The sequence below is a fragment of the Dendrobates tinctorius genome, unplaced genomic scaffold (genome assembly GCF_039654945.1).
Source record: "Dendrobates tinctorius isolate UK_male_01 unplaced genomic scaffold, ASM3965494v1 ptg000183l, whole genome shotgun sequence".
Taxonomy (NCBI): Eukaryota; Metazoa; Chordata; class Amphibia; order Anura; family Dendrobatidae; genus Dendrobates; species Dendrobates tinctorius.
In genome coordinates this window covers 5311570-5599927 of record NW_027361850.1, presented here as the reverse complement: position 1 = coordinate 5599927, position 288358 = coordinate 5311570, and the positions used below count along the sequence as shown (strand labels likewise).

At 43.7% G+C, this 288358-nt stretch overlaps 1 protein-coding gene across 3 annotated transcripts; it reads left to right on the top strand.

The window, feature by feature from the left end:
* Positions 1-94639: 94639 nt before the first annotated feature.
* On the top strand, positions 94640-266309 carry SPOCD1 (SPOC domain containing 1). 3 transcript variants are annotated; one of them, XM_073551940.1, is made up of 15 exons: positions 94640-94750; positions 103549-103848; positions 133280-133405; positions 168213-168339; positions 177618-177746; positions 195622-195772; positions 211594-211753; positions 232794-232910; positions 232991-233119; positions 238050-238173; positions 239751-239889; positions 240004-240142; positions 241862-241951; positions 257597-257783; positions 265617-266309. In XM_073551940.1, exons 2-15 carry the CDS (start codon positions 103570-103572, stop codon positions 266099-266101), a joined length of 2382 nt encoding a protein of 793 aa, XP_073408041.1. In that variant the 5' UTR covers positions 94640-94750; positions 103549-103569; the 3' UTR covers positions 266102-266309. The 3 variants fall into 3 exon arrangements, with proteins under 3 accessions (XP_073408041.1, XP_073408043.1, XP_073408042.1); XM_073551941.1 differs by having other exon boundaries at positions 94712-94829; XM_073551942.1 differs by lacking the exon at positions 177618-177746.
* The last annotated feature ends 22049 nt before the right edge of the window (positions 266310-288358 follow it).

Here is a 288358-nt window from a genome sequence, read left to right as displayed (position 1 = left end):
TTCGATTCTTATGCCTCTTTCTTCTACCTGTACCAGCCTACTGCCAGTGATCGAAGGTCACTCTTTTCTTTGACCTGCTCCACCTGGCCAACATCTTGTGTAAGCAGCATCATGTCCTGATGTTGCAAGACCCGGAATATCCATCTGTGCATTCGTTGTCCAGGAAGATACTGTGCCTGTGCAATATGTCTGCATGGGGAGCAGGTCACAGAGAAAAGTGGTCTTGGTCTCAACTGTTCACAAGACGCTTTCACAGAAGGATTTTGGCTTACGTAAATATTCGAAAACTGCAGTCTAGCTTTTTTATATCTCTGTGTCAGCAGTAGGGTCCTCCTGGGTATCCTGCATTTGATTTCATTCAAATGTTGACGGGTAGTTTGCGCTGACACTGATGCACCCTGAACCTGCAGGACAGCCTTAATTTCTTTGGAACTTGATTTGGTCTGCTTATCCACCAACCGGACAATCCTGCTTTGCAACCTTTCAGTGATTTTTCTCTGCTCTCCACATCTAGGAAGATTAGCTACAGTGCCATGAGTTGTAAACGTCTTGATTATGTTGTGCACCATGGACAAAGGAACATCAAGATCTCTGGAAATGGACTTGTAATGATGAGATGGGTTGATATTTTTAAACCATATAGGTTCTCAGACAGTTCTCTTCTCTTTCTCTTCTCTATGCTTAGTGTGACACACACAAAGCAAAGATTGAGTCAACTTCTCCCTTTATATGGTTTCAAGTGTCATTTTCATATTGCTAACACCTGTTACTTGCCACAGGTGAGTTTGAACAAGCATCACATGCCTGAAACAAAGATGTTTTCCCACAATTTTGGAAAGGTGCCAACTATTTTGTCCAGCCCATTTTTGGGGTTTTGTGTGAAATTATGTCCGATTCGCTTTTTCTTTCTTTTTTTTTTGTGTTGTTCAAGTACACACAAAGGAAATAAATCTGTATAACAAAAATTGCAATAATTTTCTGGGAGAAATACTTAATTTTCTGGAACAATTTCAATGGTACCACCATTTTCGACCATGACTGTATAAGGATATGGTGGTAATTATCATTACAGATACTTCTTTGTGATGATGTTACTTTTGGGTCTAAAAATTTTGCTGACTGGTTCCCTTTAACCCCTTCATGACCCAGCCTATTTTGACCTTAATGACCTGGCCATTTTTTGCAATTCTGACCAGTGTCCCTTTATGAGGTAATAACTCTGGAACGCTTCAACGCATCCTAGCGATTCTGAGATTGTTTTTTCGTGACATATTGGGCTTCATGTTAGTGGTAAATTTAGATCGATAATTTTTGCGTTTATTTGTGAAAAAATCAGAAATTTGGCGAAAATGTTGAAAATTTCGCAATTTTCAAATTTTGAATTTTTATTCTGTTAAACTAGAGAGTTATGTGACACAAAATAGTTACTAAATAACATTTCCCACATGTCTACTTTACATCAGCACAATTTTGGAAGCAAAATATTTTTTTGTTAGGAAGTTATAAGGGTTAAAAGTTGACCAGTGATTCCTCATTTTTATAACAAAATTTACAAAACCATTTTTTTTAGGGACCACCTCACATTTGAAGTCACTTTGAGGGGTCTATATGGCAGAAAATACCCAAAAGTGACACCATTCTAAAAACTGCACCCCTCAAGCTACTCAAAACTACATTCAAGAAGATTATTAACCCTTTAGGTGTTTCACAGGAACTAAAGCAACATGGAAGGAAAAAAAGGACATTTTAATTTTTCCAACAAAAATTTTCTTTCAGCATCAATTTTTTCATTTTCACATGGGCAACAGGATAAAATGGATCCTAAAATTTGTTGGGCAATTTCCCCTGAGTACACCGATACCTCATATGTGGTCAAAAACCACTGTTTGGGCGCACGGCAGGGCTCAGAAGGGAAGGAGTGCCATTTGACTTTTTGAATAGAAAATATGCTGGAATATTTAGCGCTTGCCATGTCGCGTTTGGAGAGTCGCTGTGTGCCTAAACACTGGAGCTCCCCCACAAGTGACCCCATTTTGGAAACTAGACCCCCCAAGGAACTTATCTAGATGCATAGTGATCACTTTGAACCCCCAGGTGCTTCTCAAATTGATCCATAAAAAAAAAAAAAGTACTTTTTTTCACAAAAATTATCTTTTAGCCTCAGTTTTTTCATTTTCACATGGGCAACAGGATAAAATGGATCCTAAAATTTGTTGGGCAATTTCTCCTGAGTACACCGATACCTCATATGTGGTCATAAACCACTGTTTGGGCTCACGGCAGGGCTCAGAAGGGAAGGAGCACCATTTGACTTTTTGAATGGAAAATTAGCTCCAATCGTTATCGGACACCATGTCGCGTTTGGAGATCCCCTGTGTGCCTAAACATTGGAGCTCCCCCACAAGTGACACCATTTTGGAAACTAGACCCCTTAAGGAACTTATCTAGATGTGTAGTGAGCACTTTGAACCCCCAAGTGCTTCACAAAAGTTTATAACATAGAGCAGTGAAAATAAAAAATCATTTTTTTTCCTCAAAAATGATTTTTTAGCACGCTATTTTTTATTTTCACAAGGGTAACAGGAGAAATTGGACCCCAAAAGTTGTTGTCCAGTTTGTCCTGAGTATGCTGGTACCCCATATGTGGGGGGGCACTGTTTGGGTGCACGGCAGGGCGCAGAAGGGAATGAGCGCCATTTGACTTTTTGAAATGAAAATTAGCTCCAATCGTTAGCGGACACCATGTCGTGTTTGGAGAGCCCCTGTGTGCCTAAACTTTGGAGCTCCCCCACAATTGACCCCATTTTGGAAACTAGACCCCCTAAGGAACTTATCTAGATGCATAGTGAGCACTTTGAACCCCCAGGTGATTCACAGAAGTTTATAATGCAGAGCAGTGAAAATAAAAAATCTTTTTTTTTCCTAAAAAAAAATTTTTTAGTTGGCAATTTCTTATTTTCACAAGGGTACTAGGATAAATTGGACCCCAAAAGTTGTTGTCCAGTTTGTCCTGAGTACGCTGGTACCCCATATGTGGGGGGGAACCACTGTTTGGGCACACGTTGGGGCTCAGCAGAGAAGTAGTAACATTTTGAAATGCTGACTTTGATGGAATGGTCTGCGGGCGTCATGTTACATTTGCTGAGCCCCTGTGTGCCTAAACAGTAGAAACCCCCCACAAGTGACCCCATTTTGGAAACTAGACCCCCCAAGGAACTTATCTAGATGTGTGGTGAGCACCTTGAACCCCCAAGTGCTTCACAGAAGTTTATAATGCAGAGCCGTGAAAATAAAAAATCATTTTTTTTCCCTCAAAAAAAATGAATTTTAGCACGCAATTTTTTTTTCACAAGGGTAACAGGAGAAATTGGACCCCAAAAGTTGTTGTCCAGTTTGTCCTGAGTACGCTGATACCCCATATGTGGGGAGGGACCATTGTTTGGGCACACGTCGGGGCTCGGAAGGGAAGTAGTGACGTTTTGAAATACCGACTTGATCGAATGGTCTGCGGGCATCATGTTACGTTTGCAGAGCCTCTGATGTGCCTAAACAGTGGAAACCCCCCACAAGTGACCCCATTTTGGAAACTAGACCCCCCAAGGAACTTATCTAGATGTGTGGTGAGCAACACTTTGAACCCCCAAGTGCTTCACAGAAGTTTATAACGCAGAACCGTGAAAATAAAAAATCTTTTTTTTCCTCAAAAAATGATTTTTTTAGCCCGCAATTTTTTATTTTCACAAGGGTAACAGGAGAAATTGGACCCCAAAAGTTGTTGTACAGTTTGTCCTGAGTACGCTGGTACTCCATATGTGGGGGGGAACCATTGTTTGGGCACACGTCAAGGCTCGGAATGGAAGTAGTGACGTTTTGAAATACAGACTTTGATGGAATAGTCTGCGGTCGTCATTACGTTTGCAGAGCCCCTGATGTGCCTAAACAGTGGAAACCCCCCACAAGTGACCCCATTTTGGAAGCTAGACCTTCCAAGGAACGTATGTAAGATGTGTTGTGAGCACTTTGAACCCCCCAAGTGCTTCACAGAAGTTTATAATGCAGAGACGTGAAAATGAAAAAATCATTTTTTTCCACAAAAATAATTTTTTAGCCCCCAATTTTTTATTTTCCCAAGGGTAACACGAGAAATTAGTCCCCAAAAGTTGTTGTGCAATTTTTCCTGAGTACGCTGATACCTCATATGTTGGGGTAAACCACTGTTTGGGCACACGTCAGGGCTTGGAAGGGAGGGAGCACCGTTTGACTTTTTGAACGCAAAATTGGCTGGAATCAATGGTTGCACCATGTCGCGTTTGGCGACCCCCTGATGTGCCTAAACAGTGGAAACCCCTCAATTCTAACTCCAACCCTAACCCCAACACACCCCTAACCACAGCCCTAACCCTAACACATCCCTAACCACAAGCCTAACCCTAATTCCAACGCTAACCCTAATTCCAACCCTAACCCTAATTCTAACCCTAATTCCAACCCTATCCCTAATTCAACCCTAACCCTCTTTCCAATCCTAACCCTAACCCTCTTTCCAACCCTAACCCTAACCCTCTTTCCAACCCTAACCCTCTTTCCAACCCTAACCCTAACCCTCTTTCCAACCCTAACCCTAACCTTCTTTCCAACCCTAACCCTCTTTCCAACCCTAACCCTAACCCTCTTTCCAACCCTAACCCTCTTTTCAACCCTAACCCTAACCCTCTTTTCAACCCTAACCCTAACCCTCTTTTCAACCCTAACCCTAACCCTCTTTTCAACCCTAACCCTAATGGAAAAATAAAAATAAAAATATTTTCTTTATTTTATTAGTTCTGCCTACCTATGGGGGTGATAATCGGGGGGTTTATTTACTTTTTCTTTCATTTTGATCACTGTGAGAGTGATCAAAATGAAAGAATGGAATCTGCAGCCGGCAGATTCGGGCGGGTGCACTGCGCATGCGCCCGCCATTTTCTAAGATGGCGGCGCCCATGAACCGGACCCGCCGGACACCGGGAGCGACAGGGGGACTTAGAAGGTGCCGGGGGAGGTGAGAGGGGGTGAGGGGGTTATCGGAATCTGGCGGGGAGCAGAGGGAATGGGAGGGGGGCAGATGATGACAGCGGCGGCAGATCGCCGCTGTCATTCAGTTGCGGGGGGGGCGATCGCCGGTGGGGGGGTGGAATCGGTGTCTCCAGCCATGGCCGATGCTACAGCAGCATCGGCCATGGCTGGATTGTAATATTTCATCAATTTTCATTGATGAAATATTACTATCGCTCTGATTGGCTGTTTCACTTTTAACAGCCAATCAGAGCGATCGTAGCCACGTGGGGGCGAAGCCACGCCCCCTGTGGCGAAGAACAAAGCCCCCTGTATCTGCGGGTCGGGTGACCTTTCAGTGACCTAGGTCACCCGACCCGCAGGGGGGCTTTAAAGTCATGACGCCACCAGGCGTCATGGGTCGTTCTGACACGACTTTTCATGACGCCTACATGGCGTCAAAGGTCGTGAAGGGGTTAAAGCCAATCCAGTTCTCTCCTTTTTTGTACTGATTGCACTGATTGAAGGTGAACACCTCAAAACAATTGTATGCAAATAGAATTTCTGGTTGGGCTTCTTATACTTCACACATAGCGAGATCGCTAGCGATATCGCTAAAGCGTCACCGATTTTGTGACGCAACAGCGATATCGCTAGTGATCTTGCTACATGTGACACTTACCTCTGACCGGACCCCCGCTGGCTATCGTTGATCGCGCGAGATCGTCCTGGTCCATTTCTCGTCATTGGCTTCCTGCTGTCGCCGATGAGCGACTCCATGGACGCGGGAGGAAATCGTCAGCAGAGCTGCCATCTGACAGGTAAGCAGCGACCCCCGACCGCTGCTGCATCGCTGGTGAGATCTGTCTGTTTGGCAGCTCACTAGCGACCATTTAGCGATGCACCAGCGATCCTGACCAGGTCGTATCATTGTCAGGATCGCTGGTGCATCGCTAAATGTAATGAGACCTTAAGTCACATGGTAAAGTCCTTTAAAGGGTAGATAATGACTTTTAAGATTGCTACCCCCAATAGGTGACCCTTCAGTTCCATTCCTCTTCTGTTTAAAGACCTTTCTGAGGTTCCTTAGATTTTTGTTTCTGAGAACACTGCCATACATTTTACCCAGCCACACTACCTTTTCCACATGAGTTGTCACCCTGCTGTCCTAGACTCCCCGATCTGCCTGGTAATGAATGCTATGATAAAGGGTCAGCTCCTGCATAACTGTATAACTAGATTTGCTGCTCTCTTGATTTTCACTGACAGACTGGGCACCGTAGTCCTGCACCAGTTGCATATGTTCTTGTGCCATAGTCTATTAACTCAGATGAATGTGTATATCAGCAAGTTAGTTTATTAAGACATATGCATACATCCAGGATTCAGTCTTGTTTAGTCCAAACATCTGTATGGGTGATTGATGGTGGCAGATGAGTGACTATGCATCTCCAATACCGCTGATCACAAAAAAGCTTCTAGAGAATAGCTATATAACTGAATGCAACTTCTGGTGAATGTCATGTCAATGTACAACATATCAGCTGTTGACTAGTTTTGAAGCAGTGCGGTTGTGACATGGTTAAAACCCACATGCAGTTCAATATATGCAGTTTTCACAATATTCAATGCATTCTACTCTCATAGATAGATAAAACAGCACTTTAGGTTAGTTTAAAAATCCATAAAAGTATGTCATGTATCCAGTCCAACCTAGTGTTTCACTGTTATGGCTTTGTCCAGGGCTTATTATCGCTATAAAGAGGTGAAACCCTAGGACTGGCTGGAGACATGCTGTTTTATAACCTTAAAGGGAATCTGGCAGCAGATTTTTGCTATTTAATCTGAGAGCAGCATAATATAGAGTAATAGAGCCTGATTACAGGGATGTACCACTTGTTAGGCTATGCGTTGTACTTTTAATACAATCAGCTTTTTCAGCAGGAGATTATCACTGCTAGACTAGGTCTCACGTGTATGGGAGTCCAGCTAGTATGTATAACCCCGCCCCACCACTGATTAGCAGCTTGCTGATAATGTACACAAAATACAAGAAGCTGCCAATCAGGTGTGTGGGTGGGGCTATCCAGATCTCAGCATTCTGACTCCTGCTACATCATCAACATAGAAAACAGGGATTCTATCAATACCGCACCAAACAGTCCAGTGACACATCTCTGGAATCAGGCTCTCTTGCCCTATATTATGCTGCTCTGAGATTAGATAGCAAAAACCTGACAACAGATTTCCTTTAAAGTGCTGTTTTACCTATGTGAGTAAAATACATTAGACTTAATAAGCCAATCTTCACTATTTTACAATATTACTGGATGTCTTTGATACAATAGTTGTGCCGGAGAATAAGGGTACCGTTACACTTAGCGATGCACCAGCGATCCCGACAATGATATGGATCGCTGGTGCATCGCTTAGTGGTCGCTAGTGAGCTGCCACACAGGCAGATCTCACCAGCGACATAGCAGCGGTCGGGGGTCGCTACTTACATGTCAGACGCAGCGATCCTGACGTCCTCCCGCCCACGTCCACACGTCGCTCGTCGGTGCCACAGGAAGCCCAGCAGGAAGCGCCCGATGAGAAATGGTCCAGGACGTTCTCGCGCGACCAGCGATAACCAGCGGGGGAGCCGGTCGGAGGTGAGTGTCAGACATAGCGATATCGCTGTAACGTCACAAAATCGGTGACGTTACAGCGATATTGCTAGCGATATCACTATGTGTAACGGGGGCTTTATTTCCGTGGATGCTATGCGCTGTGGAGCAAAAGACGATGCTGTATGGTGGTTTAAATAGAGACATCTCCCTTACGAGACGTCTGAACACACCTATAAGGACATCTGTGAATTAAAACGGAAATCTATTTTGTGTTTTGAAGGGTATGATAACTTGTTTAAACTACAGGAAAAGTATCAGGACATACAGAACTCAGAATCAGGAAATTAATTATAAAACAAGTGTAAAAGTTTTGAGATTTACTGGATTTATGTGGGGAGAGGTAATACTGGCGATTCGGCTCCCCATTGTGGTCCACATTCGCTTTCAGATCTGCACAAATACTAGGGAGTTTCCAATAGCTGGCTTTGAGGATACAGCCAAATTAGTCTGATCTTATGAATTCATTGTAAACAATAATTACATATTAACATCTCATAGTTTTGAGGATAGTGTATCCCTTCATCAGGAAATATAAAGCTGAGCACATGCCAACATTATATAAATACACACATATACACAGTTAACTTTTTTTAGGCTGGAATGTCCCTGTAACCCTTTCAAACCCCAGCCTGATTTTCACCTTCCCGAGCAGGCCAAATTTTAGAATTCTGACAACTGTCACTTTATGTGATAATAAGTCTGGAACACTTCAACAGATTTTACTTTATGGTAGTAGTGGTAGCACTACTTTATGGTACTGGTAACATTTGTTGAATATGACTTCCATTTGTTTCTGAAAATATCAAAAATTTGGCAAAAATTTTGAAAATGTCCCAATTTTCTACTTCTTATGCTCTTTAACTGGAGAGTTATATCAAACAAAATAGTTCATAACATTTCCCATAAGCCTACTTTACATCTACATCATTTTTAAAACATTTTTGTTTTGGTTAGGAAGTTAGAGGGGTTAAAAATTGACCAGCAATTTTTAATTTTTATAACATGCAAATTTCCTCTTCAGAGAAAAAGAGGTCTTGAACTCTATAGCGCCACCTGTTGGTAGTAGCGATCCTACAAGTCACAATCAACCCTTTAACGAGTCTTGTAATATGACTTAGGATAAAAGCCAAATCAGAATCTCAATTTGCAGACACAGTGTTTCGAGCTATTGGCCCTCATCAGTGCAAAGTATGAGATCTGATTTGGCTAGGTGAGAGGCTCTGGACTGAGGTCTAAGGGGTAAGGTTTCTCCTTGTGGAGAGTGACATACCAGGTCTGGCTTGTCAAGGTAAGGAGGCTTATACGCCGTGCAATGCTCCTCTGGGAAAATAATATGCAAATTGCCTCCAGAGAAAAAGAGGACTTGAACTCTATAGCGCCACTTGGTGTGTAGAGGCAATTTGCATATTATTTTCCCAGAGGAGCATTGCATGGTGAATAAGCCTCCTTACCTTGACAAGCCAGACCTGGCATGTCACTCTCCACAAGGAGAAACCTTACCCCTTAGACCTCAGTCCAGAGCCTCTCACCTAGCCAAATCAGTTCTCATACTTTGCACTGATGAGAGCCAATAGCTCGAAACACTGTGTCTGCAAATTGAGATCCTGATTTGGCTTTTATCCTGTCATATTACAAGACTCGCTAAAGGGAATCTGTCCCCCCTTTTTTGAGATATCATATAATGATATCATTCAATTGTGTGTCACATAAGGATTCTCTTAGTACTTCTGCTTCCCCCTGACCCCGCACCTTTCATGCATAAATACCTTTTTTATATCGGTTCAGATGTGTGTAAACTGCCGTGGCCCGGTCCGCTGGGCGGGGCTTATTCAACTGCTCCCCCCTCCCTGTCTTGATCTACACAAGAAGAAATACGTAGAGCAAGACAGGGAGGGGGGGAGCAGTTGAATAAGCCCCGCCCAGCAGACCGGGCCACGGCAGTTTACACACATCTGAACCGATATAAAAAAGGTATTTATGCATGAAAGGTGCGGGGTCAGGGGAAGCAAAAGTACTAAGAGAATCCTTATGTGACACACAATTGAATAATATCATTATATGATATCTCAAAAAAGGGGTGACAGATTCCCTTTAAAGGGTTGATTGTGACTTGTAGGATCGCTACTACCAACAGGTGGCGCTATAGAGTTCAAGACCTCTTTTTTTCTGAAGAGGCAATTTGCATATTATTTTCCCAGAGGAGCATTGCACGGTGAATAAGCCTCCTTACCTTGACAAGCCAGAGCTGGCATGTCACTCGCCACAAGGAGAAACCTTACCCCTTAGGGTACGTGCACACGCTGCGGAATCCGCTGCGGATTAATCCGCACGGATTTTGCAAAAACCGCAGATAATCCGCAGGTCAAAAGACCTGCGGATTATCTGCGGTTTTGCCTGCGGTTTGGTCCTGCGGATTCACTATCTCCACAATGGTGGAGATAGGAACCCGCAGCAGTTTCCGCAGAAAGAATTGCATGTCAATTCTTTCTGCGGATTCAAAACCGCAGCAAATCCGCGCGTTTTTTTCCGCAGCGTCAGCACAGTGGTTTTTTAGTACCATTCATTTGAATGGTACTGTACACCGCAGCTAAAACTGCTGCGGGTCCGCAGCGGCCAAAACCGCTGCGGAAACGCAGCGGATTCCGCAGCGTGTGCACAGACCCTTAGACCTTAATTTTTATAACAAAATTTACGTAAACCATTTTTTTTAGGCATCACATCACATTTGAAGTGACTTTTAGGGGCCTATATGACAGAAAATACCCCAAAAGGACAACATTCTAAAAATTGCAATCCTCAAGGTGCTCAAAACCACATTCAAGAAGTTTATTAACCCTTCAGGTTCTTCACAGGAATTAAAGCAATGTAGAAGGAAAAAAAACAACATTTTACTTTTTTCACAAAAATGTAACTTTTTCCCAAAACTTTTATTTTGAAAAGCGTAACAAGAGAAAATGGAACCAGAAATTTGTTGTTCAATTTCACCTGAGCACGCCGATACCACATATGTGGGGGGAAAATACTGTTTGGGGGAACTGCAGGGCTTGGAAAAGAAGAAGCACCGTTTGACTTTTTGAATACAAAATTAGCTGAAATTGAGAGCAGATGCCATGTCAAGTTTGGAGAGCCCCTTTTGCACCTAAACAATGGAACCCCACCGCGAGTGACCCCATTTTGGAAATTTGACCCCTCAATGAATTTATCTAGATGTGTGGTAACCACCTTGGACCCACAGGTGCTTCACAGATTTTTCCAATGTAGAACTGAGAAAAATGAAAAAAAAAAAAAAATTCCCACAAAAATGTTTGTAGCCCAATTTTTACATGTTCACAAGGATGTATCTCTTCCTCCCAGCCTGGGAGAGAACTCCTTCCAGTACCTGGATCCTTGGTATAATAGGATAAGGTTTAAAGCTGGATTTTCATACTCATCCAAAAAAAGATATGTCAGGACTTCTCTTCAAGCATGCCTGCCAAAGCAACTAGCGCTGGAGACTGAGATCATGTTCTGTTAAAAGGTCAAGTATTGGTAGAGATTCCACCAGAAGAAAGAAGGAAGGTGTTCTATTCCCCTTTATTCCTGATAAAAAAAAAACAGACGGTTCATTCAGGACGATAAATTTTTAACCATTAAACAAGTACCTGAAGATTCCAACATTCAAGATGGAATCGGTAAGATCAGCTGTTAAAAGTCCTCTATCCAGGATGTTACATGGCAGTCCCGGACCTTAAAGATGACTACTATCGTGTACCAATACATGCACAGTACCAAAACTTCCTCAGAGTAGCAGTGTCAATACGAGAAGTCAGACATTTTCAATACAGGGCTCTTTCCTTTGAGTTAGCAATAGCCCCTCTTATCTTTATGAATATAATATCAGAAGTGACATCACACCTTCAGGAGAAGGACATATTAATAAATTACCTATCTAGACAACTTCTTAATTGTGGGAGACTCGATCTGTCACTGTCAGAAACAAGTGAGGGAGGTATGCAATGCACTGGAGAACTTAGGGTGGTGCCTAAATCTGAGAAAATCCATCATGCAGCCATTAAGGACACATGTCTTTCTGGGTCTCATAATAGACTCAGAGATACAAGAATGTTATCTTCCAAAGGAAAAAAATACAATAAGCCTAATTTCTGCAGCAATAGAGAATCCAGTTATGTCCCTCAGGATGACAATGTCCCTGCTGGGTTCTTTAACCTCCTATATTTCGGCGGTCAAGTGGGCCCAATTCCATACACAGGAGTTGCAGTGGGGTATCCTAGAAAACAAGGTAGCCTTACAGGGATGACTAGAGGGCAAGCTGACACTGCCCCATGCAGTAATCCACTCTCCTTTTAGTGGCTGGGATTAAGATCTGCTCCGAGGGGGATACCCTGGGTATGCAATGTATCCAAGGTGGTCACCACGTATGCCAGCCCCAGGGGATGGGGGGCCTATCTTGACATCCATCTGGTGCAGCTGTTGAACAGACACTGAACAGACTGTTGTCCTTCCCGTGAAATCGCTATGTGAGGGTTTTCTCAGACAACCGGGTTGCAGAGAAAGATGTGCGCTCCATCCCTTGCGCAACATGACTGCGCCGGTCTGCGCCTTGGTACTTCCTCCGTCACCAGCGGGGATCACAGAGGGAGAAGTGCAGTGTGCCAGGTAACTGGCAGAAAGCGAGGTACCGTGCGTGTCGCAACCGTGAGTACAGCGCAGGTATCACAGAGAGAGAAGCTGGTGCTGGAAAGACGTCTGCGGCCCATCTTACAGGCATATCCCTGCCTGCAAAAGGTGGACCCTGATAGTGCTACGGCCTTGTTTGTTCCGGCCGCATATGCTCATGGACTAAGGGCTCAGTGGAAGGTGCTGGAGACCAACTGCTGCTGCCAGAAGATGGACAGTCATCGCCCACAGAATCTCCTTGGACCAACACCGTGCCAGCTGGCGCTATCAACCCCCAAATAGTGTCTGCAGTCTGAAAGATTCCTGATACGTTAAGTGCGCCAAAGAACTGCTGTCACTTTGCTTATTAACTTTTCATATCCTGTATAATTGTACTGTTATTCTTCCAGTTAACCCTTCATCTTCCTGCAAGGAGTTAACACCTGTTAAATTAAAAATGTCAAATTTGTTAACCCTTGCTCTGCCTTCTGTCTGTCACTGCATCCTAAGACCTGCTTCCACATGGATCACTGAGTTCTCCCGGAAGATCCAGATCTTCTGTCCCAAGGACCACTTCATCACCCCCAAGTGTCCAGGCTGCATTTAACAGCCTGGAACTTGAAAGGTTGATTCTAGAAAGTAAGGGGTTTTTCTCTAGATTGATCTCTACCCTGCTTAACAGTAGGAAGCCTGTGACTACAAAGATTTACGGGAGGACCTGTAAAAATTCTTGTCCTCTATGGGGGCAGACCTAAGAGGTAAGGTACCATTAAGATCTATCTTGGAATTCCTTCAGAAGGAACTAGAGCGAGGTCTTTCAGTCAGCAGTTCAAGTTTCAGCTCTTGGGGCATTGCACGGTTATAATCTGGCAGGCATTATAAGGTCTCTCTTTATGCAGACGACCTCTTACTGTATATATCCCAGCCACATATTACCCTCCCATCATTGATGGAAGAGTTCCAAAAATACGGAGCGGTTAGTAATTTTAAGATTAACTTTCAGAAAACTGAAGCCTTTAACATATCCCTAGGACAGGCAGAACTTACAAGACTTATGGGAAATTTCCCCTTTCGGTGGAAGACAGGGGCCATTCAATATTTAGGCATTCAAATCCCTACTGACACGACTGACTTATATAAATTAAATTATGTGCCTTTGTTGGAGTCGACTCTGAAACGGTTGAGGGAATACGGATGGAAGAACATCTACTGGTTTGGCAGGATGAATTCATTTAAAATGGACATTCTCCCTAGGTTCTTATACCTATTCCAAGCGGTCCCGATTATGCCGCCGAAGACATTCTTTCAGACCATTAGATCTGCGTTAATCCGCTTTACCTGGAAGACATCTAAACTTCGTCTTAAATATTCTATTCTAACCGCCCCGAAACCCAGAGGTGGAGCGGGCCTCCCTGACCTGGAACTCTATCATAGAGCTTCCCTACTTGCACATCTGTTTGACTGGCAGTTCGGCCATCGTTCTAAACAATGGGTTCAATTGGAACAGACGTCTTTCGGCGTCCCATTGCGTCATCTCCCGTGGATCAGACGTACTGAACAGGTCGCAAATGACTATAAGGGACCAACAGGTTTCTTGACTCGAGAAGTTCTACAGACCTGGAATCGTGTTAAATATAAAAAGAAACTGATCAGCAATTTGAACCCACTGTCACCGATATTTGGTAATCCGGACTTTCCTCCAGGATGTCACAGAGACCAATTTTTAGGTTGGTATAGGAGTTCTGACTTACGACTGGGACAGATACTAGTAGACGGAAATTTTCCAACATGGGATGCCTTACGGGAAAAGTTCCCCAATAGGTCACTCTCCTGGTTGGAATATAACCAGTTGAGATCATTTATACGGGGACGTTTGGTCGCCCTCCCATGACGCGGTTGGAAGCTCTCTTACAAATTCAGGACCCTCCCTCACATCTGATTTCCTTTTTATATAAGGAACTTCACTCAGGGGACTCGGAAGAGGTTCCAAGTTACATCCGCGCATGGGAGGAAGAGCTGGGTTGCAAATTTTCGACGGAAGACCTTGACAAAGCCTTTCTTTTTACACATAAAATGTCTCCGGCCGGGGGCGCTCATGAGAAAAATTATAAGATACTGACTAGGTGGTATCTGTCCCCCGTTAGATTGAAGTCCATCTTCCCGACAGTGGATGATACATGCTGGCGCTGTACAATGGAGAGGGACAAGCTATACCATATATGGTGGCAATGCCCTGCTGTACGACCCTTCTGGGAAGGGGTGTTTCGGGCCTACCAGGAGATCTCTGGAAAATGTGTCCTTCCCTCCCCACAAATTGCCATTTTATCAATTCTCCCGGGTTCCATATCCACACAAAAGAAGAGCCTTCTCCGGTTTTGTATTACTGCAGCAAGGATGGTGATCCCACGCCACTGGCGTACGACGACAAAGCCAACTATAGCAGAGTGGTTATCAGAGTTTATAGACATTTTTCGTATGGAGGAGTTGATGGCTGAATTGGAGGGAGATAATACCCATTTGATTCGAACATGGCAGCCCTGGATCGTGTTCAGGGAGACGCCTGGACTACTTCGACTGATTGAAAAAGCTTCTTAGAGGCTGGCTCGGAGGTCTGAAACCCATCCCCCTGTCCCCCCCTTTTTTCCCTCTGCCTCTCTCCCCTTTCTCTTTCTATCTATACTTCTTGTGAGTTTTCTTTCTCTTTCTGATTCCTCTCTCTCTTTGGTATTTGCAATACACCTTCACAGGTTATGGGCAAACTGTTGTTGAACACGAACCACTGTTGCTGTGCTCCATTATGGCTTGGTGTATAACCGTGTATAATCTTGTATCTTGTACCTTATGTCTTGTATGTTACATGTTAAATTCTTTTCAATAAAATAGATTCAACATAATCTGGCAGGCATTAAATGGGCTATAGATTTTTGAAGGCCTGTAGTAGATCTAGACCAGTCCCTTCCTGTAGAGCCCTTCCCTGGGACTTAAATCTAGTCTTAACAGCATTAACAGAAGCCCCTTTTGAACCTTTGAATTATAATTCAGACAAAATAGTGTAGCTAAAAACTTCCCTGTTAGTAGCCTTGACATTAGCCTGCAGAATAAGTTACTGTACATCCAAGCTCTATCAGTAGATCCTTCATTTACTCAAGTTCTGGGCGATAGGATAATTTTGAAATTAGACTCTGGTTATCTCCCTAAGGTAGTTTCAAAATTTCATAGGTCACAGAAGATTGTGTTGCCATCATTTTGTTCATCCACCAGATCTGTAAGGCAGCAATGTGGTCCTCACGATCTACCTTTTATAAGCGCTGTAGACTAGATCTATCTGCCTCCTCTGATTTCATGTTTGGGAGAAGGGTACTACAGGCGGTGGTCTCTCCTTAATATACAGCTCTAGCAAAAATTAGACAACTTCCAAATGTTGATTTTGTCTGATCTTTCTCTTTATAGGTCTATTTTTGAGTAAAATGTAAATTGTTCTTTTAGTCTACAAACTTCTGACAACATGTCTCCAAATTTCCAAGCAATAATTTTTTTTTTTTTTTTTGAAAAGGAGAAATGGTCAAAATAAAAAAACAACCCAGTGCTTTCAGGCCTCAAATAATGCAAAGAAAACAAGATCATAATCATTTAGAAACAACAATACTAATGTTTTAACTCAGGAAGTGTTCAGAAATCAATATTTTGTGGAATAACCATGATTTTTAAAAAACAGCTTTCATGCGTCTTGGCATGCTTTCCACCAGTCTTTCACACTGCTTCTGGCGCAAAATGTAAGCAGTTCTTCTTGGTTTGACGGCTTGTGACAATCCATCATCCTCTTGATTACATTCCAGAGGTTTTCAGTGGGGTTCAGGTCTGGAGATTGGGCTGCCCATGACAGGGTTTTGATGTGGTGGTCTCTGTATGATTAATTCTCTGTAATTCTGTCATTGGTGCCGGTCATGTTTGACAGAAAAACACGCATATTACTTACCGGTAATGTGTTTTTTTTGTTGTTTTTTTCTGAAAAAAGTAAAAAAAAAAAAAAAAGCAAAACACATCAATTGTAACTAATATACGTATTTCCTTTGTATGTATTGGAACAACTCAAACAAGCTGAAAAAAAGCAATTTGACATAATTTCACACAAAATCCCCAAAATGGACCAGACAAAAGTATTGGCATCCTCAACTTAATATTTGGTTTCACACCCTACAGTCAATCTCTTCTCATAACAATCACCAAGCTTCTTACAACTCTCATCTGGAATTTTCAACCATTCTACTTTTGCAAACTGCTCCACGTCTCTCATATTTGAAGGATGCTTTCTCCCATTAGCAATTTTAAGATCCCTACCACTGGTGATCAATAGGATTTAAATCCAGACTCATTGCAAGCCACTTCAGAACTCACCAGTGCTTTGTTTATATCCATTTCTGGGAGCTTTTTTTGAAGTATGTTTGGGGTCATTGTCTGGCTGAAAGACCCATGAAATAGGACACAAACCCAGCTTTCTGATACTGGGCACTACATTGCAACCCAAAATCAGATTTCATGATTTCTTGATCACAGTCAAGGTACCCAGTGTCAGAGGCAGCAAAGCAACTCAAATCATCTTTGACCCTCCACCATATTTGACTGTAGGTACTGTTATTTTTTTTTAGGTCTCATTTCATTTTCGGTAAACAGTAGAAGGATGTGCTTTACCAAAAAGCCCAACTTGGTCTCATCTGTCCACAACACACTTTCCCAGAAGGATTTTGGCTTACTCATGTACATTTTTAAAACTGCAATATTTTCATGTCTGTGTGTCAGCAGTTTGGTCCTCCTGAGTCTCCTGCCATATCGTTTAATTTAATTCAAATGTTGACAAATAGTTCGTGCTGACAGCATGCAGGACAACTCGAATTTCTTTGGAACTTGATTGGGACTGCTCATCTATTATCTGAACTATCCTGCATTGCAACCTTTCATGAATTTTTCTCTGCCGTCCACATACAGGGAGATTAGCTACAGTGTCTTGGGTTGTAAACTTATTGATTATGTTGCGTACCGTGGACAAAGAAATACCAATATGACTGGAGATGGACTTGTAACTGTGAGATTTATTGATATTTTTCAACAATTTTGGTTCTCAAGTTCTCAGTTTTCTTCTCCAGTTTCTGTTCTCCGGGCTTAGGCCAGGTTCACATTACGTTTTAGCAGCCTGTTCAACGCATAGCGTTGACGAGCTGCTAACGGTATAGCATAACGCGATCACGTTATGCACGTGATGCAGGCCGCGTCCGAGGCTCCAGCGAAGGGCGGCACATCGCGAACGCATGTCGCTTTACGGCATGCGCCGCGATGCGCCCGACAATGGGGCTCAATGGCAGCGTTAATGGACTGCGTTACACCACGTTATACCACGGTGTAACGCAGTCCGTCAATGGACTGCTTAAAATGCAGTGTGACCACGGCCTTAGTGTGGCACACACAGAGGCACAAAACAAAGATTGAGTCAACTTCTCCCCTTTTTATCTGGTTTCAGGTGTTATTATCATATTGCCTGTTACCTGCCAGAGGTGAGTTTGAATGAGAATCACATGCTTTAAGCAAAGTTGTTTACCCACAATTTCAAAAGGTGCCAAAAATTTTATCCAGCCCATTTTGGGAGTTTATTGGGAAATTACGTTCAATTAGCCTTTTTTCTCTGCTTGTTTGTGTTGTTCCAATACACACAAAGGTAGTCAATGTGTATAACAAAGCATGTGTAATTGAAGTAATTTTCTGGGAGAAATGCTTCATTTTCTGCAACAATTTGAAGGGGCCAACTGTATATATATATATATATATATATATAAGAGGCATCGTGATTACTCGCTAATCCCGCCCCCTGCACAGTAGCTCTGCCCCCCACCACATCACCACACACAATCCCGCCCCCACCACATTACCACACACAATCCCGCCCCCCACCACATTACCACACACAATCCCGCCCCCCACCACATTACCACACACAATCCGGCCCCCCCACCACATTACCACACATAATCCCGCCCCCCCACCACATTACCACACATAATCCCGCCCCCCCACCACATCACCACACATAATCCCTCCCCCCACCACATCACCACACATAATCCCGGCCCCCCACCACATCACCACACATAATCCCGGCCCCCCACCACATCACCACACATAATCCCGGCCCCCACCACCACACATAATCCCGCCCCCCACCACATCACCACACATAATCCCGCCCCCCCACCACATCACCACACATAATCCCACCCCCCACCACACATAATCCCGCCTCCCACCACATTACCACACATAATCCCACCCCCCACCACATCACCACATTCGATAAGATTGGCGCTCTCGTACCTGATCCTGTATTCACACATGGTCAATTATACACTCCATTCTCTAGAGTAACAAGATGTAAAGGTCTTTCAGTTCAAATTGTACCTGGTAGAAGTCAAGGAAAGATCTTTGAAAATGACGAAAATTACTATCCATTTAATTGTGCTTACAGAGAAATTTTAACTTAATTTATGTTTCGTTATGAAATTTGTTTAGATGCTGGAATGGAATGAATAAAAAACGCATATCTTACTGAATCCAGTTTGTTTTTGATTTTACACTGTGAATAAAATGTATCATTAGTATTATTCAGATTTTTAATAATTATTATTGTTATTAACTTCATTTTAATTTAATTTACCACCTGCGTAAGCGCTATTGAATGTTGTCATTATTTACTTTAGTTTAATCACCAGCAGCGTTAATTAGATAGCAATGAGCGTGCCGAGTGTTAGCTGGCTGGAAACAGCTAGTATATATATACAGTTGAAACAAGAAGTTTACATACACTATATAAAAAGACACTTATGAATGTTTTTCTCAATAACTGACATGAAATCAGAATAAACCTTTCCCGTTTTAGGTCAATTAGGATTACCATAATTATTAACATTTGCCAAATTCCAAAATAATGACAGAGAGAATGTTTTAAGCATTTTTATAGCTTACTGTAAAGTCAAAAGTTTACACACTATGAGTGCGGAAATTATTCAGACCCCTTTAAATTTTTCACTCTTTGTTTCATTGCAGCCATTTGCTAATTCAAAAAAGTTCATTTTTTTCTCATTAATGTACACTCTGCACCCTATCTTGACTGAAAAAAACAAATGTAGAAATTTTTGCAAATTTATTGAAAAAGAAAAACTGAAATATCAGATGGTCATAAGTATTCAGACCCTTTGCTCAGACACTCATATTTAAGTCACATGCTGTCCATTTCCTTGTGATCCTCCTTGGGATGGTTCAACTACTTCATTGGAGTCCAGCTGTGTATCTAAACTGATAGGACTTGATTTGTAACGGCACACACCTGGCTATATAAGACCTCACAGCTCAAAGTCCATGTCAGACCAAATGAGAATCATGAGGTCAAAGGAACTTGCTAAGGAGCTCGGAGACAGAATTGTGGCAAGGCCCACATCTGGCCAAGGTTACAAAAGAATTTCTGCAGTACTCAAGGATCCTAAGAGCACAGTGGCCTCCATAATCCTTAAACGGAAGAAGGTTAGGACCGTCCAGCCAAACTGAGCAATCATGGGAGAAAAGCCTTGGTGAGAGAGGTAAAGAAGAACCCTAAGATTACTGTTGCTGAGCTCCACAGATGCAGTAGGGAGATGGGAGAAAGTTCCACAAAGTCAACTATCACTGCAGCCCTTCACCAGTCGGGCCTTTATGACAGAGTGGCCCGATGAAAGCCTCTCCTCAGAGTGTGATAAAAAAACACATGAAGGACTCCCAGACTATGAGAAATAAGATTCTCTGGTCTGATGAGACAAAGATAGAACTTTTTGGTGATAATTCTAAGCGGTATGTGTGGAAAAAAACAGGAACTGCTCATTACCTGCCAATACAATCCCAACAGTGAAGTATGGTGGTTACAGCATCATGCTATGGGGGTGTTTTTCAGCTGCAGGGACAGGATGATTGGTTGCAATTGAAGGAAACATGAATGCGGCCAAGTATAGAGATATCCTGGACGGAAACCTCTTCCAGAGGGCTCTGGACCTTAGACTTGACCGAAGGTTCACCTTCCATCAAGACAATGACCCTAAGCACACAGCTAAAATAACAAAGGATTGGCTTCATGACAACTCTATGACCATTCTTGACTGGCCCAGCCAAAGCCCTGACCTAAACCCAATTGAGCATTTCTGGAGAGACCTGAAAATGGCTCTCCACCAACGTTCACCATCCAACATGATGGAACTGGAGAGTATCTGCAAGGAAGAATGGCAGAGTCGCCATATCCAGGTGTGAAAAACTTGTTGCATCATTCTCAAGAAGACTCATGGCTGTACTAACTCAAAAGGGTGCTTCAACTCAATACTGAGCAACGGGTCTGAATACTTATGACCATGTGATATTTCAGTTTTTATTTTTTAATAAATTTGCAAAAATTTCTACATTTGCTTTTTTTTCAGTCAAGATAGGGTGCAGAGTGTACATTAATGAAAAAAAAAGTAACTTTTTTGAATTTACTAAATGGCTGCAATGAAACAAAGAGTAAAAAATTTAAAGGATTCTGAATACTTTCCGTACCCACTGTATATTCACAGTCCTGCTCATCTTTATTGACAACCATGAAGTTTAAATACATGATGTGGAATATCTCCTGAAAAAAAAATTAACCAAGTGAAACAGTTTTTTTGTGCAGAGCACTAATGCTGAATACTAAAGAGCAAATGATAAACAATATGATAAACAATAATGTAAAACAAAAAACAATGGGAGGGAAAAATAGAAAAACCCGAAGATTGCTGTGACACTGGTATTGGCACCCTTCACATTAAATTGGTATGAAAACACATTTTGACTCACCTGTGGTAAAACACAATTAAGAATCACCTGTGATTAATTGTCAGTGCCCATGTGACTAATCCAATGAATGATGAATTCAGTGTTTTAAAAAGCCACATGTAGGCCCTGTTTCTTTGTTACAATGGTGAAAACAAAGAAGCTGTCTGAGGACATCAGAGCTGCTATTATTAGCAAACACAGGATTTCCAAAGGGTATAAGGCCATATCCAAAGACCTTGGTATCCTAGTTTCTACAGTGTGCAATTTTTTTTAAGAACTTTGCCAAGCATGGAACCATGCAGAACCTCTCTGGATGTGGGGGAAAGAGGAAAATTGACAAGAGATATCTTCAACGGTTGGTACGAATTGTGGAAAAACCACCACATCAAACATCCAAACACCTGAAGGTCAACCTAGAACAGTCTGGTTTCAGTAAGTACCATATGTCACACACTAAACCAAGTAGAGCTTTATGGGTGAAGGAATGACTGATCTTTGCCACTTTGCCAAAGAGTACCTTTACAAACCACAATCCTTCTGGGAAAATGCTCTGTGGACAGATGAAACAAAATTAGAGCTTGTTGGCAATGCAAAGAAACATCTTAAAGATGGCGCAATAAAGCTTACAAGTAAAAGTACACAGTACCAACAGTTAAGCATGGTGGAGAATCCATAAGAGTTGCTTTGCTGCATCTGGTACTGGAGACATTGACTGTATCACAGGAATCATAAAATCAGAGAAGTATCAAGAGATTTTAGAGCAAAATGTCCTACCTAGTGCTAGAAAACTTGGTTTGACTCAAAGATCATGGGTCCTCCAGCAAGACCATGACCCAAAGCACACATCCAAAAGTATACAGGAATGGTTGAAAAAGAAAAAGCGGACTGTTTAAAAATAGACAGCAATGAGTCCTGTCCTCAATCCCATTGAAAATTTTTGGGGAGAGCTGAAATCTGCCATTTGGAAAAAGAACCCGGCAAACATTCAAGAGCTTGAACAAACTGCAAAGGAAGAGTGGGAGAAAATACCAGCTGAGAAGTGCAAGAAGCTTTTAGATGGCTACAAAAAAGGTTTGGAGGCTGTCACCAATGCCAAAGGGTGTGCAACCAAGTATTAATTAGGGGTGCCTTTATTGCTGCTCATGCTGTTTATTCTGTTTCTTCTTAGAAATTGCAATATGTAAGTTGAAAAACAATATTTTACTGTTGTATTACTTTGGATCACTAAGTAAAAAATCCTGAGGATATAACTTTGGTTCATTTCCATTTATTTCTGAAGGTATTGTACAGTCTATAAAAACATATGAAGGGATGGCAATGATGGTGAGCAGCACTGTATATATACACACTTGCTGTAAAACTAGTGTATATAATTCAATAGATGTACACGTATTATAGGTCCACATGATGCAAACCTGTGTGTATACATGTATTATACAGTATGTACATATATACATACACCAGCTGCAGAAACACTAATAAGCAGATAATAGTCTAGGTGAATTACTGGATAATGAGAGCAACATGTCAAACAAACCAAAACAAAGTCCTAAAAAGGTTTTCATTGCAACTGCCCAGCAGAGGTCAGAGTTGATCAGAAATACAGAAAAACGAATATTCCAGCACCGCCGTAGCCTTTGTAGTCCTCAGCTATTGTTTCTCAAAGCTCCATACAGTATTCTGAAACCCCAGCAAACTAGTGTCCTAATTACTGATATTCAGACTCAATATATTTATTAAATTACGGTGTTTTCCATCAGGTCAAATGCTAGATTAGTAGACTTGCAGGATGAAATCTTTATCATTCAAGGAATTAAGAATTTTGTAGGTTATTTCGGCAATTTTAATGCAATATTATTTTTTCCTTTCATTAAGCTTAAATGTTATGTATTTGAATCAGGAAACGCAAGGACAACACAATGCTTTTATAATAGTTTTAATAGGTGAAGAACATTTCTGTGTTTCTTCTGTAAAAAAAAAAATGCAGCATTCATATAAAAAACCCATGCTGTAAAGCCACAAAGAAGTAGGATTACTGTAGGTCTTGAGATCCAAACTTGCAGCCTCATGTAAGTTTGGGTCAGAAGAACCATGGTCAGGATGTGCATTATGTTGCACGGGCGGCAAAGTACTCGTGTTTCCTGCCACGACACGCTACATGAAAATGGAGGTCCCGACTGGGTGTGTGGCCTTTAACTATGGGGATTCTTCACTTTTACTGGCTGCATGGTGTCATTGACTTAAGGGCCTGTCACACTAAGCGATATCGCTAGCAATATCGCTATAACTTATGACGTTATAGCGATATTGCTAGCGATATCTCTGTGTCTGATACTTACCTACAACCTGCTCCCCCGCTGGTTATCGCTGATCGCGCGAGAACGTTCAGGACTGTTTCTTGTCGTCAGCTTCCTGCGGCGCTTCCTGAGGAGCGACGAGCGACGCGTGGAGCCAGGCGGGAGGACGCAGGATCGCCTGGTGTGACAGGTAAGTAGCGATCCCCGTCCCCAGTGATGTCGCTGGTGAGATCTGCCTGTGTGACAGCTCACTAGCGACCACTTAGCGATGTACCAGCGATCCTGACCGCGTCATATCGCTGGTCGGGATCGCTGGTACATCGCTAAGTGTGACAGTACCTTTAGGCTGGTCAGAACCGAATATTATAGAGTTCAACTTAAAAATAAACGGTCTTTTACTGAACCATAACATGGAGAGGAACATGTACAGTGGATAGCAGATGCAAATCTTCATGGAGGTTTCTCTTAACAAAGGGACCATCTTTATACACATTCTTTACTTTCTCAACTTGCACGGTTCTGCCTCAGTTAGTCCCTCTGCCTTCATCACAACCCTGCACAGTGCTTCGGGAGCTTCTCTTGTCCCCAATAACAAAACTACAGGTCAGTAAGCGAGAGGCCTTACTTTCAACCCGTGGTTCAGCATCCTTTTTTCTTTAAGGGGTGAGCAGCACTTCTGCTACTATGGCCTTTACTTAGCTTCTTTGCTTGCCAACTCCTCGGAGGTCCAACACGGTGCACACTCTTCGTCTCGGGTTCCCTGCTCTGATTCATCCTGTTACCTCTTTGGCTTACGAACTCGGGACAGTCCCACTAGGCCACCTGTCCCAGATCTCTTCTCCGGATAATCACTTACTCCTTTATCTCTTTTTCTCATCACTACTCTAGATCACGCTATCAGTTGCCTCAGTCTCCTCTCACATCAGGGACACCCATTTCATGCAGCTCTGCTCACTAGTCAGAAAATAGGTTTGCCTCTCCTGCAAGCTGGGAACTATCTGACCTCCTGATAGTAAACTGTCTCTGTCCCCTCACCTCAGCCTTATCCACTCTGGGCTAGTCCCAACTATTAACCTTAACTGTCCCTATTAACTCCCAGCTGCTGGGCAGAATACAATATATTACTAATAACACACATTACTAAACATGTCTCACATAAAATACATTACAACAATACAGAAAAGTTGGTGAAAATTTTCTTACATACGGTCTATGAAAAATGGTTGGCTGAACTTGACCTTATAGGCTGTTAGGTAAAAATCTTTAGGGTGTATTCACACATTGTGTATTGTTTTTTTAAGATTGGTTGCTGAATTGCTTTGAAATTCCACAAGAATGTATAGTACAATTTTCATGAAATAGGTTTTAAAATCTGAACATAAAACCCATTTCATTGCACATTTTGCTTTTGAATTTTAAGTTGGTTATACTGCACAATTTGTACGCTAGGTGTGAATGTAAACTAAGTTCGGCCTATAGATTCTTTTACAGAATCAGCCCTACAAAATAGGTAAGAGACATTTTAAAGTGATTGTCCAGGACTGCCATATTGATTACCTATCCATGTTTTTTTGGAAAAGTGAAGGTTGGCACAAAAAGTCAAAATGTTGGGAAATGTATTGCACAAATATCAATTGTGCCAAATTTTGTGATACCAGAATACTGGAGGAAACAATAAATCCCCCCCTAGAAGTCAGGCTCAGACATAAGAGTACAAAGGATTGCACAATTAAATGGACTCAAAACAATGCAGTCTTTAATGTGGCAAACACGCAGCTAGTTGGAGGATAGGTAACCTTTCTATAGCAGGTGGAAAAACCTGTTTCTGGCAATCTAGAATGACAGAGAAAGGAAGCTCCTCTCCTCTCAGGACAAGGAAATGTTTTATGGAAATTAATTGTGAATCCTCTCGAATAAATATCGAAACTATAACCGATACCATGACTACAGGGAACAAAGGATTTCTTTAGACCAGAGCATTCATTTCTACTGGTGACATGACATTCACTTTGCAGTTTGTTTTACTACAATTTCCTTGCAAAATACATATTTTTATGTCATGTATTTTGTAATTTCTACAATGGCATTAGAGTAGGATAAATAAGGCGTGACGGTCTCACAGCCAAATGTGATGCCAGTTCCTCAGCTAAGCAAGGCCTGAATGGAGGAAGCTAGTGTGGCTACCGATGTAGAAAAAAGAATCTGTAACCAGGTTTTTGCTACACCATCTGAGAGCTGCATAATATAGGGGCAAAGACTCTGATTACAGTGATGTGCCACTTACTGGGCTGTTGCTGTGGTTTTGATAAAACCTTGGATTTCTCTGCTGCAGATCAACAGTTCTCTGAATGCTGAGCTCTGTAAACTGCTAACTAACTACTACTACTACTACTAAACTACTACTAACTACTACTAGTCTCCCACACAGCAAATTTGCAGCTTTCTACCTATGCACAGTGTACACAGAAAAATGTCAATCAGTGGTGTGGGTATACAGAACTCATGAATAAGGGGGACTAAATATAGCATATGTAAGTACGGCATTCCATATTCCGGAGGGTGCTCGGATGGGGTCCAACCCTGTAATAGATACAGAAAAGAATCCGGCACTCAAAAATAAAAAATCTTGAATTTATTATGCACAATCCAATCAGTCCAGTGCTGTGAATATATACAGTCAGACCTTTCTCAATCAGACAGGGTTTCATATTGCTATTGCAATACCTGCATACTGCTGCGGCTGCATGGTTAGATGAAATGTCCCTTTCAGGGCCAAATATTTTCCTTTCTGTAGTAACCGCTGTAACCTGCATTCACTGGAGGGAGAGTTTTGAATTAGAGGTATCTAGGCAGGGTTTAATACTGTCGTTGCAGTACTTGTATACCACTGCTGCACTTAAAAAAAATCAGGGCTAAATATTTTCTTTTCCCTATTAATACCAGTACCAGATTGTTTGCAGGCACATACACTCCCTGACAGAAGTTATGTCGCTTATCCATGTTATGTAAATAAAAGCTTATAACCTGACGTTAAATTCATCCATTGGTTGCATAAATTATTCTTTTGAAAGCTGAAACCCTCCGAAATGTGGTTTAGATTAAGAAAATAAATTGCCATCAATGCAGAAATATTGATCATTTAACCCCTTAAGCCCCAAGGGTGGTTTGCACATTAATGACCAGGCCGATTTTTACAATTCTGACCACTGTCCCTTTATGAGGTCATAACTCTGGAACGCTTCCATGGATCCCGGTGATTCTGACATTGTTTTCTCGTGACATATTGTACTTCATGTTAGTGGTAAAATTTCATTCAAATAACTTGCGTTTATTTGTGAAAAAAACAGAAATTTGGCGAAAATTTTGAAAATTTCGCAATTTTCCAATTTTGAATTTTTATGCCCTTAAATCACAGAGATATAGCACACAAAAAACTTGGTAACTAACATTTCCCACATGTTTACTTTACATCAGCACAATTTTGAAACCAAAATTTTTTTTGTTAGGAAGTTATAAGGGTTAAAAGTTGACCAGCGATTTCTCATTTTTGCAACACCATTTTATTTTTACGGACCACATCACATTTGAAGCCACTTTGAGGGGTCTATATGATAGAAAATACCCAAAAGTGACACCATTCTAAAAACTGCACCCCTTAAGGTGCTCAAAACCACATTCAAGAAGTTTATTAACCCTTTAGGTGCGTCACAAGAATTTTTTGAATATTTAAAAAAAATGAACATTTAACTTTTTTTCACTAAAAAAATACTTCAGGTTCAATTTTTTTTAATTTACCAAGGGTAACAGGAGAAATTGGACTGCAAAAGTTATTGTACAATTTGTCCTGAGTACGCCGATACCTGAAATGTGGGGGGGAACCACTGTTTCGGCGCATGGCAGACCTCAGCAGGGAAAGAGCGCCATTTGACTTTTTCAATGCAAAATTGGCTGGAATTCAGATCGGACGCCATGTCGTTTTTGGAGAGCCCCTGATGTACCTAAACAGTGGAAACCCCCTACAAGTGACCCCATTTTGGAAACTAGACCCCCCAAGGAACTTATCTAGATATGTGGTGAGAACTTTGAACCCACAAGGGCTTCACAGAAGTTTATAACGTACAGCAGTACAATTAAAAAATCATATTTTTTCCACAAAAATGATCTTTTCACCCCCAATTTTTATTTTTCCAAGGGTAATAGGTCCCTAAAAGTTATTGTGCAATTTGTCCTGAGTACACTGATACCCCATATGTGGGTGTAAATGACTATTTGGGCGCATGGCAGAGCTCGGAAGGGAAGCAGCGCCATTTGACGTTTTTGGCTGGAATTGAGATCGGACACCATGTCGCGTTTGGAAAGCCCCTGATGTACCAAAACAGTAGAAACCCCCCACAAATGACACCATTTTGGAAACTAGACCCCCCAAGGAACTTATCTAGATGTGTGGTGAGCACTTTGAACCCCCCAGTGCTTCACAGAAGTTTATAACGCCCGTGCGTGAAAATACAAAAATCGTGTTTTTTCCACAAACATGATCTTTTAGTCACCAATTTTTTTCATTTTCCCAAGGGTACAAGGAGAAATTGGACCCCAAAAGTTGTTGTCCAATTTGTCCTGAGTACGCTGACACCCCATATGTGGGAGAAAACTACTGTATGGGCACACGTCGGGGCTCGGAAGGGAAGTATTGACGTTTTGGAATGCAGACTTTGATGGATTGGTCTGCGGGTGTCATGTTGCCTTTTGGAGAGCCCCTGATGTACCTAAACTATTGAAACTCCCCACAAGTGACCCCATTTTGGAAACTAGACCCCCCACGTAACTTATGTAGATGTGTGGTGAGCACTTTGAACCCCCAAGTGCTTCACAGAAGTTTATAACGCCTGGGCGTGAAAATAAAAAAATCATTTTTTTTCCACAAAAATGATATTTGTGCCCCAATTTTTTATTTTCCTAAGGGTAACAGGAGAAATTAGACCCCAAAAGTTGTTTTGCAATTTGTCCTGAGTATGCTTATACCCTATATGTGGGGGTAAAACACTGTTTGGGCGCATGGCAGAGCTTGGAAGGGAAGGAGCACCATTTGACTTTTTCAATGCAGAATTGGCTGGAATTGAGATCAGACGCCATGTTGCATTTGGAGAGCCCCTGATGTGCCCAAACAGTGGAAACCCCCCAATTATAACTCCAACCCTAACCCCAACACACCCCTAACCCTAACCCTAGCCCTAACCCTAACCCTAGCCCTAACCCTAGCCCTAACCCTAACCCTAATAGGAAAATGGAAATAAATACTTTTTTTTAATTTTATTATTTTTCCCTAACTAAGGGGGTGATAACGGGAGGTTTGATTTACTATTTATGGCGGTTTTTATGTTTGGCGGCTGTCGCACGCTAAAAGACGCTTTTTATTGTAAAAATAGTTTTTGCATCACCACATATTGAGAGCTATAATTTTTCCGTATTTTGACCCACCGAGTCATGTGAGGTCTTATTCTTTGCGGGACGAGTTGACGTTTTTATTGGTACCATTTTCGGGCACGTGACATTTTTTGATCGCTTTTTATTCCGATTTTTGGGACGCAGAATGAACAAAAACCAGCGTTTCATGAATTTCTTTTGGGGGGGTGCGTTTACACCGTTCCGCGTGCGGTAAAATTGATAAAGCGGTTTTATTCTTCGGGTCAGTACGGTTACAGCGATACCTCATTTAGGTAGTTTTTTTATGTTTTGTCGGTTTTTTGCAATGAAAACAATTTTATATAAAAAATAATTATTTTTGCATCGCTTTATTCTGCGAGCTATAACTTTTTTATTTTTTTGCAGATGATGCTGTATTGCAGCTCATTTTTTGCGGGACAAGATGACGTTTTCAGCGGTACCATGGATATTTATATGCGTCTTTTTGATCGCGTGTTATTGCACTTTTTGTTCGGTGGTATGATAATAAATCATTATTTTTTGCTTCGTTTTTTATTTTTATTTTTTAAGGGGTTCACTAAAGGGGTTAACTAATGGGACAGTTTTATAGGGCGGGTCGCTACGGACGCGGCGATACCAAATATGTGTACTTTTATTGTTTTTGTTTTTTTTTATTTTCAAAAAATGAATTTATTGGGGAATATTTTTTTTTTTTTACTAATTTATTTAGTGATTTTTTTAAAATTATTTTTACACTTTTTTTTTTTTTTTTTTTTTTTTTTTACTTTATTACATAGTCCCAGGTGGGACATCACTGTCCTGTGACAGATCGCTGATCTGTCACATCACACAGATCAGCAATCTGTCACAGGCAGTTCTGCAGACTTCCTCATGCCTGCGCTTTGCAGGCAGTGAGGAAGTCAGCTCCCTACAGGCCCCCGAAGGCCCCCGTCGCCATCTTGGATCCAGGGGGCCTGTAGGGAAAGAGCCCCCCGCAGCAGCGCTGCACATTGCGCTGCCGTGGGGGGCTCAGGGAAGCACGGAGGGAGCCCCCTCCCTGCCGATGCTTCCCTTTAACCCCCGGTACACCGCGATCGTGTTTGATCGCGGTGTACAAGGGGTTAACGTGTCGGGGGCGGTCCGTTACCGCCCCTGACACATTGTGCCGGGTGTCAGCTGTGATAATCAGCTGACACCCGGCCGCGATCAGCGGCGCTCACCACGTGGGCGCCGCTGATCGCATGAGACGTACTATCCCGTCCTTGGGAATTAAGTCCCAGGGCACATGGACGGGATAGTACGTCTCATGGCAGAAAGGGGTTAATGGACACAGAATGGTCAGATTTTGGCAAGACAAAAGTTTTGTCACCTGGTCACATAATGCACCCAATCCTAGTTTACATCTTCACCTGTGCTCAGTAAATGATCGGTTAATTAGTGGTTGTGTATAAAAAGAAATATGCCACCGCTACACGGCAGTGGGAAGAGAGGGGCTAAGTGCTGGAATTGGCGCATCTTAGAGATCCGCCATTTCTGGGGCGGCTGCAGGCTGGTGTTTGTAGCCGGGGGGGGGCAATATCCATGGCCCCTTCCTAGGCTATGAATATCAGCCCGCAGCTGTTTGCGTACCCTTTTAGGAGGACCCCACATCATTTTTTTTCGGGGGGGGGACACACCTATTTTAATAGCCAGTAAAGGCTACGCAGACAGCTGCGGGCTGATATTCATAGCCTGGGAAGATCCATGGGTATTACCCCCTTCCCAGGCTATAAACACCGGCCCCCAGTCACCGGCTTTCCCACTCTGGACTTGAAAATTGCACGGGTGCCCACGCAATTTTTTTCCCTTTTTTTTTAAATTAAGCAAATATTGCGTTTAAGGTCGGGGTCACACTTGTGAGAAACTTGCATGAGTGTCACACCTCAATACCCGGCACTGCAGCCGGCACTCGGGACTGGAGTGTGCGGTCGCATGTATTTCTATGCAGTTGAACGCTCCGGTCCGTGTGTCGGCGGCAGTGCCAGGTACTGAGGTGCGAGACTTGTGCGAGTTTCTCGCATGTGTGACCCCGGCCTAACACAGATTTTTTTTATCTATAGATAGATATATCTATCTATAGATATATCTATCTATAACTATATCTATAGATAGATACATTTATCTATCTATCTCATTCCCTCTGTTTATCTAGCTATCTATTATCTCTCTATCTATCGATAGATATACCTATCAATAGATATATATACTGTATATAGATAGAGATATCGATAGATAGATACAGTGCTGTGCAAATTAATTGGGACAAAGCATTTTTTAAGTAAAATCGTAAGTTGGTTACCAGTCAGTGATTCAAACCAGTTTTAACTGCTTTGAACTAGTGAGAGTGCCTGTTCAAAGCAGTTAAAACTGGTTTGAATCACTGACTGGTAACCAACTTACGATTTTACTTAAAAAAAATGCTTTGTCACAATTAATTTGCACAGCAATCTATCTATCTATCTATCTATCTATCTATCTGTCTGTCTGTCTGTCTGTCTGTCTGTCTGTCTGTGTAATGGAGTGTGGGTTGGGCAAAGAAATGACATCACAAATCTTTTTTTTTTTGTTAAGTAACATATCTTTATTTAGCTTACAAAAACGCATACAATCAACATGAAAAAAAACCCTGCATGAAAATCCGCATCAAAAACACGCGGATTTTTACCTGCGTTTTCTGCCAAGAGGTGCAGATTCTGTGCAGGAAATTCTGCAGGCAAATCTGCAATGCATGCATATACCCTTAGATTGATCAGTATAGTCTTCAATACAGCAATTTGGGCTCCACATAGTCCTCCATACAGAATTATGGGCACAACATAGTACTCCATACAGAATTATAGGCACCACATAGTCCTCCATGCAGTTTAATGGGCACTACATAGTGCTTCATACAGCATAATAGGCCCCATATATTGCTCCATACAGTATTATGGGTTCCATACAATGCTCCATACAGTATTATGGGCCTTATATATTGCTCCATACAGTATTAAGAGGTCCATATATTGCTCCATACAATATAATGGACTCCATATAATGCTCCATACAGTATATTGGCCTCATATAATGCTCCATACAGAATAATGGGCCCCGTACATAACTCCATAGAGTATAATGTGCCCCATTCATAATTCCATACCATATAATTTGCCCCATATAATGCATGTAATGCTCCATACAGTATAACGGGCCCCATATAATGCTTCACACAGTATAATGCCCCATATATTGTTTAAAACAGCATATATTGCTCCATACAGTATAATGGTCCCATATATTGCTTCATACAGTATAATAACCCAATATACTGCTCAATTCAGTGTAATGGCCCCATATATTGCTCCATACAGCATAATAGGGTCCACATATTACTCCATACAGTATAACTGCCCTCACATAGTGCTCCATGCAGTATAATGGCCCCACACAGTGCTCCATGCAGTATAGTGGACCCATATATTGCTATATACAGAATAATGGCCCCAGATTTTTCTCTATACAGTAAAATGGCCCCCATATAATTCTCCATACAGTATAATTGGCCCCATGTAATGCTCCAAACAGTTTAATGAGCTCTATATGTTGCTCTGTACAATATAATAGGCCCCATATATTGCTTCATGCAGTACTTCGGGACTGCCAAAGCTACGTTCTAGTCTTTCCCATGCAGCCATGAGACCAGCTGCTGGATTACTGATGTGGACGGATCTGAGCCTCTTGACCCGTTCTGTGGATTGAGGTCTGAGTCACCTGATTAGCAGATCCAGCTCTTAAGCAGCAGCGATGCCAAGGTCACTAATTGCAGCTTTAAAGGCACATTTCCAACCTCTATAGTTCTCTGGTTGATCATCAAACCTTGTGAGACCTGTCTCAGTAAGTACACGGCGAACCATGTACCTTGCAAAGTCAGACATGTCGTTTTTCTCTGACTTTGGGAAGACAATTGCTGGCTGAGTAGCGCTGTTCGTATGGTCTATAGCATCTTGACTTAGAAACTTAGGATAGTATGGTGCGGCATAAGCATTTAGTGCGGTAACCAGTTTACTGAGAATAGTTTCTGCCATAGATGTGACTGGAGCTGTATGGCTTTGCTGGGGTGTAAGATTCAGCTTCCATCTCTGCTTTCTTGCATGCAGATTCAGCTTCCATCTCTGCTTTCTTGCATGCAGATTCAGTTTCCCTCTGTCTTCTTTTGGGCAAAAACAACTTGCACTTTCATAGATTCCGCTTAGGCACATGCTCTTATGAATTGCTCAGTGAGGGTTGAGTACCTAGATGAGCTTGACTTGACTGAGTGCTTTGAGCTCCTAGCAGACCTGGATCTGTGCGATGCAGCTTCTAACATTTGTGAGATTTTTGCTTCTGTTTTGTCCACAATGTCATGCACGGTGCAGTCTCGTTCGGCATTGAGCTGTTGGAAGTCCTAGATTTCCTCTAGAGACTCTGGCGTATTTAATTTCAGCAGAGTAGAGATGTATTTTTTCTTTATGGTATGCAGAGTACAATTGTTCAAGGGCTCCCTCTGGTGGTAACTCGTGAGAGATGGGCACAGTTAAGACAGTTACTTGGTTCAGCACTCTTTTCCATAGGGAAGTTGTGTGGTGTAGCAATTCACTTTTGGTCAATTCTAGGTTCTCGTTGACCTTCCATGTAGGATTGGTTGATCGTTTGGATCTATCACTGCGAACTGTGAGAAGTTCTGTTTCCATTTCTTACTGCTGCAGGACTGGCAGTGAAAGGGTACTTTTAGTCTCAGATATAGTGGCAAGGGTGTGGGCTGCTCCTGATTGTCAAGGAGACCAATACAAAGTTACAACTAGATGAGCTGGAGAGCACAGAATGTGTTACAATTCTATGAAAACTGCAGTTTCTCAATAGCTATAGGTGATCCTTTCTCTGGATTACAGGCTGGGAACTGTTCTTAGTAACAGGCTAAATCTTTCACTGTGTAATTTTCTGAAGTGAAGAGCACAGAATGTCTGTAACCATGTAAGCTGCTGTTGTTCTGGCTTTACGTTAGCCTTACAAAGAATCCTATTCTTGGATTACAGCTGTATACTTTTCCTGGTAACAGCTATACAGCTATTCCTTTTTACTATTCTGCCTCTTCCTGATGACTGCAAATCTCAAGCGTCCTAATTATCAGCTTCTTAGATATAACTCGCACTCACACCACCAGGCATACACAGATAGTTTTAACTCCACTGGCAATGCAACTGTAGAAAGACCAGGAGAAACGATGCTGTTTTCTTCCAAAATCTTGTATTAGTTTACAATGAACAGTAGGTAAAAAGGAGTAATCTGTACAGGGGAGTACATGAGTTTTGAGTAATGGCTGCTTTAGGCTAAACTGAAGAAGGGAGGAGCAACCTAATACAGACCTCAATTACGGGAGGGACATAGGGACAATCTTCACACAGTCTAATTCTACCTAGCAACAACAGGGAATTTGCTGATTGGAGGAAAAACTCAACACAGAGAATATATATACTACAGGTTGTTCCCATTCGTGGGACACAATTCCACTTCTGTGTCTACTCAAACGCTTGCTGTTCGCAATTGAAGAGGAGACTTTGCATGTGGACCATGTGGAGATGGGGGAAGAAAGTACACCGGTTGATACTATTCAGCCTAGACTCCTCTCATCTCCTCAGAACAAATTGGGTGATAATGAGGGGGAGGAGGCTGAGGAACAGGAGATGGTTGCCAGGCCCTGATGCACGGTGTAGTCTGACCTGGAGGGGAATGTTTTTCAAGATGTTGAAGGAGTACCTAGCCGAACATACCAGCGTCTTCTGTGATTCCTCTGTGCTGAAACTATTGGGTATCCAAGCTGGACATGTGGCATGAACTGTCCATCTACGCCTTGGTGGTGTTGGCTTGCCCTGTGGCTAAGGTTTTGTCACAGCGGGTTCAGTGTTGTAGGCCAACTACCGTTCATTGTTGTAGACCAACTACTGGTTTTGGTTTTAATAATACGATGATGTGCATGAGGCCTTACTGGCACTTTGCAGTTGTCAAAAAAGTAACAATGAACTGAATCTGGATTGGAGTTAAAAGCTTGTATGACGAATGGTGGTCTTGCAGTTATGCAGCGTAAAGTGAACCTATCATGAGAAAAATTCCTGGCTGACATTGTACAGCCAGTACCTGATACATGCTGCCCACAAGTTGCGGAGGATGTATCAGGTGTTAGGTTCTATTTAGCCATCAAACTGCTGATAATTTGAAAAACATATGTATAAGGGTTCCTTAATACCAGTTGAAAAAAAGGTCAAATAATATAATATGTAATATGTAATCTGTAATATGGATTTTTTTTTATCTTCCATACTGTGTCGCTGTGTGTTCTGTTGCCCCTTTTTCTGGCCACCAAGCAGACTATTTTATACTTATTCAATCACAATAGTCCCCAAAAAACAGAATATATGATGCTAGACACTGTGCTATATAATTATACAACCATAACACCTGAGAAAAACAAGTACCTATCCCAAGATGAAAGAGATTCCAGCAGTATTAGATAAAAGATTATTTTTATTGAGTAAATATATAAAATAGAACCTAAAATAGAATGATAGAGAATACAACTCCAGATTAAGGACAGAGGAATACGTGTACCTGCAGAGTTCAATAAATGAAACATAGAGGTCTATTAGCAAAATAGGAGAGAAGGGTCTAGATATCAAAAAGTGCCAGTGCTTTGTAACGTATAAGGGTAAACTTATCACTACCTCAAAGGCTTATAATATAGTGATCTCCAATATAAAACTCCCTCATGGTTGCATACATGTGATGTGAATCATTAAGTGAAAGTACATTACCGATAACAAATGTGCGACCAAGGAGGTCTCAGGCTCCATGTCCCACTACCCCAATGCAGGTTTTGCTTCGCTTCTTCCAGGAGCAGTTTCATCAGTGATTTTCACATATTATTGAAAAACAAATTTTGCAAACCTTACCCATTTCAAAATTAATCTTGGACATCACACAAACTGCACACTGATGCCATATATGTACTCTCCAGAATTTACTCGGACCTATAGACTTGTATGGGTGATTGTGGTGCAAAATATATAAAGATGCAAACAACTCCATAAATTATAATGGGTATGTGTAAAAACAACTATAATGGGTGCATAGAACATGTACTTGAAAAGCGTACATCTGAATGAGGCCATACTCTGCAACCATCGTTGTTACACTGTGAAAGAGAGAATGGCTAATGAAATCAATTATTAACCTTACATAAGGTAGTTCAGATGTGATGTGACAAGATGGCGTCTATATCCTGGAACAATGCCCTGGAAGGAATCCTTGGAATGTGAAGTGGATACACCAAGAGACCATATATGGAGTGGACCTAACATGGACCCATCACAGACTGACACCATAGTTGTTCAGAAGATTGTGTGACACCCTTTTCCTGTCTGTTACATGATTCTTTGTTCTACTAATAAAATTCAGTTGTGTGCCAGCTTTTGCTGAGAAAGGAGTACATATCTGACTTGTGTCCGATATAATTCCTTTATGCATGCACTTGGCTATTTATCAGGTCAGGAACAGGCAATTACTCAGGTCTCACCTTAAGAGATCACCCTCACAACACTGTATACCTAAAATCAATAAAATGTTTAAAATAGAAAAGGACTTTTATGTACAATGCAGGCATGCCAAGATGAATAAATCACACAGTTTTAATTCTAAAGGTGCCCATTATTATCTTCTAATTGTATTGAATAATGTCCATCAAAAAATTAACAGAAAGCCTATCACTGTGTACAAAGCATTATGCTCACAGAAGATAAATTCATATCGGAATGTAAAATAATGATGCAATACTAAATATGCTGCACTTTTAAATGGAAGTCATGGGTTATATAGGTTATATAAGCAGTGCATGTATATTTAGAAAGTGAGATATAGCTTATACTCCTAGTTTCTTCAATAGTAGAAGCTTTTATATAGACCACAAAATATTACTATGTTTCAGGCTATGTGCACACGTGTGGAATTCCTGTGGGAATTGCGGAATTCCATTCCGCGGGAAATAAGCGAGAAAACTGCATTTTAAATTCCCGCCTATTTCCCATGGAAAAACTAGCGATTTGCAAGCGTAATTAGCTTGCAAAATGCTAGCGTTTTCCAAGCGATCTGTAGCATCGCTTGGAAAACTGATTGACAGCTTGGTCACATTCGTCAAACATAGTGTTTGACGAGTGTGACCAACTTTTTACTATTGAGGCTGCCTATGCTGCATCAGTAGTAAAAAGATCTAATGTTAAAAATAATGAAAAAAAAAATTAAAAAAATCGTGTTTTTCTCACCTTCCGGCATCCCGCGCAGCGTTCCCGAACATCGCGATGCTCCCGGCAAGTCCCATTCCCAGCGATGCCTTGCAACAATGACCTTTGATGACGTTGCGGTCTCACGAGACCGCGACATCAAAGGTCATTGTCGCAAGACATCCCTGGGAACGGGATTTGCCGGGAGCATCGGTGAGGCCTGGGGACGCTGCGCGGGACGTCGGAAGGTGAGAATATGACAATTTTTTTATTTTAATTCTATTTTTCACATGGATATGGTACCCAGAGCCTGGAGGAGAATCTCCTCTCCTCCAGACCCTGGGTACCATCCGCAAATATTCTGCTTACTTTTCTCATGGTGGGCACAGCCACATGTGGAAAAGTAAGCAGAACAATGCATTCCTATGTGTGCGGATTTTCCCGCGATTCCGCACAAAGAATGAACATGCTGCGTATTTTTCCGTGATGCAATTTTGCCACGGAAAAATTCGCAGCATTAGCACAGCATGTGCGGAATCACATAGGATTGCATGGGATGCTTTTTTGTTGCGTTTTTACGGCAAAATCGCGAGTTTAAATTCGCCACAAAAACGCAAAAAAAACGCTACGTGTGAACACAGCCTTAAAATTGATGTATCATTGGATCTGAAAAATCAAATGCCGCATATGAACTTTCATGAGTTGTCTCCATGATTGCTTTTGGGTCCTTCCCTTTGAAATCCTGCAGTAGGCTGTTTTACTTCAACTTTTCCGTAAACTGTCATGGAATAATCAAACAAGTGTGAACTAATATATGGGGAAGTTGATGCAGAACCTGTCTTTCACCAAGTCCTTAATTTAATGAGAAATAGTCACAGATGGTTCCTGTAGGTTTTGGAAGAAAAGATGAAGCAATTATATTTGGAGATGAATGTAAATCCTAATACAATCTGAGGCCAAATTTTCGTACCATGGCAAGCAGAGCTTTCTGTCACAATGATATATTATTGTGTCTATCTGTCTCTTAGAATGAATTTGAAGTTTAAAGGCAGTCTTAATGAAATCTCTAAAATATTTGCAACACCTGACCCAAACAAAGAAACATCAATTTTCGTTACAAAATATTGGGCACAATACTGTCTCTTTCTTAGACTGTATAAACTTGAGCCTAAGGAGTCTAAATATGCAGGAGATCAATTAGTTCATGCTGTCTGATAAATATTTCATATATAAAGACTGCTTAGTCTTAAGTTTACACCACAGTTAACTTACTTTGTGCCAGATATTGGCGCCAGTTTTCTTGTACTAGATTATATCTCTTAACACAATAAATTATGCCTTTTTTTCAGTGAAGCCACACCCCATTGTTGGTATAGGAGCAGAAAGTGACTAATGTGCATAATAAATATGGTGAAAGTCATAAAAGACAGATGCAAATTGTGACAGAATTTTGGCACATTTAGCATAATAATTATGTGGAATATGTCTAATGATCCATTATTGCATGATCATTAAAGAGGTTCTCCAAGAAGTTAATATAATGGCCCTGTCACGTATGGTAATTCAAAATGCAGTGCATCTTTGTCATGTGTCAAGACAGATTGCAATCTGAAGAAACACTGCTCCTGAGACCTGTGTCTCAACTGCCAGAAGAGCAGGATCATAAAAAAAAAATAAATCTTCTTGCTGACTGAGTACAAAGAATAATTTTTTGCCAGCCTCAGTCCTCCGTATGCAGTATAAATGAGGAGATATATTTTCTTCTCATGTCACAGTCGTGCTCTGGCAGCTCACTGGGATACGTGAGGCCATTTTTTCACATTAACTGAGAACCTCTTTTTTAAGAAAGCAGTCAGGCATTTACGTCTCCTCTTTTACACCTAATTACAGACTTTAATACACAGGGATTTTTTATTGTTGAATAGCGCATCTTATAGTTTGAAACTTCCAGTAAGGGTAGTTTAGTGAAATAAAATCACTCACACGTTATGTGTCCTCTAAATGGACCCATTCACTACCTTTTCATTTCCATCCAAATGAGACGATGACTTCTCCCAACAATTTCTCGACATCTATATGTATACTAGTAGTGGACAAAGAAAGAAAAGGGCCCTTGTGCAAGAACAATAAATGGGCCCTTTAGAGTCTAACAGCTCAACATAATCTCGAGGGCCCCATCGTTGCCATGGTAACCCCTGGGTCGCCAAGCTATGGAAGGCCTCTTAGCCTATGCTCAAAGCATGGTCTAAGAGGCTTTGGTCAGTGCAGCACTGACAGGTATAAAGCATTGCAATACTGGTGCGTTGTGATGCATTATACCAGGGATCAGAGCCATGAATGTTAAAGTCCCATAGAGGGACTAAGTCAAAAAGTTTAAAAAAAAAATAGTTAAAAAACATTTAAAAAAAAAAAAAATCACATAATAAAAACATATATACCGGTATACTGTATTAACTCAAAGTGACACTGGTCAGCTTTAAAAAATGAGGCTCTGTCATTAACGTACAAAGTGGCTTGGTCCTTAAGGGGTTAAAGAGGGAGATGGCTGATATTTAGCAAAAAGCTTAGCTGGCTGTTACAGGTCAGTATAGATCACAGTTGTCTTCTTCTGTCATGAAGAGACTGAGGGATAATGGCATAAACCCAGGAGCACTAGAATTCAGAATTACACCACAATCATTTATTGCCATCTCTTCACTGTTTGGCTTGATGCAACATGTTACTGTTTATTTCCACAAGTGTTTACACAGATAAACAAGAGTCACCAGTCAGCAACACTCTAGTTACCTGTCAGGCCGCAGTGTATACCTCCAATCTCACTATACAGCTTCAGGACCCGGATCTCCACCATCACTTGAATGATTGTGCATGTTTTGTTGCCGCATGTGCCCACTTCTACCTCAATGTGCTTGATGGTTTCAATAATTAAGCACATAGCCTAATGTAAAACTGAGTAACCATCAAGTTTGTTGCTTCCCTATGAGAAAATTTCTTCAATTAGAATCTGTGTGCATTTACATTTTTCCACCATTCCTTTTGTTGGTAATCATTTTACTACTAAGGCCTCATACCAAAAGGCGATTAAAAAATGGTCCGATTTCTGGACTGGAAAAAAGAGTGGAGTGCTATGCGAGTGTCATGCGATTTCTATGCGATTTTTAATCTTTCCATCCGTTTTCTATCCGTTTTCCTTCCGTTTTCCATCCGTTTGCAATCAGTTTTTTTCCCAGCCACACTTTTTCTACAGTCATTTACAGGACCATTTACAGTGTTCTATACCACAGAATGGTGATGTATCCGTTTAAAACGGATGGTCCGTTTTTGGTCCATTTTTTTAATCGCACCCATTGACTTGTATTGGCGAAAATCGCTGCAAATCACAGCATGCTGCGATTTTTTTCTCAGACCGATTTTGGATGAGAAAAAAATCGCAAGTGAGATGTCACCCATTCACTAACATTGGTCAGAGTGCAATCAGATTTAAAATCGGATTGCAATCGTCCAATTTTATCACCAGTGAGTATGAGCCTAAGGGTCACTGTATCCTATATTACTGAGCTGTTATGTAACTGTGATGTGTACCATGCCTTATCAAAGAGAACTGTAACCATCAAGTGCAATGTGCCAAACATTTATTTATGTAAAACATGAAATAAAGATTAAAAGTCTTAGTGGTCCGCCATTATTTACTTAAAAGGAAACCCATAAACCCAAACTTTACTGAATACCCCTATACAGTATAATGGGTCAACATAGCCCTCCATACAGCATAATGGCCCCACATAGTACTCTACACAGTATGATGGCTCCACATAGTGCCCCATACAGTAAAATGGGCCAACATAGTGCTCCATACAGTATAATGTCCCCACACAGCCCTCCATACAGTATAATGACCCCACACAATGCTCCACACAATATGATGGACCCACATAGTGCTCCATACAGAATAATGGTCCCCACATAGTGCTCCATACAATATAATATAGTGCTCCACACAGTGTAACCAGATAGTGCTCCATACAGAATAATAGCCCCACATAGTCCTGCATACAGTATAATGAACCCCACATAGTGCTCCATACAATATAATGTCACCACACAGCCCTTCATACAGTATAATAGCCACAAAAAGTGCTTGATAAATTATAAGGGCCCCACATAATGCTCCACATAGTATGATGGGCCCACATAGTGCTCCACACAGTATAATGGGCACCAGATAGTGCTCCATACAGAATAACTCCACATAGTTCTACATACAGTATAATGTGCCTCATATAGCCCTCCATACAGTTTAATGGGCCCAACATAGCCCACTATTCAGCAAAATGGTACCTAATAGTGCTCCATACAGCATAATATAGGGATCATACAGTATATTTGCCCCACATAGTGCTCCATACAGTATAATGGGCACCACATAGTGCTTCATACAGTATAATGACCCCACATAGTGCTCCATACAGTATCATGGCCCCACAAATAGCTTCACATAGTATAATGGCCCCACATAGTACGCCATAGAGTATAATGAACCCCATATAATGCTCAATACATTATAAAGGGCTCCACATAGTGATTCATAAAGTATAATAGCCCCTTTGTTGATACCATGAGATCTAACAACTTTGTTGAATGAGCTATGATTTCTTAAGGAAAAATAATAACTTATCTCACTTCCTGGCTACACACCAGTTACATTTTCAAGATCTCTGGAACAGGCCTAATACCTTCCAGGGTCTCGATTTGTTTTAGCACTCCAGGGTGGGGAGATAGGTAGAATGGCCAGTAGGAGCTGGGTAGCAAAGTTGTGTTGGTCTCAGTGCGTAGCAGGGCTCCAGCCGGATCTGATGGCACCAAAACTGCCTCTCTAGGACTGTCTATTAATGAATTATGACTAGTGATGATGAACGAGTATACTCGCTGCTCGGGTGTACTCCGAGTATTTTGGTATGCTCGGAGATTTCGTTTTCGTCGTCTTATCTGCATGATTTGCGACTGCTAGACAGCTTGAATATATGTGTGGAAATGCCTGTTTGTTAGGGAATTCCAACATGTATTCACTTCAGCCTACAGTTGTGGCCAAAAGTATTGACACCCCTGCAATTCTGTCAGATAATACTCAGTTTCTTCCTGAAAATGATTGCAAACACAAATTCTTTGGTATTATTATCTTCATTTAATTTGTCTTAAATGAAGAAACACAAAAAGAATTGTCCTAAAGCCAAATTGGATATAATTCCACACCAAGCATAAAAAAAGAGGGTGGACAAAAGTATTGGCACTGTTCGAAAAATCATGTGATGCTTCTCTAATTTGTTTAATTAACAGCACCTGTAACTTACCTGTGGCACCTAACAGGTGTTGGCAATAACTAAATCACATTTGCAGCCAGTTGACATGGATTAAAGTTGACTCAACCTCTGTCCTGTGTCCTTGTGTGTACCACATTGAGCATGGAGAAAAGAAAGAAGACCAAAGAACTGTCTGAGGACTTGAGAAACCAAATTGTGAGGAAGCATGAGCAATCTCAAGGCTACAAGTCCATCTCCAAAGACCTGAATGTTCCTGTGTCTACCGTGCGCAGTGTCATCAAGAAGTTTAAAGCCCATGGCACTGTGGTTAACCTCCCTAGATGTGGACGGAAAAGAAAAATTGACAAGAGATTTCAATGCAAGATTGTGCGGATGTTGGATAAAGAACCTCGACTAACATCCAAACAAGTTCAAGCTGCCCTGCAGTCCAAGGGTACAACAGTGTCAACCCATACTATCCGTCGGCGTCTGAATGAAAAGGGACTGTATGGTAGGAGACCCAGGAAGACCCCACTTCTTACCCCAAGACATAAAAAAACCAGGATGGAGTTTGCCAAAACTTACCAGAAAAAGCCTAAAACGTATTGGAAGAATGTTCTCTGGTCAGATGAGACAAAAGTAGAGCTTTTTGGGCAAAGGCATCAACACAGAGTTTACAGGAGAAAAAAAGAGGCATTCAAAGAAAAAAACACGGTCCCTACAGTCAAACATGGCGTAGGTTCCCTGATGTTTTGGGGTTGCTTTGCTGCCTCTAGCACTGGACTGCTTGACCGTGTGCATGGCATTATGAAGTCTGAAGACTACCAACAAATTTTGCAGCATAATGTAGGGCCCAGTGTGAGAAAGCTGGGTCTCCCTCAGAGGTCATGGGTCTTCCAGCAGGACAATGACCCAAAACACTCTTCAAAAAGCACTAGAAAATGGTTTGAGAGAAAGCACTGGAGACTTCTAAGGTGGCCAGCAATGAGTCCAGACCTGAATCCCATAGAACACCTGTGGAGAGATCTAAAAATGGCAGTTTGGAGAAGGCACCCTTTTAATATCAGGGACCTGAAGCAGTTTTCCAAAGAAAAATGGTCTAAAATTTCAGCAGAGCATTGTAAGAAACTCATTGATGGTTACCGGAAGCGGTTGGTCTCTGTTATTTTGGCTAAAGGTTGTGCAACCAAGTATTAGGCTGAGGGTGCCAATACTTTTGTCTGGCCCATTCTTGGAGTTTTGTGTGAAATGATCAGTGTTTTGCTTTTTGCTTCATTCCCTTTTGTGTTTTTTCATTTAAGACAAATTAAATGAAGATAATAATACCAAAGAATTTGTGTTTGCAATCATTTTCAGGAAGAAACTGAGTATTATCTGACAGAATTGCAGGGGTGTCAATACATTTGGCCACAACTGTATATACAAGTCGCAAATCATGCAGACTAGACGACGAAAACGAAATCTCCGAGCATGCCGAAATACTCGGAGGACACCTGAGCATGCTCGGGGAAACCCGAGCAACAAGTGTACTCGCTCATCACTAATTATGACCCATCCTAAGTTTTGGAATTTTTAGCTGCTAGAGGAAAAGGGAGGGGCTTTAGGTTCAGCCTAGGGGGCAGAAGGGGAATGACCAAAGGTTATGAAGGCTAGTGTAAGGCCATGTGGTCTCTCTGCTATGCTTGCTGTTCACTTTGAAAGTGGGGGCCTCATCAAGTAATGTGCTGTGAAGGAACTAGGAACCAGCTGGCAGTCCACGCCCCCTGTGGCCTAGCACACACATGGTCGAACATAACATATCACACAAACCAGTAATTCTCATGATATATCTGCTTTTATCTTTTGTACAACCACTATTTGTATTTGCATATCTGACCACTGTATATGTATAACCATTGTGTATATAGTGTATTCTCTAGTGTGCCATTAAAGCAATGAAATATAGAAACTAACCTTGTTCTGACCTTTTATCTCGATCCACAAATCCACATGTCCGTTTTCGAGCTTTAACTTTCCATGCTACTGGGGCTGGTTTCTGGCCCGATGTAATCCCATTTCCAGACTGGGCTCGTATCTAACGAGGAACTGGTGGCATTCCAACCGGGCAGACCAGGCGCTGTTTCACTGGTGCTAGTGAAAGGGGCCTCTAAACCTGTCAGGGTTGTGAGCGAGTGTGGTGCCACATCAGAGACTGTGTGGACCACATTTTCTTACTCCCCGTGCCTTTCTGGTCCTGTGTGGACAGGAGTTGTCTGGGTAAAACTGTGCCAAGCTGACCTTAGGTGTCTTCAAGGGGTGCAGAACGCCACATTGGTGCAAGTGAGGAGAGCGTACCATGTGATCCTGCGGACATAATAGTGACTTCAGGTGAGGTGGCGTGGTGTGGTTTCTTCACATGTGGTGGCAGTGGTGGAATTCTACGTGATCTCTCTGGTGCTTTCCTTCATACTCCTCATAGCACTCCATTCAGTATAATGCACCCCACATAGTTCTCCATACAGTATAATGGCCCTACATAATGCTCCATACAGTACAATGGCCCCAGATAGTGTTCCGTACAATATAATGAGCATCACATAGGGCTCCATACAGTATAAAAGGGCCCCCCCACATAGTGCTCCATATAGTATAATGTCCCCACATAGTGTTCCATACATTATAGTGGGCCCCACAAAAGACTACATACAGAGTAAAGAGCCCCGCAAAGTGCTCCATACAGTATAATGGGCACCACATAGGGCTCCATACAGTATATAGGGCCCCAGATAGTGCTCCATAAAGTATAATGTCCCCACATAGTGCTACATACAGTATAGTGGATGAGACATTGCGCTCCATACAGTATAATGTTCCCTACATAGGGCTCCACACAGTATAAGGAGTACTACATAGTACTTCATACAGTATAATGGCCCCATATAGTGCTCCATACAGTATAATGTTCCCATATAATGCACCATACAGTATAATGCGCACCACATAGTGTTCCATACAGTAAGACGTGTCCACATAGTACTCCATACAGAATAATTGCCACACATAAAAAACCATTACAAAACTACTACTCACCTCTGCCTGTTCCCCCGCTGCTCCGGTCTCTTTGAAGTGTCTTTTAATCCTCTGCATATATCCATACAGTGGGTATATTGCAATGACGTCATCACTAGAGATGAGCGACTTTGCCTTTTTAATGGTCGTGTCGGGTTTCATGAAACTATTATTATTATTATTATTATTTATTGTTATAGCGCCATTTATTCCACTTTCTCAAAAGTCGGGTCGAACGAAATTGGCCGACTATAGGGAAAAGTCGGAGGCCGACTGAAACACGAAACCCAATGCAAGTCAATGGGGAAGCAAAGTCGGCAGGGAGTGGAGGACAGTAAACACACCTACAGTGCCCATTTCAATGCCAAAAACATCAATTCTTATTACTGAAGCTTGTCAACCTTAATTTACTTCATAATAATAGTTACGCATTGAAAACTGGGGGTTATTTGGCTAAAGTTGTGGGGGGTAGGGCTGGCTCCAGGTTTTCGTGTGCCCTGGGCCAAAGAGTGTCAGTGCGCCACTTTAACACATACCAAAACTCATGATGCTCCGATACAGAACAGAAATATAGGTATAGCACAATGACAAATACTTCACTGCTTACAGTTGTGGCCAAAAGTATTGACACCCCTGCAATTCTGTCAGATAATACTCAGTTTCTTCCTGAAAATGATTGCAAACACAAATTCTTTGGTATTATTATCTTCATTTAATTTGTCTTAAATGAAAAAACACAAAAGAGAATGAAGCAAAAAGCAAAACATTGATCATTTCAAACAAAACTCCAAAAATGGGGCAGACAAAAGTATTGACACCTTCAGCCTAATACTTGGTTGCACAACCTTTAGCCAAAATAACTGTGACCAACCGCTTCCGGTAACCATCAATGAGTTTCTTACAATGCTCTGCTGGAATTTTAGACCATTCTTCTTTGGAAAACTGCTCCAGGTCCCTGATATTTGAAGGGTGCTTTCTTCAAACTGCCATTTTTAGATCTCTCCACAGGTGTTCTATGGGATTCAGGTCTGGACTCATTGCTGGCCACCTTAGAAGTCTCCAGTGCTTTCTCTCAAACCATTTTCTAGTGCTTTTTGAAGTGTGTTTTGGGTCATTGTCCTGCTGGAAGACCCATGACCTCTGAGCGAGACCCAGCTTTCTCACACTGGGCCCTACATTATGCTGCAAAATTTGTTGGTAGTCTACTGACTTCATAATGCCATGCACATGGTCAAGCAGTCCAGTGCCAGAGGCAGCAAAGCAACCCCAAAACATCAGGGAACCTACGCCATGTTTGACTGTAGGAACCGTGTTCTTTTCTTTGAATGCCTCTTTTTTTCTCCTGTAAACTCTATGTTGATGCCTTTGCCCCAAAAGCTCTACTTTTGTCTCATCTGACCAGAGAACATTCTTCAAAAATGTTTTAGGCTTTTTCAGGTAAGTTTTGGCAAACTCCATCCTGGCTTTTTTATGTCTCGTGGTAAGTGGGGTCTTCCAGGGTCTCCTACCATACAGTCCCTTTTCATTCAGACGCCAACGGATAGTAAGGGTTGACACTGTTGTACTCTCGGACTGCAGGGCAGCTTAAACTTGTTTGGATGTTAGTCGAGGTTCTTTATCCAACATCCGCACAATCTTGCGTTGAAATCTATTGTCAATTTTTCTTTTCCGTCCACATCTTGGGAGGTTAGCCACAGTGCCATGGGCTTTAAACTTCTTGATGACACTGCGCACGGTAGACACAGGAACATTCAGGTCTTTGGAGATGGACTTGTAGCCTTGAGATTGCTCATGCTTCCTCACAATTTGGTTTCTCAAGTCCTCAGACAGTTCTTTGGTCTTCTTTCTTTTCTCCATGCTCAATGTGGTAGACACGAGGACACAGGACAGAGGTTGAGTCAACTTTAATCCATGTCAACTGGCTGCAAGTGTGATTTAGTTATTGCCAACACCTGTTAGGTGCCACAGGTAAGTTACAGGTGCTGTTAATTACACAAATTAGAGAAGCATCACATGATTTTTCGAACAGTGCCAATACTTTTGTCCACCCTCTTTTTTATGTTTGGTGTGGAATTATATCCAATTTGGCTTTAGGACAATTCTTTTTTTGTTTTATCATTTAACACAAATTAAATGAAGATAATAATACCAAAGAATTTGTGTTTGCAATCATTTTCAGGAAGAAACTGAGTATTATCTGACAGAATTGCAGGGGTGTCAATACTTTTGGCCACAACTGTACATGACATGACTGATCTATTTTAAATTGTACAATAGCTCAAAAAAGGACAGTATATTACTCCATACAGTATTATGGCCACCACATTGTGCGCCATACAGAATAATGAGCCCCATATATTTCTCCATACAGAATAATTGGCCACGTATAATGTTCCATACAGTATATGATGAGCTCCACATAATGCTACAGTATATGATGGTCCCCATGGACGATGCTCCAGTGTGTTATGAGCCCAAATAATGCTTCACATATAATGGGCTCCATTTCTATTGCTCCAGTGTATAATGGGCCCGTAAATGCTGCTCCAGTGTCTGATGTCCCCGATCTGGAATGCTCCAGTATATGATGGGCCTCATGGATGATGCTCCAGTGTCTTATGGGCCCTAATATTGCTCCATATATAATGGGCCCCATTTCAAATGCTCCAGTGTATCATGTGCCCCATAAATGCTGCTCCAGTGTCTGATCTGCCCCATTTGGAATGCTCCAGTATATGATGGGCCTTGTGGATGATGCTCCAGTGTCTTATGGGCCCTAATAATGCTCCATATATAATGGGCCCCATTTCTAATGCTCCAGTATATCATGTGCCCCATAGATGCTGCTCCAGTGTCAGATCTGTCCCATTTAGATTGCTCTAGTATATGATGGGCCTCATGGATGATGCTCCAGTGTCAGATGTCCCCCATTTTGAATGCTCCAGTATATGATGGGCCCCATTTTTAATTAACCCAGGCATGGTATGTGAAAAGAGATCCATGGAGTAATCTGAAGTGTGTGCTGCCGCATCCTTCACTTTTGGTGTGGGTGAAGGACACAAGGAAAGTGGTTGCTCCTGACCAGAAGCCCGTACTTACGACTCAGTGCTTGCATTTTTTTAAACTTCAGAAGAGGAGGCGATAGAGCTGGAGGATGTTTCCACAATGTAAGCCAAAAACAGTTCCTGATGCTCCGGCTTTAAAAGCAGTCTACTTACTCCCAGAAAACGGAGCCTTACAGGCCTTCCAGAGCTACACCATGACGCAGGCTCAACACCTCCTGCCTTAGCTGCTATTGTGTTTTTAGCACTACCAGCAGATGCACCACCACCACCAGTACCAGGTGGCCCCCCACGCCCCTGTCCGCGTCCTCTTCCATTATACTTCCTCATGTTTTAGAAAATAGACCCAAAATACCAGCAGATATATGGTACTGTATCAGAAGCGCACAGCTCTATACAGTCTAGGGATAACAGTAAATCTCCGTATATATTTCATGAGTCATACACAGATGCTCACAGGCTCAGTATGGATTACCCAATAAAATAAAAAAGTGAAAAAGGGTACAGTATCACCAGATACAAGGTATATATAGTATAGTGTAAACATTCTGAATCTCCGTATACATTTCAGGAGGCAGACACAAACGCTCTCAGGCCCAGTATGGATTACCCAAGAATATGAAAAGCTGTAAATGGGTAATGTAACACAAGCGTACAGCTGTAAACAGTGTTGGCCAAATTTGAAATCTCGGTATATATTTCCGGAGTCACCCTCAGACGCTCACTCAGTCTGGGTTTGACCATAATAAAAAATGTTGTAAAAAAGGTACTGGATAACAAGATAGCAAGTATATATATTATAGGGTACAATTGAAATCTCCGTATACATAGTCCCATAGTCAGTCTCAGACACTTACCCAGTATGGATTTGACCGTAATACTAAATGTCGAACAAAGGTACTGTATAACAAGATACAAGCTGTATCGAGTATAGGGTAAAAATTGGTATCTCCGATTCACCGCATATATAGAAGGCGTAAACCACACACGCTCGCTCACAATGGATGATACCGCAATACAAAATTTTGAACAAAGGTACTGTATCAACACATACCAGGTGTGTCCAGTCTAGAAGAAGAGGGAATGGGAGGAAAAACAGCAGACAAGAACATGCAGCAGAAGGACAAACTAATCAAGGATACTAGATGTGGTAAAGAGGACCCAAGACAGGGTACTCAGAAGGAAGCTAAGAAAAAGGAAGTAAAACTTCTTTCCTGCATGCTGACCAACGCAAGAAGCCTGACCAATAAGATTGAAGATCTGGAGTTGGTAATGTATGAGGAAAAATACAACATAGTAGGAATAACCGAGACATGGTTAGACGACAGCTATGACTGGGCGGCTAACTTTCAAGGATATGATTTGTTTAGGAGGGAGCGTAAAAAAAAGGACAGGGGGGTGGAGTCTGTCTATATATAAAGTCCACTTTAAAGCCCACACTAAGAGAAGATATACAAGAGGGAACTGAAGAGGTGGAGTCTCTATGGGTGGAGATACAAGTAGGAAAAAGTAATAAAATCCTCATAGGGGTTTGTTATAAGCCACCAAATATAACAGAAACCACTGAAAATGTATTATTGAAACAAATAGACAAAGCAGCAAATCAAAATGAGGTGATTATTATGGGGGACTTCAACTACCCCGACATAGACTGGGAAACTGAAACCTGCGTATCTCAGAAAGGAAACCAATTTCTGTCAGTGACCAAGGATAATTATCTGTCACAACTTGTGCAGGGCCCAACTAGAGGGACAGCCCTTCTGGACTTAAAATTAAGCAACAGGCCTGATAGATTAACAGAAGTACGAGTCGATGGGCACCTAGGGAACAGTGACCATAATAGAATACAATTCCACTTGTTCTTCAGTAAGGTGCCCTGGAAGGGGGTTACAAAAACGCTGAATTTCAGGAAAGCAAAGTTTGATCAGCTTAGAGAGGACCTTCGCCGAATTGATTGGGACAATGTCCTCAAAAATAGGAGCACAGAAAATAAATGGGAAATATTTAAATCAGTTTTACACACCCACTGCGAGCTAGCCATGCCGTACAGAAATAAAAGGGCTAGGAACAGGAGAACACCAATGTGGCTAAATAAGGATGTAAAAAGGGCAATAAATAACAAGAACAAGGCATTTAGGAAGCTAAAACAAGAAGGCAATGAAGAAGCATTAAAAAGTTATAGAGAAAAAAACAAATACATTTAGCAAAAGTGGAAACTGAGAGACTCATTGCTAAGGAAAGTAAAACAAACCCCAAACTATTCTTTAATTATATAAATAGTAAAATGATTAAAATTGATGGTGTCGGCCCTTTAAAGAACAATGAGGGTGAAATCATAGAGATCAATGTGGGAAAAGCAAATGTTTTAAATACTTTTTTCTCAACAGTGTTCACAGAGGAAAAGGATTTGCCAGGGGAAATGCAGAGTGATAATGTAAACTCCCCATTAAGTATTACCTGCCTAACCCAGGAAGAAGTGCAGAACCGCCTTAGTAAGATTAAAATTGACAAATCACCAGGCCCTGATGGCATTCACCCTCGGGTATTAAGGGAGTTAAGTAATGTGATAGACAGGCCTCTATTCCTTATATTTAAAGACTCTATAGAAACTGGGTCTGTTCCTTTTGTTTGGCGGCAAGCAAATGTGGTACCAATATTCAAAAAGGGGTGTAAAAGGGAACCTGGAAACTATAGGCCGGTAAGCTTAAGGCTATGTGCACACAGAGTTTTTTGGCTCTGCGGATTTTGTAGTAAAAACCGCAGATAAATCCGCAGGACTTAGTCCTGCGGTTTATCTGCGGTTTTGCCCTGTGGTTTTACACCTCATAATGGATGAGGTGTGAAACTGCAGCGTTTCTGCACTAAAGAATTGACATGCTGCGGATTGTAAACGGCAGAAAAACCGCGCTGAAAAATCCGCAGCATGTGCACAGCGTTTTCCAGTTTACCATTGAAAACAATGGTACTGTACAACGCACCTAAATCTGCTGCGGACCCACAGCTGCAGAAACGCTGCGGATCCGCAGCAGAATCCGCACCGTGAGCACATACCCTTACATCTGTTGTGGGTAAAATTTTTGAAGGGTTTCTAAGGGATACCATTATGGAATATCTCAATGTTAATAAATGTTGAACTCCATATCAACATGGATTTATGAAGGATCGCTCCTGTCAAACTAACCTGATCAGCTTCTATGAGGATGTAAGCTCTCAAATGGACCAAGGAGAATCATTGGATGTCATTTATCTCGACTTCTCTAAAGTATTTGACACTGTCCCACATAAAAGATTGGTAAGTAAGATGAGAAAGCTTGGACTAGGGGAAAATGTGTGTAGATGGGTAGGTAGCTGACTTAGTGATAGAAAACAAAGAGTGGTTACTAATGGGGCATACTCAGATTGGGCCAGGGTTACTAGTGGGGTACCACAGGGATCTGTATTGGGCCCCCTACTATTTAATATATTTATTAATGATCTAGTGGATGGCTTACACAGTAAAATATCAGTATTTGCAGATGATACAAAACTATGTAAGGTAGTTAACACAAAGGAGGACAGTTTGCAACTACAGACAGATTTGAGTAAATTGGAGAATTGGGCTGAAAAATGGCAAATGAGGTTTAACACAGATAAGTGTTAGGTTATGCACATGGGAAGGAGAAACAGATGCTATAATTACTTACTAAATGGGAAACTGCTGGGGAAATCAGACATGGAAAAATACTTAGGCATCTTAGTCAATAAGAAGCTAAATTGGAGTGCCCAGTGTCAGGCAGCTGCCACCAAAGCAAATAGGGTCATCGGATGCATTAGAAGAGGTCTGGGGACACGAGATAAAAACATAATTCTCCTTCTGTACAAATCACTCGTCAGACCACACTTGGAGTATTGTGTGCAATTTTGCTTGCCGGTGCTCAAGAAAGACATTACTGAACTTGAAAGGGTTCAAAGGCGGGCTACTAAAATGATAAATGGAGTTGGTTCACTAAAATACCAGAAAGGTTATCAAAATTAGGTCTATTTACTCTAGAAAAGAGAAGACTTAGGGGAGACCTAATATATATGTACAAGTACATCAGAGGGCAATACAGAGATCTCTCCAATGAACTGTTTGTACCAAGGACTGTGACAAGAATATGGGGGCATTCTCTTGGTTTGGAGGAAAGACAATTTCTGCACCAGCATAGAAGAGGGTTCTTCATGGTAAGAGCAGTGAGGCTCTGGTATTCTCTTCCTGAGGAAGTGGTGATGGCCATCTCACTGAATGAATTTAAGAAAGGAATGGATGCTTTTTTTGTGAGTAACAGTATAGAAGGTTACGAATAACATAATATTATAGGTAGATGGTTGACCCAACTTAGGGGAAGGAATTTTTTTCCCTATGGAGAAAATTGGCTTCTACTCTGTGGGTTTTTTGCCTTCCCCAGGATCAACAATGCAGAACAGCTGCACTAAAAATAGGCTGAACTAGATGGACATAAGGTCTTCCTGCAGCCTTCAAAACTATGTTACTATGCTAGGGGTAATTTTACATTTCCGTCTATACTTCTGGAGTCAGACACAGACACTCACAGGCTCAGTATGTATTACACCAGAATTTAACAAGTAGAAAAAGGGAAAGGTAGTTGAAGCGTACAACAGTATACAGTTTTGTGGTACTTTTAAATCTTCATATATATTTCAATCTCAGTAAGCCAGTCCAGACTCTCCGCTACTGGAAACTACATGGATACAAGTACAGACGGAAAGTCAAGTGTTAGCAGAAATTTAGGAATTACTCATCACGGGAAAACCTCCCGGTACATGTTGCAGAGGCGATGCAGACCCTCAATTACTATGTCTGTGGAGACAGCGAAAACGGTTCTTTGTGAAGAAAGGATTGCTTTATCGCAGTAGCGTGGATCACATCACCGTTACTCGTCTCCATCAAACTGTGAACACAGAGAGAGATGTAGACTTGGTCCTCACTGCCTATCATGATGTGTCTGGTCATTTTGGAGTGCAAAAGACAGAAGCCACAGACCGTAGGCGAATCTATTGGATTGGCATGAGAGGAGACATTGAAAAATGGTGGCAGGAATGTCACACGCCTGTGACTATCACAACTGTGAAAGGTGATCACAAAGTACCACTGCATCCGCTTGTAAGTTGACGTCCATTACAAATGGTAGCCATTGATCATCTGAAGGTAGAGGCCAGCAGGAAAGGCCATAGCTACATCTTACCCATTATCGATCAATAAACCAAATTTCTAGTGGCCATCCCTGTGAAGGATTTAACTGCCCAGACTACACAGGGGTGGAGCAGGGAGAGGTAAGTATTGCAACTTGCAAGTACTGTGGCCATGACCAAGCAGGGGGGCACACTCGTGGTCAATGGTACTGGCACAGGGCCCCTCATAGTACGCTGGTGTGTCTGACGGCGAGTGGGCCCCCCACTGTCAGAGACACTGTATTGTACTATGAGGGGCCCCGTGCCAGTGCCGTCGGCCAACTGTGGGCCCATCCACCTGTTCAGAGCAACAGAACTTGTACCGGTTGCGCCAGGTGTTGACCCCAGCCATTGGGGGGGTGGGCAGCCCACTTAGGGAGGTTTAAAAAATGGCAAATGTTGATGTGTTGGCTGGACATTCAGCTGCTGCAAAGGGTGGAATTGGGCAAGTCCGAGGAAGAGGAGGACAAAAGCGAGGCAGTTTTCTGGCAACCTAAGTGTCATCAGGGGAAGGTGGGACAAAATCCTTTGAGACCCATGCATGGTTCATTTTAATGAAGGTTAGATCATCAACATTTTGGGTAGACAGACGGGTCCTTTTTTCTGTCAGGATTGATCCAGCAGCATTGAAGACTCTTTCAGATAACACACTAGCAGCAGGGCAAGCGAGCTCCTGTAAGGCATGCTGTGCCAATTCAGGCCAGGCGTCATACATATGGGAGAAGTAGTTTGTAACAATAGTTGACAACTGCTGTCTCCTGTCACTTTTAAGCGATGCAGTATTAGCAGTCGTGTGAGCGGTACTTGAGAAATCATTCCACAACATGGTCATTAAACCCCTGTCTCCAACGCAACTTCGGCTGTGTGCACCATGAACACTTCTTCCATTGTGCCCACTACGGCTCGTGGGAGAACCAGCACCGCTGCTGTGTTCTGGGAAAGCCTCAAACAAACGGTTTACCAGAGTTGCTTGTTTGTTAGCCAATATTATTTCTAGGTACTCCTGTGGCATGATGTTATGTAATTTGCCTTTGCAGCGTGGATCGAGGATGCTGGCCAGCCAGTAGTCGTCATCCCTTATCATTTTGGCAATGCGGGGGTCCTTTTTTAGGTTCCGCAAGGCATAATCGCACATGTGGTCCAATGTTCCAGGTGTCGATGATGCACTGCCAGTGTTGGGTGGAGGAGCACTTTCTGGCAAATCCACATCCCTACAGTCACGCACAAACACTGTACCTGACCTTGGAACGCCAACATTTTCTCTTGCCCCTGAGAAGCATCCTCCTGCCCAAAATAATCATCCCCCTCATCCTCTTCCTCCTCTTCTTCTTCTTCCTCCACCTCATCCAGGACAGTTCCCTGACCAGATAATGGCTGACTGTCATCAAGGCTTCCCTCCTCCTACTCCTCCGCTGCAGACGCCTGATCCTTAATGTGCGTCAAACTTTGCATGAGCAGACGCATAAGTGGGATGATCATGCTTATGATGGCGTCGTCTGCGCTTACCAGTCGTGTGCATTCCTCGAAACACTGAAGGACTTTACAGAGGTCTTTCAGCTTTGACCACTGCACACCAGACAATTCCATGTCTTCCCTCAAACTGCATGCCCGTGTATCCTCCCACAAATGCATTACAGCCTGCCTCTGTTCGCACAGCCTCTCAACCATGTGCAGGGTGGAGTTCCACCTTGTTGCAAGTCTATGATTAGGCGGTGTTTAGGGAGGTGGAGCAATCGCTGCAGCTTCTGCATACGAGTGGAGTGGACGTTTGAGTGACGGATGTGCAAGCACAGTCTTTGCACCTTATGGAGCAGGGATGTTAACTCCGGATAATTCTTAAGGAAGCACTGCACCACCAGGTTCAACGTGTGAGCCAGGCAAGGTATGTGTGTGAGTTTTGCACGGGCTATGGCTGCCACAAAATTACGGCTGTTATCACTGACTACCTTGCCTGCCTCAAGATGTAGACTGCCCAGCCATGACTCAGTTTGTCACTGCAAGTAGTCGGCCAGTACCTCCGCAGTGTGTCTGTTGTCGCCCAAATACATAATCTTTAACACAGCCTGCTGACGCTTACCACTAGCTGTTCATAGTGGGACACCTTGTGTGCAACACTGCCAGCTGCGGATGCAGTGCTCGTGCGACTGTTTCCTATACCGTGGGCTAGGCAGCACTGTTCCACCGCCGCTGTCCCCAGTGGAGCCTGCATCCACCATATTAACCCAGTGCGCAGTGATGGACACGTAACGACCCTGGCCATGCATCTGTTGTGAGGTGCACCTTTCCACTCACTGACTGTTTTAGTGCATGGACAATGCGGTCTTTCACATGCCGGTGGAGGGCAGGGATGGCTTTTCGAGAAAAGAAGTGCCGACTGGGTAGGTCATAGCGTGGGACAGAGTAGGCCATGAGGTCACGGAAAGCTTCGCTTTCAACCAAATGGTAGGGCATCATCTCTAATGAGATTAGTTTGGCAATGTAGGCATTCAAACACAGTGTACGCGGATGAGAGGATGAGTACTTTCTTGTCCTACTCAGTGTCTGGTAGGGTGAGCTGGACTGGAGAGCTGCATATGGGGGAAGTAGCAGTGGACCAGAGTGTGAGGGGGTTGATGATGGTATTGGTGGTGATGACCTAGATTCAGCGTTGTGTTGCAAAACCATTGTGATTCCCTGAGTGCTTTGGCCTTGCGACGACACCTCCACATTTAGTGCTGGTGGTGTGCTTAACGGTGGCGGTGGTCTTACAGTGGGGGAAGTGATGGAGCGTTGCTGGCTACCTTCAGTCAGAGCAGGTGCACATGTGCTACCTGAGGTTTTGTAGTCCGTCCACGCTTGCAAGTACATGATGATTAAATGTCTAAGCATGCAACTGGTATTCAAATTTCTGAGTTGTTTACCTCGGCTAAAGGTCCTTCCGCACTTCTTACAGGTAACCTTTGCCTCATCAGTGGGATTTTGGACAAAGAAGTGCCACACAGCACTCTTCCTACTATGGTATACATTTTCTGATCTTGCACGCTGTGCTAAGTTGACCGTCTGGCCAAGCTGTCCCGCAACTCTTTTAGTTTTTGTTCCACGTTTTTGGACAGCTACGGGCCTGGCAGATGTCAATGCCTGCTGCGGATCCTTCTCCTTATCTGAACTATTACCAGCGCCACCCTCCTCCCCCAATGGATGCCAATCTGGGTCAAGAACTGGGTCATCCATCACCTCCTCTTCAAAGTCATCTGCACCTTCCTCTTTACCTTCCTCTGTGTCACCGTGTAAGGTGGTATGGTATGCGGGAAGGGGCACCTGAGTTTCATCAGGGTCAGATTCTGGCTCAAAAGACTGCGAGGGCAATGTAGTGCTCTGGATCGATGTACCAGCAGAATCATCTAGCAGTGGCTGTGCATCAGTGCACTTCATCTTGGACTGGGGAATTCTGGATTTGACTGGAAAACCCAGGCATGGTATGTGAAAAGAGCTCCATAGAGTAATCTGAAGTGTGGGCTGCCGCATCCTTTACTTTTGGTGGGGGTGAAGGACACAAGGAAAGGTGTTTTTCCTGACCAGAACCCTGCACTGACGACTCCATGCTTGCAGGTTTCGAACGTTCAGAAGAGGAGGTAATAGAGCTGGTAGCTGTTTTGGCAATGTACACTAAAACCTGTTCCTGATGCTCTGGCTTTAAAAGCGGTTTTCCTACTCCAAGAAAATGCAACCTTACAGGCCTTCTTGGGCCAGACGATGACGCAGGCTCAACACCTCCTGCCTTAGCTGCTATTGTGCTTTTGCCAGAACCAGCCGATGCACCACCACCATCAGTACCAGCTGCGCCCCCCTGCCCACGTCCGTGGACTCTTCCACCATACTTCCTCATGTTTGGGAAAATGTACCAAAAATACCAGCAGAGAGATGGTACTGTATGAGGAGCATCCAGCTGTGTAAGATGTATTAAAAAAATTAAATCTACCTATATATTTTGTTAGTCACAGACGCTCTCATAGTATATATTGGACCGTAATCCAACAAGCAGATATACGGAACTGTATCAGAAGTGTACAGCTATATACGTTTTTTTGTGTAACTAACAATCTCCCTATATGTATTTACGGAGTGTCACACACACACGCTGACTCTGTATAGATGTGACTGTAATGAGAACGGCAGATATACAATACTGTTTGAGAATCGGACAGCTCTATACGGTGTCTGTATGGAAAATTGTCAATCTCTGTCTATTTGTATACGGACTGACACACGCTGTCTCTGTCTAGTTTTGACCGTTATCAAACAGCAGATATACGAAACTGTTTGAAAAGCGGACAGCACTCTACGGTGTAGGTCTGGAAAAACGGAAAAACTCCTCGGCTTTTTTTTCTCAGAGTCACACACAGATAGCTTCTATTTGTCCGTGATACCAGCCAGTACATGGTAGTGTGTGAGGAGCGTACACCGCTATACGGTGTCTGTATGGAAAATTGTCAATCTCCATCTATTTGTATAGACCCTGACACACGCTGTCTCTGTCTAGTTTTGACAGTAATCAAACAGCAGATATACAAAACTGTTTGAAAAGCGGACAGCACTCTAAGGTGCAGGTCTGGAAAAACTCCTCGGCTTTTTCTTCCAGAGTCACACCCAGATAGCTTCTATTTGTCCGTGATACCAGCTGGTACACGGTAGTGTGTGAGGAGCGTACACCGCTATATGGGGTGTGAAAAAATGAATGCTCAGTAACTCTCCAGGACAAAATAATAAAAGTTGGAGTGCTTTGAAAAAAGCAGTTTGAACAGCAGTGTGCACACAGCAATGAAGCTAGCAGGTAGCCTTAAAAGGCAGCCTAATCACCACCAGCGCTCCTGCACACAACAAAAATCCTCCCCTTTCACTGCACACTAACTGTACAGTGAAAAGCACTATCAGCAGAAGCAGTTTTTTTTTCTTCTTCCCTGCCTAGCGGTCTCCCTGTTCAGAATCAGCAGCAGCACCTCTCCCTATTCTAAGATCGGCAGAAGTAAGATGGCGGTCGGCGGTCACAGCCTTTTATACCCACTGTGACGCCACACAAAGTCAGCCAGTCACTTCAATGCCCTTCTCTAAGATGGTGGTGGCCGCTGCCCATGTCATCGCGTTGCCCACAGTGTGCGTCCACCTTCATTGGCTGAGAAAAGGCGTTGGAAGCATTATTTGAAACGCGACTTTGGCGCTATAATCGGCGACCTCATGGCCGACCTCACGCTAAAGTCGGCTATTTTTTAATTTGACCGACCCGTTTTGCTTAACTCTAGTCATCACGCCCGCTACGCTGAAACATCAGACGCAGAGGAGGAGTGATGGGAGAGGGAGCATCACTTCTTTCAACTGTATATTGGCATCTAGGATGCGGTTAGAGTTGAAAGTGTAATGCCGGTGGTAGACCAAGGAGCGGTTTAAATATACTCAGGGGACCAGCCCGAGGTCACGGGACAAATATACTCACCCTGCAGGCCAGATTTGGCCCGCGGGCCACAGTTTGACATATGTGACATAACCTATAAAGTCTGCTGAGTCCTTCAAACCAGACGTCTATGCTCTTACCAACTCTTGCTGCATTCAACGCAAAATATGTTTTGAATCTGCTCTTTCCTCATCACCAATCAAAATACATGTTACTACATGTCCCCATGATGTACTGCCTGGACTACTGCTACATCCCCCTGTATGACCTCCCATCTAACACTCTCGCTCTAATCTAAACCGAGCCACACTGGAGACTTGTTGGACTATATGCGCTTGTAGGCAGAGACCTATCAATCCAGGGGAGCAGACAGGGAGAATCTGCCAATGTCAGATACATGCTACCCATTTATTGGGCAACATGTCTCGACTGAAAGGTTCACTTTAAACACTGTTATCAATTTCTGATTCAATGTAATGATGGGGCACTGATGGGCTACCACGGCAGCTGAGGTACATGCTGAAGGAACCCATGGCTACCATCTTCGTACTACTGTTAAGCTCAGCCACAGGTTAAATGTGAGACTGTTCCCACTGGATGGTTGGGCGGGCCCACTAGATGGCGGCGCCCACTAAAGGGGTTCTGCCTGGGAGTTTGCATACTTGACTTCTGTTACCAGGGTAGAGAACTGTGAATCCTTACAGTGCCCAGTGTATGCACTGGAAGGATCCACAAACTGCAGACTTTTCATTTTAGACCAGACAACCCCTTTAAGCATATTCTATATTACTGTGATATTGCAATACATAGTACAAGTAATAGGATGATTACATGTTCAAGACCCCTAAGAAACTAATCATTAAGTAAAAAATATTACAGGTTCAAGTTCCTGAAGGCCGCATTTAGACATCTGTGCTGCCCAGAACCCAGAAACAAGTCTTCACACAGCTCTATCAACCGAAAAATAGAAATATTACAAGTCTCGGAAAATGGTGACACAAGCATAATGGCAAGCTAAAAAAGTTTTTTTTTTTACAAATTTCTGAATTTCCGTTTGCCACTTTAACCCCTTTCTGCCATCTGACGCACTATCCCGTCCATGTGCCCCAACACAATTAGACCATCGACGGGATAGTACGTCATGGTGATCGGCCGCACTCACGTGGGAAGCTGACACCCAGCACTAAGTGTCAGGAGTGGTCACAGACCGCTACCGGCACTTTAACCCCTGGAACACTGCGATCAAACAAGATTGCAGCGTTTTGATGCCGGCAGAGGGGCTGACAGCTCCTCTACCTTTGGATCAGAGACCCCGCGGCGTGACGTGGGGTCCCGATCGTTGCTATGGTAACTCGATGTCATCATGACGACATCCGGGTTACCAGAGCTGAGAAACTTCCTGTCATGCGCAGTGCATGATCAGGAAGTCTCTCAGGTCAGTGTGAACTGAGTGCAGCGCTGACAGCTTACAATATATGGCATGAAGATGCTGCTTCATCTGCATGCCATATAAGCGATCAGCCTGCACAAAATGGTTGTCCCATAGTGGGACAAAAAGTAAAAGTAAGAATAAAGTAAAAAAAAAAAAAATTATAAAAATGTTTAAAAAATAAAATAATAAAAACAATCAATATTTATTATATCAATAAATACGGTAAATATTTGAATGAAAAAAATCTAAACAATAAAAGTACACATATTTGGTATCGCTGCATTCGTAAAGACCCGACCTATAAAACTGTCCCATTAGTTAACCCCTTTAGTGAACCCCATTAAAAAAACAAGGCAAAAAAACAATGCTTTATCATCATACCGCCGAACAAAAAGTGGAATAACACGTGATCAAAAAGACGGATATAAATAAACGTGGTAAATCTGAAAACATCATCTTGTCCTGCAAAACACAAGCCCCAATACAGCTCCATCACTGGAAAAATAAAAAAAGTTATAGCTCTCAGACTTAGGCGATGCAAAAACAATTATTTTTTCTATAGAATAGTTTTTATTATATAAAAGCGCCAAAACATAAAAAAAATGCAAATGAGGTATCGCTGTAATTGTTCTAACCCGAAGAATAAAACTGCCTTATCAATTTTACCACACTTGGAACATTGTAAACGCCCCCCCTCAAAAAAGAAATTCATGCATTGATGGTTTTTGCTCATTCTGTCTCCCAAAAATCGTAATAGAAAGTGATCAAAAAAGTCATGTGCCTGAAAACTATACCAATAAAAACATCAGCTCGTCCCGCAAAAAACAAGACCTCACATGAATGACTCTGTGGGTCAAAATATGGAAAAATTATAGCTTTCAAAATGTGGTGATGCAAAAACTATTTTTTGCAATAAAAAGCATCTTTTAGTGTGTGACAGCTGCCAAAACATAAAAAAAACAGATTACTTACCGGTAATACTCTTTTGTAGAGTCCACGACAGCACCCACTGAGAGAGGGGATCCGCCCCAGGAACAGGAAACCTACAGAGAGATAAATGGGGCGGTCCCCCTCGCTCCCTCAGTTTGTATTACCGAGAACAACGGAGGAACCGCCATACATGTTTTAGTCAATTTGTTTGGGCGATTCATCTATCTTACCCCTATATTATTTATGTTCGCTAAGTTTAACCACATATTAAATTCTAATTACAATCTCCACCACCAAGGAGACCCAAGTGTGAGAAAAAAAAAAGAATTTTTACGGGAGGGAAGTGAGCGGGTGCTGTTGTGGACTCTACAAAAGAGTATTACCGGTAAGTAATCCGGTTTTTCCTCTTCGCCACGACAGCACCCACTAAGAGATTTCCAGAGATAATCACTTGGGAGGGCACTCCGTGTTAAGGACTGATCTACCAAAAGTCAAATCCTCGGTAGAGGATAAATCTAGTCTATAGTGACTATAAAAGGTAGATGGAGAAGACCAGGTTGCAGCCTTACATATTTGTTCAATTGGGACGTTTGCCCTCTCAGCCCAGGAGGATGATATGGCTCTAGTAGAGTGCGCCTTAATCCCTAGCGGAGGTTCTTCTCCTTTTGCCAAATATGCCATTGTGATCGCATCTCTAATCCACCTGGATAATGTGCCTGTTGTAACTCCAGACCCCTTTCTGTTGCCCTGGAAGGAGACAAAAAGAGACCTACTCTGCCTCCAGGGACTGGTCCTATCAAGGTAGGCTAGTACAGCTCTTCTCACATCTAAGGTGTGATATTTCACCTCGTCCTGGTTTGACGGGTTTTCGTAGAAGGAAGGTAGGCATATCTCCTGAGACCTATGAAATTTAGTTGCCCGTTTGGGAAGGTAGGACAGGTCTGTCTTCAAAATCAGTCTGTCTCGTGTTATTGACAGGAATGGAGGGTTTACTGATAGAGCATGAAGATCACCTACTCTTCTAGCTGATACTAAAGCTACTAGTGTAGCAGTTTTTAATGAGAGGCACTTCACTGATGTTGAGCCTATGGGCTCAAACGGGGCCTGAGTAAAGGCATCCAAGACCAGAGTAAGGTTCCATGCCGGAAGCCGAGGAATATGCACCGGTTCTGATCGTTGACAAGCTGAAACAAAACGGGTCACCCATCTATTTGCTGCCACGTTATAGTTAAATAGGGCTCCTAGGGCCGATATATGGACTTTAAGAGTATTTACTGAGAGGCCCAGTTCTCGGCCTCTTTGAAGAAACTCTAAGATGGCCGTAATGGGTACTTCACCGGCTAGCTCTGCTGGGTGAAAGGTCAGGAATTTCCTCCACACCTTAGCGTATATTCTTGTTGTAGACTCTTTTCTACTTTGTAGCAGGGTATTAATCAGGTTTTTCGAAAAGCCCTTTTGCTTCAATAGTTCCCTTTCAAATTCCAGGCCGCTAGGTGTAGGGCTTTGACCTGTGGATGGTAGCAGGGTCCCTGCGAGAGAAGATCCTGGTGCAGCGGCAGGATCCACGGGTCGGTTATTGACATGGCTCTCAGCCATGAAAACCACGGCCTTTTGGGCCAAAACGGGGCTATCAAGATGACCCTCGCCCTCTCTTGTCTTATTTTCCTGACTACTGTTGGTAGCAGAACCATTGAAGGGAAGGCATAGGCTAGCTGGAATGTCCAGGGTGCTTGGAGGGCATCTAGAATGTCTGGGTTGTCTGACCTGTAGAGCGAAGCAAACCTTCTTACGCGTCTGTTGGCTCTGGTCGCGAACAGGTCTATCTCTGGTCTGCCCCATTCTGTCGCTATTGTCTCGAAGACGTGCCTGCTGAGGACCCACTCGCCCTGATATAGGACCTGGCGACTGAGATAGTCTGCTTGAGAGTTGTCCACTCCTCTTATGTGGAGCGCCGACAAGGAGTGAAGATGTACCTCGGCTATTTCTAGGATCTTTTCCGCGATAGACATCAACGGTCCTGATCGCGTACCTCCTTGTCGGTTTATATAGGCCACTGCGGTGGTATTGTCTGTCTGGATCCTCACGTGGGTTCCTCTTAACTGCGGGAGAAATTGAGATATCGTATAGTAAATTGCTTTTAGCTCCTTTACATTAGAGGAGGTTTCTATTTCATGTTTACGCCACCGGCCTTGCATCATGTGCTCCTCCAGGTGGGCCCCCCAACCTAAGGGGCTAGCATCCGTGGTGAGCACCTTGGAGGGAGTTACCCACCATTGCACTCCCTTTGACAAATTGGTAGGATTCAACCAACACTTTAGGGATTTAACCACTTCTGGCGATAGGGACATCCTCCCTTCCAACCACCCCTGCAGTCTGTTTCCTGCAGAATAGCCCACTGTAGCCTTCTGGAGTGGAACTGGGCCCATTGCACCGCTGGGATGCACGATATCAGGGACCCCAGCAAGGACATACCCTGTCTTAATGATATTACGGGTCTTCCTATAGTATTCTGTATCTTATTGATTATGGCCACCGCTTTAGCGTCTGGTAGAAAGCATTTCTGACTTACGGAATCTACTTGCAGGCCTAGGAACCTCTGACAGGTCACTGGTTCTAGCCTGGACTTCTCCCAGTTGATTAGCCAGCCTAGTGTCTGTAAGGATGAGATAATCTTAGCTATTCTTGTTTCGCACTGAGAAACAGAATTCCCCACTACGAGCAGGTCGTCCAAGTAAGGGATCACTAGGGTGTCATTCAGTCTTACATACGACATCACCTCCAGCATCAATTTGGTAAATACCCGAGGAGCCATGGATAGCCCGAATGGAATTGCCGCAAACTGGAAATGCTGAATCCGACCCTTGAACCAGACCGCTACCCGCAGGAACTTCTGGTGCTCTCGGAATATGGGGAGATGGTAATAGGCATCCTTTAGGTCCAAGACTGCCATATAACACCTGGGAAACAAAAGTTTTATTGCAGAATTTATTGACTCCATCTTAAATGGCCTCAGCCTCAAGAAGGTATTAAGCTTCTTTAAATTTATTATAGTCCTGAAAGAGCCATCTGGTTTTGGGACTAAAAATAGAGGAGAATAAAAGCCCATTCCTTTTTCGTCCCCTGGGACCTCTATCAGGACCTGTTTAGTTAGCAGTACTGCAATCTCCATCTCCAGTGCTTCCTGCTGTATCTGGGACTTTATGGAAGTCAATAGGAAGAGGTTCGGTGGATGCCGAACAAATTCTAGTTTTAGGCCCGATGAGACGATATCAATGGCCCATGGGTTTGATGTTACCTTCCCCCATTGATGGCTGAATTCCAGTAGTCTGCCACCTACCGGTGTACTGGTATTAGCGGAACCTGTCTCCTCTGAAGGGACGTTTTCCGAATAGATTGCCCCTCTGTTTGGGGTCCTTATTTCCCCAGCGATCCTGGGGTTTAAAGTCTTTCTTTCTGCCAAACGGCGGCTTTCTGTAGGCCCTCCTATTAAAGGGAATATACGGGTTAGGAAAACCTTTTTTTCTCTCCCCCGCTTTTGTTAAGATCTCGTCCAGTTACGTGCCAAATAGGTACTTACCCTGGCAGGGTATAGCACACAGTTTAGTTTTTGTTTGCGTGTCTCCTTTCCACCCCTTCAACCATAAGGCCCGCCGGCCTGCATTGGTTAGTCCTGCTGCTCTAGCAGATAAACGGAGAGAGTCCGCTGAGGAATCGGAGAGGAAGGCCGCTGCTCCTTTAATGAGGGGCATAGAGGACAGGAGTTTATTCCTGGCCACTCTGTTTTTAATATTGTCCTCTAGGTCATTCAGCCACACCAACATTGACCTTGCCGTGCATGTGGCTGCTATTGCGGGCTTAAAAGCTGCCGTACATGCTTCCCAGGATCGTTTAAGGAGTGTATCGGTCTTACGATCTAATGAGTCAGCCAAAGTTCCTGAATCCTCTACCGGCAGGGAGGATCTACGAGAGGTAGAGGCCACTGCCGCATCCACCTTGGGGGCTCTCGACCAAGCCGTCAATTCCTCATCGTCAAAAGGGTATTTACACTTTGACGTTAAGGGGAGGAAGGTTCTCTGCCCCTGTTTTTCCCACTCCCTTTTTACTAGCTCTTTTATAGCTGGGACCACTGGGAATGCTCGGACCTTTCTACGGGAACTGCCTGCAAACATTATGTCTTGCGGAGCCTTGGGGTCCTTACTCTCTGGTAGCCCCATGGTATTTCGGATAGACTTAACCAAGTTACTGACGCTGTCTGTAGGGAAACACGTCTGCTCCTCATCCTCTGAGGAAGGGTATTCCTGGGATCTATCAGAGTCTAGATCCCCGGTTTCTGACGGTGACTTTGACGCCGGCGAAGCTCCTCCTCTCGGTGAACCTATTTCTCTCACGGAGGAGTGACCCCCCAGACTACTGGAGCTGCCTAAGGCCCGTAGCTCTTCTCTAATTATCGCTCGGATATCCTCTTTCTTTCATGAGGATTCCTTCTGTAAGGCCTCCTCAATACACGACTGGCATAATCTTTTAGGGTGGCCGTCTGGGAGGGGCTGAGAACATAAGGCACACTCTCTATTTTTCGCCTTCTCCGTTCTTTTGGCCTAAAAGGGGGGTATGGACCAGAAAAAACGGCCATCAGTTATTTATTCTGACTAAAAACACTCACCCGTGAGTCTCGTCAGCAAACTGCCGGCTGCGGGGTCCGCGACTCAGGCCTAGGCGAGGCGTGGGACGGTTTTTTCTCTTTACGTTTTTTCTCCAAGGGCTCATCTTGCCTGGAAGGTCCGCTAGATTCCTTCCTGGAGCTGCCACTTCTTCTGGTGCTACTGCTTCTCCTTGTAGTACCGCTTTGTCTGCTGCCATGTGGGGATTCCACTGGCTGACCTAACGGGAGTGAAGCTGGGTCATCTATGGATGACATGACTGCGCATTGGCGCTGCGTTCGTGGCTTCTTTTTATAGCCTTTCTTTTTGATGCTCCCCTTTCCACCATTTTTTTTTTCTCTGTCCCTTCTGCGCATGCGCGGGAGTTTTCCCGCGATCGCCGCCTCCTGTCTTGACCCCGGAAGTTCTCATACCACTTCCGTGTTGCCTCTGCCTGGGAGCGCCGCTGGAAGTGCTGATGCAGCGGCCGTTGGACGGTGACACCCACGCACCCGGCCGCAACATGTTAACCCCTTGCCGCAGGTATGACCCCCAGTAGCGCTGCCTGGCACAACGCTCAGGCTCTTCTGCTTCCTTTCTGAGGGGGGGGGCGCGCGGCCACCATCCCCGATATGCCCTAATGGCATTTGTAATGCGCTGGCCCCTTCCTGGGGGGGGTATACACCATGTGAGCCTTGGCACCTCTCTTACCTCCGGCCTCACCTGCATTACCAGCTCTGGGGGGGGGGGAAATCACCTCTCCGCCCGACGCTGCCTCCAGTCCTGGGGCCCCTGCTGCTCATACTATGCACGCAGGCGGCTACCAGACCAGGTATCCTCTTCTGCGGGTTCCTTTCCAGGAACAGGAAACCAAACTGAGGGAGCGAGGGGGACCGCCCCATTTATCTCTCTGTAGGTTTCCTGTTCCTGGGGAGGATCCCCTCAGTGGGTGCTGTCGTGGCGAAGAGGAAAAAAAATCGCTATAACGCCTCTTTCACACATCCTGATAGTTCCGGTTCTGGAGATGTCAGTGTCCGTGTGTGTAATACTTGCGCCACACATGTGGCATTTGTGTGCTGCATCAGTACCATACGGACGGGCGCCAGGGAAGAAGTGCTGCAGTAAGCGTTGGTCCCCGATGCCGGGTGCTGAACACGGCTCTCGTCATTCACCCCTGCTTGGCCGGCGATCGGCGCAAGCAGGGGATAATGATGAGAGCTACATTTAACCCCTTAACGACATCCGATATGCCTTTTAATGGCAGCACTTAAGGGTACTGGCAATGGCAACCAGAAACAATAGATTTTTTTCCTATTGGTTCATTTTGATCACTGTGATAGACCCTATCACAGTGATCAAAATTAAAAAAAAAAACAGTAAATCAAACCCCCCTTTATCACCCCTTTATTTAGGGAAAGCTAAAAATAATAAAATAAAAAAATGTATTTATTTCCATTTTCCCATTAGGGTTAGAGTTGGGCTAAAGTGAGTTAGGGTTCGGGCTAAAGTTAGGTTTAGAGATGGGGCTAAAGTTAGGGTTAGGGTTGGGGCTAAAGTTGGGGTTAGGGTTTCGATTAGGGTTAGGATTAGAGTTGGGATTAGGGGTGTGTTAGGGTTATGGTTAGGGACAGGATTAGGGTTAGGGGTGTGTTGGGTTAGGGTTGAAGTTAGAATTGGAGTGTTTCCACTGTTTAGGCACATCAGGGGCTCTCCAAAAGCAACATGGCGTCCGATCTCAATTCCAGTCAATTCTGCGTTGAAAAAGTCAAACGGTGCTCCTTCCTTTCCGAGCTCTGCTGTGCGCCCAAACAGTGATTCATCCCCACATATGGGGTATCGGCATACTCTGGAAAAATTGGACAACAACTTTTGGGGTCCAATTTCTCCTGTTACCCTTGGAATAATAAAAAATTGAAGCAAAAATAAAATTTTTGTGAAAAAAATATTTTTTATTTTTATGGCTCTACGTTATAAACTTCTGTGAAGCACTTGGGGGTTAAAAGAGCTCACCACACATCTAGATAAGTTCCTTAGGGGTCTAGTTTCCTATGAGGTCCCTTATGGGGTGTTTCTACTGTTTAGGCACATCAGGGGTTCTCTAAACGCGGCATGGCTTCCGATCTCAATTGCATCAAATTTTGCGTTGAGAAAGTAAAACGGGGCTCCTTCCATTCCCAGCTCTGCCATGCACCCAAACAGTGGTATACCCCCACATATAGGGTATCAGCATACTCAGGACAAATTTCACAACAACTTTTGGGGTCCAATTTCTCCTGTTACCGTTGGGAAAATAAAAAATTGGGGGCGAAAAAATCATTTTTGTAAAAAAAAATATAATTTTTTATTTTTAAGGCTGTACATTTTAAACTTCTGTGAAGCACTTGGGGGTTCAAAGTTCTCACGCCAAATCTAGATAAGTTCCTTAGGGGTCTAGTTTCCAAAATAGTGTCAGTTGTTGGGGGTTTCCAAAGTTTAGGCACATCAGGGGCTCTCCAAACGCGACTTGGCGTCCAATCTCAATTCCAGCCAATTTTGTATTGAAAAGTCAAATGACACTCCTTCCCTTCCGAGTTCTGCTATGCTCCCAAACAGTGGTTTACCTGCATATATGGGGTATCAGCATACTCAGTACAAATTGTACAACAGGGGTACAATTTCTCCTGTTACCCTTATTAAAATAAAAAAATTGGATCTGAAGTAAATTTTTTGTGAAAAAAAGTTAAATGTTCATTTTTTTAAACATTCCAAAAATTTCTGTGAAGCACCTGAAGGGTTAATAAACTTCTTCAATGTGATTTTGAGCACCTTCAGGGGTGCAGTTTTTAGAATGGTGTCACTTTTGAGTATTTTCTATCATATAGAACCCTCAAAGTGACTTCAAGTGTGATGTGGTCCCCCCCAAAAAAATGGTGTTGTAAAAATGAAAAATCGCTGTTTAACTTTTATCCCTTACTAGCTGAAGAGCCCGGCGCTTCCCGGGCATAATAACTAACTGTGGTTAGTTATAACAAATTATAATTATCCTCCATCCCATAGTCCCGTGCCCATATACCCATCATACATATCCACGATCCCATAGGCCCGTGCCCATATACCCATCATATATATCCTCCATCCCATAGTCGAGTGCCCATATACCCATCACACATCCTCCATCCCATAGTCCCGTGCCCATATACCCATCATACATATTCTCCATCCCATAGTCCCATGCCCATATACCCATCACACATCCTTCATCCCATAGTCCCATGCCCATATACCCATCATACATATTCGCCATCCCATAGTCCCGTGCCCATATACCCATCACACATCCTTCATCTCATAGTCCCATGCACATATACCCATCATACATATCCTCCATCCCATAGTCCCGTGCCCATATACCCATCACACATCCTCCATCCCATAGTCCCGTGCCCATATACATATCCGCCATCCCATAGTCCCGTGCCCATATACCCATCATACATATTCTCCATCCCATAGTCCCATGCCCATATACCCATCATACATATCCTCCATCCCATAGTCCCGTGCCCATATACCCATCACACATCCTCCATCCCATAGTCCAGTGCCCATATACCCGTCATACATATCCTCCATCCCATAGTCCAGTGCCCATATACCCATCACACATCCTGCATCCCATAGTCCTGTGCCCATATACATATCCGCCATCCCATAGTCCCGTGCCCATATACCCATCACACATCCTCCATCCCATAGTCCCGTGCCCATATACCCATCACACATCCTCCATCCCATAGTCCTGTGCCCATATATCCGTCATACATATCCTCCATCCCATAGTCCAGTGCCCATATACCCATCACACATCCTCCATCCCATAGTCCCGTGCCCATATACCCATCATACATATTCTCCATCCCATAGTCCCATGCCCATATACCCATCACACATCCTTCATCCCATAGTCCCATGCCCATATACCCATCATACATATTCGCCATCCCATAGTCCTGTGCCCATATACCCATCACACATCCTTCATCTCATAGTCCCATGCACATATACCCATCATACATATCCTCCATCCCATAGTCCCGTGCCCATATACCCATCACACATCCTCCATCCCATAGTCCCGTGCCCATATACATATCCGCTATCCCATAGTCCCGTGCCCATATACCCATCATACATATTCTCCATCCCATAGTCCCATGCCCATATACCCATCATACATATTCTTCATCCCATAGTCCCGTGCCCATATACCCATCACACATCCTCCATCCCATAGTCCCGTGCCCATATACATATTCGCCATCCCATAGTCAAATGCCCATATACCCATCATACATATCCTCCATCCCATAGTCCCGTGCCCATATACCCATCACACATCCTCCATCCCATAGTCCAGTGCCCATATACCCGTCATACATATCCTCCATCCCATAGTCCAGTGCCCATATACCCATCACACATCCTGCATCCCATAGTCCTGTGCCCATATACATATCCGCCATCCCATAGTCCCGTGCCCATATACCCATAACACATCCTCCATCCCATAGTCCCGTGCCCATATACCCATCACACATCCTCCATCCCATAGTCCTGTGCCCATATATCCGTCATACATATCCTCCATCCCATAGTCCAGTGCCCATATACCCGTCATACACATCCTCCATCCCATAGTCCCGTGCCTATATACCCGTCATACACAGTGCCCATATACCCATCACACATCCTCCAATCCCATAGTCAACCATTATGACATCATAATGAGCATCAGGGCTTGCAACCTATGATGACATTAGCGTCGCCATGGCAACCATTGTGACATCATAATGAGGGGTGGGGCTTGACACGCACACACTTTTTCCCCAGTATGTAGATAGGGGCAAAATTGTTTGGTGAATTGGAACGCGCGGGGTTAAAATTTCGCCTCACAACATAGCTTAGGACACTCTCGGGGTCCAGACGTGTGACTGTGCCAAATTTTGTGGCTGTAGCTGCGACGGTGCGGATGCCAATCCCGGACATACACACACACACACATACATACACACTTTGAGCTTTATATATTAGATTGTCAGAATGCATTCTGAAGACTTTGGCGCAGCATGGCTGGATGCAGGAGGATTTAGCAATAGTCTGCGACATAAACAACTGGACATATTATAAATAAAAGCCAGTCATTGAACAGTGTGTAACAAGCACTTAGCTTGAGCTGTCATATTCCACTTTTAATTTCATCTTGACTAATTGGAGAAGTCTTACTTCATCATACAAGCCTCTGATATTAATGTAGATGTCAGAATGACGCTGGTTTGTTAGAGCACCATAAAGAGGAGAAATGGAGGTTACCTTTTCGGAGATCGTCATGACACCTTTATTTTTTTTTTACTTCATTTTAAAGCCTAAACATACAGTACGTCAAGATGATGAGAATTATTGAGGATGAAGTACGAGATGCTTGAAAGAGTTTCGTTTTGCATATGTCAGAATGAAATCACGTTCAAAGCTATTGGTGATTTGCATACACTGCTCTGTAGGATTTACCTTTCAAAGCCCTACTCCCGGGAGATAGGAAGAGAGAGGATTGTTCTCATTTCAAAACCTTATCAAGGACAAGGGCATACAGTGGGAAACAAGGACACCCCGCTGAATTTCCCTGGCTAATTAATTCCAGCCTTGTTAAATTCCCCTATTATTGGTGGTTAAGCAGATGCTGCTGTAATTGTAAAAATAGATTGGAATTTTATTTTCCAAAGGTTGTTAAAGGTCTGTTACTGTTGTGCTTATAGCATCAAGTTGTTTAGCAATGGGACAAGTGGAAGTATCTGCTAAAGGAGAACAAGGGGAATGATTACACTGTACGTCTCTTCATGTCTTGTCATTTGCCAACGCCAGGGTAGATATACAATATGCAGGTGCTTGGATGCAGTAACACAAATGCTGCAGAGCAGGGGTTAACTAATTGTTCAACAGCAATGAACTCCTCATAGGGGGAGATAACAGGGATGTTAAACTGTACTATATAACGGTTGTTTAACTAGACATTCTTTTGTTAACAGATTCACTTATCATGGCTCCGCAGTCTGTCACTCTTTGATGGTCCAGTGGGTAATAGAATGCCGGCAGAGGTCGGTGTAGTCTTCAGGCGTCCCCGCCCAACACACTTTCTTGCTTCTGGCGGCAGCGGGCGGTCTCCAGTTCTGCCTGCTGAGCCTCTAGTCCATTTAACTATGGAGCCAAAGGGTAGAGGTCTCCGCAAGGTTCCGCGTGGCCCATGTCTCTCTAAGCAGCCGCCATCACTTTAATGGCTGCCCTGCAAAGCTCTGCTCGGCGTGAGCTTCTCTGTGTGCCAACCAACAACTGGACATCTATGCTGCAATGCTCTGCCTGACGCGCTTTACCCTGCGTTACCCTGCGCGCCTGCCGATATGAGTGAGTCTATCATGCAGCCACCCTGTCTCTGCACGCTACAGTCTATGGCTCTTCTTACTGCTGTCACAATCTGCACCTGCTCAGCGTTCTGACGGGAAACCCCCTGCGTTCCCGCGCAACCCCTTTTAACTTACTTCCCATGACCACGCCCCCTTCACCCAAGTTACCGGCTAGCTCCATCTGCAATTGAATTCCCTCCAGCAGCAGTTTGGCACCAGCAGTTACAGTTCCGGCTCTTCAGCGGCCCTTGCAGCCCGGTCCTCTCTTCTACATATTAAGTAGGGTGAATATGCCCCTTCAACTTAACACTTCAGAGATATTCAAGGCTATTGTGGATACTATACGTTTCAGCATCTGGAGAAAAGTGATTGTGTGACATATTATACAGTTTTAGGACTGTCAAGGAATCATATTTTGATGACCGATCCTTAGGTTAGGTCATCAATATTACAGTAGATTGGTGCAGGTCCAACTTCCTGAACCTCTGCTGTTTGTAGCTCCCATAGTGGCTGGGAGAAACTACCATGTAAATAAAGACCTACATATTTGACCTTTAGTGTCTATCTGTAGTTAACCCCTTAATGACCGCCAATACACATTAAAACAGCGGTGGTTAAGGGGCCTTATTCCCTCATCTCTGTTTTAAAACAACGATCAGGATTAAGGAAATAGCGCTACCCATCAGCAGCGATTCCCATAGGTGTCTACTGTACATAACAGCTGACAACCTGCAGTATTGCCTCGGCTGGTTTTGCGACCGATCGGAGCCGATTTACTGCTTAAATACCGCTGTCAATCGTGACAGCGGTATTTAGTTGGTTGCAAGGGGGGTCACAAGACGCCCTTACTAACCGTCGGACCCCCGCAATGAGAATTGCGGGTCCCGATGGTTACCATGGTACCTTGAAGTCATGTGATGACACCAGGGTACGGTGGCCTGAGAGAGCCAGCTATAAACAGGGTCTCACAGGCACAGTCAGTGAGACACTGACAGTCTGTTGCACTGCAGTTCAAAAGTAATGTATTGTATGAGGACAGCAATTAAAAAAATTATGCAGGTCCCACAGTGAAAAAGTGTAAAAAAAAGTGAAATAAAATGTAAAAAATTAAAAATAACACACACAAAAAAGTGACTAAAAAGCAATCAAAAAGTCATATGTAAAGAAAATGGTATGAATGAAAACACCAAACAGTCCCAAAAAAAACAAGCCCTAATACAGCTCATTCGGCAAAAAAATAAAAAAAAATTGCAGCTCTCAGAATACGGCGATGCAAAAACAATAGCAAAACATAAAAAAAAATCATACCGACCTGACGAACAAATCAGTCATCACTTTTACCGCACGGTGAATGCGCAAATAATAAAAAAAATAACTGAATTGCTGCTTTTTGTTCATTCTGTGTCTGAAAAATCTAAATAAAAAAAGTGATCAAAAAATATTATGTATCCAAAAATGTAAAAAAAATTTCTGCTACTCGTCCAACAAAAAAAAACAAGCCATCATACAGCTCTAGAGGCGAAAAAAAATACTCTTTATAAACAAGCATTTTTACTGTGTGATAGCAAAACCTAAAAATACCCGATAAAAATCTGGTATCATTGTAATCGCACCGACCCGAAGAATAAATCCCCCTTATCACTTGTACAGCATGCTGAAGAGCGCAAAAACAAACAAACAAAAAAATCGACATGGTTCCCGCCTCCTCAAATAAAATCCAGTGAATTCTGTGCTCCCAAATCCAAATGCCCCATTTTGTCACACCATGCCTAATCCACAGTAAGCGCCCACATGTGTGTCACCAGAACACATGCTGGGCACAATATATGGGGGCACTATAATATATGGCGGCTCTACACTGTATGGGGGCATAATGTATGGACACTAAACTGGCATATTTGCAATTATCCAGAAAAAAAACCTGGCATGGATGTTACAAAATAGTCACTGCAGCCCTAAATGAATTCTTTGAGAGGAGCAATTTCTACAATGGGGGTCACTTTTGGAGTTTTTCTACTGTTCTGGCACCTTCAAGGCTCCGCAAATGTTGTAAACTATGCTAATATAATATGTGCTCCAAAAGCCAAATAGCACCCCTTCCTTCTCATCCCTGACGTTGTGGCCTAACCATAATTTCTGACGACATATGGGGCATCACTGTTTTCAGGAGAAATTGTGCATTAAATGAAGGGGTCCAGTTTCACTTATCAACTCTTGTGTACTTGAAAAATTTTCAGCAAATACGATAATTACATTTTTAGCATTAAAATGTTATAAAGTTCTGTGAGGCATCTGTGGGTATAAAATAGTCATCTGACGCTCTCTCTTCCATTACAATTGAGGGCGAACCGGGCCCTAACTTACTGCCGCATAGCAGCTGCCTGGGCTGGGGGCCCCTGGGGGAGCGAGGGGCCCTGGTCCAGTGAAATTATATTCACCCCTTTCCACGCCCATGTGGGCATGGGAAGCAGTGAATATTCATTTCTCTTTAGCAGCGGGGACAGGGGCCCCTCATATCACCCGCTGCTACTCCGCTGGCACAGGGTCCCCAGAGCAGCTGCGTGGTGTGCCACTATTAGCGACACACCACTGGCTGGGGGCCCCTGGAGCAGCGGGGGCCCTAGGCAACTGCTGGCCCTGTATGCCAACAGGTGCCAAGGCCCACTGGATGCCTCCGGTTCTCCGGTGGGCCAGTCTGACCCTGCTCACTACACATCTAGATACATTCCTTGAGGGGTCTAGTTTACAAAATGGGATCACTTTTGTTTTTTTTACTGTTTAGGAACATCGCAGGCTTACCAAACTCTCGATTTGAGACATTTTTGCTTTTAAATAATCAAACGGTGCTCCTTCTTGCCCTGCCGTAATCCCAAACAATAGTTTTCCATCTACATATCTATGTATTCAGGAAAAATTGCAGAACAAATTTTGGGGTCCATTTTATACTGTTGCCCTTGTGAAAACAAGTCGTATCGAACACATTTTACTACCATCATGAAGTGTAGTATGTCACGAAAAAAACTATTTCAGAATCACTGGGATCTGTTGAAGCGTTCCAGAATTATTATCACATAAAGGGACACTGGTCAGATTTAAAACTTTTGGCCTGGTCCTTAAGGTCAAAATTAAAAGGGTCCATACCAATTGGTTAATTGTTAAGAACAAGTCACATCTCTTCTGAAAACCAAACTTTCTATCAACAAGCGGAGATTTCAACAAAAAGGTTTAGAGAAAGAGGATATAAAATAAAAGATGTCCAAAAAGATTACATTAGGGCCACTAATATAAATAGGCAATCATTGCTTACATTAAAATCACCCCAATATCATAATCATAACAACCTTGATATGAAACTACGGTTTATTTCCCATAGATTGTAAGTCCGCAAGGACAGGGTCCTCTCCCCTCTGTACCAGTCTGTCATTGTAAATTTGTTACTGTTAACGATATCTATAACTTTGTATGTAACCCCTTCTCATGTACAGCACCATGGAATTAATGGCGCTATATAAATAAATAATAATAATAATAATTTCCACCTTCAATTGGATGCAAATTAAGGAAATTCTTTCCAAAACCTGGCCCATTCTCCTCACAGACAGAAACCTTAAACGTCAACTTAGTAAAACTCCATCAATCGCCTGGTGAAGATCGCGTAATCTTGGACATATCCTAACCAAGAGCCTTGTGTTCCCTCCAAAGCTAATCAATGTCTATTTGGCAGTAACGGCCCACCTTGGGGCTCTTTCCACAGTGGGACATGTTCAATTTGCAAATCTACTCTGAAAAATACCCAATTTGCAAATGCTGTCAGTGATAGAACCTATAAAATTGTTCATCACATGCAATACAGAATCCGTTATCTATCATCTTACATGTCCTTAATATACATAGGGATGACTATTAGCTCCCTTAAAATTCAGACACAGGAGCACATAAGGGACATAATAAACGCTAAAAAAAAAATCAAGATGATGAAAAATTAAAAATATCCCCAGGCACGATTGTGAACAACATAACTGCAACCCAAAAGTCCTGAAAGTATGTGGGTAGACGGTGCGTCTATGGGAGTAAGAGAAGGCGATCTAAAATGCAAACTCTTGCAACGGGAGACAAAATGTATGGTCACCCTCAATACAACTACCCCACAAGGCTTAAATGAATTCGTTAGCTTCAAATCTTTTCTTTAATATATAATCTAGCGCTATTTTAATCATTGGGTTATTTTACATTTATGTTTTTATATGCGTTGTTATTCTATTCATTTCTGTCTATTGAAATTTCCTAGAATTGTATGTGCATGAACGGTACTATTCATCCATGTACAATAACATCCCCTCAGTTCTGATGCACCTATCTATTTGGAAACTGCACCAGCTTTGCATTTACTACTCCATCTCTGCAGATCATCAAAGAACGAGCACAAAGAAAAAAGATTAATGCTAAATAATAGCTGATATTACTTATTGTTCATGCACCATATGTCTTCTAGGTTCGACCTTGGTTGTATTTTCTCCTGATATTGTATAACTATATATTGACTAACTATTGGTACACTGATTTTTTCACTAATAATGTTACAATTTTTCACTGGATACTCTTATATGAATATCTTTAATGCTATTGTTTATGTGGGTTAGACTCTTTGCAATATGTCAGTCTGAACAGCCAGACTTGAGCTCACTCATGCACTGGCCATCTTGGACTATGATTGTCTTTTCTGACCTCTATACACACCCATATGCACTTCTGTCTGGGCGCTGTCATGCACTGGTATACGCGCGGCGTCCGGTTGCTGTGGTGATTGATGGGATGATCTAACGATCCTCCCGCCAATCATAATCGGTGGCGGCTGCTGACGTCAGCCCCGGAAGCGCGACATGACAGCAGCATCCGCCGGTTGGTGCATCCACACACAAATATCCTCATTCATTCCAGTAGGATAATTTACGTCTGCTACTAATTATTAATTATGCTAATGAGAGCATTTGATTCTTCTCTGTGCTGCATGGTGATCCCCTCTGCTGATGCGACTGTCATACTCTACAACCCCGACTACGTCACTAGATGGGATCTCTCGCAGGTGATTTTCATCCCCACTATTCTTGCTCACCATATAAGGAACCCTTTATTTTACTTATGCCACACCACCTGACGAAGCTCACAGGGTAAAACGTGCATCGAGGTGCAGCTGAGCACGGTGTTGCATTACATATCTGCCCCACGTCTATTGGAGTCACAACTTCAGGTATACAGTATTTTGTCAACTTATTCATATTAATCCTCCCTATGGTAATGTTAACAATACTAGCATTAGCAAGCTATTTAGGCACTTCCATCATTGGGGGGCTACCTGATAACTAGCTATGTCAATTATTCTGTCCTAGATAGACAGTCTTAGGGTACCGTTACACTTAGCGATGCACCAGCGATCCCGACAACGATATGGATCGCTGGTGCATCGCTAAGTGGTCGCTAGTGAGCTGCCAAACAGGCAGATCTCACCAGCGACATAGCAGCTGTCGGGGGTCGCTACTTACCTGTCAGATGCGGTGATCCTGACGTCCTACCGCCCGCGTCCACGCGTCGCCACAGGAAGCTGACGAGAAATGGTCCAGGACGTTCTCGCACGACCAGCGATCATCGCGGGGGAGCTGGTCGGAGGTAAGTATCACACATAGCGATATCGCTAGCAATATCGCTGCTATGTCACAAAATCAGTGATGCTTTAGCGATATCGCAATGTGTAACGGGGGCTTTATACTAATTAAACATTTCATGTGCTATTAGTATCAACATAAGTTCGTTTATACAATTAATGTCAACTGTTACTGTTCCTTTGGATAGATATTAGCTATATATTAGTGTACTTGTATACCAATATTCAGATGTATTTTTAATTTTGACCTCCTACACATAAACTCTTATTTTGGGTCTATTTTTAGATTGTGAGCCCCATTGGGGACAGCGATGATAATGTGTGCAAAAAAATTGTAAAGTGCTGCAGAATATGTTGGCACTATCTATATAAAGAGATTATTATTATGGGGCTTTTTCTACACCACCTGGCTGTCTTTGTGTGTCTTTTAACAGGTCTTACATATTGTGTAATTTTATTATAGTTAACATTGTTACAATGAAGTATTATAATTAATATTATTTTGTCATTTGCTTCTTTTGACTTTTTTCTTAAAATCCCCATAATTTGCACTATATGGCAGTTTATTTATTCACTGTATCTCTATGGTGGGATTATGTACCGTATATAGGTATGATGATTAAGGTCAAAATTGTCTCCGGCACTAAGGGTTAAATGACATCTGTGCACTTTAGTGATCCATCGGTCCCAAAGGAGACAGTTATTTGAGTACGCTCTTTTTGCATTAACGATGTGAGTCAACTCTCATCTGAAAATCACAGGTGCTAAGGGCTGGTGTAGACGACCGTATAAATCTGTTGAGTGCTATCACCGGTTTTGACAGCTAGCACTCATGAACATGTTATTCTATGGGGCTATGCACATACTGTATCTGATTTTCTCCTTGAACCGAGTAGTCAGAGAAAAAAAATTGCAGCATGCACGATTTGCATCTGAGAATCGGATGGAACTTGCTCATTCAAGTTTATGGGCCCCTGAAAAAAAAAATCAGACTGCACTCAGATTACATCAGAGTACGGTCCAATTTTCAAGGACTGAGGCTACTTTCACACTTGCGTTTTTTTGTGCTGCGTGCGCAGTGCAAACGCGCATAACAAACGCATCATGCGTTTTCTTGTTTTTTGCGCATGGTTTTTGCAAAAAAAAGCATGCATTTTTTTGCGCTGACGTGCGCATGACCATGTGCACGTCAGCGCTCCCATAGACTTCAATGGGATTTTGGGTGAATTTCGTGCACATTGCATGCACATGTGTTTTTTTGAGACAGGTCGGACGCACAAAAAATGCAACAGGATGCATTTTGTGCGCCCAGGCGCTCACTACAAAAAAACGCATGCGCATACAAACGCATGACAATGCGCACCCATGTTAAGTATAGAAAAAAATGCATGCGCATTTATGCGCAAAAACGCAGCGCAAAAACACAAGTGTGAAACCAGCCTGACTGCATGGACAAGGCGAAGAAACTTTTTTTACTCTCCATCTTGAGAAATTTGGATCCTGTTCTGATCAAACTCTGATTAGCATAATTTGACTGTTTTTCTCAGATGGAGAAAAAATGGTGGTGTAAAAGTAGCCTTAGACTACATTTAAAGGGTTTGCACGGTACTGAAAATGTCCTTTCTAAATATCTAACTTCATACCTAACCACTTTTGTAATTAGCTTTATTATACAACTAGTTGGCCCGTGTGAAATTTTCGCACAATGGTGGTCGGGGGCGCAGGCGTTTGGATTTGTTTGTGATGTCTGTAAGCCGCTTTGTGGTAGTGTGCTTAGGAGTAGTGTAGTGCCACCTGCAGGTCATTTTTCCTTACCGCAGGTTTATGAAAATTGTTTAAACTGTATTTTGTGCTCAAATCGTGAATGTGTGGTTTGTTTGGCTATTTTCTTGCTGAAGGGGGCAAGTTTACCTTTCAAATGGTGTATCGTTTGTGTGTGTGGTTGGAGTATGAACGGAGGTACAAAGCAATCACCGAAAGAGTGTTTAGAAATAATAGAATAGATAGCCTACACTTGCTCCTATCTATCCAATTCCTAAATGTGTTTCTTTTACTTTTTTTTTTTTTTAATATCAGATGGCTCTCAAACAAAATGTCACAGGAAGTGGGGCTGCACTCACTTACTGTATCTTCGGCATCTATCACACCTCCTGGAAGAGGATGTCATCAGGGAGCAAGCGCAGCAGTTACTTACTACAGTTTCGTGCATTGCCAGCCCTCTAAAGATGTCCTGGATCCATGGTGATAGACCCCACATGCATCGCCACAAGAGGTGGCTTCCTCAGAGGTAAGGTTCAGTTGCTAAGACAGTGCTTTATATGCCAAAATAAATAACATGACCTTCATGTTGGTAGGCAAAGATGTCATCACAATACATCCTGTGTTTATTTCTGTTAATGTTGATGATTGTGGCTTACAGCCAATGAAAACCCAAAAGTCATTATCTTCGTAAATTAGAATAAATAACAAAAACCACATGCAAAGGCTTCCTAAGCATTTAAGGAGGTCCCTTAGTCTGTTTCAGTAGGCTCCACAATCATGGGGAAGACTGAGGACTTGACAGATGTCCAGAAGGCAGTCATTGACACTCTCCACAAGGAGGGTAAGCCACAAAAGGTGATTGCTAAAGAAGCTGGCTGTTCACAGAGTGCTGTATCCAAGCATATTAATGGAAAGATGAGTGGAAGGAAAAAGTGTGGTAGAAAAAGGTGCACAAGCAACTGGGATAACAGCAGCTTTGAAATTTTGGGGAGATTTATAAGTAGTGGACTGTTGCTAGAGTCATTGCTTCAAGAGCCACCACACAGAGATGTATCCAGGACATGGGCTGCAAGTGTCGCATTCCTTGTGTCAAACCACTCGTGACCAATGGACGATGCCAGAAGCGTCTTACCTGGGCCAAGGAGAAAAAGAACTGGACTGTTGCTCAGTGTTCCAAGGTGTTGTTTTCAGATGAAAGTAAATTTTGCATTTCATTTGGAAGTCAAGGTCCCAGAGTCTGAAGTAGGAGTGGAGAGGCACACAATCCAAGCTGCTTGAGGTCTATTGTGAAGTTTCCACAATCAGTGATGGTTTGGGAAGCCATGTCATCTGCAGGTGTAGGTCCATTGTGTGTTATCAAGACCAAAGTCAGCGCAGTTGTCTACCAGGAAATTTAAGAGCACTTCATGCTTCCCTATGCCGACAAGCTTCCTGAAGATGGAAATTTCATTCTCCAGCAGGACTTGGCACCTGTCCACACTGCCAAAAGTACCAATACATGGTTTAAAAACAACAGTATCACTGTGAGTGAATGGTCAGCAAACTCGTCTGACCTTAACCCCATAGAGAATCTATGGGGTATTGTCAAGAGGAAGATGAAAGACACCAGACCCAACAATGCAGACGAGCTGAAGGCTGCTATCAAAGCAACCTGGACTTCTATAACACCTCAGCAATGCCACAGGCTGATCGCCTCCATGTCACGCTGCAATAAAGCAGTACTTGATGCAAAAGGAGCTCCGACCAAGTATTGAGTGCATTTACTGAACATAAATTTCAGTAGGCCAACATTTCGGATTTTAAAAAAATTTTTCAAGCTGGTGTTATAAAGTATTCTAATTTACTGAGATGACTTTTGGGTTTTCATTGGCTATAAGCAGGGTCGGACTGGGGTGTCTGGGACCCACAGAGGGAATGGAGTCTAGGGGCCCACCCAGCAGTTATATGCAAATCATATTACCACCACATAGTGACCGAATAATACCACATACCAGGAACAAATATGCCACACCATGACCAGACCACATAGTGACCGAATAATACTACATACAAGAAACAAATACCGTCACACCATGAGCAGACCACAAAGTTACCGAATACCACATACAAGGAACAAATACACCATGACCTGACCACATATTACCACCGCTGTGACCGAATAATACTACATACAAGGAACAAATACAGCCACACCATGAGCAGACCATAGAGTGACCGAAAAATACCACATACAAGGAATATGCCACACCATGACCAGACCACATATTACCACCACATAGTGACCGAATAATATGACATATTACCAGCATATAGGGACCAAATACCACATAGAAGGAGAAATACTGCCACACAGTGACCAGACCAGAAATTACCACCACATAGTGACTAAATACTACAATACTGATCATGAATACAAACCACAATACTAAGACTGTTATTACCACCAGTGAAATTATACACAGCTCTGTATATAGTGTCAGTGTACAGGTAATACAGTGGTCACCGGTGACATTATACATAGGAGCTCTGTATATAATGTCAGTGTACAGATAATATAGTGATCACCAGTGACATTGTACATAGTAGCTCTGTATATAGTGTACAGATAATACAGTGATCATCAGTGACATAGAGTCATAGAATCGTAGAGTTTGTAGGGACCTCCTGGGCCATCTGGTTCAACCCCCTGCTCAAAGCAGGATTCACTAAATCATACCAGACAGATGTCTGTCCAGCCTCTGTTTGAAGACTTATATTGAAGGAGAACTCACCACCTCTTGTGGCAGCCTGTTCCACTCATTGATCACTCTAACTGTCAAAAAGTTTTTTCTAGTATCTAATCTGTGTCTCCTCCCATCCAGTTTCATCCCATTGGTTCTAGTCTTTACTTGTGCAAATGAGAATAAAGATGATCCTTCTACAATGTGACAGCCCTTGAGATATTTGTAGACAGCTATTAAGTCTCCTCTCAGTCTTCTCTTCTGCAAGCTAAACATTCTCAAATCCTGCAACCTTTCCTCATAAGACAAGGTTTGACTATGACTAAGGGTGCCTTTGTGCACCAGAAACGCGTCAGGTGTTTTTTGCATTTTAATATGGCATATTAGCCTAATAAAGTCTTTTTCATTTATGCCGGTGTGCCGAACGAACTTTCTTCTTCTTGTGGATATCTGCTGTGCTCACCAGCGAATTCGTGCACCCACCTGTGGATTAATGAACTCAGCCCAAAGTGGTTTTCATTTGGATGCGATGCAAGCTCCCAGAACTCCCTCTCCTGTAGTCCATCGTATAGGTAATTCACTCCGTGTCCAGAAATCCAAATCCTTGCTGACGGCACCATCGACGTAGCCAGTTGTTCACCTGCAGAATCTTATTCCACCTCCTTGTTCCATGGCCATCCACTGGGACGATGGAAGAGAAGACCACCTGCGCTCCCAGTTCTTTCACTAAGTTTTCAAAGTCACTGCAGATGGTTTCCAGGTCGTTTCTTGCGGTGTCATTTGTCCCCACATGTAGTAGCAGGAATGGGTAGTCATCTGTAGGTCTGAAAAGTCCTGATATCCTGTCAGACACATCTTAAATGTTTGCACCTGGAAGACAGCACATTTCTCTTGAGGTTATATCCGATCTGCAGATAGCGGCCTCTGTTCCTCTCAACAGGGAATCCCCCATGACCACCACTCTCTCCGTTTCTTCTTCACAATATTTTTCTTTCTCCTTCCAGGCGGACTCTGAAGGCGTACAAGGTTGCTGTTTGTGGGCAAAGTCTTATCCTGATTATTTTTTCAGCGTTCTCCTGTGTAAGAGCCTGGTACTGGTTCCTGAGAAGTATGGGCGCTGAATACCTCCCGATCCTCCTGCTTCTCTGGGTCACATGTCTTCATTCCTCTGTTTCTTCAGGTGCACTTTGAATTTCTTCTCTTTCTGTAACATGAAGAGATAATTCTGCTCTGTCTAAGAACTCTTCACCTTCCTTAATGATCTTCAATGTAGCTAACCTCTCTTCGAGATTTTGCAAGTTTTCCTCCAACAGGGACACAAGCTTGCATTTGTGGCATGTAAAGTTTGGCTGGTAAGTCTGTGAACATGTAGCAAGAAATGCAGCTCACCAAATGGCTCCTGGCCTCTTCCATATTGTTTTCAGCTGCAAAGGCCAAAATCCAGTGATCGTTGAGCTCGCGGAGACTCTTCACTTATCCCAGAAGGCACTGGGAATATGCAAATTCTCTCCTCAGGATTCTCTCCTCCTTCCCTTCAGGGCACTGCCGTGCACCCAAACAGTGGTTTATGACCACATATGAGGTATCGGTGTACTCAGGAAAAATTACCCAACAAAGTTTAGGATCCATTTTATCCTGTTGCCCATGTGAAAATGAAAACATTGAGGCGAAAAGAAAATTTTTGTGAAAAAAAGTACTTTTTCATTTTTACACATCAATTTGTGAAGTACCTGGGGGTTCAAAGGGCTCACTATGCATCTAGATAAGTTCCAAAATGGGGTCACTTGTGGGGGTGCTCCAATGTTTAGGCTCACAGGGGCTCTCCAAATGCGACATGGCAACCGCTACCGATTGGAGTTTCAAAAAGTCAAATGGTGGTCCTTCCCTTCCACGCCCTGCCGTGCGCCCAAACAGTGGTTTATGACCACATGTGAGATATCGGTGTACTCAGGAGAAATTGGCCAACAAATTTTGGGATCCATTTTATCCTGCTGCCCATGTGAAAATGAAAAAATTGATGCTAAAAGAAAGTTTTTGTTGGAAAAATTAAAATGTCCATTTTTTCCTTCCACGTTGCTTTAGTTCCTATGAAGCACCTGAAGGGTTAATAATCTTCTTGAATGTAGTTTTGAGGGGTGCAGTATTTAGAATGGTGTCACTTTTGGGTATTCCTGCCAAATAGACCCCTCAAAGTGACTTCAAATGTGAGGTGGTCCCTTAAAAAAAATGGTTTTGTAAATTTTGTTGCAAAAATGAGAAATCGCTGGTCAACTTTTAACCCTTATAACTTCCTAACAAAAAAAAAATATTGTTTCCAAAATTGTGCTGCTGTAAAGTAGACATGTGGGAAATGTTATTTAGTAACTATTTTGTGTCACATAACTCTCTGGTTTAACAGAATAATAATTCAAAATTTGAAAATTGCGAAAGTTTCAAAATTTTTGCCAAATTTCCATTTTTTCACAAATAAACGCAAAAATTATTGACCTAAATTTACCACTAAAATGAAGCCCAATATGTCACTAGGATCCGTTGAAGTGCTCCTGAGTTATTACCTCATAAAGGGACACTGGTCAGAATTGCAAAAAAAGGTCAGGTCATTAGGGTCAAAATAAGCTGGGTCATGAAGGGGTTAAAGGGGATGTGTCACAGCGGCAGTGACCCGGTCCCTGGGCGTCCAATTAAAGGGGATATTTACAAGGGATAAGAGTTTGTAATAAAGTTTATAAAGTGTTCGTGACGCCACCTGTGGTTTCTGGTCAGAGGTGACCAGCGCTGCAGAGCAGATCCTCTGGTACTGATGGTGATGTCGGGCGACATCGTCTCTGTGTCACCTTGCTCCCTTATGGCTGCCTTTCCGGAGAAGATAATTGTGGCTTGTGGCTGAGGTACCTATAGATGCCTCTACCTCCAGCTTGCTAGTTGAGTCTGATGATATATCCACTAGGCTAGGGGGCTGGTACCCCACTGCGACCTGATCCCTCCACCCAACGTTAGTCGACTTGGAACGAGCCACACAGGCAGTATGGTCGCTGCGCCGTGCCTCTAGGATCCCTTCCCTCTTCAGGGAGCTTCCTTCTGTTTCTTTCCTTCAGTCTTTCCAGGGAGCTGCTTGTCAGCACGTCTGCTCCCTTTCACTTCCCCTTCAGTTTCTCCTTCTAACTAATCTCTCTTCTCCCGCTCTCATCCTACTAACGCCACCCATCTCCCAACACCCTTTACTACCCAGGCAGGGTTGAGATCATCCTCCCGTAGGGTACATCCAGGGTGCCCTGCTGCTATAGGGTGTGTGTTCGGTGCAGGTGTTAGAGTCCTGTGAGGTGCCCCCTCCTTACCTGGGAATGGGGTACCACACCTCTGGATGAGGTGCAGTACCTCTGTGGCGACTGGACCCTCAAGGGCGCCGCACACATACTCTGCCTATGCTTTTAAAGGGCCCGCTCCCCTAAAAACCGCAGACTTTTTTCCCCCCTCTTCTCCTTCTTCCCACAGCCAAGGGTCCACCGGGGTTTTCCCCCATACCCCGCCAGGCTAGTCTGACCCTTGCTGTAAGCCATAATCATCAAAAAAATAAACACTTGAAATAGATCATTCTGTTTGTAATGACTCTACATGAGTTTCACTTTTTGTATTGAAGAACTGAAATAAATTCACATTTTGATGTTTTAATTTTGTGAGAAGCACCTGTATATAGGCCATCTCTAGCTCATATATATGTATATAGGCCATATGTAGCTCATATATATATATGTATATAAGCCATCTCTAGCTCATATACATGTATATAGACGATCTCTAGCTCATATACATGCATATATGCCATTTCTAGCTCAGACATGTATATAGACCAGCTCTAGCTCATATACAGATATAGGCCATCTCTAGCTCATATACATGTATATATGCCATCTCTAGCTCATATACATGTATATATAGGCCATCTGTAGCTCATAGACATGTATATAGGCCACCTCTAGCTCACAGACATGTATATAGGCTATTTATATGTATATAGGCCATCTCTAGCTCATATATACATATATAGGCCATCTCTAGCTCACAGACATGTATATAGGCTATCTGTAGCTCATTTATATGCATATAGGCCATCTCTAGCTCAAATATACATATATAGGCCATCTCTAGCTCATATACATGTATAGAGGCCATCTCTAGCTCATATACATGTATAGAGGCCATCTCTAACTCATATATATGTTTATAGACCATTTCTAGCTCATATATACATATATAGGCCATCTCTAGTTCATAGACATGTACAATATATAAGCCATCTCTAGCTCATAGACATGTATATAGGCCATCTGTAGCTCACAGACATGTATATAGGCCATCTCTAGCTCATAGACATGTATATAGGCCATCTCTAGCTCATATATATATGTATATAGGCCATCTCTAGCTCGTTTATATGTATATAGGCCATCTCTAGCTCATATATACCGTATTTTTCGCTTTATAAGACGCTCCGGATTATAAGACGCACCCCAAATTTTGAGGAGAAAAATAGGAAAAAAAACTTTTTTTTAATAAAATGGTGGTGCATCTTATAATCCAGGTGTCTTATTGCTTACCAGGGGTGGTGAAGTAGGAGGCCGGAGTGGAACATTGCTGCTGGGATGAGGGGGTGTTTTGATGTGCAGCGTGCCGCTGCCGGTGTCTGATACTGCCGCTGCCCTCTGTCCCTTGATGCTTGCCACCACTGCCACGCTCTGTCCCCCGGTGCCTGCTTGCCACCACCGCCGCACTCTGTCCCCCAGTGCTTGCCACCACTGCCGCGCTCTGTCCCCCGGTTCTTACTGCCACCGCCACGCTCTCCCCCGGTTCTTACCGCCATCGCCGTGCTCTGTCCCCCGGTTCTTACCGCCACCGCCGCACTCCTGTCCCCCGGTGTTTGCCGCCATCGCCGTGCTCTGTCCCGTTCTGAGGGTACTTGCCGCGGCACTCTGTGCCCTGATGCTGCCGCTGCGCTGTCCGCCGGTTCTTACCGCCACCGCCACGCTCCTGTCACCCGGTGGTTTCTGCCGCCGCCGCGCTCTGTCCCGTTCAGCGTGGGGGGGTCTCTGCCGCTCCATGCCTGCTTTCCTGCGGCTTTCTTCCTGGAAAATGGCCGCCGCGCATGCGCAGATGGACATCTTGGCACTGAAATCTCGGGAGATGAGATTTCAGCGCGGCAGCCATTTTCCAGGAAGAAAGCCGCAGGAAAGCAGGCATGGAGCGGCAGAGACCCCCCACGCTGAACGGGACAGAGCACGGCGGCAGAAACCACCGGGGGACAGGAGCGCGGCGGTGGCGGTAAGAACCGGCGGACAGCGCAGCGGCAGCATCAGGGCACAGAGTGCCGCGGCAAGTACCCTCAGCGGCAGCGCAAAGGTGTATCCTCTTTGTAAGACGCACCCCTTTTTCCCCTCAATTTTGGGGGAAAAAAAAGTGCGTCTTACAAAGCGGAAAATACGGTATGTATGCAGACCATCTCTAGCTCATAGACATGTATAGAGACCATCTCTAGCTCATATATATGTATAGAGGCCATCTCTAGCTCATATAGGTCATCTCTAGCTCATATATACAGTGGGGAAAAAAAGTATTTAGTCAGTCAGCAATAGTGCAAGTTCCACCACTTAAAAAGATGAGAGGCGTCTGTAATTTACATCATAGGTAGACCTCAACTATGGGAGACAAACTGAGAAAAAAAAATCCAGAAAATCACAATGTCTGTTTTTTTTTTCATTTTATTTGCATATTATGGTGGAAAATAAGTATTTGGTCAGAAACAAAATTTCATCTCAATACTTTGTGATATATCCTTTGTTGGCAATGACAGAGGTCAAACGTTTTCTGTAAGTCTTCACAAGGTTGCCACACACTGTTGTTGGTATGTTGGCCCATTCCTCCATGCAGATCTCCTCTAGAGCAGTGATGTTTTTGGCTTTTCGCTTGGCAACACGGACTTTCAACTCCCTCCAAAGGTTTTCTATAGGGTTGAGATCTGGAGACTGGCTAGGCCACTCCAGGACCTTGAAATGCTTCTTACGAAGCCACTCCTTCGTTGCCCTGGCGGTGTGCTTTGGATCATTGTCATGTTGAAAGACCCAGCCACGTTTCATCTTCAATGCCCTTGCTGATGGAAGGAGGTTTGCACTCAAATTCTCACGATACATGGCCCCATTCATTCTTTCATGTACCCGGATCAGTCGTCCTGGCCCCTTTGCAGAGAAACAGCCCCAAAGCATGATGTTTCCACCACCATGCTTTACAGTAGGTATGGTGTTTGATGGATGCAACTCAGTATTCTTTTTCCTCCAAACACGACAAGTTGTGTTTCTACCAAACAGTTCCAGTTTGGTTTCATCAGACCATAGGACATTCTCCCAAAACTCCTCTGGATCATCCAAATGCTCTCTAGCACACTTCAGACGGGCCCGGACATGTACAGGCTTAAGCAGTGGGACACGTCTGGCACTGCAGGATCTGAGTCCATGGTGGTGTAGTGTGTTACTTATGGTTGGCCTTGTTACATTGGTCCCAGCTCTCTGCAGTTCATTCACTAGGTCCCCCCGCGTGGTTCTGGGATTTTTGCTCACCGTTCTTGTGATCATTCTGACCCCACGGGGTGGGATTTTGCGTGGAGCACCAGATCGAGGGAGATTATCAGTGGTCTTGTATGTCTTCCATTTTCTAATTATTGCTCCCACAGTTGATTTCTTCACTCCAAGCTGGTTGGCTATTGCAGATTCAGTCTTCCCAGCCTGGTGCAGGGCTACAATTTTGTTTCTGGTGTCCTTTGACAGCTCTTTGGTCTTCACCATAGTGGAGTTTGGAGTCAGACTGTTTGAGGGTGTGCACAGGTGTCTTTTTATACTGATAACAAGTTTAAACAGGTGCCATTACTACAGGTAATGAGTGGAGGAAAGAGGAGACTCTTAAAGAAGAAGTTACAGGTCTGTGAGAGCCAGAAATCTTGATTGCTTGTTTCTGACCAAATACTTATTTTCCACCATAATATGCAAATAAAATGAAAAAAAAACAGACAATGTGATTTTCTGGATTTTTTTTTCTCAGTTTGTCTCCCATAGTTGAGGTCTACCTATGATGTAAATTACAGACGCCTCTCATCTTTTTAAGTGGTGGAACTTGCACTATTGCTGACTGACTAAATACTTTTTTTCCCCACTGTACACCGTTCAAAAAAATAAAGGGAACACTAAGTTACCACATCGTAGATATTACTGAAAGAAATATCGCAGCTGCAAATCTTTATTACATAGTGGCATGCATTGAGAACAAGAAAACATAAAAATGATAAATGTAAATCAAAATTAATATCCCATGGAGGTCTGGATTTGGATGTATACTCAAAATCAAATTACAGGCTGATCCAACTTCATTGGAAATGCCTCAAGGCAAGGAAATGATGCTCAGTAGTGTGTTTTCTCCACGTGCCTGTTTGACCTCCCTGACACCTGGGCATGCTACTGAGTCGGCGGATGTTGTCATGAGGGATCTCTTCCCAGAACTGGACTAAAGCATCCGCCAACTCTTGGACAGTCTGGTGCAACGTGACGTTGGTGGATGGCGTGAGACATGATGTCCCTGATGTGTTCAATTGGATTCAGGTCTGGGGAACGGGAGGGCCAGTCCATAGCTTCAATGCCTTCATCTTGCAGGAACTGCTGACACACTCCAGCCACATGAGGTCTGGCATTGTCATGCATTAGGAGGAACCTAGGGCCAACCGCACCAGCATATGGTCTCACAAGGGATCTGAGGATCTCATCTCGGTACCAACTGGCAGTCAGGCTACCTCTGGCGAGCACATGGAGGGCTGCGCGGCCCTCCAAAGAAATGCCACCCCACACCATTACTGACCCACTGCCAAACCGGTCATGCTGAAGGATGTTGCAGTCAGCAGATTGCTCTCCATGGCGTCTCCAGACTCTGTCAAATGTGCTCAGTGTGAACCAGCTTTCATCTGTGAAGAGCACAGGACGCCAGTGGCGAATTTGCCAATCCTGGTGTTCTGTGGCAAATGCCAAGCGTCCTGCACGGTGTTGGACTGTGAGCACAACCCCCATCTGTGGACGTCGGGCACTCAGACCATTCTCATGGAGTCAGTTTCTAACCGTTTGTGCAGACACATGCACATTTGTGGCCTGCTGGAGGTCATTTTGAAGGGCTCTGCCAGTGCTCCTCCTTGCACAAAGGCAGAGGTAGCGGTCCTGCTGCTGGGATGTTGCCCTCCTACAGCCCCCTCCACGTCTCCTGGTGTACTGGCCTGTCTCCTGGTAGCGCCTCCAGCCTCCACGCTGACAGACACAGCAAATTTTCTTGCCACAGCTCACATTGATGTGCCATCCTGGTTGAGCTGCACTACCTGAGCCACTTGTGTGGGTTGTAGAGTCCGTCTCATGCTACCACGAGTGTAAGAGCACAACCAGCATTCAAAAGTGACCAAAACATCAGCCAGAAAGACGTGGTCTGTGGTCCCCACCTGCAGAACCACTCTTTTATTGAGTGTGTCTTGATAATTGCCAATAATTTCCATCTGTTATCTATTCCATTTGCACAACAGCATGTGAAATTGATTGTCAATCAGTGTTGCTTCCTTAGTGGACAGTTTGATTTCACAGAAGTTTGATTTACTTGGAGTTATATTCTGTGGTTTAAGTGTTCCCGTTATTTTTTTGAGCAGTGTATGCATATAGGCCATCTCTAGCTCATATATACTGTATGTATATAGACCATCACTAGATCATATATACATACAGTATGTAGGCCATCTCTAGCTCATATATATGTATATAGGCCATCTCTAGCTCATATATATGTATATAGGCCATCTCTAGTGTCAGGAACACCGCACTGCACTTGCTCACTGAGCCAGTGCGCGTGTCCTGAGTACAAAAACAGGGCTCAGAGATACCTGTGGAGCGGGGCAGCAGCGGTGACGATGAGTGCTTCAGACTATCAGGACCTGAAGCATGTGACTGCTGGGGGCATGACCTAAGCTCCACAGAGCTAGGAGCTGCAGGGAAACTCCTAGAAAGGTAACTACAGGACAAGTTACCAAGGGGCATAGACAGGGATGTAAATCAGATCAAGCCGGGTCAAAGCACGAGAAAGCAGGACAGTACCAAAGGTTTAGACAGAGCGAATAGTCAGGATGTAGCAATAGATTAGAAAACCAGAACGGGCAGTAGACGGTACAATAGGGACAAACTGTAACGGAGTAACAATAGCCAAGCCAGGAGGTCAGAACCAGAGAAGACAATAGTATCAAAACGAGAGACGGAGTTCAAAGTGAGGGGACAGACCGGGTCATACATGGGAATCAAACAAGCAATGCCGTATCCACGCATACCAGGGGGATCGGTCAGACACACAGCCAGAATAACAGTATAGCTGACAGAGAATGCTAGTCTGGAGTGAGGCCATCTCTAGCTCATATATATGTATGCAGACCATCTCTAGCTCATAGACATGTATATAGGCCATCTCTAGCTCAAATCTAATATATAAAGCTCAAAGTGTGTATGTATGTCCGGGATAGGCATCTACACCGTTGCAGCTACAGCCATAAAATTGGGCACAGTCACACGTCTGGACCCCGAGAGTATCCTAAGCTATGTTGTGAGGCAAAATTTTAACCTCGTGCGTTCCAATTCACCAAACAATTTTGCCCATCTACATAATGGGGAAAAAGTGTGTGCGCGTCAAGCCTCGCCCCTCATTATGATATCATAATGCCCCTATCTACATAATGGGGAAACAGTGTGTGCATATCAAGCCCCGCCCCTCATTACGATGTCACAATGGTTGCCATGGCGACGCTGATGTCATCAAGCCCCGCCGCTCATTATGATGTCATAATGGTTGACTATGGGGAGGATGTGTGATGGGTATATGGGCACGGGACTATTGGATGGAGGCTATGTATGACGGGTATATGGTCACGGGACTATGGGATGGAGGATGTGTGATGGGTATATGGGCACTGGACTATGGGATGGAGGATGTGTGACGGGTATATGGGCACGGGACTATGGGATGGCGGATATGTATGATGGGTATATGGGCACGGGACTATGGGATGGAGGATGTGTGATGGGTATATGGGCACTGGACTATGGGATGGAGGATGTGTGACGGGTATATGGGCACGGGACTATGGGATGGCGGATATGTATGATGGGTATATGGGCACGGGACTATGGGATGGAGGATGTGTGATGGGTATATGGGCACGGGACTATGGGATGGAGGATGTGTGATGGGTATATGGGCACGGGCCTATGGGATGGAGGATGTGTGATGGGTATATGGGCACTGGACTATGGGATGGAGGATGTGTGATGGGTATATGGGCACGGGACTATGGGATGGAGGATATGTATGATGGGTATATGGGCACAGGACTATGGAATGGAGGATGTGTGAGGGGTATATGGGCACGGGACTATGGGATGGTGGATATGTATGATGGGTATATGGGCACGGGACTATGGGATGGCGGATATGTATGATGGGTATATGGGCACGGGACTATGGGATGGAGAATGTGTGATGGGTATATGGGCACAGGACTATGGGATGGAGGATGTGTGATGGGTATATGGGCACGGGACTATGGGATGGAGGATATGTATGATGGGTATATGGGCACTGGACTATGGGATGGAGGATATGTATGATGGGTATATGGGCACGGGACTATGGAATGGAGGATGTGTGAGGGGTATATGGGCACGGGCCTATGGGATGGAGGATATGTATGATGGGTATATGGGCACTGGACTATGGGATGGAGGATATGTATGATGGGTATATGGGCACTGGACTATGGAATGGAGGATGTGTGAGGGGTATATGGGCACGGGACTATGGGATGGTGGATATGTATGATGGGTATATGGGCACGGGACTATGGGATGGCGGATATGTATGATGGGTATATGGGCACGGGACTATGGGATGGAGAATGTGTGATGGGTATATGGGCACAGGACTATGGGATGGAGGATGTGTGATGGGTATATGGGCACGGGACTATGGGATGGAGGATATGTATGATGGGTATATGGGCACGGGACTATGGGATGGAGAATATGTGTGATGGGTATATGGGCACGGGACTATGGAATGGAGGATGTATGATGGGTATATGGGCATGGGACTATGGGATGGAGGATATGTATGATGGGTATATGGGCATGGGACTATGGGATGGAGGATATGTATGATGGGTATATGGGCATGGGACTATGGGATGGAGGATGTATGATGGGTATATGGGCATGGGACTATGGGATGGAGGATATGTATGATGGGTATATGGGCATGGGACTATGGGATGGAGGATATGTATGATGGGTATATGGGCATGGGACTATGGGATGGAGGATATGTATGATGGGTATATGGGCACGGGACTATGGGATGGAGGATAATTATGATTTGTTATAACCGCAGTTAGTTACTATGCCCGGGCAGCGTCGGGCTATTCAGCTAGTATGTCATCTCTAGCTCATACACCTGTATATGGACCATCTCCAGCTCATATATATATATAGGCCATCTCTAGCTGCACACAGACACATATAGATCTTTCTATACTACATCACTGACGGATCAGTGCCCGTGTATATGGACGGCGCCCGTTTCCTCTCACGAGGCCTGCGCTCGGCCCCCATCCTGCACAAGTGCGGCTCCACAGCCCGGCGAGTCCGCTATATCTGGGTGATGGCGCCGCTCTTATTCTCGTCTCCTATTGGTCAAAGCTATAACGTTCTGTGAGGGCGGAGCCAGCAGGCTAGACGACGCTACACTGCGTAGTGCACACGAGGGGGAGGTCGTGACGTGAGTACTGCGCGGCATGGATGGGGCGGCGTTGGGGTCTAGTACACGGACAGAAAGATCACCATGAGCACCGCTACTGGTGGGTGAGGGAGGCCTGAGGCCTTTATACTGATGTCTATATGATGAGCTCGTCACGTGACGAATTCTGGTGCCTGATCCCGGCCTGCCGGCCATTCTCCCTCGTGACAGCAGGTGGCACACAACAGCCCTTCTGCCCTGTAAGGAATGGTAGCACTATCTGCAGGCGCAGTCACTGGTGTAGTAAGTGCTCTGCAGGCTCAGTCACTGGTGTAGTAAGTGCTCTGCAGGCTCAGTCACTGGTGTAATAAGTGCTCTGCAGGCTCAGTCACTGGTGTAGTAAGTGCTCTGCAGGCGCAGTCACTGGTGTAGTAAGTGCTCCGCAGGTGCAGTCACTGGCGTAATAAGTGCTCTGCAGGCTCAGTCACTGGCGTAATAAGTGCTCTGCAGGCTCAGTCACTGGTGTAATAAGTGCTCTGCAGGCTCAGTCACTGGTGTAATAAGTGCTCTGCAGGCGCAGTCACTGGTGTAGTAAGTGCTCTGCAGGCTCAGTCACTGGTGTAGTAAGTGCTCTGCAGGCTCAGTCACTGGTGTAATAAGTGCTCTGCAGGCTCAGTCACTGGTGTAGTAAGTGCTCTGCAGGCGCAGTCACTGGTGTAGTAAGTGCTCTGCAGGCTCAGTCACTGGTGTAATAAGTGCTCTGCAGGCTCAGTCACTGGTGTAATAAGTGCCCTGCAGGCGCAGTCACTGGTGTAATAAGTGCTCCGCAGGCTCAGTCACTGGTGTAATAAGTGCCCTGCAGGCTCAGTCACTGGTGTAATAAGTGCTCTGCAGGCTCAGTCACTGGTGTAATAAGTGCTCTGCAGGCTCAGTCACTGGTGTAATAAGTGCTCTGCAGGCTCAGTCACTGGTGTAATAAGTGCTCTGCAGGCGCAGTCACTGGTGTAGTAAGTGCTCCGCAGGTGCAGTCACTGGCGTAATAAGTGCTCTGCAGGCTCAGTCACTGGCGTAATAAGTGCTCTGCAGGCTCAGTCACTGGTGTAATAAGTGCTCTGCAGGCTCAGTCACTGGTGTAATAAGTGCTCTGCAGGCGCAGTCACTGGTGTAGTAAGTGCTCTGCAGGCTCAGTCACTGGTGTAGTAAGTGCTCTGCAGGCTCAGTCACTGGTGTAATAAGTGCTCTGCAGGCTCAGTCACTGGTGTAGTAAGTGCTCTGCAGGCGCAGTCACTGGTGTAGTAAGTGCTCCGCAGGTGCAGTCACTGGCGTAATAAGTGCTCTGCAGGCTCAGTCACTGGTGTAATAAGTGCTCTGCAGGCTCAGTCACTGGTGTAATAAGTGCTCTGCAGGCTCAGTCACTGGTGTAATAAGTGCTCTGCAGGCGCAGTCACTGGTGTAGTAAGTGCTCCGCAGGTGCAGTCACTGGCGTAATAAGTGCTCTGCAGGCTCAGTCACTGGCGTAATAAGTGCTCTGCAGGCTCAGTCACTGGTGTAATAAGTGCTCTGCAGGCTCAGTCACTGGTGTAATAAGTGCTCTGCAGGCGCAGTCACTGGTGTAATAAGTGCTCTGCAGGCTCAGTCACTGGTGTAATAAGTGCTCTGCAGGCTCAGTCACTGGTGTAATAAGTGCCCTGCAGGCGCAGTCACTGGCGTAATAAGTGCTCTGCAGGCTCAGTCACTGGTGTAATAAGTGCTCTGCAGGCTCAGTCACTGGTGTAATAAGTGCCCTGCAGGCGCAGTCACTGGCGTAATAAGTGCTCTGCAGGCTCAGTCACTGGTGTAATAAGTGCCCTGCAGGCGCAGTCACTGGTGTAATAAGTGCTCTGCAGGCTCAGTCACTGGTGTAATAAGTGCTCTGCAGGCTCAGTCACTGGTGTAATAAGTGCTCTGCAGGCGCAGTCACTGGTGTAATAAGTGCTCTGCAGGCTCAGTCACTGGTGTAATAAGTGCTCTGCAGGCTCAGTCACTGGCGTAATAAGTGCTCTGCAGGCTCAGTCACTGGTGTAATAAGTGCCCTGCAGGCGCAGTCACTGGTGTAATAAGTGCTCCGCAGGCTCAGTCACTGGTGTAATAAGTGCCCTGCAGGCTCAGTCACTGGTGTAATAAGTGCCCTGCAGGCTCAGTCACTGGTGTAATAAGTGCTCTGCGGGCTCAGTCACTGGTGTAATAAGTGCTCTGCAGGCTCAGTCACTGGCGTAATAAGTGCTCTGCAGGCTCAGTCACTGGTGTAATAAGTGCTCTGCGGGCTCAGTCACTGGTGTAATAAGTGCTCTGCGGGCTCAGTCACTGGTGTAATAAGTGCTCTGCAGGCTCAGTCACTGGTGTAATAAGTGCTCTGCGGGCTCAGTCACTGGCGTAATAAGTGCTCTGCGGACTCAGTCACTGGTGTAATAAGTGCCCTGCAGGCTCAGTCACTGGTGTAATAAGTGCTCTGCAGGCTCAGTCACTGGTGTAATAAGTGCTCTGCAGGCACAGTCACTGGTGTAATAAGTTCTCTGCAGGCTCAGTCACTGGTGTAATAAGTGCTCTGCGGGCTCAGTCACTGGTGTAATAAGTGCTCTGCGGGCTCAGTCACTGGTGTAATAAGTGCCCAGCAGGTGCAGTCACTGGTGTAATAAGTGCCCTGCAGGTGCAGTCACTGGTGTAATAAGTGCTCTGCGGGCTCAGTCACTGGTGTAATAAGTGCTCTGCGGGCTCAGTCACTGGTGTAATAAGTGCTCTGCGGGCTCAGTCACTGGTGTAATAAGTGCTCTGCAGGCTCAGTCACTGGTGTAATAAGTGCTCTGCAGGTGCAGTCACTGGTGTAATAAGTGCTCTGCAGGCTCAGTCACTGGTGTAATATGTGCCCTGCAGGTGCAGTCACTGGTGTAATAAGTGCTCTGCGGGCTCAGTCACTGGTGTAATAAGTGCTCTGCAGGCTCAGTCACTGGGGTAATAAGTGCTCCGCAGGCTCAGTCACTGGTGTAATAAGTGCTCTGCGGGCTCAGTCACTGGTGTAATAAGTGCTCTGCGGGCTCAGTCACTGGTGTAATAAGTGCTCTGCAGGCTCAGTCACTGGTGTAATAAGTGCTCTGCGGGCTCAGTCACTGGTGTAATAAGTGCTCCGCAGGCTCAGTCACTGGTGTAATAAGTGCTCTGCAGGCGCAGTCACTGGTGTAATAAGTGCTCTGCAGGCTCAGTCACTGGTGTAATAAGTGCTCTGCAGGCTCAGTCACTGGTGTAATAAGTGCCCTGCAGGCGCAGTCACTGGCGTAATAAGTGCTCTGCAGGCTCAGTCACTGGTGTAATAAGTGCTCTGCAGGCTCAGTCACTGGTGTAATAAGTGCCCTGCAGGCGCAGTCACTGGCGTAATAAGTGCTCTGCAGGCTCAGTCACTGGTGTAATAAGTGCCCTGCAGGCGCAGTCACTGGTGTAATAAGTGCTCTGCAGGCTCAGTCACTGGTGTAATAAGTGCTCTGCAGGCTCAGTCACTGGTGTAATAAGTGCTCTGCAGGCGCAGTCACTGGTGTAATAAGTGCTCTGCAGGCTCAGTCACTGGTGTAATAAGTGCTCTGCAGGCTCAGTCACTGGCGTAATAAGTGCTCTGCAGGCTCAGTCACTGGTGTAATAAGTGCCCTGCAGGCGCAGTCACTGGTGTAATAAGTGCTCCGCAGGCTCAGTCACTGGTGTAATAAGTGCCCTGCAGGCTCAGTCACTGGTGTAATAAGTGCCCTGCAGGCTCAGTCACTGGTGTAATAAGTGCTCTGCGGGCTCAGTCACTGGTGTAATAAGTGCTCTGCAGGCTCAGTCACTGGCGTAATAAGTGCTCTGCAGGCTCAGTCACTGGTGTAATAAGTGCTCTGCGGGCTCAGTCACTGGTGTAATAAGTGCTCTGCGGGCTCAGTCACTGGTGTAATAAGTGCTCTGCAGGCTCAGTCACTGGTGTAATAAGTGCTCTGCGGGCTCAGTCACTGGCGTAATAAGTGCTCTGCGGACTCAGTCACTGGTGTAATAAGTGCCCTGCAGGCTCAGTCACTGGTGTAATAAGTGCTCTGCAGGCTCAGTCACTGGTGTAATAAGTGCTCTGCAGGCGCAGTCACTGGTGTAATAAGTTCTCTGCAGGCTCAGTCACTGGTGTAATAAGTGCTCTGCGGGCTCAGTCACTGGTGTAATAAGTGCTCTGCGGGCTCAGTCACTGGTGTAATAAGTGCCCTGCAGGTGCAGTCACTGGTGTAATAAGTGCCCTGCAGGTGCAGTCACTGGTGTAATAAGTGCTCTGCGGGCTCAGTCACTGGTGTAATAAGTGCTCTGCGGGCTCAGTCACTGGTGTAATAAGTGCTCTGCGGGCTCAGTCACTGGTGTAATAAGTGCTCTGCAGGCTCAGTCACTGGTGTAATAAGTGCTCTGCAGGTGCAGTCACTGGTGTAATAAGTGCTCTGCAGGCTCAGTCACTGGTGTAATATGTGCCCTGCAGGTGCAGTCACTGGTGTAATAAGTGCTCTGCGGGCTCAGTCACTGGTGTAATAAGTGCTCTGCAGGCTCAGTCACTGGGGTAATAAGTGCTCCGCAGGCTCAGTCACTGGTGTAATAAGTGCTCTGCGGGCTCAGTCACTGGTGTAATAAGTGCTCTGCGGGCTCAGTCACTGGTGTAATAAGTGCTCTGCAGGCTCAGTCACTGGTGTAATAAGTGCTCTGCGGGCTCAGTCACTGGTGTAATAAGTGCTCCGCAGGCTCAGTCACTGGTGTAATAAGTGCTCTGCGGGCTCAGTCACTGGTGTAATAAGTGCTCTGCAGGCGCAGTCACTGGTGTAGTAAGTGCTCTGCAGGCGCAGTCACTGGTGTAGTAAGTGCTCTGCAGGCGCAGTCACTGGTGTAATAAGTGCCCTGCAGGTGCAGTCACTGGTGTAATAAGTGCCCTGCAGGTGCAGTCACAGGTGTAATTAGTGCTCTGCAGGCGCAGTCACTGGTGTAATCAGTGCTCTGCAGGCGCAGTCACTGGTGTAATAAGTGCTCTGCAGGCGCAGTCACTGGTGTAATAAGTACCCTGCAGGCGCAGTCACTGGTGTAATAAGTGCTCTGCAGGCGCAGTCACTGGTGTAATAAGTGCTCTGCAGGCGCAGTCACTGGTGTAGTAAGTGCTCTGCAGGCGCAGTCACTGGTGTAATAAGTGCTCTGCAGGCGCAGTCACTGGTGTAATAAGTGCTCTGCAGGCTCAGTCACTGGTGTAGTAAGTGCTCTGCAGGCTCAGTCACTGGGGTAATAAGTGCTCCGCAGGCTCAGTCACTGGTGTAATAAGTGCTCTGCGGGCTCAGTCACTGGTGTAATAAGTGCTCTGCGGGCTCAGTCACTGGTGTAATAAGTGCTCTGCAGGCTCAGTCACTGGTGTAATAAGTGCTCCGCAGGCTCAGTCACTGGTGTAATAAGTGCTCTGCGGGCTCAGTCACTGGTGTAATAAGTGCTCTGCAGGCGCAGTCACTGGTGTAGTAAGTGCTCTGCAGGCGCAGTCACTGGTGTAGTAAGTGCTCTGCAGGCGCAGTCACTGGTGTAATAAGTGCCCTGCAGGTGCAGTCACTAGTGTAATAAGTGCCCTGCAGGTGCAGTCACAGGTGTAATAAGTGCTCTGCAGGCGCAGTCACTGGTGTAATAAGTGCTCTGCAGGCGCAGTCACTGGTGTAATAAGTGCTCTGCAGGCGCAGTCACTGGTGTAATAAGTGCTCTGCAGGCGCAGTCACTGGTGTAGTAAGTGCTCTGCAGGCGCAGTCACTGGTGTAATAAGTGCTCTGCAGGCGCAGTCACTGGTGTAATAAGTGCTCTGCAGGCGCAGTCACTGGTGTAGTAAGTGCTCTGCAGGCGCAGTCACTGGTGTAGTAAGTGCTCTGCAGGCGCAGTCACTGGTGTAATAAGTGCTCTGCAGGCGCAGTCACTGGTGTAGTAAGTGCTCTGCAGGCGCAGTCACTGGTGTAGTAAGTGCTCTGCAGGCGCAGTCACTGGTGTAATAAGTGCTCTGCAGGCGCAGTCACTGGTGTAGTAAGTGCTCTGCAGGCGCAGTCACTGGTGTAGTAAGTGCTCTGCAGGCGCAGTCACTGGTGTAATAAGTGCTCTGCAGGCGCAGTCACTGGTGTAATAAGTGCTCTGCAGGCGCAGTCACTGGTGTAGTAAGTGCTCTGCAGGCGCAGTCACTGGTGTAGTAAGTGCTCTGCAGGCGCAGTCACTGGAGTGCATGTGTCTGTGTACATGTGTGCATCAGGTTAAGGAGTGATTGTAATGGGCCAAAATGACTATATACTCCCTGACAGAAGTTATGTCACTTATCCATGTTATGTAAATAAAAGCTTATAACCGGGCGTTAAATTCATCCATTGGTTGTATAAATTATTCTTTTGAAAGCTGAAACCCTCCGAAATGTGGTTTAGGTTAAGAAAATAAATTGCCATCAGTGCAGAAATATTGATCATTTAAGGTTATGTGCACATGCTGCGGATTCACCTGCGGGTTTTTCCATGCGGATCCGCAGGTAAAACAGCAGGTAAAGTGACCTGCGGTTTTCCTGCGGTTTTTCCCTGCGGTTTCACACCTCTACTATGTTAAAGGTGTGAAGCCGCTGCGGAATCCGCAGAAACAATTGACATGCTGTGGTTTGTAAACCGCAGCAAAACCGCAGCGTGAGCACAGCGGATTTGTAATGCCATAGGCTAACATGGTACTGTACCATGTGTGTGGAACTGCTGCGTTTCCGCAGGGCTAAAAACGCAGCAGAATCCGCAGCGTGTGCACATAGCCTAATGGACACAGAATAGTCAGAGTTTGGCAAGACAAAAGTTTTGTCGCCCACAGAAAGTAATGTGATATTCAAGCAAATAATTAACTTACAATACAAATATATGTTGCATACCATTGGTAAATGAAGTTGTGCTGCTATTAGAGTCATGTTTAATATTTTGTGTGACTTCCATGAGCTTGAAGGACTGCATCCATGCGGTTCAACAATGATTCATACAATTTATTAATCCAGCGTCCATCTATTTATTTAGCAGGCTGTGGGACTTTGCAATTGCCACACGGTTTTTTATTTGCCATTTGTTTAGTGCTGGCTTCTGGGCACTGATTCGACCATGGAGGCCATTTCGAGACAGAATCCTACAAACTGTTCTAGTTGACACAGGGACTTGAGGTGACCAGGCCTGCTGGAGCTCTGCTGCAGTGGAAGAGGGGCTTGCTTTGGATTTTCTAACCAACAAACGTTCCTCCTGTGGGGTCTGCCGGACCTGGGCTTGTCAAACACATCTCCAATCTCTTCGAATCTTTTTTTAATTCTTTGTACTTGACGCTGAGACACATTAAAGGTGCCAGCCACCTCTGCAGTGGATCTGGTCTTCAGCCTGTTGATAATCCAGGCTTTGGTCGCAGGGTGGATTTTTGGCATGTTGCCAGAGCTCCAGTGGCAGCTGAAGTGAAGGTCTAGGGTGCTGGGTTTCTTTTTATACACACCCACTGATTAACCGATCATTTACTGAGCACAGGTGAGGATGTAAACTAGGTTTGGGTGCATTATATGACCAGGTGACAAAACTTTTGTCTTCCCCAAATCTGACTATTCTGTGTCCATTAAATGATCAATATTTCTGCATTGATGCCAATTTATTTTCTTAATCTAAACCACATTTCGGTGGGTTTCAGCTTTCAAAAGAATAATTTATACAACCAATGGATGAATTTAACGTCAGGTTATAAGCTTTTGTTTACATAACATAGATACGCGACATAACTTCTGTCAGGAAGTGTATTATCTGGAATACTTTTTTTGTATTTTGGCTGTTTTCACTTTTGACTTTGGAGGCTTCTGATGTTATCAGAAAAATTGACTTAAAAGGAATCAGTATAACGGCGCCGACCTGACACTGTCTGTAGGTTACTGTGCACAATCCTGCTGACAGGTTCCCTTTAATGGGGTTTTCCGGGACTATTTTTTTTCTTCTTTCTAAGGGCCTAAGAACTAACAGGCAGGTAGGTGCTAACTACCCGGCTCCGAGAGTTCACGGGCCGCTCCTACTGGCGATTCTATTGCTTCAGCTCTTCCTCTTCCGCTCTGACGATGGGGCATGACTGCCAGCACCATGCTGAATGACAGCTGAGGTTAAGCAGCGGGTAGCTGACTGTCATTCAGCATGGTGTTGGCAGTCACTCCCCATTGTCAGAACAGAGCGGAAGAGAAGGAGCGTTTCTGCCTATGTGACATCTGCGGAAGCGTCCGAATCGCTGGCAGGAGCGGTCTGTGACTGCTCTGAGCCGGCAGAGATCGGCACCAGACACATTACACAGGTAGTTAGCAGCTCCTTGCTTGTTCTTAGGCCCAGAGTGATAACATTAAAATAATTCTAGATAACCGCTTTAAATGTCTTGCAAAAATCCCTGAGCTCCTCTGATTTTGAAGCATGTTTCCTTTATGTGTCCTGTCGCTCCATTCACATTCCGGAAAAAAGTGTCAGAGTTAGGGAGGATCGGGAGTTTTTGCACTGTATTTAATTCACTTTTTTGGAGCAAATGACAGGGCCTCTTTCAGGTGGCATGTCGCCCATTGGCTTCTATGAGAAACACGATTGTCCATTAATACTAGTGCGTGCCACGTAACACTACACGCCAATCTGGGCTGGCCACTTATAACTAAGAGCATAGCCGATGATCAGTCAGACCTGTGGATCACTAGTGGGTTGGATTCTGAGGTGGGGTTGTTGAGGTGAGACAAAACCCTATAACATTTGGTAAATTACCAGTAATTGAGCTGAATATTGTGTGTTCTGTTTCAGACCAAGTAAGAAAGATACAACATGGCTAAACGGCGTAGTGTGAACGCATCAGAGCTGGATGATCGTGATTGTCACAGTCCACTGGGCTTGTTTGAGAAATTCATGGTGGAAATCCCTCCCGATCCTGCATCTTTTCCTGATCCTGATGTACCGAGAGTTTCAGAATCTCCTTCCGCATGGGAGTCGAAACATTCCATGGTCACCCCAAATTTTGAAGATGTCAGTGCATCCACCAGGGATAAAAGTGGCTTATTGGAGAGGATGCGCTTGGTGATGAACACAGGCTCTGGTGCCCGGAATGTGAGTTACTGCCGTTTAATGCTTTTTTTTTTCTTCCAAGTTTGCAAAATGTTTTTAGAACCAGTAGTATAAAAATATATCTCAAAGAGAGGTCTTTAGAAAAAAAATTGTATTTTAGGGGGTATCTTTATGTGATGAGAGATGAAATGATCTTTTCACTGCATGAGAGCCCCTGAGTGAGATAGATCTGTCCCCACTGGCCCTCTGTCAGAGCAGCACGAAGAACTGAGTAGGGCTTCTGTTATTAGGAGTGGAGTAAGGCAAGAAGGGAGCAATAGTTAAAAGTTGCTACTCCTCTTCACAGCTATTACATTACTCTAAGATTACCCCTTCACGACAAAGGGTATTTCAGTTTTTGAATTTCCGTTTTTTTGCTCTGCTTCCCAGAGCCATAACTTTTTTTTATTTTTCTGTCAATATGGCCATGTGAGGGCTTTTTTTTTAGGGACAAGTTGTACTTTTGAAGGACTCCATTGGTTTTAACATATGTTGTACTGGAAAATGGGAAAAATTCCAAACGCGGTGAAATTGCAAAAACAGGGCAATTCCATGGTTACTTTTTTTTACAGTGTTCATTAAATGCTAAAACTGACCTGCCATTATGATTCTCCAGGTCATTATGAGTTCATAGTCACCAAACATGTTTAGGTTCTTTTTTATCTAAGTGATGGAAAAAAAAAATCACAAATTTGTTTAAAAAAAGGCACCATATTCCTACGCCTGTAGCGTCTCCATTTTTTGTGGTGTGGCGCTTGGTGAGGGCTTATTTTTTTGTGCACCGAGCTGACGTTGTTAATGATACCACTACCATTTTGGTGCAGATAAGATCTTTTGATCACCCGTTATTGCAATGTAGCGGCGATCAAAAAAACGTAATTCTGGGGTTTTAAATTTTTTTCTCGTTACTCCTTTTAGTGATCAGGTTAATTCTTTTTTTTATATTGATAGATCGGGCGATTCTGAAAGCAGCGATATAAAATGTGTGTTTTCTTTGATTTTTTTATTGTTTTATTTTGAATGGGGCAAAAGGGGGGTGATTTGAACTTTTATTTTTTTATTTTTAATTTCTTTTTTTTTTTTTCTTTTTGCATGCTTCAATAGTCTCCATGAGGGACTAGAAGTTGCAATACTTTGAACGCCTCTGCTACACACAGGCGATGATCATATTGATTGTGTGTAGCAGAAATGCTCACTTGCTATGAGCTGCTGCAGACCTCTGGTTGTCATGCCGACCCATCGGTGACCCGCGATCATGTGATGGGGTCACCGATGGTCAGGATTAGTGACGCGGTTCCTGTAAGCGCAAGTTAAACGCTGCTGTCAGAAATTGAGAGCGGCATTTAATTAGTTAACAGCCACGGGTGGATCGCAATTCCACCTGCAGCTGTTGTAGGCACATGTCTGCTGTATAGATTAGCTGTCATGTGCGCCGGAGTTCGCACCAAACGGGAGTCTGACGTGAGCATTCTATTACGCCCAATGTCGGAAAGGGGTTAAGTTAAAGGGACCCTGTCAGCTGATACATACTGCCCTGACCATTTTTAAATTATGCAATTTTCAAACTTTTAAGTTTTATGCCCTTAAAATAGAGAGTTATGACACAAAAAATAGTCTACTTTACATCAGTACAATTTTTGAAACATCATTTTTTTAGGAAGTTATAAGGATTCAAAGTTGACTGGCGATTTCTAATTTTTCCAACAAAATTTACAAAACCATTTTTTTAGGGACCACATTACATTTGTAGTGACTTTGAGGGCCAAAAGTGACACCATTCTAAAAGCTGCACTCCTTAAGGTGCTCAAAATTACATTCGAGAAGTTTATTGACCCTTCAGGTGCTTCACAGGTATAAATGAAAATTTAACTTTTTTTTCCACAAAGATTTTGCTTTACACCCAAAATGTTTTTTTATTTTCACCAAAAAAAATATCCCAATCTTGGATGATGCCCTGGACCACGATCAAATCCATTACCAATAAATGAAAAGAACATGGCACTAGAGCAAATCAGCCAAGAGAGGGTCATGCACCAAAGCTCTCAGCTTGGGCAAGGAGGGCATTAATCAGGGAGACAGCACAGAGACCAAAGGTAACCCTGATGGAGCTGCAGAGTCCCCAAGCAGAGACTGGAGTATCTGTCCATACAACTTCTATAAGCCATACATTCCATATAGGTGGCTTTTATGGAGTGGGCAGACGAAATCCTTTACTTACACACAGAAAATTGTAAGGCTCATTTGTAGTTTGCCAAAAGACATGTGGGAGACTTCTCGAATGTCTGGAGTAAGGTGTTGTGGTCAGATGAGACCAAAATTGAACTTTTTGGCCACCAAGGTAAAGGCTATCTCTGGTGCCAAACCAACACAGCTCATCACCCCAAGAACACCATCCCCCCAGTGAAACATGGTGGGGGCAGCATCATGCTGTGAGGATGTTTTTTCTGCAGCAGAGACAGGGAAAATGTTTCTAGGTGAGGGAAAGATGGATGGTGCGAACCACAGGTATATTCTTGAGCAAAACCTGTTTCAGTCCCTCAGTGATTTCAGACTTGGACGGAGGGACCCACAGTGTACTTGTAAAGCAACACCTGAATCGTTTAAGTGGAAAGGTGTAAATATTTTGCAGTGGTCTACTCAGAGCCCACACTTTAATCCAATGGATAATTTGTGGTCAGACTTGAAGATTGCTGTTCACCAGATGAAACTAACTTTAAGGATCTGGAGCAGTTTTGCCTTGAGGAACGGGCAAAAATCCCAATGCCAAGATGTGGAAAGCTCATGGAGACTTATCCAAAGTGACTTGCAGCTGTAATTGCTGCAAAAGGAGGCTCAACAAAGTACTGACTTTATGGGGGTGAATAGCTATGCACACTCAGTTATTTTGTCCTATGTGTTGCCTGCTACAGAATAAAAAAAAAATGTTCACAGGTTTAGGCATGTTCTTTAGATGAAAACCCTAAAAAAACCTTTGAAATTCCAGTTTGTGAGGTAGCAAAACACAAAAAATGCCAGGGGGTGAATATTTTTGCAAGCTTCTGTATTTTGTCATCCTCTGAGTCCATACACACACTGATGGGTGGTATGGATTGGGGTCCAGCTTAAGCGATGAGGCAGGAGACCTGTGAGCCCCTAGGACTCAGCTCTGTCATGACTGTGATGGCGGCGCCCCCTATACCGTAATTATTACACAAGTAGATGGTCTCTGGGTGACACTGGTTCTATGCTTCACAGTCAGTACTGAGAGCAATTACAAGCATTGGTCTTTATTTCGGTGGATATTGACTTACAACACTCAACATTTTCATAATTCTGCTGATTTCAAGACATATTCGAAAAAGAAAGGGTGAACACGTTTCATGAAAATGTAGCTGTGTAAACAGGCTGCAGATCACCTGATGAAGAAGCAAAATGCTCATTCATTGGTTGAATTGAACTTTCGTGCAGCATAAAAAATAAAAAATCATTGTTTTCAGCAGTGCATAGTCCTGTGTAAACAGGAATCTCACTGATGAGAACTGTGGCATCCTATTGAGCGCTTTAGTACATCTTGCTCAGTGCACATTACTTACCTCGTCAGTAGGAAGCATTCATTGTTATGATCTAGTCATAGCCATCTCTTGATTAACCTAATTATCAAAGGGAATCTGTAAGCAAGTTTTTGCTATGTAAACTTACAGCATCATGATGTAGGGACTGAGACCCCAATTCCAGTGATGTACCACTTAGTTTACTGGCTGCAGCAGTTCAGATAGAATCATTTTCTCTGCTGCAGATGTAGTAGTGCTCAGATGTTGAGCTGTGTATATCCCCCACTCACACCACTGATTGACAGTTTTTCTGTGTACAATGACAGAAAGCTGCTAATCAGTAGTGGGGGCATGGCTAGACCAGGAGACACATGACACCTAGTCCTGCACTGATAATATCCTGCTGATGAAATACTGATTGTTTTGAAGCAGCAAAACACAGCCTAGTCAGTGACACATTGCTGGAATCCGGTCATTGTCCCTATATTATGCTGCTCTCAGATTTCATAACAAAAACCTGCTGACAAATTCTCTTTTATGAAAACCAGCAATTGTCAAAAGCACAAAACAATGGCTAATAGGATACAAATAAATATCATATGACATCAAATAATATCATAAACAACAGTTAAGGGTAGGATATAGAAAATGATGGCCTCTTCCACAAGTAAAGGGAACGTGTCACGTTGTGTATGCAGTTTGATCTGTGGACACCATGGTGTAGAGAAGGAGGCGCTGATCAGAATCATACGTAGGTTTGTTGGAAAAGATTCAGTATAACTTGTTTTTTCATTGAAATCCTTGGCGTTTGTATGCCTATGAGTCCAGTGGGCAGTTCTACTAGTGCTAGTGATTGACAGATCTCTGTAGGACCGCCCACTGGACTCCAATGTGTGCAAACACCAAGGATTTCAATCAATAAAATGCAAGTTATACTGAAACGATTCCCATAAAGTGTCTTTCAGTCTGCTCCGTAACGAGCGGACTGCAGATCATGCACCATTTTCACCATGACCGGGTCCCTTTAATAAATAGCAGTGTCTCTGCCCTGATGTCCTGGATCCTTGAAGTCTCTGAACCTGGGGCGCCTCATATTGAGGCTTTCTATTACTAGTCCTCCTTTTCTGCCTATCAGACAATTACATAGCTTCAGCATATAATCGCTAGAAATTGCCATTTGTTCCCTCCCAGATTCTTGTTACTGGATACAAAGCTTCTTTCAGGGTCTCGTTGCTCCACTTGCGAAAGAAAATGTTGATTCGTCAAGGTAATTGGTCACTGAAAATAGATTTAATCAGCGGCTAAACAGAGCTTTTTATTCATTGCAATGCATGGCAGGTGATTTAGTGTAATCTGCTTTCCTATCAGTCTGATTAGGCGCATTGTCCCCAGTCTCCAGGCCTCTGTACAGTGCCGGGTAAATAATTACAGCCGGATGGAAACGCGTTCACTTACTGATGTGCAGGAAATGTCTACAATACACAAAATGAATGACACGTTATCCAGAAGTTCAAGTTGTCTTGTAAAATTAGCGCTAACAGTGCGGAGGATTCCACGCGCCCGCTGTCCTTGTCCGACTTCTGCAGGCTCCTGGTGCAGTGATTACGGTGATCTTTGCGGAGGTGTATGTGTGTGATCGTTTTTACATTAATTGACCTTTCGTGTTTTCGGCCTGAACACAGTTATTTCGAACCTACAGAGATGAAAGGAGGAAGCGAGATGTGACAGCTCCTGCGTATCCTTCGCCACTGGGCCAAGAGACTGCTTCTGGCTTTAGATCTCACTGCAAAAAATGACTAAGCTCTAGCAAGGGTCCTGACCCCCACACCGGGACACTTTCATTGTGACCGCTTTTGATGATCCCTGTTCTTACCTCCCTAAAAGTCCTGCCCGCCAAGTAACAGGACATCTCAGAAAACAGCATTGATGTGGTTTTTAACTTTCTGAGTCACAAATCCCCTCCACAGACTGCTCCGAGCCTCTTGAAGATAGTCCGTAATTTCTCACACTGTGTTTTACCATTATCAATCATTTTATAATGAAGTTTTACAGTTCTGTGCGGCTTCTCCATTCTCAGTGTGGCGTCACATCGACAGTTCACATCACCGCTGCAGCCAATCACCGATGTGAACAGTAGAGTTGAGTGAATTTTTCAGTATTCGGTTCAGATTATGATCGCCGGCGAATATTGCAAATACACAGCCGAACGCCACGAGTCACTAGGAGTAGAAATGAGCGAATATGTTTCAGAAACGATCGTCAGACATAAAGTCGGCACAAATAGGGTACCAATATGACAAATTCGGATTTGGCGATCATCTCCGAACCTATCCGCTCAACTCTAGTCAACAGCTCTGCTAAAGTAGACAGCATGAGCCTCTGAGCTTAGTGATCGGCTGCAGCGGTGATGTGAGCTGTCAAATTGATGTCATTTCTGCAGCCAAAACAAAGAGCTGACCCTGGAGACTGGGAGAGTGAGTACATGCTCTGTTTGGCCAGTTTCACACGTCAGTGGCTCCGGTACGTGTAGTGACAGTTTCCTCACGTACCGGAGACACTGACAAACATAGACCCATTCAAATGAATGGGTCTATGCAGATGTCAGCGTGTTTTCACGGACCGTGTGTCCGTGTGCAAAACACGGAGACATGTCAGTGTTTGTGGAAGAGCACAGTCTGCAAAACGTGCTTCACACGGAGAACAGTTCACACTGTCCTCCATGTTCACAGACAGCCGCAGGGGAAGAAGCGCTACTGTAAGCCACTGTTCCCCGGCGGCTGGTGCTGAACGCTGCTGTCATTCTTCTCTCCTGCTCTGCCTGTTTTTAGGCTGGGGGTGGGGGCAAGATCAATGGCCCCTTACCAGCCTGGGAATAGCAGCTCCCAGCTGTGAATTTTGCCGGGTTGGTTCACAAACAGAGGGGGGAACCACATCGGGGTTTCATTCATTCTTTCTCTCCCGCTCGCTGCTGCTGGCAGAGCAGGAGAGAAGAATGACAGCACCACATGCAGGGGAACAGCGCTTACTGTAACCGCTTCTTCCCCGGCGGCCGTCCGTGTGGTCCTGTTGCGGCACATGTGTGCCACACAGAAGTACCACATATACACATGGACACACGGACACAGATAGCTCCGGTACCGATTTTTCCAGTACCGGAAATACCTGGACGTGTGAGACTGGCCTTAGTTATGGTACATATATAAAAGCGTTGGGGTGCACTTATTTTAAAGTGGAAAACCCATTTAACTCATGGCATTGAGAAACCAGGACCTCAGTTGGATATAATGCTGATAACTGTAAATGTGTAATATTTCACCACCTACCTCTTATGTGCATGAACTTTGGAGCTCTGTTGATCAGAAGGAACCTACAGATCTTGCTAACTCACTCCTACAGCCTAAAGGCCCCATCACACATAGCGATCTCGCTAGCGAGATCGCTGCTGAGTCACAAGTTTTGTGACACAACAGCGATCTCACCAGCGAGATCGCTGTGTGTGACAGCGATCAGCGACCGGCCCCCCTGCCGGTATCGCTGATCGCTCTGGGAAATCTCTGGACATTTCTTTCGTCGCTGATCTCCCGCTGGCCAGCACGCATCGCTGCGTGTGACAGGCGGGAGACCAGCGGTCTGCGATAAAATAATAAAAAAAAAAATATTACTATTCTGACCTTCCGACGTCCCGCGCAGCATTCCCGCCTCTCTCCACGCTCCGGTCCCAGTAATCCTTTGCAAGAATGACCGCGAGACTTCGCGATCCCGCGAGAACGGACGTCATCGCGGTAATTCTCGCAAAGGATTACTGGGACCGGGAGGTTGGAGAGAGGCGGGAATGCTTCGCGGGACGTCGGAAGGTGAGAATAACTATATTTTTTATTTTAATTCTATTTTTGACATGAATTATCGCTGAACACAGCGATGCCGCATGCGCGGCGTCGCTGTGCTGATCGCTGGTGAAGCTGTCTGTTTGACAGCACACCAGAGATCACATAGCGATTCACCAGCGATCCTGACACGTTGATATCATTGTCGGGATCGCTGGTAAGTCGCTTAGTGTGACGGGGCCTTTAGTAAACCTTCATTGTCTGAATCTCAAGCGTGTGCTAGGAATCAAGAAGACTTTGTAGTAAATGTAGAGTCACAGCCCACAGACATGGTCTTCATGCACTTTTACTCACACTGGTGCGGTGATGCTGGAAGATTCACTGGCTCTAAAAGGGTTTCTTTGTGCTTAGAAGGAAAGTCTGCAGTCACTCTGTGTGATTGAAGACTAGCAAATCATGAGAGTGTGTGATGTGCACACTGTCACGACTTACCGTGTGAGTGGAACGTCACGTGACCATATGTATGTGATTTGCATACTTGCAGTCATGTGCCGACTAGACTTTCCTGCGCTTCTATCAGTAGAGCATTGAAAAAAACAGGAGAGTCTAATTGTCATGAGAACGCAGGAATACAGGGGAATCACATCTCTCACTGTCACAATTCAGCAGTCTGCACTCACATAGAGTACCTTTTTTCTCAGCTTGGAAAACCCCCTTAAAGGGATTATTTCAGTAGTATCATCCTTTCCAAACCTATACTGTATATAGTCATAGGAAGCTGAATAAAATTATACCTGAATATCTGTGATCTGATGTTTTATTCCAGAGAAATCCATGTTTTTCTCATATGTAAATGAGCTGTTAAGATCTATGGGCCGGGCATAGATCTCCCTGAGAATCTGCCTCCAGAGCTTATTTTAAATGAAAGGGGGTGTTAGCAGTATGAGACATGTAATTAACACAGAACAGCACAACGTTTTCTCATATCAAACATGTTAGTAGATGCAGCTCTCTGAACTCTGCTGGATTGCAACAATAGTGCACCCTCTGGATCCCTGTGAGATGGAAGCTGAGAGGAACCTGCAGATGTGTTAGGTATAATCACGCACAGCTCTGCAGTGAGAGCAGGAGAGCAGAGAGCGGACATTACACATCACACTGGTTACTCCCCCTTTCATTTATAGTGGGCTCTGGAGACAGATTCTCATGCAGATCAGTGTCCTGCTCAGAGTCCTTGAGCTGCTCATTTACATGTAAGAAAAACATGGATTTCTCAGGAATAAGACTTCGGATCCCAGATATCAAGCTATCATTTTATTCAGCTTCCTATGACCTACATACCCATATAGATGGCTTAGGAAGGTTGATCCTACAGACAGATTCACTTTAAGGGCGCACTCCCATTGACTAACACGGTACTGTACATTGCTTGCGGATCTGCTGCAGATCCGCATGGCCAAATCCGCAGCGTGTGCACATACTCTAAGCCACTCATGGCTTTTAGATTGTCCAGTGTAAAAATTTCCCTTGCTCTTGCAATTTAGAAATTTGTCACCGGTCGGATTCTTCCACACCAAGCACATCCAGCCATGCCTTTTTGGACCTTCTGTGCTTTGTGCACTGAGTCACAGTCATGTCAGAACAGAAAAGGGCCTTTCCTAAACCATTTCCACAAAGATGGAAATATACAATTATCCAAAATATTTTGATATGCTGAAGCATTGAGAATTCTCTTCACTTGAACTAAAGGGCCGAGGCCAAACTGCAGAAAAACAACCACATAGCGTTACCTCTACTCCACCAAATGTTACACTTGGCACAGTGCAGTCAGGGGAGGTAACATTTTCCTTATATTTACCAATCCCAGATTTGCCCATTAGACTGCCAGATGGAGAAGAGTGATTTGTCACTCCACAGAACACGATTCCAGTGGCAAAGGGCTTTCCATCACTCCGTCTGGCGCTTGGCCTTGTGCTTGGTGATGTACGGATTTCACACACCTGTCCCAATGGGATTGAATGAAGAACCTGAAGTCAGTGCTAAAAAGGTGTGTCCTGATACTGTTGTACAGAATTTGTCATTTCCCTGTGCTGTGGACACATTTAGTATTTGCAGCAGATTTTTCTGCTGCAGAAGTGTTGGCAAGAAAAATGCTATGTAAAATGCCATGCTTTTAATGCGTTTTTGGTGCATTTCTATTTTCCTATTAATTTAGAAGCGTGAAAAATGCTGCAAAACTTCTGAAGGGATTGACTGCTGCAGAATTTAAAAAACGCTTTGAAGGTTCAATTCCGCAAGGAAAAAAATAAGCAGCGTGTGGATGAGATTTCATAAATCTCACTCGCTTTCTGGTAATGTAAAATACTGTATTTTTTCGCCCCCTGTTGAAAAATGCGGCAAAAAAAGCGAATCGTGTGAACAAGCCCTCTTAGAGAATTTATTTACAATTCTAATTGATATTGTTATATCACAATATGCATATTCTATTTGTAACTCAGGAGGAAGATGATATCCAGCCAAATGGTGTGAAAGTCGTTTTTTATGTACGTATTTTTTTTTCCATTTTTGTTTCATTTTCACTTCATCTGCATAAAGATCAGGGTCTTGGGAGCAATCACAGCCATCCACAGGGAAGATAAAGAATTGGTGACCGGATGTAATGCTAACATGAATCAATTTCACAAATATTGGAATCAAATTTCAATAGTTACCTATGCAACATCATAATATCCAGTTTTCTGTCTCTTTTTCAAACTTCCTTTATCAGAATTTGCTGAGAAAAAAAAAAGAACATGAAAGCACCACTCTGGCGGTATTAGTTTTTTCACCCACTAATGCGTATTCCCTGCCTCTATTAAAATTGTTACCGGCCACCATCCTCTGCTCTTTCTGGTGCCTCTCTGGTCCCGTTGCGCCATCTTGTGACTGTAGCTCCTGACTGTTCGTACGTTTTCAATGTAAATCTAAAGAAGCCTCGTTCTGGTTCTCATAGACTTAGGCTATGTGCACACACTGCAGTTTTTGCTGCGGTTCCGCTGCGGTATTTGCTGCGGAGCTGCAGCAGTTCTGCAGACAGTGTCCAGTAGCATGTTAGTCTATGTGATTTACAATCTGCAGTGCACATGCTGCGGATCGTTAACTGCGGAAAAGCTGCGGTTTTGAATCCGCAGGAAGAATTGACATGTCACTTCTTTTCTGCGGATTCTGCTGCGGTTTACCATCTCCTCCATTGTAGAGGTGATAGACCGCAGGGGAAAACCGCAGGCCAATCCGCAGGTAATTTTACCTGTGGTTCCGCAGATACAAATCCGCAGACCAATGCACAGCGTCTGCACATAGCCTAAGGGCTCACGCAGACGTCCATGGATTTCAGACCTCAGTGCACTGACTGGCTGTGACACTCGTGATCCGAGTGTAACGGCTTCAAAGAAATACTTGAAGCTGTCAGGCTGCAGTCAGAAGAGCCACAGGAAGTCTGTGCTTTACAGGTCCATGCTCAGACCGATTTGCACAGACACCTGCATGAGCTCTTACTTAATATGCCCCATATAGTCCTCCATACAGTATAACCTCATTGGTTTCCATACAGTATTATGGCCCCACATAGTGCTTCATACAGTTAAATGGCCTCACATAGTCCTCCATACAGTATAATTGGCCCAGCATAGTGATAGTTCTCCATACAGTATAATGGCAACACATTGGGCTCCATACAGTAAAATGACCCCACAAAGGGCCCCATACAGTATAATGGGCACCACATACTGCTTCATACAGTATAATAGGCCCTACATAGTTCTCCATACAGTATAATGGCCCCACATAGTTCTCCATACAGTATAATGGCCCAAAATAGTACTCCATACAATATAAAGGGCCTGCATAGTGCTCAATGCAGTATAACAGGGACCACATAGTTCTCCACACAGTATAATAGATCCACATAGTGCTCCATGCGGAATAATGGCTTCACATAGTTCTCCATACATTATAAAAGGCCCACATTAGAAAATAAAAAAATACTCACCTATGCCTGTTCCCCCACTGCTCCAGTCCCTTCATGGTGTTTTTGGATCCTCTGATACAACGGTCATGTTGCAATGACATCATCGCGCTCGCTGCGCTGAGACGTCAGGCACAGAGGAGGGATGATGGGAGAAGAAGCATCAGCTGATGCTCCCTCCTCCATCATTGATTTCTACTAGGATGCTGATATAGTAGAAGATGCAATGCTAGATGAAAGTGCGATGCTACGCGGGGTATTCGCCCAGCGTCTTGGCCTAAATATACTCAGGGGGACTTGCTCGGCATATCACAAATATACTCACCTTGCAGGCCAGATTTAGCCCGAGGGCACTAGAGTGATCTAGAGTTCACAACCAACAAAAGACGATCGGCGCGGCACCAAGAGCAGCAGAAGAGGATGGCTGGTAATTATTTTACTAGGAAATGGTTGTCTCATAGAACGCCTACCATTTCTGAAATCGGCTGTGAATCTTTACTATGCTTTTATGAAAAGTATTTATATACACCAGGCCTGACTCAATATGTATACTAAAATCTGAGGTATTGTTATGCTTACTTACATAGCTCCGATATATTCCACAGATAATGTGCTCACTGTCCCGATTGGGGCTCACAATCTAAATTCCCTATCGGTATGGGGAGAACATTGCAGGTGTTGCCCTTGGTGGGATTTGAATCCAGGACCCCAGTGCTGAAAACCTACAATGCTAATTATAGAGACTGTGCTGCACATGGGTTATGTACCCCCAGCCCCCACTTAACCCAGTCTGCATTTTCTTTGGTTTGTCCGTTTGTTAACTCAAGCCTTATACCTTGGTTTCATCTGATCCTTGGCGGAATGAGACATACATGCAGTAGAAGCCTTTGATTAAAGCTTATGATACATGGATATACTTTTAGGCCCCGATTCATCATGGCCTTTACTCTTAGTTTTTTTTATCTGTTTTTGTTTTTTGCTTTTTATTTGCTTGCACCCAGTTCATTTTTCTATTACTCTATTCATTTTTTTGTCTTTTTTATATATGCTCACCTGTAATTTTTTGTTTTCCACTTTGTAAGCAGAGTCCAGATTTCTAAAAAAGTTGCAAAATTTGGCGCAATTTCACTCCAGTCAACCCTGGTGTATTTTCAAGTACCCCCAAATCTTGCCACATTTTTTGCAAAAGTAGTTTAACACAAGGAAAAAGTCCATCTTTGACTATGCTCCAAATTCAAGAAGCGCACACCATTTTTGTGACTTTGGCGCACAAAAAACAGCAACTAATACCTTCAGACAAAAAGTAAAGTAATTTAAAAAACCCTGCAAATGATGAATCGGTGCCTTAGTATTTTTTTGTTGTATACCGATCTATCCAAATGATACACTGTATAGGATTGCAAATGTAAAAGGAGAAAGTCAGCTCACCCAAATGCATGCACCTTGTCAGGAACATAGGTAGACGAAATAGAAGCAAAGAATCTCCGCCGTAGAAAACGTAGATAGGTTAAAAGTTAACTTTAAATAGTCCAAGTATAAAAACATGAGTTACTGGACACCACAAATAGAGATGCATATAGCAGTATAAACCGGCACGTTTAGATTAAGGCTCCCTGCTGAAACGCGTTGATTTATTCTGCTATATATCTCTATTTGTGGTGTCCAGTTACCCATGTTTTTATACTTGGACTATTAAGGCTATGTGCGCACGTTGAGTATTTGCTTGCAGAAATTTCTGCAAGGTTTCTACATCTCTTGGCAGGAAAAACGCTGCAGCAAAAACGTGCTTTTATGCAGCGTTTTTGTATGTTTTTTTTTATGCGTTTTTGCATGCATTTTTGTACAGCAATGAAGGCTATTTTGAACTAAATAAAGATATTAAAAGAATGGAGCAGGGGGTCTACAAGAAAAGGGGAAAACTGGTGATGTATGACAAACTGTAGCTGCCTTGGATGGATTTGGGATGAGCGGATAGGTGAATGAACGGTCTCGGGGGTATGTATATGTGGGTTGTTTGTCTACACTGCTATATCAGATGATGTTATATAATGCAATTCTATATATGTGTGCAGGTGATGTTAAAGGGAATCTGTCACCCCTTTTTTGAGATATCATATAGTAATATCATTCATTTGTGTGTCACATAAGGATTCTCTTAGTACTTTTGCTTCCCCCTGACCCCGCACCTTTCATGCATAAATAACTTTTTAATATCGGTTCAGATGTATGTAAACTGCCGCTGTCCGGTCCGCTGGGCGGGGCTTATTCACCTGCTCCCCCCTCCCTGTCGTGCTCTACGCATTTCTTCTTGTGTAGAGCAAGACAGGGAGGGGGGGGAGCAGGTGAATAAGCCCCGCCCATCGGACCAGACCGTGGCAGTTTACATACATCTGAACCGATATAAAAAAGGTATTTATGCATGAAAGGTGCGGGGTCAGGGGGAAGCAAAAGTATTAAGAGAATCCTTATGTGACACACAATTGAATGATATCATTATAGGATATCTCAAAAAAGGGGTGGCCAGTTTGCAGCTTAATGACCAGGCCAATTTTTACAATTCTGACCACTGTCCCTTTATGAGATTATAACTCTAGAACGCTTTAATGGATCCCGCTGATTCTGAGATTGTTTTTTCGTGACATATTGTACTTCATGTTAGTGGTAAAATTTCTTTGATAAATCTTGTGATTATTTATAAAAAAAACGGAAATATGGCAAAAATTTAGAAAATTTTGCAATTTTAAAACTTTACATTTTTATGCCCTTAAATTAGAGAGATGTGTCACAAAAATTTCTTAATAAATAACATTTCCCACATGTATACTTTACATCACCACAATTTTGGAAGCAAATTTTTTTTTTTAGGAAGTTGTAAGGGTTAAAAGTTGACCAGTGATTTCTCATTTTTACAGCAAAATTTACAAAACCATTTTTTTAGGGACCACATCATATTTAAAGTCATTTTGAGGGGTGTACATGACAGAAAATACCCAAAAGTGGCACCAATCTAAAAACTAGACCCCCTCAAGGTGCTCAAAACCACATTCAAGAAGTATATTAACCCTTTAAGTGCTTCACAGTAACTAAAGCAATGTGGAAGGAAAAGATTAACATTTAACTTTTTTTTGCAAAAAATTTACTTCAGAACCAATTTTTTTTATTTTCACAAAGAGAAAATCAACCACAAAATTTGTTGTACAATTTCTTCTGAATACACCGATACCCCACATGTGGGGGTAAAAGACTTTTTCAGCACACGGCAGAGCTCGGAAGGGAAGGAGCGCCGTTTGACTTTTTCAATGCAGAATTGGCTGGAATTGAGATCGGATGCCATGTTGCGTTTGGAGAGCCCTGAATGTGCCTAAACAGTGGAAACCTCCAACAAGTGACCCCATTTTGGAAACTAGACCCATTAAGGAACTTATCTAGATGTGTGGTGAGCACTTTGAACCTTCAAGTGCTTCACAGAAGTTTATAACGTAGAGCCGTGAAAATAAGAAATCCATTTTTTTCCACAAAAATGATCTTTTCACCCCCAAATTTTTATTTTTACAAGGGTAACAGGAGAAATCATACCCCCACAGTTATTGTGCGATTTGTCCTGAGTACACTGACACCCCTTTTGTTGGGGGGGAACCACTGTTTGGGCGCATGGGAGAGCTTGGAAGGGAAGGAGTGCCATTTTGGAATGCAGACTTTGATGGCATGGTCTGTGGGCATCATGTTGCGTTTGCAGGGCCCCTGATGGGCCTAAACAGTGGAAACCTCCAACAAGTGACCCCATTTTGGAAACTAGACCCATTAAGGAACTTATTTAGATGTGTGGTGAGCACTTTGAACCTTCAAGTGCTTCACAGAAGTTTATAACGTAGAGCCGTGAAAATAAGAAATCCATTTTTTTCCACAAAAATGATCTTTTCGCCCCCAAATTTTTATTTTTACAAGGGTAACAGGAGAAATCATACCCCCACAGTTATTCTGCGATTTGTCCTGAGTACGCTGACACCCCTTTTGTTGGGGGGAACCACTGTTTGGGCGCGTGGGAGAGCTTGGAAGGGAAGGAGTGCCATTTTGGAATGCAGACTTTGATGGCATGGTCTGTGGGCATCATGTTGGTTTGCAGAGCCTCTGATGGTCCTAAACAGTGGAAACCTCCAACAAGTGACCCCATTTTGGAAACTAGACCCATTAAGGAACTTATCTAGATGTGTGGTGAGCACTTTGAACCTTCAAGTGCTTCATAGAAGTTTATAACGTAGAGCCGTGAAAATAAGAAATCCATTTTTTTCCACAAAAATGATCTTTTCGCCCCCAAATTTTTATTTTTACAAGGGTAACAGGAGAAATCATACCCCCACAGTTATTGTGCGATTTGTCCTGAGTACGCTGACACCCCTTTTGTTGGGGGGGAACCACTGTTTGGGCGCGTGGGAGAGCTTGGAAGGGAAGGAGTGCCATTTTGGAATGCAGACTTTGATGGCATGGTCTGTGGGCATCATGTTGCTTTTGCAGAGCCCCTGATGGTCCTAAACAGTGGAAACCTCCAACAAGTGACCCCATTTTGGAAACTAGACCCATTAAGGAACTTATCTAGATGTGTGGAGAGCACTTTGAACCTTCAAGTGCTTCATAGAAGTTTATAACGTAGAGCCGTGAAAATAAAAAATCCATTTTTTTTCCACAAACATGATCTTTTCGCCACCAAATTTTTTTTTTTACAAGGGTAACAGGAGAAATCATACCCCCACAGTTGTTGTGCGATTTGTCCTGAGTGCGCCGATACCCCAAATATAGGGGGGAACCACTGTTTGGGCGCATGGGAGAGCTCGGAAGGGAAGGAGTGCCATTTTGGAATGCAGACTTTGATGGAATGGTCTGCGGGCGTTATGTTGCGTTTGCAGAGCCCCTGATGGGCCTAAACAGTGGAAACCCCCCACAAGTGACCCCATTTTGGAAATTAGACCCCCTAAGGAACTTATCTAGATGTGTGGTGAGCACTTTGAACCCCCAAGCGCTTCACAGAAGTTTATAAACGCAGAGCCGTGAAAATAAATTTTTTATTTCCACAAAAGTGATTTTTTTTTACCCAATTTTTAGACCCTCAAACTTGGTAAATAGTGGAAACCCCTCAATTCTTGCTCCAACCCTAACCCCAACACACCCCTAACCCTAATCCCAACCCTAACTTTAATCCCAACCCTATTCCCTAATCCTAATTCTAACCCTAATCCTAGTTCGCCCTAACCCTAATTCTAACCCTAGCCCTAACCCGAGCCCTAACCCTAGCCCTAACCCTAACCCTAGCCCTAACCCTAGTCCAACCCTATCCCTATCCCTAACTCTAACCCTAGCCCAATCCTAACCCTAGCCCAACCCTAACCCTAGCCCTAGCCCTAACCCTAACCCTAATGGAAAACTGAAAAAAAAAAAAAATCTTTATTTCGTTATGTTGGCCTAACTAAGGGGGTGATAAACGGGGGGATTATGTACTATTTTGTTTATTTTGATCACGATGATAGTTTATCATCGTGATCAAAATGAATTAATGGAATTTGCCAGCCGGAGTCGGCAGATTCCCGACGGGCGCACTGCGCATGCGCCCGCCATTTTCCCCGGATCCAAGATGGCGGCGCCCACCGGAGGACGTCGGCGGGACGCAGGACCACCGGGAGGGAACAGAGGACCACGGATAGGTACCGGGGGGGGGGATCGGGGACCCTCTTTCTCTCTCCTCTGATGTGCAATCACATCAGAGGAAAGAGAAATTTAATGCGGTCGCCGTTATAGGGTTAATAACGGCGATCGCAAAAGCGGGGTCGGTAAAAACCTACCGATTCATGTTCTCTGGGGTCTCGGCTACCCCCGGCAGCCGAGACCCTAGAGAAAATCCGACACTGGGGGGCGCTGTTCACATTCTCCACAGCGCCGTGAATTAGCGGCGCTGTGGTTTTAGTACCCTTAATTACCGCCGTTAAAAGGCGTATCGGCGGTCGCTAAGGGGTTAACGCCGCCACCTTCCTCATGCCCATGCAGTGGTATCAGGGTAATGAGATTAGGGCTTGGTGTCAGCAGCTGTCATTGACACCTAGTCCTAGGCTTAGTATTGAAAAGGTGTCAGCCTGACACCCTTATTACTTAGCCGATAAGTATACACAAACAAACACACAACCACACATATTGTCACCAGCCTGTGTAGGAGCGTTAACAGAACGAACATACATAGGCTGTAACCAAACAGCAACTGTTAATTTTAAAGAAAAAAAATGAAAAAGTAAATTGCATGGGCTCCTGCATAATTTTCATAACTAGCAGAGGGAAAGCCGACAGCTGAGGGTTGATGTTAAAATTCTGGGAAGGAGCCAATAGGTTCCCAGGCTATTAATATCAGCTCACAGCTGTTTGCTTAGCCTCTACTGGCTAGTTTACAGGGGGACCCCAGAAAAAAATTGTCATAGGGTCCTCCTATAAAATCTATCCAGCAAAGGCTAGGCAGACAGATATATGCTGATATTAATATCCTAGGAAGTGACCATGAATATTGGCCCCCTTCCAGACTAAAAACATCAGCTCTCAGCCACCTCAGAAAAGGCGCATCTTTAGGATGCCCCAAATCTGGCGGTTAGCCTCGCTCTTCCCACTTGTACTGTAGCGGTAGCAAGTGGAGTTCATATTTGTGGGGTTGATGTCCCCTTTGTTTTGTCAGGTGACATCAAGCCCACAGGTTAGTAATAGACAGGTGTCTGTAGGACACCTATCCATTAGTAACCGCAGAGTAATATTGTATGAAAACACAGACACCCAGAATAAAGTTCTTTATTTGAAATAATGAGACAGACTCCTTTATGAATCTTAATTACCGAATACCTAATCCACTGACGCCAACGTCTTCTGCAACAAAAATAAAATAATAAACTACAATATTACTCACCTGTCCGCAGAGAGGATAATCCATAATGTCCCACGACGATCCTGATAACTGAGAGCAGCCACTGATGTGACTGCTCTTAAAAACAGCCGGTGATACACTGACAGTGGGTAATCGCTCCCGCAGTGTATCTGTGAGAAAGTTCTCACGCAGTGGTGCCATAAGTGAGAGCACTGGAGCTGATCAGCTGATGAACTCTGGTGAACTCTCTCATGGCAGCTTAGTGATACACTGCTGGAGCGATTACCTCCTGTCAGTGTATCACCGGCCGCCGGGTAGATCAGTCACATCTCCCGATGTGACTGTTCGACACGTGAGATCGCCGTGGGACACTCAGGATTATGTGGACTATGGCGGACAGGTGAGTATCTGTTGGGCTATTATTTTAAATTTTTTCTAGGAGACAAGGGCATCAGGGATTTGGAGTTAGGTGAGTATAATGTTTTTTATTTGAATATGTACGGTATGTAATTTTACTTATTTTAACTGTGAGCACAGGCGCTGGCTGATGAGACTACGTCTCCTATCAATGGCACCTGCTGTCACTGTTATCAGTGACAGCAGACGTAGCCCGATACCGCAGTAGTCTCATCAGCCCACGCATGCTGACCTGTGGTAAGCTTTTTACTGCGGGTCAAAGCCACAGCTGCGGGGTCACACTGACATCTGACAGCATGACCCCGCAGCGCTCTGACCAACGGTCTTACCGGAGGTAGCGTTACCACCGATAAGAACCGCCGTGCCTGTATTTTCCACGCTGTCACAGAGATGACGGCGTAGGAAACACAATAGTAAGTACGTGAAAACGCAAACAAAAATTCAGCATATCTGCAGCAAATCCACAAACATTTTTATGCCTGCATTTTTGCTGCAGATTTGACTGACTCAATTGAAGTCACTGGGTGAAAAATGCTGCAGAAACACAAAACGAATTGACATCCTGCAGAAAAAAGCGCACTGCAAATGCTCAAAGAAATAATGATCATGTGCACAAGACTTTAGGATTGTCATTGAATTAGCTTGCATCAGGATTCCATAGGGTTTTTGGCCTATTTCCGAGTGGAGAAAACTTCATGAAAATGCATAAAAAATGCACAGTGTGCACACAGCTTTAAGTTTCGAAGCATTTCCAAATTGTGGTGGTCACAAATGGCAGACATCATCAATAGAGTCCACAAATAAAGATAAGAATGCAGCACAGCCCCTACATACACACCGTTCTATAATGGGTCACAATCACATGGCTATCATCGGCACCTTGCTCGACTGGACAGGGTGCACATCCAAAAAAGTCCAAAGCACTTGCAATAACAAATGAGAAAAAAGATAGATGGCACCTACCGTCTCTTTAAAGTTCAATTCTTTATTGAGACATCATAAAAATGCAGAGGCAGGAGAGTTCTCCGTGGATACTATGTCAGGACAACGGCCGTTTCGTGCAGATGAGTGCACACAGCTTTAAGTTTAATTTTCCAAGCATTTCCAAATCGTGGTGGTCAGAAATGACAGACATCATCAATAGAATCGTATTTATAACTCGGAACTTCCCATGTATACTACTCATGTTTGTTGTCTTGTTCTTTGGTGCATAGCGTGACTTGCAGACAGGTTTTTCATAGCAAAAACAGTAAGCAGGCATGTGGTGTAGAGTCATGCACACGTTCATATTAATTCGGAAGGGAGTTATGACCTAAGACATGCAGGATGCCCAGGAGGAGGATCAGCACGGATTGTGATAGGCATCAAGGAGCTTGTAAGTAGTTTTAAATTACTGTCAATTAAATAAGTCAAGAGTTTAATTAAATGGTAGTTGCTGGAAGGTTTACTTTTCTGCTGGACCCTCTAGAGTCCTCTAAACAGACTGAAACCGTAAAATGAATGTCATTTAGGTCTCATTCACATTAGCATCTGTTATTCTTTTATGCTTTCTATTTCACTGAAAACTGGAACAGAAGACCCCAGAGGAAGAAAATTTGTAATCTCTAAAGAAAAAGAGGTGGTTCTTATTCTCTACTGTTCTTGGTCGTTTAATAAATAGAGATTAATAGGATGTTCATATCTCTTACAATTACGGCGTATCCTTAAATGCAGTCATGGCCGAAAGTGTTGGCACCCTTGAAATTGTTCGAGAAAATGAGTTATTTGAAGAATTTGAAGAAGTATATGAAGAATATTATTGAAATTACACTTGTTTTGTTGTATATACAATGGGGAAAAATGCATTTAGTCAGCCGCCAGTTGTGCAAGTTCTCCCATTTAAAAAGATGAGAGAGGCCTGTAACTGACATCATAGGTAGACCACAACTATGAGAGTCAAAATGACAAAACAAATCCAGAAAATCACCTTGTCTGATTTGGCAAGATTTATTTTGCAAATTATAGTGGAAAATACGTGCTTGGTCATTAACAAAAGTTCATCTCAATATTTTCTTATATATCCTTTTTGGCAATGGCAGAGGTCAAACGTTTTCTGTAAGTCTTCATAAGGTTGGCACACTCTGTTGTTGGTATGTTGGCCTGTTCCTCCATGCAGATCTCCTCTAGAGCAGTGATGTTTTTGGGCCTGTCACTGGCAACACGGACTTTCAAATCCCTCCAAAGGTTTTCTGTGGGGTTAAGATCTGGAGACTCGCTAGGCCACTCCAGGACCTTCATATGCTTCTTACGAAGCCACTCCTTCATTGCCCTGGCTGTGTGCTTGGGATCATTATCAAGCTGAAAGACCCATCCACGTTTCATCTTCAAAGCCCTTGCTGATGGAAGGAGGTTTGCATTCGAAAACTCACGATACATGGCCCCATTCATGCATTCATGAACACAGATCAGTCTTCTTGGTCCCTTTTCAGAGAAACAGCCCCAAAGCATGATTTTACCACCCCCATGCTTCACAGTAGGTATGGTGTTCTTTGGATGCAACTCAGCATTCTGTCTCCTCCAAACACGACAAGTTTTTTTGTCTACCAAACAGTCCTATTTTGGTTTCATCAGATCATATGACATTCTCCCAGTACTCCTCTGGATAATCCAAATGCTCTCTAGCAAACTTCAGACGGGCCGAGACATGTACTGGCTTAAGTAGGGGGACACATCTGGCACTGCAGGATCTGATTGCCTGGTGGCGTAGTGTGTTACTGATTGTAGCCTTTGTTACGGTGGTCCCAGCTCTATGCAGGTCATTCACTAGGTCCCTCTGTGTAGTTCTGGGATTTTTGCTCACCGTTCTTGTGATGATTTTGACCCCACGGGGTGAGATCTTGCCTGGAGCCCCAGATCGAGAGAGATTATCAATGGCCTTGTATGTCTTCCATTTTCTTATTATTGTTCCCACAGTTGATTTCATCACTCCAAGCTGGTTGGCTATTGCAGATTCAGTCTTCCCAGCCTGGTGCAGGGCTACAATTTCGTTTCTTGCGTCCTTTGACAGCTCTTTGGTCTTCACCATAGTGTAGTTTGGATTGTGACTGTTTCAGGTTGTGGACAGGTGTCTTTTATACTGATAACAAGTTCAAACAGGTGCCATTACTACAGGTAATGAGTGGAGGACAGAGGAGCCTCTTAAAGAAGAAGTTACAGGTCTGTGAGAGCCAGAAATCTTGCATGTTTACTTTCCACCATAATTTGCAAAATAAATCTTGCCAAATCTGACAAGGTGATTTTCTGGATTTGTTTTCTCATTTTGACTCTCATAGTTGTGGTCTACCTATGATGTCAGTTACAGGCCTCTCTTGCCTTTTTAAGTGGGAGAACTTGCACAATTGGTGGCTGACTAAATTCTTTTTTCCCCACTGTATGCTTATTTCCTTTGTGTGCATTGGAACAGCACACAAAAAAACAGAGAAAAAAAGGCAAATTGGGCATAATTTCACACAGGACCCCAAAAATGTGTGGGATGCATTGGCACTTGCAAGGGAGATTTTGTCGGAATTCCTATCAATTTGTATATATATTTTGTCCACCTATCCACAACATGTCTCATTCTCAAGATATATGCAGATCTGTTGTTGGGATCTGAATCTACTCTACAGTCATGGCAAATCTTGTAATCTTGTGGATATGCCATAGATATACGAAATGGGAATATTGCTTTTAAGGCTATGTGCCCACGTTGCGTGCTAAAACGCACACTGAAAACCGGACTCCTTCCCAGAAATCGCGCGTTTTTTTCCGCGTGATTTCACCGCGATTTTACCGCGATTCTGTTCGCGATTTTGCCTCGATTTTCTCAAGCACTTTCCAAGCGATTTGAAGCATCGCTTGGAAAGTGATTGACAGGTTGGTCACACTCGTCAAACATAGTGTTTGACAAGTGTGAGCAGCTTTTTACTATTGAGTCCGCCTATGCGGCATCAATAGTAAAAGATAAAATGTTAAAAATGATAAAAAAAATAAAAAATCGGGGTATATTTACCTTCCAACTTCCCGCACTGCCATCCCGGGCCTCAGCGTTCCCAGTAATGCCTTGCGAGACCTGTGATGACGTTGGTCTCGCTTTACTATAGCGATCTCGCGAGACCGCTAGAGTCACGCGAGACTACGTCATCACAGGACCTTGCCGCAAGGCATTACTGGGAACGCTTAGGCCGGGAATGCAGCGCGGAACGTCGGAAGGTAAATATACCCCGATATTTTATTCTTTTTTTTACAGGAGTATGGTGCCCAGGGCCTGGAGGACAGTCTCCTCTCCTCCACACCGTGGGTACCAACCGCACATGAGACGCTTAACTTCCCGCATGATGGGCATAGCCACATGCGGGAAGTAAGCGATTCTCATGCATTCCTATGGGTGCGGAGTCGCGGCAATTCTTTGCGATTCCGCACAAAAGAATGATCATGCTGCGATTTTTTCCGGGATGCGATTCCGCCGCGGAAAAAAGCGCAGCATTAGCACAGCATGTGCGGAATGCCATTGGAATGCATGGGGGGCGTTCTGTACACGATTGTTAAACGTTTTCGCAGCGTTTTTGCGCCGAAAATCGCGGCAAAAACGCTTAAAAATCGCATCGTGGGCACACAGCCTAAGCTGTTAAAAACCTAGAGTGAACAAGTCTCAATATTGCAGCGTTTAAAAGACCAGACTACGGTAAATGGATAGGCAAACAAATCAGTGATCTACTTACAGTAACAGATCACTACTTATAATGCTGCTTCATACAACCACATGAATATGGTCAGCATTCCTTCACCATTCTGAATTCCTTTCTAAGGCCATGTGCACACATTCAGTATTTGGTGAGTTTTTTACCTCAGTATTTGTAAGCCATAACCAGGAGTGGAACGGTCAGAGGAAAAGCATAATAGAAACCCGTCACCACTTCTGGATTTATCACCCACTCCTGGTTTTGGCTTACAAATACTGAGGTAAAAAACTCACCAAATACTGGATGTGTGCATGTGACCTTAATGAACCACTCCTTGAATAAGGTTCTGTTCTTTTCTACCACGTTTCTTTTTACAAAAAGTACATAGCTGCATGATACTTTCCATAAGACTAGAATGGAAACCTAACAAACCAGGGGCGTAACTAGAACTGATTGGGCCCCATAGCAAACTTTTAAACGGGGCCCCCTCAAAGACACCCCCCCTCAAAGGCACACCCCCTTCTAGACGCACCCCCTTCTAGACGCACCCCCTTCAAGACACACCCCCTTCAAGGCACACCCCCTTCTAGACGCACCCCCTTCTAGACGCACCCTCTTACCGATAATGCATACTAGAGTTGGCTGAGTGGCTGGCCTGGCATTAATTAAGCTGAGACAGTGAGGGCTGCCTGCCTTCCTCCACGCAAACTGACCTCCAGGAACTACATTTCCCAGAGGTCCATGCGGCAGGCAGCTCTGCAAAGAGCTAATAGACAGCGAGGGCTCAGTGAAGGGGCGGGACTGAACTAGTCTGAAGCAATACACTGGCTGCAGGCAGGGAGGTGGGCCCAATATGTGCTTCGTTCCGCACAGCAGGCACAGAAATGCAGCGTAGGCTGCAAAATCACAGTGTACATTTTTTTCCAACAGGGCCCCGGATCCCCTACACTGCACACACCGGGCCGGCGGGCCCCCAAGACAGCGTTGGCCACAGCGCCGCAGTAATGTACCGTATATACTCGTGTATACGCCGACCCGTGTATAAGCCGACCCCCCTAATTTTGTCACAAAAAACTGGGAAAACTTACTGACTCGTGTTTAAGCCTAGGGTGGAAAATGCCGAAGCTACTTGTAAATTTCAAAAATAAAATGGGCCCCATAAGATGCTCCATAAAGTTCATGATGGGTTTCATAAGGTGCTCCATACAAAAATATGCCTAATAATGCTGCACAGTGAATAATGGTGGCCCTATAACATGCTCCATAATAACATATGCCCCATATAATGCTGCAGTGATTGGTGGCCCCTTATAATGCTGCACAGTGATTGGTGGCCCCTTGTAATCCTGCACAGTGATTGGTGGCCCCTTGTAATCCTGCACAGTGATTGGTGGCCCCTTGTAATGCTGCAGTGATTGGTGGCCCCTTGTAATGCTGCACAGTGATTGGTGGCCCCTTGTAATGCTGCAGTGATTAGTGGCCCCTTGTAATGCTGCACAGTGATTACTGGCCCCTTGTAATGCTGCAGTGATTGGTGGCCCCTTGTAATGCTGCAGTGATTAGAGGCCCCTTGTAATGCTGCACAGTGATTAGTGGCCCCTTGTAATGCTGCACAGTGATTTGTGGCCTCTTGTAATGCTGCAGTGATTAGTGGCCCCTTGTAATGCTGCACAGTGATTATTGGCCCCTTGTAATGCTGCAGTGATTAGTGGCCCCTTGTTACGCTGCACAGTGATTGGTGGCCCCTTGTAATGCTGCACAGTGATTAGTGGCCCCTTGTAATGCTGCAGTGATTGGTGGCCCCTTGTAATGCTGCACAGTGATTAGTGGCCCCTTGTAATGCTGCACAGTGATTACTGGCCCCTTGTAATGCTGCAGTGATTAGTGGCCCCTTGTAATGCTGCACAGTGATTAGTGGCCCCTTGTAATGCTGCACAGTGATTAGTGGCCCCTTGTAATGCTGCACAGTGATGAGTGGCCCCTTATAATGCTGCACGGTCATTAGTGGCCCCTTGTAATGCTGCACAGTGATTAATGGCCCCTTGTAATGCTGCACAGTGATTAGTGGCCCCTTGTAATGCTGCACAGTGATTACTGGCCCCTTATAATGCTGCACAGTGATTAGTGGCCCCTTGTAATGCTGCACAGTGATTACTGGCCCCTTGTAATGCTGCAGTGATTGGTGGCCCCTTGTAATGCTGCAGTGATTAGAGGCCCCTTGTAATGCTGCACAGTGATTAGTGTCCCCTTGTAATGCTGCACAGTGATTTGTGGCCTCTTGTAATGCTGCAGTGATTAGTGGCCCCTTGTAATGCTGCACAGTGATTATTGGCCCCTTGTAATGCTGCAGTGATTAGTGGCCCCTTGTTACGCTGCACAGTGATTGGTGGCCCCTTGTAATGCTGCAGTGATTAGTGGCCCCTTGTAATGCTGCACAGTGATTACTGGCCCCTTATAATGCTGCACAGTGATTAGTGGCTCCTTGTAATGCTGCACAGTGATTAGTGGCCCCTTGTAATGCTGCACAGTGATTAGTGGCCCCTTGTAATGCTGCAGTGATTGGTGGCCCCTTGTAATGCTGCACAGTGATTAGTGGCCCCTTGTAATGCTGCACAGTGATTAGTGGCCCCTTGTAATGCTGCACAGTGATTAGTGGCCCCTTGTAATGCTGCACAGTGATTAGTGGCCCCTTGTAATGCTGCACAGTGATTAGTGGCCCCTTGTAATGCTGCACAGTGATGAGTGGCCCCTTATAATGCTGCACGGTCATTAGTGGCCCCTTGTAATGCTGCACAGTGATTAATGGCCCCTTGTAATGCTGCACAGTGATTAGTGGCCCCTTGTAATGCTGCAGTGATTAGTGGCCCCTTGTTACGCTGCACAGTGATTGGTGGCCCCTTGTAATGCTGCACAGTGATTAGTGGCCCCTTGTAATGCTGCAGTGATTGGTGGCCCCTTGTAATGCTGCACAGTGATTAGTGGCCCCTTGTAATGCTGCACAGTGATTACTGGCCCCTTGTAATGCTGCAGTGATTAGTGGCCCCTTGTAATGCTGCACAGTGATTAGTGGCCCCTTGTAATGCTGCACAGTGATTAGTAGCCCCTTGTAATGCTGCACAGTGATGAGTGGCCCCTTATAATGCTGCACGGTCATTAGTGGCCCCTTGTAATGCTGCACAGTGATTAATGGCCCCTTGTAATGCTGCACAGTGATTAGTGGCCCCTTGTAATGCTGCACAGTGATTACTGGCCCCTTATAATGCTGCACAGTGATTAGTGGCCCCTTGTAATGCTGCACAGTGATTACTGGCCCCTTGTAATGCTGCAGTGATTGGTGGCCCCTTGTAATGCTGCAGTGATTAGAGGCCCCTTGTAATGCTGCACAGTGATTAGTGTCCCCTTGTAATGCTGCACAGTGATTTGTGGCCTCTTGTAATGCTGCAGTGATTAGTGGCCCCTTGTAATGCTGCACAGTGATTATTGGCCCCTTGTAATGCTGCAGTGATTAGTGGCCCCTTGTTACGCTGCACAGTGATTGGTGGCCCCTTGTAATGCTGCAGTGATTAGTGGCCCCTTGTAATGCTGCACAGTGATTACTGGCCCCTTATAATGCTGCACAGTGATTAGTGGCTCCTTGTAATGCTGCACAGTGATTAGTGGCCCCTTGTAATGCTGCACAGTGATTAGTGGCCCCTTGTAATGCTGCAGTGATTGGTGGCCCCTTGTAATGCTGCACAGTGATTAGTGGCCCCTTGTAATGCTGCACAGTGATTAGTGGCCCCTTGTAATGCTGCACAGTGATTAGTGGCCCCTTGTAATGCTGCACAGTGATTAGTGGCCCCTTGTAATGCTGCACAGTGATTAGTGGCCCCTTGTAATGCTGCACAGTGATGAGTGGCCCCTTATAATGCTGCACGGTCATTAGTGGCCCCTTGTAATGCTGCACAGTGATTAATGGCCCCTTGTAATGCTGCACAGTGATTAGTGGCCCCTTGTAATGCTGCACAGTGATTAGTGGCCCCTTGTAATGCTGCACAGTGATTTGTGGCCCCTTGTAATGCTGCAGTGATTAGTGGCCCCTTGTAATGCTGCACAGTGATTATTGGCCCCTTGTAATGCTGCAGTGATTAGTGGCCCCTTGTTACGCTGCACAGTGATTGGTGGCCCCTTGTAATGCTGCAGTGATTAGTGGCCCCTTGTAATGCTGCACAGTGATTACTGGCCCCTTATAATGCTGCACAGTGATTACTGGCCCCTTGTAATGCTGCACAGTGATTAGTGGCCCCTTGTAATGCTGCACAGTGATTAGTGGCCCCTTGTAATGCTGCAGTGATTGGTGGCCCCTTGTAATGCTGCACAGTGATTATTGGCCCCTTGTAATGCTGCACAGTGATTAGTGGCCCCTTGTAATGCTGCACAGTGATTGGTAGCCCCTTGTAATGCTGCACAGTGATTACTGGCCCCTTGTAATGCTGCAGTGATTAGTGGCCCCTTGTAATGCTGCACAGTGATTAGTGGCCCCTTGTAATGCTGCACAGTGATTAGTGACCCCTTGTAATGCTGCACAGTGATTAGTGGCCCCTTGTAATGCTGCACAGTGATTAGTGGCCCCTTGTAATGCTGCACAGTGATTAGTGTCCCCTTGTAATGCTGCACAGTGATGAGTGGCCCCTTATAATGCTGCACGGTCATTAGTGGCCCCTTGTAATGCTGCACAGTGATTAATGGCCCCTTGTAATGCTGCACAGTGATTAGTGGCCCCTTGTAATGCTGCACAGTGATTAGTGGCCCCTTGTAATGCTGCACAGTGATTAGTGGCCCCTTGTAATGCTGCACAGTGATTAGTGGCCCCTTGTAATGCTGCAGTGATTAGTGGCCCCTTGTAATGCTGCAGTGATTAGTGGCCCCTTGTAATGCTGCAGTGTTGAGTTGCCCCTTACAATGCTGCACAGTGATGAGTGGCCCCTTATAATGCTGCACAGTGATGAGTGGCCCCTTACAATGCTGCTGCCGCTGTCTCAATTAAAGAAAAAAAAAACCTATATACTCACCTCGTCTCTGCTGCTGCAGCTGCTGCTCCTCAGCATTGCCGGCCCTGCACAGTGACTGTTCAGGCAGAGGGCGCCTGCTAACTACATCATGGCGCCCTCTGACCTGAACGTCACTGCCAGAGGAAGCAAGACAGCAGAGCAATGCGCAGCAGTGGAACGGGGGACAGGTGAATATGGCTCCCTCCTTTATACTCACCTCTCCTGCATGTCTCTTGCAGCCCCCGTGCTTATTCCATCTTCTCAGGGCTGTTCTTCCTGCTTTCAGTGTCCATGTGGTGCCGCTCATTACATATGCGCATATGTAATGAGCCGCTCATTACATATGCACATATGTAATGAGCGGCCGCTGAAAGCAGGACGAACAGTGCTGAGAAGATAGAATAAGTGGGGGGGGGCTGCAAGAGACATGCAGGAGAGGTGAGTATGTACTTAATTGCACTACCCGGGTAGCGCCGATCGGAGCCGGGGACCCGGGCCTCTATATAGGCCGGGCCCCAAAGCAACCGCTTCGGCTGCTACCCCGATAGTTACGCCAGTGTAACAAACCCATTTAAGTGAATGAAATTTTTAAGGATTTATTACAAAACGGATTGTGATGGATTGTGAATTGTTCATGGATCCTGTAAACTAGAAATCATGATACCAGTAAATACAATGGCTAAAATATACCCTTCAGTCTTCTAATGCTAGATTTTAGTTATCTGTTAGCCAAGTAAGATGTCTTTCCGGGCAACTGCCCGGTAGGACATCCATACTTGGCCAAGCGTGCTTGTGTTCTCAGTAGGAAAAGGGGAATAAATTGTTGCCAGAAACTTTTGACGGTGGATTATCGTAAAACAAAAGGATTGGGCAGATGAAAAATACAGTTGGGTTCCCCCCATACACAGATGGTCAACTCTTCACACCTAAGCCTTTCTAATTACTATAGGATTTTTTTTATATCACGATATCTAACATTAAGTAGTTCTGCTATGGGCAAATAAAAAACTTTACATTTGTCCTTTTTTTCCTTTCCATATACAGAGAGCAGAAGATGAATCTTGCATTCTTGTGGGATCCTGGAATGTAAATTCCAAAGAGGTGGAGATGCTGGATGAGTTAGAGAAACCTTCTGACCAGACAGAATTGGACCTTGAAATAACAGTACAGGTAAATATAATTGTGGATTCTATTGATCCACCTTTCAGTGCTATCTCCTTAGAATTGTAGGTGCCTAATATTTGGAAACTTACCACTGGAATTTCTGTGAGAAACCAAACCTAATCTCCTTTTGCAATCTGATGTGCCATTTAATACCTTCATGACATGGTGATTTTCAAGTTTTTTTTTCTTCCCCTTCTTCTTCCCCTTCTTCCAAGACCATTACTTTTTAATTTTCTTGTCCACAGAGTCACTTCACCCATGACTGTTAAACCCTTCACAACCTTTGACGTACCTATACGCGATTGCCGTGGGGAACTCAGCTTACGTCATAGCCGATCCCCGACTATCACTGCCAGGGGTGGTGCCCGCACTGCCTTTGGCTATTTAGCCTTCTAAATACTGAAATCGATATCGATCGCAACATTTAGGAGGTTAGGAGAGGGTGCCCTCCCCGTCCAATCTGCAGTCCGAGTCCGAAACGACGCACCCTATAAAACTGTCAGGCCGGTGTCACACTGGCGATTATAACGGACGAATGCAATGCGATAAAAAATCGCATTGCATTCGTCCCAATGTTATTCTATGGGGCAGCTCACATCATGCGATTTTTGATCGGATCCGATCCTCGGACCGAGACAATCGCAGCATGCTGCGATTGTCACCGATTTTCGGATCGGATTCGACAATGCAAGTCTATGGGGGCGTGAAAAAATTGGATTGCAAACGGACCCGATGTGTGAGTTGCGATAAAATCGCACCAAAAGCTGGCATTTTTTTTTTCCAAAATACAGTAAAATCACAGTGTCCGGTTAAATAAAGAAACTAATTAATAGATCTTGACACATTAAATAAATATATATATATTTATATATATATATATATATATATATATATATATATATATATATTTATACATGTCATAGAGACACATTTATATATATATTTCTAATTCATACAGTTCTTTATTGCAGAATAGCCGCTGAAACATTAGCCGGCTTTTGTATAATTATTCTCCTGCCCGACATGAAATGACACATAGTTTACATATAGTTAACCATTTCATTCCATGTTTTTTTTTTATGTCTATCACTATTAATTATGTGAGGGCTTGTGGGTAAAATTTTGGAGTTGTAGGGGTTCATTTAAGGGGTTAATTCGTTGTATTAAATTGCGGGGACTCCCGCTGACGTCACTGAGGCTGCAGGGAGTCCCCGCAATTTAATACAACGAATTAACCCCTTAAATGAACCCCTACAACTCCAAAATTTTACCCACAAGCCCTCATATAATTAATAGTGATAGACATAAAAAAACACATGAAATGGTTAACTATATGTAAACCATGTGTCATTTCATGTCGGGCAGGAGAATGTTATACAAAAGCCGGCTAATGTTTCAGCGGCTATTCTGCTATAATGAACTGTATGAATTAGAAATATATATATAAATCTGTCTCTATGACATGTATAAAATATATATATATATACACATATATATATATATATATATATATATATATTTAATGTTTCTAGATCTATTAATTTGTTTGTGTGCGGAAACCTGTCATTGGGCTCCATTATATGTCCATTTAGCTATCCTGCGAGAAAATCTCGCAAGAAGGATGTCAAAAGGATCCTTACATGCGATTAAAATCGCATCAATGAAGAAAAATCGCATCAAAAATGGATCACTGGTTAAGATACTTTTGTGCGATTTCGGACCGTTAAAATGGGACCGATTTTTTATTCGTTGTGTGTGACTCCAGCCTCACACTAATGAACCCCTTCACTAAACGCCTTAAAAGAAAGTGGCAAAAAACTATGCCTTTTCATCATAGCTGCCTTATTGCCATTGCCACATGGTGAACGGCATTAAAAAACAAAACAAAAACAATTCCTGAATTGCTAGTTTTTGTTCATTTTGCCTCATAATAATCGGTACAAGTTCTCTCATGCCGATTCTGCATGAGAAAAAATAATCGCAGATGTTATCTGCCCCATAGATTACCACTGGGCCAAGTGCTGTGCAATGTTTTATCGCATAGCACTCGGCCATATTCTACGGTAGTGTGACTCCGGCCTTAAAGTGAACCTGTCAGCAGGATTTTGCTCAGTAAACTATAGACAGTGTCAGGTTGGCGCTGTTCTACTGATTACAATGATACCTGGGGTGATGAAATCCATCTTGTGGTTGTTGTTTAGTATGTATTTGTAGTTTTCAGTTAATGATATTCTCGTGCTCTGGGGCGGCCTGTTGGGGGTAGAGGAGTCTTTATGTGATGCTCTGCTTACATTTTCAACTGTATGGGCTTATAACAGATCCTTCAGTGACCAGCCTCCTATTTTACATACTAAATAGACCATCGTTTGAAGAAACAAAATAACATCACGTAGGCAGCAGCAGAGCCTGCGTTGTAGCATGATACAATGTATGATATGCATATATTCATTATATTTAGTCATTTTATTTTTTTGGCAAAAAAAAAATTATCTTAATCAAAATGGTACTGGCGGCCACGCCTGCTCAGTAGCATCTATCACGTTCCAATAGATACTATTGCACAGGCGCCACTGGAGCCATCTTGATAGAGCCTAATTTTTTTTATGTAGCAAAATGGCGCCACCGCCTGGGCAGTAGCATTTATCGCGTTCTTATAGATTCTACTGTGCAGGTGCTGCTGGCGCCTTCTTGTTGGAGACTCATTTTTTTCTCTAACAAAATGGTGCCAGCAGCACCTGCACAGTAGCATCTTTTGGAAATTGATAGATGCTACTGCGTAGGTGTGGCCACCAGTACCATTTTGATTAAGATATATATATTTTTTTTTGGCAACAAAACAAAATGACTAAATATCATGAACATGTGCATATCATACATCGTATCATGCTACAGTGTAGGCGCCGCCGCCGGTGATTGCATAATGAATGTTATTGTTTGGAAAAAAAGTATATTCAGTATGTAAAATAGGGGGCAGGTCACTGAAGAATCAATGACCCGTCATTAGCCCATACTGATACATATTCCCAGTGCCTTCTGGGATAAGTGAAGAGTCTCCGCGAGCTCAACGATCACTGGGTTTTGGCCGTTACAGCTGAAAAGAGGAAATCGGTAAACCGCGTGTCGAATTTTGGCTCATTTTTCATCGTTTTGAAATCTCAATATGGAAGAGGCCAGGAGCCATTTAGTGAGCTGCATTTCTTGCTACATGTTCACAGACTTACCAGTGGAAAAGCCAAACTTCACATGCCACAAATGCAAGCTTGTGTCCCTGTTGGAGGAAAAGTTGCAAAATCTCAAAGAGAGGTTAGCTACATTGAAGATCATTAAGGAAGGTGAAGAGTTCTCAGACAGAGCAGAATTATCTCTTCATGTTACAGAAAGAGAAGAAATTCGAAGTGCACTTGAAGAAACAGAGGAATGGAAGCATGTGACCCAGAGAAGCAGGAGGATCGGGAGGCAGTCAGCACCCATACTGCTTAGGAACCAGTACCAGGCTCTCACGTAGGAGAACGATGAAGAAATACATCAGGATAAGACTTTGCCCACAAACAGCAACCTTGTACGCCTTCAGAATCCTCCTGGATGGAGAAAGAAAAATGTTGCGAAGAAGAAACGGAGAGTGGTGGTCATGGGTGAGTCCCTGTTGAGAGGAATAGAGGCCGCTATCTGCAGACCGGATATAACTTCAAGAGAAATGTGCTGTCTTCCAGGTGAGAAAATTAAAGATGTGTCTGACAGGATATCAGGACTCTTCAGACCTACAGATGACTACCCATTCCTGCTACTACTATGTGTGGACAAATGACACAGCAAGAAACGACCTGGAAATCATCTGCAGTGACTTTGAAAACTTAGTGAAAGAACTGGGAGCGCAGGTGGTCTTCTCTTCCATCGTCCCAGTGGATGGCCATGGAACAAGGAGGTGGAATAAGATTCTGCAGGTGAACAACTGGCTACGTCGATGGTGCCGTCAGCAAGGATTTGGATTTCTGGACACGGAGTGAATTACCTATACGATGAACTACTTGCTAGAGATGGGGTGCACCTTACGAAGACAGGAAAACATGTATTTGGAAGTCGCCTTGCTACACTCATCAGGAGAGCTTTAAACTAGAACAATGTGGGAAGGGAAGCAAAAGACCAGAAAAAGCCATACACCTGGCAAATGCTATTGAGAACTCTGCTATTAGAAGTGAAAAGGAAGAACAAAGACAAAAGAATCTAATTAATAAAAATATTGGAGAAAGAGAAACCAATCACAAACTAAAATGTTTCTATACTAATGCACAAAGCATGGACAACAAAAAAGGAGAACTGGAACTACTAACACAGGAAAAGAAATATGTCATTGGAATCACTGAAACTTGGTGGGACGATACACATGATGGGAATACAAGGCTAGAAGGATACATATTATTTGCAAGAAACAGACTTGATAAACGAGGAGGAGGTGTCGCATTGTATGTTAGAAACGCCTATATCTGCACAGAGATTGAAGCTTCAGAGACTGGGAGTTCTGTGGAAACTGGGTAAGAATACAGAAGGACAGAACAATGGAAAGGACACCATTGTAGGCATTTACTACTGGCCGCCTGTGCAAGCTGAAGATATGGAAGAACTATTTATGCATCAAATGGCCAAGTTCTCCAAAAAATATGACATAGTTGTCGTGGGAGATTTCAACTATCCAGACATTTGTTGGGAATCTCAGGCAAAACTAACAGGTCAAGGAAATTCTTATGCTCTCTTGCTGACAACTTTATCTTGCAAAAGGTAGGGGAGAAAACAAGGGGATCTTCTACCTTGGATCTAATCCTTATAAACAGGGAGGAAATGGTTGAGGAGGTAAAAGTGGCTGGGACCCTAGGAGGTAGCGACCATGCTATTTTAGAATTTTGGATAACTAGAGGAGGAAGACCTGTGAAGACTCAGACGTCAAGATTAGATTTCAGAAAGGCAGATTTTAAGGGATTCAGAAAGAGAATTGTAGGGATCCAATGGCTGGATATCCTTAAAGATAAAAATGTCCAGGAAGGATGGGAAATCTTGAAAAATGAAATTCTCAATGCACAATTGTTAACAATTCCGAAAAGAGGGAAGAATAGGAAGCATTTAAGGAAACCAGGATGGATGAACACAGAACTTAAGCACATGCTAAAAAGGAAGAAAGAAATGTTTATAAAATGGAAAGAGGGAGGCATATCTAAAGAAGAATATAATGCTGTTTGCAGAACCTGCAGGGCACAAATCAGATTATTAAAGCTGACAATGAATTGAAGCTTGCAAGAGACGTCAAAAGCAATAATAAAGGTTTTTGGGGATATGTCAAAAGTAAAAGAAAAGTCAAAGATGCTATAGGATTTTTACAGGATAAAAATGATGAAATGGTAAGACAGAATATTGAGAAGGCCGAACTTTTACATTCCTATTTTGCATCTGTTTTCTCTCAGAAAGGAAATGTAACATCAACTGTTCTTCACTGTCCTATTAAGGGAATAGAAGAATCCAGGATATCTATAAACAGAAAGATAGTGAGGAAACACTTAGCTAACCTAAATGAATTCAAGTCTCCAGGTCCAGATGAATTATACCCCAGAGTACTGAAGGAGATAGCAGAAGAAATTTTTGAACCCCTCTCCATAATCTTTGAAAATTCTTGGAGAACAGGAGAAGTCCCAGAAGACTGGAGAAGAGCAAATGTTGACCCAGGCAACTATAGGCCTCTGAGTCTGACTTCTATACCAGGAAAGATCTTTGAACAAGTTATTAAACAACATGTATGTCAGTACCTGGATAAGAATGAAGTGATTAAACAGAGTCAGCATGGGTTTGTAACTAATAAGTCATGTCAGACTAACTTAATTTCCTTCTATGATGCAATCACTGATTGGGTGGACCAGGGAAATGCTGTAGATATAGTATATCTTGACTTCAGCAAAGCATTTGACAAAGTATCTCACACAATCCTTATTGAAAAAATGACTAGGTATGGAATGGACAAGGCAACTGTTAGATCGGATTCTTAACTGGCTTAGTGATCGGACCCAAAGAGTGGTCGTAAATGGCTGCACATCCAGTTGGAAGAAAGTCTCAAGTGGGGGTTCCGTAAAATGTTTCCAATAAAAGCTTCAATTCAATCCACGAAAAGAGCAAGTCCCCACTTTCCCCATTTCATCTGTCTGTCAAAGGAAATGTAGGGGGCTTCTACGTCACTGATAGAACAAAGTCTCTAGATAAGCGTTATGGCTCCTTGCCCCCCAAAAGAAATCCAGCGAATTCTGCACTCCCAAATTCAAAAGCCCCCATCCGAACTGAACCCCACAGTGTGCCTAAACCACATTTAGCGTCCACATGTTTGCCATTTCTGTAGCAAAGAGAGTCTGCTTAATTTGCGGGGTCTATGTCTTCAGAAGCATGACCTGGGCACAATAAATGGGCACTACAATGTATGGGCACTACAATGCACGGGCACTACAATATAGAGTCACTACAATGACAGATTTGTAATTTTCACTCAGCAACATCCACTGCTGCTTGGTTCTGTAAAACACCCATGGAGTCAAAATCGTCACTACACCTATATTTAAATTCCGAAAAGAGTTTTTATTTCCAAAATAGGGTCACTTGAGAGGGGATTCTGTTCTTCTGTCACTTAGAGGCTCTGTACGATATTTTGTATGCTGAGAGTCAGATTGCGCTCCTTCTTTCCCGAGTTTTGCCTTGTGGTTAAGCAGTACTGTACAGCCACATATGGGGTATATCTACATTCAGCAGAAATTGTTTGACAAATTTTGGTGACATTTTTACCTATTTCCCAGTGTGAAAATGTAAAATTTGAGGATAAAACATAATTTTTGTGGTAAAAATGTTATTTTTTTCTTCACTGCCCTATGATATAAAATTTTGTGACACATGTGGTATTAATATGATCACTACCCCTTATAAGAATTCATTGAGAGGTGTAGCTTATAAAATGGGGTCACTTATGGAGTGGTTCTTCTGTTCTGGCACCTCAGGGACCCTTCCAGTGGGTCATGGCACCTGCAAACCATAACAGAAAAATCTGTACTATAACATGGCTCTCCTTCCCTTCTGAGCTTTCCAATGTGCCTGAAAAGTAGGTCCTGATTATATGTAGGGTATTGGCACACTCAGGAGAAAATGCACAACAAACTGTGAGGTCCATTTTTCCTATTAGCCCTTATAAAGATTTCAAACTTGGGGCTAAAACAACATTTTATTGGTAAAATTGTATATGGTATGGTATAAAATTCTCTGAGGCACATGTGTCAATGTGCTCACTGCACCCATAGATGAAGTCGATAAGAAGTGTAGTTTGTAAAATGGGGTCACTTGTGTAAGGGTTCTGCTGTTCTGGCACCTCAGGGACTCTGCCACCTCAGGGACATAGCACCCTCAAACCATTCCAGCAAAATCTGAACTCGAATATGGCGCTTCCTCCCTTCTCAGCTTTGCACTGTGCCTCAAAAGTAGTTTTTGACCACATGTGGGGTTTTGGCAAACTCAGGAGAAATTGCGCAAAAATTTATGCAGCACGTTTTCGTCTATTACCCCTTCTGAAATTTGAACATTTGGGGCAGCATATTAGTGGAAAAATTGGTAATTTTCCATTGACTTAGCCAATGTTATACAATTACCGCCTTTAGGTTTAAGATGCTCACTACACCCTTAGATGATTTCCTCAGGAAGTGTTGTTTCCAAAATGAGGTCATTTGTGGGGGTTTCTGCTGTTTTGGCATGTCAGGGGCTCTTCAAATATGACATGGCATCCGCTATCTATTCCAACCAAAATTGTGCTCTACAATTCCATTGGGGCTCTCCTTCCTTGCTTTGTGTACATACAGTAGTTTTTCACCACATATGGCGTATCGATGTACTCAGGAGAAATCGCACTACAGATTTTATGGTCCATTTTCTCCTGTTATCCTTGTGAAAATTAAAATTTGGGGCAAAATCACCATTTTGCAGGAAAAATTAATATTTTCATTTTCATGGCTCAACTCTGTAAAATTCTGTGATGCCCCTGTGGGTTCAAGGTGCTCACCACAACTCTAGATAAATGCCTTGATGGGTGTAGTTTCTAATATGGTGTCACTTGTTGGGGGTTTGCACTGTTTAGGCACATCAGGGGCTTTGCAAACACGACATGGCCAATTTTGTGCACTACAGTGAAAGTTGACTGGTGCTCCTTCCCTTCCATGCCCTGTTGCACACACAAACAGTAGTTTTCTACCACATATGGATTATCAGTGTACTCAGGAGAAACTGCACAATAAATTGCACAGTCTACTTTATCATGTTACTCTTTTGAAAGTGCAAAATTTAGTGCAGCAACATTGTTGTGGAAAAAAATAACATTTTTATTTTTTGCTTCCTCATTGATTAAATTTTGGTGAAGCCCTTAAACGGTTATTAAACTTCTTGAATGTTGTTTTGAGCACCTAGAGGAGGTGTAATTTTTAAAGTGATGTTACTTTTGGGTATTTTCTGTCACTTAGGCTAGTTTCACACTTGCTTTTTTTTGCAGCGCGTTTTTCCCGCAAAAAAACGCATTGAAAAAACGCATACAAAAGCATACAACTGCTGCGTTTTTTTCAAGCATTTTTATGAACATGCATGAAAAAAACGCAGCGTTTTTAAGCGTTTGTATGCGTTTTTAGTGCGTTTTTACCGCGTTTGCGTTTTTTTCCAACATTGGATGTCCCCTCACACTAACCCAAACCATGACTTTACTAACTCTAACGCTGACCCTAACCCTAACCCTAACCCTGACCCTAACCCTAACCCTAACCCTGACCCTAACCCTTAACCAAACCATACTTAACCCTAACCCTGACCCTAACCCTAACCCTAACCCTGACCCTAACCCTTAACCAAACCATACTTAACCCTAATCCTTACCCTAACCCTGACCCTAACCCTTAACAAAACCATACTTAACCCTAACCCTAACCCTAACCCTAACCCTGACCCTAACCCTAACCCTAACCCTGACCCTAACCCTTAACCAAACCATACTTAACCCTAATCCTGACCCTAACCCTGACCCTAACCCTTAACCAAACCATACTTAACCCTAACCCTGACCCAAACCCCAACCCTAACCCTGACCCTGACCCTAACCCTAACCCTCAATCCCCTTAACTAACCCTAACTCTAACCCAAACCCCTAAATTCCATGGTTAAAAAAAAAAAAACGCATATGCAAAAAAACGCATACATGAGCATGCCAGTGCGCACATATGCGCATCCATAGGCTATAATGGCCATTTTTAGCGCAAAACGTGCGCATATGTGCGCATGCGCTTTTTTGCAGGGCCAAAAAATGCAACATGCTGCGTCTGGAAAATACCAACGCACACCCCAAAAAAACGCAGCGCATGAAAATCGCATACATGCGCTTACAAGCGCGCAGGTATGCGCACCCATGTTAAATATAGGGGAAAAAACGCATGCGCACATATGCGTTTTTTTCCAGCGCTAAAAAACGCAAATGTGAAACCAGCCTTAGGCCACTCAAGGTCACTTCAAATGTGATGTGGTCCCTAAAAAAAATGGTTTTGTGAATTTTGTTGGAAAAATGAGAAATTGCTCACAATCTTTTAAACTCTTTTAACTTCCTAGCAAAAAACATTATGTTTCAAAAATGCTGCGGATGTGAAGTAGACACGTGGGAAATAATATTCTATTTTGTGGGCATAAAAATTTAAAGTTTCAAAATAACAAAATGTTCACATATTTTCATAAATAAATGCAAATCATACTGACCACAATTTGCTGCTAACATGAAGTACAACATGCCATGAAAACAAACATTCTCAGAATCACTGGGATACGTTGAAGCGTTCTAGAGTTTTTACTTCATAAAATGACATTGGTCAGAATTGAAAAAATTTGCCGGGTCAGGAAGGTGAAAACTTTGTAGATTGACGAGTCAAGGCTCGTGTCTACGGAACTAGCGAGATATAGACTGGGCTTGATTTAATAAGGAGGACTCTTAGGGATTGGACCTCTGTATGTTTCAGGTGTAATAGAAATCTTTATAGCGGCATGACATCCAAAGAGAGATTCTTTCTTTCTTTGTCTTATCAGTCAGGTGACGACTGCTTGTCTTATTTTTTCTTTCTTCTCCTTCCCCTCCCCCCTCCTTTTCCACAAATCTACCTTCTATTTTTTTTTTTATTTAACATTTTTTTGATTATGTATTATGTTTGTTTAAAAATTCTATTGGAAACTTTCAAGAGCGATACTTTGTTTAAAAAAAAATCAACAACCATCTGCTGGGAAAGATGCGGGCTCAGTGTGTGAGCCTGCATGAATGGCAGGGACGCCACATATGATGTACATGTGCATCATATGTTGTGAAATGGTTAAAGAAAAAAATATTTTGTTGTTTTGCAAGTGGTTTCAGAAATAAATATATTAACCCCTTCCAAACATGGCCAATTAACATATCTACATTTTCATTTTTTCCTCCCCTTCCAAGTGACATAACTTTTTTATTTTTTCTGTCCATGTAGACATTTGGTGCCTTGTTTTTTTTTTGCGGGACCAGCTATATTTTACCAAATAATTTACTGGAAAACTGGAAAAAATTCCAAATGTGGTGAATTTTGGGAATTGTTTTCACAGCATACTTTGCGTGGTAAAAATGAGCAAAATTATATTCTTCATCAGTATGATTACAGTGATACAAAACCTGTCCTTAAATTATTTTAGTGGTGAAAAAAAGCAGACATTTGTAAAATATGTTTTTTTTCATCATGTTGCCATTTTCTGAGATCATTAACATTTTTATTTTTCAGTCCATGGAGCTGGGTGGTATGACGTTTTGACCTATTTTTACAGAATTTTTTTGTGTTGTGGTGACAAAAAACCCACAATTTTGTTGCTTTCCATTTTTTTTCAATGTTCACCAATTTACCAATCAGGTTAAGTATTATATTTTCAAAGATCAGACTTTTCTGGTCGTGGTGAAACCACATATGTCTTTTTTAGTATATTGTATTTATTATAATTGGAGGAAAAGGGGGTGATTGAAACTTTTATGTTTTTTTTTTAATTTTTGTTATATTTCTTAAAACTTATACTATTTTTGTTGGTCCCTTAATGAACTTGAGCTTGCAATCATCTGGTCGCTTCTCCTATATAAAGCAATACTGCAGTATTGCTGTATAGAGCAAAAATAATGCTATCAGATCAATGACATGTCAATGGAAGCAAGTCTTAAAGGCACGTAATGGCTGATTAAAATTAAATCAGCCGTTGTGTGCGGGAAAGATATGGGCTAGATGTGCATCAATGCCAGGGCCCCGCATCAATGCCAGGGACACGACATATGACATAAATGTGAGTTATATGTCGTGAAGGGATTAATACTTTGTAGAGAATCCTTTGCAGGCAATGACTGCCTGAAGTCTGGAAGCCATGGATGTCACAAAACTCTGCTTTTCCTCCTTTCTAATGCTTTTCAAGGCCTCTATTGCAGATGGCTTCAGTTGTTTCTTGTTTGTGGGTCTTTCTGCCTTGTCTTTTTATGACTTGTTTCTGGGTCTTTTGTCTTAACTATGTGAAATGCATGCTCGATGGGGTTGAGATCTGGTGATTGACTTGGCCATTGCAGAATTTTCCACATCTTTACCATAAAAAACTCCTAAGTTGCTTTTGCAGTATGTTTTCTGTCCTTGTCTATCTGTACCGTGAAGTGCCCTCCAATCAACCTTGCTGCATATGGCTGAATCTGAGTAGAAAGTATAGTCCTGTACACTTCAGAATTCAAATGGCTGCTTTTACCTTCAGTCACATCTTCAATAAACACCATGTACCCAGTTCCATTGGAAGCCATACGTGCCCATGCTATCACACTGCCTCCACCATGTTTTACAGTGGGTGTGGTGCGCTTTGGATCATTAGCAGTTTCAAGCCTTGTCCATACTTTCTTCTTCCAATCATTCTGTATTTCGTATTGGCCAAACCTGGTGACAGGTTCCCTTTAATCAGACATCTGACCACTTGGACCCCCACTGTTTTCCAGAATGAGAACCCCTACTCATTTCTTCCTCCCCAAGCTGTAGTGTGTTTGCACCTTTAGTACCCATGTTTCTTCAGCGGTGTTCCTTTGCAATATTTGTTATCTTTACTACATTGTGCTGTTGATCCATGAGCTGTAGCCAAGGATTAGGTATGCTTGCAGAAATTGGAATGGATGCCTTTCTATTAAAATGTGTGGTATGTGTGATAGCGCTGTGCTTCTCCACACCACAAATTTCTTTTAATGAGATATAAAATGCTATGTATCTGTGTGTGGTCACTAAAGGTTATATGTATGAAATGCAAATGGCTAGATTTACAGTGTAGACTTAACTGGCCATGGATGTTTTACTTCAATAAATGTGACATTTTAACTGATGGAGTATGACATTAGCTATTGCTGTATTCTCTTATTCCTATTGCCCTGTGTATTCTTTTTCTCCAGTTTTTAACAGTGACCTTTCGTGAACATATAGCAAGGTCACGATAAAAGGTCGTGGAAAATGTTATGGTAAACATCTTTTATGAAAATAAAGTTTTGCTGTTTATTTCCTATGTTTTTCTAAGCTGCACATTTCATTACTGTTGTCTACATGTTTCGCTTCTGTATAATCTTTTCCCCTTCCATATTCCTTGTCCATCTTAACCCCTTAAGGATCGAGCCACTTTGTGCTTCGATTACCGAGCCTCATTTTCCAATCTGAGCAGTGTCAATTTATGTGGTGGTAACGCTGGAATGATTCAACATATCCTAGTGATTCTAACATTGTTTTTTTCATGACATGTTTTACTTCATGTTAGTGTTCGATATTATGTGCGCTTATTTATGAAAATTTGACAATAAACTAGAAAATTTCGCAATATTCAAACTTTAAATTTGTATGCCCTTAAATCAAATAGTTGTACCACACAAACTAGATAATTAATAACATTTCCCATATGTCCACTTTCCAGAATTTTTTTCTTTTCTGCCCATGAGAATATCATTAACTAAGAACTGAAAGTAAAGTTTAAAAAGCAACCACAAGACAGATTTCATCAACCATGGTATCATGTTAACCTGCTATCAGGTTCCCTTTAAACTAATTTATTACATTTAGAATAGAAGAAAGGAGAAAAAAAAGAATAGGAAGAATAGAAGAAAAGAATCTAGAATTAAAAAGCTAAAAATAAAAAAAGGAGCATCTGAAAATTAGGTAAAATTAAAAAAAAATTACTAAATGGACTTCAGAAATAAAACTTACCGAGCGCCTGCAGCTATCTGACGCTCATTCTGATTGTATATATTAGAATAAAAAAACTGCAATATAAATACTGCAAGAATTTTACACTAAAATTGTAGTACTAGAATAGCTAAATGGATGTCAGTAAAAAAAAAAATTACCGAGTCAATCATAATGATTGTAATTGAAGGGGGGCGGCGAACCACCCTCGTGGTGACGAGTCTCAGTGCCCTGCTGTCAGAAACAGAAAGCACCTTCATGCTGTAAAATGGAATCCAAATTTTTCAAACATCTCAATTTACTCAGTATTGAGTATTAGCACCATGTTCAGAAATACACGCACTTACATGCCTGGGCGTACTATCAATGAGGTTATTAATGGTTGTCTTAGGAATGTTCTGTGACACTGAATGCAGTTGGGCACGCAAATCATCAGGATCCACTGCTGGCAGCACCCTTTGCAGTTGCCAACAAATGATGCCCCAGATGTGCTTGATGTGGGACAAAAAGCTGCATGTCATGGGAGCACAGGTTGTACATGATAAATCAAGCAACATGTGGCCTTAAGTTGTGCTGAAAAACAGCTCATGAGATACTTTGGAGAAATCGCTATACCGCTGGTTCCAACACTAAATTAATGTCATGCCAAGCTCCTAGGTGTACTGGGAATTAATACTACAGGGGTCCACCTATCAAACATTAGGGCACCTCACACCATCAGAAGGCGTTCATACAACATTTCTCTAAAAGAGAGACATTCTGACCTGTCACTCCATCGCTCTAAAAGGCTATAGTGTAAAGCAAGACAGCAGTGGAGGCTAGAATGGAGGTCTATTCTTGTTAGTGATGAGTCCCGCTGTCGTCTTAGACGCATTGATATCTGATGATTGTCCTGAACGCCATGATTGTGTGACGCCATGAAAAGTCCTTGAAAAGACAGGTGGGTGGCATGATATACAGTAGCCGAACCAATTTGGTCTTCATTCCAGATGCACTAACAACAGCTCATCATTACTTTGATTAGACCGATTGACCAGTGCTGCTTCAGTTTCTTCAAAATCTTCCAGGACCTGTTTTTCTACATGACAATGCCATGATGCTTGTTGCTCGTGCTACTGTGAGCAGTCTGCGTGGCCTAAATGTGCTACCGTGGCATGCAGCATCTCCAGACTTATCTTTTATTGAGCACATATGGAACGTCATTGCAAAGGGAGCTGCCAGCAGCGGATCTTGATGACTTGTGTGCGTCATTGCATTCAGTGTCACAGAACATTCTTCATAATGCCAGTAATAACCTCTTTAATAGCATGTCTAGGTGTGTAAGTGCATGTATTTTTTCAGCTGAGGCTCATATTCAATACTAATTTGAAATGTTTTGAAAGTTTGTTTCCTTTTTTTCATAATTTCCATATCATTAACATGTCTATTAGGAACCTGTGATTTTCAGAATTCTGCGATTTTTCATTCTTGGTGTTGCAGTTTCAGTGTTGAGGCGTGTATATATACAGTATTGTGCAAATCTTTAGGCAGATGTGTAATAAATGCGGCAAAGTAAGGCTATGTGCCCACGTAGCATTTTATTCCGGACACTAAAAACCGTACTCCTTCCCAGAAATCGCGCAGTTTTTTCCGCGCGACTTCACCACGATTTTACCGCGATTATGATCGCGATTTTGCTGCGATTTTCGTGTGCGATATTCAAGCACTTTCCAAACGATTTGTAGCATCGCTTGGAAAGTGATTGACAAGTTGGTCACACTCGTCAAACATTGTTTGACAAGTGTGAGCAGCTTTTTACAATTGAGGCCGCCTATGCAGCATCAATAGTGAAAGATAGAATGTTAAAATGCTAAAAAAAATAAAAAAATCGGGGTATATTTACCTTCCGACGTCCCGCGCTGCCATCCCGGGCCTCAGCGTTCCCAGTAATGCCTTGTGAGACCTGTGATGACGTTGGTCTCGCGTTACTATAGCGATCTTGCGAGACCGCTAGAGTCACGCGAGACTACGTCATTCCAGGACCTTGCCGCAAGATATTACTGGGAACGCTGAGGTCGGGAATGCAGCGCGTGACGCCGGAAGGTAAATATACCCCGATTTTTTATTTTTTATTCTTTTTTTTTACAGGGGTATGGTACCCAGGGCCTGGAGGACAGTCTCCTCTCCTCCACACCGTGGGTACCAACCGCACATGAGACACTTAACTTCCCGCATGGTGGGCCGAAAATCGCGGCAAAAACGCTTAAAAATCGCTACGTGGGCACACAGCCTTAGACTGCTTTCAAAAATAGAAGTGTTAATTTATTTTGTAAAAAAGCAGAATTGAAAAATTATTTTTGAGTTTTGTTAAAAATTGAGCAGGATATATTTTTTCAATTATCAAATGCAAAATACTTAATTAAATCAGTATTTGAAGTGACCATCGTTTTCTTCAAAACTGCATCAAAACATCAATGCATTTAGGTACACTTGCACACAGTGCAAATCCAGCGATTTTTGCCATTCGCGGCAGATCCGGCAGTTTTTCCGCATCTACCATGTAACGGATCACTTATGGCAACACTGCATTCGGCCTCAATCATTCCCTATGGGACTTGCGGACATGTGCGGCACTTGCGGTTTTGCCGCGATCCCGCAAATGCGGTACTTGCAGCAATGGAAAAAAACGCTGCCAGCTGTGTTTTTTTTGTCTCACCGCAAGTGCAAAACCACAAGTACCGAACATATTTGCAAGTCCCATAGAGAATGAGTAAGGGGTCCGAATCTATGTGTATGCCCATGTAGCTCTTTCAAAGACAATTCCAACAATATTTTTACATGTTCAGTCCTTTCATCTGAAATTGGTTTGCATGCATATTCAGATGAGGGAGTAGATCTTACTCCAGCTCTATACCCGCTCGCTGCCACCTCTTCCTGATCGACTTACAGCCCTTTTTTCCAGAAGGAAACACATCATAGAGGCTGTCAGTGAAGCAAAAGGAGGTGGCACTCTGCGGGAAATAGAGCTGGAGTGAGAGAGGGGTAAGATCCACCATAGTTGTTAGGCATTATTTATATATCAATTGAAATGCTGATTTCTCAGTACAACAAAGCGGATCTGTTTTTTTCACGGATCTGTACAGATCCGTCTCCATGACATCCATGTTATTTGACTCAGAAAGCTACGGATCCACGTCTGTCCGTTTGTGTCGGCATTTTTCAAGGCAGCCCAAAACCAGAGCAGTCTCCGATTCTGGGTGCATGAAAAAACCTGACACAAATGGATCAGAGACAAAACGAATAACAAAGAATAGACACGGATCAGAAATTTAGCAGTGTGAAAGCACCCTAAGATGTTTTTGATTGAAAAAGTATTTGAATTCAGTAAATGTGGCCTCTTAGACTGGACCGCAAGGTGTGAGATGCATGCGAGATACTTGTACGAGTCTTATATGACTCACCCGGGATGGTGGCAGGAGGGAGCATGTCAGCTGTATGTGTATGCAGCTGACGCACTCACGTCCAGAGAGCCTGCCGCTGTCCTGGGTGAGTCATGTGAGTATCTCGTATGCCTCTCGGTCCGTGTTTCCAGCCTTAATGCTGCAAAATCAGCAAATGACCATTGGAACATAGTGTATAAGTATGGTAAAATAGTAGTTATTATTCCATGAAGCGCTACAACTCCTTCAGTCAACTGATCAGTGCTGGTGTCAATATTGATGGCCTATTATAGCCTATTATAAGGATAGGATATCAATATTACATCCTCAAATAAATCAATAAAAACAGATGTTTAGTGCATATGATGTGCATAGAAAGAGCTAATACACAATGCTGCCAGCAAAAATATTCTTGCATAGCTATTATGGCAACACGGTGGCTCTGTGGTTAGCACTGTATATGGTGGCTTAGTGCTTAGCACTGTATATAGTGGCTCAGTAGTCAGCGCAACAGCTTTGTAGCACTGGGGTCTGGGGTTCAAATCCCAACAAGGATGACATTTGCAAAGAGTTTATGTTCTCCCCGTGTTTGTGTGGGTTTCCTACCACACCCACAAGACCTACTAATAGGATGTTTAGATTGTGAGCCCCAATGGGGACAGTGTTGATGATGTATGTAAAGCGCTGTGGATTTAATAGCACAATATCAATGAATAAATATTATTCTTAATATTATGTCACACTACCAGGATCTGAGGATAATCTGTTTCGAGGTCACGAGCTCTCTGATGCGATGCTGCTGCCTGTTTCGCTGTCTTCCTCTTTTGACACTGCAGTGTGGTGGACAAGAAAACATTAACTGGTTAACAGCAAGAAGTAGTTCTGTCTCTACTAACTGAACTATAAACTATCCCCATACCATGTCCAGCAGACATTAGAGGATTACCGTATATAATCGTGTATAAGCCGACCCCCTTAATTTTGCCACAAAAAACTGGGAAAACTTATTGACTCGCATATAAGCCTAGGGTGGAAAATGCAGCAGCTACTGGTAAATTTCAAAAATAAAAATAGATACCAATAAAAGTAAAATTAATTGAGACATCAGTAGGATAAATGTTTTTGAATAGCCATATTGAATCAGGAGCCCCATATAATGCTCCAAACAGTACATGATGGGCCACATAAGATGCTCCATACAAAATACACCCCATATAATGCTGCACAAAGGTTGATAATGGCCCCAGAAGATGCTCCATAGAATACTATGTCCCATATGCTGCTCCATAAAGGTCATGGCCCCATAAGACTTTCCATAGATTATGCCCCATATGCTGCCCCATAAAATGTTCCATAGAATAGGCCCTATAAGATGCTTCATTGAATATACCCCCATATGCTGCCCCCTTAAGATGCTCCACTGAATATGCCCTCATATGCTGCCCCCATAAGATGCTCCACTGAATATGCCCCCATAAGATGCTCCACTCAATATGCCCTCATAAGATGCTCCATTGAATATGTTTCCATATGCTGCCCTCATAAGATGCTCCTTTGAATATGTTTCCATATGCTGCCCCCATGAAATGCTCCATTGTATATGCCCCCATTTGCTGCCTTCATAAGATGCTCCATTGAATATGCCCCCTTAAGATGCTCCATTGAATGTGCCCCCATATGCTGCCCCCATAAGATGCTCCACTGAATATGCCCCCATATGCTGTCCCCATAAGATGCTCCACTGAATATGCCCCATATGCTGCCCCCATAAGATGCTCCATTGAATGTGCCCCCATAAGATGCTCCATTGAATATGCCCCCATATGCTGTCCCCATAAGATGCTCCACTGAATATGCCCTCATATGCTTCCCTCATAAGATGCTCCATTGAATATGCTTCCATATGCTGCCCCCATAAGATGCTCCATAAATTATGCCCCCATATGCTGCCCACATAAGATGCACCATAGATTATACCCCCATATGCTGCCCACATAAAATGCCCCATAGATTATGCCCCCATATGCTGCCCACATGAGATGCCCCATAGATTATGCCCCCATATATTGCTGCTGCCGCTACTGCAGGTATTAAAAAAGAAAACTGCTCAGTCTCCCCCCGGCCCCCATTCTCCCCCTGGCACTCAATATCCCCCCTGCTCATTCCTCTCCCCGCTGCTCAGTCTCCCCCCGGCCCCCATTCTCCCCCTGGCACTCATTTCCCCCCCATTCCTCTCCCTGCTGCTCAGTCTCCCCCTGGCCCCCATTCTCCCCTGGCACTCATTTCCCCCCCTCCTCATTCCTCTCTCCGCTGCTCAGTCTCCCCCAGCCCCCATTCTGCCCCTAGCTCATTGCCCCCCCGGCGCTCATCCCCCCCTCAGCTCATTCCTCTCCCCGCTGCTCAGTCTCCCCCTGGCTCATTGCCCCCCCCGCACTCATTCTCCACCCCGCTGCTCAGTTTCCCCCCGGCCCCCATTCTCCCCTTGTCTCATTGCCCCCCCACGGTGCTCATTCTCCACCCCACTGCTCAGTCTCCCCCTGGCGCTCATTCTCCACCCCGCTGCTCAGTTTCCCCCCGGCCCCCATTCTCCCCCTGTCTCATTGCCCCCCCAGCGCTCATTCCCCCCCCACGGTGCTCATTCTCCACCCCACTGCTCAGTCTCCCCCTGGCGCTCATTCTCCACCCCGCTGCTCAATTTCCCCCCGGCCCCCATTCTCCCCTGTCTCATTGCCCCCCCAGCGCTCATTCCCCCCCACGGTGCTCATTCTCCACCCCACTGCTCAGTCTCCCCCTGGCGCTCATTCTCCACCCCGCTGCTCAGTCTCCCCCCGGCCCCCATTCTCCCCCTGGCTCATTGCCCCCCCGCGCTCATTCTCCACCACGCTGCTCAGTCTCCCCTGGCTCATTGCCCCCCCGCGCTCATTGAGCAGCATGGTGGAGAATCTCCCCCTGGCTCATTCCCCCCGGCACTCAGTCTCCCCCTGGCCCCCATTCTCACCCTGGCTCATTCTCCACCCCGCTGCTTAGTCTCCCCTAGCTCATTCCCCCCCGTGGCACTCATTCTCCTCCCCGCTGCTCAGTATCCCCCTGGCGCTCATTCTCCACCCCGCTGCTCAGTCTCCCCCTGGCCCCCATTCTCCCCCGGGCTCATTGCCCGCCCGGGCACTCATCCCCCCCCTCAGCTCATTCCTCTCCCCACTGCTCAGTCTCTCCCCTGCCCCCATTCTCCCCCTGGCTTATTGCCCCCCGGCACTCATCCCCCCCCAGCTCATTCCTCTCCCCGGCCCCCATTGCCCCCCTCCTGGCACTCATTCCCCCCCGCCCCGCTCATTCCTCTCCCTGCTGCTCAGTCTCCCCCCGGGCCCAATTTTCCCCCTGGCTCATTCTCCATGCAGCTCACCTGAGTGGTGGCGCAGTCTGGTCCCTGCTGCTGCTGCGGCTGCTGCATCAAGTGATTCTTCTCTTGTCTAGCCAGGCACCCCGGCGCCAGTAAACTTCCTGTTTGTGTGTCAGTGTGCTGTCACGTGGTACCGCTCAATAATATGGGTGCCACGCCTATGAGAGAGGAGTGGCATCCATATTCATGACCTTAATGAGCGGCACCACGTGACCGCACACACAGGAAGAACATATATCGGCGCAGGACCATCGCTGCAGCAGGCATCGCTGGAGCCTGGAGGAGGTGAGTATGAATTGGGGGGGCTAACGAGGGGGAGGGCCGACCCACGGACAAAAAAAAAACCCCACTGCTCAGGTGCCGCCCTCCCACAAAGTCCCGCCCCAGGCACAGGCCCTCCAGTGCCTACTGGTAAATACGGCCCTGTCGGAGCCAAACATATGTTTCCCTGATGGTATTTTCAGCATTGCAGACACCATTAATTTTGCCCAAATTTCATTTGCTGAAATGCAGCCCTATACTTGCAAGGATCCTCCACTATCCTTTACTGCCGCCCTATAGCAAACAAACTTCGTTCTGCTACAGCCCAGCATTCCACATTTTTCTGCTCCAGTTCCTGTTTTTTGCATAGTTGAGTCACTTGCCCTTGTTTCCAAGTTAGGCAGAGTTCACACGTGGCGTTTTTTTCGCGTTTCCGCGGCGGTTTTAACCGCGCGATTTTGCCACGAAAACGCGAAAAATAAGCATCCCATGCATTCCTATGGGATTCCGCAATGCTGTGCTAATGCTGTGGTTTTTACCGCGGCGGAATCGCTTCGCGGTAAAAACCGCAGCATGCTCATTAATTTGCAGAATCGCGGCGATCCCGCACCCATAGGAATGCATTGTTCCGCTTATTTCCCGCATGTGGCTGTGCACACCATGCGGAAAGTAAGCAGAACAATTGCGGATGGTACCCATGGTCCGGAGGAGAGGAGACTGTCCTCCAGGCTTTGGGTACCATATCCCTGTAAAAAATAGAATTTAAAAATAAAAAATGTTGTTATTCTCACCCTCCAGCGTCCCGCGCAGTCTTCCAGCTTCTCTTCACGCTCTCGTTCCCAGTAGTCCTTTGCGAAAATGCTCGCGATGACGTCCCTTCTCGCGGGATCGCGAAGTCTCGCGGTCATTCGCGCGACGTCATCGCGAATTACCGCGAGACGTCGCGATCCCGCGAGAACTGACGTCATCGCGGGCATTTTCGCAAAGGATTACTGGGAACGGATGCGCGGGACGTCGGCGGGTGAGAATAACACTATTTTTTATTTTTTTTTACATTCTATCTTTTACTACTGACGCCGCATAGGCGGCCTCAGTAGTAAAAAGTTGGTCACACTCGTCAAACACTATGTTTGACGAGTGTGACCAACCTGTCAATCAGTTCTCCAAGCGATGCTCCAGATCGCTTGGAAAACGCTAGCATTTTGCAAGCTAAATACGCTTGCAAAATGCTAGTTTTTCCGCGGGAAAATCGCGGGAATTTAAATTGCGATTTTCCCGCGGACTGGAATTCCGGAATTCTCGCGGTAATTTCCGCGAGAGTTCCGGTACGTGTGCACTTAGCCTTAGAGGTATGGTTTGTGGCTGCTTGAAGGTCACTTCTGGCCAGATCTCTCCGAATTGGAGAAGGTTGTAGCTTGGTCTCACTGACAGTTCAGAGCTGATAGCATTGTTGAGCATATTTTTCGAATGGAAGGAAGCAGGATGTGTCTTTAATTTGCAGCACTAAGATTTCTATGCCAGTCACTGAATCTGTGGTACTCAGTGTTGCCCATTTTTGGCGTCCTCAATGCTGATAAATTCAGTCAGATACTTACCCATCATACACGACCATCAGAGAGGCATTTGATTGGTTCCAAATTTTTCAGCAGGACAACAACTCCACACATATGGCCCATATCATTAAAAGTAACCGGCGAGCAGGATTTTGCTTTAAAGTACACACGGTCATATTGGCGCTGTGCTATTTATTAAAACTATACCTGTGGTGAAGAAATTTATTTTGTGTAATCAGGAATGAAAGTCTTCTTATTTTCTCATTGCCATTTTCCTGAAGACTTTCATGGGAACAATGTGCACAAACACCGACCGTGCCTAGGACGGTGCCGGAGCAAAGTTTAAGCCAGGATGATTAGAAAGACACAAGAGCAGTATATGGGCCATGGCAGAACCGAAGACCCTACCCAGAGTACCACCCCACAGTCCTATGCACAAAGCTACGATGGTAAGAAAATTTCAAACCCTAATTACATAGAAGACACTAAATAGTTTTCTTCACCACAGCTATCGTTTTAATGAGTATCACGGCATCAGTATGGCCATGTGTGTACTATACATTACAAAGCAAAATCCTGCTGACAGGTTCTCTTTAAGAACTATTTTTAGTATAAAGAAGAACAATGAGTCTTGCAAGTGATGATATGGCCCTGATTTTAACATAATCGAGCCTGTGTGGATTTACATGAAGACACTAAATGATTTGGCCAAGCCTACATCCACAGAAGATTTGTGGTTAGTTCTCTAAGATGTTTGGAACAATCTCTCTGCGAAATTCTTCAAAAACTGTGCGCGAGTTTATTTAGAATTAATGCATTGATGCAGTTTTGAAGGCAAAGGGTTGACACACCAACCATTGATTTGATTTAGATTTCTCTTTTATTCATTGACATTGAATTTTATTAACTGATAAACACTAAATATTAGCACTTCCATTTTGAAAAATTCTTACGTTGCAGCATTTTTTCTATACCTGCCTAAAGCTCTTTCATAGTACTGTATATACAGGTGCTTGTCACAAAATTAGTTAATTTATTTCATTTCTTCAATACAAAAAAGTGAAACTCATATTATATAAAGTCATTACAATAATAATAATAATAATAATAATCTTTATTTATATAGCGCCAACATATTCTGCAGCGCTTTACAGTTTAACAGTTTCAAAACACAAGTCATAAGTAACAACGTTAACAATACAATAATTAAAGTAAAATAAGATGACCCTGCTTGTGAGAGCGCTTACAATCTACAATGAGGTGGGGAAGATACAAAGTACAGGTGTGTATTTACAATGGTGGTCTAGCCATCCTGAGAAGTGGGGGAAACAGAGTGATTTATTTCAAGTGTTTATTTCTGTTAATGTTGATGATTATGGCTTACAGCTAATGAAAACCCAAAAGTCATTACCTCAGTAAATTAGATTAATTAACAAAAAACACCTGCAAAGGTTTCTAAAGCGTTTAAAAAGGTCCCTTAGTCTGTTTTAGTAGGCTCCACAATCATGGGGAAGACTGCTGATTTGACAGATGTCCAGAAGGCAGTCATTAGCGCACTCCACAAGGAGGGTAAGCCACAAAAGGTCATTCCTAAAAGTGCTGGCTGTTCACAGAGTGCTGTATCCAAGTATATTAAGTTGAGTGGAAGGAAAAAGTGTGGTAGAAAAAGATGCACAAGCAACTGGAATAACTGCAGCCTTGAAAGGATTGTTAAGAAAAGACCATTCAAAAATTTGGGGGAGATTCACAAGAAGTGGACTGCTGCTGGAGTCATTGCTTCAAGGGCCACCACACACAGACGTATCCAGGACATGGGCTACAAGTGTCGCATTCCTTGTGTGAAGCCATTCATGACCAATAGACAACGCCAGAAGCGTCTTACCTGGGCCAATGAGAAAAAGAAATGGACTGTTGCTCAGTGGTCCAAGGTGTTGTTTTCAGATGAAAGTAAATTTTTAATTTCATTTTGAAATTAAGGTCCCAGAGTCTGGAGGAAGAGTGGAGAGGCACACAGCCCAAGCTGCTTGAGGTCTAGTGTGAAGTTTCCACAATCTGATGGTTTAGGGAGCCATGTCATCTGCTGGTGTAGGTCCACTGTGTTTTATTAAGACCAAACTCATTCCAGAAAAATGATGATTAAAAGGCCAATGTCAGAATAATATCAAAATTGTATTTATATAGAAAATACATAAAATCCATAGTGCCAAATAGATAGGGAGAAAGAGAATAGAAAAACACTCACTGGTGCGGTTATACACATGCACACACAAAGGCTCATCCAGGCATGACGTGTATATACATAATATATCAATACACAACTACTCAATCATAATTACATAGATGCAAATCCACAGGTAGTTATACAGGCACAGATGTATAGCCATATGTATGAAATAACATGGGACATTGCCCAAAGTTTATTTAAACTGGCATATACATAAACCATCAAACCCCAGTGCCTACTAACAGCCTCCCATATCCCTCATATGCAGCTAAACAGGACAATACCCAGTAAAGCAAAGTATTTACCACAGAGGTCAGTAGTAGTTAGGGAGCGTGCCACACGCCAAGGATGAGCGCTTCCGTCCCGACGCACGTTTCGGACCTTCCTTCTTCAAGGGGCCTGACTCAGCTGATGATCACCCATCTTTTTATACTGCCCGGTCATTTCATTCTCAAGTAGGACTTGGCACCTGTCCACACTGCCAAAAGTACCAGTACCTGGTGTAAAAACAACAGTATCACTGTGCTTGATTGGCCAGCAAACTCGCCTGACCTTATCCCCATAGAGAATCTATGGGGTATTGTCAAGAAGAAGATGAGAGACACTAGACCCAGCAATGCAGATGAGCTGAAGGCTGCTATCAAAGCAACCTGGGCAACTATAACACCTCAGCAGTGCCAAAGGGTGATCGCCTCCATGCCACGTCACATTGATGTAGTAATTGATGTAAAAGGAGCCCCGACCAAGTATTGAGTGAAATTACTGAACATACATTTCAGTAGGCCAATATTTCTGATTTTAAAATCATTTTTAAGCTGGTGTTAAAAAGTATTCTAATTTACTGAGATAATGACTTTTGAGTTTTCGTTGGCTATAAGCCGTAATCATCAACATTGACAGAAATAAACACTCAACATAATATATGAGTTTCACTTTTTGTATTGAAGAACTGAAATGAATTAACTTTTTGATGAAATTCTAATTTTGTGAGAAGCATCTGTATATGTATTCGGTATATACAGTATACAGTAAATAAATATTTATATAGTATATATGTATTTTAGGGATTCAAGCTTTCTAGCAGCAGTAAGGGTTACACACAGGCACTTGGTTCTGGTGAAACAATCTTAGGTTTATTGTCTCTCATAATTGTTGTGAGTTCATTCTCTGGTTCACCAGTTGTGAGTTCCCCTTCCAGACTCCCTCTGGTGGTAACAGGAGGTAGTGAGGCTGATTTGATCGGTGGAGGTCTGCCACCTGAGAATGAGGATGACAATTGGACCTCAGGATTCTCAGATTGGATTTAAGACAGCCGACGCCCTATTCAGTTGCTGGTGATTCCTTCTGGCTTGTCAGCTCTTGGTATTCAGCTCTGTTCCAGTCATCTAAAGCTAAGTTTTTCTGCTAATGTTCACACTTGATTTTGTTGGTCTAGTCAGTTTTTTGTGTGGTCAGCCAGCCCCTGCTGGGGGCTTTGCTGAATTTCCACTCTTATTTATCAGTGTTTTGCCAATTGGCTTTTTGTCCCTTACTAGTTCGGTCTCTTTTTGCTCTGTCTCAGAATATTTCAGAGTGCTGATATAGTGGGAGAAGTCTAGTGACTTCAGGGTTAATTTTGCTATCAGAAGTGTTGGACATGATTTTTATAAGGTTTTTTGCAGGTTGCAGACAGTGTCTTTCCTTTCCTTTCCTGTCTAGTTAGTTTGGGCCCCATCATTTGCTCAGCCTATTTTCCTTCCTGTGTTTGTGCCTTCATCTTGTTTCACCGTCATTACATGTGTGGGCTATCTATTCCTTTGGGGTCTGCTCTGGGGCAGTTAGTTTTCCCTTTTCTTGCTTTAGGCTTAGTTAGTCCTCCGGCCGTGACGAGGCGTCTAGGAACATCATAGGCACGCTCCACGGCAACTGCTAGTTGTGTGGTAAGATCAGGGATCTGCAATCTGCATAGTTACCAACCTCTCTTGTTTTCTGTGACTTAGCTTGTTTTGCTTTTTTCTCCTCGGTGACCCATTCATAATAGAATCACCAGCCATACCGCAGATTCTAGGGTACTCAAAAGCAGGAAAAAGTTGTTAAAAAAAAAAGTGTCAGAATTTTTTTTTTTATATACTTTCCTCTTTTTTCTCTGGGGCCGTAGGAGGATTTTTTTTTTTTTCTTTTTCGTAATGGAGACTAAGCAATTGTCTGATCGTGTGGAGCAGCTGGCTGCTGAAGTGCAGGGAATTTCCACCTAACTCATTCAGTCACATGCTGCTGAACCTAAGATCGGTCTAAATTTTTGAATTTTAAGAATAATTGTAAATTTTTTCTGGCCTTGAAGCCTAGTTCATCGGGGAGCTCTGTGCAGCAGGTTAAAATTGTCATCTCCTTGCTGCGCGGCGATCCCCAGGATTGGGCTTTTTCTCTGACACCTGAAAATCCTATTCTGACTAATGTGGATGCATTTTTTCAAGCCTTGGGGTTGTTGTATGATGAACCTAATGCTGTTGATCAAGCTGAGAGAACCCTGTTGGCATTAAACCAGGGTCAGGATTCTGCAGAGCTATACTGTCAAAAATTCTGAAAGTGGGCGGTCCTTACTACATGGAGTGATAGTGCATTGGCAGGTCTCTTTCGGAAGGGTTTATCAGAGACCGTAAAAGATGTTATGGTGGGATTTCCTGTTCCCTCTGGTCTGGATGATTCTATGTCATTAGCCATTCAAGTTGATTGGCGTTTACGTGAACGTAAAACTACACGGGAGGCGCTGCCACCTTTTGAACAAACGTCTGAACCTATGCAATGTGATGGGGTTTTGTCTAGGGCGCAACGGCAGGAGTTTAGAATGCGTAATAAGCTGTGTTTTTTCTGTGGAGACTTCTCTCATACTATTTCTGTCTGCCCAAAACGAGAGAAACGTTTTGAGCACACATTTGCTGTGGGCAGTATACAACCTAAATTTCTTTTGGCAATTACTCTCATCTGCTCCTTATCCACATTTTCCACTAAGGCTTTTGTGGATTCAGGAGCAGCGTTGAATCTGATGGATTTGGACTTTGCTAAACGTTGTGGTTTTTCCATGAAGCCTCTGCAGACGCCTATTCCTTTGAGGGGTATTGATGCTACTCCTTTGGCGGAGAATAAACCTCAGTTTTGGACCCAGGTGACAATGCGAGTTGCCCCAGACCACCAAGAAAATTGTAAATTTTTGGTGCTGCATAATTTGCATGATACTATTGTTCTGGGTTTTCCTTGGTTGCAAACTCATAATACAGTTATGGATTGGAAATCTGGGTCTGTGGTGAGTTGGGGTTGTCATTGTGTTCTTAGGGACGCTCCTGTTTTCTCCACCTCTCCTCAGTCTCATGATATTCCTGATTATCTAGCTGATTTTTCTGTTGTATTTAGTGAGAGCAAGTCTGCGTCTTTGCCTCCTCATAGGAGTTATGACTGTGCAATTGAGTTGATGCCTGGGTGTATTTTTCCCAGGGGTTGGCTTTTCAACTTATCAGTACCCTAACATGATGCTATGCGATCCTATATTAAGGAGTCATTGGAGAAGGGTCATATTAGACCATCCTCGTCACCTTTAGGTGCTGTTTTTTTTTTTGTGGCCAAGAAAGATGGTTCATTAAGACCATGTATTGATTACACAGGTCAACGAAAAAAAAATTTTTTTCTGGTGTCCAAAATATTTTAATGAATTTGGGGTATTTTTGGGGTGCTGATTCTGAATATGTCATCAGTTTTGCCAGATTGGCTCAAGTTTTTGAGATTTTTGGTATCTTATTTATAGCACTTGTTGGTAAATGCGACGCATCATCTCATTAATTTCTTTGGATTAGTACTTGAACTGAGCAGTTCTCAATATAGTTTTGTGTTAATTAGTGTTCTAAAAGTTTGTTCATAGCTTGATTTTTGCACTAACTTTATGTTGTTGTCTGTTTTCCAGTGAAAAGCATGAACTCATCATGAAGAAGTTGTCTTAACGATCCAGACTCATTCTGTTACATTTGTGGTGAATATACACTGCCAAAACATAGAAGAAACATAACAGACTTCGTAAAAAAAGTGTATTTTGCCTATTTTGGGGTTATGCTTGGGGACCAAGACAAGTTTTGGGCACCACACATAGTGTGCAAAGCATGTATCGAATTATTACGAAAATGGAGCAAAGGACAAAGAAAAAGCTTCAAATTTGGTGTTCCAATGGTGTGGAGAGAGCCAAAAAATCATCATGATGACTGTTATTTCTGTGCAGTGCAAGTGCAAGGATTCAATAAGCATAAGAAACGAAAATGGGAGTAACATGGAATCTGCAAGAAGGCCTGTCCCTCATTGTGAAGATGTGCCTGTACCTGTGTTTACCATAAATAACAGTCATCATGATGATTTTTTGGCTCTCTCCACACCATTGGAACACCAAATTTGAAGCTTTTTCTTTGTCCTTTGCTCCATTTTCGTAATAATTCGATACATGCTTTGCACACTATGTGTGGTGCCCAAAACTTGTCTTGGTCCCCAAGCATAACCCCAAAATAGGCAAAATACACTTTTTTTACGAAGTCTGTTATGTTTCTTCTATGTTTTGGCAGTGTGTATTCACCACAAATGTAACAGAATGAGTCTGGATCGTTAAGACAACTTCTTCATGATGAGTTCATGCTTTTCACTGGAAAACAGACAACAACATAAAGTTAGTGCAAAAATCAAGCTATGAACAAACTTTTAGAACACTAATTAACACAAAACTATATTGAGAACTGCTCAGTTCAAGTACTAATCCAAAGAAATTAATGAGATGATGCGTCGCATTTACCAACAAGTGCTATAAATAAGATACCAAAAATCTCAAAAACTTGAGCCAATCTGGCAAAACTGATGACATATTCAGAATCAGCACCCCAAAAATACCCTAAATTCGATGAAATATCTTTGGCACCAAAAATGCTGTTGACCAGTGTTATCGTTCCCTTAACAAGATGACGGTTAAATATCAGTACCCGTTACCTCTGATGTCTGATTTATTCTCCAGAGTTAAGAGTGCCTGCTGGTTTACTAAGCTTGACCTCAGGGGGGCGTATAATCTTATTCGCATCAAGCACGGGGATGAATGGAAGACGGCGTTTAATACTCCGGAGGGACATTTTGAGTACCTGGTGATACCTTTTGGGCTCACTAATGCGCCTTCTGTCTTCCAGTCCTTTATGAATGATATTTTCCGTGACTTTGTGGATAAGTTTTTAATCATCTATCTGGATGATATTTTGATCTTTTCTAGTGATTGGGATTCTCATGTGGAACAAGTCCGGACTGTGTTCCGGATTTTGAGGGAGAATTCCCTGTTTGTTAAGGGATCGAAATGCCTCTTTGGTGTACAGAGGATTTAATTTTTGGGATTTATCTTATCTCCATCGACTATTGAAATGGACCCTGCCAAGGTACAGGCCATTTATGATTGGGTTCAGCCTACTTCTTTGAAGGCCCTCCAGAAGTTTTTGGGGTTTGCTAATTTCTATCGTAAATTTATAGGTAATTTTTCTGGTATTGTCAAACCACTGACTGATCTGACCAAGAAGGGCGCTGATGTGCTGAATTGGTCTCCTGAGGCTATCTCAGCATTTCAGGAGCTTAAGCAGAGATTTACTTCAGCTCCAGTTTTATGGCAACCTGATGTCTCACTTCCATTTCAGGTGGAGGTAGATGCTTCTGAGATTGGTGCAGGAGCTGTTTTGTCCCAAAAAGAACCTGTGACTTCTAAGATGAATCCCTGTGCCTTCTTTTCTTGAAAGTTCTCCCCATCTGAACGCAACTATGACGTGGGGAATCGAGAATTGTTGGCCATGAAGTGGGCATTTGAGGAGTGGAGACATTGATTGGAGGGAGCTAGACATCAAGTTGTGGTCCTCACCGATCACAAGAATTTGGTTTATCTGGAGTCAGCCAAACGCTTGAATCCTAGACAGGCTAGATGGGCCTTGTTTTTCACCCATTTTAATTTTGTGGTCTCTTTTCTTCCGGGCACTAAGAATGTTAAGGCAGACGCCCTTTCTAGGAGTTTCTTTGCCGATTCTCTTAGTGTGACCGAGCCTACTAGCATCCAAGGTGAGGGGGTAGTTCTTTCTGCCATTTCGCCCGATTTGAGACGCACCGTGGAGGAATTTCAGGAGGATAAACCTGAGCGTTGCTCTATGGGAAAATTGTATGTTCCTGACCAGTGGAGAAAGAGAGTGATGTCTGAAATTCATTGCTCCGCATTGGCTGGTCATCCAGGTATTTTTGGTACCAGAGATTTGGTGAGTCAGTCCTTTTGGTGGCCTGCCTTATCTCGTGACGTCAGGAATTTTGTACAGTCCTGTGGGACTTGTTCTCGGTCTAAACCCTGTTCTCGTTCTACTGGGTTGCTGATGCCCTTGCCGGTGCCCAAGTGGCCATGGACCCATATCTCAATGGATTTTATTTCTGATCTTCCTGTCTCTCAGAGAATGACTGTTATCTGGGTGATTTGTGATAGATTTTCGAAGATGGTCCATCTTGTACCACTCCCAAAGTTGCCATCTTCCGCTGAGTTGGTGCCCTTGTTTTTACAACAGGTGGTTCGGTTACATGGGATTCCTGAGAACATTGTGTCCGACAGAGGAGTCCAGTTTGTTTCCAGATTCTGGAAAGCCTTTTGTTCCAATCTGGGAATTCAGTTATCCTTCTCCTCCGCGTTTCATCCCCAGACCAATGGACAGACTGAGAGAACAAACCAGACCTTGGAGTCTTATTTGAGATGTTTTATATCTGCTGATCAGGATGATTGGGTCTCATTTTTGCCCTTGGCTGAATTCACACTGAACAATAGAGCTAGTTCTGCCACTTTCATGTCACCCTTTTTCTGTAATTTTGGGTTTCATCCTCGATTCTCTTCAGGGCAAGTGGAACCTTCGTCCTGCCCAGGTGTGGACACTGTGGTTAAGAGAATGCAGCAGATATGGGACCAAGTGGTGGATAAGTTGTCACTATCTCAGGAAAAGGCCCAGCGATTTTCCAACCGGCGTAGGACCATTGGTCCCCGGTTTAAAGTGGGTGATATGGTTTGGTTGTCGTCTAAGAATATTCCTATGAAGGTTGCATCTCCTAAATTTAAGCCAAGATTTATTGGTCCTTATAAGATTTTGGAAATTCTTAATCCTGTTTCGTTTCGATTGGCTCTTCCAGTTACGTTCAAGATCCATAACGTATTTCACAAATCTCTGTTGAAGAGGTTTGTTGAGCCAGTGGTTCCTATGGCAGCACCTCCTGATCCTGTGTTGGTCGAAGGCAATGTGGAATATGAGGTAGAGAAAATATTGGATTCTCGTTTGGTTAGACGGAGACTCCAGTATTTGGTCAAATGGAAGGGTTATGGTCAGGAGGATAATTCTTGGGTCTCTGCCTCCGATATTCATGCCAATATGCTTTTCACCGGGCCCATCCTGATCGGCCTGGTGGCGTGGATGAGGGTTCGGTGACCCCTCCTCAATGGGGGGTACTGTTGTGAGTTCATTCTCTGGTTCACCAGTTGTGAGTTCCCCTTCCAGACTCCCTCTGGTGGTAACAGGAGGTAGTGAGGCTGATTTGATCGGTGGAGGTCTGCCACCTGAGAATGAGGATGACGATTGGACCTCAGGATTCGCAGATTGGATTTAAGACAGACGACGCCCTATTCAGTTGCTGGTGATTCCTTCTGGCTTGTCAGCTCTTGGTTTTCAGCTCTGTTCCAGTCATCTAAAGCTAAGTTTTTCTGCTAATTTTCACACTTGATTTTGTTGGTCTATTCAGTTTTTCGTGTGGTCAGCCAGCCCCGGCTGGGGGCTTTGCTGAATTTCCACTCTTATTTATCAGTATTTTGCCAATTGGCTTTTTATCCCTTACTAGTTCGGTCTCTTTTTGCTCTGTCTCAGAATATTTCAGAGTGCTGATATAGTGGGAGAAGTCTAGTGACTTCAGGGTTAATTTTGCTATCAGAAGTGTTGGACATGATTTTTGTAGGGTTTTTTGCAGGTTGCAGACAGTGTCTTTCCTGTCTAGTTAGTTTGGGCCCCATCATTTGCTCAGCCTATTTTCCTGCCTGTGTTTGTGCCTTCATCTTGTTTCACCGTCATTACATGTGTTGGGGCTATCTATTCCTTTGGGGTCTGCTCTGGGGCAGTTAGTTTTCCCTTTTCTTGCTTTAGGCTTAATTAGTCCTCCGGCCGTGACGAGGCGTCTAGGAACATCGTAGGCACGCTCCACGGCTACTGCTAGTTGTGTGGTAAGATCAGGGATCTGCAATCTGCATAGTTACCAACCTCTCTCGTTTTCTGTGACTTAGCTTGTTTTGCTTTTTTCTCCTCGGTGACCCATTCATAACACATAATCTTCAAAAGTAAACAAAGTCCATTTACAAAAACCTCTCATTAGCGAACCACTACTGGAGCCTTCAATTCCAGGACTTACATTACCGAGGTCAGCCACCTCGGTGATACATACCTGCCATCCAGGACTTTCCCTCCTGCTTTCACACATACCCCCTCAACCCCTCACCCAATGCCGGGGCACCTTCTGTCACCAATACAGTGTGCTCTCAACAGGACATTGGCATTCCTATATAGTTTTTCCTGGTTTATGTTCTACATGAAAATTAACCCTTTTGCGACAGAACCTGTTTTTGCCTTCGTGACCAGGCCAGTTTTTTTTTAAATTCTGACTAGTGGCACTTCAACATATCCCAGTTATTCTGAGATTGTTTTTTCACGGCATATTGTACTTCAGGATAGTGGTAAAATATGTTTGATATGATTGTGTTTATTTCTGAAAATAACAGAAATTTGGCAAAAATTAAAAAAAAATTTGCTATATTTAGACTTTCGAGTTATATGCCGTTAAACCAGAATCATGTCACAAAAATTATTTATTAAATACAGATGGGCAAACGAGCAGTAAAGTTCGCGGTCCGTACCGAACGCCAGGGTGTTTCTCGCACTGTCATGCCCATGACAGCGTGGCAAACACTGCCTCTGATCGGCGGTAAAATCATTACCGCTGGTCAGAGAGCAGTGGTTTCCACGCTGTCATGAACCCTCAGCTGTCAGCTTTAGCAAGGTTGGTTATCAAGAATAGATGGGTTCCAATGCCATTTTTTTAAAATTATTTAAATAAATGATTTTAAAAAACGGGGTTGGGTTCCCCCTATTTGTGACGACCAACCAATCTAAAACAGACAACCGAGGGCCAGTATCCTCAAAAAGTACGGGGCCATGGATATTGGCCCCTCGAGTCTAAAAATAGCAGCCCGCAGCTGCTTTAAATTGGCTGGTCGCCACAAATGGGGGGAACCCCACTCCGTTTTTTAAAATCATTTATTTAAATAATTTAAAAAAATGGAGTTGGGACCCATCTATTCTTGATAACCAACCTTGCTAAAGCTGACAGATGAGGGTTCATCCAGTGAAGAGAAAACAGCTGCACTCTGGGAAATTTTGATTTTCAATGCAAAAATTTTTTTATTGAAGACACCATAGGGGAATAGTGCGTGAGCAAAGTTTCTGCCACCTCGACATTCTCAATATTGGTCTCTGACCGTGCAGGCAAAGGACTTTGAGAGATTCCTGATACTTCCAGGGTTTTATTAAGTTGACATAATATATTTGGGAGGGCTTCCTTTTGCCTGTTGTTGTTTTTTTTTGTAGTTGACGTCTCCCACATTTTTCCATTACTTCATAGGGTCCCTGGCCAGGAACTTGGTCTCCACTGTGGACACCAGTACCTGATCCACAGGCTTACATTGTCTCACTCAATCTGACCTATTATAGACTCTTGATTGTGTCTTTTGTGCCTTGAGAAGTTTTTCTGTTAAAATAGGCATAACTTTGCCAATCCTCTCCTTCAATCCTCTCCACATGCTCTAATACGCTTTTGTAGGGCGCGAGGTCTCAGTTTCCCATGTTTCCTTTGCTACTTACAGGAGTCTAGGGTGGTGTCAGCCATTCAGCACCCTAAAAAGAAAAAATCCCAGGGAGGCTTGGGGAACTTGCGTAATGGAGAACAATACTGTAGGTAGGGTAAAAGACAGTCCTGATCCCGACCGTCTTTCTCTACTATTTTCTTTAACAAAGCCTTCAAGGTTTTATTAAACCTGTCGACAAGGCCATTCATTTGCTGGTGGTGCAGTGAGGTACGTGGTTGCAAAATTTGTAGGGTCTCACACAATTCCCTCATGACTGTAAACCAAGCCCAGCTACTCAATATGCACAAGCTTTTCCTGTCCTGGAGTCTATTTTAATCAGAGGACTTAAAACTTGGTGAAAACATCACTTGAAAAGAGTTGACAAGGTTGGAAAACTTGTCTTCAGATAAAGCTATATGCAGACTTTCAGTTGACCGGGAGAGGTAGGAGAGTTATGCTATTTTAGTGGGGTTATGATCAGTACGAGATTGTTATTGGCAGTGCAGGTCATGTTACACAGGATAATGCGATGCCTAGAACAGTAATTTTCTATGCCATCCAAAAGATCATTTCACCTGACGAATGAGCATTTTGCTTGTTCATCGGGTGAATAGCAGAATGTCCAATAAATCCCCGAAAAAAATGGATTTCTTGACTAAGTACTGTATAATGTTTCAACGATTTTTCTAATTGATAAACATTTTTTTTATGTAGCTAGATTGTACAAATATATAATATTCTCTTGGTTCATCAGGATGTATCAGATAATGACGACGTTGTGATTTGCGAAGAAGACACCCATGTTACACAGAAGAAGGTAAAAAATCTGCTTTACTATCCAAGGTCAACTGAAAATCTGCCGGAATCTGTTCCTCCAACAAGTAAGTTTCTCTTATTTCCTTTATGGATTTTATAATAGTCCAAATCGAACAAAATTAGATTAGTTAAACTGGAGAAAAATAGAGAAGCAAAGGCGAAATAGCACAAATTTCCTAGCATATGGGAGAACTGTTATGTTCTCAATGTACTCTTGTTTCTCACTTTGTGAAAAGTGGTCAGTTTAATAAATGTGTTGCTGAAATTGTGTATAAAATGTGATAAAGAGAAACCATCTGCTGGAAAATAAATGACCTTTAATAAAGCTGTTTCTTCTGGTCATGTAAATGTGTTTGGAGGATTTGCATAATTCAGAAACCAGCTTTCTCTGTGTTTGATTTAAATTGTACTTACTGAAAATATGTTTACACCTGATGTCCGGCGGCACTGAATAGCCAGCGATCAGTTACTTGTTTAATTGACGGTTATTTAAAGGGGTTGTCCAGCCTTAGGATAAAATTCTGCAGTCACTCTATAACTGCAGACTTGTGAATCCTCACATTACGCACACTGAGGATTCTCTGGTTGCAGTGGCGGGGGTGTGACTACAAGTATGCAGTCACATGCCAGCTAAACATATGCAGCCTCGCTCAATGCAAGTGTATTCAGCGAGAGCGAAGATGTCTAGTTGGAATATGGCCAGAAATATGCAAATCACATACTTAGAATGTTAGAGTTGTAAGAGTCCCCCTGGGTGATCTGGTCCAACCCGCTGCTCAATGCAGCTTAGGATTCACTAAACCATCTCAGACAGATGTCTGTCCAGCCTCAGTTTGAAGACTTCCATTGAAGGAGAGCTCACCACCTCTCGTGGCAGCCTGTTCCACTCATTGATCACCCTCACTGTCAAAAAGTTTTTTCAAATATCTAATCTGTGTCTTCTCCCTTTCAATTTCATCCCATTGCTTCTCATGTTTCCATGTGCAAATGAGAATAAGGATGATCCCTCTACACTGTGACAGCCCTTCAGATATTTGTAGACAACCATTAAGTCTCCTGTTAGCCTTCTTTTTTGCAAGCTAAACATTCCCAGATCCTTTAACCGTTCCTTGTAGGACATACTTTGCAGTCCGCTCACCATCCTGGTTGCTCTTCTCTGAACTTGTTCCAGTTTTTTAAAATGTGGTGCCCAGAACTGGACACAGTATTCCATATGTGTCCTGACAAAGGAGGAGTAGAGGGGGATAATTACTTTACATGATCTAGACTTAGGGCCCCGTCACACATAGCGACTCACCAGCGATCCCGGCAACGATATGAACTTGTCAGGATCGCTGGTGTGTCACTACATGATTCGGGGGGGGGGCGGTTGCTGATAAGTGTCACACACAGCGATATCGCTAGCGATCTCGCTGTGTGTGACGGGGGCTTTAGGTACTGGGGCCGCCACTTGAGAAACCTTTACAGCATGCAGAGGGCGCAATGTGAAGATTCAGAAGTTTTCAGTCACAGAGAGTAGCTGCAGACTTGTAGCCTAAGGGCCCCGTCACACATAGCAACTCACCAGCGATTCCGACAACGATATGAACTTGTCAGGATCGCTGGTGTGTCGCTACATGATCGCTGGTGAGCTGCCAAACAGGCAGCTTCACCAGCGATCAGGACAGCAACACGCGGGTAACAAGCGACGCGTGGCGCTTAGAAACCTGATGTTTACCTTGGTTACCAGCTCCCTGCACCAGCGCGCTGGTATCTAACGTACATATCGGGTTTCTAAGCGCCGTGCGGCGCTTAGAAACCCGAAGTTTACCTTGGTTACCAGCTTCAGCTCGCTGATCGCTGATCTCCCGCCTGCCACACGCAGCGATGCGTGCTGGCCAGCGGGAGACCAACGATCAAAAAAATGTCCAGACCATTCCAGCACGATCAGCGATACCCGGCAGGGGGGCCGGTCGCTGATACCTGTCATACACAGCGATCTTGCTGGTGAGATCGCTGTTGCGTCACAAAACTTGTGACTCAGCAGCGATCTCGGTAGCGAGATCGCTGTGTGTGACGGGGGCTTAACCCGGTCAACAAATCTAGTTGCCTGTTTACAGATGCGCACTGAACAATCTGTAATAGATCGTTCAGTGTTCAGTACGCATAAGCTGCCATTGTTCTTGGCAGCACATGTCTTGTTTACACAGGACGGGGCACTGCCGAGAACAGTAATCTTTAGTGTAGAACAAAATATTATTTCACCTGACGAACAAGCATTTTACTTGTTTGTCTGGTGATTGGCAACCTCCTTAAGGCCCCGTCACACATAGCGATCTCGCTAGCGAGATCGCTGCTGAGTCACAAGTTTTGTGACACAACAGCGATCTCACCAGCGAGATCGCTGTGTGTGACAGCGATCAGCAACCGGCCCCCCCTGCCAGTATCGCTGATCGCTGTAGGAAAGCCCAGGACTTTTCTTTGGTCGCTGGTCTCCCGCTGGCCAGCACACATCGCTGCATGTGACAGGCGGGAGACCAGCGATCAGCTGGTTACAACATACACATCGGGTATCCAAGGGACGTTACTCCCTTAGAAACCCAATGTGTACGTTAGTTACCAGCGCGCTGATGCAGGGAGCTAACGAACACAGTGACGCCGCGCGCTGGGCGTCGCTGTGCTGATCGCTGGTGAAGCTGTCGGTTTGACAGCTCACCAGCGATCACATAGCGACTTACCAGCGATCCTGACACGTTGATATCGTTGTCGGGATCGCTGATGAGTCGTTATATGTGACGGGGCCTTTAGACTGTAGTGTTATCGTAAATTGATTGTTCCTCGTTCACAAAAAATGTTCAGTGTAAATTGACCTTAATTTATCCAGTGTGTTCAAAGAGTCCCTGAAAAAAGGGAGATATCCCGGACTCCCTTAAAGAAACACTCTAATCAAAGTTTTCATCTTCTTAATATATTGCAATCATCATATTACATAGCACTGTGTGCTTACAATTGCTCATTTTGCTCTTGTACCCAGTTAATTATTCTCTTTTCCATTACAACTCTAACATCACGTGATTAAAAACAGACTAGCTGAATTCTTCTAAGCTTTATGTAGGAACTGAAAGTCTATTTTCCCTTCATGACTCATCTTTGGTGTAGTTTTGATAGAATACCTATTTTATCCTGTGTACATTGTCAGCAAGATGCTAATCCGTGATAGAACTGGGTTACGCAAATTAGCCTGGCTGGACTGCACATGAGACCTATTCAGGCAGTGATAATCTCCTGCTTATAAAACACCGATTCTACTGAACCTACAACACATTGCAGAGTAAGCCTAGGGTCACACAACCCTATTTTTTTTCTACGAAAAAATCTGTCCAATTATGGTAATCATAATATGATCAGAGTTTGATCACTGTGCGATCTGATTTTCTGAGGAGAAGGTTGAAAATAAAAATGTTCTCCATCTACTCCATTCTGTCTGTTTCTGAAAATCAGACCGTACTCTCATGTCATCAAAGTGTGGTCCGATTTTTTTCCTCAAACTCAATGTGCATGGTCGAGTTTGATCGGAATAACGGATGCAAAACGTTCATGCTGGATTTTTTTCCTCGGACAGAGACAAGAAAAAAGTTGGGCATCTGCATGGCTCTACTGGATAACATTGGTCCGAGTACGATACGATGTTTTGTATGATCGCCCTTGGACGGAACGTATGGTCATCCTCACAAGCCATTTGTGACACATTGCTGTAGTCAGGCTCTCTTACTATATATGGCTACTTTCAGATTAAATAGCAAAAATCTGCTGACAGATTCCCTTTAAGAGTTGATCAATTTCTCATGGTTCCTAGCATCTTGACTCGCACGCATGTCTCCGCATTTCTGCGATTATCTTCACTCTAAACGCCCCTTTACATTTAGCGATGCACCAGCGATCCCGACCACGATACGACCCGGTCAGGATCGCTGTTGCATCGCTAATTGGTCGCTAGTGAGCTGCCAAACAGGCAGATCTCACTAGCGATGTAGCCATGCTCGGCGGTCATTACTTACCTTTCAGACGCGGCGATCCTGACATCCTCCACCCGCGTCCACGCATCGCTTGTCGGTGCCAGCAGGAAGCGCCCAACAAGAAATGGAGATGCACGATCTTGCGCGCTCAGTGACAGACAGCGGGGGAGCCGGTCGGAGGTAAGTATCACACATAACGATATCGCTAGCAATATCGCTGCTGCGTCACAAAATCGGTGATGCTTTAGCGATATTGCTAACTATATCGCTATGTGTAAAGCCCCCCTTAGGCATAGTCACAATCAAAGTTCTGATGCCTTATGATGTCAGGACGCAATCTGTACATCTGATGGGAGGGCTGTATGCATGGAGGGTCTGGTTTGGAATCCTAATTCTTGGGGATACAGTCTGAGAGTTATAAGGTGTCTCGTCTTGCATCTGTAAATTAAGGAGGGTCTGTATGCAGGGAGCATCTAGCCACGGGTCTGTTGTGTTGTTTTTTTTCAGGGGGGTCTGTTCTGCAGTCTGTATACAGGTATGCTTTTGTTTGAGATGTATATTTCTAGAGGTCAATATGGCTTCAGATCCATTAGATCATGGAATAAATGAAAATTTTGTTTAATCTTTCAGATTTTGCTTGCATCAGATTTGAACCTCTTAACACAAAAGGACATACATGTATGTTCTAATGGGGTGACACTTGCTTTTTCAGGATAAACTAGTACGTCACTGAGAGGGTGTGAGCACAACAGCTATGCTCATGCCATTTGCAGTGGGAGCCGGCAGTATGGCAGGCACGACACTGACTAAGGATCGTGCCTCTGACTGCGCAACCCCCATAGATTTAGCTAGAGGGTCAGATTACGGTGCCAGAATTCCCCCCTCCCACTATTCCTTCCAGGTAATGCTCTATTGGGACCCCTGAATGACTAATGGGGAAAAGAGGGAAGGGGCGGCTAGCCACACCCACAGGGGTTAAATCCAGGTACCAGGGGTCAGTGCTTCCTCTTTCTCCTCGGCTGACCCCTGGTAGCTGTTGTCCCAACCTCCCTCCCTTATGTATATATTATGTATGTATGTATTTGGTTTTGCTTGTTGAAACGTTTAGGCCCCGGACCCTCTGGCACTGAGGTCGCCCCTATGCAGGAATCCCCTATAGAATCCATTCCCGTAGCCCCTGCGCAGGAATCCCCTATAGAATCCACTCCCTTTACCCTGCCCGGTTTCCCACAGCCCATCGCCCGAGGCCCTGGAGCTTCCTCCCTGCCTCCCCCCCGATGGATCCCGGGTCTGCAAGGCCTGAGTCGCCCCCCCAGCCGGCTCACACATCAAACCCACCTCCTGCGTCTTTGTTCGGCTCCAGCCGCATCACTGCTATGTCCGATCCAGGCAGACTCTCCTTGCGTTCCTCTAAGCCCCCGGAGCATCTGCATGTTGATGGGGGGCTGTACATCGGGCTCCACGTGCGGCCATGGTGCGCCTGCCGCTGGCACCCGGGAGCTCCGCGGCATCTATACCCCGAACAGTATCGCGGCGAACCCCTGCAGCTCCCACTCCCCCCTCCGCTCTGCCCGGGCCCTCCTCTCAGCTGACTTTCCTACCGTTGGCGAGAAGGGCTCCAAGGTCCGTGGCCCAGCCTCAGCCCCTGCCTCCACCTCCTCCGGCTGCAAACTCTTACGTCGGGCGGGGAGCGGGTACATCCCCAGGTCAGGCGGGCTCTTCAATCGGGCCCCGGGGGGAGGCGAGGGGCGTGCCTCCATTTCCGACCACCGCTGGGACAAGGCCACGGGCCCGGACGGCGATGGCCTCCTCTAGCCCTCCAGCGCATCCCCGCACGGCCACATATCTAGCCTCCCCGGCCAGAAGTAATCCTCCAGCGGTGCTGGTCGGTGCCAATAGACCCGCCCACAAGCGTCATGCCGGGGGCGGGAACCACCTCCGCCCAAACCCCGCCCACACTCCACCCAGGCCCATTTCTGTCCATCAAGGACAGAGTGCACGGCAAGCTCCGCCCACCCATTCAAAAAATGGGCGGGAGAAGGAATGCCGACCCCGCCTTACCTCCCCTGTGGGCGTAGGGATGCCGCCCACTAGGGGAGGCTGCGGGGCCAGTTCAATAGCCTCCAGTGCTGCTGCAGAGCGCGCTGTTAGGTCCTACCAAACGGAGCAGCGGGTTCTGCACCAACGACTGTATAATGCACCATGTAACGCTCCATGTAATGCACCATGTCACACAAGCACACCAATAAACGCAAACTCTGGCAACATTAACACATTAACCACACAGTATACACCGCCAACACCCCCAATGACACAGACACACGTATGCAGCCAAACCACACCCACTCATGATGACCTGTCAATCACACGCAGTACACCCCCCCTTCCCGATATCACCCCCCCTTCAATGCCTCTTTCTGCCCCCGCGATCACGGCCCTTGATCAGCACGCTCAACACTACATTCAAGAGCTACGCGCCCCAATCACACCCACTAGCCATGACGGTCAAAGGCGTAGACGCCGCAGACCCTCCCCGTCCTCCTCTGCAGAGTCCAACCGCCAGCACAACAGTCCCCGCAACCACCGTTACCACCACAGACGCAGCTCGCGTAGCAGTCACCACAGGTCCCGGTCAGCCAGATGGCGTTCACTTCCCCGTTGTCTACAGAATGGTCCGACACATCCGAGAGTCGCAGCAGACGCTCTCATGCCTCCGTCCGAAGACACCGTTCACACCGCTCACATGCCAGAGAGTTTTTGTCTCAACGCAGAGCCGCCTCCAACCTGTTTCTTAGCCGCGAGTCTGTCGAGGCTCCACCATCAGAGGGAGCCGATCAACATCATGCACCAGACAGGCCGCAGCAATCACGCGCTCCATCCTTGGCGGCCAGCCGCCTCAAAGATCCATCCACGCATCCACGACCCGCGCTTGCCATGCAACGGGCATCTTCACCAGCTAGCGGTAAGGGAGTCCAATCATCAGCTCTCTGGGCCTCCGTTCACCATCAAACTAGCTCTGCAGCAAGAGCCGGAGTTCCTCTACCCCAGAGAGAGGTACGGCCTGCACCAGACATCGGTGAGTTATCCACAATCGTTGAGCACCACACCATACACAATGCAGGAGAACCGGATTTAGCATCAGCCATCAGGGCGCTGGTCCAGCAGTTCTCACGCCCGGGTGCGCCCCGGACAGCAGGATAACACCGCAAACACATAGCCTACACAAGAACAAATCTTTCTGTGGAGTCGGCCCATTGGGCACACACATAGGCCTAGAAACACAGCATAAAATCTGGAATAATGATTACGTGGATATATGGTCGCTGCTATCAGCGGATCAGCTTACTGTGGACAAGGAAAGGTGAACTGTGTAGCGGTCTCACGAGAGCGGCAAGATGAGGGTAGTGCACACTATGAACAACTGGCTACAGGCCTTCTCAGTACTTGGGTGTATTATGGGTCAGAAACACCCAGAGCGTTGTTCCGAACTGTTCATCTATCAAGACCTAGTATACAACTCATACAAGGACCGTGGTGGTTCCGCATGGAGGCAATACGACGAAGAGTTCCGCAGGCGTTTAGCCCAGGAACCCGAGTTAGGATGGGGGGTTAAAGCGACTGACGGGTGGCTGTGACTCATGCTGTCACAAAAACACCCCTTTTCATCAACGGCCACTAGTCACTCTGCAGCCGCAGGCCAGAATTCAGTGGTCGTACGAAGACCCGGGGCCTGCATGTTATTTAATGAGGGAAACTGTCGCTACCAAGGGGGCTGTAGATTTAGACACGAATATTCCGCTTGCGGCGGAGGACACCCTGATGCAAATAGACCCCATAACAGGCAGAACCCCAGTGAGCGTAACCGCAATGGGGCCCTGGCTAAGCCTGTACCCCAATAAGCAAGTCGCACAACAGCTTCACCATGGTTTCAAATACATTTTTTTCATCCCCTACAGACTTAGTAGAACTCCAACTCTATCGAAAAACTTAAAGTCAACTCGTGAATACCCCGCAATCGTAAAAGAAAAAATCGCAAAAGAAGTTGAGCTAGGTAGAATGGCGGGCCCGTTTACATCACTTCCTTTCAAAAACATCAGAATTTCGCCGCTTGGTATAGTTCCCAAAAGAGAAAAAGGTAAATACCGGCTAATCCATCACCTCTCATACCCAAAAGGCGAATTGGTTAACGATGCAATCCTCCCAGAAGAGGCGTCGGTAGCCTACGCTTCGTTTGACAAGGCGGTAGAGCTGGTACGCACAGCCGGGCCAGGGGCCCTGCTTGCGAAAACGGACATAGAATCGGCTTTCCGACTTCTACCCGTCCATCCTGAATGCTTCCACCTGCTGGGTTGCAGGGTTGACCAGCTCTTTTATTACGACATGTGCCTACCGATGGGCTGTTCCATCTCATGTCACTACTTCGAGCTGTTCAGTACTTTTCTAGACTGGGTCGTTCGCTACGAGACAGGCACTAATTCAACAATCCACTACCTCGACGATTTTTTATTTGCGGGCCCAAGAGACTCTAAACTCTGCCACTTCCTTCTCGAAAAATTTAAATTTATTGCAAATAAGTTCAGAGTACCCCTATCACCCGAAATAACAGTAGGCCCCTGCAATGTGCTGCCTTTTTTGGGCATCGAAATAGCCACTAACGCTTTGGTTTTTCTCCTGCCAGCCGATAAATTGGAAAAAATATTGCGGATGGTGGAAAGTTTCTGCGGGGTCAAAAAAGTCACACTTCAACAACTGCAGTCCCTGCTTGTTTGCTCAATTTTGCCTGCCGCGTAATGGCGGTCGCCAGAGCCTTCTCTCGCCGGCTATCACTGGCAACGAAAGGCGCTACTCAGCCTGGCCATAGAATTAGAGTCACTCGATCTTTGAAGGCAGACCTACTAGTTTGGGGGACATTCCTGAAATCCTACAATGGCCATACCTGCATCATGGCACCGGAGGTATCAAGCAGGGAATTAGGCCTTGTGGCGGGGGGAAACTGCACTGCTGGTTTCGCATCTACGTACCAAAACCAATGGTGCAAGGGCAACTGGCCTGAGTCATGGGCCTCGGCAGACTGGGGACGTGACCCAGCGCTGATAGAGATTTTCGCATTAGTGGCTGCGGTCAAGCTCTGGGGTACCCAATTAGAAAACATGAACATTAGAATTTTAACCAAATACCCGCGGACGGCAAAAAATTTAAACAGCATGTCTTCCTCTTCCCCTCCTTTACTCGCTCTCTTGCGCCCCCTGTCTTTACTATGCCTGCAGCACAATATCTGGTGTCGGGCCAGGGTAACGTCGGAGGTAGATGATAAACTGGTTAACTCTCTGCTGTTTTCCGATTGGCAGGCTTTCAGACTCCTCCCCATGGCACAGCCATTGGACACCCAGTGTCCTGCATCCCTCTGGGACACGATGGCCAATCATTGATGCCTTTGATCCGTGCCTCGGTTACATCGGCTACTTGGCAAGTCTACGGTAAGGCATGAGAGGAATGGTGCTCTTCATGGTAAGCCAGTTGACAGATGCGACCGTGCGAGATGCAAGGTTCTGGTAGAATTTTTAAACCGACTTAGACTAAGAGGCTCATCGGGTACATCTGCGCAGCACAATTTATCGGGCTTAGCATTCTTTTTTCAGCTAATGGGATGAGTGGATGTCACCAAGTATTTTTTCATTAAACAGGCCGTAAAAGGCTGGATAAGACTTCAACCTAGCCAGGAGTGTCGTCGTCCCATATCGCTGAGCCTTCTGCACGATATTATAGCAATTTCCTCATCGGTGTGCAAATCAAAATTCGAAGCTGCCCTGCTATCAGCAGCTTTCGCTATTACCTTTTTTGGGGCACTTCGCATTAGTGAGCTAGTTCCACGGTCTAAATCAGCGGCGGAGGGCGGGTTAATCAGTGATGATTTAGTGATATGCAGCGACGCTCTGCGCATTCGCGTGCGGAAATCCATATGCGATCCCTCAGGCAGAGGCACATGGGTCCTAGTGAAGTCATCAAATGGCCCCGTATGCCCTATAAAAGTAGTCAAGCGCTACGCGAGCCTAAGACAGGAAGGCAGATTCTTCCTCACACACTCGGACGGGTCCCCCCTTACCATGTACCAGTTTAGCGCAATTTTTAAACAGTGCCTTCAAAAAGTAGGCGCTAACCCATCAGAATACGGTACACATTCCTTCTGAATAGGAGCCGCCACCTAAGCAGCCAAAGCAGGAGTATCGGAAGCAGAGGTGCAGAGGATGGGTCGCTGGAAATCCTCATGCTTCGCCAGGTATATAAGACCAGATTTGCTCTATTAACACATCTTACCGTTCACAGGAGCTTGTAAGCCCACGGTGTGGATAGTAGGACACTCGTACATCTTCTGGGTGAGGAAAAGGGCCGAACTGCAGCCAGGCGGGCTAAGCCTGGGCTTGCCAGGGCTAAAGGTCAACTGGAGAGGAATCAGAGTTCTAAAATGGCAGCAAATGTTCCCGGAGGTGCTGAGCATCGCTAAAAAGGCAAAAGGGCCAGTGATATTGGTATTGCATGCCGGTGGTAATGACCTGTGTACAAGGAAAAGTACCGAGCTTTGCACGGTAATGGCTGCGGACATAAAGCATTTTACGTATCTGTTCCGACACATGGTGTTGGTATGGTCGGAGATAGTTCCGTGAGCGGTATGGAAAGGAGCAAACAAACCAAAGGCTGTTGAAAGATCAAGGAGAAACGACAATGCAAAGATGGCTAAGATTGTGAAAGGAGGTTTCGGCATCGTGGTGCGACATTACTACTTGGAAGGAGGCTGCTCAGGACTCCTGAGGCCGGATGGAGTCCATCTTACGGACATTGGGCTTGATATATTTTTGACTGGCTTGCAGGATGGGGTTGAACAGCCCCTAAGGCTGCTGGGTGGGGGTTGGAGTCCTGTGTAGGTCATACACAGGATCCTCCATGGCGGAAATGTCGGGAGGGGCACGGGTTCGTAACCCTCATTGGCCGGTTCCCATGTCTATCACAGACGGGGCCTGCGGCGATTGAGCCAGTTGCGTAACGTACTTTGCCCCTCCCCGCGTGGTGTAATTTAATTAATAAACTGTGACCGACCTGTTCAACCTATCCCTGGACTATGTTCGTTTTAATGGAGGGGCTGGCGGGAGGGGGGAATGCACCGCCTACGACAAAACTGGTCTGCGCAGTCTTACTGCTCAGCTCCTTCTATAGCTGCTGATACTGGAACTAGCAGTTTCATCCCTCACATGTGATGGTCAATAAAGACTGGCATTTGAAGAATTAGACAGATGGAGAATCCATCCTCTGTCAGCCCATACCCACCACAAATCCGTTTGCTATGACAACTGAAAGACTAACAATGGCCTGCATTTCTGCAATATACAGTAGAGTCCAAAACTGAACTCCTTGTGTTTCCTCCCATCACTAACCTACCTATGCCTGATATTGCCATTTTCGTGTGTGGTTCTACCATTACTCTCCAGTAACATGCCTGCTGTCTTGGGGTCACGCGTGATTCAGAATTTTTCCTTCACATCCGATCACTTGCTGTTAGGGACGGCGGAACTCACTAAATATTAAATAACAGAAAGTGCGTTCGCTGCCCGGGGTCCACCGTGCAGAGGTGTTAAACTGCTGCTATATAATGGCAGACGCGCTATATGGCAGTATAGCACACGCGGGTTATACGTCACCCGATGTGCGCTGGCGAGCTCTGTTAATTTCACAGAGACGCCTAAGGTATAAACATAAATGCCGAGCTTGTTGACCTCACAGGACTCAGCGGTGTGCACACACGGTATACGGTCACAGGACTAGGCCCAAGACTCAGGGTCAATGTCCGTTTAGACCTACTGTGCGTGCGGCGTCGTTACCGTGGACGCCAACAAGTGCTGCTGACTGCAGCACGGCGACCGACCCAACCACCACACGACAATGCCCAAGAGGGGGCGCACTGTCAGACGCTAGTGCTGTAAGATGTGAACTGTGGCCTGTAACGCGCCACTGACTGGCGCTGACTTTATGACTAAGTCCCTATCCACACACGTAATATCAGAGGGAGGGGATCTTAATGAGTCATTCGCAGGCACATGCATTCATCATCATTCACACAGATAGCAATTAGAGTCTATACTAGCGCATGCCCGAGTGGCCATGCGGGCCTTTTATAGCCGTGCGCTTCCGGGACTTTCCAGATCTCTGAGATGGACCAATCAGATCCGGAGAAGGACCTGAGCACGTGACTTCCAATCTCCAATGAGAGATCGTCTCGTGAGCATGCCCAGTAGCGCGATGAGAGGACTTAGCCTCTGGAGTGGCTTGCTGCAGGACAGCCTGCATTGGTATTGCTGACCCAGAGGTGGCAGCAGCAACCAGTCCTACAGAGCTGGTCTGAGCAGAGCGTCTGGGACGCTGAGATTGCTGTGCAGACTCCTGAGCGGTCGGTGGAGAATGGGAGACTGCTGGATGCAAGGCTCTGGATTCCCGCTATGCAGCTGCAGGAATCCGGCGCCTAATACTTGCTCGCTCATGTCACCTACACCTGAAAAACACAAGCCGCGGAGACACCATCACATGTTTCTCAACGCAAGCAATGACTAGCCAGGTCTTTCCCCGGGAAGGAATAACCACGGGAAGGGCAGTCTCCAATGAAGGAAACCACCTATGCCAAAATATGGTATGCCCTTTAAGTCAATATACAGCTCTTTACGAGTTTACAGATATGACAAGGGAAATGCCAAGGTCAGATACCCATTCACAGACAGCTGTTTCGGGGGGGTTGCCCCTCATCAGCGTGGAGTAGGATTCTGGCTAGGTGGGAGCAATGCCTAGTAGACCAACATCACGAAACAATCACTGACCTCAGGGAGACCAGTCAAAGAAAACACTGCGGCAGCCGGCAAAGGCGCTCAATCACAGAGAAATCCTAGGTGCATTGCTCCCTGGGTAGTCCCGTGTTTGAGACTCTTAAATGAGGCTCCACGGACTTTATTTGCATATTCATATTTCCCAGGGTGCAATGCACCTAGGATTTCCCTGTGATTGAGCGCCTTTGCCGGCTGCCGCAGTGTTTTCTTTGACTGGTCTCCCTGAGGTCAGTGATTGTTTCGTGATGTTGGTCTACTAGGCATTGCTCCCACCTAGCCAGAATCCTACTCCTCACTGATGAGGGGCAACACCTCGAAACAGCTGTCTGTGGATAGATACCTGGCCTTGGTATTTCCCTTGTCATATCTGTAGTCTCGTAAAGAGCTGGCTATTGACTTAAAGGGCCACTTAATATGGTGGTAATGGTGGTTTCCGAAGGGAGCCACCCCTTGGCTGGGTCCTTTCCTGGAGGAGGATCTGGCTAGTCCCGTGTTTGAGACTTAAATGAGGCTCCACGGACTTTATTTGCATATTAGTCTTTTATGAACGATATTTTCCGGGACTTTGTGGATACGTTTTTGATCATTTATCTTGATGATATTTTGATCTTTTCCAGTGATTGGGATTCTCATATGGAACATGTTCAGACTGCGTTCCGGATTTTGATAGAAAATTCTCTGTATGTTAAGGGATCGAAGTGCCTCTTTGGTGTACAGAGGATTTCATTTTTGGGATTCATTTTGTCCCCGTCGGCTATTGAAATGGACCCGGCCAAGATACAGGCCATTTATGATTGGGTTCAGCCCACTTCTTTGAAGGCTCTCCAGAAGTTTTTTGGTTTTGCTAATTTCTACCGTAAATGTATAAGTAATTTTTCTGGTATTGTTAAACCACTGACTGATTTGACCAAAAAGGGCGCTGATGTGGTGACTTGGTCTCCAGAGGCCGTTTCGGCATTTCAGGAGCTTAAGCGGAGATTCACTTCTGCTCCGGTTCTACGGCAACCTGATGCCTCACTCCCATTTCAGGTGGAGGTAGATGCTTCTGAGATTGGTGCAGGAGCTGTTTTGTCCCAAAGAGATCCGGTGACTTCTAAGATGAATCCCTGTGCCTTCTTTTCTCGAAAATTCTCCCCATCTGAAAGTAACTATGACGTGGGGAATCGGGAATTGTTGGCCATGAAATGGGCATTTGAAGAGTGGAGACATTGGTTGGAGGGAGCTAGACATCAAGTTGTGGTCCTCACTGACCACAATAATTTGATTTATCTTGAATCAGCCAAACGCTTGAATCCTAGACAGGCTAGGTGCGCCTTGTTTTTCACGAGTTTTAATTTTGTGGTCTCTTTTCTTCCGGGCACTTAGAATGTTAAGGCGGACGCCCTTTCTAGTAGTTTCTTTGCGGATTCTCTTAATGTGACCGAGCCTACTACCATTATAAATGAGGGTGTAGTTCTTTCCACCATCTCACCCGATTTGAGACGTGCCCTGGAGGAATTTCAAGAGGACAAACCTGAACGTTGCCCTATGGGAAAATTGTATGTCCCTGACCAGTGGAGGAAAAGAGTAATGTCTGAAATTCATTGCTCCGCGTTGGCTGGCCATCCAGGTATTTTTGTTACCAGAGATTTGGTGAGTCAGTCTTTTTGGTGGCCTGATTTATCTCGTGATGTCAGGAATTTTGTGCAGTCCTCTGGGACTTGTTCCCGGTCCAAGCCCTGTTCTCGTTCTAGTGGGTTGTTGATGACCCTGCCGGTGCCCAGGAGGCCATGGACTCATATCTCAATGGATTTTATTTCTGATCTTCCTGTTTCTCAGAGAATGACTGTTATCTGGGTGATCTATGATAGATTTTCTAAGATGGTCCATCTTGTACCACTCCTAAAGTTGCCATCTTCTTCTGAGTTGGTGCCCTTGTTTTTACAACAGGTGGTTCGGTTGCACAGGATTCCTGAGAACATTGTGTTGGACAGAGGAGTCCAGTTTGTTTCCAGATTTTGGAGAGCTTTTTGTTGCCAACTGGGAATTCAGTTATCTTTCTCCTCTGCATTTCATCCTCAGACCAATGGGCAGACTGAGAGAACAAACCAGACTTTGGAATCCTATTTGAGATGTTTCATATCTGCTGATCAGAATGACTGGGTCTCATTTTTGCCCTTGGCCGAATTTGAGCTAAACAATAGGGCTAGTTCTTCCACTTTGATGTCGCCCTTTTTCTGTAACTTTGAGTTGCATCCTCGATTTTCCTCAGGGCAGGTGGAATCTTCGGCCTGCCCAAGTGTGGATTCTGTGGTAGAGAGAATGCAGCAGATTTGGGACCAAGTGGTGGATAAGTTGTCCCACTCTCAGGAAAAAGCCCAACGGTTTTCCAACCGGCATAGGACCATTGGCCCCCGGTTTAAAGTGGGTGATATGGTTTGGTTGTCTTCAAAGAATATTCCTATGAAGGTTGCGGTCTCCAAAATTCAAGCCAAGATTCATTGGACCTTATAAGATTTTGGAAATCCTTAATCCCGTTTCTTTCCGTTTGGCTCTTCCAGTTACGTTTAAGATTCATAACGTGTTCCATAAATCCTTGTTGAAGAGGTTTGTAGAGTCAGTAGTTCCCATGGCGGCGCCGCCTAACCCTGTATTGGTTAAATGTACTTGTGAAAAAAGAAGGTATCCAGCTCCGGAGATAAAATCCAAAATCTTTATTGAAACAAATTAAAAGGTAATAAGCTGCTTGATAACCAGTATTTACTGGAGGAAGGAATGTCCTATATGACTGGACGCATTTCGAACACGTATAGTGTTCTTAGTCCTCCTGAGGACTAAGAGCACTACACGTGTTCGAAACGCGTCTATTCATCTAGGACATTCCTTCCTCCAGTATATACCGGTTATCAAGCAGCTTATTACCTTTTAATTTGTTTCAATAAAGATTTTAGATTTTATCTCCGGAGCTGGATACCTTCTTTTTTCACAAGTACCTGACGTCAAGCAGAGACGCTTCCTTGCTCGGATAGAACTACTCATGTGCGGTGTGGACATCACTATAAGGGTGAGCTGAATCAACTTTTTTCTATTGGTTAAAGGTAGTTTGGAGTATGAGGTAGAGAAAATATTGGCTTCTCGTTTGGCTAGACGGAGACTCCAGTACCTGGTCAAATGGAAGGGTTATGGCCAGGAGGATAATTCTTGGGTCTCTGTTTCTGACATTCAGGCCGAAAGATTGGTTTGTGCTTTTCACCAGGCCCATCCTGACCGGTCTGGTGGCGTGGATGAGGGTTCGGTGACCCCTCCTCAAGGGGGGTTACTGTTGTGAATTCTATCTCTGGCTTCCCTCTGGTGATTACTGTAGATAGTGGAGCTGGTCAGATTGAGAGTTCTCTTTCTGGGCTCCCTCTCGTGGTTAGTGGAGCTGATCTGATTGACAGAGGCTTGCCACCTGATAATGAGGAAGACGATTGGAGATCTGAGGTTTCTGATTGGGATTTAAGACAGCTGACTCCCTCTATCCCTGCTAGTGATTTTTTTCCTGTGCCTCCTGAGGTCTGATGTCTCCTGCTCTTTCCCTGCATGTTCAGCTAAGTGGTTCATTTGCTATTCTGTTTGCATTTGATATGGTTTTGTTTATCTCTGCTTTGTGCCGGTCAGCTGGCTCCGGCTGGGGCTGTGCTGAATCACCGCCCATATGTTACTGCATGTGCCAGTTTGTTTTGTCCCCTTTTATATTGGTCTCTTTTTGCTTTGCTTTCAGAATATACCAGAATGCTGATATAGTGGGGGGCGAGGTCGTGTGACTTCAGTGTTTTTTGCATCAGACGTGTTGGACTTTTTCAGTGTTTTTTGTGTGATTGCAGACAGTGTCTTTCCTTTCCTGTCCCGTCTAGTCAGTGTGGGCCCCATCGTTTGCTCAGTCTATTTTTCTGCCTGCGTTTGTATGTTCATCTTGTCTCACCGACAATATATGTTTGGGGGCTATCTATTCCTTTGGGATCTGCTTCGGGGCAGTTTAGATTTCCCTTTTCTTATTTTAGGCTTAGTTAGCTCTCCGGCTGTGCCGAGGCGTCTAGGATCATCGTAGGTACGCTCCACAGCTACTGCTAGTTGTGTGGACAGGATCAGGGGTCTGCATCCGCTTAGTTACCAACCTCTCTGGTTTTCTGTGGCTTAGCCTGGGCCTGCTATCCTCCTCGGTGCCCATTCATAACACCCCTGGCTACAAAAATCTGCCCCCAGACACCCCAGAAAAGGCGCATCTATAAGATGCGCCTATTCTGGCAGTTATCCTCTCTTAACTTCAGGTCAGCCAGGGGACTCCTCGCTTCCTCAGTGACGTCAGCGGAAGTCCCCGACTGACCTGAAGTGAACTAATGAGCGTGGGAAAAAAGTCAGAAACTTTCCCACGGTAATTAGTTCATCTCCAGGCAGCCAGTGAGGCTGCGCAGAGCTGAATTAATTCATTCTGTAGAAGATTACAGTGTGGCTGGTCACATTAGCACCGGTCCTCATTGTAAACTATTTAACCCCTTGTGAAGGATTACAGCGTGGGACATGACTGAACGTCGGAGATGTAAGGCTATTGTTGATTTTTTTATGTTATATTTTTTTCAGGTCATGGTTTTATTTTGGAATAGCAGAGTAATAAAAATTTGTCAAATACTAGGTGTCTTTATCTCATTAAAATACTTTTTAATTAATGTCCGTGTGTTTTTTTTTAACCCTTTCATAGTCTAGGGTTAATAATGGATCGGTGTCTAATTGACACCTCTCCCTTATTAATCGGCTTAATGTCACCTTCCAATAGAATGGTGACATTAACCCTTTGTTTGGTATTAACCCATTAGCCACCACTACAGGGCAATGGGAATAGAGAGTATAAGGGCCAGAATAGGCACATCTTTTCTGGGGTGTCTGGGGGCAGATTTTTGTAGCCAGGGCCTCTCAAGCCTATTGAAATCTGCCCTCATTCACCTGCTTTACCTCTCTGGTTGTCATATTACCGCGGGAGCCCACACAATTTTTTACAACGAATTAACACCTACACCTCCCAAATTTTACACACAAACCCTCATCTAATTCCTAGTGAAAGACATATAAAAAAACATGAAATGAAATGGTTTACTGTGTGTAAACCATGTGTCATTTCATGTCGGGTTGGGGAATGATTTTACAAAAGCCGGCAATTGATTTTGCGGCTATTCTGCTAGGTAGAACTATAGGAAATATAAATATATATATATGTGTCTCTATGACATGTGTGTATATATATATATATATATATATATATATATGCATTCTATGTGTATATATCTATTCTTTCTATTCTTTATTAAACCTGTCAGTGCGATTTTACTGTATCGTGCACTGAATTGCCGGCTTTTCTAAAGGACACCGGGTGCGTATTTCTCACAAGTCACACGTGTGGTCCGTGTGTAATGTGTTTTTTTGCGCACCCATAGACTTGCATTGGCGTACTACGGGCGTAATATGCTGACAATCGCAGCATGCTGCGATTGGCACGGACCGTAAAATATACGCGAGAAAAATACGGCTGATGGGAGCTGCCCCATAGAGAATCATTGGTCCGTGTGCAATGCGTTTTTTTGACACCTCTCACTCGTCTGTATTCCTCTCTAGTGTGACGCCGGCCTTACACTGGTAATTCCTTTGCGAAGCCATCGATCTTCTGAAAAAAAGGTGAAATGTATTAACCCCTGAGATGGATTTATGCCGTGGGACGTGACTGAGGGCTGGACTGGTAATGTATAGTGTTGGTTTATTATGTTCTCCTTTTTTTCAGAAGATCGATGGCTTCGCAAAGGAATTACCAGTGTAATAAAGGTTATAAAAATGTGTGTGTTGTATTCTTTCATTGGTTCATAAAATGAGGGGGACCCCATGTCGGGTTTTCATTCATTCTGCTCTCCTGCCGGCAGAGCAGGGGAGCAGAATGTCTGCCGCGGTCAGCACCAGATGCCAGGAACAGCGCTTACTGTAGCGCTTCTTCCCGACACAGTCCGTGTGGTCCTGATGCGGCACACGGTTGCCACACTTGTGCCACACGTAGGTACCACGTGTCCACACGGACACGGATAGCTCCGGTACCATTTTTTCCGGTACCGGAATTATCTGGACGTGTGAAACCACTCTAAAGCTGCGATCTTCTTAGCTTAGGCCTGCTATGTGTAGCAGAATTGACCATGAACACTGGCCACGGGACTGTGCTCATAGCAGATCAGCAGTGATACAGTGATATCCACAGGGTCTCCTGCAGACCCCAGGTTGTCATGCCAACCCATTGGCACTCCATGATCATGTGACAACGAGGCCAGTGGGCGGTGCTACTGACGCACATCTGGTATGTGTAAGTTAAATGCCGCAATCAGAGATTGACAGTGGAATTTAACATGTTAACAGCTGCAGATGGATCGCGATTCCATGTTAGAAGCACATGACAGCTGATCAGATCAGATGCCTTGTACTTAAAAACATGCTGGCTCAGCACCGGAGCCCGCATCAAATGTCGAGACACAACCTATGACGTAACTATACGTTATAAGTTCTGAAGATGTTAAGGATATAGAGATTGAAATTTTGAAAATTGCAAATTTTTCTAAATTTCCTCCAAAATTCCGATATTTTCACAAATAAATGCAAAACATCAACCTAAATTTCTCACTAGCATAAAGTGCAATATGTCATGAAAAAAAAATGTCTCAGAATCACTGGGATCTGTTGAAGCGTTCCAGTTATTACCACATATAATGACACTGGTCAGATTTAAAAAAATTTAGCCTGATCTTTAAAGTTAAAATTGGTTCTGTCACTAGGGGGTTAAAGAGTTCCTGTCATGTGCAGAAATAGTCTAAAGCATAAAAAAGATATAAATTGAATAGTACTGTACATTCACCCACATCTTGAAGTTAACATGGCAATATTAGGGAATGGTAAAATAATATTTTAGACAAGAAAATTACATCACTCATACAGCTCTGTTGTCATAAAACTATTAAGGCTTAAGGTTCTCAGAATATGGTAGCATAAAAAAGATTATTTTTTATTTTAAATCGTGTATATAATGTGCAAAAGTAATAAAAAAAATAAATAAAAGCATATAAATTTGATATCGCTCTAATTGTGCTGTCCTACAGAACAAGGTCAGCACTTTGTGAATAATCTAATAGTTAGAGTATAAAAAAAAAGGGGCCAAATTTCAGCTTTACTTCTATTCCACCCCATATATAGTTAGTAAAAATTAGTTAAAGGGAATCCATCAACTGGTTCATGTTATGTAATCTGATAGGAGTATGATGTAGCGGTCGAGACCCTGATTCCATTGATGTATCACTTACTATTCTGCTGTTTGTAGTGTTTTATAAAATCACTCTTTTCTCTGCTGCAGATCAAACAATTCTCTGAACGCTGAGCTCTGTATAACACCTCCTGCATAACTGGTTGGCAGCTTTCTATGTACACCGTATGTTAGTAAACAGTTGCTAATTAGTGGTGAGGGGCAGCCTTTTAGAGAGTCCTCTAGTGATAATCTCTTGCTGATAAAACACTGAGTATATTGAAACTGCAGCAAGCAGCTCAGTAAGTGATAGATCGCTGGAATCAAGGTGTTCGCTCCATCATGCTGCTTTCGGATTAAATAGCAAAAACCTGGTGACAGATTCCCTTTAATGACTTTTATGCATCCCAAAAAAGCGTAAATACATAATAAATGCAATTCATCCCACAAAAAGCAAACTTTCATACAGCTATGTGGATGAAAAAATAAAATTTATGGTTCCAGGTATAAGATGAGGAAAGGCTTAGTCTTTAAGTGGTTAATTGACAAACGTTTGCATATATTTTGCTTTGATACAAAATTGCATGAAGTTGACTTAAAAAAAGGTTAAAAAAGTACATTAAGAAACCTTCACCGTTCCTCTTCCACGTCAGCATTTCAACTTCAATGATATAAGTGTCTTCTGCATAGGCCATCCATTTGTACCTGGACTGGTAATCTCTTCTGTTGCCTGCTGGTTTAGTCACTGCTTTCATTCCTCTGGTTTTTCACAGCTTGTTAACCATCCTTCTGCTGACCCGCTCCACCGGCCAGCAGCTATGATATGAACACAATCCAGGGGCCTTTGCAGCAAAGGCAGAATCCCTGTAATTGGGGGTAAAAGGTAAACATCAAACTGTTCCCTGGTACCTGCCGAGCAGTGTGGCTAGTGAAAAACTGAACGTGGAAGCCTCATATCGAGTTTATGCAGAAGAATAGGTGTCTTCGTTATACTGACTCCACATGACCTGCGTGGGTTAGCCACTGTTTGAAGAACTTGTGTGGCAGACATATTTAGGAGATACCATTGTTTCTTTTTTGCCCTTAAATAACCTTACTTTGTCTCCGGTGCTTTGGATCTGATAACATTTCTTTTTCTTAATCTTTTCATTTCTTGCTATGAAGAATGTAAACATGCATAGCACAGACAGATGACCGAGAAACCACGAGCAATACAGGCGGCAACAATGAAATAAAAACAGATAACATCAAAATGACATATTGACCCAATCCTCTGCCGAGAGACCGATAATAAGATTAGAAGGGGGAAATCAAATGGACTTTATGAAAAACATTCCTGCTAAGCAAACCTGCTTGCTTTCTTGGAAGACTAAGTCATCTTTAGATTCTGTATCTTGCGAGACATTATTGTAAAACTAGGCAATGCCTAAATGATCAAACGCATGGTTCAGCGGTAAAACACCACTTCTCTGTTCCGTAACGCTCAGCTAGGCATACAAAGTGGCAATAGTATTTGTCTGTAGCTTCAGAGGGATTTAGATCAGGCGTCATTAGATGATGGATTTTAGTGCTTTAAAGTTTCGGTGTTGTTGAGATTTCCTTACGTGCACTTTCTTGTGTTATTAAGCAGTACGACGCACCAGCACTTTTATGTGCGTAGTCTTCTAATCACAGTTACGTCTGTAAGGTATCATTCCAGAAAAGCTCTTGGAACATAACTCGAATGATGCATTCTCAAAACTTTACTTGATTTAACACTTTAGCGGCGATTCACTTGTTGTGATTTCATAAATATTACCTTATTTCCATTTTAGTTTTAGTGCTTTTTCTGGGTCTCCATATCCAGTAAGCCAAGCTAGAAAAAAAAAGTCTTCACACCTCCTGTTAAAACGCCAGGTTTCTTTGTCATGTAAACAATTCATGGAAATAATAATCATTTGAGAACGTTTCCCACCTTTAACCCCTTAACGACCGCATTTTCATTTTTTGCTCCCCTTTTTCCCAGAGTCATAATTTTTTTTAATTTTTTTTTTTTTTTTTACATGTGAGTGCTTGTTTTGTGTGGGACGAGTTTTACTTTTATCATGTCTTGTACTCGAAAACAGAAAAAAAATTCCAAGTGCATTGAAATTGCAAAAAAAACTGCAATCCCACAGTTGTTTTTATTTATGTATGGTATTTATTTTTTTTGACCATGATCACTACATGCTAAAACTGGCCTGCCATTATGATTCTCCAGGTCATTACGCGTTCATAGACACCAAACATGTCAAGGTTCTTTTTTATTTAAGTGGTGAAAAAAATTCCAAAGTTTGTTAAAAAAAAATTGTGCCATTTTCCGATACTCGTAGCTTCTCTAATTTTTATGATTTGGGGCTGGGTGAGAGCTTATTTTTTGCGTGCTGAGCTGATGTTTTTAATGATACCATTTTGGTGTAGATGCGATCTTTTGATCGCCCGTTATTGCATTTTATTGCAATGTAGCGGCGACCAAAAAACGTAATTCTGGCATTTTGACTTTTTTTCTCATTATGTCGTTTAGCAATTGGATTAATTCTTTTTTTTATATTGATAGATCGGGTGATTCTGAACGTGGTGATACCAAATATGTCTATGTTTGATTTTTTTTTTAATTGTTTTATTTTGAATGGGGCGAAAGGGGGGTGATTTGAACTTTTATTTTTTTTTAATATTTTTTAAACATTTTTCTTTTACTTTTGGCATGCTTTAATAGTATCCATGGAAGGACTAGAAGCTGCCACAACCTAGTCGGCTCTGCTACATAGAGGCGATGAGCCGATCGCCTTCCCTGTTGGAGACCTCTGGTTGTCATGCCAACCCATCGGTGACCCGCGATCACTTGACGGGGTCACCAATGGGCGGGATTTCCTGCGCACTTGCCCGAAGCGCAAGTTAAATGCCGCTGTGGCATGTAATGGGTTAACAGCCACGGAAGGATCGCGATTCCACCCTCAGCTGACATGTGCCCGGAAATAGGTTAGCATCACTCATATTCAATTGAAAAATGAACTGAAATCTTTGCAAGAGGAGAAAGAAATTAAAGAACCTAAACAATGTGGTTATATAAATATGCACACCCTTTAATACTTTGTTGAATTTATAAGTTTTTTCGTGTAAGAGCCTATCAACATGGCACATCTAGTTTTGGCTTAATTAGTGATGAGTGAATTTGTTCGGAAAACGATCGCCAAACATAAATTCGGCATGAATATGGCACATTCAGATTCGTGATCGGAGACCCAAGCAAAATTTTATAAAATCGGTAACATTGAGTAAAAGTGCGGGAAAATATTTGCATTGCAACAAAAATATTTTCAGCACTTTAGCAACGATAATGGTGGTGTATTGGCACAAGTTTGATGAGGGGAGGGAGTATGCAGAGCTCAGAGGAGCTGCCTTCTTGTAAACAGTCATTTTTTCCCCCTAACTTTATGTGTGCACATTGCTGCTAGCCAATCAGGGTGCAGGAAACACCCACAATGTCCTGACACAACGGCTTGTGTCATTGGCTGCTGAAATCACATGTCCGTCATATAAATAGCGGACATCTTGTTTTAGTGCCATTTTGACACTATAATAGCGCATAGAGGCTGCTACTGACACTGGCGCTGTTAGATTTTAGCTAGTTAGTTGGGCGGTTGTATATCAGTCAGATAGTGTAGCTAGATAGTGTCCAGTGTGGCTGTAAAATTTACTTTCCAGGATTCACATGTCGTGCACTTCTTCTATTGTGCTCTGTGCACAAGTATAGCATTCTAATTAATATTTTTTCACTAGGTAAATGTGAAAAAGCTTGCTGTATCCCACATTTTAGCTAGCTAGCTAGGTGGTTGTATATCAGTTAGATAGTGTAGCGAGCTACTGTCCAATGTGGCATACAGTAGGGGACCTGACTTTAAATAGTTTGTAGCATCTAGCGTGTTATAGAGGCCTGAACCTTGGTCCAAAGAAAAAATCTTTTTCTGTGACTAACACGATACAGTATGCCATATTTCAACTTTGAAATTACTGTCGCTGAGATTCAGCTGTTTGCACAGGTGGTGCAGAGTTTAAAATCTAATTTTTGGTTGTTTATACTGTGCTCCTACCACGCTGTCTGAGCACATGACTGGGAAAAAGCGAGGCCGTGGAAGGGGAATTAAGCTTGATGTTCAAGGTGTACGTGGGGTAGTTGGTAATGTTAGTGAAAGCACTAGTAAAGTAACGTCACGTCCTATGTTGGTGAAGGTATTTTGTGTATTTCATTTGTATCTATATAAACTTTTTAAGACAATTGAAATAAAAGGTATATTTTAGATTGTATTACGTTAAGGTGAATTTTTCTCTGTGAGCTTCTTTTTTGTAAAACAATTTTAACAACAGCTAATATACTCAATGTAAGAAATAAACCAACATAATCTTCTTATTAAAGTGGTAATTCTTATTTAGATTATCGCAATGATACTAAGGTTATAGATTTTATAGAAAAGAAAGGCTGTTGAAGTTGTTCAAAGATACTGTAATTCTGATCTATATCCAATTCATGTGTAACTTCACAAGGTATGACCACATTCAATGAATACGTGGAAAAGGGAAGAAGTATATCTAACATTCAGATACACAGGAAAAAAGACACTATATGTAAACTATCAACTCGACGCGTTTCCCCTTCATTAAAGTTTATCAGGAGCACCGCATCAGGAGGAGATTCTTCCTATGTGCTGGGGACGCTATCGCAAAACATGATGATTGACAGCTAAGTAGTCCCTCTAATGTTCATTTACACACTCCTGATGAGCTTTTATGAAGGGGAAACACGTTGAGTTGATAGTTTACATTTAGTGTCTTTTTTCCTTTGTATCTGAATGTTTGGTATACTCCTTTCCTTATCCATGTTTTCATTGAATGTGGTCATACACTTGTCTATGTTTATTTCTTACATTTGTAATGCTGCTAAAACGTTGTAGTGCGCAACCTCCACCAGGGGGTGCTGGTGGGGGGAAAAAAGGTTGCATTAACAGCAGAGCACCACAACGCGGCAGCACAGGCGCCACTAGGTGGCGGAAGAGAAGACAGACAGACCGTGTCTGGAACTGACAGGAACCGAAATACCAGAGGACACAGCAATACATATGGTCAGAAACAAGGCAGAAAAGTCAGAGGCGATCGGGAGCAGGAATGCCAGAGACGGAAGACAGATAAACAGGTCAGAGGGCAAGCAGGATCAAAAACCAAGGGGGTCACAATACAGAGAGCAAGCACTAAGCCGAGCATAGTCACAGGGGAGAGCGGAAACGGGACCTAGGAAAACGGGCAGAGGACAAATCGGGGTATAACGGGGTCAGGCGCTCAAACCGGAGGCAGGAACTGTAACTGATGCTGCCTGCAGGCAGCAGCAGGCTGAAATAGCTAAACAGATCCCAAAATGAGGCAGGGAAAGTTAACCCCCGCATGACCAGACTGGGGAGAAAACAACCAGAAACAAACCCTGACCTAGATCATGACACATTGAGTATATTAGTTGTTGGGGAAAGGATACCTGCAATTATCATGTCTTTCTTTCATGTGTATTGATTGTGGTAGCATACTGTGTGCCTGTTACCTCAAATCTTGATGTTGTTAAACTGTGAAGCACTCTATCACTTTGTATTGCCTAGCACCCTATCACTTTTTGGATTATGTAATTCCCGACATAAATCATACATTAGGGCTACAAGTGATAGTCTTCGGGGAGCGGGGGGCTCCAACTTCGTTTTTGCAATAGGATGCCAACCTCTGCTGGCAGATGGGGGCAGTTTAGGGAGAGTGTATGCCTTTGTTGTATATCATACATGCCTGCTTTCAACATATCAACATCTATTTTTCCTTCCTCCCCAGTAAATTTACCAGCTCTTTTAGATTAATGGATCCTTTGAACTGGATCAAAATCATTTACTGATCGTATGACTGATAATTCTCTGTGCACTCCTTTTTCCCTGTTCCCAATCAGCGACTAGCAAGGGGAGAAGGAAGAACTGTCGTGGAGCGGGGGCACCACTGTGTAGGCTAAGGGTGCAAACCTCCACTGGCAGGTAGGGCTACACAGTAATAATGCAGGGGCAGGCACCCCCCTTTGTTCCTCTAGTTCAAGTTTCTGTTTTAAGTTGGTGATGGTATTTTGTGCAATTCACTTGTGTCTATATAAACTTTTTTAAGACAATTGACATAAAAGGTATTAGATTGTATTACGTTTATTGGGGTACTTATTAGCCAACTTTAGGTGATACACTTGGGCACTGCCCATGTTAGGGCGGGAGCCACACAATGAACATGAATCCGTCTGCTATGAACTGACCTGAGTTGGAGTAGTGATATTGCAACCACTCGGGACAGCACTGGCAGGTAGCGTGGTCAGGAATAGCTGGAAGTCGGTACAAAGGAGCAGCAGTATAGTTGGGAGGATAAGCAGGTTACGTAGTTAGGAAATAGCCAAAGGTCGGTACACGGTAGCAGCAGTAAAATCTTGAGGATAAACAGGTGGAAAAAAGCTAGACTAAAGGCTGGGAGCTCAATAAACTCACAAGAAATGGAAGTGACATGACATGGAGTTCAATCAGGAGATCACAGAGTTGAGCCAATCAGGAACTCAGGGTGGAGACAATCAGGAACAACACAGGTCCTAGTATCTGGGTTAGCAAGGAACTGTCCAGTGATCTGAATAGCTCAGAGGGAAGAGATGGTGCGCCAGAGCTGCTGGGTACTAGTCCTGACATCATCCTGCGTGCTTTGTACTCCGGCTTCCGTCCGTGATTTGGCTTCATTACAAGAATTGGATGTGATAAAACCTTTTTTATTTGCACGGAACATTTTTTTTACTGTATCAGTATGGTTTTATTGGTTTGATAACATGGTTGGTATAACTGTCGAGGGTCTCCCGAGGGGTTGCTTTTTTTTTACCTTTAACTATTAAAAGTTAGGTTTTATTTTACTATATAGTAGAAATGCAATTGTATAAAAAACAGATATGTCAGTAGAGCCGTAGTCCTTTTAATGCTGCTTACAGAACTAAAGATAAGTGCTTCTACATAAAAGATAAAAAAGCTTGAGAAATGTTATTACTTTTTCCTGTTGCAAGGACTCTTAACATATGAATCGTTAGTTTTCCCATCATACAGTTCTCTGGCATGGTGCTTTTTTCACTGACAATGAGAAATACATTTTCATTTTCAGATTCAAAGGTGAAACTGGGAAAAAGAAAATCCAAAAAGAAGACATTTGATATAGAAAATCCACATGATTCTCTTATCCTGTTTTCAGCAAAGTCCCCTTTAACTGTTCGCGGAAGCACAGTACAGACATTGTATGAAGTTCTTATGAGAAGGTATCGTCACTATATACTTATTATGCTTTATCCTTATCCTGCGGGCCTCGGATATTGGGTACCTGCTGACTGGTCTATCATTTGGTTCACTGGCTCAGTAACCTTTTATGTTTGACTTGTGAGATCCTGCAATTAAGGGGATAGATATGTATGCTTGTCAGACTCCTCTTTTACTGCTGCTGTCTAAAGGGGGCGTCACACATAGCGATATCGCTAGCAATATCGCTAAAGCGTCACCGATTTTGTGACGCAGCAGCGATATTGCTAGCGATACCGCTATATGTGACACTTACCTCCGACCGGCTCCCCCGCTGGCTATTGCTGATCGCGCGAGAACGTCCTGGGCCATTTCTCGTCGGCGCCACAGGAAGACCAGCAGGAAGCCGCCGATGAGAAATGGCCCAGGACGTTCTCGCGCGATCAGCAATAGCCAGTGGGGGAGCGACGCGTGGACGCGGGCGGGAGGACGTCTTCATCGCCGTGTCTGACAGGTAAGTAACGACCGCCAACCGCTGCTACGTCGCTTGTGATATCTGCCTGTGTGGTAGCTCAAAAGCGACCATTTAGCGATGCACCAGTGATCCTGACCGGGTTGTATCATTGTCGGGACGCTGGTGCATCACTAAATGTAACAGGACCCTAAGGCCGGGGTCACACTTGCGAAAAACTCTTAGGAGTTTCGCATCTCAATACCCGGCACTGCTGCCGGCACTCGGACCGGAGCGCTGAGCTGCAAAGAAATACATGGAGCTACACACTCCAGGCCCGAGTGCCAGCGGCAGTGCCGGGTATTGAGATGCTAGATTCGGGCGAGTTTCTCGCAAGTGTGACCCTGGCCTAAGGGTAAAAAAGGGACCTCATTGGGCAAAACTTGTAGGATCATTGTGTCCTGGAAATATAAGGTGGCGGATTGTCTACCAGTCCAAATAGACAATTAGTATTATCACTTCCCATTGATTTCTGTCGCAAAGAGACTTTCCTGTAGAGTTTTGATTTTCCACAAAAAATGTACGGTATATGGTGTAAATGACTTTACTGATGACCATTGAATACATATTTGTTTTTTACATAACAGGATGTCTCAAAGGTTTTTATATGCAATTTCATAACTACAGATCTATGAAGAGATCAAAGGATTATTCCCATCTTAATAGATGGATATTGTCAGATAGTGCTGGCAAAAACAAGCACTTTTACAATTTACTGCTTATTAAAATGCTCAGCCATTCTTGAGATATTAACATTTTTTCTTTTCTTTACAGCTCGTTGCCTAGAAAACCGACCACCACTGCTGTCTGACTTCTGATCACTCAGCTTCAGCTGGCTTTGATTAGGAGGTGACAGTGCGCTCCAGCAATCTTGGCCAGTTTCAAAACAGTGCTTACCTGGTCAATGGAGAGAAGCTTGTAGGCACTGAGCATTTTCTGTTGTCTGGCGGCAGGGGTCAGTCTCTAAGGCAGCAAGCTGTAAAGACAAGAAAAGTTAATATCTCGAGAACTGCTAGAAATGTTAAGAAGCCATAAATTGTAAAATTGCTTGTATTTACAAGCACTCTCTGCCAATACCCGTTTATGATCATGTGAATAACCCTTTAAAAGGAACCTGTCAGAAATGGCCATCTATATACGGACTGGGAAATGCATTCGTCTGTACGGCCTCACTCTAAGGGTTCATACTCACTGGCGATGAAATCGGACGAATGCAATCCGATAAAAAATCGGATTGCACTCTGACCAATGTTATTCAATAGGTGACATCTCATTTGCGATTTTTTTTTTTTCTCAGCTGAAATCGGACTGAGAAAAAAATCAGCATGCTGCGATTTGCTGCGATTTTCGGATGAAAATCGCCAATACAAGTCAATGGATGCGACAAAAAAATCGGACAGCACTCGGACCATGCAAGTGCTGTCCGATTTATATGCATCGGTGTCCTTTCAAAAGCCGGCAGTTCATATGCGGCTATACAGTATAATCACACTAGCAGCTCAGGAAAGAATAGATAGAATAGATACAGTATATACACATAGAATACATCTCTATATATAAAACTGAATGTGTGTGTGTGTATCACCAACCAATCATGAAGCATCTTTCATTTCAACAGAGCTGTTCAAAAGAAGCTGCGCTAGGATTGGTTACTATGAGCAACAGTTTTCCTTGCAACCAATCACTAAGCATCTCTCATTTCACCAGAGCTGGTTAAAAGAAGCTGAGCTGTGATTGGTTGCTATGAGCAAGTTTTCCCACTTGAAAACACCTCAGCAGACACTGACATGGTGGGACAAATCTAGCATCCCCGGGAACATAAGCTCCCAGCCATTGTCTGCCCCCCTGACAGGAGCAGAGAGCAAATGACATAAATGAATCCCCCCCTCCTATGCCCATATCCCCATCACACATCCTCCATCCCGTAGGCACATCTTCCCTCTTAAAGGGATCATTGGTATGGAAGTCAGAGCAAATCCATCTAGCGCTTTGGTTTTGACCCTAGGCCTCTCTTAAACGGATCTCTGGTATGGAAGTTAGGACCGTTCGACTCAGCTCTGTGAGTCTGGCCCCAGTTTCTCTTAAAGGGATCATTGGTATGGAATTTAGGGCAAATCCATTCTGCACTTTGGTACTGACCCCAGACCTTTCTTAAAGGGATCTCCGGTATGGAAGTCAAGGCAATTGCTTTCAAATGCTCTGGTACTGACCCCGGGCAAATCCCTCAGCGCTCTGATTCTGACCCCAGGGTTCTATTAAAGGGATCATTTGTAAGCAAGTCAGGGCAAATCCACTCAGCGCTCTGGTTATGATCCCAGGCTCTCTTAAAGGGATCCCAGGTATGGAAGTTAGGGCAAATCCACTCTGCGCTTTGGTACTGACCCCAGGCCTCTCTTAAAGGGATCTCCAGTATGGAAGTTATGGTAAATCCCTCAGCGCTCTGATTCTCACCCCAGGCTTCTATTAAAGGGATCATTGGTATGGAAGTCAAGGCAAATCCACTCAGCGCTCTGGTTCTGACGCCAGGAATCTCTTAAAGGGATCCTCGATATGGAAGTTAGGACCGTTCCACTAAGCACTCTGGTTTTGATGCCAGGCCTCTCTTAAAGGGACCCCCAGTATGGAAGTTAGGGCAATTCCATTCAGCGTTCTGGTACTGACCCAAGGCTCTCTTAAAGGGATCTCCTGTATGGAAGTTAGGGCAAATCCCTCAGCACTTTGATTCTGACCCCAGGGTTCTATTAAAGGATCATTGGTATGCAAGTCAGGTCAGGGCAAATCCACTCAGCTCTCTGGTTCTGATCCCAGGCTCTCTTAAAGGGATCCCCGGTATGGAAGTTAGGGCATATCCACTCAGCGCTCTGGTTCTGACCAAAGGCCCCTCTTAAAGGGATCCCCAGTATGGAAGTGAGGGCAAATCCACTCTGCGCTTTGATACTGACCCCAGGCCTCTCTTAAAGGGATCTCTGGTATGGAAGTTAAGGTAAATCTCTCAGCGCTCTGATTTTCACCCCAGGCTTCTATTAAAGGGATCATTGGTATGGAAGTCAGGGCAAATCCACTCAGCGCTCTTGTTCTGACACCAGGCCTCTCTTAAAGGGATCCCCGGTATGGAAGTTAGGACCATTCCACTTAGCGCTCTGGTTCTGACCCCAGGCTGATGGGATGATGTGGGATATTAAAGGTAGTAGTCCGGTGGCTCTGGCTGACGGGATGATGTGGGATATTAGTGGTAGTTGTCCGGTGACTCTGGCTGACGGAATTGTGTGGGATATTAAGGGTAATAGTCCGGTGGCTCTGGCTGACGGGACGATGTGGGATGTTAGGAGTAGTAGTCCGGTGGCTTTTGCTGATGGAATGATGTGGGATATTAGGGGTTGTTGTCTGGTATAGATGCGCCTTTTCTGGGGTGTCTGGGGGCAGATTTTTGTAGCCGAGGGGGGGAGCCAAAAACAATGGTCCCTCTCAAGGCTATTAATATCTGCCCTCACTCACTGGCTTTCCCTCTCTGGTTGCGAAATTACCGCGGGAGCCCGCACTTTTTTTTTCATAGAATTAACTCCTTGATTTAACACCTACATGTCCCAAATTTAACACACATACCCTAATCTAATTATTAGTCAGGGACATATTTTAATCTTACTGACATGCAATGGTTTACTGTATGTAAACCATGTCTCATATCTTGTCAGCTTTTGCAATTATTTTATAAAAGCCGACAAATGAATTAACGACTATTCTACTATATATCTCTCTCTTAAATATATTTAAAACTGGCTCCGGCGCAGGCGCACTACTCTGCCCTGTTGAGGGCAGAGTAGAATACTGCAGTGCACAGGCGCCAGGCCTCTCCCGACGCCTGCGCACTGCTGGACTCTGCTCTGCCCTCAACAGGGCAGAGCAGTGTGCCTGCGCCGGAGCCATGACAGGAAGGGAAGAAGAGGACGGCATCATATGACGATGGGAGGCGCCGGACCGGACCGCGACACCCATCGGACTGGACCGCCCCCTCCGGTGAGTATAATCTAGCGTGTTTTTCTTATCTTTCAGGTTACATCGGGGGCTTATCTATAGCATTACAGAATGCTGTAGATAAGCCCCTGATGTCAATGCCGGCAGCTGATAGTCCAAAAAAAAGGTGACAGATTCCCTTTAACAAAAAAATGTAGTTTGAAAAGATATTGGCCTGAGCAGAAAAGTCTGCTGGGTGCCATCTAGTCTCCAAGCTCAGCCTGATAAAATGGTCTCTTCCTACCACTTACTGGACCCTTGATATGTTTCATTAGCCATTATACACAGTGTGGGGGGAGGAGTGGGATTTCATAAGGCCCCGTCACACACAGCGATCTCGCTAGCGAGATCGCTGTGTGTGATGGGGATCAGCAACCGGCCCCCCTGCCAGTTATCACTAATCGTGCTTGATCGGTCTGGGCCGTTTTTCGATTGCTGGTCTCCCGCTGGCCAGCACGCATCGCTTCGTGTGGCAGCGAGAGACCAGCGATCAGCGACGCTGGTTTCTAATGTAAACATCGGGCATCCAGGAGCCGCGGCTCTTAGATACCCGATGTTTACATTAGAAACCAGCGTGTACGCCGGTTTCCAAGGTAAACAGCGGGTATCCAGGAGCTGCGGCTCCTGGATACCCGATGTTTACATTAGAAACCAGCGTCCAGCGTCGCTGGTCCTTCGCTGCCACACGAAGCGATGCGTGCTGGCCAGCGGGAGACCAGCAATCGAAAAACGGCCCAGACCGATCAAGCACGATCAGTGATAACTGGCAGGGGGGCCGGTTGCTGATCACAAGACAGCCCTCCAGCGATCAGCCTAGCGATGTCCCAGTGATCCCATCTGGTCGGATCGCTGGGACATCGTTATGTGTAATGGGGGCTTTAAGCTAAATGCATAAGAATTCTGGCCTATTGTGCAACAAAAAACTTTCTTTTGTTATCTGCATCATAGTCATGTGTTTTAGACACTTTCTGTTCCTTAACCCCTTAACGACCTGGGGTATTTCAGGTTTTTGAATTTCTGTTTTTTGCTCCCCTTATTCCCAGAGCCATAACTTCTTTATTTTTCAGTCAATATGGCCACGTGAAAGCTTTTTTTTGCGGGATAAGTTGCACTTTTGAACAACACCATTGGCTTTGACTTATCATGTACTGGAAAATGGGAAAAAATGTGATGAAATTGCAAGAAAAATGCAATTCCACAGATGTTTTTTTTTTCTTAACCATGTTCACTAAATGCTAAAACTGACCTGACATTATAATGATCCAGGTCATTTCGATTTCACAGACACTTTATAAGTGGTGAAATTTGTTTCCAAATTTGTTTAACAAAAAAGTCGCCATTTTCCGAGACCCGTAGCGTCTCCATTTTTCGCGATCTAGGGTTGGGTAAGGGCATATTTTTTTGTGCGCTGAGATGATGCTTTTATTGATATCATTTTGGTGTAGATATGAACTTTTGATTGCCCATTATTGCATTTTATTGTAATGTAGCGGCGACCAAAAAAAACATAATTCTGTCGTTTTGAATTTTTTTCTCGTTACGCCATTTAGCAATAGGGTTAATTCTTTTTTTTTTATTGATCGATCGGGGGATTCTGAACGTGGCAATACAAAATATGTGTATATTTGATTTTTTTATTGTTTTATTTTGAATGGGGCAAAAGGGGGGTGATTTAAACATTTATTTTTTTATTTTTATAAAAACATTTTTTTTTACTTCTTGCATGCTTCAATAGTCTCCATGGGAGACTAGAAGCTGCCTCTGCTGTACACAGGCAATGATCAGATCGCCTTTGTGTAGCAGAAATGCTTACTTGCTTTCAATCTTTCATATGAATCTTGCAATGACAACCATAGAGGTCTGCTGCAGACCTCTGGTCATGCCGACGCTTCAGTAACCCGCGATTATGAGACGTGGTCACCAATGGGCAGGATTAGCGACACGCTTCCGGTAAGTGCAAGTTAAATGCTGCTGTCAGAGATTGACAGCGACATTTAACTAGTTAACAGACACTAGTGGATCTCGATTCCATCCGTGGCTGTTGTGGGCACATGTCAGCTGTATAGATTAGCTGTCATGTGCCTGGAAAGATGCCGGCTCAGCGCCAGAGCCCGCACCAAACGGGCTGTGCGATGTGGGTTTACTATTACGCCCAACGTTGGAAAGGGGTTAAAAAACCATGGACAGAAACATAATGATTAATTACCCCGCAGTCAATAAATAAATAAATAGCATAGTGCATGAAAATAAATATGGTATTTAGTTAATATGTTTTTTGATCAAAAAAATGCGAAAGCCATCCCTCCTTAAAAACCTTTTTTAATATTAGAGTTAGGACTGTCCCAATTACGGTTGCTGTGATGAGGCGAGATAACTTTCACATTTTTTTTTATCAAAAAAACATGATAACTAAATACCATATATTATTTTTCATGCACGATGCCATTTATTTACTGCAGGGTATTGAATCATTATGTTTCTGTCTTTGTTTTTTCTGTTTAGTGGCTAGTGTGAACGTGCCCTTACACGCTGCTTGCACACCAATTTATCGTTCAATCTCTGTTTATTAAATATAAAAAAAGGAACAATCATACATTCTTAAACCGTAGAGAACATTACAAGTTTTAGGCATACAGACAGTGCAACTTAGCAATTTCCTTAGCTCTGTCAACTTAGAGGAAGTGAACAACTATAGAGTTATAATAAGAGTCCTGATGGAGTATTTTCACGATTTCACTCAATAGTCTACAACTTTTTGTAGCAGAACCATCTGTAGCCAGATACAGGACTCCACTATTGTTCCAATTGCATTTAAGGTATTTAGGAAGTCCACTGTATCTGTTAAACTTATAAACTAAGGGTGCAAACTAGTAGTCGTAGCGGAGCTAGAAATAAGCCTCTCAACCAAGTCCCACAACCTTTATCAAACGAAGTGGGTGCGAACCTTAATGTAAATCCGAAAAACAACTAAAACATCTTAACATCTATATTTACCTATGGAGAACCAGAGATTATATACAGCATACCAGGAAACATGATATAGAAGAGTAGAGAGAATAGAACAAGAAAAACAAGGGAGAGAGAGAAAGCAGGAAAAAAAAAAGGAAGGAAAGAACAAAAGGGGGGGACCCCTCTATAGCATACTGAGCGGGTTAATTTTTGTGAAGTAGGTCTATGTGAGATGAGCAAAATCAAAAGGGAGTGGATTTAAGTCCAATACAGGCGAACTTACACTATCCATATACAGTTTGATCTAGGGGTGCCCCAATTGCTTCATTAAATCTCGGAGAAGCAAGAAACAGGACCCATTGACTCCAGGTATGAAGGAATCCATCCCTGGTACCAGTCATCTCCGCAGTAAGGTCTTACATCTTGTAAATGCGACCCATTTCTTCAAAACGTTCAGTCAGTGAAGGACAATGGAGTGTCTTCCAATGTCTTGGAATGACCGCTCTAGCCGCCGAGAGGCAAAATCGAAGTATGTCCTGTTTTTAGGACTTAATGGAGCTCGGAAGTATTGATAATAGTGCTATCGTGAGTATCTTATCTATCATCTGCCCACTGATTAACTGATAGATGTGAAACACTCCCTCCCAAAATGGCTGAAAGCTCCACCAAATATGTAACATAGAGCCTCTCTGACTGTTACACCTCCAGCATTCATCAGGGACAGAGGGGAAAGCAGCATGTAGAATCACTGGGCAACGATACCAACAGAAAAGAATTTTGTAGTTCCTTTCCTGAGCTGCAAAAGCCATCTATAAACTGTGAGACAGGACGCATGCCTTCTTCCATTCTGTCTCCGATATCTGCCTTTCGAGATCTTCCTCCCATCACTCGAGAAATTTTGGTTAATCGTCTCATTCCCTGAGTTTAGTATGTTGTATAACTGGGAAATACAGTGAGCATCCGGGGACTCCAAAATAAACAACTCCTCGAATTTAGTTAAAGGGGCCCCTAAAGCTCCTTGTTTTCTCCTCGTGGACAAATATGATTTTAATTGAGAGTATTTGAAAGCGTTGTATGTCCTGTGTTTGTCAGCGATTCTAAGGGCATCAGGTCTCGTTTTCTCAAAATATGGAAAAGACGTGGTTCATCACGTTCCCTCCAACCCAAGAATGTCTTTGCCTTCAATGCCGGGGGGAAGTCCGGATTATGGAAAAGTAGTGTAAGGGGGCCTATGCCTGAAGATATGTTGCACGTCCTAACCTCTCTATCCCAGAACCTCAAGGTTGTTGCCAGCATACCTGTCTCAAGGCCAGTCATGTCCCTGCCACCTGAGGAGATCCAGGGCAAGCGCCACAAGGGGGTCGCCACATCTATCTGCTCCAATGTAACCCATTGTTTGGATTCTCGATAGTGTTGCCAGTCCAACAACCGTAAGGCCTCTTTCACACATCCGTTTTGCGCCGTCAAGCAAGATCCGGCTTTTTTTTGTAAAACCGGATCCGGCGAAATGCAATGCCGGATCTGGTTTTTCTCCATTGACTTGTATTAGCGCCGGAACGCGCCGGATGGCATTGCGGTTCTTCCGTTTTTTGCCGGATCCGGCTATTTGTCTCATTCCGGCGTCTGGAAAAAACGGCTACTGTAACGTTTTTTGTCTCTGGCGAAAAAGCCGTAAGCGCCGGATCCGACGCTTCCGGCTTTTTGCCACAATGAAAGTCTGTGGGCGCCAGAATGCACCGGATCCAGCCAACGGATCCATTTTTTTAAGTGTGCGCATGCTCAGATCCAATTGGCCAGCCCCCAGGAAACAGATATAACCTGCTAGACGGATCCGGCAGAACGGATCCGTTTCTACAGTTCTCCAAAATTTACACCGGATCCGGTTTTTCTAAAAATAGCCGGATCCTGCCTGACGTAAAAAAACTGATGTGTGAAAGTAGCCTAACAGGATGGCCGCTTTATGGTATTTTTTAAAGTTAGGGAGGCCCGACCTTCCAAGGTGTTTATGTCTATATAAGGTTTTACTGTAATTTCAATCCTAGGTCTACGATTTCCCCTAAATAAAACCCGAAATAGCCGATTGGAGTCTAACAAAGAATGAAGCAGGGATATCTATAAGGATTGACTGGAACAGGAGCAAGAACCGAGGAAGCACGTCCATTTTTATCGCATTAATATGACCAAACCACGACAACTTCCGTTTATCATAGGTTTTGAGATCTCAAAGTGTTCTCTGAAGCACAGGGAGAAAATTAAGACCAAGCAGATGGGTGGGGTCCCCAGGAACTACAATTCCCAAATATTTCAAGGCCGAATTCTGCCATTTAAATGGAAAACTATCTTCTAAATGCAATTGTTCCTCAGAAGGATGGGAAATATTCAATGCCTCAGACTTAGTGAAATTAACCTTAAAGTTACTAAGACCTCCAAATTCTTCAAATTCTTTCATCAAAGAGGGGAAGGTAGTACGAGTTTGAGACACAAACAAAAGTAAATCGTCAGCAAATAAGGCAGTTTTGTAATGTGTCTGACCCACCACCTTCCCCCTTATATTGGGATTTCGCGTTATGGCAACTGCAAGGTGTTTCATTATGATTACATATAGCAAAGGGGATAGAGCACATCCCTGGCGTGTGCCATTACGTATAGAAAAAGAGGGAGAAAGGGAGCCATTTGCTCTAACCCTTGCCGAGGGGCAGGTGTACAGGGAGGCTATCCAATTTAGAAATCTAGTCCCCAGACTGATTTGCTCCAACGAGGCCCTCATTAATTTCCAGCTGACCCGGTCAAAGGCCTTCTCCGCGTTCCCTGAAAGTAAGCACATGGGAGTGGATTTGGCCCTCGACCGAGCCATGAGAAGTAGTAGTTTATTAGTGTGGTCTCTAGCCTCTCTACCTTTGACAAATCCCACCTGGTCATTGTGGATAATTCCAGGAAGGAGGACTGCCAACCTATTTGCTAGAATTTTAGAAAATAATTTGATATCGATGTTAATTAAAGATATAGGTCTCTAGTTACCAGCTTCTGTGTGATCTTTTCCTGGCTTAGGGACAATACTAATGTGACCCTCCAATGATTGGGGAGTCCATAAGGAATCAAGCGAAATTGCGTTGAAAACCCTCGTCAAAAAAGGCGCAATCTGGGGGCCAAATTGCTTAAAGAATTTAGAGGTAAAGCCGTCTGGACCTGGGCATTTCCCACCTGGAGAACCCTTAATGGCGTCCAAGACCTCTGCCTCAGAAAACTCAGCTTCTAAAGAGTCAGCATCCAAAGGGTCATGGACCGGCAATGCTGTATCATTTACAAATGTCCTGATCTTGTCCTGAACCAGTCAGGGATCCATGTCATCATATCGGCCTTTGATGTTATAGAGGTTACTATAGAATTTTTGGGAAACCTCTAGAATCTCATCAGGGTTTTGAGTTAGTACCCTACCTGGCTTTCTGAGTTGGGGAATATGACCTGGATTTCCCATGGGATGGAGCATCCTGGCTAAGGGCCTACTGCACTTGTCCCCATATTCATATAGGAATCTACGAAGTTTCATATTCTGACATAGGTATTTCTGGCCTAGAATCGCTCTCAATTCCTCTCTGGTCTTAATAAGTTCAGCTAAGGTTTGTTGAGAAAGAGAAAGTTTATGAGAGCACTCCAAGTCAAAAATTGTTTTCAACAACGACACTACCTGCTCGGCTTTTTCTTTCTTCAAGCGAGCTCCATGTTTCAGAAGAATCCCTCGCACCACACTCTTAAGTGCCTCCCATTTAATTGTTGTATCAGATTCGTGTATTGTAATAAACTCCGATATGGTGTCTTTAATCTCCGAAGCACAGAGAAAATCATTTAGAAGGTTGTCATTCAAACACCACGTCCACTGTTTCGGTCTCCCCTCCAGCAGGGTCATTTGGCAAAACACTGGGCATGGTCTGACCAGCAAATATCACCAATAGAAGATTGAATCTGCCAGATCATAGCAGTTTGGCTGATTAAAAAAAAATCAATCCTACTATAAGAGGAATGGGCAGTAGAGAAAAATGTGTAGTCTTTCTCTGTAGGGTGCAAGACCCGCCAAAAGTCGACCATACGAAGACTCTGAACTACCCTTTTGAACACCTTGATTTTCCTAACTGAGAAGGGGTGTCTCCCGGAGGAGTTCTCCAACCTTGGATCCAGTGTAAAATTGAAGTCCCCACCTGCCAACAGAATCCCCTCAGGAAAGTCTGCAAGGGAGGAAAGAAAAGAGATACAAATGGATATCTGGTCTCTATTGGGCATATACCAATTAGCTATCGTAAAGACCACAGAGTTCACCCTGAGCTTTAGGAAAATGTATCTGCCCTCTAGGTCTATAAGTGTGTCTATGACTGAATGTGTCAGGGATCTCTGCAATGCTATTGACACTCCCCCCAATCTAGCCTCTGGATTAGAGCTATGGAACCATGTAGTGTAGTGGCGGTCATTGATGCCAAGGATGTGCCCCAGTTTGAAGTGGGACTCTTGCAGAAGTAGAGCATTCACCTTATGTTTGTGCATATCATAGAGTATCTGTTTTCTTTTTTGGGGGGTGTTAAGCCCCCTTACATTTAGGGAACCCCACTTAACCAAGGACATCACTACGAAGAAGCGCCCCTGAACAAACATGAGAAAAGGTCTAGTCTATCTGGAGGGTAAAAACGACTGATAAAGTGATTCGGACCTGGAGAAACCCCTTCTAGCAGGATATATTAGTGCAATTGCGTCTCCCGCAAGCTGTATTTGCAACCTGTAGAAGAAACAAGGGAAAGGAAAGGAATAAGGCAACTCAAATGGATAAGGTATGTAGAGGAAGAAGAGAGAAAGAAGAAGAAAAAAAAAAGGTGGGTGGGTATAGAGCAGAAAGAATAAGAAAAAAATAGAGAATGTCTGGTATACTGTGTCCTAAGGATTACAAATGAAATTCTCGTTAATTGTAGTGTTAGGGGATATCTAAACTCAGTGGGAAAAGAAAGAAACCGACACGGTAGTGCGGTCGGAAGTCCCAAGTAGGGAAGGGACTTTCTACCGAAAAGACTCCCGTCCCTGACCACATGAAGACAATTAAACCAGAAAACAGATATATATAACAAGTCATAGTATACAGCATAATAAGGGTTGAGGGAGGAAAAAGGAGGAGGGCGATGGGAGGAGGGAGGGAAGGAAGGGGGGACCAAGAGACTATTTCTTACAGAACAATATAACTTATCAGAAGATAACAGGTAAAAAGACTGTTGGGCCATACGGGTCGTCAGAAGGAGTCCAATGAGAACACCATCCCCCTTTTTGAGAGTCTCAGTTGTAAATATGCACTAGGACGTCAGCAATAGCCGAATGGCTTCGGGGGGGTTCTTCCCCTATACCTCTCCTCTCCACGACGGAGTGAACCCCGAGTCCTCTGGGATAGACCCTCCAGGGATCCCAAGGGGAAATCTGGCCACTGTTCAATAAGTACTGGGGGAAGATCCAAAGCAGCTGTGAATGCAGGAATATCCTCTGGGCTCCGAAGGACATGGATGCGACCACCTGTACGTACCTGGAGTCTAAACGGGAAGCCCCAGCTATAAGGGATGTCCTGGTCACGTAGCATATCCAGCAATGGGCGCAGAGCTCTCCTTCTTTGCAGAGTCAGTCTTGACAGGTCTAGAAGTGTTTGGATGATCTTATAGTGAAATTTGCTGGTCACTCCATTACGGATCTTGTTCATAATGGCCTCCTTCAGCACATAACGGTGGACTCTGCAAATGACATCCCTCGGCCTCTTGGGGTCTCTGGGTTTAGGGCCCAAAGCCCTATGTGCTCTGTCAACGGACTCTGGCAGGCCTCTCACCCTGATGTTGTTCTTGCGGCCTCTATTTTCGCCATCATCTATGGCGTCTATGAGATATTAGATTTGACATGATTGTCTATTTGTTGTTTTTGAGACCTGCATGCCTCCTCTAGGGCTAGGATTCTGCTAGAGTGGTCCTGACTCCGAGTTTCTACTCTCTCTACTTCACCTCTTAGGCTGGATAGTTCACTGCGGTATGCGAGCGCCAGTCTTTTAATATAAGACTTCATATCCTCCCTCATTGGGATAGAGGCCATGCGTGCCCGCAGGTCAGCAAGTTCAGCTAAAACTCCTTGTCCTTGCTGGGAGTACTCCAGAGGGCTGCAGACTGCACAAGAGGGTGTTAAATGGTCATGGAGAGCAGACTGGGAGCTCATAAGGGGGCCTGCTGGTGTCCCCCCACAGGTGTCATTATAACTCCACATGAAGCAACGTCAGTGAGGGGCGCTCCCACCACCCCTCCAGCCCCTGCTGTGCTCATGATCCCAGCAGGACCCACCAAGGCAATCTGCTGTGGTGTGGTCGGGGTAGGGTATACCATTCCTCCCCCCCTCCTGATCCAACAGCTGCAGTCTGAGGGATCAACACGGGAGGGCTGTCTGCAGCTTCCAGGGACCTGTTATCACAGATTTCCTCCTGAATTGCTGGATGATTTCTGGAGCCCTGGGTTGAGACTCTGGAATGTCTGGAAGGGGTTAAGTTGGACTGTGTGTGCTTATCTCATCTCTCCCTCAGAGGTGATCACAGAGCACCTGCTGTGGAGGGCTCTTTCCTCTCCTGGAGGGCTCTTTCCTCCTCTCCTGGATGCTGTGGCCATGTTTGATCTCCCTGTGCCAGCAGGCACCTGTTTCTGCTCAGAAAAGAACTGCCGAATAGAGTTTTTATGGCCCCCAGGGACCTGTAATGAGGGCCTATGTGCTCTCCCCAGTCTCCTGCAGCTCATGCTTTGGTGTATGTCGGTCTGAACGATTGTGATCGTGCTGATAAGCGATCCGGGCCCAGGACCAAGACGGACGTGTGTCTTCACTCCTCCATATCCAGGCCACGCCTCTGCACACCAATTTATATCCCAGTTCATACCTTTGGGTTTTTTTTTTACTTTTTGTTCCTTGTTCTACAAAGGGGTGTTATCTTGCCATAAGAGAGAGTAGCTTATCTGAAAGAGGCATGGCATGACATTTAACCTAATGCTCTAAAAAATGCATGAAAATTGTGGTGCACATTTTTGGCACAAAGCAAGCCAACTAATAGGTGGTGTACAGTTATACTAGACAGTCTTAAACTTAGCAAGTTTTATTAAAAGGAGTCTGTCAGCAGGTTTTTTCTCTGTAATCTGAAGACAGCATGATAAAACACAGGTTTTGATGCCTCTGCTAACAAGTTCAGAAGTTTTGTATTCTTAGGGCAGAGTCACACTGCCGTATTTCTCGTGCGAGAATCGCATCGTAATACTCGCACTGGCTGTCGGCTCTCCTGACCTGAGCTTGACAGCTGCATAGTAAGCCATCATGCTGTCATGCTCAGGTCAGAAGAGGTGCCGGCCAGTCCGTGCAGTGCCATGCGATTATCGCTTGAGAAATACGGCAGTGTGTCTCTGCCCTTACAATGATTGTTTCAGCACCAGTAGCTTATCATTGCTGTGACTAGCAGGTGCCGACTAGCTGGTGCCATGAGCCCTGGACCGATACGCCCCTCCTGTGATGAACATCTCACTGTCTATGGACTTTGTACACAAAGAGCCTGGCGTGGGTGGTGTTAGCTTTGTCAGCTCTGCTTTATTGCCAAATCTAAAAACTCTTGATTGTGCCACAACGGCTGCACCCAGTAATCTATGTGATACATTGTTACATTCAGTTTCTTCTTGCCTATATCATGCTGTTATTAGATGAGGTATCAAAAACCTGCTATCAGATTCCCGTTAAACAGAATGAACTTCTTTGATAAATCTGGCGCATTGTAAGACTGTTTAGTCTAAGAGCCCCGTTACTTTTAGCGACGCACCAGCGATCCCGACTACAATACGACGCGGTCAGGATCGCTGGTGCATCGCTAAATGGTCGCTAGTGAGCTGCCAAACAGGCAGATCTCAGCAGCGACGCAGCAGCGGTCGTTACTTACCTGTCAGACGCAGCGATGATGACGTCCTCCGCCCACGTCCACGCGTCGCTCGTCGGCGCCAGCAGGAAGCCGCCGCCGAGAAATGGACCAGGCCGATCTCACGCGATCACCGATAACCAGCGGGGAAGCCGGTCGGAGGTAAGTATCACATGTAGCGATATCGCTAGCAATATCAATGCTGCGTCACAAAATCGGTGACGCTTTAGCGATATTGCTAGCGATATCTCTGTGTAAAGCCCCCTTAAGTTTGCACCGTCTGAGGATTGGACATTATTGAGAAACCTGCCCCATTCTGTGCTTTCTCATATATTTTCTTGTAGATCTAGCTACTGTATAGAGACAAAAAAATAAGATATTTACTGTGTTACTCTACATTTTCACATTATTTAAACTGACATTCACCTGCATTTTAGGGTTAAGGAAACAAAGAATCTTGAGTTGCCTGAGGAAACATTGAAAAAACTCGCTGAAAATGTTGAAGAAGAAATATTTGGCTTGTATCATGATACTAGCGTAAGATACAAAACTAAGTATAGAAGTCTTCTTTTCAATCTGAAGGACCCCAGAAATAAGGTATGTAAACCCAGAAATTCTTGCTATGTATCAAATAGCTTAAACTCAAATAAAGCTTTAAATTATTTGAGTAAGGCCGGGGTCACACTTACGAGTGTGATGCGAGAAACTCGCGCGAGTCTCTCACATCACGCCGGCACTCGGACCGGAGTGTGCGACTGAATGTATTTCTATGCAGCTGAATATTCTGTTCCGAGTGCCGGCGGTAGTGCCGGGTATTGGTGCGAGAGACTCGAGCGAGTTTCTGGCATCACACTCGCAAGTGTGACCCTGGCCTTATAATCAACTTTAGTGTGTTTTTACTAAATAAAGTCTTTTTTTTGTGCTATTTTTTTTCCCGAAATGAGCCTTTGTGTTAAAGAAGCACTTCTATTAACTTTTTTCCCCCTAACTCTTTGTAAATGTTAGTGTAGTATAGTGTCTGTGTTAGGCCACATTCACATTTTCAGTGTTCGGTCAGTATTTTACATCAATATTTGTAAGCCTAAGCCAGGAGGGGAACAGTCAGAGTAAAAGTATAATAAAAACACATGCACCATTTCTGTATTTATCACCCACTCCTGGTTTTGGCTTACAAATACTGAGGTACAGTGGCTTGCAAAAGGATTCACTCCCCTTTGGCATTTTTTATGTTTTTCTACCTCACAACCTGGAATTTCACTGTTTTTTTTAAGGTTTGCATCAGTTCATGTAAAGAACATGCCTACAACTGTGAACATTTGATTTTCTTTTCATTGTGAAGCAAACAACAAATAATACAAAATAACTAAAAATTTAAGCAAGCATAACTATTCACCCCCTAAAGTTTGTACTTTGTAGAGCCTCCTTTTTGCAGCAATTGTGGCTCCCCCAGGAGTATGGTCGCCACAGTGGCATTGCCTTCCTTCAGGGAGGGTGATGTCAGGCTTGGAAGCAATGAAGGGTCTCTCTAGCAGTTAACCATAACATGCAACACAGTTCCCACTATAGGCCAGCAGAGGGAGCTCTGAACCAGAATTGGGGGAGGAGTGCTCTCTGAGGGCCAGGATGGGAAATTGTCAGTTCTGTGAAGAGGCTGAAGTGTGTAGACGTGGAGAGAGAAGCTGGGGGACTGAGCAGAGTTGAGAGCTCGTTCCCAGGTGGAGCGCATGATCTGGAACCTGGTTTCCACGGTTGTATGGATACTAATGGTCCTGCAACAGAAACCAGAGGAATAGGAAGCTTTAAATGCTCTATTCCCACCTAAGACTCGGAGGCACAACAGCAAGGGGTGAGCCAAGAGAAGAGATAGAAGGTTACAGCTGTCTGCCATACGAGGTAGATCTGAGAGGAAAGATGGAGGAACTTCAGTGTAACACAGTACTGGATGTACCTCAAGTAAGCGCTAGGAAGGAGACTACACAACCTATCTGCATAGAGAGATTCCTGAGTTGCTTCCTTACTAATCAGCTCCTGTGCCATCTGTAATCTGGACCCTGGACTGCACTTACAAAGTAAAGGTAAAGAAACCACATTCCGCTGTGTCCTTGCCTTCTTTCTGCAACTTCTCCAGCACTGCTACATCTCTGTGCCAGACACTGCACCCTCTTCCCCAACACCGATCTACACTGCCCTGGGACTACAGCCCTGCCTGTGGAGGGCTACACCATCATTGCTGCACCACACCATCTGTCTCAGAGGATCTGTCTGCAGCGTCGGCTTAACATCTTCATTGCCGAATACCACAGGTGGCTTCACGAATCACTCATAAACTTTATTCCACCACTCTACCCCTTTTACATGGGCGCCCAGGGCCACGGACCGGGTCACCGCTGCTGTGACATGCCCCTCTGAGAGACCGGCCCGGTACCAAGTACCCCACAGCCCTGGAAGGGCGACCCATTTTGGCGTCACGAACAGGATTACGGAGCCCGGTGTCCCCGGGTCCTGTGTGCCAGAGACTGTGTTGTGTGCATTAGACTGTTTGTATCATTGCCGCCATTATTCCGCTGTTTGGCATGTGCGGGAACTCAAAGAGGCGGGCCATCGTGGGCGGAGCCAGCCAAAAAGCGCGAAGAAGTGTAGTGCCGCGCGGGAAGAGGCCAGCGCGCGAGAGGTGGGAGGAGCAGAGGCCTGGAGCCCCGATCATCTAGCCTGCAAAGCTGCAGCCGGTAAGCCTGCTCAACCCCGGGGCCTGGCTAACGTTAACTGGGGGGGACAGAATGTTGGAGGCACATGCCGATGCAGCGGCGGACGCCCCCGCCAACCCCTCAGCGCCGCAAGATGCAGGGCCCAACGCGGCTGCGGCTTTGATAGCACCCACTGCAGCGGTCCCCATAATGCCGCTGTCTATGCCTTACATACCGGGAGCAGCATGGCTACCCCAGTATTCAGGGGAGTCACATACCCTGAGTGACTTCAAAGAGAGACTGTCATGATCCCAGTGCAGGTTTTTGAGCTGCACACCGGGGGTTAATGTCTGGAGCTCTGTGCAGGTTTTGACCTGCACACTTGGGGTTAATGATTGTGGCCTCTTTCTGGTTCTGGGAGAGCTTCATAAACCCCTGGGTAGCTTCAATCCCTGCCAGTTACACTTTTGCCTTTGGCCTAGTGTGCTGTCCCCCGTGTGCCTGTTTGTTGCTATAGCTTGTTTATATGGTTCTGACCCGGCTCTTTTTCCCGTTGTGAGTTTGCCTGTTGATTTTGTACTGCGTTACTATCTGTGTATGACTCATTGCCTGTGACCTGACTACTCTCTGCTCGCCCCCTTTGGTACCTTGCAGCTATCTCTGTGTGTGACTCATTGGCTACGTCCTGACTACTCTCACTGTCTATGCCCCTGGGTAACTTTGTCTTGCAGCTCCTAGCTCTGTGGAGTTTAGGCCACGCCTCTAGCAGTCACGTGCTTCAGATCCTGCGGCTCTGAAGTACGCATCTATTCGGTTGCTGCCCGCTCCACAGGTAGCTTTGAGCACGCTTTCGCTTTACTCAGGACACGCACACTGGCTCAGTGAGCAAGTTCAGTGCGGTGTCTCTGACAGAGACTGTGCAGTTTGTTTGAAGTGTATCCTCTGTCCAAAAGCCAGAAGGTGAACATCCTTACTGGGCAGCTAACAGGTGCAGCACAGAGAGAAGTAAAAGCCTGGCAGGACACTGATAAGGAGACTGTTGAAAAGATCCTGGCTAAGCTAAGAAACACCTTTGACACCCGCACTGCAGTTGAAATCAAGATGAGATTCTTTGGGTGTAAGCAGAAAGCGCAGGACAATATACGGGACTATGCTCTTAACCTGCAGGAGGCGCTGCGAGCCGTCAAGCAGATTGACCCAGACAGTGTGAAAGATGGAGACGGACTGTTAAAGGAGAAATTCATTGAGGGACTCCTATCCAGTACCCACAGTGCACAGCTGCGAATCATAGCCCTACAAAACCCTGACCTAGACTTTGCTGATCTCAAAGACAGGGCTATCCGGGTGCTGCATGAACCAAATGTCAGCCGTCCAGCGCCCCCTAGGCGCCCAGCGATTACATACCACCAGGAAGCAACATCTTTCCCTTCCATCCCTGTGGAGGCTGATGCACAGACTCTGGACAAAGATCCATCGGAAGAACTGCGTCTTCAGGTCCAGGAGTTGACCAAGGGTATGGCTGCACTTGCTAAAACCGTGCAGTCCCTGCAGGTATCCTCCAAGGAGAAGATCCAGCTGGCCTCCAGTCCAGAGGATTTCCCGTGGCTAAAGAAGAAGAGGATCCCACCACTCCGAGGAAGGAACAACGATCGCTATGACCAGGATGGACGTCCCATCTGTCGTCACTGCCACAAGGCAGGCCACATCGCAAGATTCTGTCATTTAAACGAGCAACCGCTGGGGCAGAGGGCCCACCCCCTGGAGTAGGACCACAAGACCCAAAGAACTGGTGAGCCAAGTATGTTGGAGGGAGACCGGTCCTCCCAGTGGTAATTGACTGTATCCCCATGAACGCTTTGCTGGACACTGGCTCTCAGGTGACATCTATGCCCTATATCCTTTACAAGCGATATTGGGCTGATTCTGAACTTACTCGCGGCCCAAGTGATGAACTCACAGTAGTTGCCAGTAATGGTCAGTCTTTACCGCAAGTGGGATGTAAAGAAATTACTGTTAAAGTGGGTCGAGTAGAGTTAAAATCTCAAGGTCTGATAGTTGTGGATATTGATCGACGAGAATGTAACCCAATGATGACTCTTGGTACCAATGTGATTGAAAATTGTCTTTCCGAGGTTATTGTCTTGTTGCATCAGGTGGCTGAGACTGCTGGTTCCAGTGAACAACGAGTCCTGCAGAAGAAGATCAAGGCCCTGATGCAAAGACAGCAGGTAGAACTCTCTGGCGGAGAAATTGGCAACGTCAGAGTGACTGATTCTTTCCCAATTGCAATACCCCCTAGATGTGAAATGTTGATTTGGTGTCGGGCAGCCATAGGCCTCAGAGGAAAAGATTACCAGGCAATGGTAGAACCAGTGTACTCTGATAGCAGGCCCACTGTCCTGACAGCCAGAGGGGTACTTGATGTCCGTAAAGGGAGGGTACCTGTATGCCTCTTGAATTGTGGGGAGGAGGAGGCCACAATACCTCGGTATGCCACAGTTGCTAAGCTGCTTACTGTCAGTAACAATGCGATGCAGGCAGCAGAGCCCTTGGTCTCATCCGACCAAGTGGAGGACAATGGCTCTGTAAAGCAGCTGGAGGAATGGTGCCAGCAACTGCAGGTGGGAACTGACTCCACCCCTTCATACCAAAAGAATGGGGTTTACTGTTTGATTCAGGAGTATGAGTGGGAATTCAGTAAACACCCTCTAGATTTTGGGAAGGCAAAAGGGGTTCAACACCATATCCCCACTGGAGGCCATCCACCCATAAAAGAAAGGTACCGGCCTATACCCCCAGCACAATACCAGTGTGCCAATGATATGGTGCGGGAAATGAAGGAGGCTGGGGTGATCAGAGACAGTTGTAGCCCGTGGGCAGCCCCAATAGTCTTTGTGAAAAAGAAGGATGGTACCATGAGAATGTGTGTTGATTACAGAAAAAGTAACAGCATTACACATAAAGATGCCTACCTGTTACCCAGAATTGAAGAGTCATTAGCAGCACTTAAAACTGCTAACTATTTTTCCACCTTAGATCTCACTAGTGGGTATTGGCAGGTTCCCGTGGCAGAGGCAGACAAGGAGAAAACAGCATTTACCACACCAATGGGTCTCTGTGAGTTCAACTACATGTCATTCTGGCTCTGCACCGCTCCAGGGACATTCTAACGGCTAATGGAATGCTGTCTTGGGCACAAGAACTTCGAGACAGTCCTGTTATACCTTGATGATGTCATTGTTTTCTCCAAGACTTATGAAGACCATCTGAAGCACCTGGCTGAGGTGTTTGAAGCATTGTCCAACTTTGGCCTGAAGGTGAAGCCTTCCAAATGCCACCTCCTGAAGCCCAAGGTTCAGTACCTTGGTCATGTAGTGAGTGCAGAAGGTGTGGCACCGGATCCTGACAAAGTCACAGTCATCCGGGACTGGCAGAAGCCCAGCAACCTCCATGAAGTACGTCAATTCCTCGGGCTGGTAGGCTACTACCGAAGGTTCATCAAAGGCTTCACTGAGATAGCCACTCCTATGCAAAATCTTCTGGTGGGTCAGCCCAAGAAGGCCAGAAAGCAGAGTCCTACATTCGAATGGAATGAGGAGCTGGAGAGGTCCTTCACTCGACTGAAGATGGCTCTCACAGGAGATGAAGTTCTCTCCTACCCAAATTATGACCAACCCTTTGTGTTGTATACTGATGCCAGCAGCGTGGGACTTGTAGCAGTACTGTCACAGGTACAGAATGGCAAAGAAAGAGTGATCTCCTACGCCAGCAGGAAGCTTCGTCCCACTGAGAGGAACCCTGACAACTACAGTTCCTTCAAGCTGGAGTTCCTCGCCATAGTCTGGGCTGTGACTGAATAATTCAATCATTACCTAGCTTCAGCCAAGTTTACCATCTTCACGGACAACAACCCGTTGACTCACTTGGAAAATGCCAAGCTAGGTGCACTGGAGCAGCGATGGATGGCTCGGCTGTCTAACTATGAATTCACGATCAAGTACCGAGCAGGGCACAAGAATGCCAATGCTGATGCACTGTCCAGAATGCCTAATCTGCCAGATGCAGGAGAAGACTGAGGCACTTGAAGAAATTGAGTTACCTGCCTTCCACCGGCCAATTGCGGCCCAACGTGCTCAAGGAGTGAGAAACAGACAGTCTATCATGAAAGAGGCCACCCTAAATCCATTGCCTCATCATGACTGGGCAGAAACCCAGGATAGCGACCCAGCAGTCCACCTGGTGAAGGAGCTACTGTCACAAGCTGACTCACGCCCAGAGTCGGATGCTCCTGAAGAAACCCAGCAGTTGTGGAAGGAAAGAGGCCGGCTGTTCATCTATGAAGGAAAGCTCTGTCGGAGGAGTATCAATGCCCGCACTCATGAGTTGGTTTGGCAAGTGGTAGTCCTAAAGAGGGAAGCATCAATGGTCTTGGAAGCATGTATAGAAGTCCAGCTCACCCACGTCTGACCTCACCGCACCTCAGACTCGGATCCGGCCCTGCCCTGGCCGCACATCAATAATAAAAGAAGAAGCGATCCAGCTGAGTGCTCTGGTGATTTATTGAATGCTGTTCAAACAACAGAACATTGTTTACGCATTTCTGGCTAGACGCCCTTAATCATAACTAGTCTTGGAAGCATACCACAAATGAGCTGGACACTTCGGATGGAAGAAGTTGGAGGCCTTGTTCCGAGAGAGATTCTACTGGGCTGGTATGAGGAAAGCCATTGAAAATTGGTGCCGGGAGTGTGTAACCTGCGCAGAAAGGACCATAACAGCCAGCGAGCTCCTTTGCAGTCAATAATAACCAAACAACCACTTGAGTTGGTCGCCCTGGATCATGTGAAGCTGGTTCCAAGCCGTTCAGGCTACATTTATGTTCTTACCATCGTTGACCACTACTTGAGATTCCTGGTAGTAGTGCCTGTCAAGGATCAAACAGCCAGGACAGCAGCCAGAGCATTCCAACAGCACTTTTGTCGACCACATGGATATCCCGAGCGAGTGCTTACAGATCAAGGTCCAGCCTTTGAGGCAGAAATGTTTCAGGAATTCTGTAACTTGTACGGTTGCAAGAAGATCAGGACAACACCGTACCATCCACAGACCAATGGCATGTGTGAAAAGATGAATCAGGTGGTGATCGATCTACTGAAGACCTTGCCTTTGGAAGAGAAGAATCTGTGGCCAGAAAAGTTGCCAGATCTGGTAGACCTCTACAATCACATTCCTGTGAATTCTACCAACTGCACTCCAGCCTACCTAATGAGAGCGAGGCCTGCCAAGTTGCCTATAGATTTGGATATGGGAGTCCTTACACCTGCAACAGTATCGAAGAGTGCAGGAGTTTGTGGAAAAAAGTCTAGCTCAGGCAAGACAGAAACAAGAAAGGCACTACAATCACCATGCACCTGCAGTTCCCTTGTCGCCAGGAGAACAAGTCCTAAAAAGGAAGAGGAGGATACATAAATTAAATGACCAATGGGAAGCTGAACCCTACACCATCTTACCATCAAACTTCGATAACACCAAGGTTTGCCTTATCAGTAAGGATGGGGGAGAAACCTCAGCAGCAGTATCAATGGATCATTTGAAATTGTGTCCTGACCAGTTAAAAGAAAGAATGGAAGAACAAAACATCCAACCCATAGAGGAAGAAGAAAAGGTCAGCACTGTACTTTGAGAATTCCCTGCAAATTGGACTAAAGCGAATAATGCCATAGTGGTGCCAGTTTTGACCTTTCTCCAACTGGTAGTACAAGAAGAAGTGACTCAAGAGAACTCTGAAAATCAGGAAGTTCAGGTAGCAGATGCCACACCAGCAGTGGAGCCAGAGAATCCTCGCCTTGCCAGTGGTGAATCTGTCATACCCATGGTGAGTCTAAGAGTCCGTAGACGGCTACTACCCAGTTTACCCACACCAGAGCTATGTAGGTCTGTCCGTAGTACCTAAGGCATACCACCCCTCAGGTTTTGCATCTAAATAAGTTATGCAAATAAAGTAAATGTTAACCTGTACATGTAAATATGTAACGTTTCAAGTTTTGTGCCTACAGAGACTCTGTAAGAACCCCTTGTATATAGTTTATCCATTGCCCAGGAATGGACCATGGACATTGACGCATGGACTAATCATCACAGGACTATTTTTGGAGCTTTTGTTTTTTGTATTTTTCATTTTTTTATTTAAATCTTGTACATTTATAAGTGTTAATGTGTTAATATGTTCATATATGTTTTTTTTATCAGTCCCGGAGTACTGAATTGCAGTAATAATATATAATAATAATAATTTTTATTTATATAGCGCCAACATATTCCGCAGCACTTTACAATTAAGCGGGGACATGTACAGACAATAAATTCAATACAAGTTAAGACAATTCAAACAGTGACATTAGGAGTGAGGTCCCTGCTCGCAAGCTTACAATCTACAAAGGGGGGGAATGTGGCGCCCCCAGGAGTATGGTCGCCACAGTGGCATTGCCTTCCTCCAAGGAGGGTGATGTCAGGCTTGGAAGCAATGAAGGGTCTCTCTAGCAGTTACCCATAACATGCAACACTTTTCCCACTCCAGGCCAGCAGAGGGAGCTCTGAACCAGAATTGGGGGAGGAGTGCTCTCTGAGGGCCAGGAAGGGAAATTAGTCAGTTCTGTGAGGAGGCTGAAGTGTGTAGACAAGGAGAGAGAAGCTGGGGGACTGAGCAGAGTTGAGAGCTCGTTCCCAGGTGGAGCGCATGATCTGGAACCTAGTTTCCACGGTTGTATGGATACTAATGGTCCTGCAACAGAAACCAGTGGAATAGGAAGCTGTAAATGCTCTATTCCCACCTAAGACTAGGAGGCACAACAGCAAGGGGTGAGCCAAGAGAAGAGATAGAAGGCTAGAGCTGTCTGCCATACGAGGTAGATCTGAGAGGAAAGATGGGGAACTTCAGTGTAACACAGTACTGGGTGTACCTCAAGTAAGCGCTAGGAAGGAGACTACACAACTTATCTGCATAGAGAGAGTCCTGAGTTGCTTCCAGGCTAATCAGCTACTGTGCCATCTGTAATCTGGACCCTGGACTGCACTTACAAAGTAAAGGTAAAGAAATTACATTCCGCTGTGTCCTTGCCTTCTTTCTGCAACTTCTCCAGCACTGCTACATCTCTGTGCCAGACACTGCACCCTGTTCCCCAACACCGATCTACACTGCCCTGGGACTACAGCCCTGCCTGTGGAGGGCTACACCATCATTGCTGCACCACACCATCTGTTTCAGAGGATCTGTCTGCAGTGTCGGCTTAACATCTTCATTGCCGAATACCACAGGTGGCGTCACGAATCACTCATAAACTTTATTCCACCACTCTACCCCTTTTACATGGGCGCCCAGGGCCACGGACCGGGTCACCGCTGCTGTGACATGCCCCTCTGAGAGACCGGCCCGGTACCGAGTACCCCACAGCCCTGGGAGGGGGACCCACAATCATAGGTGCAAGTTGCTTTGGATAAGTCTCTTTGAGCTTTCCAATTCTTGCCACTGGGATTTTTGCCCATTCCTCAAGGCAAAACTGCTCCAGCTCCTTCAAGTTAGATGGTTTCCTCTGGTGAACAGCAATCTTCAAGTCTGACCACAGCTTCTCAGTTGGATTAAAGTCTGGACTTTAACTTGGCCACTCCACAACATTTACACGTTTCCCTTTAAACCACTTGAGTGTTGCTTTAGAAATATGCTTTGGGATTGTCTTGTTGAAAGGTGAACCTCTCCCAGTTTCAAATCACTGACAGACTGAAACAGGGTTTGCTCAAGAGTGTCCCTGTATTTCGCTCACAACCTCCATCTTCCCCTTGACTCAGGCCATTTTCCCTGTCCCTGTTGCAGAAAATCATCCCCTCAGCACATGCAGCCACCACAATGTTTCACTGTGGGGATGGTATTCTTGGGGTGATGAGCTGTATTGGTTTGGCGCCAGATATAGTGTTTACCTTGGTGGCCAAAAAATGTGGTCTCCCACATGTCTTTTGGAAAACTCAAAACTAAGCCTTACAATTTTTGTGTGTAAGTAAAGGCTTTTTTCTGCCGACTCTTCCATGTACGGCTTATTGTAGTTGTATGGACACATAATCCAGTCTCTGCTTTTGAACTTTGCAACTCCTACAGGGTTACCTTTGGTCTCTGTGCTGCCTCTCTGATTAATGCCCTCCTTGCCCGAGATAAGAGTTTTGATGGGCAGCCATCTCTTGGCAGGTTTGTGGTGGTAACATGTTCTTTCCATTTCATGATAATGGATTTGATGGTGGTCCAGGGGATCAGAGATTGAGATATTTTTTTTATAATCCATTTTGGCCCCCTTGGTAGCCACTTTGATGTGCGGAGCCCCTTGTTAGCCACTTTGGCCCCTTGGTAGCCATTTTGGCATGCAGGAATCCTTGATAGCCACTTTGGTGCACACAGCCCTTCGGTAGCCACTTTGGCCACTTGGTAGCCACTTTTGCACATTTGGCACCTCGGTACCACTTTGGCCACTTGGTAGCCACTTTGGCACATTCGGCACCTCGGTAGCCACTTTGGCCACTTGGTAGCCACTTTAGCACATTTGGCACCTGGGTAGCCACTTTGGCCACTTGGTAGCCACTTTAGCACATTTGGCACCTGGGTAGCCACTTTGGCCACTTGGTAGCCACTTTAGCACATTTGGCACCTCGGTAGCCACTTTGGCCACTTGGTAGCCACTTTGGCACATTCGGCACCTCTGTAGCCACTTGGTAGCCACTTTGGCCACTTGGTAGCCACTTTGGCACATTCGGCCCCTTGGTGGCCACTTTGGCTACTTGGTAGCCACTTTGGCACATTCGGCACCTCAATAGCCACTTTGGCCACTTGGTAGCCACTTTAGCACATATGGCACCTCGGTAGCCACTTTGGCCACTTGGTAGCCACTTTGGCACATTCGGCACCTCGGTAGCCACTTTGGCCACTTGGTAGCCACTTTAGCACATTTGGCACCTCGGTAGCCACTTTGGCCACTTGGTAGCCACTTTGGCACATTCGGCACCTTGGTAGCCACTTTGGCCACTTGGTAGCCACTTTGGCACATTCAGCACCTCTGTAGCCACTTTGGCCACTTGGTAGCCACTTGGTAGCCACTTTGGCACATTCGGCACCTCGCTAGTCACTTTGACCACTTGGTAGCCACTTTGGCACATTCGACACCTCGGTAGCCACTTTGGCCACTTGGTAGCCACTTTGGCACATTCAGCACCTCTAGCCACTTTGGCCACTTGGTAGCCTCTTTAGCCACTTGGTAGCCACTTTGGCACATTCAGCACCTCTGTAGCCACTTTGGCCACTTGGTAGCCACTTTGGCACATTCGGCACCTCGGTAGTCACTTTGACCACTTGGTAGCCACTTTGGCACATTCGACACCTCGGTAGCCACTTTGGCCACTTGGTAGCCATTTTGGCACATTCGGCACCTCTGTAGCCACTTTGGCCACTTGGTAGCCACTTTAGCACATATGGCACCTCGGTAGCCACTTTGGCCACTTGGTAGCCACTTTGGCACATTCGGCACCTTGGTAGCCACTTTGGCCACTTGGTAGCCACTTTGGCACATTCAGCACCTCTGTAGCCACTTTGGCCACTTGGTAGCCACTTTGGCACATTCGGCACCTCGCTAGTCACTTTGACCACTTGGTAGCCACTTTGGCACATTCGACACCTCGGTAGCCACTTTGGCCACTTGGTAGCCACTTTAGCACATATGGCACCTCGGTAGCCACTTTGGCCACTTGGTAGCCACTTTGGCACATTCGGCACCTCGGTAGCCACTTTGGCCACTTGGTAGCCACTTTAGCACATTTGGCACCTCGGTAGCCACTTTGGCCACTTGGTAGCCACTTTGGCACATTCGGCACCTTGGTAGCCACTTTGGCCACTTGGTAGCCACTTTGGCACATTCAGCACCTCTGTAGCCACTTTGGCCACTTGGTAGCCACTTGGTAGCCACTTTGGCACATTCGGCACCTCGCTAGTCACTTTGACCACTTGGTAGCCACTTTGGCACATTCGACACCTCGGTAGCCACTTTGGCCACTTGGTAGCCACTTTGGCACATTCAGCACCTCTGTAGCCACTTTGGCCACTTGGTAGCCTCTTTAGCCACTTGGTAGCCACTTTGGCACATTCAGCACCTCTGTAGCCACTTTGGCCACTTGGTAGCCACTTTGGCACATTCGGCACCTCGGTAGTCACTTTGACCACTTGGTAGCCACTTTGGCACATTCGACACCTCGGTAGCCACTTTGGCCACTTGGTAGCCACTTTGGCACATTCAGCACCTCTGTAGCCACTTTGGCCACTTGGTAGCCACTTTAGCCACTTGGTAGCCACTTTGGCACATTCAGCACCTCTGTAGCCACTTTGGCCACTTGGTAGCCACTTTGGCACATTCGGCACCTCGGTAGCCACTTTGACCACTTGGTAGCCACTTTGGCACATTCGGCACCTCGGTAGCCACTTTGACACATTCGGCACCTCTGTAGCCACTTTGGCCACTTGGTAGCCACTTTAACCACTTGGTAGCCACTTTGGCACATTCGGCACCTCGGTAGCCACTTTGACCACTTGGTAGCCACTTTGGCCACTTGGTAGCCACTTTGGCACATTCGGCACCTCAGTAGCCACTTTGACAACTCGGTAGCCACTTTGGCACATTCGACACCTCGGTAGCCACTTTGGCCACTTGGTAGCCACTTTGGCACATTCAGCACCTCTGTAGCCACTTTGGCCACTTGGTAGCCACTTAGCCACTTGGTAGCCACTTTTGCACATTCGGCACCTCGGTTGCCACTTTGACCACTTGGTAGCCACTTTGGCACATTCGGCACCTCGGTAGCCACTTTGGCACATTCGGCACCTTTGTAGCCACTTTGGCCACTTGGTAGCCACTTTAACCACTTGGTAGCCACTTTGGCACATTCGGCACCTCGGTAGCCACTTTGGCCACTTGGTAGCCACTTTGGCACATTCAGCACCTCGATAGCCACTTTGGCCACTTGGTAGCCACTTTGGCACATTCGGCACCTCAGTAGCCTCTTTAGCCACTTGGTAGCCACTTTGGCACATTCGGCACCTCAGTAGCCTCTTTGGCCACTTGGTAGCCACTTTGGCACATTCGGCACCTTGGTAGCCACTTTGGCCACTTGGTAGCCACTTTGGCACATTCAGCACCTCTGTAGCCACTTTGGCCACTTGGTAGCCACTTGGTAGCCACTTTGGCACATTCGGCACCTCGCTAGTCACTTTGACCACTTGGTAGCCACTTTGGCACATTCGACACCTCGGTAGCCACTTTGGCCACTTGGTAGCCACTTTGGCACATTCAGCACCTCTAGCCACTTTGGCACATTCGGCACCTTTGTAGCCACTTTGGCCACTTGGTAGCCACTTTAACCACTTGGTAGCCACTTTGGCACATTCGGCACCTCGGTAGCCACTTTGGCACATTCGGCACCTTTGTAGCCACTTTGGCCACTTGGTAGCCACTTTAACCACTTGGTAGCCACTTTGGCCACTTGGTAGCCACTTTAACCACTTGGTAGCCACTTTGGCACATTCGGCACCTCGGTAGCCAGTTTGGCACATTCGGCACCTTTGTAGCCACTTTGGCCACTTGGTAGCCACTTTAACCACTTGGTAGCCACTTTGGCACATTCGGCACCTCGGTAGCCACTTTGGCCACTTGGTAGCCACTTTGGCACATTCAGCACCTCGATAGCCACTTTGGCCACTTGGTAGCCACTTTGGCACATTCGGCACCTCAGTAGCCTCTTTAGCCACTTGGTAGCCACTTTGGCACATTCGGCACCTCTGTAGCCACTTTGGCCACTTGGTAGCCACTTTGGCACATTCGGCACCTTGGTAGCCACTTTGGCCACTTGGTAGCCACTTTGGCACATTCAGCACCTCTGTAGCCACTTTGGCCACTTGGTAGCCACTTGGTAGCCACTTTGGCACATTCGGCACCTCGCTAGTCACTTTGACCACTTGGTAGCCACTTTGGCACATTCGACACCTTGGTAGCCACTTTGGCCACTTGGTAGCCACTTTGGCACATTCAGCACCTCTAGCCACTTTGGCCACTTGGTAGCCTCTTTAGCCACTTGGTAGCCACTTTGGCACATTCAGCACCTCTGTAGCCACTTTGGCCACTTGGTAGCCACTTTGGCACATTCGGCACCTCGGTAGTCACTTTGACCACTTGGTAGCCACTTTGGCACATTCGACACCTCGGTAGCCACTTTGGCCACTTGGTAGCCATTTTGGCACATTCGGCACCTCTGTAGCCACTTTGGCCACTTGGTAGCCACTTTAGCACATATGGCACCTCGGTAGCCACTTTGGCCACTTGGTAGCCACTTTGGCACATTCGGCACCTTGGTAGCCACTTTGGCCACTTGGTAGCCACTTTGGCACATTCAGCACCTCTGTAGCCACTTTGGCCACTTGGTAGCCACTTTGGCACATTCGGCACCTCGCTAGTCACTTTGACCACTTGGTAGCCACTTTGGCACATTCGACACCTCGGTAGCCACTTTGGCCACTTGGTAGCCACTTTAGCACATATGGCACCTCGGTAGCCACTTTGGCCACTTGGTAGCCACTTTGGCACATTCGGCACCTCGGTAGCCACTTTGGCCACTTGGTAGCCACTTTAGCACATTTGGCACCTCGGTAGCCACTTTGGCCACTTGGTAGCCACTTTGGCACATTCGGCACCTTGGTAGCCACTTTGGCCACTTGGTAGCCACTTTGGCACATTCAGCACCTCTGTAGCCACTTTGGCCACTTGGTAGCCACTTGGTAGCCACTTTGGCACATTCGGCACCTCGCTAGTCACTTTGACCACTTGGTAGCCACTTTGGCACATTCGACACCTCGGTAGCCACTTTGGCCACTTGGTAGCCACTTTGGCACATTCAGCACCTCTGTAGCCACTTTGGCCACTTGGTAGCCTCTTTAGCCACTTGGTAGCCACTTTGGCACATTCAGCACCTCTGTAGCCACTTTGGCCACTTGGTAGCCACTTTGGCACATTCGGCACCTCGGTAGTCACTTTGACCACTTGGTAGCCACTTTGGCACATTCGACACCTCGGTAGCCACTTTGGCCACTTGGTAGCCACTTTGGCACATTCAGCACCTCTGTAGCCACTTTGGCCACTTGGTAGCCACTTTAGCCACTTGGTAGCCACTTTGGCACATTCAGCACCTCTGTAGCCACTTTGGCCACTTGGTAGCCACTTTGGCACATTCGGCACCTCGGTAGCCACTTTGACCACTTGGTAGCCACTTTGGCACATTCGGCACCTCGGTAGCCACTTTGACACATTCGGCACCTCTGTAGCCACTTTGGCCACTTGGTAGCCACTTTAACCACTTGGTAGCCACTTTGGCACATTCGGCACCTCGGTAGCCACTTTGACCACTTGGTAGCCACTTTGACCACTTGGTAGCCACTTTGGCCACTTGGTAGCCACTTTGGCACATTCGGCACCTCAGTAGCCACTTTGACAACTCGGTAGCCACTTTGGCACATTCGACACCTCGGTAGCCACTTTGGCCACTTGGTAGCCACTTTGGCACATTCAGCACCTCTGTAGCCACTTTGGCCACTTGGTAGCCACTTAGCCACTTGGTAGCCACTTTTGCACATTCGGCACCTCGGTTGCCACTTTGACCACTTGGTAGCCACTTTGGCACATTCGGCACCTCGGTAGCCACTTTGGCACATTCGGCACCTTTGTAGCCACTTTGGCCACTTGGTAGCCACTTTAACCACTTGGTAGCCACTTTGGCACATTCGGCACCTCGGTAGCCACTTTGGCCACTTGGTAGCCACTTTGGCACATTCAGCACCTCGATAGCCACTTTGGCCACTTGGTAGCCACTTTGGCACATTCGGCACCTCAGTAGCCTCTTTAGCCACTTGGTAGCCACTTTGGCACATTCGGCACCTCAGTAGCCTCTTTGGCCACTTGGTAGCCACTTTGGCCACTTGGTAGCCACTTTGGCACATTCGGCACCTCAGTAGCCACTTTGGCCACTTGGTAGCCACTTGAGCACATTTGGCACCTCGGTTGGCACTTTGGCCACTTAGTAGCCACTTTGGCACAATCGGCACCTTGGTAGCCACTTTGGCTACTTGGTAGCCACTTTGGCACATTCGGCACCTCGATAGCCACTTTGGCCACTTGGTAGCCACTTTGGCACATTCGGCACCTCAGTAGCCTCTTTGGCCACTTGGTAGCCACTTTGGCACATTCGGCATCTCTGTAGCCACTTTGGCCACTTGGTAGCCACTTTGGCACATTCGGCCCCTTTTTAGCCACTTTGGCACATTCGGCACCTCAGTAGCCACTTTGGCCACTTGATAGCCACTTTGGCACATTCGGCATCTCTGTAGCCACTTTGGCCACTTGGTAGCCACTTTGGCACATTCAGCCCCTTGGTAGCCACTTTGGCACATTCGGCACCTCAGTAGCCACTTTGGCCACTTGATAGCCACTTTGGCACATTCGGCACCTCGGTAGCCACTTTGGCCATTTGGTAGCCACTTTGGCCGTTTGGTAGCCACTTTAGCACATTCGGCACATCAGTAGCCACTTTGGCCACTTAGTAGCCACTTTGGCACATTCGGCACCTCGGTAGCCACTTTGGCCACTTGGTAGACACTTTGGCTATTTGGTAGCGACTTTAGCACATTCGGCACCTCAGTAGCCACTTTGGCCACTTGGTAGCCAATTTGGCACATTCGGCACCTCGGTAGCCACTTTGGCCACTTAGTAGCCACTTTGGCCACTTGGCAGCCACTTTGGCACATTCAGCACCTCGGTAGCCACTTTGCCCTATTGGTAGCCACTTTGGCACATTTGGCACCTCGGTAGCCTCTTCGGCCACTTGGTAGCCACTTTGGCACCTCGGTAGCCACTTTGGCCACTTGGTAGCCACTTTGGCACATTCGGGACCTCGGTAGCCCCTTTGGCCTCTTGGTAGCCACTTTGGTCACTTGGTAGCCACTTTAGTACATTCGGAACCTCAGTAGCCACTTTGGCCACTTGGTAGCCACTTTGGCACATTCGGCACCTCAGTAGCCACTTTGGCCACTTGGTAGCCACTTTGGCACATTCGGCACCTCGGTAGCCACCATAAAAATGGTTAATGTACAGTAAATCAAATTTAATATCCCATGGAGGTCTGAATTTGGAATGATACTTAAAATCTGGAAAATCAAATTACAGAGTGATGCAACTTCAGTGGAAATGCCTCAAGATAAGGAAATGATGCTCAGTAGTGTGTGTGGCCTCCACGTGCCTGTATGACCTCCCTACAATGCCTGGGCATGCTCCTAATGAGGCGGCAGATGTTCTACTGAGGGATCTCCTCCCAGACCTGGATTAAACCATCAGTCAACTCCTGGACAGTTTGTGGTGCAACATGGTGTTGGTGGATGGAATGAGGCATGATGTGCTCAATTGGATTCAGGTCTGGGTAATGGGCAGGCCAGTCCGTAGCTTCAATGCCTTCAGCATGCAAAAACTGCTGACACACTTCAGCCACATGAGGCCTAGCATTGTCATGCATCAGAAGGAACCCAGGGCCCACTGCATATGATTTCACAATGGGTTTGAGGATCTCATCCTGGTACCTAATGGCAGTCAGAGTGCAAAGAAATGCCACCCCACACCATTACTGACCCACTACCAAACTGGTCATGCTGAAGGATGTTGCAGGTAGCAGCAGAATGTTCTCCACGGCATCTCCAGACTCTGCCACGTCGGTCACGTGTTAAGTGTGAATTTGCTCTCATCAGTGAAGCACAGGACGCCAATGTCGAATCTGCCAATCTTGTTGTTGCAAATTCCAATCGCCCTGCATGGTGTTGGGCTTAAAAGTAGCTGAGCTGGCATTGCATGGAAAGAAAAATATTTTGAAATAAAACATTCTTCTGGCATTGTCCGACAGCCAAAAAGAAAGAGAAAAAGCATCAGGTGTTACTTGAATTGTGATACGCTATACACTGTTAAAAACACACACTGTTGACAAACGCAAACACTTGCATAAGTCAAATGAGTGAAAATGATGGTGACCAAACCAACAACCAACCAACCAACCAACCAACTTGTGTGTGAAATCTTTAAAAAAAACACGTTTCTGCCTGGTGTCTGAGAGACTTTAACAGAGAGACTTCTTTAACTGTGCATGGTCTAAGATACTTGCTGTAACCTGGTGACCCGGATGACGACATCTGGTCACCATAGCAACGATTGGGCTCCTGTGATGACGTTGCTCAGGCGCCAATCGAAGGGCAGAGGCAGCGCCCTTCCTCTGCTTTCCTTCTAAATGCTGCGATTGATAACGATTGCAGCATTTAGGGAGTTAAACTCCCAGGAGCGGTGCGGGCACCACTCCTGTCAGTGAGAGCCAGGTGTCTGCTGTGATATCGGCTGAACACCAGGCAGCGATCTAGCACGCACAACTCCTGTCTACAGAGGTTATATTAAATAAAAGGGGGAGTTACCACAGTAATCTGCATCTACTTCAAAAACGAGGCCGCATCACGTGCTACTTTACACTGAAAATTGGTGGGAGTTGCTATACAAATGAATTGGAGCTCTGACCACCTCTCCACTAACTGTGATGGTCATTGGCCCCCTTTTTTTTTAGATGGATCCAAGACCCATCAGTGGCATCTGAATATACATTTATGGCATGACTTGTGGCTATACCATAAATGTGCGACATGGGAATACCCTTCTAATGAAATTGGTGCTGGAATAAACTGTGCCAAATGTATTAAAAGCCATGCACCTCTTTAACTCGTTTAGGACGCAGCCACTTTACATTTTTTCATCTTTTTTCCTTTCCTTTATCAAATAGCCGTAACTTTTTCACTTTTACGTCAACATAAATATGAAGGGTTTGTTTCTTTTGCTAGACTACGGGTAGTTTTGAATGAAACCATTAATTTTACCATATAGAGAAGGGAAAAAGGGCAACTTAAAATTTTTTTTAAAAGATTGTTAAAAAAACAAACAAACTAAAAATGCAGCTTTTTTTTTTACAACGTTTACTAGTTGGGTCAACTAATTTTATATTGTTACCAATCAGACTTTTACGGGCGCCGTGATACAAATATATCTATTTTTTATTTTTAACTGTGGATCTTTTTATAACTTTTTTTCTCTTTTGCTTCTATTTTCAGTTCCTATAGCGAATTTATACCAGTGATCGTCTGATTGCTTGTTCTATATACAATGGTTACGGAACGTATTCAGACCCCTTTAAATTTTTCACTCTTTGTTTCATTGCAGACATTTGGTATATTCAAAAAAGTTCATTTTTCTCATTAATGTACACTCTGCACCCCATCTTGACTGAAAAAAAACAGAAATATAGAAATTTTTGCAAATTTATTAAAAAAGAAAAACTGAAATATCACATGGTCATAAGTATTCAGACCCTTTGCTCAGTATTGAGGAGAAGCACCCTTTTGAGCTAGTACAGCCATGAGTCGTCTTGGGAATGATGCAACAAGTTTTTCACACCTGGATTTGGGTATCCGCTGCCATTCTTCCTTGCAGATCCTTTCCAGTTCTGTCAGGTTGTATGGTGAACGTTACTGGACAGCCATTTTCAGGTCTCCCCAGAGATGCTCCATTGGGTTTAAGTCAGGGCTCTGGCTGGGCCAGTGAAGAATGGTCACAGAGTTGTTCTGAAGCCACTCCTTTGTTATTTTAGCTGTGTGCTTAGGGTCATTGTCTTGTTGGAAGGTGAACCTTCTGCGAAGTCTGAGGTCCAGAGCACTCTGGAAGAGGTTTTCATCCAGGATATCTCTGTACTTGGCCGCATTCATGTTTCCTTCAATGGAAGCTAGTCGTCCTGTCCCCGCAGCTAAAAAACACCCCCATAGCATGATGGCTGCCACCACCATGTTTCACTGTTGGAGGCCACTGTGCTCTTAGGGACCTTGAGTACTGCAGAAATTCTTTTGTAACATTGGCCAGATCTCTGCCTTGCCACAGTTCTGTCTCTGAGCTCCTTGGCCAGTTCCTTTGACCTCATGATTCTCATTTGGTCTGACATGCACTGTGAGGTCTTATATAGACCGGTGTGTGCATTTACAAATCAAGTCCTATCAGTTTACTTACACACAGCTGGACTCCAAAGAAGGAGTAGAACCATCTCAAGGAGGATCACAAGGAAATGGACAGTATGTGACTTAAATATGAATGTCTGAGCAAAGGGTCTGAATACTTATGACCATGTGAGATTTTGTTTTTTCTTTTTTTAATAAATTTGAAAAAATTTCTACATTTCAGTTTTTCAGTCAAGATGGGGTGCAGAGTGTACATTAATGAGAAAAAAAAACTTTGTTAAATTTACCAGATAGCTTCAATGAACCAAAGAGTGAAATATTTAAAAGGGTCTGAATACTTTCCGTATCCACTGTATGTCAATACCACAGTATTGCTGTACATAGTAAAGATCACAGTCTCCTGTGATGCCCAGCTTGTGGCTGGACATCACAGGAGAAATAACATAGCATCCACAGGGGCCTTCAGCTGGGTTCAGGGTGTTGTAGCAACCTATTATGTTGTCCCTGCAGTTGCATTGCAGGGGGCAATGGATACCAGAATGAATGGCTGGGACTTGATGAGCTCAATTAAAAATGCAGAATTGTGTTTTTTAGAGTGGCAGCGAAATGTAGAATTTAAGCTGTTATCACAAATGCAACATAACATTGCCCTCCCGAAATAAAAAGAGGTTATTGATATAGAGCCTATATGATCTCATATTCATAAGTCAAATTATAAAAAGCAAATTAGATTGTAATTCCCTACTCTTCAGATAAAATCTCACAAGCAGTTCTTGTACCTCATATACTCTGCTCTTATCTTTTTCAGGGTTTCTTTCAAAGTGTGGTATTAGGTGAGATCACCCCACAACGTCTGGTTCTGATGAGTCCTGCAGAAATGGCTCGCCAGGAGCTAACTGACTGGAGAAACCAAGAGAGGCAGCACGTGAGCTAGAACTTTGGCAAGACAGCACTGTTTTGCTTTTAGCCAGACTCGATGCCATAACTCTTCTCCCTCTGTTCTAGACATTGGAGATGATTCAGAAAGCAGAGACGGAACTAAATCAAAAACAGCAAATGATAAAGCTCACACACAAGGGGCTGATTGAAATCGATACGTCACCAGATCAAATGTTTTCCTTGGAGGATCTGTCTGTGAGTAAATATCTGAGATGGAATACTGCAAGTTTTGTGAATGGCGGGATAATCCGATCTCGGAAAGGAAATGAACAGACATGAACAGTTATCCTCATTAAAGCCTATGGGGAATACAGAGACTGGCTTGCTGTGCCAGCTATTTCGTCATCTCCCATACACTTTAAAGGGAATCTGTTAGCAGGTTTTTGTTATCTCATCTGAAACCAGCCTGATACAGGAAAAGAGACCCTGAATCCAACGATATATCACTTATTTTACTGAGTGCAGCAGTTTTGACACAATCAGAGCTTTTAGATGTAGAATGCAGCAGAGCTGAGAAAGCTAACCCCGCCCACACAAGTCTCTGTATATACAATGGCTATTAACAGTGAGCTCCTTATAACATGGTGAGGGGGCGGAGAAAGACTAGTGTAGTCCAGGCAATGTTAATCACAAGTTGATAAAGCTTTCTCTGTAAGTGACCAACAACACAGGGTAATAAAAAGCTTGTCACTCAACATTGTTTCTCAGCCTGTATTTCCTGCTATGTTCACATAGCAAAAACTTGCTGACAGATTCCCTTTAAGTGATAGTTACTGTGCATGTCTGGCCCCTTTTTTTCAGATGACAGAGGCACAAATGTTTTCTCGGTTTCATCTGATTCCCAGATTTTAAACACTACAAATAAGAGTTATATCATTATTTCATATATTTTTCTCACTAGTGTCATTATGATGACATAACAACATTCTGTATATGTCCGGCCGTTATAAGGGTTGTCCAGGTTTGGCACAAAAGTGTCCAGTCACTCTATGACTCTAGCTCAACGCGTGTTATCAGGATTCTCCAGTGACCCCAAGTATGCAATATGCAAAATTCTAGCCACATTCCAACTAGATGATAACACAAATGTATTCAGCAAGTCTAGTTGAAATGTGACCAGAAAAGGACATATCGTGTCTTGCAGTCACATGACCACCTGGTCTGACTGCCGCCACTGGAGAATCATAGAGTGACTGCAGAGTTTCTAGACAAATCTGGAGAACCCCTTTAAGTAACTAACCCTAAGGGCTCATTCAGATGTCTTTTTTTGTTAGCACTAGCTGAGTTTTTCATGCATAGCACTCTTTGCTGGAATAGGGAATAGGGCTGATCACATGCCTGTGACATCACTTGGTCTGAGAACACAGTTGTGTGAATACATAGACTTTACTACAGAAAAATATCAGAAACAGTGAGATCTTTCCACTTTTGAGCATATGTAAAGTGGTTTTGAGTGCTGAAGCTGTGCGTGGTTTGTCTCTTTATTATCTAGTGAAGCTGCATGGTCAAGCGGAAGCTGTCTCATCTGATTAGGGTGTAGGGACACCAGTGATGTTCACGTGCGAGTTTTGTTAAGATAGCGATCATATTAAAGGCAATGGGCCAGTTTGCATGTGAAATTTTTCCTGCACTGCTCATGAGTCTGTGTTCAGAAAATCTCAGCATGCACTATTTTGCTGTCTTGGGACTTTTTGGACTTTTGTCTACATTTAGTAAGAGGTTCTCTCAACCTGAAATCTATTCAGCTACGAGCTGGTGTACATTTCATTTATATTCCTTGCCCGTTTTTGGCTTAAATTATAGTGAAACTGCTGAGTAGTGGTTGAACATATCTACAGGATGCAAAAATTCTTTTCAGATGGCATGGAGAGTGAGTATGGTTCCCTCGCCACTCCCTCCAACAGGAGGAAGCCTATGCAAAAAGCGCATTTGAGTGAGTGACAAGGGAACAATACATGCGTACGCACATTTGAGTGAGTGGCAAGGTGTATTGCCAAGTTTTAAAAGGAATCTGTCACCCCATTTTATCCCTATCAGCTGCCGGCACCGCCATCAGGTGCTTATCTACAGCACTCTGTAATGCTGTAAATATGCCCCCGATGTAACCTGAAAGATATCAAGTTAGATTATACTCACCGGGGGGGGGGGGGGGCGGGTGCGGAGAGTGTCGCGGTCCGGGTCCTCCCATCTTCTAGCGATGACGTCCTCCTCCTTACTTCTGCTGCGGCTCCTGCGCAGGCGTACTTTCTCTGCCCTGTTGAGGGCAGAGTAAAGTACTGCAGTGCGCAGGCATCGGGAAAGGTCAGAGAGGTCCGGCACCTGCGCACTGCGGTACTTTACTCTGCCCTCAACAGGGCAGAGAAAGTACGCCTGCGCAGGAGCCGCGGCAGAAGTAAGGAGGAGGACGTCATCGTTTGAAGATGGGAAGGCCAAGACCAGACCGAAACACCCATCGGACCGGACCGGACGCCGGGGTGAGTATAATTTAACTTGTTTTTCTTATCTTTCAGGTTACATTGGGGGCTTATCTACAGCATTACAGAATGCTGTAGATAAGCCCCTGATGGCGGTGCTGGCAGCTGATAGGGCTAAAATGGGGTGACAGATTCCCTTTAAGTCTAAGGTTCGGATACAGCTTTAAAGAAGGCTACTACTTGCGATATAATGCAATTTTATTTCAAAGTACTAAATTAAAGGAATAGTATGATTGCGTACACTTTTGTATATTTTAACATACAAAGGTAAAGTACATATAGAGGCTAAATACATAGGAATATATGTGCCCCCCACATTCGATCACTAGCTCGCTCTTGTCATCTGCACCTCAAAAACATTTCTAGAATTCGACCTTTTCTTACCTTTGACACTGCAAAAACTCTTACTGTTTCTCTTATTCATTCTCGTCTCGACTATTGTAACTCTCTTCTAATCGGTCTCCCTCTTACCAAACTCTCCCCCCTCCAATCTGTCTTGAATGCTGCAGCCAGGATCATATTCCTCACCAATCGTTACACTGATGCCTCTACCTTGTGCCAGTCATTACACTGGCTACCCATCCACTCCAGAATTCAGTATAAACTTATTACCCTCACTCACAAAGCCCTCCATGGCTCAGCACCACCCTACATCTCCTCCCTTGTTTCAGTATACCACCCTACCCGCGCCCTCCGTTCTGCTGATGACCTGAGATTAGCATCCTCAATAGTCAGAACCTCCCACTCCCGTCTCCAAGACTTTACACGTGCCGCACCAATTCTTTGGAATGCACTTCCCAGGTCAATACGATTAGTCCCCAATCCCCACAATTTTAAGCGTGTCCTGAAAACGCATTTATTCAGACTGGCCTACCACCCCAACACATTAACCTAATCTATCCCTGTGTGGCAGAGCCAAAAGTTTTACCATAACCAGGTTCCCCGCATCATGTTCCCACATGCTTTATGCCTCCATTAGCCCTCTGTGTCCGTACTGTTACACACCTAACATTATGGCTGGTCCATACAATCAGGGTAACTGTTACCACCCACCTTTCGTGTCTCCCTCTTTCCTCATAGACTGTAAGCTTGCGAGCAGGGCCCTCTTTCCTCTTGGTATTTGTTATAATCTACTGTATGTGATTATTGTTATGCTGTAATGTCTATTGTCTGTACAAATCCCCTCTGAAATGTAAAGTGCTGCGGAATATGTCGGCGCTATAAAAATAAAATTTATTATTATTATTATTATTATTATTATAGGAAGATTAAATCCATGTAAAGATTAAGTACATATACTCACATCATCACCAAGGAGCGTTTAACCCCTTTACCCCAAAGCCTGTTTTCAATTTATGAGGTTATATCTCTAGAAGGCTTCCATGGATCCTGGTGATTCTGAGTTTGTTTTCTCAAGACATATTGTACTTCATGATACTGGTAACATTTCTTTGATATGACTTGCGTGTATCTGTGAAAAAAAACGGAAATTTGGCGAAGGTTTTAAGAATTTTGCAATTTTCAAACTTAATTTTTTATGTGCTTAAATCAGAGAGTCATATCACACAAAGTAGTTAATAAATAATATTTCACACATGTCTACTTTACATCAGCACAATTTTTGAAGCATGATTTTTTTTTGTTAGCTATAAGGGTTAAAAGTTGATTTCTCAGTTTTACAACAAAATTTACAAACCATTGTTTTAGGGACCACCTCACTTTTGAAGTGACTTTGAGGGGCCTATATGACAGAAAGTACCCCAAAAAAGTGACACCATTCTAAAAACTGCCCCCTTCATGGTACTCAAAACAACATTCAAGGAGTTTATTAACCCTTCAGGTGCTTCACAGGATTTTTTGAAGTGTGGAAGGAAAAAATAAACATTTATTTTTCTTTCACAAAAATTTTCCTTTAGACCTCATTTTTTTTTACTTTCGCAAGGGTAACAGGAGAAATTGCTCCATACAAATTGTTGTGCAATTTCTCCGGAGTGCACAGATACTCAATATGTAGAGGAAAACAACTGTTTGAGCACACAGCATAGCTTGGAAGAGAAGGAGCGCCATTTGACTTTTTGAATGTAAAATTTGCTGTAATAATTAGTGGATGCCATGTCGCGTTTGGAGAGCCCTAATGTGCCTAAACAGAGGAATCCCGCCAAAAATTACACCATTTTGGAAACTAGACCACTCAGGGAACTTATCTAGATATGTATTGAGCACCTTGAACCCACAGGTGCTTCACAGAAGTTTATAACGTTAAGCCGTGAAAATAAAAAAAATCACATATTTCCTGCAAAAATCTTTTTTGGTTCCAGATTTTATATTTTCACAAGGGTAACAAGAGAAAATTTGTTGTACAATTTCACCTGACTTCACCGATAGCCCATATGTTGTCGAAAACTACTTTTGAGGCACAGTGCAAAGCTCAGAAGGGAAGAAACGCCATATTACAGTGCAGATTATGCTGCACTTACTTGAGAGGAGAGCGGAGAAGGATATTGTGTGTGGAATAGTGATTACATGTAGGGAGGTATCTTGATATTAGTTCGGAGTTGTATGGTGAGGACAGGTTATAAAATTCTTCTTAGAATCGTAAATATTTAAACTGAATAATATGATGCACTCATTTATATAACTTTCATCCATAGGATGCACCTTGGAAATCCAAAGATTCATTGAGTTCCGATATTAATAACATAAGTGAGATCACCGTAGATACAACAGCTCACCATAAAACTCACCTTCTGGACAGCAATTGCCTCATTTGCATGGGTAAGATGTAGTTCAAAATCTTTACCTCTGAGTTCATACAGTATTCAAACCTTTCAGTATGTTTTATGTTATAAATCTGCTGTATTTTTTGACTGCATTGCATTGGAAAACCTATAGCAGTGTTTCCCAACTATGGTCCTCAAAAGCCAACAACAGGTCATGTTTTTAGGATTTCCTTAGTATTGCCCAGGTGATAATTGCATCACCTACACAGGCAGGAATTCCAGCACCTGTGAAATACTAAGGAAATTCTGAAAACATGACCTGTTGGTGGCTCTTGAGGACTGGAGCTGGGGAACACTGGCCTACAGGACGCAACCATATCCTGCTCAAAGCTTTTAGGACAGCGTTCTTAAACCCTTCACGACATGTGATGTACATTTAAGTCATATGTCGTGTCCCTGCCTTTTATGCGAGCTCGCATGCCAATCCCACATCTTTCCTGGCAAATGATAGCTGAGTTAATCCTCCATCATGTGCCTTTAACAGCCATGGATGGGGTGGTGCTCCACCTCTGGCTGTTAACCTTTTAAATCCAGAGGTCAATCTCTGAGTGCGGGATTTAACACGCATCGGTTGGACGTATGTCATTCCACATTCCCATCAGCGAGCCTGTGACGTCATTGTGGGGCGCCAATAATTTGTCATGACAGCTGGGGTCTCCTGAGGACCCCTTTGCCTTTCATTATGATCTTCCTGCGAAAGCCAGCCTGTGATAAGTGTGCATAGGAGATCATGATTTCTGCTATACATAGCAGCGTTGGAGATGGAGCAGCTCCATATCTGAGTATTTCCAGATGCCTTGGTCACCAAGAACAGCTGATCGTCGGGGGTTCCGCGTATCGCACCCCCTAAGGAAGAGTCATCAATGTTAAAGTAGTGGACAACCTTTTTAACTCTTAACATCCCAGTCACCTTTCTCCAGCCCATTGATTTATGTGCTGCAGATAGCTATTCACCTCCTTCTCCCTCCCTCTCATCTTCAGAAGAGATGCAGTATTAAATCACCAGCAATTTTCATAATCCTTGCTCTCAGCTCTATGCTCTTGGTGTGGGAGCTTTGTTCTTGTTCAAATTCCCGGTTAATTCTATGTGTCAGTGCAGTGACATCACTGGGGACTCAACCACAAACACTAACAGCTGAATGTATTACAGCAGAACTTGTGCTGAGCTTTGTAGTTCTTCTAATGCTACATTATTCCTATTCACTAAAGCTGTCACTCAAGGGGAAATGTCCACTCTACCAGCAAGTGAGGAAACTAAGGAGAGTACATTGCTCTAAACTACTCAAGAGAAAACTTGAGGATACCCCTAAAATACTGTATAAGGATCTCCATTCTGGTAGCATATGAACAAACTGAGAGACCAGGCTTACTCTTTGGGTAAGCATCTAAATACAACCCCAACAGTTTTTTTGTCAATGGTTGTTTATTTTTTTATTGCCAGCTTATATAGTAGTTTATTTATTCCTTTTTGCATAAGTTAGATGTTTTTTTTTGCATTGACTAACGTAATTTTTTGAGGTTTTCATTGCATGAAATGCATGTTTATTAGTGATGTCTTATTGTCTTGTACAGGAAAAATCAAACCTTCAGATATAAATAATATGGGTCATTGGGCCAAAACAAAATCACCAATCACAAATGTCAAGGAAAAGAGTTATGGACAGAAGCTACAATCCTCAGAGGCAGCAGAGACCATTGATTGCATGGAAAAGTAAAGTATTTTGGAATTTTAGGCTCTAGCCTAAATTTTGAGCTATCTGCTATCAAGTATAGATTATAATATTTCCTTCTCACACGCAATCTTTGCTTTCTTTTTTTTTTAAAGTGATGTCTTAGGCAGTAAGAGTGAGAACGCCTCCTCATCTGAAAGTGCGATATGGAAAGGCTTGATTGAGATGTTTTCTATTAAGGCGTTTAAAGTGAGAGCCATGCAAGTTTCGGGATATAGCGCCCACCTTTGTCAGGTCAGCGCCACTCCGCAATTACATTAAGAAACATTGTAATCTTACAGCCGCGTGTTCTCTACCTAATGGTCAGATGTAACATAAAAGAGCAGCTGAGCGCTTCTTTTTATTACCATGTTTTGGGATTTTTCCAGATAATTTTATTTTTAATTTTTCCGTCTGTGCTATCTCGTTGCTCGAATTGCTTTTGCCTACATCTCAGTTGTCATATGAGCTACTGCAGACCATCAATTACCTTTACTTAAACTGTACTTTCACAATACAATAATTATCTATAGTACATTTGATTTTAAAAATCATCGATTTGTCATAAAGAAATAAAATACATCTAGCATTAAATAGCAATAATAAACTCAGCTGTAATTTTATTTTATATCAGTAGATAGATCACCCTCTGGAGTAGAGACCATATTACAAATCTATCACCCAGATTTTTCGAAGTGTGTTATAACAGGCAGCGCCACTTCTGAAAGGTTTGTCACCTGTCACTTGGACAAGTTCCTATGACTCCCTTGATAGACACAACTTATTTTCTTGTTCCTCATGGGAGTCCTTCCTTGTTGAATGGTTCTTCGACTTTTTTTATTACTTTAGAAAGTCAGCCATTGATTTAAACATTGTTCCTTGTTCCACTGAAGATGCGATGTTATTTCCCCCAGCTCAATGATCATTCATATAATATGTTTTGAACTGTACGTTCAGTAAGGTATTTCCCTAGTTGTAGCCCTTGCATTGCCTGCATAGGACATTATCACTGATCTCCATTTACATCTACAGAAAAAACTCCTAGCGTATTTACTGTAGACAGCCTATATTTTATTGGTTGCACACATTGATTTGTGTCTATAGACTTAGTGGCACAAAGGCTAATTATCTGCTGAGTTATATGTGTATTTAAATCTGTGTTGCAGAAAAACTGTACACTAGGAATAGCCATCCTCCTAAGTGCTGTAACTTACTTAATGGAGTATTCCCAAGTTTGGAACTTATTCCCTATCATTGGGACTAGAGATATTTTCCTGTCCACTGCTGGATCCCATGAATCGGAGCTATGAAGAGCCTCGTTTGAATGAAGCAGTGATTGATCATTCAGACTGCCGCTCCATTCATTCTCTATAGGACCACCACAGATAGCTGAGTTCTGAATTCGTCTGGTCTTTGGTACTCCCATAATAATAATTGGCCACATGATTGACCACTGCGCTATTCACATTGGGCTCCCTAGAGTTCTCGGAATTGGAAGGAGCACCAACCATCGGACCCAGAGTGATCAGAAAGTTATCTTCTATCCCATGATAATGGGATAACTTCCAAACTTTGAGAGTATCCAATTAATGGTAAAACCATCTAAAGGCCCTCATGCACATTTGACTATCTTTGACTGAACCCATTAATATAGGCAAGCATAGCCAACAGTCTACTGTGTATGAGGCCACCACTCTCTTTTGTCAAATCATGATGGAGGCAATAAGGATCCGTAATGTCTGCTGATCCCTTTGTTCTCATTGAGATAAGCTGCATCCAGAGAAGTCTGGTAATGGCTCTCTCAAGGAGAACACAGGAACATTCAACTGAGTAGATGCACTTGATAAAAAATGATATTTTTGAGTAGTTGGTAATGTATTTTGTTTCCTCATCAATTTTATGGGTTCAATCTGTTGAGTCATATGAAATGTCAAATTGTTCAGGTTCATAAGGTGTTTTATTAATATTATACAGAAATTACCAAAGATGATCACAACTAAAGGCGTCATCTGTCAGGAATCAGTCTGGGAATATGTGGATCTCATCTGGCCTGCAAGTACCAAGGTAATGAGCAGCTTACTACATGGACAAAAAATGATACATGTATGCCAACACTGAAACAATGGTAGAATTATATAGAAAAGGGACAAATACCAGGACTTCTGCTTGTGTCAATTCACACTTTTCATTTTTAGTAAAAAATAATGGTCTTTTGATCTTTCAGTTTGAAGATCAGTCAAATCACTGATTTTATGCATGGATTAAAAGCATCATACAGCAATGCGCCTCTAGCGCTATTCCAGAAAGTGGGAGATGTCCATGGGTAACATATATTATTTTCGTACTACATGTTCATTCATCAGTCACTAGATATACAGTAGAAGAAGGACATTGATCAGTCTGCATGAAATCCTGATTATTTTTGTTGCATCTCAAGGGGTTTTCCCACGTAAGACACTTTATGAAGGTTGGAGTCCAACCTCTGTGACCTTCATTGATCTTGATTGCCATTTTTCACCCCTTAAAGGTTTTTCCTTTCCTTAAAGGGAATTGTGTCAGCAGGTTTTCGCTATGTAATCTGAAGAGAACATACTATAGAGGTTAAATTACAAATTTCGCAATGCCTCTCTTATCAAGCTCCATGGTTTTGTTTGCTTGTAATGTTTTAGCACCAGGAGCTTATCATAGCAGCATGTGCATGCTAGTCTGACACGCCCCCCTCCTGTGATGAGCACCTCACTGTCTATTGGCATTATATATACAGAACCTGGTGTGGGCGGGATTAGCTTTCTCAGCTCTGCTGTCTTGCTACATCTAAAAACTCAGATTTGTGTCTGAATGTCTGCACCCAGTAAACTAAGTGATACATCGTTGGATTAAGCTTCTCTTTGCCTACATCAGGCTACTCTTAGATGAGGTAGCAAAAACTTGCTGACTGATTCCCTTTAAATGTGGCTTTGTTGCAGTTCCAGTAGGGAAAAGCAATGAAGAGATGGTGCTTAGTGGCCTCATTGTTCTTGGGTTGTATCTGACAGGTTGGGCTCCCACCAATCTGAAAGCTGTGGTAAAACTTTGCAAAATATATAAAATGGGAATAATCCTTTAATGTGCCTAAGGCCTGGCATCCACAGATGCTTACTGCTACTTTTCTGACAGTTGCAGCTAGTAATATCAAAGGTAAACATAATAGTTGAATGGTATTTTCACTGCAAAACAAGGAAAAATAATGACTGAAAAAGCATGATGAAATTATTGATCTAAGGCCATGTCCATATTGACGTTGGGCTCCTGTGTAGAACGGAAGCCACAATCTCCTGCCCGCTCCTCTACATGGCAGACGCTAGCTATGGATGACGGACCCTATTGATTTACAACACGGTAAGTAAGGTTCTGCCAGGTTGCCAGCTGTTTTGATGGGAGAATTGACGAATGGGTCCGTGTATGAAATGAACCTAAAGCTGTAAGTGTGAGCAAGCTTAGAATAGAAAATAAAGCATGGCAAAGAAACGTTCAGATCATGTCCGCTTTCATTATACCGCCTGATCTCTGATGTAAATGGCGCCTAATAAGATCCGTGTAATTGTTACACTTGTACTGGTGAAATCCTATGGTTTGTGTCCTGCTGATAAAAGAAGACGCTGATTTATAAACTTGTTGTTTCTCATTTTTTTGTTATCTTTCTTGGCACAAACATTTCATATTTATCTTCCTTCCACGCCTCATTTATAGCGTACTCCCGCAGCCTTCATGTTGAAATCACAAAGTTATCTGATCTTTCGAGCATTGCCGGTGTAGATTATCAATAGCTAACTGCTCAAGGCACTTGCTGCGTGTGTGATCTTGAAAGGATAATTTTATCTGCTTGTGAAATTCTTAAGATATTTTTGCAGACTAGATATAGCTATGCAAACAAACAGAAATGATCTTCTATAAATGATCATTTCCACTTAAATTAAGCGTTTAACATACTGAAAAGCGTACCTCCTGCTGTGAAAAGTAAGGCGTAAGGTGTCGTTGTAGTATTACATGGCTGTAGAAACACAAGGCTGTGAGCACGTCTTTGCAATGACATCTCATACTACTTTAACGTCTACAACATCAAGAGTGGAGAAATGCCCGTTCTTCATTCTTTAGCAATGTAGGAAATGTTCTCTGATCAGTGAAACCTACCTAAATTCCAGAAAAGTTGTGTAAAATGTAATGAAAATAAGAAATGAAAATAATAATGAAAATAAGAATGCAATATAGCCATATTTTATTCACAACAGATCATAGAACACATTGAAAGATAAAAGATAGACATTTTTCTATTTCATTTGAGAAAAAAAGGCATCATTAAGAAATTTATGGCGGCAACACATCTCAGACAAGTTCCCTACTTCTTTTTACAAGTGTCTGAGAAGTGAGGAGACCGATTGCTGGCGTTTTGGGAGAGGAATGTTGTCCCTTTCTTGTCTGATGTAGGATTTCCTGGGTCAGTTTTTCTGGATTTTTCATTTCATAATTCACCAAATCTTTTCTTTTACTGAAGGGTCTGGACTGCGGGTGGCCAGCTCTTGAGCCAAACTCTTCTTCTGAGAAGCCATGATGTTGTGATGGGTGCTCTATATAGTGCTCAGCGTCGATAGTACATTTCAAGATGTGTAAGCTGTCTATGCCATAAGCACTAATGCAACCTCATACCATCTGAGATGGAGATGTGCTGATTAAAAATCTGGACGATCCCTCTGCTCTTGAGATCGCAGTACATAACATTCACGGTTTCGATACAGAATGTCAAATTTTGATTCATCTGACCACAGAACAGTTTTTGATTTTGTCTCAGTCCATTATAAATGACCCATTGCCAAGTACTTTAAATCAGTGGCCATACTAATCTGCAGTGTCCAGCCGTGGCCACTCCTCATCTGGTCACCACCAGAGGTAATAACAGCTGATAGTTTGGGATGCTAGGTGTTGGAACCCCACCAATATGATATATATGACTTATCTCAAGAATAGGTCATCAGTACTTTAAATCAGTGGCCATACTAATCTGCAGTGTCCAGCCACAGCCACTCCTCATCTGGTCACCACCAGAGCTAATAACAGCTGATAGTTTGGGGTGCTAGGTGTCGGAACCCCACCAATTTGATACATATGACTTATCTCAAGAATAGGTCATCAGTACTTTAAATCAGTGGCCATACTAATCTGCAGTGTCCAGCCACAGCCACTCCTCATCTGGTCACCACCAGAGCTAATAACAGCTGATAGTTTGGGGTGCTAGGTTTCAGAACCCCACCAATTTGATACATATGACTTATCTCAAGAATAGGTCATCAGTACTTTAAATCAGTGCCCATACTAATCTGCAGTGTCCAGCCACAGCCACTCCTCATCTGGTCACCACCAGAGCTAATAACAGCTGATAGTTTGGGGTGCTAGGTTTTGGAACCCCACCAATTTGATACATATGACTTATCTCAAGAATAGGTCATCAGTACTTTAAATCAGTGGCCATACTAATCTGCAGTGTCCAGCCACAGCCACTCCTCATCTGGTCACCACCAGAGCTAATAACAGCTGATAGTTTGGGGTGCTAGGTGTAGGAACCCCACCAATTTGATACATATGACTTATCTCAAGAATAGGTCATCAGTACTTTAAATCAGTGGCCATACTAATCTGCATTGTCCAACCGCAGCCACTTATCATTTGTCACCACCCGAGCTAATAACAGCTGATAGTTTGGGGTGCTAGGTGTCGGAACCCCACCAATTTGATATCTATGACTTATCTCAACAATAGGTCATCATTATCATATGACTGGAAATCCCCCTTTAATAAATCAGTTGTACTGTATTTCGACTTGTGATTTGGTAAATCTTGATATTTCCGCTTGCTGACATAGCTACATGTGTGCACTGATATAAATGATGTCCTCTCTCTATTAGTCATCATGTGAATACATTTCTAGAATCTGGGGTAGGTCCGTAATTGGTGCACGGCACACCCTTGGGATGCCTGTAATTGACCCTTAATGTTATTTTAAACTTATAGTTTGCTCATTTCAAGGTGAACTGTGTCTCTATTCTTTGTTGAAGTTCCAAGTTGACCTGTGGAGTACAATAAAAGGAAATTTTCAATTTTTTACGGCTTCCCTTAAATAGACGTTAGGAAAATGATGGCTTGTGTCATACTTCCTCTACCTTTGATAAAGTAAATCAGTGCCCTTTAGAGATCCATTAGCTAATGATTGCCTATTACTTCCTTTGTAACATTACAACATGCTTTCAGGAGCTCGGTTGGGATTTTATTTCCCCAGTGGTTGTGTTCATGATGAAAGGAAGAGCGTTGGTTAACCTTTTAAGGACAAGGCTGTTTTGACATCTTTCTGGGAAACATACTTTTAGACTAATACAATTTTGATAAAAATGATGATTCTTTTTTTATTTATATGTTGAATTAAAGCAATTTAGAATTCATTTATACGTTTGCTTTTCTCAGATATGGCTCTGTAATAACATGTAGTTGGTTGTCATTTTATGTTTATAAAGGGAATCCGTCAGCAGGTTCTTGTTATGTAATCTGTCAGCAGCACAAGGAAGGGACAGAGACCCCAGTTCCAGTTTACTGGATGTAGTAGTTTTGATAAAATCACAGTTTTCTTTGTTGCAGAGCTCACATCCTGAGCTGTGTCTAACCCACCCACTCAATTATTTTTAATTATTATGCTTGCTTATATAGTGTTATTATATTCCGCCGTGCCTCTATCAGGATGTCTTTGGAATGTGGGAGGAAACCGTAAAACCCGGTGGAGACCTACGCCAACACGGGGAGAACATACAAACTCCTTGCAGATGTTGTCCTTAGTGGGATTTGGACCCAGGACCCCAGTGCCACAAAGCAATACTGCTAACCAAGGAGCCACCCTGCTTCCCATTGCTTTCTGTATACGATGTGAGAGAAAGCTGCTAATCAGGGCTCGCAGTGTGGTTGGACTAGGATACACAAGGCCAATTGTCCTATTGTAATTAATCTCCTGCTGATAAAGCGATTGTATTGAAATGGCAAAATACAGCCCAGTAAGTGACATATTATTGTAATCAGGGTCTCTGCTCATACATTTTCGTGCTCTTAGATTACATAGCAAAAACCTGCTGACAGATTCCCTTTAATTCCCAGAAATCACTGTAGAATCCTAGTAGATTGCTGTTTTTTTATTGACTTTTATTTGAGGTGACCCCAGGACTTTGATGTGGAATCCACATACTTTTTCGTAGGACAAGATGAAACAACTGATATTCTGTGGTAGTCAAGGAGATTTCACTCTAACTACCGGCTCCTGTATTTTGTAATTTGATTGGCTAGTCATGCTATGAAGAATCTGTCAGTTGATAAATACTGTACAGTGAAGATCTGCTATAATCCAAATACTTTTACCTTTCGGCTACAAATGACCCACTCCTAAAGTCCCTTTGCATTGCAACATATGCAGTATATGACCGATAATCGTGCTGTTTAAGCAGGCTGCCAATCACCCAACGAACGAGCAAAATGCTCCTTTTGTCAGGTGAAATGCTCTTACGGGTTGCACCACAAAACATCATCGTTCTCGGCAGCACGTCATCCGGTGCAAGCAGGATTTTCTCTGCCTAGAACAATAACAGCCTATACGTACTAACATGATATTACAGATCATTCAGTATGCAACTGAAGCAGTGTCGGCCTGTGAAAACAGACTATTAAACAACAGCTGACTGGTAATCATGTTGTATTTCGGCAAGTATTGGTGATAGACAAATCAATGGCTCCCTGTAAATAATAAGAGATAAAAAGCAGTATATTCCATGAAACCCCTGTATTGTCTTACACCCCCTACCACAGAGGTGCCTGATTTTAAGGATTTCTCAATTTTAAGTTCTTCTCATCTGTATAACTGCTTCTTCTGCCTTATTTGAGCTCCATGCAGACTTTTCTTCCAAAAATCATTTATATCTCTGTAGTGCACTCATTCAACGTCTCAGCACAACACTGTTATCAGGACAATTTTTAGCTATTTTATTTCACTATACTTATTTTAATGGCTTTTAGTCCCCCTCACATACATGACATTGCCCATAGACTTTTCACAAACATATGCAAATAAAACTTTTAATAATTATGATTATAATCATATTATAACTACTCAATAATATATCTTTTTTTAAATCTGTTGCTTAGCACTTTTCACTAAACACATTCATGCAATCATCAAGGTGAAAGAAATGCATAAAGCCGGATGTTTGATGCATATAGTCTGATCCTGGGAGAACAGTAGACATAACTCAGATATAACTCAGAACTAAAAAAAAACTAGGAAAACCCTTTACAGGCCACAATATTAAAGCAGTCATCCTTAGGATAGGTGATTAATATAAAATGGGTGGGAGTCCCACACCCGGCATCCCCACCCATCAGCTGTTTGCAGGTTCGGTGGCGGCAGGAAGGTAAGAGTGTACAGAGCTAGAATACAACAGTTCTGTGCAATGTTTAGTGCTGTTCTCCTTAACTGCAGATCAGCTACCATTCACTTCAAAGGTAGCTGATCTGCAGTACCCAAGAATGCCATCTAAAGTGTACAGAGCCGTGGCGTTTCGGCTTCCTTCTGTTCCGTGTCTAGACCACTAAACAGAGACCTGATATTGATGACTTATCTTAAGAATCGGTAATCAAAATCAATGGCCTGGACAACCCCTTAAGAATAAGTCATATCACAACAGGCTATCACAAAATCATGTTTTGCAAAGCTAGTAATCTTGTGCCACTCATCTCAGGATATGCTAAGCCAAGAGATAAAGTAAGAAAGAACACATCTATATATGTCGACAAAGGTATGAATATATAGGAAGCTGCTAATTACTCACCCCTTTGGCAGAAAAAGACTCCCCAAGACAAAAATTCAATCTCAAATTACTACTAGGCTGTTTGCTTTCTTCGTTCTATTATTTGCAGTTTAACCTCTGTCACCAGTTACTTAGAGGCTGCCGAACACATAATATTAGGATCGGCCAGAGCATTAGATTGTTCTTATGCACAATTCGTCCATGAACTAATCTAGCAAATAGACGATGCACCCCCACCCCTGCAACTACAAGCGCTGTGATTGGCTGTTTAATTCTGCTGTAAGAGCACCGATCATAGGCTGGAGCCTATCAACCATGGCGTCATCAGGGCCAGCTCTGATTGGTGCGATCTGATGATGACGTTGATTGCACCAATCAGGGGGCACAGATGCGATCTGACCCCGCAGTGACCACCCTGTACTTCCTCACTCTAGCTTCGGTCGTGTACAGGGCAGTTACTGTGTCATATGTGCTGTGCTAGGCCTTGTGCCACAGACATTTTGAAGCCTGTGCCATCACATCTGCTGGTGCTGCTGCTGAAGAAGAAAGAAGATGTTCCTGATCCCTGATCTTTTCTAATCCACCCCAATCCCCTTTTCGCCCCCCTTTCCCCTTTCCACCCCTCTTCATTCTGCCGCAGATAACTGATCAGTACTTGATTTTTGGCAGGCTTTTCTTTTTCATGCAAGGAATTTTTTGTCCCCGTCTCCCCCCCCCCTTTGCACCACCTCTGTCTGTGCATCCAGCAGCAGCCGATCACTGATCAGTCACACAAATCGCTGATCCGCACTCATGCTCACTGTTTTCCAGGACTTTTTTGTCCCCGTCTACTCCATCCCAGCCTTTGCACAATTCCGTGTTTGCGTCTTTCAGCCGACACTGATCATATGCACTTCACTGATATGCATCTGTGCTCGCTTTTTGCAAAGACTTTTTTTCTTTCCTGGCTATTTTTTTTAATCCCTTTTTGCATCATATCTGTGCATACATCCTACAGCCGTCAAGTGCTGATCACTGACGTAAATCGTTTTTTTGTTTTGTGAGAAAAAAGAATCAAAATAAATAATTTAGACTAGTTGCTAGGACTAGATTAGGGACAGTAAAAATATAAGGTACTAATTGGGGTCTACTACAATATTTTTTACTGAATTAGGTCAAAGTAAGTGTCAGATAGTAAAGAGAAAAAAAATAAAATAATTTACCGTATATACTCGAGTATAAGCCGACCCCCCTATTTTTGTCACAGAAAACAGGGAAAACTTATTGACTCGAGTATAAGCCGAGGGTGGAAAATGTAGCAGCTACTGGTAAATTTTAAAAATAAAAATAGATACCAATAAAAATAAAATTAATTGAGAAATCAGTAGGTTAAATGTTTTTGAATATCTATATTGAATCAGGAGCCCCACATAATGCTCCATACAGTTCATGATAGCCCCATAAGATGCTCTATACAAAATACAAAGGTTAATAATGGCCCCATAAGATGCTCCATAGAATAATATGCCCCATATGCTGCTCCATAAAGGTCATGGCCCCATAAGATGTTCCATAGATTATGCCCCCATAAGATGCTCCATAGATTATGCCCCCATATACTGTCCCCATAAGATGCTCCATAGATTATGCCCCCATAAGATGCTCCATAGATTATGCCCCCATATGCTGCCCCCATAAGATGCTCCATAGATTATGCCCCAATATGCTGCCCCAATAAGATGCTCCATAGATTTTGCCCTCCTATGCGGCCCCCATAAGATGCTCCATAGATTATGCCCCTATATGCTGCCCCCATAAGATGCTCCATACATTTTGCCCCCATGTGCTGCCGCTGCTGCATTTAAAAATAAAAAAAATGACATACCTCTCCGTCGCTGGGGCCAGGTGCCGGTGTCACTGCTGGCACCTGAGATATTCACCTGTCCCCCGGTCCATCGCTGCTTGCTGCTGTCTGGCACGTCATCTGTCAGTGACGTTCAGACTACAGGGGGCATGGCGCGCACTAACCACGTCACCGTGCCCTCTGCTGTCTGAATGTCACTGACAGATGACGTGCCAGACAGCAGCAAGCAGCAATGGACCCCGGACAGGTGAGTATCGCTATACATACCCGTCCTGGCACGGTCTCTGCAGCCCCCAGCTTCTCCGCGATCTCCCTTCCTGCCTTCAGCAGTCACGTGGTACTGCTCATTAAACTCATGAATATGCGCATATTCATGAGTTTAATGAGCGGTACCATGTGACCGCTGAAGGAAGGAAGGGAGATCGCGGAGAAGCTGGGGGCTGCAGAGACTGTGCCAGGACGGGTAAGTATGACCTGACACACTCTCCCCCCCTCCCCCTCTGACCCCCTGGTGTATATGACTCGAATATAAGCCGAGAGGGGGACTTTCAGCCCAAAAAAATGGGCTGAAAATCTCGGCTTATATTCGAGTATATACGGTAGATTAGTTGAGAAGATTAGGGACAGTAAAAATATACCGTAGTAATCTGTGTGTACTATAGTATTTTTTACTGAATTGAGTCAAAGTTAGTGTCAGTGCAGAAAAAAATCACATCTGTGCGTGTGTCCTACAGCCGTGGAGCGCTGATCACTGATGCACATCAGTGATCGGCATCTAGTTGTTGCTTTTTTTGTGTTGGAAAAGAATAACTTTTTTTAATTAAATGATAGGACTAGATTAGGGACAGTAAAAATATACTTTAGTAATCCGTGTCTAGTACAGTATTTTTTACTGAAAAGAGTCATGTTTATTGTCAGTTGCTGGCACTTTTATCTTTTTCTTTCTAGAATCTTTTCTTTTTTTTATCTTCTCAAGAAAAAAAAAGTTTACACCAAGCACTCTCACACACCTGAATAAAATTTGGTACACACAAACAATGCATACGTGAAAAAATGTCCCGCTCGTCCTAATCACTGTATTCAGCGGAGGAGGCATACCCCTTTCTTGCATCCGACACTGACAGTGAGGGAGACGATTCCACCTTCGTGTATTTTTCTTCTTCCTCCTCTTAGGGTATGTGCACACGCTGCGGATTCCGCTGCGTTTCCGCAGCGGTTTTGGCCGCTGCGGACCCACAGCAGTTTTAGCTGCGGTGTACAGTACCATTCAAATGAATGGTAAAAAAAAAACGCTGTGTAGACGTTGCGGAAAAATCCGCGCGGATTTGCTGCGGTTTTGAAACCGCAGAAAGAAGTGACATGTCAATTCTTTCTGCGGAATCTGCAGCGGGTTCCTATCTCCACCATTGTGGAGATGGTGAATACGCAGGACCAAACCGCAGGCAAAACCGCAGATAATCCGCAGGTCTTTTGACCTGCGGTTTATCTGCGGTTTTTGCAAGATCCGTGCGAATTAATCCGCAGCGGATTCCGCAGCGTCTGCACACACCCTTAAGTGATACTGAACTGTAAACCTCATGGCGGCCCAAACAAATTTGTACGCCCAGCAATTTTTGGCACAAAACTTCCCTTTATCATTTTCTAACTGGACCCCTATACACTCATTAGAAATTATGACATTTTGGGGCCTTTTCCTTCACATGGGGTTAATGAAGAAGCCAGAACTTCTGCAATATTAGAGTGTTGATGTTTTATACAACACTCCAGTGTATCACATGTCTATACCCCGTAAGCAATTTGAGGCAATCTGGTAATGCACATTGTCCTCCCCGAGATTTGATTGATTGATTTTTGTCTCCTCGTGTTCATACTTTTTTTGTAAACTCGAGCTGACTCTTCTTATGACGATATTGAAGTCGAGGCTTCTTCACCTTTTTTTTGGACTACCATTCTAGACATGTGTAACGTGTGCATGCGTGGACATCCTTGATCTCACTATTATGAAGCATGCGAGTCACCTCCACTGCCATGTTTGCCGCACCAGAACTGATAGACCTTGTGATGAGCCAGCTTGTTGACTGTTATTTTTCCTGGACGTACAACTTTTGGCCTTTAAATGGATGGACGGACTTTATTTCATATTCTTCCAAAAAGTCATGGCACTCACATGATGCAGCTTGGGAATTTTCTTGGCCGAGAGACTGATATCGTAGAGCTTTATGATAATGTTTCTATTTTCTTTGTGAATCTTTATGGCTACTCCTTGATTCTAACCGGTGACCTTTCACTTCGGAATCAACCTAATAATCCACTGAGCAATAATGGAAAATGATTTTTCCACCAGGCAAAAAAAAAACAAAAAAACAGTAACAATGCAGGACATGACAAGAATCTGCATTGCTAATCTCAAATTTATATACGAGATAGCCAAGATGATTGTTTATAAAATGATAGTAGTCTCAAGTTGTTAGCAGTCGTGGATGGTGAGATATGGAGCCTGAAAGTCAAAAATTCAAAACATTGTTACCCTTTTGCTCCTCACTATAAACTCTTATCTACCACACTTATTCTTCTGCAATATTTTGCATTTAGTGGCCTTTGTACTGCACTTTTGTTATGTATTGTTAGTATAATTCTATTAGTGAGAACTTTAGCACTTTCCTATTAATCAATGCCTTTCAGAATGCATGTTATTATGTATTCTGTTTAAACTTTCCTGTCATAATCCTCAAAGACTGTGTGCTGTGCTTTAATGTGTTAAATGTCAAAGAAAAACATTTAGGTAGGAGAACTAGCAAATTACCTTAGGAGAATATTGATAGCTTTTTAAAAGTCCATAAATCCAATTAGAAGAATCTGAGATAGTAGATGAAAGCCAGCATTTGTCTCGTGACTATAACTAGGCTTCCATAGAACGGGTTTATGCTTTACAATTTTGAAATTGGCCTCATTCATTTTAAACACATCTAATGATAATTTGGGCAGTTTAGGGCTTATTCACATCAGTTTATCATGAACAAGTGCTAGCACTTGCATCTTTAATAGCAAAGTTGGGAAAAGTCGTTGGTAGGATAGGCACCCATCTTAGGGTGCTATTTCTTGCTTCCCCACGGTGGACGCACTTTGAAAAAAGAAATGGCATTGCTGACTTCCTGCAGCCGCTGGCACCTACCTCCGACCACGGGCATTCAGCACAATGTCAGCCACGGCGCAGGCACAGAGTTGGGCAGTGTCAGTCACTAACACCGCTCACCCCTCTGTTTGTCTGTGCCCCGTACATTGCTCACTCCCTGCAACCTGTTGTATTCATATTTATCAGAAGCAAATATAATTCTGCAATGGGACTGCCACCCTGAACAGGAGCAATGGAGATGTTATCAACTCCCTGCTCCACCGAGACCACCAGCAGAATGAAGGCTATTTCTCGCCTTTGCCTTGTTGGAGACAATGCACGTAGGGGGCGTTGGACTTTGCAATGATGTCACTTCATTGGGCCATCCAACATCCAGTTCTTTACCTGAAAGAAGAGGAGATGGAGACTGTGCTGGATGGGGAGCCTGGATTAAGTGAATATAAGCTATTTTTTTTCTTACATTATTTTGCCACAAAAGGAGCCATGGGGACATCAAAAAAGGGTCTGTGGGGAACATCCAGCAGGGGGACTGTAGGGGACATTGGACATTACAAGAGGTGCTGTGGGGGACACTACAGGATCGGCTGTGGGAGACATTATGCCTGGGTTGTGTGGATATCATACTATATAGAGGCTGTGGAGGGCATCATACTGTAAAGGGAATGTATTTGACATTTAATTTGGGTCCCTGAAGGGCATCATTCTGTAATATGGGGCTGTTTCTAGACATCATATTGTATATAGAAAAGTGCAGACCATTTTGTGTAGGAGGCTATGGTTGACATCATATTGTATAGGGGGATATGGGGGACATACTGGGGGCTGTGGAGATATCATACTGTAGAGGGGATGTGGGGGGCATTAACCATCATATTGTTATGGATATCATAATATATATGGAGGGCTGAGATGGTGATAATACTATATAATGGGGAGCTGTGGTAGACATCATACTGCATGGGGGACCGTGGTGGACATCATATTGTATATTGAGGGGCTATTGTGGATATCATTCTGGATAGATGGCTGTGGTGACCATTATACTGTATAGGGGGTTAGTGCGAGGAGGGGGTACAGTTAATAGAGGACATTGTGGTGGACAGTATGAGGGCATAGTGTGAAGAGGCGGCACAGAATGCTTATGGAGAGGGGGCAGTGTGAAATGGCACAGTATGGAGAGATGTTAGCGTGGTGGGGGGACAGTGTGGAGAGCAAGAAAGTGTAGGGGAAGACACTGGAGAGTGGACAGCCATGGTATAAACCGTGGTTCATAAGAGTGGACAATGTGGCGGTTATAGCTTATAATGTCACAGTGTGGTGCTTATAGCTCATTAAGGTGAATAGTGTGCTCGCTATATACCATAGAAGGCTTATTTAGTGGCGTATTTATGTACTTTTAATGGCTTTGGTGTTCATTGGCTTCATTTGCGTAGGCCACCAAAATAACATGTCCCGGCCCTGTGTAGTGGTATACGGGGCTGTTCACGTTTGTTTTTTTTGCAGTAAGAGTGTTCCGTGCCTAATGACGGAGATGTGTCTGATATTGATCCGTGTGTCATATCAAACACAACAATGAAAGTTTATGAGCCCATGAAAAAATCAGCCATCGCTTGGTTGTCATCCGTGTGCTGTCCATTTTTCATGGACTGATAGGAAAATGTGGAGCAGCTTTTTTTTTTTTTAATCAGTGAAAAACTCTCATGACATTCTGAAGATCCCTGATGAAACTCAGTCCGTTTTTCTCGTATGTGAAAAAAACTGATGTCTGAATGAGGCCTAAATTATCTGTAATGATCCTTTTTCATCCTGTCACTGCCTGTACAGTTTTCAGATTTCAACACAAATAAAGCCTGAATTCTAAAATAAAATCATATTATATCTATCCCAATATATTTTCTGAAATTGGACTCTGGGCACATTGTAAAAATGTACCGTTCTCACTTTCATAAGCACCTTTATGTAGTTTAAAGGCCGAATGTTTTGTAAAAAGCAAAAGAATAAAAATGAATGTTTCTGACAAACATTCTGACCCTAGCAGAGACTGAGAAGAATTAATAACGCCTAAATAAATGTTACTTAAACCTATTTCTCACATGCTAACACATCATGACATATTCACCATAACTGAAAAGAACAAAATATCAATGATCCAGAGATGATAAATGTTCTTGGTTTGTGGCTCAGGGTTAGTCCATTCTGGTTAGAGAATTCTTCACCAAATCTGATCAAAAACCTGCAAGAAAATACAAACAATTTTTGCGGATTTTATTGAGGATTGCCCTTTGCAGCTGTGAATAACTAATTATCTGCAAATAAAGAAAAACTCCCCTTACCGATCCCCTACCGATTCCATGGTAAGTACGTACATCCTGCTGGGATCTTTGGTGCTGACTCCCAGTATCTGAAAGGGCCAAGGCATAACCAAGGTCCTTTTCCACAACAAATGTTCAGCTGACCCCGATACTTGAAAGAACTTTTCTGACTTTTCCAACGTGGCCTGTTTCCTGATAAGATTTTATTTTTTTTTTTTTACAGCTGTCTGCATTGACCCTCTGCTTGACTGCTGATTTATGTGAATTGTGCTTACGTAGGCCTTTGGTTTTTTTTTAATTTATTTTATTGGCGTTTCTTACTGGAATCCATTAAATTGTTAGATATTACAATTACTGGAAATCATTGGAGATTACTATGTCACCCGACAAGCTCAATTTGGTTTTTGCACTGCATAAGCCGGAGTGTTTTTCAGTCTCCATCATTGTGAGCTTCCAATAGAAAAATGTCTGAACAAACCTTGTAAAATATTTCAAGATATTATAATGATCTGCTAGTCAGCTAGCTATATATCTTAGTTTTACAGTGATATTTTGTTGTTTTATGTTAAGTGCATGGCTAGACTAGAATGGGGTTATTTATCAGTCCATACCTTATGAATATAGCATTGGCTAGGTTTAAAGTGTTCCTTATTTTGGGCAAAAAAACTGTTTATTCCTAATCCAGAATTAAAATGATATTATAATTTAACTGGAGAAATGCTATACCGTTTGTTTCATCTAACGCTATTGATTAACATTAATGAGCGCTAACCTCAGAGAAGAGCAATACAAGTTAAAAGGATAGTCCTTGCCTTCATTGTCAGTCTGCAAGATATTCTACACATTCCTGAAACCAAATGTACTGTGAAAACGTTACTGAGAACGTGAGTGATAATTGTTTGCCTGAGAGGTGGGGTCAGTCAAGAAATGGAGTGAAAAAAGAGGTGTTTGGGGAATACAAATTGTAGCTTAAAGGGAATATGTCAGCAGGGTTTTGCTATGTAATCTGAAAGCAGCATGACGTAGGGGTTAAAGGAAACACTGATCTAAGTGATACATAGTTGGATTCAGGGTCTCTTTGCCTACATCAGGCTGCTCTCAGATGTGGTAGCAAAAACCTGCTGACCGATTCCCTTTAAATCTGTCAGTCTGCTATAAAAAATAATATAAAATAAATATTACTCAAAGCCCCTAGTACTCCGCAGATCCCACCTAGCGCTTACCAGGCACACCGAAAATGACTGGGCACGATAGTCTTGCTCAGAGGCATTTTCACCTACTTGTCACCTATTGCAAACTGAGCAATGAGGGAGGTTTCATTCTGCAGTGACTTGTCTGTCATCCAGGGGATTATTGAAAGAAGAGGGGAACAAATGGAGCTCTCAGAATTAATTTGATCTGGTGGTGTGCGGGTTGTGTACCCAAGAGAGATTTTTTAAGATTTTATTTTGTGTATTTTCTAGGTAAACTGATTTTTTCTAAATCCATTTGATTGCCATAACATTTCTCTGTTTTGTACATATTTTAAAATCTATTTTATGTTTTATGAAATAGGATATGTGCCTCCTGCGTTTCTGCCCCCAGACCTCCAGTGATGCGGTGTTCTACAGTCGGGTCTATTCCTACCTCAGCCGCAAACTAAGATATGGAATTATCAATACCAGCAACATGGAGGCCTTTATAATTCCACTTCCAGCATGCCAGCCAATACCTGCCAAACTTCGCCCCTTAGGGGGGTCAGGTAAGACTAATCAAAGAAAATCATTGCGCAAACTTAAAATATTAACTGGTAAACCTGGAATGAATAAAGATATCAAACTCCAGGATGTGTGAATACACCCGACAAATTCTTCAGGTAACATTGATCTCTGGTATACTGTTCTACATCATGCCAATCAATTCATTAGCTCTAATTAAGAGTACGTGTCAGTTAAAGATTTCAAGTCTCCATTCACATTAGACTAATGTCAGACGAATCTTGTTAAATGTGGCCAACAGTCTAATGTGTACGGTGCCTTGATAGGTAATTTTCATGGGAGTCAAGCATCTGGCATGTCCGATTACTGATCTTTTTGTTCATTAGAGATAAGCCGCCACCAAAGGTGGGTGGTAGCGGCTCCCTCATCCAAAACACAGGTGCTCTCAGTTGAGTGGGCACTCCTGTGTATGGAAGTGTTGACCAAGAACCATCATTCACATAGTTTTGCATATTTTTGAAACTTTCACAGAAAAAAAAAGCACTAGGGCCGCAATGTGAGGACATACACATTATATAGGTGTCAGCTATTTACTCTATTGGCTGATGGCTATTCTTTCAGGCATCCCCATATAAAAGCATACTTGGTCAGGCATACTTTTGTTCTCAGTAGAAAGAGGAGAGTAAGACAGCTCTGACAATGGCTTACTTCCTTAAGAACAAAAAGATCAGGCAGTGGGAATTCAAACCAGGAAGCGTCCTTACTAACAGACATGTAGTGCAGGTGACAAGCTCTATACTTCTGGTGACCATACAGTAGAGTGTGATCTACCAGAGTACTTTAGATTTAAATGCCAGGTTGTCCTTCTGGCTTAAAGAGTGGGAACACTGTATACTTTAAAGTTAATTCACCTGTCGCTGCCATCCCTTTTTCTGCACAATCAGTGATCCATATCGGTTTATGATTCTCCACCAGTGTTGCTTTAAAAAGAATGTCGCCAAGTGTTTGAAATCCCATCTAAGAACAGTATGATGTAGTGGCAGAAACCATGATTCAAGCAATGTGTTACTTATTGGGCTGCTTGCTAAAATTTTGACAAAATCAGAATTTTATCTCCTGCAGATATACCAGTTCTCTGAAATCCGAGGCCTGTATAAATAACTCTGTCTACATGACTTATTGGCAGCTCTGTACACTGCATAGGCAGAAAGTTACCAATCAGTGTCAGGGTGGGGTTATACAGAGCTCATGAATATGGAGAACTACGTGGCTGCAGGTTTGCAAATCCTCTAGAAACGTTATGAAAACTTAAGCAAGCAGCCCAGTACGTGACACACTGCTGGAATCAGGGCCTCCGTCTCTACTTTATGCTGCTCTCAGATTATGTGGCAAAAACCTGAGGACAGATTCTCTGTTAATTGCAGAACTATATACTCAAGGGGGGGAGCAATGGAATACTGCTTACAGTGGAGCAAGTGCAGTAACTTACTGTAGTTCAATGCAGCATGTGCAAAGTTTGAGCAACGTCATGTCTGTGACACATTTTGCCTGTACCCTGTTCCTTTGGTAGATAAGTTGGTGCTGAAAAAGTCTGATTTCTAGTTTGCAGTAGGAGAAAACTGGAAAACAGAAGTTCAAAATAGGGTCTTACCTGGAGTGGATATGAGAACAATAAGTGCAGGGATGTGCTCACCTGGCAGGGTTGTGAGACTACAACACCATAGAAAGCTCAAGGTATCATTTTATTCACCTTCCTATGACCCACGTGCCCATATAGACGGCTTACAAGGGTTGATCCTACTGACAAATTCCCTTTAAAACAGCAAAAGCCATTGAATTTGTTTTCTTAGCTGTCAAGGTACACTTTTCTGTATCGATATATCTTCCTGCATTGTGATTTCTTTGTCATTTTAGGCAAGGCTCCATATGTAAGCATCTGAATTCATAGAAAACCTCGCCTTCAATAAATAAAGGAAAGTGCATCAATCCATAAACATTTATTACGAGTCACCATGATAATGGTATGGCTCCATGTGAATGATATGTATCAATGCTGAGGCATAAAAAGACCAAAATGGAATCATATAAAAAAGGGATATATCAAAAAGAGTAGCCATAAAGACACAGTGGAGATTAACAGTATATATACCATTAGGCAAGCCATAATTAAAATAAATACTAACCTGGATTTATGAGGTTGTATAAAATTTCTCCTACCGCACCACACTCCAATGCACATTTCTCAACATACTTCCTTAGTGAGTGATGAGGAGTGTACACCTTAAATATCTGATAGTCCCTTGCACTGCTCAGTGACTATAATGACTCACCAAGATGCCATTCCTACAGGTCACGTGTAGTGATGGGCGAGTAGCATCGTTGCTCTGGTCTCCCCGAGCATGCTCGGGTGATATCCGAGTATTTTGGCGTACTCTGAGATTTAGTTTTCCTTGTCTCAGCTGCATGATTTGCGACTTGTAGACAGGCTGTCTAGCAGTCACAAATCATGCAGCTGAGGCGACAAAAACGAAATCTCCGAGCACACCAAAATACTCGGAGACCACCCGAGCAACGAGTATACTCGTTCTATCACTAGTCACGTGGTAAGACATAGGACATGGTTGCTTCCGGCCAGGGATCTTTCCCTACTAACCGAGTACACACAGAGTGCACATACCTACGCCGTCTGCCATGTCAGTGGGAGTGCCGAGATTCAGGAGCATGCGCATGCCAATGTCACAATGCATCCAGCATCTCCACAGTTATTGAAAAATGGCAAAAGCTGTCATCAAAATGGAGGCAGACACATATGATTCACATAATAAGTAGAGTTGAGCTAATTTTTCAAAATTCGGTTCCGATTATGATCGGCGGCGAATATTGTTTTTGCAATATTCACCAAACATAGCCGAACGTCATTGGAGTCAGTGGGATTAGAAATGAATATGTTAGGGAACCGAACATCAAACATAAATTCGCCATGAGTAGAGTCCCAACTCTAATAATGAGTACCAATCGTAACATGCATCATTCACAAGAACACTATAGGGATGATTAAAAGAAATATATATTTGTGTACTTCAAAAAATAAACACATAAAGGGACAACCCAAACTGGTACCATGATGGCTAAAAAAAAAACCAAGTGAAGTGAGGTAGAAGCAATGTGTGGAAGTTGTGACGTATAGTGAGAAAACTGTGAGTGTACGAATGAAGGTATAACAGAAGTATAAACAGTAAAAGTAGGTCTGGTGAGATGGAAAGTGATCTTGGATTGAGAGGAGCAACCGAAAAGAGTGGAAACACTACAAAATAAAGTCACAACCAAATATTAACCCCTTTCTGAATTTTGACGTACTATTCCATCCATGTGCCCTGGAACTTAATGACCATGGACGTACGTCATACGTGATCAGCCGCGCTCACGGCGGGAGCACGGCTGATTTCGGCCAGGTGTCATCTGATTCTCACAGCTGACACCCGACACTAATTGCCAGGAGCGGTCACGGACCGCTCCCATCACTTTAACCCCAGGCCACACTGTGATCAAACATGATCGCAGCATTTCGGGAGCAGGCAGAGGGGCTGTCAGCTCTGAGTACCCCTCTGCCTTTGCATTGGAGAACCCGCGGCATGACGTGGGTTCCCGATCGCTCCCGTGGTAACCCGATGTCGTCATGACGACATCCAGGTTACCAGAGCTCAGAGACTTCCTGTCATGCACACTGCATGTCAGGAAGTCTCTGAGGTTAGAGAGAAATTACATGCAGCGCTGACAGCTTTTATGGCATGCAGATCTGCATGTCATATAAGCGATTAGCCTGCACAAAATGAGTGTCCCATAGGGGGACACAGTGTAAAACGTAGAATGAAATAAAATGTTTTTTTTAATAATTGTACAAATATAAAAAAATAAAAAATAATAATAAAAAATCTATATTTATTCTATCATTAAATCAATATTTGAATAAAGAAATGTAAACAATAAAAGTACACATATTTAATATTGCTGCGTCCGTAATGACCCGACCTATAAAATTGTCCCACTAGTTAACCCTTTTAGTGAACACTATTAAAAAAAACAAAAAAAATGCTTTATCATCATACCGCTGAACAAAAAGTGGAATAACACACAATCAAAAAGAAGGATATAAATAAACATGGTACCACTGAAAACATCATCTTGTCCGCAAAAAACAAACCATCATATAGGTCCATCACCGGAAAAATAAAAAAGTTATAGCTCTCAGAATAAAGCGATGCAAAAATAATTATTTTTTCTATAAAATAGTTTTTATTGTATAAAAGCGCCAAAACATAAAAAAAATATAAATGAGGTATCGCTGTCACCGTACTGACCTGAAGAATAAAACTGCTTTATCAATTTTGCGACACGCTGAACGGTATTAACGCCCCCCCCCCAAAAGAAATTCATGAATTGATGGTTTTTGTTCATTCTGCCTCCCAAAAATCGGATCAAAAAATGTCATGTTCCTGAAAATGGCACCAATAAAAACGTCAACTCGTCTCGCAAAAAACAAGACCTCACATGACTCTGTAGACCAAAATATGGAAAAATTATAGCTCTCAAAATGTGGTGATGCAAAAACTATTTTTTGCAATAAAAAGCGTCTTTTAGTATGTGACAGCTGCCAAACATAAAAACCCGCTATAAATAGTAAATCAAACCCCACTTTATCACCCCCTTAGTTAGAGAAAAATGATTAAAATAAAAAAAATTATTTATTTCCATTTCCCATTAGGGTTAGGATTGGGGTTAGGGTTGGGGCTAAAGTTAGGTTTTGTATTATGGTTAGGGTTGGGATTAGGGTTAGGGGTGTGTTAGGGTTAGGTTTGTTGTTAGGATTATGGTTACTGTTGGGATTAGGGTTAGTGGTGTGTTGGGGTTAGGGTTGGAGTTAGAATTGGGGGTTTCCACTATTTGCGCACATCAGGGGCTCTCCAAACGCGACATGCGTCTGATCTCAATTCCAGCCAATTCTGCGTTGAAAAAGTCAAATGGTGCTCCTTCCATTCCGAGTTTTGCCATACGCCCAAACAGTGGTTTATCCCCACATATGGGGTATCACCATACTCAGCACAAATTGCACAACAACTTTTGGGGTCCAATTTCTCCTGTTACCCTTGGTAAAATAAAAAAAATTTTATTTGAAGTAAATTTTTTGTGAAAAAAAGTTTGTTCATTTTTTTTTAAACATTCCAAAAATTCCTGTGAAGCTCCTGAAAGGTTAATAAACTTCTTGAATGTGGTTTTGAGCACCTTGAGTGGTGCAGTTTTTAGAATGGTGTCACTTTTTGGTATTTTCTATCATATAGACCCCTCAAAGTGACTTCAAATGTGATGTGGTCCCTAAAAAAAAATGATGTTGTAAAAATGAGAAATCGCTGTTCAACTTTGAACCCTTACAAATTCCTAAAAAAAAAAAAAAAATTTGGTTTCAAAATTGTGCTGATGTAAAGTAGACATGTGTGAAATGTTATTTATTAAGTATTTTGTGTAACATATTTCTCTGTGATTTAAGGGCATAAAAATTCAGAGTTGGAAAATTTTCAAAATTTTCGCCAAATTTCCTTCTTTTTTCACAAATAAACGCAGAACATATCAAAGAAATTTTACCACTGTCATGAAGTACAATATGTCACGAGAAAACAGTGTCAGAATCAGCGGGTTCCAGAGTTATTACCTCATAAAGGGACAGTGGTCAGAATTGTAAAAATTGACCTGGCCATTAACATGCAAACCACCATTGGGGGTATAGGGGTTAAAAAATAAAGTTGCAATAGGGGCAGCATAAGACGATACTAAATTGTGAGTGAGTTTTTAATTACTATATACTGTATGTGAAGCCTTGTTAAGTTACTTGAATGATAAAGCTGGAAGCATGGTAAATTAAATAATGAAAAGGAAGAAACACTAGGGTATATGTAAAAAATAAATGCTCAGATAGAGGACCTTAAAAGACAGTAAGTAGATGAAGATACCATAGCAATCGTATATGTAGGTATGTTTGACATACCTAAGTAATATGTAAATGTGGATGACCAAAATAAGTGCGCCCATAAAAAAGAATGTGCACTAAATCTGGAACGTGTTTGTAAATTACACTAGTGAGCAAAAGGGTAATAATGTTTTGAGCTTTTGACTTTCAGGCTCCACATCTCACCATCCACTACTGTTACCATCATTTACAGACAATCATTTGGCTATCTCATACATAATTTTGACTTTCAACTATTTTGCATGTGATTTATGCAGATTTTTGTCATGTCGCTGCATTGTTACTGTTTTGTTCCTAAAAATCTAAATTTAAATTTTTATTATTTTGTAAGTATTTTGTAAGTCCACATTTGCTTTTCAACACTGCCTGACTCATTCTGGGCATGCTCTGGATCAGTTTCAAGCATGTGTCTACCATAATTTGATCCTAGGTCTCTTCTACACTTTCCCAAAGTTGGTGCATACTGGTTGCTTCACTTGGGTATGTAAGAAGTTTTTCTTCAACTTTACCCACAAGTGTTCGATTGGGTTGAGGTCTGGGGATTGTAGGGGGCAATTCAGCACCTCTATTTCATTGTCATGAAACCATTTCTTCGCCAATCTCAACATATTTTTAAGGTTGTTGCCCTGCTGGAACACTATGCCGTCCTTTTCATACCCATATTGCTCGAGTGTATGAAGTAACTTGTTCTGTAGGATACTAACAAATAATTCAGCATTGAGACCACCATTGATCCTGGTCAAGTATCCAACGCATTTGGCTGTGAAACAACCCCACATCAACAGGCTTCCTCCACCGGACTTAATAGTTCCTTCAATTGCTTGATCCGTAAGCCACTTTTCCCCTTGTTTGTTCCAGACACATTTGCATCCATCAGAACATAGTCTACTGACTTTTGTCTCATCGCTTCAAATCACCCATTTTCAATCTTCTATTGTCCACTTTTCGTACTTTTTTGCAAACTTGAGTTGACACTTGCTATGACGATATTGAAGTCGAGGGTTCTTCACCTTTTTTCGGTCCAGCATTCCAGACTTGCGTAATATGCGTCACACGGTGCTTGATTAGACATCTGTTATCTCACTATTACGAACTATACAAGCCACCTCCACTGCCATGTTTGTTGTACCACAGCTGACAGATCTTGTGAGGAGCCAACTTGTTGACACCGATTTTGATTGGATTGGCAGACTTAATTTCGTATTCTTCCAATTGTCATGGCACTCACATGATGCAGTTTGGCAGTTTTGTAGGCCGAGAGCTGGATTATGCAATTTCTCTTTTCTTGGGAAACATTCTTCATGGCTGCTCTTCGATTCGAACCATTGACCTTTCACTGAGGAATCAGCCTAATAACATACTGAGATATTAAGGTATGTGAGAACAGGTTGTAATTTGTAATATATAGAAAGAAAAAGATTTTTTTACCACCAGGAACAAAATAGTAACAATGTTGGACATGACAAGAATCTGCAAAACTTATCATATGCTAAATAGCTGCAAGTCAAATTTATGTTTGAGATACCCAAGATGATTGTCTATAAAATTATGGTAGTTTTATGTCCGAAGCATTAGCAGATGGTGAGATATGGAACCTGAAAGTCAAACGATGAAAACATTGCTCATCAGAGTATAAAAAGGTATGAGCTATCCAAAATAGTGTAGAAGGCTGGAAACCTGGTGTTAATAATGTGAGATGAGTCTGTAAACATGGCATCTATTATTGAAGGTTTATTGGTGTAGGACTCTTATTTGTACAACAATTAAAAAGGCAATAATTACAGTATAGTTTCATTGTTTGTGATCGTTGCCTTTGAAGGGGGCACTTACTGGTTCATATGTTTTTTGTATTTCCCAGGTCTTGAGGATGAACATCCTGATATTTTACTGGCTCTTCTTCTTCCAAACCATCCATTCTGGTCTTCATGTCCCAGAAAGGTCACCAAAATACCGAGAGAGGAGGAGCTGGATATTCCTGATGACATATTCACATCTATATTAGAAGATGTGGAAAGGGAGGAGAATTTGATGGCAGAACAAGGACACTCACCTGTAGGGCAGGAGAGCTCTGGGGTTGGAGAAGTGGGCATGCCAGAGCTGATAAATATTCTGTCTTATCTGTCAAATAACCTGCAGACAATTGCTGACCAAAACAACAATAATTTTCAGTCTATGCCCCCAATTAACCAGCCAAACCCCATACCAGCAGCAGCCCCTGTTTGGCCATCATGTCCTATGGCACCTACTTTTCAGGCTCCTGTTTCTTTTGGAAATGATCCTGCTGCCATGTTTGATCCATCGACCATGTATGGTCCATCGGGCAGTAACCCTTATACTTTCTGAAAGCAACATGCCAATAGGTTTTTTTCTTAAGGTTTTATACTAGTTATATAGAAACCTTTGTTCTTCTTTTGAAGGACATTTATGCCTACAGTTTTAAGAATCAAAACTTTATTCTATAGAGCTATTTAACATTTTTAAAGATGGTTTTTATATTTTTCGTTTGTTAATGTTTGTATTGTTCACCAAACATATTAAAATATAAACCTCATATTTTTTGTGTTTTCATGATGTATTTAATTTGTGATGAAGATTATGTGTAGAATTGTAGTTAGAGAAATATATCTTAGCTATACATGGCATCAAGGAATTGTAGTAAAATCTCAGTTACACTTCAAATTTAAAGAGATGCTGCAAAAACGTCTGCATAATGCTTGCAGTGGCATCTTTTTTTAGCAAGGCTTATCACTATGTAAATCGACTATGTACTTTTATCTAACCCCGAACTTTGAGAAATAGTATGTAATTTTCAGAATGTATAACTTGTGGTGTGGTATAATGGCTTTTATCTAGCTTGGGTTAGGGACCAACTTCAAAGAACTTTATGTGCATAATGTTGCAGCAATGGGATGGAGACTTTGGTGCCTTCAATAGGGTGATGATGGTTGAGGATGAGAAAATGTGATTGCTTCCACCTAAGTAGGTGAGATTATGAGGGAGTCAAAGTTAGCTATTTTTTCTAATCTTTGAGATCAATCCTTTTAGTGTCTGTTGTTTGAACCAGATATTCTAAAGCTAGGTAAGAGGTCTGCTGATCTGGCGGAACTAGATATTGCCGTATCACTTATAGTAAGTTGCAAGTTGTTTAAAAGGTGTATTCACTACTCGGGCAACCCCTTCTCAATTACTCTACGCCCCTGTATAAAATGAAAGCATCCTATACTCACCTCTGGTGCTAGTGGCATTCCAGCTTGCTTTGGCACCTGGTCTCCTGGATTGCGTGACATTATGCCATTTGAGCCCTGCAGCCAATCTCACGTCCTTCTGATGAAACACGAAACTGTCAACCGGAAGAAGTACGAGCTGTTGCTGCTCACTGACTTTTTAGGGATGTCAATTATGTCCATAGGAAGTGAGAGTGAAGCAGCAGCTGATTGGCTGCAGGGCTTACATGGCATAACAACGTCACATGAGCCCTGGGAGAACAGGTACCAGTGGCGCTGGAATTGCACTGGAGGGAAGTATAGGCTGTTTTTACTTTATACAGGGTAATATACAGTAGTTATTGAGGAGCGGTTGTCCGAGAAGTGGACAACCCCTTTAAAGGTCATCATAGAAGTCTGGATAGCTCTCCGTCAGATTGCTCTGAGGGCTCATTCAGATGTCAGTGATTTTTTTCAAATTAGAAATTCAGCCCGAGTCTCATGAGTGTTTTTTTCTCTGAGTATGGGTAGATTTATCTCACATTACTGATGTCAGTTTTGTACTATCAGAGATTGATCAGAGTTTCATCAGTTTTTCTTGGAAGTATAAAAAAATGGCAGTAACATCATCTGATAGGACGGTTTAGTATGTGAGGCGCCAAAGAGGAAGCAGACGTTAAATAACAGGGATTGTCTCCAGATCCGATGCAGGCATAGAATACAGTTTAGTAGTGGTGGAAAAGCTTGATTCGGATTGGAAAAGATTAGTTGTCTGGTGGGCTTTATATGTATTTGTTTAGTTTCTTAATTTGGGCAGTGGACGTGTGAACCATACTGTGATGCGCTTTAGATGTACTGCCTCTTTAAAGGGACCCTCCACCCTGGGACTAAAAAGCGACTATGCATTTCTCATGCAATCACTACCGGGTGTCCTCAGTTTGCCTTCTGCTGCCTCCTCTCAGGTCGGCGCGCTGTGCCTATTGCTTCCACAATGGCTGCAGCTGTGGCATGGGGAGTGCAGTGATAGGTCGGAACTATGCCTCACTTGCACAAAGAAGGCGGGAGAGGTGTGGTATAGACCTATCACTGCACTCCCCACTGCAGCAGCCATCTTGGAAGGAGGAGGAAAGGAGCTGATGGGGCACAGGTAGGATGGGTAGTATGTAGGCTGCTTATACATGAGAAATATATAGTCACTTTTCAGTCCAAGATGGAAGGTCGTGTTAATATTTCACCATTGATAAGGTCTCTCTGGGGGGAGATGCAGTATCTTGTATGTGATGAAGGGTTTGATGTTTCCACAGATGTGATCAGAACAGATCGGCTGGTGAAGGAATATGCTGGGTAGCTGAAGTAGAAGAGCCGCAGGAGACAGCTAACTTCAGGAATAATAGGTGCACTTAATATAGAAATCACAGCCATTGGGAAGCATAAATTATTGTCTTTTACGTGAAAAGCAATAGCATATTGTACATTACTATACAACTTTACAAATTATTAGTTACAGGAGCAAACAAATGTATTCAATGCTGTGATGGTATTTCAAAGGTCAAATATAATATCTTGGCATGTTGAGACAAACTAGTGACTGTAATAGGTTTGTATCACCTATAATCAGCGTCACGTGGAAGATTACATGTACGGCTTCTTGCATATACAGTATATGAAATCTATTACAAACACAAAAGTAAAAAAGAAATGAATATTTTTAGTTTGTAATCTATACTGTAAAATGCATTGTGCAGCAGATGGACTTTTTTATTTACTATACTTTTATAGCATTTTTTTGTTTGTTAGGTGTATTTTGGTTATGTGTCTTCCTTAGAAATTGACTTTAATTGGGAAAGTTATCTTAAAATTAAGTCCAGAAATAAGCAGAAGGCTGCGATCAGACAGCCGTATATTCTCTCATCCGAGTGTCAGCTTAGTGTGATCCAGGTGTGAAGAAGATGGAGAAAAAAAATTCTTTGTCTTCTCCATTGTGTAATTCTGTGGAAATCAGACTGCACTTAGATGTCAACCGAGTGCAGTCTGATGTTTTCCACGCACCCACACACTTGAATAGATGAACTAGACAAAACAATTATCTTAAGGCCCAGGAGGACTATGGAGTGTACAATGAAGCATTGGTATTTTCACACAAAGGGTTCTGTATATGCACGAATACAGATGTGCACATAGCAATCTACTATGAAATGCAGCCAATGTCACAATTGGTGCCCCCCCACAATTGGTGCCCCCGATCATTAGGACCCCGGAAATTGTTCTTGGTGTGACTGTAGACTTGTTAATCCTCACAGTGCACTCACTCCTTGCTGTGAAGATTTTCCGGTGTTGGCACTGGGAATGGCGGTTACATGACCGCGAGTATGCAATATGTGTAATCCTGGCCAGAACTTGACTTGGCAGTCTAGTCAGATTCTGGCATACTTGCGATCACGTGACTGCCGTTCCCAGTGCTGACACCGTCAAATTCTCACAGCACGCAGTGCATGCGCTATGAGGATTCACAAGTCTGCAGTCACATCATTCACAATCAGTGCCCCCCAGAAGTACCAGTAGGGCCAGGCTATTGCTCTTGGTGTGACCGCAGACTTGTGAATCCTCAAAGCGTAGTCACTGCTCGCTGTGTAGATTCACCAGTGTTAGCACTGGGAACAACGGTTACATGACTGCAAGTCTACCATATGCGTACTCCCTACCAGAACCCAACTAGACTTCTGACCTCACGCAATACACTTGCATTGGGTGCAGGGTTGTGGGATTGGTAAGACAAACCTCCGACTCCGAATGCTCAATTTCCCAAACACCACGCCTGTGATGGCCACTACTGTCTCACTACATAAAGTGCAGCACAGATTCATCTCCACTCAATGCTGAGATCCTTAGATCAGGAACAGAACAGACATTTTATAGGACATGTCATAACTTTCCCAAATTATTATGAAAATGTACAGCACATCCTGCATTGTACTACTGTACCCAATTTATCATATATTTTATGAGTCGTACTCGGTCCATTTTTTACCGACTCCACCAAAATGGACCCAACTACGACTCCACAGCCCTGATTGAGTGTGCCGGAAACAGTCTAGTTGGATTCTGGCATACTTGCGGTCACATAATTGCCATTCCCGGCATTGACACTGGCGAATCCTCACAGCATGCAGTTTGTGCGCCATGAAGATTCACAAGTCTGCAGCCACATTAAGTGACTGCAGACCTTTCGTTTTAGACCGGACAACCCGTTTAGCTTATACTTCCATGTAAAGGGAACCTGCCTATCACGCTGCTGAAAATGCAGGTAGAGCTGGCTCCGCTAGGGGGCAAAAGAGTGGAGAGAGGTCCAGCACACAGATGAAGCAGACCTGCCGTGCAGCAGTGAAGCTACCACCAGGTGATAGCAGAGAAGTCCAACAAGCCTTGTCAAATCCTAGACTGTAGCGCAGTACCAAAGGAATAAGCAATCTCAGGGTCAGAGACAAGCCAGGGGATTAGTAACGGTCAGGAGCGGATATGCCAGAGACAAAAGCAGGTCAGGGTCCAAGCCGAGTTCAAGTACCATGAAGTCCAGACACAAAGGGGACACACAGAGTCGGGACAGTGGGCAGGGAATAACACCGACACGGGTTGAGTCAGGAATAACAGCAGGACAAATCAGGGTCTGACAGAGTCAGCAACTCATGCCGTAGGCAGAGCTATAACTGACATCGCCTGCAGGAAGCAGCAGCGATAAATAGCAAACCTGAACCCAGAGGCTGAGAAAGTTTAACCCAAGAAATGACCAGATCGGGAACATGGAAAGAGAGGACTCAAAACCTGGATCATGACACTGCCAGTGACCCTACTCCTATGCAAGAAGTGGTAGTGCGGAAAAGAACAGTGTAAAATGTTATGAAAGGTGCCTATTACAGTGCTTGTTGGTGCCCAAATTCGAATTTACCGATATACATGTTAGGTTCCTAAGTTCTTTGGTTGCTGTATCAGAGCACTTACACTCTGACTCCACTTCTCTTCTTGATTGATAGTGGAGACAAAGGCTCTGCTGCTCTCTGCTGTCAGCCAAAGAGCAGGGATGAAGCTGACAGTGCGATTTGAAGAGGCAGCATAGACTGCAGATGCACTGAGACACTGACCAGTGCACTTGTGAGACTAACGTACCGTATTTTGCGGACTATAGGACGTACTGGACCATAAGATGCGCTCCAAATTTTGAGGAGGAAAACATTTTTTTTTATAAAATGGTGGTGAGACTTATAGACCGATTTTACAGTAGCTCCTAGGCTAGGAGGAGCAGGTGTCCCGGAACTACGAGGTTGTGGTCCGAAAATGTCAGCGATCAACGGAGTCCCTACACTTTCCCACTGATTTCCCTGTGGTGGGCTTTGGGAAAATGTGATGTTTTCTCACATTGCATGCCTCCGTTTAATACACCAATGTGAGCGAGCCCTTAATATATCTACTATATTTTTGGGGAACAGCATTTCTTCCAGCTTGGATGGAATTTGAAGACTGCAGCTGACAGGCAGCAAGTGATTGGCTGCAGCGGTCATATGATGTCTCCTGTCAGAAAGGGATGCCAACCCAAGAGACTATAGGTGAAGACAGTGCTGTGTATACTGGAGCGGTCTAGGAAATTTCAATATTTTTTTGTAATTATTTTTTTCACCACCCTGGAGACAATATTGAGGTGTTTTGTTAAGTAGTGGCATTTATTGCTAACTAGATGGAGGCCTGATACTATCGCATCGGGAGGGCGGTAATGTCACGATGGGGTCAGGCTTTGCAGCGTTGAGAATCTCTCCCCCCATGTGCTCACCCATCTATCCACTCTCTCTTTCCCCATGTGCTGACTTCTCCCGTCTGTGTTCTCTTCTTTGACCTGTCTACCCCATGTGCTATCCCCCTTGTCTGCTGTCTCTCTCCTTCCTGTGCTGTGTTCTCCCCTCATGTGCTGTCCCATTTGAGCTGTCTCCCCCTGTGCTCTCTGTCTCACCCCTGTGCGCTTTCCCTCTCCCCATCTGCTGTCTTGTCTCATGTCATCTCTTGTTTGACCTGTGTACCCTATCACTAAACAGTCAGTGCACAGCATGTCAGGAGGAATTTCTATTTAAAGGGGTTTTCCCACGAACAAAAGTTCATTTTAAAAATTGTCTGTGTCTGACCGTGTACAGAACATATCACAGCTCCTGGGCAGGGGAGGAAGCAAAAGACAATACTGACATTACAGCAGGAGATCGCAGAGGATATATTTTGTGAGGTAAAATATTGTTTAAAAACAGTAAGTGAAATATTTTACCTCACAAAATGAATCCTCTGTGATCCCCTGCTGTAATGTCAATATTGTCTTTTGCTTCCTCCCCTGCCCAGGAGATGTGGTATACTCCGTACACGGTCAGACACAGACAATTTTTTACATTAACTTTCGTTCATGGGAAAACCCTTATAATGTGATCGGCTTCCTCTGCCTGTAGACACATCACACATCTGCCTCCGGGATCAGCCGAATGATTGCCTGCGTGGAATTCGCGCAGGCGCAGTGCGACGGTGCTCCGCTGGTGGTACCGCGCAAGAGGCCGTGTAAGAGTGTGAGTGAGTGTGTGTGTGTGTTAGTGTGGTGCGTACGGTGTATAGAGTGTGTTCCGCTGGTGCAATAGGTTGGTACCAGCAGCATTTTCCATATTGAAAATCCATCACTTGAGTGTCCCAATATGGCGGTCGGTGAACTTCCTCCACTTGGAATTCTGGGATACAGTGACATCTGGACAGAACAGGAAATGAAAACATTACAAGGCAATTATATAAATAGATTTTCACTGTAGTGCTTCTGCCAGTACTCCAAGACCTAAAATTTTGATATGTCACGTAGTTTACTGGGTGCGGCAGTTACGATAGAATCACAGTTTTCTCTGCTGCAGAGCTCAGATGTTGAGCTGTGTATAACCCCAGCCCACACCAATGATTAGCAGCTTTGTGTGGACAATGTATAGTTTCTGCTAATAAGTGCTGAGGGTGGGGTTGAACTAGGATGCACCGGTTGTCGTGTAGTGATAATGTCCTGCTGATAAAACACTGTATTAAAACAGAAAAAGGCATCAGTAAGTGACACATCACTGCAATCACGGTCTCTGCCGGTACACCATGTTGCTCTAAGAATACATAGCCAAAAGCCGGTGATACACTCCCTTTAACACCTGCAATTTTATATCAATCTGTTTAATAAATACTTTAAAGAGACTAATTTTGGCTGACTGACTTATTTTATTTCTGTCACTATGAAAAAATACAGCTGTTGTAAAGGTGTCGTGCCATTATTGCATGTGAGCTAATCAAACACAGACATATTTGGCTTACAGCATGTCACTATACAGATGTGTCAGGAGTAGGCTAAAGATCAGCTCTGCAACTTGACATTTACTATTTTTGCTTTTGCACTGTTTTCTCTATATTATCATTTTGCCAGCACTATAGGTGCAGGGACCTCCTCTCCCTCATATCCCAGGATCTATTGTGCCTAGCATTGGACAATGGCTTGTATGCCCATAACTGAAAGCTTGCTACTTTGTTGTTTTTTTATGTAGTTAGACAGAAGAGCAGGAACAGAGACAGAGGCCTGAATGAAACTCGTTGACGCTCTCAGTTTTAGGCCTCCTTCTGACGTCCGTGCTTCCAGTATCTGTTTATTTCACGGATGCCACATGTACCCATTACAACTATAATGCGGTTCACATGTCCATGTTTTTCCAGCAGCAATGATGACACGGACCAATACAAGTCTATGGGTCCATGAAAGACACGTACAGCACACGGATGACTTCAGTGTCCAATCCGTGTGCTGCAAGGTGTAGGAGAAGCTTTCTTTATCCATGCTGGGAAAACACTGATCACACCAGTACCGTTTTTTCACCTATGTGTTACAGACGTGAGAAGGAGACCTAATGAGTAGGAAATTGATCTATGAACATCACCGAGAAATTTGTTGAAAATGTGAAAAGTGTTAACGTCTCAGTGAAGTCAAGAATAAGAATAAACAAAGCTGGGAAATGAGAAAAAACTGTTGTCAGCGAGCAATCAAGTCCTACTTACCACGAGTGCCACCATTTCCATTCATTCTGCAGATACTGGATCCACATTATCACCAGGCTTATACATCTCCTGGAGGACGGTAATGAATTCCTCATGAATCAGTATCCAGTGCTGAATATCATCAATCTCACAAGTTTTTACAGCTTCTGATTTATAAAGTCTCCTGAAAGTGACAGGATGTATGGGAGAACAAGCGTTTCTAGAACCTGTTGACACCGCAACAATATTTATGACCCCGATGCCCAACCCACCAAGAACCTCTCTGAGTAGGCCTCTATGTGACCAACTGGAATGTCACCATGATACTTGTATTACCAAGTATTTTGGCTACAGGGGCTAACATAATTGAAACAAGCATTCCCACCAGTTGATGCTGTTAACCTCTTAAGTGCCAGTGTAAATCACGGACAACAGCACTTAAGTACTTCGATTGTGGGGAACCAACAGCTTGCTTTGATAGCCGTGGATCGGTTAAAGGCTCACGTGCCTGAATTATGATTTCTTCTGTGACATTGAGTTAGGCTGGGTGTCATAGAATACATTGATTTTCAGTATACTAAGTTATTACTGTGTATAGTATGGTACATATTATGGCAGGTTCAAGTCGCCTCAAGTTTCTAAACATTGTGACAGGGTCACTTTCACAGTGTATGGAGGGAGATACAGTCATGGCCAAAAGTATTGACACCCCTGCAATTCTGTCAGATAATACTCAGTTTCTTCCTGAAAATGATTGCAAACACAAATTCTGTGGTATTATTATCTTCATTTAATTTGTCTTAAATGAAAAAACACAAAAAGAATTGTCCTAAAGCCAAATTGGATATAATTCCACAACAAACATAACAAAGAGGGTGGACAAAAGTATTGGCACTGTTTGAAAAATCATGTGATGCTTCTCTAATTTATGTAATTAACAGCACCTGTAACTTACCTGTGGCACCTAACAGGTGTTGGCAATAACTAAATCACACTTGCAGCCAGTTAACATGGATTAAAGTTGACTCAACCTCTGTCCTGTGTCCTTGTGTGTACCACATTGAGCATGGAGAAAAGAAAGAAGACCAAAGAACTGTCTGAGGACTTGAGAAACCAAATTGTGAGGAAGCATGAGCAATTTCAAGGCTACAAGTCCATCTCCAAAGACCTGAATGTTCCTGTGTCTACCGTGCACAGTGTCATCAAGAAGTTTAAAGCCCATGGCACTGTGGCTAGCCTCCCTAGATGTGGCCGGAAAAGAAAAATTGACAAGAGATTTCAACGCAAGATTGTGCGGATGTTGGATAAAGAACCTCCACTAACATCCAAACAAGTTCAAGCTGCCCTGCAGTCCGAGGGTACAACGGTGTCAACCCGTACAATCCATCGGCGTCTGAATGAAAAGGGACTGTATGGTAGGAGACCCAGGAAGACTCCACTTCTTACCCCGAGACATAAAAAAGCCAGGCTGGAGTTTGCCAAAACTTACCTGAAAAAGCCTAAAACATTTTGGAAGAATGTTCTCTGGTCAGATGAGACAAAAGTAGAGCTTTTAGGGCAAAAGCATCAACATAGAGTTTACAGGAGAAAAAATAGGCATTCAAAGAAAAGTACACGGTCCCTACAGTCAAACATGGCGGAGGTTCCCTGATGTTTTGGGGTTGCTTTGCTGCCTCTGGCACTGGACTGCTTGACCGTGTGCATGGCATTATGAAGTCTGAAGACTACCAACAAATTTTGCAGCATAATGTAGGGCCCAGTGTGAGAAAGCTGGGTCTCCCTCAGAGGTCATGGGTCTTCCAGCAGGACAATGACCCAAAACACACTTCAAAAAGCACTAGAAAATGGTTTGAGAGAAAGCACTGGAGACATCTAAGGTGGCCAGCAATGAGTCCAGACCTGAATCCCATAGAACACCTGTGGAGAGATCTAAAAATGGCAGTTTGGAGAAGGCACCCTTCAAATATCAGGGACCTGGAGTAGTTTGCCAATGAAGAATGGACTAAAATTCCAGCAGAGCATTGTAAGAATCTCATTGATGGTTACCGGAAGCGGTTGGTCGCAGTTATTTTGGCTAAAGGTTGTGCAACCAAGTATTAGGCTGAGGGTGCCAATACTTTTGTCCGGCCCATTTTTGGAGTTTTGTGTGAAATGATCAATGTTTTGCTTTTTGCTTCATTCTCTTTTGTGTTTTTTCATTTAAGACAAATTAAATGAAGATAACAATACCAAAGAATTTGTGTTTGCAATCATTTTCAGGAAGAAACTGAGTATTATCTGACAGAATTGCAGGGGTGTCAATACTTTTGGCCATGACTGTATGTGTCTCTGAGCATATAGGCATCAGTGATGTAAAACTAGAATATTTTTTCTCCAGCACGCAACTTGCTGAGAGGGTTAATTTAAAGTTGTATACATGGGCTGGTTTTATGTGGGCACCCATAGAATGGGAGGGTGTTCACCATACCTCCTCTTGCAGAGCCGACACCGGCATGGGTACTAACAGGACCTGAGATGATGTCACGGTCAGGTGATCATAACACGGTCTGGGTTAAAAAGCCTGTCTGGAGAGTCAGTTGGGTTGTGACTTGGAAGAGGAGGTACTCCCACCTGGCTCCAGGAGGAGTTGAGGACATTGTGTGGCATCTACGGGTGAAACCTACAAAGAAAGGACTCTTTTGCACTTTGTCTTTGTTTTGTTTTCCTGCTTATTTTTTTCCTGAACCCTGCTCTGGTCTATGCTGATTATAATAAACCAGCAGGTAATTTACTACCAAAATGTTCCTGTGTCTACATTAAGAAGCAGCTGAACATGTCAACCCCTCACAACATAGATATAAAAAAATATATATATTGTATATAAAGATTTGAATCGCCTCCAGGGTTGTCCACTTGACTTTATTTTTTGCAGACAGCTTATCAAAAAATCAAGGACAGAAAATATTTTTTAAGGACACATTGGAAAACCATGGTAAACCAATATGTTTATAAGTAGTGATGAGCGAGCGTGCTCGGGTGTTCTCCGAGTATTTTGGCGTGCTCGGAGATTTAGTTTTTGTCGCCTCAGCTGCGTGATTTGTGGCTGCTGACCATCCTGAATACATGTGGGGATTCCATAACAAACAGGCATTCCACACATGTATTCAGCCTGTCCAGCAGCCAAAAACTAAATCTCTGAGCAAAGAAATGTGAAAACTAAATATACTCTCTCTCTCTCTCTCTCTCTCATCACAGCATCCAGAGAAGTCTGATCTATGAAAGTATAAAATTAAGCCAATTGCTAAACGCTGTAGCAAGAGAAAAATTAAAACGGATTTGTTTAGTGTCCACAATAATAATAAAAATGCAATAAAGTCAATCAGTATGTACCCCAAAATTGTATAAATAAAAGCATCAGCTCGCCACGCAAGAAAAAAAGCCCCACACAATTTTGATGGTAATATAAAAATGTAAGAGAATGCAGACACAAAAAATAATTTTTATTTTTTATGTTTTTTTGCATATAAAAAAAATCTTGATTTTTTTAAAATCCCATAAAATAGTAAAAAAAAATAAAAAATACACCTTTGGTATATTGGTTACTGCACTGACCTGGAGTATCAGTTTTCCAGCAATTTTTTTACTGACAAGTTAGCGCTGTAAAAATAAAACCTAAAGATCAATGTCAGAATTGCGTTTTTTTCACCATGCTTAACATTTTTTTTTGCCATTTTTCCATTTACCCATCCCTGCAAAACACAAGTACGGTAATTATATGTGTCTGTAAAAAAGTTATGGCTATTTAAAAAGGAGAGGAAAAAAAAATCATACAAAAAAAATCTATTTATCAGGCAGGTTAACCCTTTAACGACTGGTGGTATTTTGTTTTTGCATTTTCGTTTTTTGCTCCCCTTCTTCCCAGAGCCATAACGTTTTTATTTTTCTGTCAAAATAGCCACATGAGGACTTGTTTTTTGCAGGACAAGTTGTACTTTTAAACATATCGTGTACTGGAAATGGGAAAAAAATTCTAAGGCTAGTTTCACACTTGCTTTTTTTTGCAGCGCGTTTTTCCCGCAAAAAAACGCATTGAAAAAACGCATACATAAGCATACAACTGCTGCGTTTTTTTCAAGCATTTTTATGAGCATGCATGAAAAAAACGCAGCGTTTTTATGCGTTTGTATGCGTTTTTAGCGCGTTTTTACCGCGTTTGCGTTTTTTTCCAACATTTTTAGGTGGCCCCTCACACTACCCAAACCATGACTTTACTAACCCTAACCCTGACCCTAACCCTAACCCTGACCCTAACCCTAACCCTAACCCTGACCCTAACCCTTAACCAAATCATACTTAACCCTAACCCAAACCCTAAACCCTAACTAACCCTAACCCTAACCCTAACCCTGACCCTAACCCTAACCCTGACCCTAACCCTGACCCTAACCCTAACCCTAACCCTGACCCTAACCCTAACCCTGACCCTAACCCTTAACAAAACCATACTTAACCCTAACCCTGACCCTAACCCTAACCCTAACCCTAACCCTGACCCTAACCCTTAACAAAACCATACTTAACCCTAATCCTGACCCTAACCCTGACCCTAATCCTTAACAAAACCATACTTAACCCTAACCCTGACCCTAACCCTAACCCTGACCCTAACCCTGACCCTAACCCTAACCCTGACCCTAACCCTTAACAAAACCATACTTAACCCTAATCCTGACCCTAACCCTGACCCTAATCCTTAACAAAACCATACTTAACCCTAACCCTAACCCTGACCCTAACCCTAACCCTAACCCTGACCCTAACCCTAACCCTAACCCTGACCCTAACCCTTAACAAAACCATACTTAACCCTAATCCTGACCCTAACCCTGACCCTAACCCTTAACCAAACCATACTAAACCCTAACCCTGACCCAAAACCCAACCCTAACCCTGACCCTGACCCTAACCCTAACCCTAAACCCCCTTAACTAACCCTAACTCTAACTCAAACCCCTAAATTCCATGGTTAAAAAAAAAAAACGCATATGCAAAAAAACGCTTACATGAGCATGCCAGTGCGCACATATGCGCATCCATAGGCTATAATGGCCCTTTTTAGCGCAAAACGTGCGCATATGTGCGCATGCGCTTTTTTGCAGGGCCAAAAAATGCAACATGATGCGTCTGGAAAATCCAATCGCACACCCCAAAAAAACGCAGCGCATGAAAATCGCATACATGCGCTTACAAGCGCGCAAGTATGCGCACCCATGTTAAAGATAGGGGAAAAAACGCATGCGCAGGTTAGCGTTTTTTTCCAGCGCTAAAAAACGCAAATGTGAAACCAGCCTAAGTGCGATGAATTTGCAAAAAAAAAGTGCAATCCCACAGTTTTTTTTTTTTTTTTACCATGTTCACTAAATGCTAAAACTGAAGCAGGTTATGATTCTCCGGGTCATTACGAGTTCATAGACACCAAACATGTCTAGGTTCTTTTTATTTAAGTGGTGGAAAAAATATCCAAACTTTGGTTAAAAAAAAGGCGCCATTTTCCAATACCCATAGCATCTACATTTTTCGGGATCTGGGGCTGGGTGAGGACTTTTTTTTGTGCACCGAGCTGACATTTTTATTCATACCATTTTGGTGTAGATATGATCTTTTCATCGCCCATTATTACATTTTATTGCAATGTAGCGGCGACCAAAAAAATGTAATTCTGGTATTTTTAATTTTTTTCTCTTTACGCCATTTACCGATCGTGGTAATTCTTTTTTTATATTGATAAATCGGCAATTCTGAATGCGGGAATACCAAAAAGGTGTATGTTTGATTTTTTTTTATTGTTTTATTTTGAATGGGGCGAAAGGGGGGTGATTTGAACTGTTATATATTTTTCTTTTTTTATTATTTTTAAAAACTTCTTAAATCTTTTTGCATGCTTCAATATTCTCCATGGGAGACTAGAAGCTGCAGTTGTCTGATTGGCTCTGCTACACACAGGCGATGATCAAATTACCTGTATGTAGCAGAAATGCTCACTTGCTATGAGCGCCAACCACGGGGTGACGCTCATAGCAATCTGGCTATGACAACTATAGAGGTCTGCTGGAGACTTCTGATGGCTATGCCAACCCATTGGTGACCGACTATCCTGTGATGGGATCACCGTTGGTTGGGATTTCTTGTGTGCTTACCGGAAGCATTTCCTGATCGCTTATATTACACTCTGCGGTACTTTTGCATTGCAGTTAATTGTACCTACTGTATTAATTTCAAACTGGCAAGCAGACTATTACAGTTTGGTCCAGATATATTTGGACAGTGACACAAGTTTTACCATTTTATCTGTTTACCAAAACATGTTCAAGATGAAGTTATGTAATCATTATGGACTCAAAAGTTCAGCCTTTCAGCTTTAATTTGAGGATATTGGAGTAAGGTTTTAGGAATTACAGCTCTTTTATATGTAGCTGTCTTTTTTTCAAGGGATTAAAAGTAATTGAACAATTATCTCAAAAGCACTTTAATGGGCTGCATGGGCTATTCCCTTGGTAATCCATCATCAGTTAACCTGGTAAAAGGTCTGGATCTGATTCCAGGTGTGGCATTTGCATTTTGAAGCTGTTGCTGTGAACCCACCCATGTGGTCAAAGGAGCTCTCAATGGAAGTAAAACAGACTACCATTAGGCTGAATAAATCCATTAGTGAGAGAGGAGAAATGTTAGGAGTGGCCAAATCAACAGTGTTACATTCTGAAAAAACAAATGCACTGGTGATCTTGGGAACTCAAAAAGGCCTGGATGTCCACAGCATACAGCAATGATAGATGATCCCAGAAGCCTTTCCATGTTAAAGAAAAAAACCTTCACAAGATCCACCTAAGTGAAGAACACTCTCTGTGAAGAAGGTGTTTCAGTATCTAAGTCTACCATAAAGAAAAGACTTCATATTTTTGTATAACTCTAATTAAACCTGAAAGTCTACACTTGAATTACATCTCAGTTGTTCCATTTTAAATCCAAAATAATGACATGCAGAGCCCAAATCACGAAGATTCGGCCATTGTGCAAATATTTCTGGACTCAACTGTATACATGGCAGACCAGGAGCCCGTTGTTATGCCAGCAGCGGCCATCTGTTCCTATCAGGATCCAACAATTTTTTTCATGGGTGTTTATGGGTTGAAAGACTTAACCTATTCCTTTTATCTAACTACTTAACTGTCCATGACCTCTAAAAGGGGACAGTTGGGCTTTGAGTTACTGGCTGTCAGTATTGTCAAGAACCATGTTTGTGTATCAGCAGTGCTCTTGTCTGATCTTGCAGGTTCTTAGACAAGTCCCAAAAGATCAGTATATATCCATAACATAGTGACAAGGTGACCCTTGCTAATTATTGATACATAGGTAGGTCATAGAGTGTTAAGATGTTAAAGGAATTTTCGGGGATCACTTAATTCATGGTATATCATGACCATCAACATCAGATTAGTTGATGTACATCTTTCAGCACCGACTGAGGCACCCCCACAAGAGAAAAACTCTAAACTTGGATCATGTAAACTGTATATCATGGGATCTTAAAATGAATGAAGAGTGCAGACTGCGATTATTAGCTAAAGGTCATTTTTACATGTTTAAGGTGTCCACAGTGTTTAAGTCCCTGTAGAGTTAATAGGGGATAACTTAACATCTTGGGTAAACCCTTTTGCCAATTAGCCATATAGCTGAACCTTTTTCTCTCACGGGAGGACATTCCCTAACTAATTGTGTGTGACTGCACCTTAACACAGAAACACAGCACTATGAGTCAATGATTACAAGTAATGTAGCTCTGTCTCCACATGACCTTGGTGGAATTCTCATAATAAAAATATGTTGTGTTTCATATAAATACTGTTTTTTATTCCTTGTTTATACCTTTCAAGTGATATTATAGACCTGGCACAGATACAGGAGCCATAAAATCACCATCTCCATCAAGTTGTACTGTCATGCATGACATTTTGTACAGTGTAAAAGAACATGAGCACACATCATCCTAGCAGAATAAAATCCACGGCAGGCGAAGGACATTCTGCCTGAACATTGTGCTTATTAGAGGGCAAATATGTAATAGAAGCGCAAGTAAATAATACTACCAACATACCTACAACTGAACCAACATACCTACAAGTGATAATGGTAACACACAAATGCCCAAAACCTTTATTTTGTGCGCTGTTACAGTTATGTGCTTGGCTTTTCTAATTTCAAAGTAGAAAAGCTTGCAATGTGGGGCTGATATGGCTATAAATCTCAGCAACCTCTAGTATTCTGTTATTTAGAACCTTTTCTGCCCTTTGGATATTTATACCATTCTTCAGGGGCCGTACAAATTTCTCACTAACTCCGCCCACAAGGTTTGTCCTGACGCTGGCACTGGTGTCAGGAAGTAGTTTTTCATTACACACGCCTCAGCATTCAGTAGTGAGCACTGCGTGCACATACAGAGTAATAAGAAATTGATAGGCCGGCAAAATACAGTTGCCAGCCGAAGCATTGCGGTCCCCGGGAATCTGAAAGGTCTTCAAGGGGCATAAATGGCCTGAGGTTCCTCACACCTGATTTACAGCATAAAGTACCAAAGCTTCATAGAGAATCTTGCGTTATATTAGGGGCAGCACGGTGGCTCAGTGGTTAGCGTCCTGGGTTCGAATCCCACCAAGGATAACATCTGCAAGGAGTTTGTATGTTCTCCCCGTGTTTGCGTGGGTTTCCTCCGGGTACTCCGGTTTCCTCCCACACTCCAAAGACATACTGATAGGGAATTTAGATTGTGAGCCCCATCGGCGACAGTGATGAAAAATGTGTGCAAACTGTAAAGCGCTGCGGAATATGTTAGCGCTATATAAAAATAAAGATTATTATTATTATTATTAAGGCTATGTTCATGCATTTGTGATATGCACTCAACATGTCCACAGAGAAAGCTTGTACCGCAAATGATAATCATATCAAAAGGGTCTGTTTGACCTCCATATGGTTGGTTTACATCAATATGTTGGGAAATGAAGTTATGGAATAGCATAGTATGTAGGTGTGTAAGATATATAGCACTCTTTCCCTTAGGAGCATGGATAACATACCACTCTGTCCATGAAAAAACCTCTACACCCCCCTTATGTCAATTTTAAAAATGATTTTTAATGTGTGAGCAATACAAATTAAATACACGTTTCGGTCCTCAAACCTTCATCCAACACACTGATTGAAAAATTAAAAGTTTTGGAAAAAGCATCAAAAGAGTATATGAAGAAATGCGCCGTGGAAAATGAGGTTCCATAGCTCATTGAAATAGAAGTGTAGACTCCAAAGAAAACCATGAAAATCTTTAAGGGGTTGTCCAGTAATATACTGATTTCCTAATCTTAGAATAGTTCATCAATATCTTATATATAGGGGGGTGATCACCCAGCACCCCCGCGGATCAGCTGTTCCCAATGCTGGCGGCAGCCGCAAGGGCTCAAGTGTAAAGCAGAACTACACAGTTCCTTTAACCGTATAGTGTCTTCAGCCGGGTACTACACATCTTCCCCCTATTTGAATCAACAGGGTGTGGAAGTGCAGTACCTCCACGTGGCCACTATGCAGTGCTTCTGTGCAGCTGCAACTGTGCACGTCTGTACACTTTGCAACTGTTCCTCCACACCCAGGAAGAGCTGATCAGCAACTCCACCAACCAGATATTGATGATCTATCCTAAGCCCATCATTGTAAAAGTTCAGGATAATCCCTTTAAACAAAAATTTGTTTTGGCATGATATTTTAAGGGGCTATCTAGTTTCGAAAATGAATGTTCACATTACTAGTAGGGAATTTGAAATTAAAAGTGTGTTTGTGGGGGGGGGGGGGGGGTCTGCAGTTCACGATCCTCATCTATTAGCCAAACTAAACATCCTTTACAAAGAAATCTTTCAATGTTGAGGACCTGTCCTGTCCTGCATTATGTAGACAACCTTTTCATTTGAATGGCAACTGTATGATTTTTCCGGCAGGGAAATCCATTCTCCTAGGTTTCCCCTCAGATTACAGCTGAATGCTGAGGGTCACAGCGGGGGAATAATTTATGATCAGAAAGTTGCCGAGAGTGATTCTCCAGAAGGAAGAACACTTTTAAAGAAAGACTGTGAGACGGAAAGGAGAGACGTTCCAGAAATGGAGATTCATTCTGCTCTTAGTAATCATAAGAAGCTACCTGACAAACACATCTTTCTATGTCTATCGTGTTATACTACCCATGACCAGGTCTGTAAGGTATTATATCTTTTAAGAAGAATTGGTCTAAGTCCATGCCAAATAAAATCAATAATAAATGTAAACTATAGTATGAACATGAAGTTTTGATGCACTAATCACTCAAATAAAAAGGCATTGTAAGAAACGGAACAAATGTGCGAAGACATTTTAAGGGGTATTCTATCATTAGAACAGGCTCAATCCAATCACTTGGCTAGGGTCACCAGAGAACTTGAAGGCCAGGGTATTGCTGCCGTAATACAGACACTGAAAAACAACTGACTTGTAGAAATCTGAAACTGGCCTTGGTAGCAGATGTGCTCCTTTTACAGGTTATGAAGGAGCAATCCTAAACTGACAGGCGGCAACTACAAGGAAAGCAAATTCCCTTGCTTCTAGGTATATGCATTACCTAAAACCACCAAGATTAGGATAAAAATTATGGGAGAAGTAAAAAAATTAATGATGAGTGAATATATAAATCAAAATAAATGACTAAAATAATCCATAAGATGAATATATGAATTATTTATGAAAAAATGTGCAAACCATGTGTGTCCCTATACGTATATATATATATATATATATGTACAAATCTCATATCAATTGCAACAATAATATATTCACCCATAATAACATAATTAATGATAATATAAGTATATCTACAAATATATATATAAAAAATGTAGAGGCAGGAATAGTGAGGTAAAAATGCCTTAAGCCAAAGTTATGACACTGCACCGTGGGTAAATAATCACTACAAAATAAAAAAATGGCAGCAGGTCATATATATAAGAGACCATGAATGAAAGTCCTATCCACTGAAATAAAAAAGCTAGGCAAAAATGGGTAAATAATGTACCTGAATAAGATAAGGCAGGCCACCGGTGTGCGGAGCACTCCCTGACGTGCGTTTCAGATAAGCGTCCGTCAGGGGTGTGACGCACTTGTAAACTGCCATTTTTTTATTTTGTGATTATTTACCCATGGTGCAGTGTCATAACTTTGGCTTTTTATGTCCTTCCTCCCATGTATGGCTATTTAGCAGATAGTTCAGGTTAGGGCCACCATATATATCTGTACATATACCTATATAATATATTTTATAATGCAATTCTTTTTGATTTTTTGTATATGCATACAAATTATACATATGTTTTAGTGTGTGGACTCCCTTTTGTCGTGCTCTTGCACTAATTGCCATATTTTGTATTAATAAAGGCATTTTTACTTCACTATTCCTGCCTCTACATTTTTATATATATTTGTAGATATACTTATATTATCATTAATTATGTTATTATGGGTGAATATATTATTGTTGCAATTGATATGAGATTTGTACATATATATATACGTATAGGGACACACATGGTTTGCACATTTTTTCATATATAATTCATATATTCATCTTATGGATTATTTTAGTCATTTATTTTGATTTATATATTCACTCATCATTCATTTTTTTAATTCTCCCATAGTTTTTATCCTAATCTTGGTGGTGTTTTAGGTGTGGCATTCTGAGTGGGTTTGCCATTCTATTTTCTTTGGACATTTTAACCTTTTTCTATTCAATCTTATATGTGAGGATATTTTATCCATATGTAATTTTTATTGTGGTTATATATACAGTGGGGCAAAAAAGTATTTAGTCAGTCAGCAATAGTGCAAGTTCCACCACTTAAAAAGATGAGAGGCGTCTGTAATTTACATAATAGGTAGACCTCAACTATGGGAGACAAACTGAGAAAAAAAAATCCAGAAAATCACATTGTCTGTTTTTGTTTCATTTTATTTGCATATTATGGTGGAAAATAAGTATTTGGTCAGAAACAAAATTTCATCTCAATACTTTGTGATATATCCTTTGTTGGCAATGACAGAGGTCAAACGTTTTCTGTAAGTCTTCACAAGGTTGCCACACACTGTTGTTGGTATGTTGGCCCATTCCTCCATGCAGATCTCCTCTAGAGCAGTGATGTTTTTGGCTTTTCGCTTGGCAACACGGACTTCAACTCCCTCCAAAGGTTTTCTATAGGGTTGAGATCTGGAGACTGGCTAGGCCAATCCAGGACCTTGAAATGCTTCTTACGAAGCCACTCCTTCGTTGCCCTGGCGGTGTGCTTTGGATCATTGTCATGTTGAAAGACCCAGCCACGTTTCATCTTCAATGCCCTTGCTGATGGAAGGAGGTTTGCACTCAAAATCTCACGATACATGGCCCCATTCATTCTTTCATGTACCCGGATCAGTCGTCCTGGCCCCTTTGCAGAGAAACAGCCCCAAAGCATGATGTTTCCACCACCATGCTTTACAGTAGGTATGGTGTTTGATGGATGCAACTCAGTATTCTTTTTCCTACAAACACGACAAGTTGTGTTTCTACCAAACAGTTCCAGTTTGGTTTCATCAGACCATAGGACATTCTCCCAAAACTCCTCTGGATCATCCAAATGCTCTCTAGCAAACTTCAGACGGGCCCGGACATGTACAGGCTTAAGCAGTGGGACACGTCTGGCACTGCAGGATCTGAGTCCATGGTGGCGTAGTGTGTTACTTATGGTAGGCCTTGTTACATTGGTCCCAGCTCTCTGCAGTTCATTCACTAGGTCCCCCCGCGTGGTTCTGGGATTTTTGCTCACCGTTCTTGTGATCATTCTGACCCCACGGGGTGGGATTTTGCGTGGAGCACCAGATCGAGGGAGATTATCAGTGGTCTTGTATGTCTTCCATTTTCTAATTATTGCTCCCACAGTTGATTTCTTCACTCCAAGCTGGTTGGCTATTGCAGATTCAGTCTTCCCAGCCTGGTGCAGGGCTACAATGTTGTTTCTGGTGTCCTTTGACTGCTCTTTGGTCTTCACCATAGTGGAGTTTGGAGTCAGACTGTTTGAGGGTGTGCACAGGTGTCTTTTTATACTGATAACAAGTTTAAACAGGTGCCATTACTACAGGTAATGAGTGGAGGAAAGAGGAGACTCTTAAAGAAGAAGTTACAGGTCTGTGAGAGCCAGAAATCTTGATTGCTTGTTTCTGACCAAATACTTATTTTCCACCATAATATGCAAATAAAATGAAAAAAAAACAGACAATGTGATTTTCTGGATTTTTTTTTCTCAGTTTGTCTCCCATAGTTGAGGTCTACCTATAATGTAAATTACAGACGCCTCTCATCTTTTTAAGTGGTGGAACATGCACTATTGCTGACTGACTAAATACTTTTTTGCCCCACTGTAAGTAATATTGTGGTTTATGTTCATTTGTTCAGTTTCTAGGTATCTGCATTATAGCTATTGGTTATTTCATTTATCACATAGTGTGGTTCCTTAATGCCTTATATTAGCTTGTATGCCTCAACAATAAGATTATGTATTGGCTTAATAGATTTATCACATCCTCATTGAATCTATAATACAAGAAAACCAAGAAATGTCTAGGTGAACCTGCTGGAACTGTTCTAACATATCTATGATATGCGGAGAAATGTGTAATTCCCAATGTAGATATGGTAGTACGTAGATCTCTGTGGACAAGAATTTTATTTGAGTAAATTAATCTCCTATACTACAATGGCCCAGATTATGGGATGAATGAGCTGATAAGAATGTTTCTCAGTTTATTAAGTTATATCCTGTGATCACCATACGGCATATATACGGTATGTTGCATTGTTCCTGTTCACTCCCTGGAGAGGCCTCACGTCCGAGCTGTGGACATCTCATTACTGTGGCCACACTATGTTCATCAAATTACCTTCTCTGGATGAGAAAGAAGTCAAATGAGAAAAAAAACAATGTGCATGCAAACTGCTTTCCAGGAAACACACAGAAATGTGGTTACCGTTTATTCCAGTAGGGTATTATAAAGTACTAGGTAATTAACCACAGGAAGGCTGATACAGTGCACTTCTCAGATTGTTAACAATGATGTACATTAAGTCAGTGTTTAGTTAAAGCAGATGTCTGGTATAGACAAACCCTGAATTGTCCTATTTGGGCATAATAAGCTGATAAAGGGGTCCTTAAATTAATACCCTTACAATTAAAGGGATTCTCCATCCAGTAATAAT

Excerpts from the sequence above, each read along its gene's own strand:
- SPOCD1 (XM_073551940.1), top strand. The coding sequence starts at position 103,570 with ATGGCTAAACGGCGTAGTGTGAACGCATCAGAGCTGGATGATCGTGAT. Across the intron at positions 211,754-232,793 it reads TGAAGGACCCCAGAAATAAG|GGTTTCTTTCAAAGTGTGGT; the intron begins GTATGTAAACCC and ends TATCTTTTTCAG. Across the intron at positions 232,911-232,990 it reads GAAACCAAGAGAGGCAGCAC|ACATTGGAGATGATTCAGAA; the intron begins GTGAGCTAGAAC and ends CCTCTGTTCTAG.